At 40.9% G+C, this 288,358-nt stretch overlaps 2 protein-coding genes and 1 pseudogene across 2 annotated transcripts in view; all 3 read left to right on the top strand.

Annotated features, from left to right (window-relative positions):
- Window positions 1–2,351, top strand: part of LOC131279553 (putative spermatogenesis-associated protein 31C2) — a 3,767-nt gene extending 1,416 nt beyond the window's left edge. Inside the window, exons 3-4 of the mRNA XM_058302833.1 lie at window positions 33–93; window positions 355–2,351. Coding sequence (XP_058158816.1) covers window positions 33–93; window positions 355–763 — 470 coding nt within the window. The 3' untranslated portion in view covers window positions 764–2,351. The remainder of the gene's footprint in view (window positions 1–32; window positions 94–354) is intronic.
- Window positions 2,352–55,569: 53,218 nt separating this feature from the next.
- LOC101418471 (protein tyrosine phosphatase type IVA 1 pseudogene) lies at window positions 55,570–56,037 on the top strand (annotated as a pseudogene).
- A 90,861-nt stretch (window positions 56,038–146,898) lies between these two features.
- Window positions 146,899–271,724, top strand: LOC101419803 (contactin-associated protein-like 3). Its single transcript, XM_071216561.1, is given in 25 exon segments — window positions 146,899–146,947; window positions 147,071–147,274; window positions 147,696–147,880; window positions 149,435–149,566; window positions 155,798–156,059; window positions 177,607–177,733; window positions 178,731–178,837; window positions 180,749–180,868; window positions 190,221–190,223; window positions 194,009–194,206; window positions 197,729–197,885; window positions 202,609–202,736; window positions 208,064–208,234; window positions 208,958–209,176; window positions 211,430–211,540; window positions 211,543–211,605; window positions 211,608–211,664; window positions 212,183–212,339; window positions 212,341–212,393; window positions 213,679–213,812; window positions 215,085–215,172; window positions 258,215–258,265; window positions 258,268–258,444; window positions 258,678–258,749; window positions 271,531–271,724. Coding segments are annotated over 25 exon segments (3,219 nt in total).
- Window positions 271,725–288,358: the final 16,634 nt, after the last annotated feature.

Raw genomic sequence — 288,358 nt, 5'->3', positions numbered from 1 at the left:
CATGGCCTGTAACCCAGAGCCCTGATTTCCAGCCTGCAGAGAAAGCCTGCAAGCATTAAAGGAGACTCGGGACCTGGTCCTGCTTCTGAAAACGTGAGTAACCTTTCCTTCTCTCCTGCCTTGCTCTTCTTATCAGCCCCAATGCAACCCAAGGGCAATAGGGTGGGCTGGGGCTGATAAAGGAGGGAAGCCCATGGGGACAGAGCAAGGCAGAAGGCCCCTGGGTGTGGGATGGCAGGACGTGGTGAGCCGGGTGTGGGGAGCGGAGGGCCCTGTGCCTTGGGGGCTCCCCCTCTGCCTGGCTTGCCTGGCTCTTCTGCTCCTGGCTACATCTGGTGCTTCCTGTCCCTGCAGCCACCTGGAGCAGGTCCCCAAGCAGGGCGACTTTCATCAACTCTCACATCAAGACCCCTCTGGTGAGGTGCATGAAATGGAGCCTGCTGAAGCCCCTCTCCCACCAGAGGAGCTCGGGGACAACGCTGCTCCCACCGTGCCCCCTTTGGCTCCCACAGTTCCCCTGACCGAGCCCCCTCTGCCTCTAGCCACCACCCTGTCACTGCACCCAACGACCCCCTCAGTGCCTCTTTCACACTCATCCCCAAGTGCTTCTCAACCACCACTGGTTCTAGACCATCACTCACACCAACCGGTTGCACCTTTCCTTCCTGTAACACATGCTTCTCTCGTTAGCCTGCCCTCAGCCTCCAACCTCCTTCTCTGCTCCACCGCTGCTGGACTCCACCTTGCCTCTTTCTCCATGTAACTCCATTTCATCCCCACTGGGCAGGTCCCTTGATAACTCCTGGCTGTCTGCTTCTATGCCAGCAATCCCGGGCCTTGCTCACTCAAGCTGCCCCAGCCCAGCCTTGCCCTGGTGGTGGGCAGCTGCCAGGGCCCTGTTATCCCCCACCTCAGCACACTCCACATTCCAGCAGGAGCAGCTTTCCCACCACTCATGAAGGGCTTCTTTCTGGGGAGGCCCCATTAACAGGCAGGTAGAAGTTGGTGGCCCCTCTTTCCTCAACCCTGAAAGCCAAAAGCTCCTGAACTACAAACCGCAAAGAGAGTGGAATTGAGGATGTGGAAGGAAAATGAAAAGAAGGGACCAGACTACCATCTGAATTCTTTAGGGAATGTGCTAAAGTCACTTGGTGCTGAGCAGGACAACACAGTTGCCCTACCTCTCTGGAGCAGCAAAGACAAACCAGAGCAGCTACCCAGTCCTGAGATGCCCCCACATCCTGAGACCCTGAGGGCCAATTTAGAGCAGAAATTTAGCCAGTTCTTCTGGGGCCTCCCCTTTCTGCACAGCAAGTCTCTGGTGGCTAGTGTCCAGGTTCCTGGTTCTGTTTTATTCAATGGAATCTCTAGGGTCTTAGCAATTCAAACGCAGGCTGAGGAAGTCACACTTCGTTCACAACCCCAGCCCTTGCTAAATTACATTGTTCAACCCCGACTCTCGATTCCAACCGTGCCCCGATCCCAGGTCCCACTTACGGCTCAAGTCCATTTACAGCCACAACCTCTGGTCCATCTCCAATCCCCTTTCCCAGTCCTACTGCGGTCCACACCCCAGATTGTTTCCTGTGGAGAATTACGGCCAACCTCCAGGAACGTGCCACAATCCCTCGGCCCAAGTGCTCTTCAAAACCTGGAATACCACCTTGTGAAGAAACAACTGGAAAGGTGGAGGGCTTTACCCCTTGTGGTCAAGAGATCTCAGAAAGCCTTTAGTTCTCTCACTTCCAGCTTTCCCCAGGGGACCCAGGCCTCCCAGGCCTCCCAGACCATCTTCATCCTTCCTGGGGATTTTCCTCTCAATCCTGATATTCGAAAGCGACTGGAGCAACACCTTCAGAAAAGGCTCATCCAACAGCAGAGTGGCCTGCCCCGTAGGATCCACCATGTGACTCTGGGACAGATGCAGCCTCAGAGAAAATCACCAGGGATCTGTCCTGAACCATCTCAGCCCTCTGTATGTGAACGGCAAAGTAGCAAGAACATAAAGAAGGTGAGATCCAGCAACTTAGGAAACTTCCGATTGTTCGGCTCAGCAAACTTCCTTTCGCAAACTTCCAGCTAGGGAAGGGCCCAAAGGCAGACCTGGGGCAGAGTCTGGGGAGGGTCTCAAAATATAATGCATATCAGCAATCAGAGAGCTGTGAGAGGGACTCTGCCCAAAGGTCAAAACTTGAGCTGAAGAAACACTCAGAGAGTGATTCAGGAAATGATTCTGCAAAGGACCCAGATGAGAAACAAATAAAAAATTACCTCAAAGCCCATGTGGACAGGAAGTTGGGGCAGATCAGTGAGGGAAGAATCCCCATGCAAGTGCATTGTTCCTGGTTGTCTACCAGCCACGCCTTGCTCAAGTCTGACACCCAGGTGGAAACCAGTAATCTGGTATCCTCAAAGGGTCAGAAATATTGCATAAACACCTCCCAGGAGGTTTCCTTCCTCAGTATAAATACACGAAAGGTGCTGGAAGCACATATTAAAAAGTTTTGGGTGCAGCACAGGTGGGGCCTACTTCTCAAAATATTTGAGGCCATAAAACTCTTTAAGTTGAGGAAGGCCCAGGCCCGGCGCCTTCAGAAGTCACCCTTTCCCACCTCACCCATCCATAAATCTGGTGCCAGGATAGCCGAGGTTGGCAAGCTCCCAGGGAGAAAACCCCAGATGTATCAGCAAGAGACGGTTATAACAACCAAGTCAGAACCCGCCCTGGATAGTCCTCTCCCTGCCCCATCGACTCCATGTGAGGAAATCCAGGAAATTCTGGCACTGGTCCTTCCTGATGAGGACCGTGGGCTCTCAGAAGCCCCTCTGACTGGACAGGAGGTCAGTGAGCCTCCTCAATCACTCATCCCCAACACCATGGGTAGTACTGAGCAGAGTGGGACTCTCCTGGGCTCCCGGAAAAGCAGCCTGGAGTCAATTTCACATCAAGCCATGGCGGACAGTGGGTCCTATAAGGAGAGTAAAAGTCCTATCCCAGGCGCCTCCAGTCCTGGTGAATCAATATTGGAGATGAAGGTAGAATCCCATTCATCAAGTTCTGAAGAGAGGGGGGAGGCCATCAAGGCTGACCAGTACCCTGCTCATCAGCCAAAATGTATAGACATCCTGAGAACCAGTCAGCCGGCAAGCTGCCACATTCTAAGTGAGGATCTGAGTGGCTTAGGGACTCCTGGGACCAGTCAATGCTCTACACCCTGTGGAACATCTGATACCCAAGTTCCAGGACAACCATACCCTACAGCAGAGGTTGTTAGTGAACTTGAGACCGAAGTGAAGGTCAAGCCAGAGAATGAGCCTCAAGAGGGCCTCACTGATTTGCTCCATGCCTGAGACAGCCTGGCTTCTCAGGTGCACACATGCTGTCCCAGAGGCACCACCAGTGGGAAAAAGCTATCTTCTCACGTGGTAAATGGCAGCCTGGCAGCTAGAGAGAGAAGCCTGGGGCAGCAGGAGTCTAAAACCTTAACGCTTCAGGCCCCATTGAAAAGCCAGAACAAGATTTTTGTCCCTTCTACCAGAATAGAGGACCGTAGGAGGCCCAGACCAGAAGAGCATGAAGAAAGGTGTGTAGGATTGGGGAATCTCCCTGCCAGAAGAACGAGCCAACTTGGCCAGGCAAGGGGACTAGGCAACATCCCAGGCAAGACCCTCCAGTCCCCACCAAAGAAGGAAGAGTCTGGGGCTGACATTCCCTTCAAGAAAAAGATGAGTGACTTTCTTCAGTGGTTTTTCCCCAATAAAAGCAAAGGACAGGAAGGTCCTCTGCCCAAACGCAAGCCCATGCCAGCCTCTGCCCAGGGCCATGGACCAGTCAAAACCACATCAGCCTGTACAGCCAAAGAGGCTGCTGAAGTTCAGGCACTGGTGATGGCTGTCGGCCACATGCTAGAGGAGAAAATAACCCTTCAAACCCCAGAGGCAGGTCAGCAGAAGCAAAAAGCCCCAGTCCCTGTGCAATGGGGGGGTTCCTTCTGCCACAAGGCACCCCCCTCCACTGAGCAGAGGAGAGTGGTGAGCAATACAGTCTGCAATCGCTACGACACCCCAGAGAGGTGCTCTGTCAGAGAAAAGTGGGTCAGAGACAAGGATGGAAACATCTGGAAATTTATGGGAATCAAGATGAGCAATTATGCATTGCCCCCTGGGGCAGCCGTGTCCCCAGTCGGTTCCCACCAGGAATGGTCACGGATGCTGGGCGAGTCGGCCCGCCCTCCCCACTGCCCACGGGACTGTCTTTTTAGAGATAATTCATCTGATCAACTACAAAACGCTTCTCCACCCCTTCCCAGTAGAAAATGTTCTGTCCAAGGGAAAATCCCCTACATGCAGAGAAAAGCCTTTCCCTCATACTAGCACATCCTCTGCTGATCCAAGATATTTAATATTCCCCTATATAAAAAAGCATATTAAAAAGTCGTGGCTTCCATTTGTCATGCTGGGGCTCAGGGTCAATGTCGTGGGAAATCGCCTTGGTTTCTAGAAGGGAAGGCAGCATGGGGGGAGGCTGACAGTGACATTGCATGCCCACCCTCTCTCCAGGTTCCTCTGTTTCATCATTACAAAAACAAAGGCATCCAGGGCTTTTCAATTTGAAATCTGGCTCAAGCTGCTTCTCCCCAGCTTTCTCTCTGCATTGAACTTGATGCAGCAGTAGAGAGGATGGCTTACAGAGGCATCATGGACAGGGCCAGACGGTCCCCACACAGGCTCCAGGACGTGTTGGGGACAAGCAGCTTCACAAAGGAGGCACGGGGCTTTGAGGAGGGGGGAAGATGGGGAGGGCAGTTGTGCTAGGACCTAGATTCAGAGGAGAGGGAAATCTTGTCCCTGAAAGGACACAGATGTCACCCGGCCCCGGGAGCCCTTCTCCCGACGAGGGCTGGGGAAATGAGCCTGGGTGCCCTCAGTTCCTGGGCAGCCTCGCCCTCCCCTGCCTCTCTCAGCCTCGAGCAGCAGCGAGGACAGGCACCCAGCTCTGTGCGTGTGTAAGTGGGAGGGTCGGGGGGCTGCTGAGGACCGCGTCGCCCCGCACCCTGGAAGGAGAGGACATCCGTCCAGTGGCCCTTGCTCATGGCGACCTTTACCTCAACCAGAGGGGGAACCAGCAGCCCAGGGTGCATGGCTGGGGTGTGAATGTGTGTCCTGGTCATGTGGTGGAGGACAGGAGATCCTGGGCTGTGGACTTCACAGGATGCAGCCACTGGAGGAGGCAACGGGTGAGGGCTGCCCAGAAATCGACAGCCTGGAGGGCAGCAGGGCAGAGGGGCCCCCAGCACAGCCCCTCCCCCTGCCCAGCTCCCACCCAGCCACCTTCACCTGGACAGAGTCTGTGAGGGGGTGAAGCCCTCAGGTGGGAAGGGGGATTTCCTAACGTGACTAAGATCGCTCATCATCATTGATCTGGTTTTCACCCCTTGAACTTCAGAAAGGAGGAGTCAACCAACAGGAACCAGGGGAGGGAAACCAGGGCTCATGGCCCCCAGTCTGGCCATCTTTATAAATGCACATTCCCAGGGAGAGGTGGGCTCAGAAGGACAGAGGGGCTGGCTGGGGTCACACCTGCATTCAGAGCACACACACCAAGCCAATCCCCCTACGCACAGTCCTTGCTCCAGTGGACGAGGCAGACAGACAGGTGTGCACAGTGGCTGAGAGGAGGCCTGCCCCAGTGAGGGCACAGTCCAGCAGTGGCCCCCATTTTCACTCAGCTTCCAGCACACGGTTCCTACTGCCCAGGCCCCTGCCCATATGGGGAAGCACGGGGGCCCCCAAAAGCAGGGAGCTGAGCGATCTCTCAAAGTTACCCCATGCTCCGTGCACACCCAGGGCCCTCAGTGAGGCACAACCCCAGGGGGCATCCTTCCCATGGTGGAGATTCCTGCTCCAGGAGCTGCTGCAGATCTGTATGATAAGGACCAGCCCCTGTAGGTGGACAGCACCAAGAGCTACACCCCACACCTACGTCAGGGCGCCAAATGTGGGGCTGTGCCTGGCTGCTGCTGGGTCTTCTCAGGGGCACCAAGAGACCAGTCCTTGGAGGTGGGGGGAGCTGGACTCAGAACAAACTGCCATTGAACCCATTGCTCCTACCTGGAGACATCATTCAGATGGGTGATGTTGACTGAACAGAGAGAAAACAAAGGAACACACCCTGTCACATTCTCCTACCACTGAGGTTTCCATGAGGTTAAGTTGGCTAGCCTTACAAGGATCTCACAGAGACCTCCCAGGGACCTCCCAGGGACACCTCAGGGACCTCACAGAAACCACACAGGGACCTCGCAGGGATTTCCAAGAGACCTCCCAGGGATCTCCCAGAGATCTCACAGGAACCTCCCAGAAACCACACAGGGACATCCCAGAAATCTCCCAGGGACCTCCCAGAAATCTCCCAGAAACCACACAGTGACCTCCCAGGCACCTCCCAGGGACCTCCCAGAGACCTCCCAGGAACCTCACAGGGACTTCATATAGACCTCATGAAAACCTCACAGGGATCTCACAGAGTTATCCCATGGACACCTCCCACAGAGAACTCCCACTGAGACCTACATAGGAAGACCTCAAACAGAGACCTCTGTAAAATGACCTCACACAGAGACCTCACACTGCCCCCACAGAGACATCCACAGAGTTCTCCCACTGATAACTACTGCAGAGTCCCACAGAAATCTCACACAGAAACCTCTGTACAAAACCCTCCCAGAGGGACTTCCCACACAGAAACTTCACACAAGGACAACACACAAAGACCTCACACTGCCCACACAGGGGCATTACATAGAATCTTCCAAAAGAGACACACACAGAGACCCCTGCACAGAGAACTCTCACACAAAATAACTCACACAGCACTAACACAGACCTCCAACAGAGGCCTTCCACAGACCTCCACAGACCTCCCAAAGAGAACCTGCACAGACCTCCCACAGAGAACCTGCACAGACCTCCCCAGAGGACCTCCACAGACCTCCCCAGAGAACCTACACAGACCTCCACAGAGGACCTCCACAGACAACCTTCACATACCTGTACAGAAAACCTCCACAGATCTCCACAGAGTATCTCCACAAACCTCGACAGGGGACATCCACAGAATTGCCAGGGACAGTACCTCCAGAGAGACCCCACATAGAGACTTCATTCAAAGACCTTGCACAGAGACCCTGCACAGAGCCTTCACACTCAGAGACCCCTCTCAGATATCATCCATGGAGACCTCCCAGAGACACCCTACATCAATTCTTTAGAAACCTGAGCAGCCACCCATGGACAAGCCCTTCAGGGTGAATGTGAAACCTCTTAACAAACAGCACCAGAGGAATATCTGCAGCCATGGGTTCCACGGAATGTGCTTGTGTATTTTTGTGTTTTTATGTCATTACTTCTTAAAAAAAAAAAAAGTTATTACAGATCCCATATATAAGCCGGCAGGATCCTTTCTGCCAAGGGTTTTCATTAGCTAGAGCTCTGACTTACCAATTACAAAATCACAAATTTTAAATTTGAGTAAAACAATGCCAATATTTAATGGGGGGAAAAGCCATATTTGTCAAATTTTAGTTATTGTCCAGTCCAATGGCATCAATGTCACATTTTTTAAAAATTTCATTGGAGACAACTTCCTGAAGTTACTGACTTCTTTATTTGGAAGCATGACAAAGAAAGTCCTATTTCAAATGGATTCCAGGAAAGAAATAAACCAGCAAAAAATGCCTCTGGCTCACACTTGCTCCAAAGAGCTGTGCCACAACCACATGATTTTGCACATAACTTGTGTCAGGTTTGTGGATTTATTTTTAAATGAATCAAAATATATTATCAAACATGAAGTTTTTTTTTAAATGGGGTGGATTTCTACCCATATCCTATTATATCTTATGGCAGAATTATAGTTATTTCTTAATAATTCTATCTTGTTACTTAAAATGTGTCAATGCCACATGTTTCCAGGATATGACAAAGCCCTAATAGTCATCTAACATAACAAACTGATGAACTGTTAAGAAGGATTTCATTTCTTAAACTATTCTAAGAGATGCACATTTTCTAAGACTTCAGCACTTGAGTTCCATTTTGTATTCATAAGAGAGCTAAAAAAAAACAAAGGACACATTGCTTAAAATAATTTTGAAATCTTACCAAATAAGTCATTTCATCAATGCTTGAGTTATACAGAGGACCTAGTAAAATTACTGGGGAAGGGATATCTTAGTATTTGAGTTGAGGAAAGTGTATATTTAATCAACATTTGTTTTCTAATAATTAATAAAGGTCTCACTGTACATCCAGCACTTTGCAAAGGGTGTGTGTTCTAGTTTGCTAGGCTGCAGAAAGCAGCTACCATTCAATTTGATGGTGTTTAACAGTGGGAATTTATTAGCTTACAGGCTTACAGTTTTGAGACTGAGAAAAATGTCCAGATCAAGGCACTATCAGGCAATGCTTTCTCCCCAGTGACCAACTGCCAGTGATCCCGGGCTCCTCTGCCACATGACAAGGCACTTGACAGTGTCTGCTGGGCTCTCCCTTCTCTTCCAGTTTTGCTGCTTTCAGCGCCTGGCTTCCATGGCTTTCTCTCCCTCTGTCTGAGCATCATTGTCTTATAAAGGACTCCAGTCAGAGGATTAAGACCCTGAATGAGGTGGGCCACATCTTAAGACCCCACTCACCAAAAGACCCTATTTGCCATGAGTCCATACCCACAGGAATGGGGCAACTGTAAGAACATACATTTCTGGGATGCATCCAGCTTCCAGCCACCACAGTGCATTTTGGTGAGGCTCACTGCTTTTAAGTAGCCTGCTGTCTTTGCCTTAGAAAGCCCAAGTTTAATGGCAGCTGTTAAGTGTGTGTCACTGGATAATGCTCTCAGACTACCCATCAGGGTGACAGCATTACAGTAGCTTCTTCTATGAGGAGATAAGCAGACATGAGGACTCTTCTGACCTATTTATTTCAACAAGGAATTCCCTTTATCTACTCTCCATAATTTACAAAGTTATCACTATTCATTTTTCTACTTTGCTCCATTATTAGGCCATTGAATTATAGAATAAAAGAACATGGTCATGGCTGCCTCTTAATAGCCTACTGAATTGTATGTTTTTTACAGTATAGCTTATGCAGGTAAGTTTAATGCTCAGAGCACAATGGAAACAATGAAGAATTTTTTTATACAGCAAATGCTTTACAAAGTGTAGTATATCCTTTTCAAGTTGATTATTTTAACAGGCTTAAAATCTTCAGTCTTCTGAATTCAAGTTGTTCTGAGTGGACAAATAGTCTGGAAACACAGACAGCCATAATGAATGGTTTATTGTTCTGACATGTTGAATGTGTCGTCCCTGACCAGCAAGTCATAGTTCAATAAACACCCAATCGCAATGAGCAACATGTGTTACAGCAACATTTCCATCAATCCCTGCACATGCACCCATCACAGGTGCCCCAGATGATTTGTGTGTGTAATTTTCACTGAATAAACTTGTGCCTTTACCCCAGAAGAAATAATCAAGAGGGTTCAAGCTCTAAGAAAAAATATTGTCAATATTTCCAGGCTTTATGGCCACCTGGTGTTTTATTTATGGCCATCTGTAAGCGCTGCCTCCTGCAAATATTAGAAATATTTTCACCATTTAAATATACTAAAAAAATGGATATAAAAAATGAGATAATGAAGAAAACAAGAAAAACAGGTGCCTTTGTTTTCAAAAAGTTCACATCAAAACATTTTGCTGAAAATGAAGTGATTCTTAAGGTCCAACTAAAAGGCCCTCTGAATGATACAGGATATATTACAAATTTGGTTTTTAAATAAATTTGTATTCAAAATAGTTCTCACAAGGATTTTAATAAATCATGCATTCCAGAACACAATGTGAAAGACTGACAATTATGTGATAATTTCTTAATACGCTACAGGATAAAGATCTTTAACAAATAAACAAAAGAAATTAATATTGTAGTCTACAAAGGGGAATATCTCTTAGGGACTAACATTATAGAAAGGCATTTACTTTTATTTATAAAGAACCCCTACAGGAAGAAATGTCTCGAGGGTCTGCCAGGTACACATGGAGACACTTCCTGTGGTGCTCACACAACTGGCCAACAGCACCTCCATATCTAGGCGAGCCGGGGGCTTCATAATGGCTTCCTCTGTAGACTCTTGGAGGTCAGGCACATTCATAAGCATTCTTGTAAGAGGGCCAGTCTTCACCATTGTGCCCATGGCCATTTGGAGGGTGGTATCGCCTAAACAGGACCTCACTTTCCTGTTTACTCAGAAGTTTGCTGTGGCGCCCCTCCCTTGGCATCCATCAGGTCATAATAACCAGAATGGCCCAATCACCCATGGACACATATCCCATGTTGTCCACACCGATGACCTAACTTCCAGGAAGCTATAAAATGATACTGAGACAGGCACGGTAGATGAGGATTTAGAAGACACTAGCATCTTTCATAGGAAAACACAATTGCCTCCTCTTATCCTGTTAGGAAACATGGTGGCATGGCTACTCGATTCTAAGCTTTCTTGTACTTTAGCTGATTTTAGCCTGTCTCGCCCTCATTCACACTAATGGGAGCAGTAGCAATTCCTTCCTGCTGTCAGTCCAGAAGCTTGACTCTCCACCATCTGTTCCTTTTAGCTTTCACAAGTTTCTACAGTTTGTTTCCAATGACCACTGCCACTTAAACAGCCATCTCTCAGCCCAGGAATCACCCTCAAACCTCAGGAGCAGCACCACCCCCTTTCTTCCTATGTATCCCATAATTTTATGCCAATAACACTTTACACACCTATTTCCAACATCAGATTTTATTTCATAGAGTGTGGTCCCTGATGTGAGATAAACCTTCCACCTACCAAGTCTGTGACTTGGGAAAACTACTCAATATCTCAAAAACTTCATTTTCTCGAGATGGAAAGTGGCAATAAAGTTAAATATAAGTGTGGCAGACAGGGCCAAATGACTTAAAAGATTAAAACACTTTGCATGGTTAGTATTGAATGATTTTATCCTTGTTTGTTTTAGTATGTTAAAAGCTTCTGGGAGCAAAATACCAGAAATGGGTTGGCTTTTATACTGGGAATTTATTAGGTTAAAAGCGTACAGTTCTGAGGCTGTGAAAATGTCCAGCTCAAGGCAGCATCAGAGAAGCTGTCTCACTGAAGGCTGGCTGCTGGCGAGCCTGGCCTCTGTCCGCATGGCAGGGCACTGCTTCTCTCCCAGGTCTCCCTGCTTCAGCATCTGGCTGCTCCATCTGGAGCTTGCTCTCTCCTGGGTTCCTCCCCGAGCTCCTTGGCCCCTTCTCCCTGTCTCTGTGGCTTTTTCTCTGTGTCTGCTCCTTTCAGTCCTCTGTTTATAAAGGACTCCAGCAAGAGGACCACGCCCCAGCCTGGGTCACACCTCACTGAAGGCATCCAATCAAAGGCCCCCAACTGACTCCTGTCCAATCAAAGGGAGCCACCCCCATGGGAATCGATTAGCTCCAACAACATCATCTTTTCTGGGATGCACAGAAAGCTTCAAGCTCACATTTTTTCATTTTTTCATCACATTAGTACTGCCTTATTTTTAGAACTATTTTTAATGGTAAAGTAAAGATAACAAAAATCATTTTAATCATTTAAAGTGGACAATTCTTTGACATTAAGTACATTGGCAATACTGTGTAACTTTACCACCTTAATCTTCACCAGTTCAGTGCAGTACATACAATTTGTTATTTTTTACAGGATGTATGCAATACAACATTATAGCACAAATGGTATATTTATTAAAGATTAAGAATCGTCTCTGGGAAAACAGACTGACTATGTTCTCCAGTACTTTTCAATTCATTTTCATCACATGGTATTTAGTGGGTTCCTACTAATTTACTTTGATTTCAAAGGGCTCTTTTTTTGCAGTCCAACATCGATTGCTTCTTTAAGTTGGAACAAGCTAGACTCAAGGGGTACATCAAAGCCAGCTCTGTTCTATCCCTGCTGCCTGCTCACATTTGCTCCTTGGTGCTGGTTTTCTCCAGCCATCTGGGGTGCCCCACCGCTTACCTGCTTATATTGAGATAAAGAAAAACTTCCTCTGGCTGTTACCAGTACTAAAAACAGGTCTGCTTTCAGTAATTAAATTGCTGAATGCATCTGAATAGACAGAGTTCCACATTTTATTTAAATGAACATCTCACTCCTCCCCCAAAACAGCTCTGCTCAGTGTGAAGTGGTCAAGGAGCTCAAGGATTTTTCCATCTGGTGCTTCTAGCTTTTCTCACCAGCTCTGCCCACTAACCTTACTACTCACCTAACTTACTGTTGTCTTTTCCTTGGCTGCTTAAGCAAGTACCATGAAATGGATCCATTTACATAATGGGGATTTATTAGCTCACGGTTTTCAGCCTAAGAGAGAAGTCCAAGTCCAGGCACCATCAAGGCAGTTTTCTTCCCAAAGACTGGGGCGTTCTGGCTGGCTGCTGGTGGCCCTTGGTCCTTGGCTCATCACATGGCAAGGCACATGGTGGCACCTCCTGGTCTCTCCTTCTTTTCTGGGTTCTGTTGTCGCTCAGCTTCTGGCTGCTCCCTCTGTGGCTTTTGCTGACTCTGCATGGCGTTCCTCTTCTAAAGGACTCCCCCAATAGGATTAAGACCCCTCCTGACTGAGGTGAGCCCACCTTCACTGAGGCAGCCCCATCAAAAGGTCCTGCTTGCAATGGATTCACCCCCACAGGAAGGGATCGCAGTTAAGAGCCTGTTTTTCTGGCATACAGCAGCTTCAAAGCACCCACTGACCTTGGATTCTAACCCTTTCAGGTCAGTGTGGGGAAGGAGAGAGGAGGCACCCAAGGAGCAGGAAAGGCTCGGGTGCTGAGCGCTGCCTCCAGCCCACCCTGGTGCATCTGGGCCCGGCAGCGGCATTTCCTGCCGTTTCCAGCAGCTCCCTGTGGGGAGGCATCTCTTCCTCCCGGTCGGTCCCCACAATGGCTCCCTCAGGCCCCGTCCTGCTACTTCTGCTCTCCCTCTGAGCCCCCGTTTGGTCAGCCTGGAGCACCTCCACCCTATGGGCAGGAGCAGCTGCTCTCAAGTGCATCCTTTCTAGGCAGCCAGGGCTCCTTCAGCCACCTCGCACCCCAGAAGTCTCAAGGAGGGGTCATCCTAAAGTGCCCTGAGTTCCCTGAAGGCCAGAGGACGCACAGGCAGGTTCTTAAAGCTGGTGTCTGGACTCCCTGCTATATATAGGGTGTCCTCACAGAACCCTGCACACTCTTATACAAACCCCACCCAAGGCCCGCCCCTCCTGCCCCCCTCAGTTCCCTGTACCTGCCGCAGGTGGGCCGTTACCTGAGAACGGCGCCATCTACTGGCCTGTCCTCTCCAGGCCCTGCTTGGGGGGGCTAGCGCCTCAGTTTCCAATAAAGGAGCAGGTGCCTCCTATTGTTTGTGTCAGGCCTTTTAACTACCGTGAAGTGATCTGAACTTATAAACTTTTTCTTTACGTTGTCAATTAACTTTGTTAACCCACTTACACTGGATCATTTTTTAAAAAAGCATTTATCTTACCTGGGAGAAACAATTATTGTACAAGCTGATAAACATTTAATAAAATTTGAAAACTTAGGCTGGCTATAGTTATTATTTAGTTTATTTAGTATTAACACTTACCTATATTGAAATTTGTCCATTTTTCTCCCTTTCTTCATAAAAATCAGAAAATATGTTAAGAATTAACCTTGAAACTGTCAATACTTGGGGTTTTTTCCCCACTTGTGTAATTATTTCTATGCTAAAATCTTTATTTTCACATAGTAAAGAAGAAAGCTGCGTCCTTGCTGGGAAAACGGTCTTAAAGACTTATTTCGTTGCTCGGGGGAAAAAAAAACAAACTAAAACTAAAGCTTAGGAACGGGAATGAGTTGAGAATCTAAAGTCTTATCATGGAAGTGAAGAGCATCCAGACGAAGACATGCTTCTGCACCCAGAATAAGCGGGAACAGTTTCTGGGCAGAGAGGACGCTTCTAGTGCTTCTGCTCCAGCAGGAGGACAAAACACGCCCCGAATTGAGAATGGCCAACATGCTGCAGAGAAATCGCGGCAAAGGGCAAGACCTCCATGGCAGTGCAGAGGGACGAGTCCTGGCGGTTTCCCTCTGTCATTAATTTTATTCTGCACGTAGTAAGGTCACGGTCAGCTCCCATTTACCAGGGTCAGGAGTCATCTCATGGGGGACCCTGACACAGGGGAAATGTTGGGATGATGAACTGTTTTCTGGATGATTGGGCAAGCCACAAGTTCATCCCACAGAGATGCTAGAAAAATGAATCTTCTGCTAATCTTATCGTAGGGAAAGCAGCCAACACAATATTTATTGGGGCACAGAAATCAGTATCTGTTGAGACGAGAGAGCATGTGGCAGGGAGGCATGCCCTGGGGCCAGCCAGTGTGGCTTCCCTTCCCTCTTCCCCTGTGGTCCCAGGCCTGTGTCGCCACTGTGGTCCTGGCCCACAGCTCAGGGGCCTGTGTCAGGCTCGGGGCTCCCCAGGGAGCGGCTTGTCTGACCCCTGCCCTCCGTGTGAACACGTGGTGCCATCCACAGCAGAGCGGGGTCTATTTAATTAACCAGCTCAGCTCCGTGGGGCTCTAATAAGGCTTATCACTGCCTTCCTCTACAGTCTCAAATTACAAGTGGATAACCAGCTTTAGAATCATCCTACTTGAGGAACAAAGCCCTCAGCCTTCTTTCTTCCCCAAACTGGTTTTGCAGTGAGCCGCACCTGTCAAAGTTGCTTGGACCAGCGGACACAGGGACCTAAGGACAGAGCCTTGACAGCCAGTGGCTAATATTTCACAGCGAGGGGCAGAACCCTGCAGGCTCAGTAAGGCAGGAGATTTCCCAGCATCAGGGAATGTAAGATCCCCTTGTCCTGAGGAATAGGGAACCTTGCTGGGAGGCCAGCACCTAAGAGGGGAGGATGGACGACATAGCGTGAGCAACCAAGATTGCCAGTGTCCTCTCAGGGGACAGAAGCCAGGCCTGAAAACAATGTAAAAGGAGAAACAGTTTGTGAAAGCAGAAAGACGGCTGAATATGCCTGTGTGAACCTCACGTAATTTGAAAACTCTAATTCCCTTCATAAACACCCCTTTTGCTCCCTTTGCTCTGCCGTGGAGCTTCCCTCTCAGGGCCCCTGCTTGTCGCCAGGCTGCACTGATTCAGCGCCACTGCACCCTGCTTTAGTGGCAAGAGCTCTCTCAACATGCCTGATAGACTGTTTCAGAAAAAGACTCTGTGAGCAAAGAAGGTGCAAGTTTGGGTTTCTTTCCTCCACTGAGTGTGGGTGTAAACAGATATTCTCAAATATTTTACTATGCCATAAAAAGGATATATAAGTCCTAGTATTTCTGTAGTGCTAGAAAAACCCAGCATAGCTTGAACATTAAGACATTGTACTGTACTTTACAATATTAGAGAAATTCAGTGTGACTCTCATTCACGTCAGGAAGGCACAGAGCTTCAGATTGTACATCGACCACATTTAGCTCCACCAAAAAATGCATATGCCCTCCCTCTCTCTCGTTACCTCTGCTCATTATCTACAGCCTCACATCCAATGTTACCTGTACCCTCACATCCATACCACCCCCTCATCTTTCTCACCCCAAGACTGCCCGGCCCCAGGTACCATGCATGTTTTAAGATTAACTGGGGATGTTAAAAGCTAATGAAAATTTCTGGATCCTTCTTAGAAATGTCATCATGATGCTTAACTTTCTTTTTTTTGTTTCAACCTGTATAAGAACTGTGAGAAAATCCCTTAAGGGGGAGGTTGCTTTGAGATCGAGGAAATCTCCAGCCTCCTGCTGGTGAATAAATCCACCTTTCCTTTCTGGCCTAGTTCGGTTGTGTCTGTTCTTTCTGCCGTGCCGAGCAAATGCACAGCTGAGGACAGCTCCGACCCCCTTAATTTCCCAAACCTACCTGATGGTCAACATTGTTATTGTGTGTGTGTAAAAGTTCCAGGAAATTTGGGGCCACTTATTAAGAAATATTTGGAAGTTTCTAAGGAAGACAACAACCAATATTAACTATACACACTACATTGGATTAGGTTTTAGTCAAAATTAAATTGAAGGAGACGCCAATGTTTTTTGATGACATTAGTTACATTTTAGTTCACATTGTAATTAGCATTACATGGTTTTTCTTCAGCAAGAAGATGTACATGGTCTCTGGAGAAACTCAGGAAATGAATTCATTCCCACACTCAAGGGTCAGCTTCAAGTTTTTGGTGAAAGAGGAAACATCTAGGATCTTCTCAGGAAGAAATTATAGTTTTCAAAGAACAGGGATTTCTTTAGAGAAATTCTCAGTTCCTGCAAGGCAAGTCAAACAGCTAGAAGGGAAGCTGAGTCCCTGTGTTCACTGTGACTTGTCCCCATGGCCATAGCTATTCCACCAGCACAGCCACTGGGCAGGATGCTAGATAACATAGCCATGGAAATGTGGCTTCTGGCCCTATGAGTGACTGTCCCAAATCTCCAAAGAGCTACTTTTCATTTGGTGTTGACTTTGCATAAGTAATTAGTGCCAGAACATATTCAAAATGTAGAAAGAAAAAAAAAAAAGAAACATTCACTAATATAGCACTAGAACTGATGTTCAGACATTTAACGTTTTTCCAGAAAAGAATTCTTGTTCTTCATGGTTATAAAGAAAAGGCATGTCAGTCACTATGGAGAAGATAAAGTGGAGTTTAAGGATTCCAAGTCTAAATTGAGGAAGTGGGGAAGAGCACAGAAGAAAGGTTTCCACCAACAGGAGAAGTGCCCAGCCCCTTTCCATCGTCACCGCGCTCCTCGTGTTCCCGCCCTCCCTCCTCTGTCCCCCTCCCTCTTCCGCCTTCCTCTCAAGGATACACGCACGTGAACACACCACAATCTGAGCAACTGCTGCACGCGTAGCACTGCGCTGACTCTAGGGGTACAGTGGTGACTTAAAAGAGAAACCGTTTTCCTACTTCATAAAGCATATAGTCCAGGGTAGAAAGCAGACACAAAACAAAGTTTAAAAGAGAGAGAGAGACCCTGTCCTGGCCTCCTGGACCGCAGTCCGTGTTGCCTCGCCTGGTGTTCTGAGTTGTGAGCGCCGGGCGGGAGGGCTCTGGGAGCCCAGCATCCCCGCCGTGCTGAGAGGGACCTGGGAGGGTGGAGGCAATGCCTGGGCTCCCGGAGCAGAAGCCTCTGACCGGAGCTTGCGCTGTTTCTATCAGTGGCCTCAAATGGATCAGCCAACAGACCAAATTCAAATGAATACCATCAGTAACTTGCACTCCATGAAACGTGTATTTCCTGTTCTCTTCCACATTTAAAGAAGCCTTCTCTGAGGAAAGAATCTGAGCCATAATTCAACATACACTGACCTTCAAAAGGAGGTAACAGGGAGTGTGCTTTGCACCAAGTGTCTGGGTAGATACTGAAAACATCAGACAAAGCCTGGTATCGAGTGTACTTGTCATGTGACTAGAATTTTACTTTGCCGGCGATTCTTTTTAAAAAAGTTTTAGCAATCAGGACTATATGTCCAGTTTATTTAACATCTGCAACTCATAGCTGTAAACATCTAAGAGCACACACAGAATCTTTAGATTTAATATCAGAACTCAACACTGTGTTAGCCAAGTATCTTACTTCCTCCTCATTGTCATTCCTACTATAGTAAAACCAATCTCCATGGAATTAATAACAACTTTATAATATACACCACATATACTTTTATTAACAATTATAATGAGGTTTAAGCAATCAGTCAGAAACTGACTTGAAGGGAAACAATAAAACAAAACCAGTTGAAGACATCTTTAATAACTTTAAAACATACTCTATGAAACAGGCTTCTGTCTGGTAGCTGTTATATTTCTTTAATTTACTAAGCTATGACATGATGAATATGAGCAAAGCATAAATTCGAGTGTCTTTCACTTGTCAACCATTCAAAAACCTATGAATAAAATGAAAATATGAAAAATTACAATAGCCTACATATATTTTGATTTCCCACTTTAATATCTACCTATCAATGTCAACTCTTGGCTTTTAGTTACTATTTGATTTTCAAAAACATTCCTTTAAATATTAACAATAATTCATTACTAACTTTATTCATGTAATGGAAAAGGTATTCTTAGTATTTTCTACAAATTTGGATTTAAAAATCCATCGAATGCTCAGGTTCCCTATATCAACATGAGCTCTCATATTCAGATTGATTAATAAAAATAAGTCATATTTGTTCATAAGAAAGATCATTTGAATAATTTAAAAAAACTTTTTAGTTTGCCAAATATCAAACCAATCTACTATCTTTAAATGTGAAATTTCATTTTACAGCTCATTAATGGCTTTTTATGAGCCTTATGTCTCACAATAACACTGCAGAATCTAACCTGTGTATTACGGAATCTTTTTCTACTTCTCTGTTAAATGCTTAGTATTCTAAATGACACTGAGATGAGATGTTTGTTCATTTCATTTTTTCAATTTTTCTCTGATTGACAAAAATTGGTCTTTAGCTCTTAATTCATTAAAATAATAAAACAATTAGCACAGACCTGTATGTATGAAAAATGACAGCTCTTTTTGCTTAGATCTATATAAATATTTCTGATAAATGAACACATGATGCATTTTGCCATAATTCTTCATTTTGCATAAATAGTTTCCAAAGACCTCCTTGCCCTGTCTGCCTCTCAAGTTTGTCCAAAGGATGTAACAAGAGGCATTAAAAGAGCACAACACAGAAAGTATTATTCTTAGCAAAAATATTCATTCTGACATGGATCCTAGAGAATGATATGCAGATGTAAATTAGAAAAAGCAGGAGAGGGAAATGTCATTGAACTGAAGTCTGACATTACCTTCTTCAAATAGCTGAAGAAGTCAATGAAGGCAAACCAGAGGAAGGGGACGACATCAAACCAAATCGATGACACTGTAAGGTCAGTACAACAGTTGGAGTGCCTTCACAGAAATTGGTCTTGACACGTTACACTTTTTAGAAAACACATTTGAGAAAAATTTGCTCTGGGCAACTCCGCCCCCCCGCCCCCTCCCCTCCACACACACACACCTTTTTTTAAATTGAACCACAGATTTCAGATTTATAGTGATGTGCTTATTTTTCTTTTCAAAGAGGAGACATTTCAGCATCCCCCACTGACAAAACAGCAGTACCTCCTTCTGTCATTTGGGCACACTTCAGAACAATTACCTGGCAGTGGTATCTCTGCGATCAGCGTACTCATGGTTCTCCACGCTGCCCATGTCACTGCACAGTTTTCGTTTGCACAGGGGACCTAGTTTTTTAAAGACATTAACAGCTGGTTGATGATAGAGCATCCTTGTTGTCTTTGAATATGCTCATCAGTTTCTCAACTCTCAAAATGTAATCTCCTGGGAAAAGGACTTTGGCCCAGTGGTTAGGGTGTCCGCCTACCACATGGGAGGTCTGTGGTTCAAACCCGGGGCCTCCTTGACCCGTGTGGAGCTGGCCCATGTGCAGTGCTGATGCGCACAAGGAGTGCCGTGCCACACAGGGGTGTCCCCCGCGAAGGGGAGCCCCACGCGCAAGGAGTGCACCCTGTAAGGAGAGCCGCCCAGCACGAAAGAAAGTGCAGCCTGCCCAGGAATGGCACCCTCCCACACTTCCCGTGCGCTGACAACAACAGAAGCGGACAAAGAAACAAGATGCAGCAAAAAGACACAGAAAACAGACAACCGGGGGAGGGGAGGGGAATTAAATAAATAAAAATAAATCTTAAAAAAAAATGTAATCTCCTATTTCTCTATTTTAACTAATATAGTTGACAGATTTCTTGCATCTTTTTTAGTAGAAAATTGAGTTTCTTTCAGATTTGAGTTTTGGAGCCTAAATTCTCCCCACAAAAACGAGAGGTGGGGCCTTCCCAGAGAACTCTGGATTATCTGGGCATGATGGGGCACCCTGATGCAGACGGTGCAGAAAGGTTGACAATGATCTTCCCACCCAAGCTGACTCCTGGGCAGCTGCTGCAGGAACCACAGCTCAGCTGGGAGGTAGGGGGGGTCTGGCAAGGCTCCCCAGATGCCCCTCAAGATACATTGTCATTCTTGCATCCGAACCAAGCAAGCTGGCTTGTGCCTGCCATGTGGAAAGGCTGCTGGGACACACCATCCTCCCTGAGGACTGCTGGTGGACATTTTTGCACCCTCAGCCAGGCCTTTTGCACTCTGCATGCATCCACAAAGCAGAGCGGGTCTGCACAGCTGCAAGGCCAGTCCACCAGGCTGGCACCCTGCCACTCCCCAGCTGTTATCAGGGCGCGTCCTTGACTGTCTCTGACTCCATTTGGCATGTGTATCCTGGTGCTGTGGTAAATCACTTAATTGGTGTGAAATGCTGGGCAGGGTCTGGTTAGTTAATGAAAGTAACCCCGAATTATCATCTCACCCCCTGGCTCACTATTACTGTGAATGTGTCTGGCGGTGTGAGTCAGGCTCTCTTGGTGCGTTAGGGTGAAAACAGGGGTGAGCTCCAAGGAAACAGCACCCCCAGGGATTTCAGAATTTAGCTTTGTAGCTGCCTTGGGCAAGCTTGGTGGACTCGGGACTGCTCCCCAGCCTTGATGTGCAGAGAAGCTTTTACGCCCACTGAATTAGTCAGCCAAAGGGGTGCTGATGCCATAAAGTGTAAGTTACTTCCCTCACCAAAGTCTGTTGGCACGTGTTGGAGCAAGATGGCAGCGGGTCTTGTGAAGGTCCAGCCTTCCTCTTCCTCCTAAGGCTCCATGATCCTGCCTCCTTCCAAACTCAGCTGTAGGTTAGCATAAGACTCTTCTCTCTTCCTGGGGCTTATTTCTTTCTCAGCTTTCTCAGTTGTTCAGGGCTCTGGTAAATGGCTCGGCTCTATCCCAGGGGCTCCAGCATCCAAAACTAATTCTCTGTGTTCTCCTTCTCTGTGTATTTACTTCTGTGTATCCCTGATTGACTGTCCATTTATATAAACTACCAAAGTGGGTAGGGACTCAACACTGCATGCCCTAATCTTAACATAATTTAATCAAAGTCATCTCAGTTGAATCTAATGCAATCAAAGGGTATCATGCCCAAAGGGACAGACTAATTTGCAAACATAATCTATATCTCCTTTTTGGAATTCATCAATAACATCAAACTGTCACACCCACAGTAAAGGCACAGGCAAAGAGGGGTTTTCCCAACATTACACAGCACACTCCTGTGCCACCTGGAAGGTGGTACCTGCCAGGTAATGGGGTCCCCCCATCACCGCATGCATGGGCTGGGGTAGGACTGCTTTTAGGGATGGTAGGGACTATTCTAGAACCAAATGTGTCCTTACTTTGGTTTTGGCCAAAAAAAAAAGACAAAAAATATTAAAACTAAAAAAAAAAAAAAAATTTAAACCTGTCATGATTTTTGAGTTATTAAAAGAAAAGGAGGGCTGCAGACTTGGCCCAGCAGTTAGGACATCCGTCTATCACATGGAAGGTCCACGGTTCAAACCCCAGACCTCCATGACCCATGTGGAGCTGGCCCATGCGCAGAATGGAGTAAAGGAGTTTTTGAATAGTGTGGGTATCAGGTGGCAGTGAAAGCAGCATTTACCACTTTGATGACTTTCATTGTTATTACTAGTTCATGGTCTATTTGGGATCTGGTTCACTTTAGGAAAAGGAAAATAGATTATATTTGGGTGTTTGGAGGAATATACTGTACTCTGTGATAAAGGGAGTGGTGCTGAATTGATGGCAAAGCATGGATGGTGAGGAGTCCCACCCTGCCAGCCCCTGGGCCTTCCAGCCTGGTACACAATGCTCAGAGTAATTCCAGACATTCCTCTCTACACCTGCCAAAGGCAGCAACTCTTCCTCACTTCTCAAGCTTGCAGGTTTCAGAGAAGGCTGTTGTTTGTCCTCCCAGGGGCCTCCTCCCTCAAGCAGCTGTTGAATACCTCTGGGGACTCCAAAGACTCACTAGGGAAGAGAGAGTGAGTAACATGGCATGGGACCGCTACCAGCCGGCAGCTCTTGGCCAGGTTTGCTGCTGTCTGGATATTCACATCGAGGTTCCCAGATGTCAGTCCAAGGATCAGAACAGGTCCAGATCCACAGGGAAATGGGAGAAAGGATGCACAGATAGGTTTCTCTTAAAACTAAATCTGCTCAATTACAAAGATGAGAGTTAATCTGGAGATTATGCCTTTCTTAAATAATGCATTAACATTCCTTTTCTTTTTTTTTAAAGATTTATTTATTTATATCTCTCCCCTTCCTGCCTCCCCACCCTGGTTGTCTGTTCCGTGTCTATTTGCTGCATCTTCTTTGTCTGCTTCTGTTGTTGTCAGTGACAAGGGAATCTGTGTTTCTTTTTGTTGCAGCATCTTGTTGTGTCAGCTCTCCATGTGTGTGGCACCATTCCTGGGCAGGTTGCACTTTCTTTCCCCCTGGGTGGCTCTCCCTTATTCAAAAACTCCTTTAAAGAATTAGAGTTAAATTGAACTTTCTTGAGATTTCTTTTGAACTGGATATGATAGAGAATTGAATTGTCCAGTATCTTCCGAATGCATTGATAATAAATGAACTCATGACATATTCAACAGTCTAATTTGCTCCATATGCTTATACCTATTGTACAATTCTGCAACATGGATATTAACTTTGCTTCATGTCTTGTCTCCAAGAAAGATCCCCAGGCACTTAATTAATGCTGGGGGTGGATAGTGTTTCAAAGTATATTGATTCTATTTTCTCATAAAATCAGGGCAAAATTGCATCAATATTTCAAAGTCAATCCTTCAGGCATTTTTTATTAATTGATAAAGATAAAATTGGTCTGAAATGGAAAAATATTATCATAAATATAATTGAATTGGGGAATATAATAAAACTTCTGTCTTTACAGAGTGGTAGAATAAATCACCTGGGAAAGAAAGTTTATACACTTCTCTAGTCAAAGGGAAGCATTTACCATCCTTTTGCAGCCTCGGACAATTCCCTGGTAGAATGACAAAGGAATTCCTCCCTCATACTTGTACCTACTCACCTCAGAAGGTGGGGATTGGTCCAGAGGCTATTCTCAAGCCTGAAGATGCACAAGGTCCCAAAGCAATTCTTGCTTTCAAATCCTCTTTATTATCTTTTCAAAATGAAAGTATTTGTGTTTTCCTTTTTTAACTTCCATTACTTTGCAATAAACTTGTCAGAAATCATCAGCATGAGATGGTTACAATTATTTTTCATACTTCACAGTTAGCAACTTTCTTCTTCAGCAGACATTTATTCCTGCTTTTCATCTTGATCAAATGGTAAGAAAATGAAAAATAACTTCCATCTTAATCCACCAAGTCAGCAAAATTAGCTGAAGCATCAAGCCTTTGTGAGATGATTGTTGTTGGGAAGGGGGAGAGGGTACTGGTATAATTGAGAGAAAGAGACAGTGGATGTCTGTCTAAATATTTAACCATGCCCCCAGACCTGGTCAACTTTTAAAAGGGTTGATTACAACTGGATGCAAAAGGACAAACAATTTATGGTTCCACTCATATGAAATGTCTAGAATAAGCAAATTCATAGAGATAGAAAGTAGATTAGCAGGTACCAGGGACTGAGGGGAGGGGGGATGGGTGTTACTGCTCAATGGGTGCAGAGATTCCAGTTTGCCATTAAGGTGTATGTAATATATATGTATCTTTATGTCTTCCCAGTAGGCCTTAGTGCCTAATCATTATAGGTGCCCAGTCAATCCTTGTGCACCTGTAAAGAAAATACCTTCATTTGTTTGTCTTTAAAGGATCATGACTAAACTTGAAGGATCTAGAAAAGAATAAAATGGCCCATGTCTGATGAAAAACCAGTGTTTTCTCAGACCCTGTATTCAAATCTTGGAACAGTGTTGCATTAGTCTGCAAACAGGTGGCACAGGCACGGTGGATTCCTGAGAATCTGTACTGGAAGGGCTGCCCACAGGCATGGGAAAGGGAAGGGCACTGGTGAGGAACACGAGGTTGCACCTCCAGTTCTGAAGGGGCGGGGTGGGGATGCATTACTGGAGCAGAGCCTACTGTGGAAGACACTTGTGTGGTGGTTTGAAACTGGATGGACACCAGAAAAGTATGTTCTTAAACTTAATCCATTCCTGTGGGTGTGGACCCATTGTAAGTAGGATCTTTGGGTGAGTAGGATCTTAAGTTAAGGTGTTATCCACCTAATTGAGGTTGGGTCCTAATCCTCTTACAGTAGTCCTTTATAAGAGAATGAAATTCAGATGAGAGAGAAAGTCATGGAAGCCAGAAGCTGAAAGCAAGGAAACTGAGAAGAGAAGGGAGAGAACAGCAGATGCTACCTTGTACCTTGTCATGTGACAGAACAGTCCAGGATCACCAGCAACTGAACTTTAGGAAGAAGGGAATGTCTTGAAGATGCCTTGATTTGGACATTTTCATGGCCCCAGAACTGTAAGCTTGTAAGCTGATAAATTCCCATTGTAAAAGCCATTTCTGGTATATTGCTATCCGCAAGCTAGCAAACCAGAACACCCTGCCTCTGTCAGAGAAGCATCCAAGCAACATAACAGAGGACCAGGATAAATTCCCTTGCTTCCCTCTGCTCTGCCCTCCTATGTCCAGTAGAGCCTCCCATTGGTTGAAGCCAAATGGTGGCCAGAGGTCAAGGGGACTTGGGTGTTGTAGCCCACAGAGACCAGCCTCCTGAGAGTGGGATGGACATGGTGTGGCTGAGGGTAGAACACGCAGGGAAGAACCAATTACTTCCTGGGGAAATAGCACAGAGTTCTGAATGCCATCTGTATTGGTACACTGATTTCTGATGATTTTTCAAAATGCTGCCCATGAACCAACAACACTTCAGTGCCTATGAACAACAACTCTGATGGGCTTTGCTCTCCCTGATACAAAGCCTGGCTTGTTTTCCTCTTTTTAAAGTGCATTTCTGTGTGTAGAGCATTATCAAGCTCAAACAACTCATTGCATATGTCCAAAAACACCAAGGACCAACAGGAAGCATTTAATGTGAAGCTATCAAAGAATTTATGGCAAAGACAAATGAGTTTATATGGCTAAGAGCCTCAAAAAAGGGTCAGGAAGTCATCAGAGGGGTCATGCTTATGCACGCCTCAGCAGGACCACAAAGACAGCCAAAGTAGAACAACCCCAGATAATGGTGCTCCTGAGGGCCACAGAGACCCACAAGTTCTACAGTCATGGCAAGTGGCTCTGGAATTCAGTTCCATGTCAGTTGGCCCTGCTTTGGAATGTATGTGCCTGAGTGTGATGGAGTTGGACTCAGATGTGACCTTTCTACACAAGCCTCTTCTGTCACTTTTACTGAACCTGAGGTTGGCACTAGGGTTGGTGTATGCTCAGGAGACTTGAATCTCTGGACTGTCCATGTGCCAGCTGGACCCTGAGCCTCAGGAGACTTACATCTCCTACCCTTTACTTCATTGGACTTACCCAGGCCAGCTAACAGGGAGGTGAAGATGGTCAACCACCACACCAGGGAACCAAGAGTGCCTACAACTGCAAGCAGGAGAATTGCATCCATCATCTTTGTGAAATCTAAGCCCCCTCTTGATATAGAGGTGGAGTGGACATCACCATCCCATGGTCCACAGGATGGAGGAATAAAATATAGATTAGAGTGGACTTACTGATATTCTACTATGGAACTATTGTGACTAATAATAGAAGAAATTGTAGCAATGATGTGGAGAAAGTGGCCACAGTAGTTGCTGAGGGCAGGGATAGGGATGAAGAGATGTGATGTGGGGGCATTTTCTGGACTTGGACCTGTCCTAAGTGATACTGCAGGGACAGATGCTGGACATTATATATCCTGTCATAACCCACTGAATGGACTGGGGGAGAGTGTAAAGTACAGTGCAAGCTATTATCCACGTGGTGCAGCAGTGCTTCAGAATGTATTCACCAAATGCAGTGAATGTGCCACAGTGATGAAAGAGGTTGTTGATGTGGGGAGAGTGGAGTGGTGGTATATGGGAAACTCTTATATTTTTTGATGTAACATTAAAAATAAATAAATAAAGAGAAAAAATAGAGCCTTCAAAAAAAGAACTTATGAAAATTAAATGTCAGCAAAATAAGCAAGAAAAGTATACATCCAAATAAGCAGACTAAATAACTGTTAGGAATGTCACCCATGAACTAGATTGTCCAACAAAGACAAGAGGAGGTGACACTGTCTCCCCAGAACCCTTGGAGAATTTAGGCCAGCACATCTGTTCTTGCTTTCCTTGTCCAGAACACAGTGGTAGGTCAAAGGTATGATGTGTACTTGAATTTCTCATAAACATGACATCTGGGTGAGTTTAGACCTTTACTACAATTTTTTAAGAGTACTGCTATATTAACATACAGTGCAGAGCTTACTGGTATAATTAGTTACTACAAATTCTAGCAGATATTGCTTCAAATGGTGAAATTTCTATTTCCTACAATAACCTACCTATCTTTAGTTTACCAAACTTACCACAATGACTGATAAGATACAGTGTGGTATGGAACTATTTTATAAATAAAAGAGAACTTTGGATGATTCTCATTTTGAGACCAAGGTGAGGATTCCATTTGTAGCCCTGCAATAAATGAATAAACTTAATCCCTCTTGGCTCCAACATCAAATCTACATTTGGCCAATGACCTAAGGATTTTGTTATTTCTTTAATCCTTTTCGAAGAATTCTTTTAACTTTTGTGGGCCAGAATTTTTTCCTTATGTGGGAAAATATAGTCCTCAGTGAATAGAAGGAAATAGACTAAAAGTGGTTGCACCTCACAGTTGCTGGGCAGACTTTATGTAAAGTGTTTTGATACTGGGAATCCATGCAATCAGATAACACATGATTTTTTGGCATTAATATAGCAAAAATGCATGGTCATCATGAAAAAGTACAGCAGAGGAGAGAAAACAGTACATTGAGATAAGCTCACCATATTATAATGCAATCATATCCATAGAGTGTGAAATGAATGACAATGAAATTGTTTTAAAAAGAGCTGTGTAATGAGATGACTTGTTATAGCATGCCTGTGTGTTTGGAAACATGGAAACCATGCTTAACAAATTATTAGTTGAGTGACTTCGAGAAGCTACATTCAGTTTTATTTTCTTTACCTATTTGAAGCCTCTGCGGGGCTTCGTGGGGTCGCAGGAGGCGAGGACGACGTGGCCCGGCTAGAGGAGACAGACCGTGGAGACTGGCTGATGGCGCAGATCCGATTTATTGAGGAAGTGTTTGACAACATAAACCTGAGGGAATGGGGGTGGGGCTAGTGCGGGGTGAGAGCTGATTGGTGAGCACGGGGTTTTTGCCTATCTATGGTAGGGGAGCTGAGGCGCTGCAGGCCGGCGCGGGGAGGGCTGTTGCTGGCTCCAGCTCCCTATTGGTCCGGGCGGGCTGAATGCCCTTATAAGGTCAGGCGGTCAGCTCGGCATGCAGGGGGGGCATGAGATGACGTGTGGTGGGAGGGCCGAAGGGCGGGCCGAGGGCGATGACGCCCGTACCAGGCCGAGGGCAGAGCGCCCGTACCAGCCACCCTTACCCTAGCGGAAGCGGTACCTACTTCGCGCCAGAGCTGGCCAGAGAGGCAAGCCAGACTGTTGCCTGACGCTGTGCCTCACCTATTAAATTGGTGATGATACCCAAAATATACATAAAACTGCAAATCTTAAGTAGAGAGAAAAATAAATAGCAAAAATATAAATGGCCCATTATTATGGGATGAATATGCTTACTCTTAATAATAATCAGACTTATCAAAGTAAAACCATGTGATGCAATTTTTTTTTTTAGAAAATGGGCACTTTTTTAGTCACTTTCTGTGAGATTCTCAGTTTCTCTAAGCTTTGCCTTCCTCGTCTGTAATGTGGGTATGTTGTTACCCTGTCGACCTCAAGCGAGAGTAAACATTAAGGGATCGCATGACTATAAAGCATTTTGCCTGTCGTATGGTGAAGGTCAATGAATATTAGCTTTACCAGCCTCTAACATGAAGCTAGAGAGGCGTTAGAAGCTAGACCTGGAGAAGATCACCCATAGCAAGGACTTTATCCTGTAGGTGATGGGAAATCATGAAAAATTTTAAGCAAGAAACTATATAATGAGGTTTTCAGTTTTACAGTCTCAATCTTACTTTGGTGTGGAGGAAACAAGAGAGCAGTTAGGCTAAAATATGGGCATAATTTTAAAGTCTGATAATATCAAAGTTTGGCTCTAGATGGTAAAAAAAGCAACCCTCACATACTGTCCCTTTGGAATCAATTGAACAATACCTTTAAACTAAAAACATGCATACCTTAGTCCTCAACAATTGCATTTCTAAATATCTACTCTAGAAAAGAACTGTTTTTCTCAATTAAGACATAACGATGTTTCTGTATGCCTTTCTAAAAAAAAATAAATTTTAAAAAACCAGCAAGATGGTGGTGGAGTAAGGAGCTCCTAGAGTCAGTTCCTGCTGCAGAGAACACCCAGAGTTCTCTGGAGCTGCTGAAGCACCTGTTTGGGGGCTCCAGGAGGCCAGAAGAGCATCCTGCAACATCCTTGGGGGAGTGGAGGGAGGAGGTGCACGTCTGCAGAGAAGACTCATAAGTAGAGGCTCCATGCCCCGGAGGCCAGGGCCCATCCTCCACTGGAGGCAGAAGTCACCTCGGAGCTGTTCCACAGCTGGAATTGAAAACTCCACTTCCCCAAAATGGGGGAGGAAGAGACGGTTGGGCACCAATTTCAACTACTGATGAGGAAATTCAGTGGGCTACAGAATGATCCTGAGAACAGCTAAGGTTTGAGCATGTCTAAGTCAGATAGAGGCCGGGAGCCGCCAGCTTAACTCCGCACCTGGCATGAGGGGAAGCAGGGCAGACTGAGGATCCCAGTGTTGGTGGGGACTGGCTTCTTTCTATCCAGGTCAGATTGCAGGCTTAACCTAGGCCCCAGTGCCACCTCCAGCAGGGAGGAAGCTTTGAGGACCCGCATCAGCCTCTCCAGGAAATTACCAGCCAAGCCACGGAGGCTGGTGATCATCCTACTCTGGCAGCACGCCCTGCCTCAGGAGCTGCTCTGTGACAGGGTTTGGAAGCTCCATTTCCCAGAAATGGGAGGAGGAGACGATTGGCTGCTGATTCCGGCTACTGATTGGTAGACTTGGCTGGCTAAGAGACAACCCTGGGAACAGCTGGGGTGAGAACCAGCCCAAGTCAGAAAGAGGCCAGTAGCTACCATTCTGACTCTTCCCCCAGCCTGAGGGGAGGCTGGGCTGTCTGAAACTCTCAGTGTTGGCAGGAACCAGAATCTTTCACGCAGATCAGCCTGCAGCCCACCTAGCCTTCAGCCCCGCCTCTGGCAGGGAGGAGGCTGAGGAGCCCTGCACCAGCCTGTACAAGTAACTGCAGGGAACTTCGGCTGGCATGCACTGAAAATCAGAAGTCTACCAGGGCAACTGCGGTCATCTTAGGACCCACACTGCATAGATTGCTGCCCACACCAGCAGCTCCATTCCTGCCCCAGATGGGGGAGAAAGGGATGTGAAGCTCCATTACTCTCTCTGGGCAACTACAGTTTAGGCTTGCACGTGGATTATTCCACACAGCTGTGACTCTGTCCCTACCCCTGGCAAAGGAGAAAGTTGGAAGAAGCTTCATTGGTCCCTGGTGCAATGAGGGCAGCTTGAGCCTTCACAGCTTATGGCACCAACTACATGCTTGGCTCCTACTGCACAACCAGCAAGGAAGAAATGATAGGAAACCCTAAACTAGAGAGAAAAACTGCACCCAGAAAAAATATTCCAGTAAGCCAGATGTGAAGACACCAACAAAAAATGACAATCCACACCAAGAAACAGGAAGCTATGGCCCAGTTAAAGGAAGAAGGTAAGCCTCCAGATGACATAAAGGAATTGAGACAACTAATTATAGATGTTCAAACAAATCTCCTTAACAAATTCAATGAGATGGCTAAAAAGATTAAGGATATTAAGAAGACATTGGAAAAGTACAAAGAAGAATTTAAAAGCATACATAGGAAAATATCAGATCTTATGGGAATGAAAGGTGCAATCAATGAAATTAAAAAAACATTGGACTATTATAATAACAGATTTGAGGAGGTAGAAGAAAGGATCGGTGAGCTTGAAGAAATGGCCTCTGAAAGTGAACATACAAAGGAAGAGATGAAGAAAAGAATGGAAAAAATTGAACAAGGCCTGAGGGAACTAAATGACAGCAAAATGTATGCTAACATACATTTCATGGGTGTCCCAGAGGAGAAGAGAAGGGAAAAGGTACAGAAGGAATAGTTAAAGAAATGATGGTAAAAAAAATTTCCCATCCCTACTGAAGGATATAGATATCCCTGTCCAAGAAGTACAATGTACTCCCATCCAAAAAAATCCAAATAGACCAACTCCAAGACATGTACTCATCAGAATGTCAAAGGCCAAAGACAAAGAGAGAATCCTGAGAACAGCAAGAGAAAAGCAATGCATAACATATAAGGGATATCCAATATGATTAAGTGTTTATTTCTCACCAGAAACCATGGAGGCAAGAAGACAGTGGTCTGATATATTTAAGATACTATAAGAGAAAAATTTCCAGCCAAGAATCTGATATCCAGCAAGAAAGTCTTTCAAAAATAATGGTGAAATTAGAATATTCACAGATAAACAGAAACTGAGAGAATTTCTAAGCAAGAGACCAGATTTTCAGAAAATACTGAAGGGTGTGCTAGAGCCTGAAAAGAAAAGACAGGAGAGAGAGACCTGGAAGAGAGTCTAGAAGTGAAGATTATATCAAGAAAAGTATCTGAAAGTATCAAAAGAGTGGTGAAAATAAAATATGACAGATAAAACTCAAAAAGTGAGGAATAAACTTAACCAATGATGTAAAGCACTTGTATTTAGAAAACTGCAACTCGATGTTAAAACAAATAAAAAAAGTCCTAAATAACTGGAAGAACATTTCCATGCTCATGGATTAGAAGACTAAATATCATTAAGATGTCAATTCTACTCAAATTGATACACAGATTTAATGCAATCCCAATAAAACTTCCACCAGCATTAATGAAAAAATTGAAAACATGATCATTAAATGTATTTGGAAGGGTAAGAAATCCTCAACAGCCAGAAAAATCATAACAAGAAAAGTGAACCCTCATCTTCAGACTTTAAATCATAATACCTACCAATAGTGGTAAAAACAACATGGTACTGGCCTAAGACAGACAGAATAGACCAATGGAACCAAATTTATGTTTCAGAAACAGACCCTCACAGGTATGGTGAGTGATTTTTGACTAGCCTGTCACACTCACACAGCCCGGGCCAAACAATCCATTCAGCAAATGGTGCTGAGAGAATTGGACAAGCATAGCTGAAAGAAGGAAACAGGACCCCTATTTCACACTTTCTCCAAAAACTAACTCAAAACAGATAAAAAAAAATCAAAAATAAAAGCAAGAACCATAAAACTTCTAGAAGAAATTATTGGAAAATATCTTCAAGACCTGGTGGTTGGTGGTGGATTCTTAAAGGAGATAAGAGAAGGACTGAGTTGACTACTGATGTTTAATGTATGTAGAAGTTTTAATTAGTTTTACTGTAAAATTGTGGAAATGTATAGAGTGGATGGTAACACACAGGGAGTAACAGCTAGTTTATAAATGGGGATGTGATTGAAAATGGTAGTCTAGTTATGTAAATGCCAATTGACAGAGTGCTTGAGAATAATCTAGGAACTAGACAGCACAGTAAACCAAGAGGTGGGTGAGAATTGTGGTTGATGGTACAGATGCAAGAGTGTCCTTTGTTAGCTAGAACAAATGTATATCACTCCTGCAGGGTGTTGGGAATGTGGAGAAGCATGGGAAAAATACAGCTGGAGTGACCTACGGACTGTGATTGTAGTAATAATATAACATTCTTGCATCTATGTAAAAGATGTACTGTGTTGATACTGAGGCAGTAGGGAAAATGTGAGCCAAATGTACACTATGAACATGGCAATGATCAGACAATATTATTCTATCTGTAGCAAATGACAGGTGTGTTAATGGATGCGGTGTTTGGGAATTCTACACATGTGCATGATTGTTTTATAAGTTTACAACTTCTGTCATAAAAAATACATATTTAAAAAATAATAATAGGGTCGGTTGGGGGAAAACACACCAAATGTAAGAAAAGAACTATGATTAGTAGTAAGATTTTGGCAGTGTTCTTTCATATTTTGTAGCAAACATCTCATGACAATGCAAGGTGTTGGTGGAGGGTTGATGTATGGGACCCCTGTATGATGTTATGCATGTTTGCTTTGTAAATTCACAACTTTTACTATACACTTAATTGTTAATGTGCATTCATATATAAATGATATAAAGATAATAATAATCAGATTGGTTAGGGGAAAAATACTTTGTTTAGTAGTAATATTTTGACAATTCTCTTTAATCATTAGTTAAAAAGGTTTAAAAACAATGGAAGTTATTGGTGGTAGGGTGAGATGTTACCTATGTTTGTTTGATGTTATATATGTTTGCTTTGTAAGTTCACAACTATTATACATTTATTGTTTATCTATGATACATTTCAATAAATTAAAAATAAATAAATTTTAAATTACTGCAACAAATGGAGTATTTAAATCCTGGTAAAGACTTTAGGTAATATCCATCCAAAGAATCATGCTGATTCCCAAGAATTCAACCTAATAGCAAAGGTAGAGAGTCAAGAATGTAACAAAGAAATTTGAAGAAGCAAAAAATATAAAATAAAACAGGAGTATTGGAAAACACATTTGGCATGGCATTTCAATATATTTTGGCAAACCTTCTCTAGTAAAATGAGTCTGAATGAAGTTGGTTTGGACAAAAAAAAAGTCCAGCTGCATAGTGTTTAAAGGGACACCAACACAAATGTCTCAAGAAGTTAAAAGTGTGGGATGCAGACAAATGGGAAATCAGCCCTCCCTGCCACAGTCTTGTTTTGTTCAAAATGAGCTTTGTTTATCTGCTTCTTGCATATGTATGTGGTTTCTGTCCAAAATTTTCACCAGTAAGGTTTTTTTCAAAGGTACTCAAATAAGTTTGTTGCAGCCTGGAGAGAATTAAGACACTAATTAGTTGGAAAAATGGATCTTTGCTACAAGAAGAATAGTTAGTTCATATGATGAATTTTCATTTGATTTTTCAAGAAAAGTAATAAATTGGTGTCATAGAAATGATCAGTGTTAATATACTCTCATTTTTCATTATCTAGAGGAGGAAAACAATTTTTCCCGGTGCATATTAATAGCTCTTTTAGTATAGCTTTTGTAAGTATCAAGGAAGCTTTCATTTTTTAAAATGGTTCTGGTAGCATCAGAGAAATATGAAATATTGAATAGGGAGAGGAAGAATAAAGTTAGGAAAGGTGGGTAATTCATGCTATGGGTGAATTGTGTGCCCCTAAACAGGTATGTTGAAGTCCTAATCTTTGGTACCTACAAATATGATCTTATTTGAAAATAGGTTCTTTGTAAATGAAATTGGTTAAGATGAGGTCATATTGGATTAGAGGAGGTCCTAAAAGTAATATGCCTAGTTTCTTTATAGGAAGAGGGACATATGGACACAGGGACAGAAAGGCACAGAAAGAGGGCCATGTGAAGACAATGCAGATATTGGAGTGATGCATCTCCAAGTCAAGGAACACCAAGATAACTGGCAAACACCAGAAGCTAGAGGAGGCCAGGAAGGGGTCTCCCCTGCAGACTTTAGAAGGAGAAAAGCCCTGCTCATGCCATGATATCAGACCTTGGCTTCCAGGACTGTGAGGGACTCAGCTTCCCTTGTGAGCCACCCAGTTTGTGGTCCTTGGTTATGGCAGCCTCAGGACATCTTTGGACAATTAAAGACCAGCAGGAAGGCATAGGGTGTCTGGAGTGGGGGACAGATGTGGGACACAGACCAGGAAAAGAATATGGAGGGCCAACAGGGATCAACTGTGTCTGCCAGACCACATGATATAAGGTTGGTTTTAGCTAGATGTCCCCAAAACAGTCTGATCAGTTTCTGTGGAGAGCTGTCAGTATTTTCACATTCTTTCAGTCTTGTGAACTTTGGTCTTTCCAGTTCCATCCCATCTCCACATTCAAACCATTCCCATCTCTTCTATAAGTTTAACCCTGCAGTTTTCTTCTCATTCCTCCAATGATGGGATTGAAACTGGAAAGCAAAGCCAAAGTGAAGAAGAAGAGAGAATATCCCTTGGCTGTCTCTTCATGTGGAAAAGGGTGTTGCAACCTCATCTCATATCCCCTTGCTCCTTTCCAATCCATCTCTTCCCTCCTTGTTTGATTTATCTTTGCATGCAGTGGCATGATTTAGTTGTTTCAATTTGGTGGAGGCTTATGCAACTAACATGTCCGGTTTCCTGATTACTGCCACAGAGGCCCAACCTTGGAATGTTATATTGGCTTGGGTATTTGTTGAAATTTATATAAATTACCCTTCCGAGAACCCCTTCCATAGTTAAAACCTTCGCTGAAGCAAATTGTAACTTTCTATGCAATTTGTAAACTGTTGCTCCCAACATAGACCACCAAAAAAAACCTGTGGATCAAGCAAAGCCATATTTCTTAGGTTTACTGAAGTAAAGAAGATCACCACTTTGACAGCGTTAGAAGTATCGCAGAAGGGGAAAATTAGAGGAAGGAAGTTATGGGTTTTTGTGTCTGAATGTGAGTAGTCTACAGTGGGGGTTTTGAGACAGGGAACTCATTGAGGCTGGGTGAAGTTTAAAGTGCAAAAATCAGTGGAAACAGCAAGGTGCAGGTCTGGAAGCAAGCCTTGATAAGCAAACTCTTATCTAATAAGCCAGCTGTTTGCTATGTGAAAGCTGTTGCCCTCATAGGAAAGCTATTTCCCCAGATATGTTCCTTTGCAAAAATTTCCCCCACAAATTGGGAATTGGTTTGGAGTCTGCTATTCCTGGGCAAGAACTTCCACTAGCAAAGGTAAAGTTACCTGGACAAAGGTGCGCTTAGTCCTAGTACTCTCATCTTCTCATGTGCATTTGGATAGGACGTACGTCACGACAGGCTAACGATATCAACGGCATACAGGTACCCTCTGCAGTGTCAATGTATATGTGGGCGTACTGCAGCGGGGGGAACACACTGGTACAGGAATGCAGGAACGACTCCTCTGGGCTGCTTGCTATTAGATGCTAGGAGAAACTTAAACTGTGGAGTAACAAAAAATCCTAATAATAATAACTTGAGAGGTATTTTTTTCTCAACACCACATTGGGCCTTATTTCAAAGAAAGCAAGGCGAATCTCAATAAATGCCTATCCTCTCCCAATCATCCACCAACCTTTATTAAGTGTCTATAATACGGAGGCTCCCAGCCTCCCCTTTGACAGTTCCTGGGTGTGTGTGCATGGTGAGGTGGGGACCTCACTGAAGAATAAAGGCAGACACTGAACAACCTGCCGCAGATCTGTGATGCATTACACTAGGTCACCCAGAAGATTCTATGGAGGACAACTTGTGAGAACTCACTAGTCTCATGTCATCAAACTATTCATCCTGACCACCCATGTGAACCGGGTACTGACAGAAATGCTGTTCCACGTCTTTGGACACTTTTGCAATATCCAAGCTAAATTTTTTAAAAAAGGAAAAAAGAAACTAGAATAGAGCCTATCAGGGGCTGGGCTGGGGCTGGGAATGAGGAGTTAATGCTTAATCACTACAGAGTTTCTATTCGGGATGATGCAAAAGGTTTGTAAATGGATGGTGGTGATAGAAGCACTTTATTGTTAATGAAATTAACACCACTTGCATAATTGAAAGTGGTTAAAAAGGGGAAATTTTAGGTTGTATACATGTTGCCAGAATAAAAATAAAAATAAAAAACATAAAACTGTAACCAAAAAAGACATCAAAATGTTGCTTTTGAATTTATGGGGAGGTACTTTTTATGTCCAAGAAACAATGTGATTGGATAATTAAAATAGCGATAAATCTTTACTCATTACAGTGAAAGTCTTCACTGGGGTGGTCGTAATAAAGCCTAGGACAGTGTGCGACTGCAATGCCAATCCATTCTACTTCTAGGTGATCTTGGACAGAGCAGAACTTGTTTTATGAATCTTATTACATTTCAAAATGCCTCTTCTACACTCTCACTGTTTCAACTATCCTTGGTGTATCCCATTTATGAATTTATGAGGAAAAATAAGTATATATGACAATTCTATTTGCAATCATGGTTTTGTCGTTATTCTCTTTGTGGTAAAAAGAAAGCAAGTTAAGATAAACAAAATAATATTTAACACCATGCATTAAATCTTCTAGCATTAGTTTGCAGCCTTTGAATCACAAAACTTTACAGTCAGAAGAAGCCTCAAAACTAAATGCTTCCTAAACTCTGGTGAGGATTTGGGGGATTCTGGAGAGCTTTGGCCACCTTGACTGCTCAATATTTATTGTAAATAAATATTTGTTCAATATTTATTATATGTTTACGATGTACTAGGCAGTGTGTTAAACCCTGGAAACACAAGGATTGGCAAAATAGATTTACTTTCTCCCATCCAAGGGCTGAGAGTCTAATGAGGGAAGCAGAGAGAGAGTAATCAAGCTACTCAAGTGCAAAGTGGCCAACGGGGTTGATGATTATAAAGGAAGAGAACAAGTTGTGGTGAGAATTTAGAGCAGCTGGAACCTCATCCACTCATTTGGAGAGAGGGGTAGAGGGAAAGACCTGGGTGATTTGTGAGATGTGGGTGACCATCGGGAAAAGAGGAAGCAAGCCCTCCCCAGAGAATAATAGGGTGTAGGAATTGGGGGAAAAATGTTACTCTGGCTCAAAGAGGTTTAGCAGCAATCCACAAAGAAGTATGTACTAAGCAAACAGGAAAATTACATTGTCCAGAGTTCCACAGGTTAGGTTACTTCCTGATGAAAGTTCAGTTCTTCCAGATCTCCCAACACAACACGCAGTTGCTGGTTGATGGGGGCAGTCAACTCCATTGGTCACTTCTGGGGTCGGTGCCTACTCATTCCAGGCTGGGGGGTGTCTTCAGTGTGTCTCTGGAACCTGTAACTCCAAGAAGGAACCACTTCATGTGGCAAGCCAGTATTCCACTCAGGTTCTCATTCTGAAACTCCAAAGCAAGGAGCTCCTGATCCTGACTCCACCTGGCCACAGGTGGATTCCAACTCTTGGTTGTTCAAACATCTTTCTTATTCCTTACCCATGGAAAGATGTTCTGGGCTAGACCCTGGATGATCATCACACTTGGTCTCCAATTTATTCCTTGTTGGAAGGCCCTGTAAAACAGATGCAATTTACTTGGAACTAATCATGCATTAGAGTTATGCTTTAAGTGTTTCCCACACTTAAATATAGTGAAGAAGGTATCAATTTTAAGACACTCAATCAATTTTATTACAGGGTGAAGGTGGGGAGAGAAGCCATAGAGTAAATGTACCCTTCAATTTTAAGACTCCAACTGATTATAGAAAATAGTGTAAAAAGCATGAAGGAATATGGTAATAGGCTCAATAGACTGAAAAATAACTGCACTATTTCAGGAGCCCCATTATCAGCATAAACTCCACATTTTCAGAAGGACATTGATGACCATGTGCAGCTCTAGAAGAAGGGAAATAATAGATATGACCACCTGGAGCTGTGAGACCTGAGCATGGGGCGGATGCTGTCATATGGAAGAGAGACCAACCTTGCCCAAAACCTCAGGTGCAGAGCGGTGGCTGCGGTTCATAAAGAGGGACGCTTTGATTCCAGTGAGCACGACTCTCCTGAGCCATGTCAGCAGCAGCTGGAGGGGACACTGTGTGCTGGATTCCTCAAAGGTAGGGGCTGAATTAGGTGAGGATATATGAGGAGAGAGGCGCAGAGATTTGAAGGTACTTTAGCAATATCTCATCTGACACCCACTTTTTATAAATGAGCGTCCTGAGGCCCAGGGACTAGATTAATAAAGAAACTGACAAACAGCTGAGCACTGCTGAAACCCCAACGTGCAGGTACAGTCACTGGAGTTAGGTTACTTTGCTCTCTACCATTCCCAAGTGTAGCCCCCTACTCCAGGGAGAATTAAAGATACAATGTTTTGTGTTTTTTATCTTGTAAGTGTGGCTTTTGGGAAGCTGGTTTCTGCTCATGCTTCTATAAATGCCCCGATGATATGCCGGCGCCACTGCTCATTCATTTTGCTGGCACGTTATATCCTTTTTCCACGTTTGTGGATGGGTAAATCTGGAATCCTCATAAATCTTGCTCATTCACACTAACAACAGTTTCTCCAGAAGTGTTATTATTTTTTAGAGGATTCACCACAAAATATTATTTTCCGTGAAGTGCTTAACTCAGAAGGTTGGAAGGCACTTATTTCAGTTCTGAACCCCTCCTTGTTAGCAATGGGCACTGAAGTCACTCACACCAACAGAGAGGTTTACCAGCTCATTTTCAGTTGTGGTGATCTCCAAAAAATCTTGCTTCGTAATTGATTATTTCCAGAAGATATTTATTTCTTTAACAGTGAATGTGAACTGAAAGAATGTGATTGAAGTCCTGTCCTTAATGAATGCCTTACCCGTAAGCTCTTTTGTGCCCTGGCACGATCCGTATATAGAAGTAGAGGCTATTTAGTTTATCTGGGAGTCAGACCAGAGCAGGACATAAACACCCACTGACTAAGATGCTAAAGCAATGGAAATTTCCAGTCAAGGAAAATGTTCAGTTAACACGGAGAATGGGACATGCATCCAATTAAAGCAGAAGTTTAAGTCCTTTAATATGGAGGAAAGTATGCTTCAAATTTTAATTATGTTTTAGCCTAAAATTTCACCCTCAGCTTCTTTAAAGTGCACATAGAAAAAGAATGAAGATTTTTCTTCGCATTAAATTTTAAAGGAAAGGTTTACATGGAACCTAACAAAGTGGAAAATGACTAGCATAAACAGACAACATTCTCAATAACAGCTTCATAAAAACCATGAAAACATTTTTAAAGGATATTTTTCTTGATGTCTCACTGCCATTTTCTTGTTTTTCTCTATCTTAAGTGCAGTTAGTCAATTTGACTTAATGTCAGCCCAGGAAAAATGAACCCAAGTAAGCTAGTTGCTATGAGTAGTAGAATCAGGAGGCAATGGGGTTTATATCCTAGTAGCTTCTAAATCCTTCTGGAGGAAATGCTGACATTTCACAGGAGCTTCATTAAGGAAGGGTTTGACTTAAGAAAAGCCAGGGCTTCATGCCCACCCAACATGGGTCCATGTCCACCCTCTCATTGTGGGTTACCTGCTGCTGTCATAGTCGCATCCTGGGGCTCCCTATCTCTAGAAAGAAGGGATAGGAACATTTAAAGGTTCTTCATGAAAACATCAAATCGGGATAAATCCAAACTCTTTAAAGTGGCAGGATCTTGGACTTGATCTACAGTTGTGGCTTGGTTTCATTTGGTTTGTATGCTTTTTCTTTTTGTTGTTTTGTCTTGCCATTTTAACCATTTTTAAATATATAATGCAGTACTCTGAATTCCTTTTACAGTGTTGTGCTACCATCACCAACTTTCATGATTTAAAATTTTCATCACTCCAAATAGAAATCCTTTACCCTCTGGTAACCTCTAACCTACATTCTGTCTCTATGAATTTGTTTATTCTAGATATTACATATAAGTGGAATCATATGATATGAAGTCTTGATCATGTAGCATAATGCTCTCAAGGTTCATCCCTGCTGTAGAATGTACCAGAACATCTTTCCTTTTTATCTTCCATTTGGTTGAACCTCAGCTACACTTCAATCAGTCCATGCCACTGTTGTGCCCATCTTTCTAGCATCTCATACTGCTGTGATTTTACATGGATAGTCAAGGAGCTTTGATCAGCATCTGTCTCCCCACCAGACCCTAATATGTCAGCTTTTGCTCAGTGCCTTGCATTTGCAAATACTTAATAAATATTTCTGTTTAATGGACAAAGAAACTCATTAAACATTATTAGGCCTCCTGCTTAACAGCTACCCCTCCATTCAAATCCCAGCACCATGTCTCTCATCATTCTTCTCATGACAAGTCCTTCCATTTCTAATCACTTGCTGCTCAAACCTTCCTAAACATTGTGGGCAGACGGCTCTATCTTGTTACTCTTCAACTCAAAAATCTTCCCAAGCTCCACAATATCCAGAGTCCAGCCTTCCCTGTCCAGCCTCTTCTCATTCTCCTCCTATTTCCACACTCCACCTGCCATCAACCTCCTAACATGCTTCTTGACTGCCCACTTGTGCCCACTGGTTTATGACCTTCTCTCCCCTTGCCCATAGTTCACAGCTTTCTTTCTTTTTTGAATTCCCTTTCTCCATCTATTAAAATCATATCTATCCAAGCTCACAAAAAATGCTGCTTCTTCTGATAAACTTTCAGCTCCAGGTGAAAATATGATTCCTTCTTTGCACTTCCTTGGTATATTCATTTCCTCCTGCTGCTGTAGCAAATTGTCATACACAGTGGCTTAAGACAACACACATTTATTTTCTTACAGTTCTGGCAGTCAGGAGTCCACAATAGGTCTTCTTGGGCTAAAATCAAGAAGTTAGCATGTCTGACTTCTCTCTGGGGACTCTAGAGAAGAATCTGTGTCCTTAGTTCTCCAGCTTTGGAGGCTGCCCACATTCCTCGCCTTGTGGCCCCTTCCTCCATCTCTGAAGCCAGCAGTACAGCATCTCATCTTCCAATCCCTCTGACACTGGCCTTCCTTCCTCTTTCTTTCACTTCTCAAGATCCTTGTGATTACATTGTGCCCACCCACCTTAAAACCCTTAATCACATCTGCAAAGTCCCTTTGCCTTGTGTATTAGTCAGCCAAAGGGGTGCTGATGCAAAATACCAGAAATTGGTTGGTTTTATAAAGGGTATTTTTTTGGGGTAGGAGCTTACAGATATCAGCCCATAAAGCATGTTCCTCCCCTCACCAAAGTCTATTTGGAGCAAGATGGCTGCCGATGTCTGCGAGGGTTCAGGCTTCCTGGGATCCTGGTGCTTGCTTTTCTTTAGGTTCAAGGTTCCTTTCTTCCTGGGGCTGGCTTCTCTTTCCTCTGTGAGCTTACTTCCCGGGTCTTCAGCATCAAACTCCAACATTAAAGCCCTTGCATCAAAAGCTCCATCTCTGTCCTTTGCCTTACCTTTTATCTGTGAATCCCCACACACCAATGGGTGGAGACTCAACATCTAATGATGTGGCCCACTTAAAGCCCCTAGTCATAACTCAATCATGCCTAGTAATAGACCAGATTACAAACATAATCCAATATCTAATTTTGGAATTCATAACCATATCAAACTGCTACACTCTGTGTGGTGGTTTGAAGCTGGATGTGCTCCATGTTCTTAAGGACCTTTTGGGTGAGGCTACTTCAGTTAAAGTGTGGCCCACCTCAATCAGGATGGGTCTTAATCCTATTACTGGGGTCCTTCATAAGCAGAATAAAATTTGGGCAGAAAGAAAAAGCCACAAAGGAACAGCCAGAAGCTGAAGTATACTGGAGCCTGGAAGAGAACAGGATGGCCAGAAGCAGCCGCCATGTGCATTGCTATGTGACAGAAGAACCAAGGACCAAAGGTCACTGGCAACCAGCACCAGAAAGACTGGAAAAAAGAATTGCCTTGATGACGTCCTGATTTAGACTTTCTTTTAGCCTTGTAACTGTGAGCTAATAAATTCCTGTTGTTTAAACTGGCCTATTGCATGGTATTCTCTTGAGCGGCCAAAGGAAATGAATACACCATGTATGGTAACATAGTCACAGGTTCTGAGGACCATGATGTGGGTGTCATTGGCAGGGAGGCATTAGGCATCACAGTCATATCTAATTTTAGCTAGGAGTACATCCCACTACTGTTACAGTTATTTTGTACAAGTTTTACCTCTCCTACAATTTTCTTGAGGACAAAAATTCAGCTGTATTTATCTTAGTGCTCATGGCACAATGCACTGGGTCTCATACCGACTGGAAACCAGACTCAGAGGGGCAGAGAAGCTCATGGACAAATGAAAGGGTCCTTGTGCTGAACTGGAGAATTGTGAATAAATGCAGGAATTGTTTTAAGGGTCCTCTGATCCAAAGGCCCAAAGCAAGCATCTCATCTTCAATTCACACCATAAGCCACAATTTTCCTCCATAGCCAATCATTAACAATGAATGCATTTACAATATAACATTGTCCCCAAGAGCTAAATAGCTACAGGAAAGCACATCATTATCTTGTAGGTTTGTTGTCTCAATTAAATTTCAAAGTACACCAAACATATTTTTTCTGTGTCAAAGAAAAATATGCACTCTAAGCACCTATATCATAATACTCACTGTGGAATGTGATTAGCATAATTGAAAGTAAGAAAAAGAAGTGCTTCCTCACAAGTCTTAGAAATAATACTATCTTTCAAAATTCAGGGAATTTCTCTAAGTTTGGTGTATGTCCAATTGGATATATTAAATGGCTCTTTTTCACCTAAATATGTTTTCCCTTTTGATCACTGTTTTTCATACAATAATAAAGACCTTGTTCTGAAAATATGTACTTTGGTGATACTAAATTATTACCAAATGCATGTAATAAAAGTTATGTCAACCTACATCAGACATTTGCATATTAATTTCCATTTCTCATGGTCAAGAGTTAAACATCTTCAACAGGTTATCATTTTAATACCCTCACCCACCTTCTTTCCAAAGCTGCTTATTATGTTATTTTAATGTAGTTGTGCTCTCTGGTACATTCACATTTATGATATTTCATGCATAATTGCCAGTGCATTAAATGGCCCCCTGGTGGCTTTTAAAACCAAAAAGACATTTTGGACATGACACCCGGGGATGAGCCTCCCTGGCAACGAGGGACCACTATCAACTACCAACTGATGATGCAACTGGAAAATGACCTTATACGGAAGGTTCAATGTGGATCAGCAGAATATCCATGTCTACATAAAATACCATGACTTTAAAATGCTGTTTGACCTAAAGTAAGGGGGAAATGGAAAGGAGAAATGAGTTTATATGGCTATGAGTTTCTAAAAAAGAGTCTGGAGGCTGGCAGAAGGATTGCCCTCATGCACAACTGAGCAGAGTCAGAGAGACAGATAAAGCAGATACAACCCCCAGATATTGGTTCCTTTGAGGGCTAAAGAGACCCATGGGAGTTATGGTCATGGCCGATGGGGTTAACTACCAGGGCAGATGGCCCCTCTTTGGAAATGGTGTTTATGTGTGATGAATCTGGACTCAGATGGGATCTCCCTTCATAAGACTTTCATGCTAATGTGCTGGAGGTGCAGTTAATGTTGGGGTTTAAGATATATTTAGGGGATTTGAATCTCTGGACTGACAATGTGATAGCCAGGTCCTGAGCCTCAACAGACTCCAGCACCTACAATCTGATCTATTGGACTTACCACACTCAGCTAAGATGGAGTTGAAGAAGGACAACCACCACACCATGGAGCCTAGAGTGATTACAACTGAAAATGGGAGAATGGCATCCAGCATCCATGTGGAATCTGAGCCTCCTCTTGACATAGAGGTGCAATGGACACAACCAATCCAATGTCCACATAGAAGAGGTGGCATTGGATTGGGAAAAGAGGACATGGTGGACGATGGGTATGGGGAAAGGCAGGAAGAGATGAGAGGTGAAGGCGTCTTTGGGACATGGAGCTGCCCTGGATGGTGCTTCAGGGGCAATCACCGGACATTGTAAATCCTCACAGGGCCCACTGGATGGAATGGAGGAGAGTATGGGCCATGATGTGAACCATTGTCTATGAGGTGCAGAGGTGCCCAAAGATGTACTTACCAAATCCAATGGATGTGTCATGATGATGGGAACGAGTGTTGTTGGGGGGGGGAGGGGGGGGGAGTGGGGTTGAATGGGACTCACATATATATTTTTAATGTAATATTATTACAAAGTCAATAAAAAAATAAAAAAAAATTAAATTAAAAAAAAAGACATTTTCTCGGGACATGGAGCTGCCCTGGATGGTGCTTCAGAGGTAATCACTGGACATTGTAAATCCTCACAGGGCCTACATGATGGAATAGAGGAGAGTATGGGCCATGATGTGAACCAATGTATATGAGGTGCAGAGGTGCCCAAAGATGTACTTACCAAATCCAATGGATGTGTCATGATGATGGGAACGAGTGTTGTTGGGGGGGGGGAGAGGGGGGGTGGGGGGGTGGGGTTGAATGGGACCTCACATATATATTTTTAATGTAATATTATTACAAAGTCAATAAAAAATAAAAAAATTAAAAAAAAAAAAGACATTTTCAATTTTCTAACTTAGATTCAGAGAGAAATGCTCACTAGAGAAATAGAATAAACTCTTTTTGTTTATGTCAATTGTTTTCCTTTTGTTAGATGGTCTTTATTAAGCACTTTAAAAGCCTCTAATAATTAAAAAATCAAAGATAATTTGTCTAATTTTAAGTATATGCTGTAGAATTTAAAAATTAAAGGAAATTTGTCTAATTTCAAGTCTATGGTGTAAAAATCAAAATCATCAGGAAAATCAAATGACTTATGTTTCAAAAGGTCAACATAAACATTAACTGTTCCGGTGTAGAGGAGACCTGCTGAAAGTCAGCCTTCTGTCATCTGCGCTCCTGAAGAGGCCTGTTTACTTCAAAGAGAATATTCTCAGGGTCGCAGTCTGTTTCTGTATTCCCCATTCAAAGACCGTGTTAGTGAACAGCATTTTCTCTACAGGAAAGAAATCAGGAAATAGCATTTTAGGTACATATACACTATTTATTCTTAACACCTACATAGACATTATGAAAGCCGCCTCCAGAATAATTAAAAATATATTGTAGAAAATTTAAAAATTACTAGAAAGAATTACAGAAACAAAGAAGACAAAACTTTGTGTCCACATGTAGAACACAAAGGGAGACTTTAAACAGATCACAAAAATAAAACAAAATATATCTGTCATGTTAGATAGTGGAAATGGGATAAATTTATCAACTATTGCAAGAAATCTCTCAGAGGAGATCACAAAGCAAAACTCAACTCTACCTTAATAAAACTGTCTAAAAACAATGTAAGGTGAGGGAGTTCAAAGATAAAAGATATCAGAGGAAGTGATATTAACAGGCAAATGGATACAAATAGAAATCAAAAAGAGAGAGCAATGATGATAGTGATGATAATAATAATGTCAGACAAGGTTCTAGTCCAGGTAGAAACCAGTCATGAAGTCGTGATATAAAGAGGGACTTTCCTAAAGGAAACCATCCTCAGTGAATGCCTATTCACATCACTACAGGTACAGAGTGTGCCTGGTCTAATTGCACCCAGAAGAACCTAGCTAGTTGCCTGGGCTGCTGGCTGAGGGAATATGGACCATGCACTACCTGGTTGTTCCTTTACCAGAAATTAACTGAAACCCCCATACCCAAGGCTCTTGCTGGAATATTTCAGTTGCCTTATATTTTAGGGCTACTGTGGTCAGGGTGGAGAGAAGATGTCACTTGGCAGTGCCTGGGGTTTCAGGATCTTGCTGTGAGTATAAAGCCCCTGGCAGCTGAGATGTCCCAAGAATTAGCTACAAGCATCAACTGGCATTCCTTGAGCATATTTTTTTTTGTTTTGCCTTATTTATGCTTTTCCTATATTGTTTTCTTTTCTATGTTCTTTTGATTTAACTGATTTAACTGCAGTTTCTCCTATATTCTTTCATATTTATGCACTTGTAGCAGTTTGAAGCTTTTGTGGACCCCAGAAAATGCTGTTCTTAAAACTAATCAATGCCTGTGCAGGTAAACCTATTAGAGTTGGGATCTTTTGATTAGATTCAGTGAAGGGAGCTTCCTTTTGATTGGATCACTTCAGTAGGGCATGACCCAGGTTGGGTCTTTTTTATTTATTTACTGATTTCATTTATTGTGAATTCTTTTTTTAAATATATGCTTTATTTATTTTTAAAAGATACATAGATGACACAAAATGTTTCATTAAAAATATATAGGAGATTCCCATATGCCCCTCTCTCCCACCCCCCAATTTTCCCACATCAACAACTTCTTTCATTAGTGTGGTACATTCACTGCATTTGGTGAATAATATTGGAGCTGCTACACTGCATGGATTATAGTTTATATTGTAGTTCACACTGTCTCCCACTCCATTCTGTAGGTTATGGCAGGATATAGAATGGCCTGCATCAGTCCCTGCAATGTCATTCAGGACAACTCCACATCCTGAAAATGCCCCCATATCACACCTCTTTTTCCCTCTCTCTGCCTTCAGCAACTCCAAAAGCCACTGTACCACATCAATGATATAATTTCTTCCATTGCTAGAGTCACAATAATTCTACAGTAGAATATCAGTGAGTCCACTCTAGTCCATATTTTATTCCCCAATCCTGAGGACTCTGGGATGGTGATGCCCACTCCACCTCTCAAATGAGAGGGGGCTTCAATCCCACATGGCTGATGGATGGGACTCTCCTGCTTGCCGTTGTAGACTCTCTCAGTTCTTTGGTGTGGTAGTTGTCCTTCTTCACCTCCTTGTTAGCTGACCCCAGGCTGGGTCTTAATTGTCTTACTGGTGTCCTTTGTAAATGGAGGAATAAAAAACTGCAGACAGAGAAAAGGGCTTCAGAGACAGAGAGAAACCTCCAGAAGTTGAAATCAGTGAACCCAGGAGACAGAAAAGCCACAGACAGAGCAGCCCAAAGCCAAAAGCAATGAGGAGAGGGGAGAGATGAGCAGACACCACCACATAGCTTACTGTCCACAGCTGCAGCTCAAAGAGAACGCATCTTTAGATGATGTTACTATGTGTCTGATTGTCCACATCTGCAACTTGGTGAGAAAGCATCTCTGCTGATGTCTTGATCTGGACAATTTCATGGCTTCAGAACTGTAAGCTTTTAACATAATAAATTCCCATTACAAAAGCCAACTCATTTCTGGTATATTGCTCCTAGCAGTTTTTAGCAAACTAAAATAGCACTCTAGTTTTATTATTTCATTGACTACCAAAGGAGGTCAGCATTCATACTTGAAATCTAAACTGTATCAATATTTCTCTACTTGCATTTAAATAATGCAAAATCCTGAACATAATCCTTACAGTGTCATAAATAAAATGACCCCTTCCTTTTACATATTTATAAGTGCTCAAAATTTTGTTCTGCCTTTTTTAAAACTAAATAGCTCATTTTTTAGACATCTAATTTTTATTTCAATTTCCCTACATTTATACTGTTTTTTTTTTTTTCAGAATTACTTCTTGCATCTCAGCTCATTCTTCCGGAAATTATTTTTTCTTCTTCTAGTATATCTTTTAAAAGTTACTTTAATGATGACCCATTAGCACTAAAATCAATTTTTGTTCCATTAAAATATTTGCTGGGCATACATTTATAGGTTTTTGAATTTTGCCACAAGGGTTACTCTGTTCCCTCCAGAACCAGAACCACGGACCCACCCTGGAATCACAGGCTGACTCTGCACCTAACCAGTGAGAAGTAGGGGAGGGGGCAACTGGACACCATAAGATCCTACTGCTTTTAAGTAGCATTTTTCTTGATGTGATGAAATGTTGGAAAACATTAAAAAAAAAAAACAGGAAGTCCAAACAAAGGAAAAATTAAAGCATTAGAAATGATTAAAGAGGAGAAACAGAGCTAGGACATACCACAGAATTTTAAAAAACAGTCCTAAATAAGCTCAAAGACCCAAGGGAAAATATGGTCAAAGAACTAAAGAAGTCAGGAAAATGATAGATGAGCACAAAAGTAATATCAACAGAGAAATGGAAATTATGAAAAGGATCCAAACAGTGCTGAAGACCACAGGAACAGAAATTTACAATTCCCTAGAGGGGCCAAGAGCAGATTGGAGCTGGAGGAAGACAGAATAAGGGAATGTGAAAATTAGACAATTGAAATAATTCAGTCAAAGAGCAAAAAGAAGAAAGAATGAAGACAAGTGAACAGAGTTTGAGGAAACTGTGGGACACTATCAAGCATACCAATATATGCATTTTGGGAGTCCCAAAAGGTAAAGAAAAAGAGAAATGGGCAGGGAGACTATTCAAAAAAATAATGGTTGAAAGCATTCCAAATTTAACAAAAGACCAGGGCATACACATCCAAGATACTTAATGAACCCCAAACAGAAACAAACCAAATAAAACCACACTACAGCATATTATAATCAAAACTGTCTAATGCCAAAGATAAAGAGATTTCTGAAAGTCACTAGAGAGAAAAAATGTGTCACATACAAGGGAACCCCAATAAGATTAAGTGCTGATTTTTCATCAGAAACCATGGAAGCAAGAAGACAGTGGATTACATATTTAAAGAACTGAAAGAAATAATCTGCCAACCAAGAATTCTATATACAGCAAAACTGAAGAAGTTCATCACCAGTAGAGCAGCCCTACAAGAGATGCTAAAGAGAGTCCTGCAGATTGAAAGACAATAGACAATAGATCAAAATTGCACAGGGAAAAAAAGAAAAGGAAAGGAAAAAAAAACTGCATGAAGAAGTACAGATCTATGGTGAGGGTAATGGCATGAATAAATATAAATGCCAGTACTATTGTCATTTTGATTTGTAATTCCATGTTTTACTTCCTATAGGATCTAAAAGTTGAAATGCATAAAATTAAAAAGCAGGGAAGCAGATGTGGCTCAAGCAATAGGGCTCCCATCTACCATATAGGAGGTCCTTGGTTTGCTTCCTGGAGCCTCCTGGTGAAGGTGAGCTGGCCCACATGGCCAGCTGGCACAACAAAAGAGACAAAGAGGAGAGACAATGAGAGACCCAACAAACCAGGGAGCTCATATATTTTATTTTATTTTTTTTAAGATAAATAGATCACACAAAAAGTTACATTAAACAATATAAGAGGTTCTCATATACTCCACTCCCCACATGCCCCACTCCTCCCACATCAACAACCTCTTTCATCAGTGTGGCATTCACTGCATTTGATGAGTACATTTTGGACCACTGCTACACAGTATGGATTATGGTTTACATTGTAGTTTACACTCTCTGCCAGTCCATTCAGTGGGTTATGGCAGGATATATAATGCCCTGCATCTGTCCCTGCAATATCATTCAGGACAATTCCAAGTCCCAAAAATGCCCCCATATCATACCTCTTCTTCCCAGGGAGCTGAGTGCCTCTCTCCCACATCAGAGATCCCAGGATAGGTTCCCAGTACCTCCTAAAGTGATGACAAGAAGAGAAGACAAGCAGACCCAGTGCACAGAGCAAATGGATACAGAGAGCAGATAGCAAGCACAAACAACCGGGGTGGGGGGGCGGGAATAAATAAATCTTAAAAAAAAATAAAATGAAAAAGCAGTGTTTGTGGACTCATAATGTATAAACATGTAATTTGTGACAAGAACTACATAAAGGTGGGATAAAGGAGTATAGAAGTATAGATTGTGTCTATGATTGAAATTAAGTTGGTATCAAAGCAAATGAGATTGCTATAGATTTAGGATGTTAATTTTAAGCTCTATAATAACTACAAAGGAAACATTTTAAAATATGCAAGCTCACAGAGGCAGAAATTAGAATTCAGGGTGCCAGGGGCAGGGGCAATGGAGAGTTGTGAATTCCCCAGGTATAGGGTTTCTCTTTGGGGACATGGGGAAGCTTGGTAATAGAATGGTACCACAATATTGTGAACATGATGAAGCCCACTGAATGGCATGCTTGGTGGTGGTTACACAACTGCACTCATTCATCAAAACTCATTAAAAAAATTTTAAAATAGCAAAATGGGACAAATAAACAAAAATTTTAAAGAAAAATCTTCAAGCAAAAGACACACAAAATTAATCATTCCCCTCACTACACATAATCAGATGTCTTAAAGGAACAAATTAGTAAACACCACCAGTAAAACCTACTTAAATGCATTAATGTCCCCTCTTCCTTTAAGAAGCAAAACTTATTACATATCAAGCCCCTGGAACTATAGGTCATTGTGACTAGGATCAGACAATTACAAACAAAAAATCATCTTGTCCTGAATAGAGACAGTCTCAAATGATTATCAGGTGGTCCTTACCAAAGCCTCTGACAAGAAGAAAAAGAATTTAGCTCATTAGCATGTAGAATTCCTATTGATTTTTGGATAGTGATTGTAAGTTCACATCTTGTGAAAGTACCCTATTAATTCTAATAAGTTTTCTGTAGATTCTTTGAATTTTCTGTGCATATAATATCATATGCATAGTTCTTAGAAGTGGGGATAGTAGTCATCCTTGTTTCATTGCAAATTTGACATAACAACTTTTTAATATGTCACAATTAAGCAAAATACTTGCTATGGAATTTTTACATTTTATTTTTAATTTATTTTATCAGGTTAAGCAAATGGTCTTATATTTCTAATTTTCAAAGAGTTTTCGATATAACAGTTTAATTTTATCAAATGCATTCAGAGTTTACTATAGACCTGAAGACACATTTTTCTTCAATTTGAACAAATTTAGCAATTGTCTACTTAAATGTCACTTCGTTACCACTCCCTCAAATTTCTTCTTCTATAATTGTTCCTACATATGTATTGGTATTTCTCAAATTATTTTCTTTATCTTTTAACTCAACTTTTATATTTTAATCTTTTTATCTCCCTTAGTTTCATTCTTCAAAAATTTCTCACTACTATTTTCCAGGTTATCTTTTTGACTGTGCCAAGTTTTGAATTTATTTTTATTACTGTTTTTATTTAAAATACTACAGATTTTCAATATGTCATCTTTCTAAATGGTACTTTTTATGTTTGTTATTTTTCACACCTGATGATTTATATTCATAATTTTTATTTTAATGGATATAATTCCTTTATATTCTTGAGGTTCAATAGGTTAACATTTCAGTCTTCTACAAAATCAATTTATATGTTCTCAGCTAATTGTCTAGTGTTAATTCTGCTGTAATTTTTTTCTTCACATTATATTTCTTTATAATAAATTTCATTTGTTGGCTCATTTGAGTAAGGGGATTTTCAACCATTTGTGCATGTGTGCATGTGTTTGTGTGTGTGGGCTTGTATATGATGGTTTTTTGTTGGTTGATGCTTTCCAGGCCCTCAGGCCCAGACCTGGAGAAGTCCAGAAGGAAGTTCAATAGCAGTACAGAGTTCCTGCCACTGGAGAAGCTGGGCTGGGCACACCACAGACCAGCATCGGCTTGGTTCAGTTCCTGACCATGAGTGTTGCTTTTTGAATCTCTGCTTCTCACATCTATCATGTCACTAGTGAAAGGTGTGACATATAGTTCACCCTGGGCCCTCATTTCTAACACTCACCGCCATCTTTTGTGGACCATATTCCCCCTACGACCCATCTTGAGGTGACCTGAGGGACAATGGCCCCATGCCCTCAGGGTCCTTCACAGCTTTCTAAAATTCCCCATTCTTGACCTTGGAATTGTGGGTTTAGTCTCTTTGCATTTTTCTTTACGTATTTTATCCATCAGAGTTGGAGCAGAAGGGGCTCATCTAAGTGTTAACTTACTGAACCATTTTTTACCGGAATTCCCTTTAAACTGTCTAAAAAATATATGATTACAGTTATCACCATACTTAAAAGCTCTCAATGAATCTCTGTTGTTTTTAATATAAAGGCCTCTCTACATATAATAGATTAAAACTTTTCCACAGTTTTCTTTTTCAAGTAGCTCCTCTATGCCTTCTCTCTGTTATGTTTTAGAAGAATGCTCTAAGACAATTAATACTTTTTGATTATTTCTAGCACATGGTTAGGCATAAGGAAAAACACTGTCTGGCATATAATGGTAACTCAACACATGAGACCTGTTGTTGTGTTGCTGCTGCTGTTAGTCTTGGTCAAATGTAAGGCTCCACCATGGAAGCCTTAAGACATCACTCTTAGCTGTGAGCCACTATTTTCATTTTACACACGATGCAACTGAACTGCACCCTGAAGAGAATTTAGATTGCTTTTCCATTGTCCAGAGATAGTATGAAAAAGATAAGATTTGAACTCATGTCTGTCCTTTCTCTTCCCATAAATGTTAGGGGGTTCTAAATTCATAAATAGTGATGGTTACAGAGATAAAACAGATTTCAACCACATTTGCATGTACTGGTAGCAAAGATTTAATATCTTGTGTACTTTACAAGTGTACCATCATTCCTTTCACCTATGCTCACAGCGGACATGACTAATCAATCATTTCATTCTTTCCTTCTACGTGAAGAGGAGGCTTTATCCAGCCACAATGGATCAATCCAATTTTACAAAAGAGATGGAAAATTGTTTTCAAATTGTTTCACTATTTTCAATAGCAAGTTACATTGTCATTGGCTGACTTCATGAAAGAAGCAAATGGCCTCTCTGCAGGAGCTTCAGAAAATTTAAACTGACCATCTACTTTCAAAAGAACAAAAACTTGTATAATATATTTTACAAATCAAATTAAAAGTTATATAGTTCAATCATAAATTCTTACTTTGAAAAATGTCATGTCTAATTTGCTCTCAGAAATTACTGATCATTTGAATCATTCTTGAAACCAAGTAATTGGTGCCATTGTCTCTCAAATAATTGTTCTTTGGGAAGCATTGTTGAGAAGAAAAAATTATCCCAGTTACTTGGTAATAATAGATCATGATAAATCAGGGAAACCAAAGAGTATGTACAGGTCAAGAGGATGTTCTAGAAAATCATCATGATAAGGAAAAGGACAATGCTGAAGGGCAGAACTTTTTTGTTTTTGTGAAATCAGAAATGAGACCCAGTCATGTAATTTATCTCAGCAACAGCTGAATTACCTAGCTCCACTCAGGATTTCCATCCCTACCAGCATGTGTCCCATTGACTTATTTTTTCTTTCTCGTAATTCACTTGTATACACTTTTTTTCTTCTAAGCCAGCATATTTTCTTCCATAACTATTTACCACTCAACAGCAGTAGAAAGAAATGGGAGAAACCATAGAGTATTAGATATAGTTATTGCCATCTCAGAGCTAAAAAATTACTCATGATATCCATACACTATAATGCTATTTATAGAAAAGCAGAACAGGTACAGTGTGCCCCAGTAGTTTAAAGCATAAATAGATATCCCTGGATGGATCCGAGTATTGCTGCAGGAGGGAGAATTGAGCTCAGTCACATATCATCACTGTTATTTTTAAGATATGCCCATACCGGTATATGCATTTATTCACTCATTCATACATTTGGCAAGTATGTATTGGGCATGCACTATGTGTCAGGTGCAAGGATTGGTTCCAGCTGGTGTTACAACTAATTTTTTACATGAAAAGATGGGAACCTTAATAACCAACCAAATACACATGATTTATGATGATGGTAATTGTGACCAAGATGATTTAATACTTGGGTTTCCCAAGATTTCTATAACATTAAGGCATTTCTATGGGAGGGAGGAGCCTTGTTCTCCCTGCTACTAAGACAAATAGCCTACAATGAGTTGGCTTAACAACAGGAATTTATTGGCTTACCATTGCCAAGGCTAGAAAGCTGGCTTCTTCCCGAGGTTTGTAGCATTCTGGTCAGCTGGTGCTCCTTGGGGTTCCTTGGCTTTCCTGCCCCATGACAAGGTCCTTTCCTTTCTCTTCCAGGTTCCAGGTGACTTCTGCCTTTCACTCCTCCCCACGGCTTTCTCCTACAGCCTTCTCTGTATGGCCTCCAGTAATAGAACTAAGAGACATCCTGATGAGGTTGGCCACAACTTAACTGAAAACAACACTTTCAAAATGTTCTATTTACAGTGGGTTCCCACCCACAGGAAAGGATTAAGACTAAGACCAGGTTTTCTGGAGTATGTAACTCTACCTACCACATAGGTTTCTTTTCCTTGAAGAAAAGAGTAGCCTAATAGGATTTGAAAAGCCTGCCATTTTATGGGTAAGCAACAGCTCCAACGTAGAAGGCATGAGGTTAAATCATAATGTGGAAGTAATTACAGGGCCCTCTTCAGAAAGGTTTCAAGCTTTTCCTTCAAAATTCTTAGGAAATTCAAGATTAAGCCTCTTTCCCATAATTTATGTGTTATAATCCACTGATGGAAAAATAGTCAATTGCTATTAAACAAGAGAGCTATATTGAAATTTCATATTTTTCTGTCCCTATAATTGATTTTACCTGATCCGAATGGAACCCTTAGTTGCTTTCATAAGAGTTTTGACTCTCACATCATTTAGCATGTTGCATTATGCACACACATTTTCTTTCTGCTCAATATACATATAACCCTCAACAGTTGACATTATGCAGAAGAATAAAAATAAGACTTTATGTTCTTCTCTTCTCAAACCTTGGCCTATATTCAAAATAAGTGAAATAGAAAATTTGAATAAGTATTGTTGTTTTCATTATCATCATTGTTAAACTGGGAAATCTGTGAGGAGAGCTTTGTAAGAAATAATTAGCACATACAATTTTAGCTTTCTTTTTTAATGGAGCGAGGTGTAATAAAGGACTGTAATTACTACTTGGGGACACTCCTCTAGCAGATTTCTGTAGTCACTTAGATATTAGCTGAACTGAAGGCCTGGCGTGTTTACCAAGACCCCACACTCCAGTGTTTTATGAGGAAGTCCTACATCTTTTGAAACCCCTGCATTCTGTCAGTCCTTTAGAGTGCACAGATGCTTTGAGGGCAACCACGCCTGACCGTGCTGGAATCACCTTTGCTCAACCTCTCCAGGGGACACTGCGACCTGCTGCCCACTTTACCTGAAGGAGGGAATGATTGACCAGCAGCCCTCTCTGTCTGCCCCTTGAGGTACTGCCCTTAGCAGAGGGCAGCCACCAGCCTGGGTGCTCCTTGGCTCCCTGGGATTGCTCAGGACGCACTCTCCTCTGAGCCTCTCACTGCCATGCAGCTGCGGCCTCTGGACCAGCTGCACGATCGGGCCACAATCTTCAATGAGTGAACATACTCCCTTCTGTGGTGTTCTTGGTCACACATTATGGAGTCCTGAAGGGCAGTGGAGATGACTGCCAGGCATAGCACAACTTCTAGCACACAAGCAAATGTAGGAACTGATTACTCCTCCACCAAGAAACCTCCATAAGACACAGAAGTGTTGAACTGAAATCTGCAGAGCATTTTACAAGACTTCTGACCTGGATGGGGTAAACCTCAGTGTACTTCTTTATATTACCTCAGTATTACTGGATTAAAGAATCACTGCTTCTTGTTAGGAGGTTCATTTCCCATTACTCCCAGCTTCATATTCAAAGTATGAAGAATTTCAAGCTGAGTATATTGAAGCAGACTTCAGTTTCTCTACATCATTTCTGTATTCATTTTTTCTAATTCTTTCATAACTCTGAGTGTTTTGAAACTAAATTTACATGGTTCAAATGAATTCCATACAAGAGTATGAGATTTCTTTTTACACACAATCCAACCAATGTAACCTCTAGAGGAACCGAAGAGGTATGGAATTACCACAATAGTAAGAATATGCAAAGCAACTTATGGCACAACTCTTGTGGAGAGAGAAGGCATCCATGTTCTTGATTGGCCTTCTGATGATGGTACACCACCATCCAGCCAAATTGTTGAAGATGGGTTAAGCCTATAAAAATTAAGTTTCATAAAGAACCTGGTTGCTGCAGTGCTGTTCATTGTGCTGCGGGTCTTGGGAGAACTCCGATGCTTGTTGCACTAGCATTGACCGAAGGTGGAATGAAATATGAAGATGCAGTACAGTTCATGAAGCAAAAGCGGGGTGGAGCTTTCAACAGCAAGCAATTTTTGTATTTGTATTTGAAGAAATATCCTCCTAAAATGAAGGTGTGCTTCAAGAATTCCAATGGCCACAGAAACTACTGTTGCATTCAATAAAATTGGAGTGCCTGATCCCTATTGCCTGGGAAGTGGAACTTGAGAGAGGACCTAATTTGTCAAACACATTAGCCATCATATTGGTGAATAAGTCTAATGTAACTTCCATAGGAGTATTGAAAAGCAGTTTTACCATGCTACAAGTTTGATAGAATTGCAACCTCTATTGGATTACAACTGGCCTATTTGACACTTAACAAATAGGCTTATCACTTGTAACAATTGACCTTTCCTGAAATCAAGTAGTATTGAATTAGAAGTCTTCTTTCAATCTATTCCCATGCCATAATTTTATCAATATATAAGAAATTTTGAGAGATAAGGTGTCAAAACACCCAGCACAATACTTGTGTATTTTCAGTAGCATATGGAGCTAAAAATCCTAGGAATTTACAAAATTTTTCTAACTTTTTCCATATCTATTTGAAGTTGTTTACCAGCTATTATTTTTGTTTTTAGTGTGATTTCTTTTCCTTCTCTTCCCAAATTCCGGCAAAAAAACAAACAAAACAAAACAAAAAACAAAGTAGGTTTCTGCTAATGAATTCAACAGACATCTAATATTTTATATGCCTTTTGAGCTGTTTAACTTAATTTTTGGATACTTGATAATTTGTTTTATTATGTAATAGATAAAATGGTGATATATATTAATGTTAATTAAACAATATATTTATACTGACTGGGAATCTGTGGTTATAGTTCTGTGGGAAAAATAATTTGTCAGTGTTTACAAGCTTGTAAAAGCTTAGTGCAAGAGCTTAAATATTTAAATAAATAATGACATGCTAAAGAAGGAGAAGAAGGAAAAGGAGAAGGAGAAGAATGAGACAAAGATGAGAGCCACTTTGCTTTAGGTCACACCTGCTTCTTGAGACCAGTCTACTCCAGTGATTGGCTGATATGGGTATAAAGACCTGGCCTCTTTTGTACCAACACAAGGTGGCTCTAAGGGGCCACCCCAGCTTTAGGGCTCCTCGTGGGCCAGTTGAGGCTATTTCTGAGAATGCATCACTGCCCATCTTCTCCCTGCTTCCCATCCTTTCTTTACTTTCCCCAAAAGGGATGGTCTAGAGACCACTCTCAAATAAACTTCTTGTACACTAATCTCCATAACAAAGTCCTTTTCTGTGGGACCCAAATGACAATAGCTTCCATTATCTGGGATATTGGCCGTGTAAATCTTAAGGGTCTTAGAGCTCTCTGTTTAAGTGATTTTTAAAAAAAATTTTTTTTACCATTATGTCCTGTTGTTCCCATGGAAGGTTGTCTGCACCTTCTTCATTACCAGAAGTAAAACTCCTAGTCCAAGGTTACCAAATTGCTGATGATAATTCTCCATGGACATACTTATCTCATGAATTTGCAGGGAAAACACTTCATAGTGAAACTGGTGAGGGAACTAGGGAACACTGCTGGCTGCAGAAGCCTTCCTGACCTGGTTAGTTTTACAGATGCAAAAGAAGCACGTCTACACTGACAAATGCACAAAAGTCACACATACAAAGGAAACAGTTCATTTGTGGTGTCACAGAGAACCTTCAAGATGTTCAACTTAGAGGACTAATCTGTCCAATCCCCTCAACTGACACCCCTATAAATAGCAAATCACTCAACCATGAGCAAAAATTTAATGAGCTAACAATTGCTACAAACATGTCAAAGAAAAACATATGGAAAAGAGCAAGGACCTTCACAAATAGAAGAAGAACATGGAGCAAAAGAACAGTGGCAACTCCTGAGAGTGATGGAGTTGGACTCAGATGTGACCTCTCTACACATGCCTCTTCTGTCACTTTTACTGAGCCTGTGGTTGGCACTGGGCTGATGTATGCTCAGGAGACTCGAATCTCTGGACTGTCTATGTGCCAGCTGGGCCCTGAGCCTCAGCAGAGTTGCATCACCTACTCTATGGTTTGTTGGTCTTATCCAGGTCAGCTAACAGGAGGTGAGGATGGTCAACCACCACACAAGGAAACAGAGAGAGTCTACAACTGCAATCAGGAAAATCCAATCCATCAGTCATGTGGGATCAAGGCCCCCTCTCAATTTAGAGTTGGAGTGGGCATCGCCATCCCAGGGTCCTCAGGATGGAGGAATAAAATACAGATTAGAGTGAACCTCCTGTTATTCTACTATAGAATTATTGCGACCCTAGTAATGGAAGAAATTGTATCATTGATGCGGACACAGTGGCCATGGAAGTTACTAAAGGCAGGGAGAGGTAAAAGAGGTGTGGTATGGGGGCATTTTGGGGACTTGAAATTGTCCTGAATGATATTGCAGGGACAGATGTAAGATATTGTATATCCTACCATAAACCACTGAATTGGATTGGGAGAGAGTGTAAACTACAATGTAAACTACAATCCATGCTGTGCAGCAGTGCTCCAAAATGTACTCATCAAATACAATGAATGTAGCACACTAATGAAAGAAGTTGTTGAAGTGGGAGGAGTGAGGCATGTAGGGAGTGGGGTATATGGGAACCTCTTATATATATATATATCCTTTTTTTCCCTCTTTTTATTTTTTTAAATGTTACATTAAAAAAATAAGAGGTCCCTATATACCCACCACCCCTCTCCCACATCAGCAACCTCCTTCATCATTGTGGCATAATACATATTAGAGCACTGCTGCACCACATGGATACTAGTTTACATTGTAATTTACATTCTCCCCCAGTCCACCCAGTGAGCCATGGCAGGACATACAATATCCAGCATCTGTCCCTGCAGTACCACCCATGACAACTCCAAGACCTGAAAATGTCCCCACATCATATGTCTTCTTCCCTCTCCCTACACTCAGCAGCTACTGTTTCCACTTTCTCCACATCACTGCTTCAATTTGTTCCATTACTAATCACAATAGTTCCATAGTAGAATATCAGTAAGTCCACTCTAATGATACTCTATACCTCCATCCTGCAGACCTTGGGATGGTTATGTCCACTCCACCACTGTTTCAAGAGGGGGCTTGGATTCCACATGGATGATGGATATAATTCTCCTGCTTGCAGTTGTAGGCACTCTTGTTTCCCTGGTGTGGTGGTTGACCTTCACCTCCCTGTTAGCTCACCAGGGTAATTCCAATAAACCGGAGGGAAGGAGATGCAAGTCTGCTGAGGCTCAGGGCCTGGCTGTCACATGGACAGTCCAGAGATTCAGGTCTCCTAAGTATACAACAACCCCAGCACCAACCACAGGTCCAGTAAAAGTGATAGAAGAGGCATGTGCAAAAAGGTCACAGCTGAATCCAATTCCATCATGCTCAGGAACACAAACTCCAACATAGGGCCAACTGACATGGCACTGAACTCTGGAGCCATCTGCCATGACCATAGAACCTGTGGATCTCTGTAGCCCTCAGGAGAACCAGTACCTGGGGTTGTATCTACTTTGGCTGTCTCTGGGACCCTGCTGAGACATGCATAAGGCAACACCTCTGATGACCTCCCAACTTTTTTTGGAGACCTATAGCCATATAAACTCATTTGTACTCTCAATTCTCCCCTTTTATGCAAAAGTCAAAAAGCAGTTTTTAACACCTGATATTACATGTAGGCTGAGATATTCTGCTGGTCTGAGTTGACCCTTTTGTTCAAGGTCTTCTTCTAGTTCCATCGTCAGCTGGTGCTTGGTAGTAATCCATCGGCACCAGGGAGGCTCATCCATAGAAGTCATGCCCCATGCTGCAGGGAAGGTAATGCATTTACATGTTGAGTTTGGCTTAGAGAGTGGCCACATTTGAGCAACATGGAGGCTCTCAGGTGGTAACTCTTAGGCACCCTGCAGCTCTAGGCCTCGTTCATATTTCAGGGGCACAGGCTCATAAGCATAGTCATCAGTATCAAGGGCTCATTTTTGGACTATCCTTTTTTATTGGTCTTGGCTATTGCTCTTGGGGGATTGTTGATATTCCATTGGGGAATGTGATAGAGCTCCCCTGGCTAGGAACTCAGCATTCCCTCAGTTGTTGTTTTTAACTATAACCACTATGAAAATATCCAAATATTTTTATGTACTCTGTATACATGCCCTAGAGAACTCCCTCCCAACATATGCTCTCCATCAATAACATCCCAAACCAGTGTTCTTCCCCTGTCATAGTTGAACCTCTCTGTGGTCCAAAACTTCTTCAAAAATGAAACCTAATATATTGCCAAGTTCCAATAATACTAAAATGGAATATAGTGAAGGGTTTAAAGGTTAGCTATAGAACACATACTAATTTAGAAAAATTAAACAAAGTAAAAATAAACTGGGGTATCAAAAAATGAAAAAGCTCTGTTTTTGACATTTTGTCTTTCATTACTGCTATAGGTGTTGCCCTATATGTACAGGGGCAAGGCAATTTCTGTCATTTCTTCCTCAGTGTCTACATCCTTTCACTTTTTCTCTAATTATTAAGCTTGTCTTCACAAAAGTTTTAGATCACAGTAATTCACATATACACTATATGGTACTCCCACATATCCAATATTAAACATTTTGTCCCTTCCCCAGCAATGATCTTTTTACATGTTCATATTAAATTTGCTGCAGCTGATGTACAGATATTGAAACAATAGCTTTCAAACATGGTTCCATTTGGGTTTACATTATGGTTTATATTGTAGACTATATAATTTTCTAAATTTTTAGTTATCTTATGTTTTACATTATGCTTTGTATTTTAGCCTGTAGACTTTTACACATTTTTGGTGTAATTACATATCCTATATCCATCATTGCATGATCTTGTGGAACACTTCCATTGCCCCACAGTTACACTGATTCCATCTATTCAATATCTCTTTCCCCCTCCCCTCAGCGCCCATAGTGACAATCAATCTTCATTCCTTGAAAGACAATATTCAGAAATACTTGCAACAATGCTGAGGGCTTGAAATACTAGACTGCTCTAATCCATTGGGAGCTACCAATTCTCTCAAGAGATACAATTCCCATTTGAGAACATCAGTCCTCCCCAGGATGTGGGTATACCTTCACTCTCATTGTATGGGTCTCCACCCAATTATATAACCCACTATGACACAATGAGCACTCACACACTCCCTAGAAGACACCCTGTGTCAGATGCCCCCTTTTAAGCATCTTAAACAGGTAACCTTCCTTTATTATATTTTATAGAGTTTTCTCAACATTATAGTTTCAACCACATACCCGACAATTTCCTATGTTCAAATGTTACCCACACCCTCCCCTCAATTTCTTGGGCCAGCTGACCCATCTTCCCATCCCTAGCCCCCTCAAGCCCACAAAGCCCCACCCAAAGGTATCCCTATGCCCCCATTTTATCCCTTCCCTGTGTATATATTCACCTCCTGCTTATCATAGATTTCATCCATGTAGGTGTCAGCTCGCAACCTTCCTCTCTATCCCTGCCCCAACTTCCTTTAAGCCTATCATCCAGTCTCTAGCTTTGTTTCCTTATTTCATATCAGAGAGGTCATGTAGTATTTGTCCTTCAATGCCTAGGTTGCATCACTCAACATATGGTCCTCAAGATTCATCCACGTTAACACATGTGTTTGTACTGTATTCATTCTTATAGCTGAGTAGTATTCCATTGTATGTATATACCACATTTTATTTATCCATTCATCTGTTTTTGGGCATTTGGGTTGATTCCAACTTTTGACAATAGGGAATAGTGCTGCTATGAACATTGGTGTGCATTGCTTATAATTTTTAATGTAACATGTTGTGTGATCCATGTATCTTTTAAAAATAAATAAATATTTTTTTAAAAAGACAGTGCCAATATGATCCTGTGCTTGTCTATGCATGTCTATCAATATGCATCAGCAAGGATGGGTTCGTTAAGGGTACAATAAAAATCCAACGATCTTGTGGCTTAATGCAACAAAAGTTGATTAGTACACACCTTGTATGTCCCCCACCAAATGTCCATGAGGGCTATGTTATGACTCCCCAAGCTGACAACACAGCTACTTGTTGAAGCCCATGCCTCCACGCCTGTAGGGATAAAATCACTCTGGAATATTTTGAAGGAGCAATTAACTTTGCAGCCTGGAAATAGCCCACATCACTTCTGCACATCTGTTCACAGTTCACTGGCCATAAGGAGTTTTAGGACTTCACTCATCCACAGGGGTAGGGAAGCAAAAGCTGCACTCATAATCTTATCAGAGCGATCCTGGGCAGGAAAGGTTTAACTCAGTAGGTCTGGGTTGATCAAACTCTGCAAATTCCCAAGGAAACTCTGTCTGAAGGATTTGCCCCTGCCTATCTCCTGGGAAATGAGCTCTGAACTCATGGAATATTCTGCCTGGTAAGAGTGATCTTGTATACCTGAGGTCTTGAGACATGCAGTACCAATTTGATCAGATTCTTTATGCTAACAATTTGATTTACGGTTAATGCCTGTTTTGGCCTTGGGTGACTTGAGTCACAGTAGCTGAGGTCAGTCACATGGGCACTGCATGCCTACACAAAAGACTCCCAGCACAAGGCCTGGACACCTAGGCCTGGTGAGCTTACAGTGGACAACACATTTCACATGTTATCACACATTGATGCTGAAAGAATTAGTGCATCAGTGCAAATCCAATGGGAGAGGACACCTGGAGGCCTGCACCCAAATTATTTTGGGCTTTGTCCCATGAGCCTTTCCCTTTGCTGATTTTAATCTGAATTCCTTTATTATAACAAACTGTAACCATAATATAACAGCTATTCTTAATTCTGAGAGTCCTTCTAAGAATTCATTAAGCCTAAGGATGGTCTTGGGGACTCCTGACATCGACTTGTTGAGGAAATCTTTGTGAATATCACTGATGACTAATGCACCTATCAGTGGATACAGCACATGCAGACTGAATCATTTCCTGTATTAATTTCTGGAGAAGGATACCTGACAAGAGGACTGGGAGCAAGTAAGGTGAGATGGAGTGTGAAAGAATACATTGTCATTTCACTCTGCATACTTCTAAATGTTTTCATCTTCTATAACTGATCATGTATATATTATTGCTTTCATTTATAAAATCCTTATATATATATCAAAGGTGAATTATAGAAAGAGATATATTTTAATACTAATAGATACAAAATAGACATTAATTTCCCATCTAAATAAGTCAACAGCATATACCTTACTGCTTGATTCATGCATCTATGAAATTTTAAATCCACTTCAGTATGAAAATTTAATGGTCCTCCAATCCAACTGTCTTCTAAATTTCTTGTCAATTTCTCTTCCTGCCACCACCCAATTTTACCTATAGTTATGGCCTGGATTAAATAGTATCTTTTCTATAAAATCTCTTTGGGTTGCCAAATTTGTTCACATGCAAGACCTCCTACTCTGTCCCTAAACACTTTTGTTGAGTAACATATGCTAAAGTTAAGAAATGCAAGAAATAAATAGATTTTAATTCCATCTACAATGATCATATTTTCCACAAGGATCATATTCTGATGTCCTGGAGGTTGTATCATTATTGGAGGGACACAATTTAACCCATAACACCTTCCTCACTGATGGGTGAATTCCTGTAGGAGGGGGGACACAACTCATATTTCTTTGTGCCTATCCTAACATAAGTTTTAGAAATGAAACTTGGTCCCACGTGGGGATGTCTAGGACAAAGACGTCAGAACACTTCAGTCCGATGGGAGAGGAAAATCTAGCATTCTTGGCAGGCAGAAGAACCCTGGATCTGACCATGTTGGGACCCATGAACCAGGACAGAGCTGGAACTCAGGGCGACTGAAAAGGCTCCAGGCCCCATCCCAGATCTCGATCTCACGTCATCTCTTTTTCATCAAAATCATTAAAGTTTCATTTATCCCATCAGTGGGATTTCTTTTTCCTGCTCATGTTTTTGCTAATGTGAAGTTCAGGATGGGCCTGGTAGTCCCTTCCATGACACTGTTGCAACTTTGTTATCAGCACTCATGAGTGTGCACAGACTTGTCCCAGGGTCACATTTTATAGAACTCCCATGCTTTTATAAAGAAGTCTTACTGCTATTTCTCAGCTTTGCTCAAGTGCTGGGGAGTTTCTTCCCTCCTACACTTTGAAGCTGGGCTTTCAAAAATCTTGTTGACAGTCACCAAAATTTTTATGCATTTCTGTTCTGAAAACTCCTCCTTATTTCCTGACAAATTTATGTTTCACCATAATTTTATTCTCTAAAATTGCACAACTCCTTGATCATTTTCTTAGTCTTCTTTCTTCTGCTGGTAGACTGAATTTAATGGTTTGGGGATTATAACCACACACACCTCCAGAAATAAAGATCTTCACAGAGTCACATCCCCACCATGTGGATTACGTTGTGACCATGTTATCTTTGCAGGCAGGTGGTTAAATGTCCCCAGCAATTGAAATTTATAGGTAGTCAGTTGAGATACATAGTAGACCTCTAGTATTTTTGGAATTTTTGTTATAGTTGAATAGAATCTAAATGAGGGCTGAATGTCACATAGAACAATTTTAGACCAGGAAGTGTTAGGTGGAAGGCAAATCATGCTGGTGATGGCAAGAGATACCGGGTAGAACACTCAGAGGGATCTATGTGCCAAGGTGGGTACATCAGGACGTGGCCAGCAAAATGTCATTCTTGGAAACTTGAATTTTGATGCAAGGACCCATTGGTTGTGTAGTGGCTGTACTCTCTCCTGCCTCTTCCTGTTCTTTTATTATCCCACTCACCACATGTCTAGATCTACTTGACAAGAGCATGCTCCAAATTTAGTTCTTATAATAATATTTGGGCAAATTTATGAACCACGATGTCTCCAGACCAATACAAATTGCCTCTTAAGCAAAAGACAACTTAGATTCTGGAGTTCTCTGCCTATTCCATTGTGTGAGTTATGGGTAAAGCCAGATGAGATCAAGAGAAACAGAGAAAGATTGAAAGAGTTTGAAAGATTTCTTATACTCACCAGTTCTCTGGTGAGAGGGCAGCATACCATTCAGAGCCATACAGGGAAAATACCAGGATCAGTCCCAAGACAGAGAGATCAAGTGGGACTGAGAAAATGGCTTTATTGTAGTTTCTGTGGGAAGTGGGAAAAGGCAAGGGGCACACCCACCTGGGATGGGCTAGCTGTGTTTGAAAGTGGTGTCCCTGTGCTTGGACTAACAGATGTCAATCCTTATCTCAGACTAACAGATGCAGGTGGGGCATGGCCACCTGGTAATGGCTATAGATATCAAATCATCAATTTACAGAAGCTAGAAAGTTTGGTTAATATACCAGGCAACCAAAAGTGACAATCTAAAGGACCCTTGAACTATTAAGGCTCAGCTTCAATGTTTCATGTCATGAAGACAGGCTGGAGGAGTTATGACACAGCTATCTGCTTTAAAAGGAAAGTCTTTGTACCTCCCCTTGAAACACACTAAGATGTCAAAACATCTGAAAATTATGCAATTCCACATTGGGTTCATTAACATCCAGAAAATTTATTTCCCATTGCTTGCCATTTATACTTTTAGTGTGCTTCTATAGTTTCATTATCACTATAACAAAAGAACCAAATCAAAATATAGTTAGCCATTATCACAACAAAGAGAAAACATTTTAAGGATTGCAAAGATTGTTTCCCTAACATGGCCTGATGAGATACAAATGGCTTCTACTGACATGTGGGACAGTTCAGGGTGCCCAATAAGCTGAAAAACATCAAAAGCCATTTGGAGTTTTTGTTTCTGAGTGGGATGGAGTCAGACTCAGATGTGAACTTCTTACACATTCCTCTCCTGTCACTTTTATCTGAACCTGTGGTTGGCACTGAGGTTGGTGTATACCCAGGGGACTTCAATCTCTGGAGTGGCCATGTGCCAGCTGGGCCCTCAGCCTCTGCAGAGTTGCAGCTCCTACTCTCCAGTTCGTTGGACTTGCACAGGTCAGCTAACAGGGAGGTGAAGATGGTCAACCACCACACCAGGGAAACTAGAGTGCCTACAACTCCAAGCAGAAGAATCATATCCATCACCCATGTGGGATCTAAGCCCACTCTCGATATAGAGGTGCAGTGCACATCACCAACCCAGGGTCCACAGAATGGAGGAATAAAATATGGATTCGAGTGGATTTACTGGTATTCTACTATAGAACTATTGTGACTAGTAATGGAAGAAACTGTAGCATTGATCTGGAGAAATTGGCCACGGTAGTTGCTGAGGCCAGTGAGAGGGAAGAAGAGATGAGATGTGGGGACATTTTCAGGACTTGGAGTTGTCCTAAATGATATTGCAGGGACAGATGCTGGATGTTATATATCCTGCCATAACCCACTGAATGTACTGGGGAGAGTGTAAACTACAATGTAAACTATAATCCTTGTGGTGTGGCAGTGCTCCAAAATGTATTCACCAAATGCAATGATTGTGCCACAATGAGCAAAGAGTTTGTTGATGTGGGAGGAGTGGGGGGATTGGGGGTGAGGTATCCAGGAACCTCTTATATTAATGTAACTTTTTTGTGATTTATGTATCTTTTTAAAAAAGACAAGTTAATAAAAAAATAATAATAATTTTTAAAGCCAATGGGCTGAGTTCAGTTTTGGGAAATATCATTTTGCTGAGAACATAGTAATTCAGGCTGTTTACACAACACAGTCAATAAGAAATAGATCATGCAGTCAAGAATGACCGTAAAGAGAGAATATTGAAAGGAACAATCTTAGAGAAAAAAAGTACAGACTTGAATGATAAAAATAGAAGAAAGGTGGCTTAGATTAAATGTCATAGACCAAACATGACTCTGAATGGATATCTAAAGAAACTAAGTTGATGCCTGTATCAGTTACATGTCATATGGGAAGATTCCCATAAACTAAAGGAAGCACGGCATGCAGAGCATCCTGGGAACTTCCTTCAGATGATCTGTCACGGGAATTTTGGAGGTTCCAGGGAGGGGCTCCACAAGTAAGCATGATCTCTCCTCAATAGTATTTCCCTCATTCCCAAATACCCAGAATTATAGAACTTGCATATCATTTCTCTGTGCTTGGCATTCCTGGGGGTCTAAGTTCTAGCTTGAATTAGTTTTGCAGGATATTTCTAGGAGAGCCAATGCAAGGGGAAACAAATGATGCTAAACATCCATCTTAGAATAAAAGGGGAGAAAGTGAGCAGAACTTAGTGCAATGATGCTGCAGACAAGACCCCTGCATAGTTTTACCTACACATCTCCTTCCATCATGTTCCTTTTGGCCCAGAACATTACATTTTTACCCTGCTTGGCAACTAGGCCTTTTTCTTCATAAATTATGGAGAAGGAAGAAACATGGTTTCCAAAACTTCTGGGAATAGAGTTTTACTAGAATATTTGGACTTCATTACCTGTTTCAAATCTTCCAGTGAATCCTTCTTGTCCACATTTCTTCAAATATCCTGCAAAATCTCACACAGTCTGGCCCCACTTCTTTTCCTGGTCCCAATTCCTATTGTTGACCCCACTGGTCCTGTGTTTAGTTCCTTCAGTCTTCTCATAATTGCTCAGTGTCCTCTTGTGATTTCTGTTTATGCCTCTCTATCTTTCTGTTCTTCTTCCTGGAATATTTCTCCTCACCCATCTGGGGAACTCCCACTGCAATGTTTATGACCAGTACAAGGGCCACCTCACCTAATATGCCTTCTCTAGCTCAGTCCAAGCAAGTGGCCACCTTGTTCAGGTGCCCTTTGAACTTTGTGAAGACTTCTGCAGCTCTCGGCACATTGTTGATTTCTGATATTCCCATTATTTCCCTCTACCTCAGCACCTACCATGGGTCAGGCATGTGGTAGACACTCCATAAATAGTATTAAATAAATCAGTAAGGAAAGGAACAGACACTTTGATAATACCATGCTCACTCCTCCAATCCTACATAAAACAATCCATCAAAACATCTCTTTCATCTCTCTTCTAACTCAGTGAGAGAAGGTTCACTTCCCACTCAGCACATTTTGATACAGCTTTTAATTTGCATTGAAGACCCTGAAGAGTGTTTTGAATTCTCCATTATGAATCTTCCTTTTGTGAGGTTAACTGTGCCATACAATATAGCACATGGGAGTGGTATCTCATCAAAGTCACAGTTTCCAGGGGCTTCAGGAGTGGAAACTTGGGGGCCATTCTCAGGCTTAAGATTAGACCCAGGCCAGAATCACATAATACCAAAATTTAAAAAGAAATTTGGGAAATATTGGTTTAACTTTTCATCTAAAGCCTAAACCCTGTTCAATAGTTCTGACCCACGGAGAAAAGATATTTCATTTAAATGTCACTAATAATAGAAAATACATTATCTCACTTTTTGACTGATCCAATGATTACAAGACAAGAAATACTGTGATGACATTTGCTTCCCAATACTTGCAATTTTCAAAACTGAATCCAATATTCTTTTCTAACATGTATGGGAGTCTTGCACTTCTCTTCTGATTTAATGTTCCTGTGCCTTTGTTTCTAGATAGTACACTTGTTGCTTTGTTCTAGAAATAACCACTATCTCTTAAAAACATGTGATGACAAGGGAATACAATCCTATATATATATATATTTTAGATATCTATCCAGTTGTTTTTACCTGTTACTAAGATATCTTCCCTTTTGGTATCTTACTTATTTCAATTTCAGAGTCATGCCTTTTCCATAAGAAAATCAGTTTCCTGAATAGGCCTCTAGATGTTTGCAAAGTCCACTAAGAGCCATAAAGAAGTAAAAGCATAATTTTGAAAAGTGGCTTCCTGTGATTGACTATCACTTCATTTCTGCTATTATTTGAAGGGTCATTAAATACCCCAGAAAGCACTCAAGTACCACAGAGCCCCCAACACTTTGGGCTCCTTTGAGAACCCTTAAAAAGAAAACATACATAAATAACACATGTCAAAAGAGAAGTGTTGCTTGGGAGAGTTCTGTGATTACACAGGTGCCTCTGTGATTTAAACATCTGACTATCAAAACACTGTGTAACTCCGTGGCTCAATGCTGCTCTCCTCCCTCTGCCACCCCCAGACCCACTCTTAAATGGATGGTGCCTAGGTGAGCAAAGTGGAGTCCTGTGGACTTGATTACCTAAAGCAAGAGAAAATAATAAAAAAGAAAACAACAAAATACTACATGAAGCATTAATAATTCAGGCAGCTTAAAAGCATTTGAACACATCTCACTTTTGTTTCTTTGCTTATTTTAGTCAATAGGAATCTTAAAATTCATTGGAAATATTTGTGTCAGTTACATTATGAGTTGAAACACTGAAGGGCAAAAACAACTTTCTGGTAAAGCCCATGCTCTAGACCAAAAGTCTGCTGATCTGTTTCTCTGTTTTTGTTTCAGTTACTAAATCAGATACTGGGGTATATTCCTTTACATAAAACTTTACTCTCTGTGAAAGAATGACAATGTTTTGTTATCATCTGGGAGATCATGATAAATAATTAGTGGTGGTAGCATCTGAACTTCAGTGACAGGGCAAGCACTCTTTTGAGGTAATCCATGCGGCATTTAAATAATTTTAACTGGCAATTTCCAAACCTATTTCTGAAATAAATTGATTTTTCTCATTATTCCACGTGATGAATCCATCTGGATGATGATGGGACTGGAGAAGAAGCCCCTGCTTACCCCAAAATGTAAAATTTATGAAAGCATATAGATTATTTTATATTCTACAATATGTCTAATTCCAAATTTACTGGGTTAGTTAAGAAACTTATGTGAGGAACAGATAGCATGTATAGTCATTTTGGCAAACTGCCCTGAAATTGACAACGTTTATGACTCTAGTTGCTGGATAGTAAACACTCCAAGTCATTTCCAATTATTTTATGTTAACCAAGTGCAGCTGATCGATAATCAAAACTGCATTTGTTTTAGACTTCACTGTGACTTTCTGGCATGAAGAGAGTTAAAAAAAAAGAGTGTTGTTGTGGGAACACAACTCTTCCATCTCCTTCCATTTCTTTAAGTGAATAAGATGGTGCTGCATTTAAAGGTATCAGACTGGAAAACAGAATGAGAATTAATGCTGAAACCTGTCTCATTCTAGCAGTGAATGGGATTTATTCGCAGGCACATTAACTGATTGAAAAAGAAACCCCAGCCTTTCCATTTGATCATGAGAGGTATTTCCAGTGAGTTTTACTTTGGTTTATGACTCCCTTTCCCTGTAACTCTTCAATACCGAATATGTGGAGTTTTACTTAGATTCAAAAATAGAAACATATCAACGAGTGAAAGGAGGAAAGACAGACTGCAGTGTGGTGTGACTATTTCCCAGGGAATTGGAGTGCAGGGGAGCCCCCTCCTCAGCACATGGTCAGCATAGGACCTTTCAGAGGGACACTTGGGGGTCAGTGGATGCAAGGGAGAAAAAGAAAAGGCTCACCTGTTAGCATAAATACAGTGTTACATTTTATATTTTAGTACAGTGGCATCATTACTTTTATTTTAATGTTATTGTTGCACCATATATATAACCTTAAATGTGCCATTTTAAGCATTTTAAGTCATCCATTAACAAAACATTTTCTTTACCCCAAACAGATACCCCATTCCCATTAAATAGTAACTCTCCATGTCCAACCCCCATCCCCTGGCCCCTCATAACCTCTGATCTACTGTCTGTCTCTATGAATTTACTTCTTCTAGATATTTCATGTAAGTGAAGTCATGCAAACTTTGTCCCTTGTGTCTGGCTTATTTCTCTTAGCCTGATGTTTTTAAGGTTCACCCATGTTGTAGCATGAATCCCATCCCAATTCATGACTATACCACATCTTTCTTGCCCACTCATCTCCTGATGGACACTTGGGCTGCTCCCACCTTTGGGCTATTGTGAATCCTGTTGCTATGGACATTGGTGTACAGTATCTGTTCCAGTCCCAGCTTTTAATTCTTTGGGGATATACCCAGGAGTGGAATTATCCAGTTACATGGTCATTCTTTGTTTCACTTTTTGAGGAACCACCAAACTGTTTTGCACAGCAGCTGCAGGCATCACTCACTGTTAAAAAGGAATATTTGGGTCTGGAAGAGGGGGCTTGCTGATGGCTTCTCAACCAACTAGTAAGAGAGAGGTGGCTGAGCCCAAGCCAGGGACCACTGCTCACCTGGAGGTGATGAATGCTTGGGGCAAAATGTCTACATAAAACTAAAGATACCTGCTGGTATCACACATCTAAGAATTTCTGCAGCATTGTGTCTCCTTGAAAAGATGGTGCCTCACCTTGGATTGTCTGATGGCCTTGGGTAGGTCCCTGCTCTTTCCCTCCTCAGAGTCTCCTGGCTCACAAGCTGAGGAAGAACTTTCCTGAAGTGAACTCCACATTCACAACTAAACCACAAGATAGTTCGGGCACAGCAGGGTTCTGTAGATATTCACTGTTTCTAGTTAGTTATGGTGGATTTTAAACTTGGGTCTAGGTGGAGGTCAGGTATGACATAATGGGAAACTGAGGCCATAATACATGAGAAAAGATAGTTCCTTACTCACAGGTTGGGGGGAACAAGGGTCCACGGGAAGTGCAGGTGGGAGCACACAGGCAGAGCAAGACAGACCCATGGGTTTGTGCCTTTGTGGTGGCCCAGTGGTGGAGGCTATTAGATTTCCCACAGGAGTCAAGGACTGGTTAGTTTAAAGCAAACACTCAAAAAGGGAAAGGAACTAGTGTGGGGATGCTTAGCTTATCACCAAGGACAAGCTGTGGGCTTTGGGGGAGGAGTGTGGGTGGCATGGGTGGTGGCACAAATGGGAGTTTGGGCTCTGGGGGCATTTGCATGCCAGGGCTGGAAGCGGCTTATTCCCTAGGCCAGAGGGCAGCATTGAGGTAAGTGGCTTAGCCAAGGTGGGACGGACCCCGAGGCAGCACGCCAACAAGTCCATGGTTATAACATTCACCAGGCATGCTGATTTCCCACATTGATTCTCTCCCTACACCATGACGGTTTAACGAGAATATTTGTTCTAGCTATTGTGTTTACCACCGTTGTTATTTTCATGATACCATTCATCCTCAAAGCTGCAGGAAAACACTTGCTGAAGTCCAGGTAATTAGCTATTCCTTGGAGTGGAAAGGGGAAAGAGAGAAATGCTACCATCGACTTCACCATCAAAGGGAGAGAAAATAACAAATCAACATGAAAATGACTTTTCAAATCCCTTGGGAAGCAAATCGCACTTATACCTGAATGACCGAAATCTATTTGTTGGTCAGTTTGAGAAACAGGGAGAGTGATGGAAAATTTCAGCTGCAAGTTGTTTTTTTTTTAAACTTATTTAACAACAGAAGAAGGCATTCGAGGGGCCACAGCACTTCAGCTAAAACCATGCCTAACAGACATGGGACCATTTTATTCTCAAGGTGTGCACACTGAACCAGCATTTAGCACACATGCTGAAATCACAACTTCAAGCCCCAGAGTTTACACAATGTTTCACAGTCCCCATGCCTCTGTGAAGGGGGTCATGAAGCCATGGCTGTGAGCTTAAGGACAGAGCGCTGGGTGCTTGTGGAGGTGGCAGTCTCTGGTCGGGCATCGCAGGTCCTCCTAACTTGCCTACACCAACCCACTTCCTCTCCTCCTCACTGCTCATCACAGGTTTGCAATGTGCTATTTTTCAATCATTGCTTCTCCCTGCCCAGGTAAGTTCTTCTTCAACTCTTCCATGTAAACATGCAGACTTCAACATCAGAACACAAGGAGCAGCTGAGAGTATCACTTCATCAGCATGGGTCTACAGACTAACAGGACAGGTTGCAGGGGCCAGCATTTTCCCTGACTTGAATTCTTTCATTTGCTGCAATCTGAGGTTATATTAACCTTTCATGCATCCACATTGCCCCATTGGTTTATATGTTATTTTTCAGTCAAATAAAACCCCGGGGTCTATTTAAAATGAGCGAATGTTAATTGATCCTCTGCAATTCGCCTTCACCATGAAGTGCAAGTATGTAGCTCTGAGGAACCACATGAGCTCTTCACCTTCAACACTCATTAGAAAGTGTCCAAGTCTTGTTTAGGAACTCTGATGTGCAGACAATTCTCCAAATGCCAGAGGATTTTAAAGGAAAGACATTAGAATTTCATCCTTCAAGAGAATTATCATGGATGGTCCACGTTTGAGGTTTGATGACTGATGGCCACATCTTCATCTTCCAGCTCCTTCCTCTTTTTGACTAATTATTCTTTTCCTGTGTCTGTGGCTTTGTCAATGAATGAAATGTTTTGCACTGGCAACTCTTACATTTCCAACATTACATCGTTTGGAAGCTTAACCATTTTTCTTAGAGTAATTACGATCATCATATTGACAGAAAGGGTTTCCAAAGAGATAGGTGAAGTCCAAAGCACTTTACAGACATAACCCCATGTATTATAATAAGCCTTTAGTGCACTGTAAGCATTATTTCCTCATTTTACACATGAAGAAACTGAGTTGTAGACAGTAAGGTATGAACCCAGGGCTATACAGTGGGTGCCTAGACATTCTGGTTCCAGAGCATGCCTTCTTGACCAGCTTGGAAAGTACCTTCCCCCAAGTTCACCAACTCAGTAAATTATTACAGTGCTTATGATTGGTTAATTTATATACCTTAGAGAAAAAAAACCCCACATATTCTTATTCTCAGTCTCTTCTCTGTGGGTGTGATCCTGTTATAAATAGGACCTTTTGAAGATTTAGCTTTAGTTAAGGCGTGGTCTGTTATCGCGTGTTTCAGGGCGCTGGTTGCTAGGGACCCGTCTTCGCAAGCCCTGTCCAGGCTGAGCAGCAGAGCGCTATGCCCGCCGCCTCGGCATGGTAGGGGTAAGCAGGCAGAGTTTTAGTCACACAGACACTTAGTCACACAGACACTCCGGCAGCCAGGGCGGCACGAAACGAGACTCTGGAGACTGCTTAATGGGCAAAAGCAAGTCCATTTATTGTAAAGGGGGAGGTTATTTTATACTCTTTTTTGAAGGATCGTGTAAAAGGTTGATTGGATGATATTGAGTGAAGTGAGACGCACGTCAGAGCTCTAGTGCTGGTTGTCGTGCCCTTATTGGGTCTGTGCTCATTCGGTTTCAGTTGCCTTTTCCTGGAAATGGCTGGTTTCAAGTATATGCTGAGTCATTGCCCCAGGCGCTCTGTTGTTACTTTCCTGCCATTTGCCTCAGGCACCATTTTGATAGCTCTAGGCATCATCTTCTGTTAGGGACTTTCCAGTGGCGGGAATTCCCACAGTGGTCAACTGAATCAGGAAGAGTCTTAACCTTATGACTAGGACCCTTATAGGAAAAAGCCATGGGGAGGAGCAGGGAGCTGAAAGTCAATGGAACCCAGAAGCAAAAGGAGAGGACATCACGATGTGATGGGAAAACCAAGGAATCACAAGGATTGCCAACAAGCCAGAACACCCCTGCCCTGAGAAAGAAGCAAGCCTTCTAGCCTCTGAAATCATGAGCCAATAAATTCCTGTTGTTTAAGCCAACCAATTAAGTGACACTCGTCACAGCCTCTGGGAAACTAAGACAGTGGTAAACTGAACTGATAATATCTAAAAATGTTAATAACTTGTCTTTGTGTGGAATTAAATCAATCATGCAATGTAGAAACTTAGGAGAAAGCATGCAGTGATTTTCATCTTACACTAAAATTAGTTTCGAGCCTATTTTTTAAAGAAGTTTCAAATGTGTTTACAAATTACAAAGCCCTATGTTTCCTTAGGCCAGTAATAGATAAAACAAGCTATTAGAAATTAGAAATGCCTTGGGCTACACAAGTATGGTAAGAAATTGATAGCTATATTGTAAAGAGATGGCATGGCTGAAAATTCCATTTTCAATGTTCTGGGTTCTCCATCTTTTCACACAAATAAAAATAGTATAAGGCTACTATCTCAAAAACCACTTGGAGAAAACAAGTATTTGCAATATTTAAAGAAATATCCCAAAGTTACTATTAACTGTTTGTAAACCAGGAATACCCAAAGTCACCTCAAAAATCAAGATTATACCCAGTTGAGGAAAAATAAAGAAATCCTAAGGCATTTTTATCATGTTCTTAGTTCAAAACCAAATCATTTTCAAGGCAACTGCCAATTTGTTTAAAGCTAACCTTGACTTATTTTACCACATGAGTTGGTTTCTCCTAAAGTTAGTTTTTGATAAGATTAAATACCAGATGTTCAACCACAACCTTTAGTTCTACTTTTGGAATGCCAAATGGGGCATTGGCACAAGAGTGGGTTTCAGAAAAGCTTTGTTGAACTGACAGGGAAATTCTTTGCCCCAGAAGGAACATATCATTTCAGAAGGGAACCTACATCTGAGAAAACACTTTTGTGAAAAATAAAATTATTATTTTTTTAAATCCAAAAGCAGTGAAAGAAAGGTGAGCTAGGATACCTACCTCTGAAATCTTAGTTGAGACAGTGTCGGCAATAAACTACAAGGATGAAGAAGGTATCATATCCATTCCCTGACTGGAGATTGCTGGTAACAAATGGCAAGACAAAAGGTCAAACCAAAAAGCCTCTAGTCAATTTAACAATGCCAACTAACCATGTACTACCTGCTAAAATGATACAGAAAAGGTAGATTTTTTTTTAAGGACTAAAGTGTTTATTAGGGAAAAGAAAACTAGAGAAGCACCTGGTCCGAGGCATGCTGTAGGGTGAGCCACACGTGTGGGGCCCCAGGTTATGCCCTCTTAAAGTCTTTCCCCATCCCCCTTCATAATGCTGGGAAGGGGCCCCAGCAGGGTGCTGTACTGACTGGTTGACCCACCTGCTGGCTCTCAGGGGGCCAATGGTGAGGCCTTCAGAAAAGGCAGCTCTTAGCCCTAAAAGTCTTAAAGGTAAGTTGTCATGTCCAGTCATGAAACTGCTAGAGAGCACAGTCAGTGACACCTGGACTGAGGCTGGGACCCGGGGTACAGGATTCAGAGGACAGCGGCTTCCTAGGAGCTCATGAGCAGGGCCTCCAGGAAGAGGCGTGGAAGCAGGCAGGTACCACCTGGAAGGTGGCATTAGACCTCATGGAGAGCAGGGCATGCTGGAGAAGGGGACACATACAAACTCAGGTAGGAGCCAGAAGAATCCCAGTCTGGAAGGCAGCTTGGTGGCAGAGACCCTGTCAGGTGAGATTTGTGAGGTGAGCCCAGAGATGGATGAAGGAGGTCTTACCAGAAAGCTAGTGAGGACAAGCCGATCTCGAAAGGAGCAACTTCACAGAAGAATTAGTCTGGGAAGGAGAGTTTGGAAGGACTGAAGCTCCACAGCAAGCCACCACCCTGACTAGAAGAGTCTGGATGAGGACAGTGTCACCAAGTCTCTTCCCACCTGCACTCCTGCAACTTGCCACTGGCTGCAGCTTAAAGGCTCATTACAGCGAAAACCGAGTTTCAGCTCAGGAGTCGTAAAATGGCAGCAGCTTGATTGGGTCCTGAAATAGCCAAACCGTCTCATGCTTTAGACATTACCGAGTCAACCATCTTTCAATTCCTTACATAACACCCAAATTGCAGAACTAGAGGAAGGGTTATCAAAGCTCTACCATTAGGGAAGCAGATGTGGCTCAGGCAATTGGGCTCCCACCTACCTTGTAGGAGGTCTAAGGTTCCATGCCCAGGGCCTCCTGGTGAAGGCAAGCTGGCCCATGTGGGGAGCTGTCCCACGTGGAGTGCTGGCCTATGCAGAATGCTGACCTGCACAGAGTACTGCCCCATGCAGAAGGGCTGGCCCATGCGGAGAGCTGGCTCAGCAAGATGAGTAAACAAAAAGAGACACAGAGGAGAGACAATAAGAGATGTAGAAGAAGAGGGAGCTGAGGTGGCACAAGAGAATGATTGCCTCTCTCCCACTCAGGAAGGTCCCAGGATCAATTCCCGGAACCTCCTAATGAGAATACAAGAAGACACAGAAGAACACACAGCGAGAGGACACAGAGAGCCAATAATGGGGAGGGAAAGAATGGGGGGGGGTAAAACAAATAAAACTTTAAAAAACAAAAAGTCTACCTTTCTTTTATTTATTTTTTTAGTATGGAGGCTGGGGATTGAACTGGGACCTTGTATGTGGGAAGCCAGCACTCAACCACTGAGGCACATTAGCTCCCCTGAGTTGATTTTTTCATTTTTTTAAATTGCTGTTTTGTTTTCTTTCTGTTTTTTGGAGGCACCGGGGACCAAACCCAGAACCTCCCATGTGGGAAGCAGGCACTCAACTGCTTGAGCCACATCCACTCCCTCTTCTGTCTCTTCTAAGTGATTTTAAAAGCTTACATTCAGGAAATGTGTCTAATTAGCCCCATAGGTGATCAGAAAATGATTTCTGTTGGAACAGATGTTGCCTCCCAAGTTTGGTTTATAAGCATCCTTGCCTTAGGTGGAACCTGGAAAATGACAAGAACAGAGAGGTTGTACATATGAGAGTCACATTGCTCCAAAGTCAGGCCAAAAAGTTTCAAGAAGAAAAATGCTGCCAAGTGATGTGCACTCTTTAGAAAAGGGATAGAAAGGATGAGGTATGCATGTTTAAAGAGATGTCCAGTCACCAAAAAAGATGCATCCCACAAGCCACTGGTAATCTGAAAAGAGCGTTTCAGTTAATGATTTAGTTTTGTGAAACCAGAACCAGCAGAATAATAGCTAACTTGTGAAAATGAGAGGGCTTTGGAAGTGAAGGAGTCTGAAAGAGAAGTAGAATGGAATACTTAAACCCAGACTGTGGAGGGAGGGGCAGAAGCCAACACTGAAAAGAGAAATGAAAATACCAGAGAGGAAAGAGGAGAAGCCATTGGACTGGGTGTTGGCTATGTAGTTCATTGCACCAGAGTGTGATATCTCCCCACATGATAGCTGTCCTCTCTTGAGGGGACAAGAAGTTAACACAGATATTATGTCATAAATGACTGTTTCAATCACCTCCATTTCACCCCGTTAATGAAAGAGGGGGTCCCACCCTAAGGGTAGGAGGACAGCAGAACACCTAACACTGGAAAGATGAGATTGACAGCAGTTTATTAGTCACGTAACTCAGAGTTTGGGGGTGATGGGGGAAGGACACCACACACATGCAAGGCCACACGTGTGTTATAGACTGGAGCAGAATGAAACAACAGGGCTTGGTGGGAGGCGGGCTTGGTGGTGACAAGAGGGTGGGTACCCCTGGTTTCCCATGGGTGGGTGTGGTTGATTTGTTTGAATAATTCTTTGGCTTGGTGGTGAAACCGGAAACTGCTGCTCAAGGATAAGCAGGAACTGCAGCTGGGCTTTGTGAAGGATGCTCCTATGGCGAGGGCACCAGGAGTAGAGCGGGCAGGTGATCTTGCGGGTAGGACTTCTCAGGCCCTCTCACCTTTACCAGACGTCAAGGAAGCACTGGATAGTGGACCTTGATTTTAGGTCTTTACACCACAGTGATAGAACAGCAGACCCTGGCAACCTGGGTTAGAAGCAAAATGTTCATTCAAATTAAAGATTGGCTATCCAATTCAGCTTCTCTAAAACCAAAGTGGCCAGTCTCCAAATTAATTTCCTGCTGGGCTGTCCATGACCTGATCCATTACAGGAAAGTCTGCTGCATAAACAAATTTTGGCAGGGCTTCTTCCTTCTTATCAAAGAGTGGAAAAGTTCTCCAATGAAAAGACTAAAAGAAATAGGAGAGAAAGGCTTGAATGCTCAAATTTAAATAGCAGTGTCTGGGCAAAATAAACCAAATATTTAATTTGATCTGAGAAATAGCTCTTTGTAAGAAATGGTTCTGTTCATATTAAACCTTGATTTGTTTTGTTTTTAAACTGCATTGAGTTCTAAGTAATAGAGGAGCTGTAAAAAATAAATAAACACCAATTTAAACTTTCTTAATGTGTCAGAGTTGGTGCCAACACCTATGTGTGCAAGGTAGCAAACTTCCGATAGCTGCCAGATGTGATTTTAAAATATTGGATGCTTCTATTTGTCCTATATCCATCCACTTTCTCAATTTCAATTATTTCTTACAGTCTCACTATGAATAGTTTTTAGAATCAAATTCCCTTTGTGTGAAATGTGTGAAATGGCTCGGGTGAAGACCAGCAGATCCCAATGACACTGCCTGTTGTCCCGTTGGCATGACTTTCTACCACCCCCCAAAAACGGTCTTGCTTTAGTTCATGTTTTTCAAGAATTGGCTCTCTCACTCAGGAGTCCCTCACATCTCTGCTTCTCTTTCCACATCAACTTGCTTTTTGGCCTCTGGTTCATTTCTCAGCTAATTAATGTCTCCACTTTCCAATGATACAGAAAATGAAAAAAAGTTTAAGCCTATTTTTTCTGCATCCTGGTAATGCCAAGGATAAAGAAATCTGATGGGATACATTGAAATGTTTAGCAAGAGGTCACTGAAAGGAAGTTCTGGGAATTGCAAGCATGCTACCAAGTCCTTTCATATTTGCTGGCGAGCCCTGCTGAAACATTGAGCGAGTTCTAACATGGCCTAGCCACATCTGTGCGCTCCACTAGCACCCCACCTGTGATGTGGGCTGATCTCGTCCATTCCCGTGCTCCAAGAGTCTGCCTTCCTTTACTGCCACACTGATTTCTAATGCCTTGTAGCCCTGATTTTTCTATAACTTCTCTTTAGGGACGAACATCCATTCATCCTCTCATCTGCTCATGCGCCAACAGACCCTAAGCCACTGCTCCTTCCTGCCCCTTTAACATCAGCTACCATTTCAGGGAACCCTGCCCCTCCCACCTGTTTTCTAGCAACATGTCTAGTGTCTAGAGCTCTTACCCACCACGTATCAACCAGGATCTTGTTCTGCCCCATATCTTCTCCCATGGACATTAACTTGGGCATCAAACTGTTCTCTTTGCAGGCAGCTCTGCTACCAGGTTTTTCCCCTGCTGGGACCCCTACCCCCACCCCAACAGCTTGTTTGTATCTTTTATTTAACATTTATATCTCTTTTTCCCTTATTCCCAGGTAATTAAGATTTTTCAGTAATTACAATAATAACTAAGGATCCAGAATAAGTTTTGTTACCTTCCTATTAGTGAAATTGGCAAATCATGCAGTAAGAATAGATTCAAAGCACTGAACCAGATCCAATATTGTTGAGATATCTGTTCTCCCTAATAGAATGTTGAATGTTATAGATTCAACATAGCTCCAGTCAAAATTCTAGATTGCTTTTTTGTAGACATTAATGAGCTAATTTTAAAGTGTATTTGGAAATTCAAATGATCTAGAATAGCCAAAACAATTTTTTTTCTAAATGAAGCTGAAGGATTTACCTGAGGCAGCCATTCCACTCCATTTTCTAGGTATTTAACCAAGAAGACCAAAAGTACGCATTCATACAAAGACTTGCACACCAATGGTCAGTGCAGCTTTCTTTGTAATAATCAAAAACAGCAAAGAAACCAAATATCCTTCAACAGGTGAGTGGATAAATAAATCGTGGTATAGCTATATAATGAAATACTGCTCAGCAAACAAAGGGATAAGTTTCTGATCCATGTGGCAGCATGGATATTTCTCAAAAAAACATTTTTTTCTGAGCAAAAGAAGTCAAACTCAAGAGAATAAATATTCTATGATTCCATTTGAGTGAAATACTAGAAAAGGCGAATCTAATTTATGGTGAAAGAAAACAGATGAGTGTTTGCCTAGACTTGGGGGTGGGGCTAGGTAGAATTGGCAGCAAAGGGGTACAAGGAACTTTGGGGGGTCAGAATATTTTGTGTCTTGATTGACGTGTTACATGTGTGTAAAAACCACAAAAATAAGTGAGTTTTTAAAATATATATATTTTATTCATTTTTAAGATACATAGATTACATAAAATGTCACATAAAAAAATAAAGGAGGGAAGTGGCTGTGGCTCAATCAGTTGGGCTCCCATCTACCATATGGAAGGCCTGGGTTTGCATCCTGGAGCCTCCTTGTGAAGGCAGGCTCGCCTGCACGCTGCTGAGCGCCACCAGCCCTCAAGCACCACGGAGAGCGGACTCAGCAAGGTGACGCAACAAAAAGGGAGACAAGTAAAAACACAGGAGAGCACACAGTGAATGGACACAGAGAGCAGACAACAAGCAAGCCACAAGGGGGGGGGTGGATAAATAAAAATAAAATACAGACACACAGAAGAACACACAGCGAATGGACACAGAGAGCAGACAGCAAGCAAGCTGCAAGGGGCGAGGGGAATAAAAAAATAAAAATAAAAATAAAAATAAATAAAGGGGATTCCGATCTGCCCCACTCCCCAAACCTCCCATTTTTCCCACATTAACAACTTCTTTCATTAGTGTGGTACATTCTTTGCAATTGATGAGCACATTTTAGAACATTGACACACAGAATGGATTACAGTTTACATTGTAGTTTACACTCTCTGCCACTCCATTCTGTAGGTTATGGCAGGATATATAATGTTCTGTATCTGTCTTTGCAATGCCATTCAGGACAATTCCAAGTCCTGAAAATGTCCCCATATTACCCCTCTTTTTCCCTCTCCCTGCCTCAGCATGTCCAGTGGCCACTGTCTCCACATCAATGATATAATTTCTTCCATTGCTAGAATACCAACAAGTCTATAGTAGAATGCCAGTAAGTCCACTGTAGTCCATATTTTATTCCCTAAGCCTGAGGATTCTAGGATGCTGATGCCCACTCCACCTCTAAATGAGAGGGGACTTCTATCCCATATGGCTGATGGATGGGACTCTCTTGCTTGCATTTGTAGACTTTCTTGGTTCCTTGGTGTGGTGGTTGTCCATCCTTACCTCCTTGTTAGCTGTCCTGGGTTAGTCCTATGAACTGAAGAGTAGGTATTGCAACTCCACTGAGGCTCAGGGCCCAGCCAGTACATAGACAGGCCAAAGATTTAAGTTTCTTGGACATAACACCTACCAACCCCAGCACCAACTATAAGTTCAATAAAAGGGACAGAAGAGGCATGTGTAGAGAAGCCACATCTGAGTCCAATTCTGTCACACTCAGAAGCACTAATTCCAAAGTAGGGCCCACTGGCAAGGCACCAAACTCTGGAGCCATCTGCCATGACTGGAGGACTTGCTGTCTCCAGAGCCCTCAGGAGCCCTACTATTTGGGGTAGTATCTACTTTGGCTGTCTATGAGATCCTGCTGAGATATGCATAAGTGTTACCTCTCTGATGGCCTCCTGACTCATTTTGAAGTTTCTTAGCCATATAAACTCATTTGTCTTTACCATTTCCCCCTTTTAAACAAGGTCTTTTTCTCCTTGTATCACCAGCCAGTGCTTGGTAGTAATCCCTTGGTGCCAGGGAGGCTCATCCCCAGGAGTCATGTCCCACACTGGAGGGTAGGTAATGCATTTATATGCTGAGTTTGGCTTAGAGGGTGGCCACATTTCAGCAACATAGAGGCTCTCCCTACAACACTAGGCTAAGTTGAAATTTCAAGAGCAAAGGGTTCATAAACATAGTCATCACTATCAAGGACCTATCAATGGACCATCCTTCTTCATTGGTCATTGCCCCTGTACTTGGGGGATTGTTGCTGTTCCATTAGAGAATATGACAGAGCTCCCCAGGATGGGAATTCAGTATTCTTTCAGTTGTGTGAATCTCTACCCACTGTGGCAATGCCCCATGACCATTTTAAAGTAAACACTGAACCAATTTCTCCAAGCTTATGAATACCATCAAGAATGTGAAGAAAGTCTAGAGGGTGAACTAAGTGCATTTGAAGGAGTCTAGGCTTGAAATCAACAACCCAATATATATTTTAAGCCTCTGTCATATGCCTGGACTTCTGTAACATCTCCCTGAGGACACAAAACTATAAGGCCAGTGCATTCCCTTCCCCATCACAGCTGTCTCCTCATGCAGGGTGCAGGGCAGCCCCCACCCTGGGGGCTCCATGCACATTTGCTGAAATGATCGACTGATTGACCAACTAATTAAACCAAGATATGGTCTCTGACCTCAAGGAGATTCCAATGTAACCAGAAAACCAAGTGCACTACATGAAAGAAAATGCAACTTTGAGTGGAGTGAGGTATAGCCTATAAAAAGCAGTAGAGCTTCAAAGAAGGGAAAATAAAATGGCCTGCAGTGTTGAAGACTTCACAGGAGAATCAGAGCTCACTGACGCTTTAAAGTAAAAGCTTTAGTATTGGGGAAGGAGAAGGGCCTTGATGGCAAAGGAAACAGCCTAAGTCGAGACCAACGGCAAAGGAGAGCACATGTGAGCACAGAGGAGCCTGGAAGGTGGACTCACTGGAGCACAGGGTGTGCACGACGTGGGAGGGTGGGCTGGGCATATGCAATGGGAGGACACGGGTGGTCACACCTGGTGAAGGCAGAAGCAAGCCTGAGCTACCTGAGCAAGGAGGCTTTGCTGGGCATTATAAAACCTCAAGAGGCACACTTGCCCTCTGTTTACTGAGTCCACGCATTCAGAAGGCATGCTACATTCATCCTGCTCTGCATTTGTAAAGGTCCTGAGCCAGCAGGGGGATGGAGGACAAGAGTCCTGTCCTCAGTCCAGTCACCTGGGCAGAGCCCCACCTCCAAACCTGCTCACAGGACAAGGCTGGGAGCCAGGAAGCAGCTGAGGACTAAATTTCCTAGATACTCCTGAAATCATGTGATGCCCCAACACTACCCCAACAGCAAGTGAGTCGGGGGAAGCAAGCTGAGTTCATTGATGAGCGTGAGATGATAGAACAAACCCCTTTCCATGTGGAACTGACCCTGGGGAGGCAGGAAAGGAGAGAAGGGCAGCAGGGCCTGCAGCAGGGCCATCCCTCCTCTGAAGTGGTGGATGAAAAGCAAACCCAACCTGACAGGGTATTTTGGGCCAAGCAGCTCAGCTAGAAATGCATTGGCCAAGGGCCTGGGCAGGGGGTGGGGGGACCACAATGCCTTAGCAGAGCTCAGATTAAAACCTGAAACTCAAAACCATGAAGCTGCATTTAAGCAAAGTCTGCAGGAAACAATCGCAGATTGGCTTCTCTGCAGCCACCGGCAGGACGCTGCCTTCCCCTTTGGAGACTTCCTCTGCCAGGGCTTGAGGCTGTGCTGAGGTGGCCTGCCTCACACACCAGCAGAGGAGGTTCAGGGCACAGAGCTCAGGGCAGCCCAGCCCAGAGGATGGAGGCTCAGATTCACCCAGAGCTCAGGGCAGCCCAGCCCAGAGGATGGAGGCTCAGGGCACAGAGCTCAGGGCAGCCCCAGCCCAGCAGATGGAGGTTCAAGGTACAGAGCTCAGGGCAGCCCAGCCCAGCAGATGGAGTCTCAGGGCAGCCAGAGCTCAGGGCAGCCCAGCCCAGAGGATGGAGGCTCAGAGTACAGAGCTCAGGGCAGCCCAGCCCAGTGGATGGAGGTTCAGAGCACAGAGCTCAGGGGAGCCCAGTCCAGTGGATTGAGGCTCAGATTCACCCAGAGCTCAGGGCAGCCCAGCCCAGAGGATGGAGGCTCAGATTCACCCAGAGCTCAGGGCAGCCCAGGCCAGCAGATGGAGGCTCAGGGCACAGAGCTCAGGGCAGCCCAGCCCAGTGGATGGAAGCTGGAGAATAGGGTGACCTGCACCCGAGCCTCACGGATGTTCTCCAGCAGCTGCAGCAGCACCGCTGCATCCACCACAGCTGTCCACACTGAGATGCTTCCTTAGTTATTGGAAAGGTTCCTGGAGCTGACTTGACACAGCGTAGTTGTCTCTGCTGGATGCTGAAAAACATGGTACACTTCTCTGATGGCTGGACATGCCGTGAAAGCCGCTCCCTCTGCTCTGCAGGACACTCCTAGCCTCAGACATGCCTAGACCAGGACGCAGGTGCGGCTGGAGTAGGAGGAGCTGGATGAGAGTGGCCCTTCCCAGCCCCTCCCTGAAGCATTTCCCTGTTCATTCCCCTCTCTCCTCAGCCTCCCCCATCTCCAACAAGCAACAGTGACTTTCCAGAACAGCTGAGAATCACCTTTTCCCCCATAATGTTAAAGAAAATATGATCCCATTGATTAAAAACTCGCTTTGTGCTCAAACCTGCAGAAGGTAGCCCTGGAGTGACACTGCAGCCCTTGACCACAGGTGCTTGTCTAGAAATGGGCAGCTTTCCTCAGGTCAGGGCCTCAGTGGTCTCTAGAATGCAGGCAGGTCACCACTGAGCATCGCCAGGTGAGTTACCTTCTCCTGCACCATCAAGATGCTGCCCATCCCAGGTGGGAAGTCGCCTGCGCCGCTGCTTGCTCACAGCTTTCGGTCACCTTTCCCTCATTTAAGGAGCCCTGGCACTTTGAAAAGTCTTTAGCCCCCTCTTCTGGACAATCTGCTGCACTACTGCAATTCCTCCCAGTTAAAACAGTGCACAAGGCTTGCGGGCTGTGACGGACAGACAGAAAGTGGCACCTGCACTTCTTTAACAGTTCACGACAAGCCCAGCTCTCCTGACCTGGGAAATTACTGCACGTTTCTCAAAGTGACGAACTCATGAAATAGGGCGTCTGAGTTCCAAGAGTGCAAATTGCTTCCTTATACCTTTCTCTCCATGGAGGTTTGGCAGAATTCCCATTCCTACCCCACTTAGAGAAAGTTTTTAAAAACCACTTAAAAACTAGAGCTTCTATGGTACGGCCCTGCTACCAAGCTTCAGCCCAAAACTTGGAGCTGCAATCCCGTGTTTTCTGAGGGTCAATGCGGAAGCCAAGCAGAGACAGAGGGCCAGCTGGGTGCCTTCACGGGGGCTCGTGCCTTCCAGCCTGCCGGCTCCCGCGTGGGGCCCATGATGTGGAATCCTGCCCGCCTGGGCCAAGGTGAAACCCAGACCACCTGAGAAAGCAGGCCAGGTGCTAATCCCAGGACCCGTGAATGTGACCTTCACAGAAGGGACTTTGCTGATCGCTTGAGCTGAGCATCTTGACGCAGGGAGATGAGCCTGGAGCACCCCACGGGCTCTATGACCAAGTCCTTATCAGAGGGGCAGAAGCGTGCGGGCAGGGAGAAAGCATTTGAAATGCCGCTGCCCTGATGATGGAGGGAGGAGGCCATGAGCCAAAGAATGTTCGAGGCCTCTGGAAGCTGGGACAGGCAAGGAGGAGAATCTGCCTGCAACTCTCGGAGCAAACCCACCATGCAAGCCCATTCTGACCTGGGAACTGTAGGAGAACAATTGTGTGGTGTTTGAAGCCACTGCATTCGTTACAGTTTGCAGAAATTTGTGTAAGGGTAATTTGTTACCTTGGACTGTCAGGGTAAAAGGATGACATCTTCTTGGCTTAATAAAGAGGAGAGAGGTTGCTGTACCCCCACTCTCTCCTCTTTAGGCTGTCTCCTTGAAAATACAACCAGCTCTTCTGACACTGGAACTGCAAACCTAGGTCCCTGAAATTAACTTAGTAGTCGCTCACAGCGTGAAAAGAAGGCCATCTGTCTCTCAAAAAGAGAATTTTCATTGTCCTTTCTTTTACTTGACTACAAATTTGGGTGAAATTCTGCCCAGTCTTTGTTAGTCATGCTTTTGCTTCCTTACCTGAATGTAAATCTGATAATGCATACTCAATAACAAATCCCCTCTCCCTCTCCCTCTTTCCTAGATAGGTATAGAAATGGCAGATGGGTATCTTTTGTTGGCAAGATTGTTTTATTTTCTTTACAGAGCCTAATAGTCGTGTAGCAGCCATCATTCCTGAAGTCTCACAAAGGCCATGTGTTGTTTGAACCTGGATGCACCCCAGAAGATTAAGTTCTTAAAGCTGATCCATTCCTTACCCATTGTAAGACGGAGCTTGGTGGACAGGATCTTAGGTTAAGATGGGACTCATGTCATTTAGGGTGGTTCTTAATCCTCTTCCTGGAATCCTTTATAAACAGTGTGAATTTGGAGACAAAGAGAGAGAAAGCCATGGAACCAAGAAGCTGAAATCACCAAAACCCCTGCAAGAAGGGAGAGCCCAGCAGATGCCACCATGTGCCTTCCCAGGTGTCAGAGGAGTCCAGGACCACTGGCTGCCAGTCTTCAGAGAGAAAGCGTTGCCTGATGATGCCTTGATTTGGGCATTTTTCTCAGCCTTAGAACTACAAGATTTTTTTTTTTAAGATTTATTTTATTTCTCTCCCCTTCTCCCCTCCCTCCCCGCTCCCCCCTCCAGTTGTCAGCTGTCTGTGTCCATTCACTGTGTGTTCTTCTGTGACCGCTTCTATCCTTATCAGCAGCACCGGGAATCTGTGCTTCTTTTTGTTGCATCATCTTGTTGTGTCAGCTCTCCATGTGTGGGGCACCATTCTTGGGCAGGCTGTGCTTTTTTCACACTGGGTGGCTCTCCTTATGGGGCACACTCCTTGTGTGTGGACACCCCTGTGTGGCATGGCACTCCTTGCATGCATCAGCACTGCACATGGGCCAGCTCCACACAGGTCAAGGAGTCCCAGGGTTTGAACCCCGGACCTCCCATGTGATAGGCGGATGCCCTATCCACTGGGCCAAGTCTGCTTCCAGAGCTACAAGATTTTAAGCTAATAAATTCCCACTGTGAAAAGCCAACCCATTCAAAGAAAAATGTCCAAAAATTTACTGGGGCAATAACTGAGTTTTCACTTTGGATGGATTGTACAAGGCATGGGACTGTATAACACAGAGAACCATGTGGTAGATGATGGACGATGGTTAACAGTACAAATGTGAGCACATTCTCTCGTGAACTATAACACATGTAAGTACTAATACATGGTGTTAATAAAAGGGGGTGTAGAAAAAAGATACCAAGTGCAAGCTGTGGATGTAGTCAGTAATATATTGATGCTGTCCTTTCATAATCTGTAACAAATGTTCCACAACAATGCAAGACGTTGGTGGAGAGGGGCTGTATGGGAATTCCTCATGTTACCCATGACTGTTCTGTAAACTCACAACTTCTCTAATAAAAAATACATATATATATTTTTAAAGCCAACCCATTTTATGGTATCTGCTTTTGGCAGCTTAGCAGACTAAAACAGGGTGTCCCATATTCCCTAAGGCTGATGCTAGCTCCAGAGCCTAACAGCAAGATTGAATGAGCTCCTCTCACTTGATGCTGGACTAGAGCAGACGCTGGCTCAGTCTTCACATGACTCCTGGACACTGGACACAATCACGTGAACCAGCCAAGGCCAAGCACAAAGCAGTGGTCACCTTTCCACTCTACCCTGAGACATGCTGCTTACCTCATGCTCTGTGCTGACTGCAGAGAAACCCAGCACAGCTGGTGCGCTATTCTGACTGAGACAGATGTTTGTGGCAGGGATGTCAAATGCTTGTCAAAGTTATTCCCTGACAGGTGAGGCTATTTAGTAATTTTGATAAAACATAGTAAAATAAGCACATGAAAATCCTGAAGGAATAAAGTAGAAAATCATTTAATCTTGCCTATTTGAGATAGTGGGTTAGAATAGCAAGCTGAAGGCAATCCACAGCAAAAGAATGAACTGAAATATGTTTCATTTATTTAACATCCCCCAAATTGGTATTTAAACACAGCTCAAACACTTCAGTTATAAGATCTCCCATATTTACCTCACTCAATGTAAGGGAAAGGGCAGACCCAATGTAGATACTCTTGTCAACCAGAGGCATATATGTCTTCTTGTTGAGCCCTTTCAACTCACTAATCCCTGAAGGTGAAACCAAGACTGTCAAAAAGAAAACACAAGAAAAAGCTTTCTGAAAAGCTTCCCATAATGTAGGATTTGTGCAAACAACTCTTTCTTTGGAAAGAACACTGTATAATAATGAAAATTAAATACCACGGCACTTAGGGATGTGTGGTACCATCTCATCCCATCCAAAACATCAGCTAAATGTAAACATCGCTCTAAATTAACTTTTAGATAGTAGTGCAATTCCATTTGGAAAAGCACATCATGTAGTCACCTCTGTACAAACAGGTTTGCGCATTTGAGTTTGAATGGTAGAAGATGAAATGTCTCCTTTGAATACTGTTTACCAGAGAGCAGCATATGTAGTCAGCAGAAGGTAGGACCCATGGGATCTTTATCTGAAATGTTTACCTAAAGCCCTCATTATAAGATGACTTCAAATATGAGGGCCCCAATGGCCTATGCTCCAAGAAATACTGTAACACCCAGTGTGTTTTTTCAACAGTCTGAGGCTGATGAGACAGAGCACCCTGGAGTGGTACCACATTGTTCTGCCACACACAGGTTATCACGCAGGCTTGTTTTGATGATGATGATGATGATGCCATCACATATTGCTGGCTGTGCTCACTCATCTTGACTCAGCAGTCATTTATTGATCTTGCACATGAACTAGGCACTGGTGAGACAATGAACAGCAGGTGAGGTGAGAGCCTTGAGTTCATCAAGCTTACACTCCAGTGGAGGGGGGTAGATCACAAACATAAATGAAAAAAGGAGCTTGGGTACTATCTCAGTTTGCCATGGTTGCTATAACAAATACTGAATACTGGTTGGCTTCAACAACAGGAATTTATTGACTTACAGTTTTGGAAGCTAGAGAAGTCCAATATCAAGTTGCTGGCAACCCGGGTTTTCTCCAATTATTACTCTAGTGTTCCGATGGTGGCTGGCTGGCAGTCTCTAACTCAATCTCCGCCTGCCACACAGCCACCCGTCTCCTTCAGTCCCATTCTCCCTTCTCCTGTGCCCACTTTCCTCTGCTTAGAAGTACTCCAGTCATATTGGATCAAGGCCCACCCTGGTTCACCTTGGCCTCCTGTTAATAGGATCGTGGAAGATTCTATTTATGAATGGGTTCACTCATGCATTGGTAAGTTAATACTTGAGCATTCCTTTGTGGGGGATGCAATTCAATCCATAACAGGTGTTGATAAGGACTCTGATGGGAAGAAAGGAGGGCAAGGGAATGCAGAAGACGGACCCTTCCCCTGGCTCACTGTGTCTCCTGACTTGGGCCCCTTCTCACGCCCCATGATGCTGCACGCAGCCACTGACCAAGCGCTTGTCACCTCAATTTCAAAAGGCCTCATCTTCTTGGCCACCTGACAGGATACAGGCTCTAGATGGCAGGAACCGTGAACCCAGAGCCAAGCACATCAGACTCAGGACAAAGGTTTCTTCTTGGAGACACCCTGTCTTAGTTGTTCTTTTTTTCCTCTTTTTGATCCTCCATATTTTAATTTATGCATTTAAAAACATTCTTCAGAGAAGGGGATCCACCAGTTTAACCAGATTGTCAAAGGTGCCTCCCTGATGACTAAGGATTAGGAAGGCAATTTGCCCAAGCAGATGTGGCTCAAGCAGTTGAGCGCCTGCTTCCCACACGGGAGGTCCCGGGTTCAGCCCCCCAGCCCACTACCAAGATTCCAGTCCTGGGCACACAGCCCCTGGGGGAAGGGAGAAGGACGGCTTTCCACTCTGACTCCTCACTCTGGACCTCCAGAGAACCAACCCCGTACTTCTGCCTCCTGCTGGGGATCCAGTGAGCTGTGGCAGCTACAACCCTGCTCCTCAGCCGCAGGGCGCCACCCCCCAGGGCGCGCCTTGTTCCAGCAAGCTTGGTCCCGACCCGGCGAGCCCTCCCCGCCTGCTCTGCGCACCGGCCTGCTCGGCTCCGGCCCCTGCAGTACCTGGTCTGGAGGTAACTCTCAGCACCGCTCTGCCCTCAGCCCTCAGAAAGCACCAGGCAGGCTCCGAAGGATCTGGAACAGTGAGCGCTGCAGGCGGGCCTCAGGCACCCCTGCCCTGACGAGAGGACCCTCGCGGGCACGCGGCTGAGGAGGGAAGCGCCCCCCGGAGGAGCCAGCTGGCGGGCGGGGAGGGGAGAACAGCAGGGCACGGGCACGGCCAGGCGAGGCCTCCCAGGCGGCTCTGGACCTACACCGGCACCGCGCGGTCCTGCCGCTGAGGCGAAGGAATGGGCTTTCACCAGCACAGCCGCGCCTTCTCGGCAGAAATGCTGGGGCACTTCCGGTCCAGCCCTCCAGACGGGGGAGGCCGCCCTAGCGCTGGGGGAGGCGCAGAGCCCGCGGACGCTGGAGGGAGGCGCGGAGCAGGACACATGAGGCCCGGGAAGGCCGCCTCGGCCCACCAGGCCCGCGGCCCTGTGTCACCTCAGAAAAGGCAATCGTGTTTACGCTTGGACGAGTGTGTCAGACGTCCTGGGCGCCCACGGGAACTCTTAATCCTACAAAACAGCGTCTTCCTTCAAGATTTAAATATAGAAACATGAAAGCATGAAAATACCAAAAGGACATACATGCCTATTTATATAGTGGTTGGCTGGGGAAGGTTTCCTAAGTAGAGTAAATCAAGAAGCCAAAAAGCCAAGAAGGGAGGGAAATGTAAATATTTAACCATCTACAAAATTTAACATTTTGACTGTGGAAATTGTTTTGCATTCCATGGATTAAAAGTCAAAGAAAAGCTGAAGGAGGAAAGTGTTTCCTGCACACATGACCTGTAAAAAGATATTGCAGAGACAACAAAACAGTGAATCCATGTCAACTCATATACCTACCTTTATAAACAAGACTTTCCAGATAATCTGGGCACACCAGCGTCAGGCCAGGCTCGAGCTACAATTTTTCTTGGCTGAAGACATAGGATTATAAATACAGAGGCCTCAAAGTTTGCAAAGATCACCAAATATTGAACAGCAAGGGACAGAAATGACTAGCTTAATGAAATCCTGGCTACACTAATGAGAGTGTGCTGTGTCAGTTGAGGGAGGGAGCAGTGCCCTGTGCCTGGATTTGGTGGAACCTGCTGGAGAACTCTACAGTGATCTGGGCGCTAGGCTCTGATGATGAGTACCAGCAAACCAGAAGACATCCATGGAGAAGTCGCCTGGAACGGCAAGGATTGGTAAATGGTATTCTATTAGGATGGCAGAGGGAGCCAGCTACTTCCCTTTTTGAAGAGTTGAGCAGGGGGGCATGTATTTACCCTGTGGTCCTCCAGAGTCGCTCAGGGGTAAAACAGAAAAAGATATGATTTGTCATCCAAAGACCTGAAATTGAGACCACAATTTCCCATATTTTATCTGTTGAAACTTGGACTGAACATGATCAAATCCCAATGATTTTATCAATAAATGGGTCAATGCAACAAACAATACAGTTTTACTGTTTCACATGCCAACTTGAAAGCAATGACTACCTATGAGGAGAGAACTGGGATTAGGAAAGATGAAGGGGAACTTCTGTTTAATATAAAATGCTTGGGTGTTTTTACAAGGGGGATATATTTACATATGGCTCGTAAAATTAAATTTCATTTTAAAATTCAGATGAGATAAAGAGACTAGCAGTCAGGAGGAAAAACAGGATTAGCATATTTGATAAAATTAAACAAGATAATGTATACGGAATTGCTTTTTATAACTACCAGTCAGTATGTCGAAGCATCTGAGGTTCTAAACTAGGACCGTGTTTCCCGGGGATAGCAGTACCTGGACTCTTGCCACTTCTACCAAGTGGGTCATACACACCTACATTCCTACATGTGGCCAGCCCATTTAAATACCTTGTAACGAAGGTAACCATGAGAATACATGGGCATGGGTCTTGAGCTTCAAGTACGCGTTCATGGATGCATGGCTCTTTGGAATGCCAGACAGAGATGACAGCACTCCTGACCAAAGCTGGGCTAAAGGTGATGCAATACACTTGGTCAAAAAGAATCTGAACAGTTTTCAGAGTTTACTTCTGTCTTTTAAACTACATGTAAACAAAAATTGTATCTCCACATTTCACACATTAATAAGGAATAAGAAAACAAGTCTTTAAACCACCCAGGAGTAGCAAGAGGACAGCAATGTGTGCAGTCCACCACGCGCAACACCAGCTCCTGCACAATTTCCATCTCTCTGGCTTCCACTTAGGCAAGGCAGCCCTCAGCAAAATGCCACTTTGCAAACATCTACAACTCCTGGATGACAACATTCTGTATTTTGATAGGGGTCTTAGATAAGGCTGTATGCTTCTGGAAAAACAAAGGATAGAAGAAAAATGAAAAAACAAAAAGGGAAAGAATGCCTTGGATCATTTTGCTTAAATGGTTTCTCGTGATTTTGCTTGTGAAATATTATTAAATACCAACCAGTACAACCCACTACCCCAAGGAGCGCTCTCGTCACAACACCGCCGTCGCTCTTCCCATGCGCACAAAGAGCACTTGGGCCCCCCGGCCTCGGCTGAATGCGGCCTCTGGCTGGCCCATGCTTAGCAGTGCAACACAACACTGTCACAACCGGGAAGAGGAGGTGACAGGTGGCCTCCATTTCAACAGGCTCCAATTTGGTTTTTGCATAAGTTTCTAAAAGTTATTTACCCATGACTGGTCTTGAGTATCTCACCCAAATGCTGGACACCTTTACAAGTTACTTCTGACCTTCCAAGTGGCTTGTGTTCATTATCATTGTCATCATTTCTCAAGAAGAGACATGTGTCGTCATCAGAAGTTAACTATTTCAAACACACAACTTCCTGTGAAACAGGAACGGATGATTGGGGGCTCTCGCCACACTGATTTGCTTAGTTTTCCTGTTAATTCTTCATCAGCAAGACTCTCTTCATCAGGTTAGCTAGGCATCGCTTTGGGCAAAGGGGAGTAACTGTGACCCTAAGTAAATGGGGCTTGGGCCAGTTAGGTTGGACTGGGGTAGAAAGTATAAAACGTTGATTTCAACCTTAGGCCCTTTCCATGGTGGAAAGATGTGAACTGGTGTGTCACTCATCATGGTGGGTGAATTCTTTATATATTCTTCTAGGTTTACAAAGGATTTATTTGGAAAAGATTTTGTTTAATTGAATTAAATAACACTCAAGGAGAAAGTGAAATTTTTCACATTTCATTTGATAAATCTGTTTTATTTCAAAGTATAATTTATGGTAAATAAATGAAAGCTTTCATTATAAAAGCCATTGAAATATGTTACAGAATTTTTTAGAAAAGGGAAACAGAAGCTAGAAGCCACAACCCCATCACCCTAACTATTGGCAGAAATTTGGGCTCTTTCCTCTTGACCACTTGTTTATAATTACAGCCATATCTATCAAGTCATTTTCTGATTGTAATTCAATACTAGGAGGCACAATATCTTTACTTTCATTACAGCTAATTAGTATTTAAAAGTCTTTTTCTTAATGAACTTACTTGGCCTGGTTTACATCAGCTTCCCTAACTGTGCCAACTCCTCACTGACTACCCTTTGTATTCAGTACATACCTTTAGAGCGCCCCCTCCATGCCAAGGGCTGGCCAAGCACTGGGGATAAAACCACAGGCTGTCCTCATGGTGAAAAAAGTTTGATCGGGGAAGCCTGGAGGGCACACAAAGGCACACATATACAACCCACCGTGGACAGAGGTTCCAGGTGCTGAGGGGGACAGGCAGGGCAGCTAATTCCCACCCAAGGGTTGGGAAGAGCCAGGGAGGACCCTGCAAGGTGGGCCTGGAGGGCGGGGGTGGCCACTGGTCCTCAAGCAAGCAAGCATTTTGCTCTAAGCACAAAGAGCAGTGTGTGCCCCATGTCCAGAGGTCAGAGAACATTATGCGTTTAACTGGAAGTCTGGTTGGGACAGGCTTGGAGAGTGGGGGGAGAAGGGGAGCAGGGAGGACAGGGAAATGAACCTGGCATAAGAAGTGGGGGCTGGCAGTGTGGCAGGCTTTAGAACCCGGCTGCACAGCTCCAGTTACATTGAAAGTAACGGTGCACCACTGACATGGTTGAAGAACAGGAGTGGTGCTTTGCTCTGATACTGAATTTTTATAACAAGCAAGCCTCAAGATTATAATTCCTAAACCTGGAATAATTTTAAGATTACTTCAATGAAAAAAAAAGTCAGTCTCATCATTATTCATTCATTAGACGACTCCACCTATGCAGAGCAGCTAATATTACAAGGCCCATTTACAATAATATTATCCTAAATTGGTTAAGCTGGTGTCATCATGTGATTTTTCCCAGGCACCAATCTGTTTGCGTTTCTCCCATTTGGAACCTTCCTACGGCTCCCCCTTGCCAAAGATAGAGTCTAAACTCTTTTGCATGTAAAGCCATCCAAAATGTAATGGCGGCTCAGCTCTCGGGTCTCATCTCCCATGCCCCCTCCCTCTCCTCTCCTCACCTTGGCCCCAGGTGGTTAACATCCCCCACACCCCTCGCCCCCAATCCATTCTTCAAGAGGAAATGCATCATCGTCCTTTCATTATTCAGCTCTCCTTGAGCGTCTACCCTGTGCCTGGCCTGCACTAAGTATGAAGACCGCTGCCCTCTTGGAGCTTCCATTGCAGTCTTGAAGACTGGAAAAGCACAGGGGGGAGAACTTCAGGTAATGGCCATTCTCCTAGGTTGTCCCCAGGGCCGAGATCAGGACGATGAGGCGTCATCCATGGGGGGATCCGGCTGATGGGAGCAGCGGCCTCCTGGACGGGGAGCAAGCTTGGGTAGTGCAGGCGCCACCCTGGGTGAGGTGCTGCGTGCTGTGCAGGTCACAGGCAAGGCATGAGGCCCCACCCCTGTGACTCTCACCTGGCCCCCAGGAAAGCGTCTCACTTAGCGAGGCTCTGCGCCTTCACTTCCTCAGGCCGCCACAGAAAAGTTCCATGAATGAGGTGGATTAGACCAACAGAGGTTTCCTGTCTCACAGTTCTGGGCACTAGAAGTTGAAATCTGAGTTGTAGGCAGGGCTGGCTCCTGCCGCCCCACACCTCTCTCAGGCTTCGGGCAGCAGCTGGCCTTCCTGGGTGTTCCTGGGCCAGAGGCAGCTGTCTTTCCCTGACCGTCTTCTCCATGTCTGTGTTCAAATGCCCTCTTCCTGCGAGGACCCCAGTCATATCAGGTTATTCCCCCACACTCACCCCAGGACCATCTCGATTTAAATTTACTAATTCCATTTGCAATGACCTTAGTTTTCAATAAGTTCATATTCTGTGGGACTGGGAGTTAGGCCATAAACATATCTTTTTGGAAGACACCTCATCAGGGTGGGAAGCAGAAGAAAAGTTAAATAAATACACAACACAATTTCAGATAAGAATCAGTGCTATGAAAATAAAATAGGGGCCACAAGGGTGAATAACTGAACAGGTGAAAATGAGGAGTGGGCATGTTAGACTCGAGCAGGTGAGTCATCAAGAAAGACAGGGAGAAGAGGAGAGGAAAGGAAGGGAGGAGAGAAGAGGAAGAGAGGAAGAAGAGGGGAGGGAGGAAGGGGTGGGAAGAAGGTCCAGAGGCAGAGTCTTAGCAGAGAGTAAAGGGTTGGTGGGATATTGGAGCCAATGAGGAAACCAAGTCAGAGGAGGAGAGGCACTAATGGAATTCCTCCTTGCATTATTGTGTCTTTAAAACAGTGGAAAGAACAGCCAAAATTCATGTTATAGTCTTCTACTAATATGTTCTCCTTTATGCATGCTCTTGCCTCACCTTGCTAGAGGAAACTTCATTGCTAAATCCTTTTGGCATGTTAGTACTTGTTGTCTCTTTCCAGGGCTCCAAGTTACTTCATACCCAATTCTTCTCTAAAACCAATAGTGTCATCAGGATAATCCAGATGTAAAAGAACACGTCACCGAGTCAGGCCAGCCCACTGCAGGAAGGGACTCTGGAGCTGTTAGGGCACGGCTCTATAGTCATTGAGCCCTTGATGACAGGTCTAATTCTAGGCTGATCCTGAGTCTCTAACAAATGTTTATTGAATGGCTGACAATTGAGTGATTATTAGTGCGTCTGTTCCCCTAGTCCCTCATGAAGGTAAGATCAGGTACTGAATTTCAATGTGCTGGAGATTTTAAAGAGAACTGTAAGGCTTCAGTTCAGAAACTGATAGAAAACCCAATTCCAAAAGCCATCATAGTAAAACTCTTTAAAGAAAGCAGAGCTGAAGCTGAGACACATCCCACATTAGGGAGTAACCGTTTTCCAAACGGCTCACTCACTGCCTTTCTTGGCCCAAGCGCACTGCCCTTAAAAGTGTAGGCATTTAAAAGAATTGTAAAACCTGATGTGAAGATTCCCCAAGGGAAAGAGATTGCAGATCTTAATGTGGCCAGCTTTACCAAACTCTCCCTTGAGTTTGCTAAAAGATGAGTAAAGTAACAGGAGAACTGAATATCAACATAATCTGTGTTTTCCTTTGAGGCAAGAAGAGGAAGAAAAACGAACTTTTCCTCATCATTTAAGAACCCTAAGATGGAGGTCAATTCCCAATTCCTATCCCTGAATGACATTCAGGGAACAAAGTCAGATGGGGGTGAACTGTGGGGAAAGAAATGATGCCAGGCAGAGTGGATTGGCTTTGCCTTTTTGTTTTATTGACTAAGAGCTGGGCAGACACGTGTTCCAGCTTCCCTTCTCAGGAGGCTGCTGCAATTCAAGGTGGCACCCCATCGTTCCCCCAGAGCAGAGTGAGAAGGACCCACCTGAAAGAGAAAGATGTAAGGGGCCGGGCAGTGAGAGCCTAGCCAGGTCCACATCAGCTGCCGTGCTGCTTGGGCTCCAGGTGGCTTTTCTAGGTGGCCCTGCAGGAGGCCTCTCCAGTGTGTGCAGAGGCATGGAGGTCTGCAGCTATGACATGCTTCTGAACACCTCATGTTGTGTTAGGAAGGCTGGCATTCACAAACAGAAATGCCAACACAGAAATCCACAGCAAGTGTTGAAGACACAAAACCAAAGAGACAGAAAGGTGCAACAGAAAGCAAGCTCGCCTTCCTGTCTCACTCCAAACTGATTTTTATGCATCAAAAAATCCCCAACTTTTATTGACAATTTAGATGTTCTGTAAGGATTGAGGGCAAAAGAAAACACTCCAATTAGTATTTTTACATTGATGACCTGTCGAAGTGATAGTTTTTAAAAAAATGTTGAGTTAAATACATTTTGGTATTTAAATTAATTTCACCTGTTTCTCTTTGCTTTGTAAAATACAGCTACTAGAAAATTTAGAGTTATGTAAGCATTTTGAATTTGTGCTCTCACAATTCTCCTGAATGGCTCGGATCTAAATGAAGCCCAAGGACCCTGGTGGCTCTGCCCCAAGGCTCTGCTCCTTTGAGTGGGAGGACATGCATCTGGGGACATCTCATTCTGATTGACAGTGGACTCTGTCACATCAATAGGAATAACTGAGTTCCATTACACTAGTTACAGGTCCTGGGTCTGAACTTGCTAATCCAAATACATACAACTGGTTTATATAACATTCGCCAGCAGCTATGGTAGGTAAATTTACTTTGATGTTACTCAAAGGTTCAATTTGTTTCAGATCTTCCTCAAAGACTGAAATTTATTTATTTTTTGAGTAATCTTCAGGTTCTTCTAAGAAAGGAAGCAGTTATATCACTGCACAATTTATTATTATTGTCACTATTAATGTGTTTAAGCTTAAAATGATACTAGATTGCAAAACTTGTTTTCTTTCACCTACTACAATTTGTTTTAATTTCTGTCTCAAAGAAAAATTATAAAATGTTCCTGAATTAAAACTCCAGTTAAATATTTTCATGTTTGTTTGAGAAAGTCAAAGTCATTATAAACGTGCTATGTGGGACACTTTGGAAATTTGAGATTTTACAGGTACACATTACAGAAGGGCAAAACAAGCTTAAATAAAGAAAAACAGGGTTGAAAAACTTTTACCAAGTCTTGGCCTATGTTGGTGTGATGGTCAAAATACAGGCCTGCTTATTCCTGTGAGGGTAGTTAGAGATGGGTTTTGCATCTATCATCAGTTGATTGCATCTACAATCAACAAAGGAGATGCCCTCAGCAATGTGGGGAATTTCCTTATCCAGCCAGTTTTGTCTTTGTCTTAAAAGCCTAAACCCAGGGTTTCAGAGGTTAGGAGAGGAACTGAGACTCGACTCTGCACTGGCTCTTCAATGCTGGAATTTTCAGCCAGACAATTTCCCCTGGGGAGTTTGGACTAAGGACTTCAGCATCACCTTTATTGGAGCTCCAACTTGCAGCCTGCCCTTTGGAAGTCAGTTTTGCCAGCACCCAGAGCTATGTGAGCCAATTCCTTGTAATAAATCTTTCTCTCTCTCTGAATCTTTCTCCTTCTCTTTTGCTCTCACTATCCTCTATCTATCTGTCTGTCTATCTATCTATCTATCTATCTATCTATCTATCTATCTATCTATCTATCTATCTATCTATTGATCTATCTATCTATCTATCCACCTATCTATCTGGTTGATTCTGTTTCTCTGGAGGAGTCTGACTAATGCAATTGGTTTGCTACAGATAGAGAATTGAAGGAATTCATATAAGCCAGAGACATTTTCAAAACTAATTATGAGAAGTTTGCCTCCTGACCTGGTTTGAAGCCCCATCTGATCCATGCCAACTGGATTTTAGAGCTGCCCAGATGCTCCATGGCTAGGTACAGTGGTGACCATGGGAACCCAGCACCAGAGGCTTCAGACCTCAGGGCTTCCTAGGGATGGAGCTAGTTGAAGATGACAGAGCTGGCTCTAAGAGACTGTGGGTCTGTGTTGTAAGGTGGCTCCTGGAGGACAGGATCCCACTTGGGCTTGCCTCCTGCATCCTACGAAGGACAGTTCCCAGAATTCGGGTCCATTTAATAGATGTTTACAGGTGACTAGGTCCAAAGATGTTAAACAGCCACTTCAAAGTGGCCGCTTAAAAGGAATTTGTCTGATTCCTCATCTAAAATACAGAATAAATGAAATCAAAAGTCCACTGGAAATGGCGTGGGGCATCAGTCTTATCTCTTAGACAGAGGGAAGGAAAACTTACCGTCATTTCATAGCTATAGTCCTCATGCAAACTACATGTATCTGTAGTTCATTAGAAAGCTCATCCTGTTATGAATTTTAGAATTTAAAATAATACAATGGTTTAGGCATACTGTCCAAACTAGCAAGCCATCTCCACAAGGCAGAAGAGGCAAGCAGCAAGTACCAGCCAATACCCCCAACAATCATTCCTTAAATTGTATTCTCCACTAATCACCAAAGCAGCAGTCTCAACTCACTGCCTTTCTCAAAGGTAAAAACCACTCTAGCATTTCCTTTTTCCACTCTCTGCGGTCACCCCTTGGGCTGAAGTGTGGTTTGCTGGCCTGGCGGGGGAGCGGCCACGGTAGGCCAAGCCACTGCCCCCATAATAGGGTGGCTGGTTGGACTCACCGCCACCCCTGAAGGGAGCTCGGCATGGGCGCAGAGTGCCCTCGGGTCTCCCCTTCTCGGCAGCCATGCTTCCGCGGCCGCCCCTCCTCCCAGATAGCACCACACGATGCCTGTGCGGCGGCACCCTTCTTCTTCTTTCTCCCTGCGCAGGCGCAGGGTGGAAAATTCCAGTCTGCCCTTTTCCCCTCCCCCGACAGCAGCAACAGCCAGGCGTGGGCGGAAAAATCCAGTCTGCCCTTTCCCCTCCCCCGACAGCAGCAACAGCCAGGCGTGGGCGGAAAAATCCAGTCTGCCCTTTTCCCTTCCCCCGACAGCAGCAACAGCCAGGTGTGGGCGGGAAACTCAAGTCTGCCCTCCACCCCAGCAACAGCAGCCACCAATCCCTAAACCCTGCCCCTTCCCCCAGCAACAGCGACAGCCAATCCCTAACCACCACCCCTCCCCCGTCCAGTACCGCCCACTGATCTTTTGCCAGCAACCAATCAGAACAGGGCATGGCTTCGACCAATCAGCCTTCCCCAGCCCCTATAAAACTGTTGCCTCTCCCTCAATAAAGTGGACTTGCGTGTTTACCTTGTCTCCGCGGTAGTTCTTCTGCCGTGCGCCCTCCAGTCCTGAGAGCCCCCAACAAGGGCCTGGCCTCCCTTGTCCCCAGTTCGTCGCCGGCTTCGCCGGGCAACCCCTTCGTCGCCGGCTTCGCCAGGTGACCCCTTCGTCACCGGCTTCGCCGGGCGACCCCGTCAGCCAAACCGCGCAACCCCTTGTGAGACTGATCCCTCGTCTGCTGCCGGACCGACCCCTCGTCCCAAGCGGGACCGACCCTTCATCCCAACTGGGACCAACCCCTCGTCCAGAGCTGGACCGACCCCTCGTCCGCAGCCAGACCCCACCTCTACCGACCGAGCAAGCCGCCGCAGTTGGCGCCCAACGTGGGGCAAGGCAACCACCACAGCACAACGTGGGGCAAGGCAACTCCACCACAGTCTCACTCCATAACCTGGCAGCCCTACGCCCTCCTCTCTTCTCACCTTGGGACTTCTCTCGTGCAACATTGCTGCTACCTGAGCCTTGGCTACCTCATACGATCCACGGCGGTCTGGGAGAATTGCTGGATGGCTTTCTCCTTCCATGTCGGGGGCTTATACCGACCTGCTATGATTAAGAGGAGCCTTGGATTTCTCGGGAGTGCACGCTTGCACGTCTGAAGTAATCCTACCACAGCCCTACGCCCTCCTCTCTTCTCACCTTGAGACTTCTCTCGTGCAACATTGCTGCTACCTGAGCCTTGGCTACCTCATACGATCCACGGCGGTCTGGGAGAATCGCTGGATGGCTTTCTCCTTCCATGTCGGGGGCTTATACCGACCCGCTATGATTAAGAGGAGCCTTGGATTTCTCCGGAGCGCACGCTTGCCCGTCTGAAGTAATCCTACCACAGCCCTACGCCCTCCTCTCTTCTCACCTTGGGACTTCTCTCATGCAACATTGCTGCTACCTGAGCCTTGGCTACCTCATATGATCCACGGCGGTCTGGGAGAATCGCTGGATGGCTTTCTCCTTCCATGTCGGGGGCTTATACCGACCCGCTATGATTAAGAGGAGCCTTGGATTTCTCGGGAGCGTGCGCTTGCAAGTCTGAAGTAACCCTCCCACAGCCCTACGCCCTCCTCTCTTCTCACCCCTATCTTTTCGCTCTGCATTGCTGCTCCTGAACCTTGGTGACCTCATATGATCCACGGCGGTCTGGGAGAATCGCTGGATGGCTTTCTCCTTCCATGTTGGGGGCTTATACCGACCCGCTATGATTAAGAGGTGCCAATAAAACTCTCAGGAGCACGTGCCTGAGCACCTCCACCCCTGCCTTCACCTCTGCCTCCTCCCCTCCACGCTTGCTCCCATTTGCCTTGCTCCACTGCTCATCGTTCTGCCCTCCCCTCGTCGGGGCCTTCTTTTGGCCCGCGGCCACCGTCGGAGCCCCACCGGCTCTGACCCCTCATCTCACCGTGCACCTCGGCTCCCATCGCCGCGCTCTCAAGGTAAGGGCCCCTTTTCTTATTGGCTCCAAAAGGCCATTAGCAATGGGTAACATCCTATCTGCTAAGCAAGCCCCACAAGTTTGGGCCCTCGCCGGTCTCCTAGACACTCACTGGTGTAAGATCTCTTTGAAACAGCTCCAAGTATATTGGGACCTTCCTCTCCCCTTTAATCCATGGCTTACCACGTGTCAGCTTTGGGACCCGGACACCTATACTCGCCTTATAGATAGGGTCACTTCTGCTGTGGAGTAGGAAGGTAAAAGATTTCCTCCTGGCTTATTACAGGCAACATGTCCAGAAGAAATCTTGAAGGGTATAATCTATGATATGCTATATAAAAAAGGATTTAAAAGCAGCTATACCAAGAAAGTAAGAATTATGAGTCAACTGTAAATAAATTATATATTTCTGTTAATGTGTTGTAATTGTTCTGTGTTTGTCTGTCTGTTCGTTCAATGTCAACATATATTGTGATACCTCCGGATGGTAAATATAAATTACTAGAAATCTTTAAAAGAGCTCTATTCAAATGGCCAAAAATTAAATAAGCGCTTATATTAATACTTAAGTTTATTATATTAATACATAAGTTTAAATGTTAATAAGATATCTACAATTAAAAAAATTGTAAGTCTTAATTAACAAAATTAACTGTACATCTTCATAAAAAGTTGTTCTTGCCTAGATTAAAATGAATAACTTATTTTTCTTCACAGGATAATATAAAGAATGTAAAACTTATATGAATATTAAAAAAGGTTAAAAGTTTGTAAAAATGCTAATGGAAATGTAATAAGTTTTGCAAAAAGACGTATTTTGTCCTAAAGTAGGATGGCTAATTTTTCATAAACTCTTGAAACTTAATTTGCATGCGGCAAGTGTAAAAGGTATTGTGATAACTTTATGTGGGGGAATGTGTTCTGTAAAGATAAAATTTATCTTCAATAGTTTACATTAAGGTATTAAATGGCTAATTCCAAAAGGTCATTCTTAAATGTATATATATAAAACTGAATTGATGATAATAATAATAAAAGGTAATTTTATAACAGGAAAGATTAACAGCAACCAAGCTCCCCTGCCAACTTGCTTTTAGGAAACGGTTTCTAATATTGCATGCTACTAAGTATTTAAAGAAAAGTTATTCTTAAGGAAACAGAAGATGATTTTGTCTTTGCAGCCATTGTCTATTTAGCAACACCCCTCGCTATCGGCCTAGCCACTGTTGCGCTGGACGATTGGAACCTTAAACAAAGACTCCTCCTCACTGTCATCTTCCTATCTATCGTTACCATATTTACTGCCCTCATTCTCCTTCGTTTATAAAGCAGTCTCCTACAAACCACAAAGCTTCTGTCTTAAACATACCATTCTCAACCCTATCCTCTAAATGATCTTCTCACTTCCCCCACAGCCTTTAATACTTTATTTCTTCCTCATAACCTTTGCTTTCTTGATAATATTTTCCGCCATCTGTCTAGCCGCTACCGCACCAGAAGATTGGAACCTCGGCCAACGAATTCTACTCTCCATCGCCTTTCTGTTTATTATCCTCTTTTATGCTTTACTCCTTATCTTCCTCCCATAATGACTTCACCAAGCCTCCTCTTGTCCAAAACCATCACCCTTCTTTTCCTCACACTCCCCATTGCACTCACCAACCCCAGCCATCAGCCTTTTAATTGGACAGTAAGCCTCTGGCAGGAAAAAGTAATCCTCTCCTACAATGTCTTCGCTGCCAAGGAGAGATCAACTACCTGCAACGTGCTGTCATCCTGGACTTTTTTTTTTTTTTTTTATTAATTTTTTTATTTTTTATTGACTTTGTAATAATATTACATTAAAAATATATATGTGAGGTCCCATTCAACCCCACCCCCCCACCCCCCTCTCCGCCCCCCCAACAACACTCGTTCCCATCATCATGATACATCCATTGGATTTGGTAAGTACATCTTTGGGCACCTCTGCACCTCATATACATTGGTTCGCATCATGGCCCATACTCTCCTCTATTCCATCATGTAGGCCCTGTGAGGCATCCTGGACTTTTAACAACAGATGGATCTTATAGCCGCCGAGATCAACAAGAATTGGACATTGGCCACCCTTGCTTGCAACGGCAAGATACCGCCCCCCAAATTGTACATTTATATCCCCGGCATACTCACCTCCCTCTTCAACCCCGCTTCCCTCATTGCTTGCTGCCTCTTGGGCCTCGGCTACTTGCTACTGCTGCCATCCTGGCCCTTATTTGAAAAGAAGGGGGAAATGTGGTCACCCCTTGGGCTGAAGTGTGGTTTGCTGGCCTGGTGGGGGAGCGGCCGCGGTAGGCCAAGCCGCTGCCCCCATAATAGGGTGGCTGGTTGGACTCACCGCCACCCCTGAAGGGAGCTCGGCATGGGCGCAGAGTGCCCTCGGGTCTCCCCTTCTCGGCAGCCATGCTTCCGCGGCCGCCCCTCCTCCCAGATAGCACCACACAATGCCTGTGCGGCGGCACCCTTCTTCTTCTTTCTCCCTACGCAGGCGCAGGGTGGAAAATTCCAGTCTGCCCTTTTCCCCTCCCCCGACAGCAGCAACAGCCAGGCGTGGGCGGAAAAATCCAGTCTGCCCTTTCCCCTCCCCCGACAGCAGCAACAGCCAGGCGTGGGCGGAAAAATCCAGTCTGCCCTTTTCCCTTCCCCCGACAGCAGCAACAGCCAGGTGTGGGCGGGAAACTCAAGTCTGCCCTCCACCCCAGCAACAGCAGCCACCAATCCCTAAACCCTGCCCCTTCCCCCAGCAACAGCGACAGCCAATCCCTAACCACCACCCCTCCCCCGTCCAGTACCGCCCACTGATCTTTTGCCAGCAACCAATCAGAACAGGGCATGGCTTCGACCAATCAGCCTTCCCCAGCCCCTATAAAACTGTTGCCTCTCCCTCAATAAAGTGGACTTGCGTGTTTACCTTGTCTCCGCGGTAGTTCTTCTGCCGTGCGCCCTCCAGTCCTGAGAGCCCCCGAGAAGGGCCTGGCCTCCCTTGTCCCCAGTTCGTCGCCTGCTTCTCCGGGTGACCCCTTCATCGCCGGCTTCGCCGGGTGACCCCTTCGTCGCCGGCTTCGCCGGGCAACCCCTTCGTTGCCGGCTTCGCCGGGCGACCCCGTCAGCCGAACCGCGCAACCCCTTGTGAGACTGATCCCTCGTCTGCTGCCGGACCGACCCCTCGTCCCAAGCGGGACCAACCCCTCATCCAGAGCTGGACCGACCCCTCGTCCACAGCCAGACCCCACCTCTACCGACCGAGCAAGCCACCGCAACTCTCAGCAGTATCTTTGACTCAGAGCTCCCTCTTTTCTCCAGTTCGATGGAGGTTTTGAGAACTTCAAAGTTTAATCAAGAAGAATAAATTTTTAAAGTCTGGATAGAAACTCATATCCACCAAATGATTTATAAATGGAAAGTGAGTAATAGTTATTTCACTTGAGAAAAGTATAATCATTTCAAAAGAAATAAGAAAATGGGTGCTGCTCTGGAAAATAAAATGAAGATATACAATTACAATGAGGAATATTTAAATGGGAATTCTCTACAGAGATTTCTGCTCTTATTATTGAGAACTTTGTTAAGTTTTGAATCTCAGAGTTAACAATGACAATAATAAGCCAGAAGAACAGTGTTCAAAATAGTTAGAAAATAGTTTAGAGATTTGGTGTTTTATGTCCACAGAAATAAGAGCAGAATAAAGCAGTTGTTCTCCGAACCCACTTAGCACTTTTTTAAAGATTTACTTTTATTTATTTATTTCTCCCCCACCTCGTTGTTTGCACTCACACCTGGGACTGAACCTGGACCTCCCATGTGGGAGGGAGGCACCTAATCACTTGAGCCATCTCCACTGCCTGCTTATTGGGTCTCTCACTATGTTTTCCTTGTTGTGTGATCTTGTTGCATCAGCTCACTGTGCCAGCTCTCTCTCCTGCTCGTCTTCCTTATGAGGTACTGTGAACTGAACCTGGGACCTCCAATGTGGTCTGTGGACACCCAACTGCTTAAGCTATATCTGCTTCCACCTTCCTAGCACTTTAACTAGGCAAACTAAGGCCTCTACAACATTATTTTGAGGTATTAAAAAGCAACGTGGGAAAAAAGCAAACTTTTGTATGCAAGATCCTATACTATAGCTTTATAGATAAAATGCACCGAAAATACACAGAAAATAAAAAAACAAAACCCAAAATAACACCACCACCAAAATTAGGTCTGTTAATTCCTGAGGAATTAAGGGAAGGCTAGAGTAAGATAGGGGATATATCAGTTGTGATTTTCCAGAGAAACAAAAATAAGAGAGAGAGAGAAATTTTAAGGGGTTGATTCACAAGAATGTGAGGGTGGCAAATATGAGATTTGTAGGAGAGGCCAACAGCCTGGAAATTCAGCCTGTAGTCTTGAGGTAGAATTTCTTCTTCTCTGGGAAACCTCGGTTTTTGCTCTTAAGGCCTTCATCTGATTGGACAAGTCCCACCCATCTTATTAAGGGTAATCTCCTTTACTTAGAGTCACCTGACAGTAGATGTTGACTCTATCAATAAAATACCTTCATAGTAATACCTAGATTAGTATTTGACAAACTAACTGGGTACTATAGCCAAGTCATGTTGACACAAAAAAATTAAGCATCACGGAGATAATGAAATAAATAAATACTTGTTGCAACACCTATTAGCAGCTTGGACCAATTTATTTGCAGAGAATTGTAAAAGCCGGCAGGCCATTGGTGATGCTGATTCTTCTAAATGGACAATAAAACAATTACATTTTTCCATTCTGGAGGCTATGTTGGATACTAGATATAAACTTAATTTACTTGTTCTGATTAGTTTCTTCATTTCTATTTCTTTGTGCCTTGAAATTACTTCAGAGCAAAAGAAAGACATTGGAGTACAATGTTTCTTTAGACTGAAACTAAAATTGATAATAGTGAAGAATTAAGGGGTCGATCATAATAGAAATGTCCTTGAATATTCAGAGAATAGGTCCATTCAGTGAGGATGGTCAGGTCTCTTTCCAATGTAGATCACAGAAACATCACTCAAACCTACTTTAGCAGAAGGGGAGTCTTGGCTCATATAAAGAAAACACTCGGGAACAGACTTCAGGCATAGCTGTATCCAGGGCACAAAGCTTACCTCTAAAACAGGTCTTGCCCTCACCAATCTGGGTTTCTGCTGGGTTGGCTTCATTTTGCTCTGTTTGCTGGAATACCATATTTCTTGTTTCCTCATGCTTTGGTGTCTCTTAGTCACCCATTCATCCTGGGGCCAGGAGAACACCCCTTTCTTTTCCCTGGAAGTGAATGTGGATTTGGATCAGGGTGTTAGGTCGAGACTTCAGGCTGGGTGTGTCCTGCATGAGGGTGCACAGGTGATTTTTCTTTAGGGTGGGGGCTCCCTGACCCTTTGGAGTGCCATCGGTTCCCCACTGGTATTTCCTGCTCTAACTGGGTCCCCTTCCTGCTCTCTTCCTGTCCCCTCTCTCTCCTACCCTTCACAAGCAGCGTGTCCTAGAGGAGTACTCATTACTTCACCTCCCACTTCCTCCCCCATTCACCACCGCCCCTCTGGCTTCAGGGGCCCCTCACTCCACCAACAGCCCCCACGGAAGTCAGCCCTGGCCTTGCTATCCAGGAGATCTATTCCAGGCTTCTCCGCAGGAGGGGACAATGATGATGGCTCACTCTTTCTAAAGCACTCTCATAAGCACCAGCAGCTCCATATTCTCTTAGTTTCTTCCCACTCTCAGATTGTTCCTAGTATGTTTCCCTCCAAATTTGGCCTCCTCCATCAGACTCATGAAGTATGAATTCCCTACCAGACTCAGTACTGGGAACCCCCTCCTCTCTCTCCACACCCTTACCTGGGGTCCCTCATCCATGCCTCTGGGTTAATATTCACCCACACACAGAAGACTCAGAAGCTTACAGCCCCAGAGGTTTACACAATGTGAAGGAGTGAGGCCAAAAGAACCTGGAGGATAAATGTAGAAAGATGTCTTGGTCATCCTACATCCCCTCTGGAAAAATGCCCATTGCTGCCTCAGGAGCTATTCCATGGTGGTTGGGCACCAACTTCAGCTACTGATTAGTAAACTCAGCTGGCTAAAGTATAATCCTAAGAATGCCTAAAGTTTTAACCTGTCCAAATTGGAAAGAGGCTGGTGGCTGCCATTTTAACTGCTCTTGGCTTGAGGGGAAGCAAGGCTGACTGAAAATCACAGTGATGGCAGGAAACAGTTTCTTTCCACCCAAATCAGATTACAGCCCTAGCCTAGGCACTAGCCCCACCTGCAGCAAGGAAGAAGCTGGGGAGCCCTACACCAGCTTCAGCAAGATAACTGCAGGTGCTTTCAGTTGGCACAGACAGAATAGTCGGACACCTGAGGGACCATCCCCACACCCCAATTGGATAAGAGAGGAGCTATGATTCCTCGGCCTCTCTGGGCAACTGCAGGCCCTTTTGACCTACATGAACTGATTTGTTGAGTGCCTTCAGTAACATCACCACCCCATCCACCCCCACAGGATAGAAAGAGGCTGGTGTTTTTTCAGCCTCTTTGGGAAGCTGCAAGCACTTTCAGCCTGCACAGACTGGATACATGGGCACCTGTAGCTCCATCCGTGGTCCACCAATAGGGTATGAGGGGAACTGTGTTCCCTCAGCCTGCTTTTGGAATGCATGAACTCTACTGTTGGATGCCTGTGTTTCCATCCCCACCCTTAAAGGGCAGAAGGGACAGTATTTTCTCAGCCTTTCAGGGAAATGCAGACACTTTTGGCTCACATGGATTAGATTGTTGGGCACCCCAAAGGATCCATCCCCACCTCTGGCAGGAGAGGAGGCTGCTGGTGTTATGTCAGTCTACCTGGGTAACTGCAGTCAGTTTTGACTTGCATGGCTTAGTTTGCTGCCCACACCTGCAGAGTCATCCCTGCCCAGGCAGGGGAGAAAGGTACATGAAGCTTCATCAGTTTCTCCAGGCAACTACAGATGGTCTTGGCCTGCATGGACTGGATTACTACACACAGCTGCAGCATTATCCCTACCCCTGGCAGAAGAGAAAGGTGAAAGAAGCTTCATCACTTCCTGGGGCAACACAGACAGTTTCATCCTCCACAGCTTATAACACCAACTACATCTTTGGCTCCTACTACACAATCAACAAGGAAGAAAGGGCAAGAAGCCCTAAACTAAAGAGAGAAACTGCACCCAGAGTAAGTACATCCAGTAAGCCAGAGGCCAAGACATCAACAAAAAGGAAAACCCTTACTAAGAAACAGGAATATATGGCCCAATTAAAGGAATTAGATAAGCCTCCAGATGACATAAAGGAGTTGAGATTATTGATCTTAGATGTTCAAACAAATCTCCTTAATAAATTCAATGAGATGGCTACAGAGATTAAGGATATAAAGAAGACACTGGGGGAGCGCAAAGAAGAATTTGAAAGCATACTTAGAAAAATAGCAGATTTTATGGGAATGAAAGACATGATCAATGAAATTTAAAATATCCTGGAGTCATATGACAGCAGATTTGAGGAAGCAGAAGAAAGGAACAGTATGCTTAAGTACATGGCCTCCAAAAGCAAACATACAAAAGAACAGATAAAGAAAAGAATGGAAAAAATTGAACAAGATCTTAGGGGACTAAATGATGGCAAGAAATGTACAAGCAAACATGTCATGGGTATCCCAGAAGAAGAAGAGAAGGGAAAAGGGCAGAAGGAATATTTGAAGAAATAATGGCTGAAATTTTCTGAACCTTATCAAAGGACATAGATATCTGAATCCAAGAATCACAATGTACTCCCATTGAAATAAGTAAGAATAGACCTACTCTGAGACACTTAGTAATCAAAATGTCAAAGGCCAAAGACAAAGAGAGAATTCTGAGAGAAGCAAGAGAAAAGTGATGCATCACATATAAGGGATACCCATTAAGATTGATTGCCGATTTGTCATCAGAAACATTGGAAACAAAAAGAAAGTGGTATTATATATTTAAGATACTTCAAAAAAAAACTGCCAGCCAATAATTTTTTTTGTATCCAGCAAGATTGCCTTTCAAAAATGAGAGCAAGTTTAGAATAAACAAACAAACAGAAACTGAGAGAGTTTGTACCTAAGAGAACAGCTTTGCAGAAAATACAGAAAGGAGTGCTACAGCCTGAAAAGACAAGACAGGAGAGAGAGGCTTGGAAGAGAGTCAAGAAAAGAAGATTATATAGTAAAAGTCACTAAAAGTGTAAAAAGAGTGGTGAAAATAAAATATCACAGGTAAAGGTCAAAATAAGTGAAATAAGATCTGTCTTTACAGGAGTAATATTGAATGATAGTAAATTAAACTCCCCAATTAAAAGACATAGCCTGGCAGAATTGATAAGAAAATATGAGCCATATACATGCTGTCTATAAGTGACACATCATAGACACAAGGATACCAGTGAATTGAAAATGAAAGGCTAGAAAAAGATGTTCTACACATTAATAAAAAATAGCTGAAGTAGCTATACTTATATCAAATGAATAGACATCAAATGCAAAACTGTTATTAGAGACAAGGAAGGACATTATATATTAATAAAAGGCACAATTCACCAGGAAGAAATTACAATCATAAATGTATATGCACCTAACCAGGATGCCCCCAAATTACATGAGGCAAGCACTGGCAAAACTGAAGAGAGAAATAGATGTCTCTACAATAATAGTTGGAGACTTCAATACAACACTCTCAGCATTAGATAGAACATCGGGGCAGAGGATCAATAAAGAAACAGACACCTTGAATAATATGATGAATGGTCTATAACTAATAGGCACATACAGAACAGTGCATCCCAAAACAGCAGGATATACATTCTTCTCAAAGGTTCTTCTCAAAGGTTCTCAAAACAGCAGGATATACATTCTTCTCAAAGGTCTTTCTCCAGGATAGACCATATGTTCTGTCAGAAAACAAATCTCAATAAATTCAACAAGGTCAAATTTATACAAAGCATTTTCTCTGATCATAATGGAATAAAGCTGGAAATTAACAACAGGCAGAAAGAGGGAGCATACACAAATATATGCAGGTTTAACAATACACAAAAATAATCAGTGGGTCAAAGAAGAAACTGACAGTCATAAATATCTCAAGATGAATGAAAACAACAACGCAATATATCAGAACCTATATAATGCAGCAAAGGCAGTGCTGAGAGAGAAATTTATAGCCCCCAATGCTTACATTAAAAGAGAAGAAAGAGATAAATTCAATGACTTAACTACACAGCCGGGGGAACAAGGAAAAGAAGAGTAAACTAATCCCAAAGCAAGCAGAAGGAATGAAATAACAAAGATCAGAGAATAAATGAAATTGAGAACAACAATTAAAAAAAAAAAAACAATAGAGTGGAAAACCAAAAGTTGATTCTTTGAGAAGATTAACAAAATTAACAAACCCTTAGCTAGATTAACGAAGAAAAAGGAAGAGAAGATGCAAATACATGAAATCAAAAAAGGAAACAGGGACATTACTACTGACCACAGAGAAATAAAAGAGATCAAGAGAGGGTACACTGACCAGCTGTATACCAACAAACTAGACAGAGTACATGAAATGGAAAAAAACTAGGAATTTATGAACAGCCTACACTGATCCTAGAAGAAACAGAAGAACGTAACAAACCAATCACAAGTGAAGAGATTGAAACAGTCATCAAACAACTCCCCAGATTAAAAAGCCCAGGACCAGAAGGTTTCACAGGTGAGTTCTACCAAACATTCAAAGAAGACTTAATACCAACATTACTCAAACTCTTCCAAAGAATTGAACAAGAAGGAACACTACATATAGATTTTCATACATTTTTGGTGAAATTGAACAGGTCCTATATCCATCATTGCATGATCTTGTGGAACACTTCCATTGTCCCCCAGTTACCCTGCTTCCATCTATTCTATTCTTCTCTCCCCCTCCCCTCAGGGCCCACAGCAACAATGAAGCTTCACTGTTTGAAGGACCAGATTCACAGATACTTGCAGCAATGCTGAGGGCTTGACACACTAGACTTTCCTCCCACATTGGGAGCCACTAATTCTCTTGAGAGACATAATTCCCTATGTTTGGGAACATCAGGCTTCCCCAGGATGGGGACACACCTTTCCATTCATTGTATGGGTCTCTACACAATGATATAACACACTATGACAAGATGAGCACTCACACACTCCCTAGAAGACTTCCCCTGTGCCAGATGCCCACCATTAAGCACCTTAAACAGGTAACCCTTCCTTATTATAGTTTCTAAAGAGTTTTCTCAACATTATAGTTTCAACCACATACCCAACAATCTCCTGTGTTTATCTGTTCTCCCCAACCCTTCCCCCAATTCCATAGGCCATCTGATCTGTGGCGGCTTGCTCGGTCGGTAGAGGTGGGGTCTGGCTGCAGACGAGGGGTTGGTTCAGCTCTGGACGAGGGGTCGGTCCCACTTGGGACAAGGGGTCAGTCCACTTGGGACGAGCAGTCGGTCCGGCAGCAGATGAGGGGTCGGTCTCACAGGGGTTGCGTGGTTTGGCTGATGGGGTCGCCCGGCGAGGCCGGCGACAAGGGGGTCGCCCGGCGAGGCCGGCGACAAGGGGGTCGCCCGGAGAGGCAGGCGACGAACTGGGGACAAGGGAGGCCAGGCCCTTGTTGGGGGCTCTCAGGACTGGAGGGCGCACGGCAGAAGAACTACCGCGGAGACAAGGTAAACACGCAAGTCCACTTTATTGAGGGAGAGGCAACAGTTTTATAGGGGCTGGGGAAGGCTGATTGGTCGAAGCCATGCCCTGTTCTGATTGGTTGCCGGCGAAAGGTCAGTGGGTGGTACCAGATGGGGGAGGGGTGGTGATTAGGGATTGGCTGTCGCTGTTGCTGGGGGAAGGGGCAGGGTTTAGGGATTGGTGGCTGCTGTTGCTGGGGTGGAGGGCAGACTGGAGTTTCCCGCCCACGCCTGGCTGTTGCTGCTGTCGGGGGGAGGGAAAAGGGCAGACTGGATTTTTCTGCCCTGCTCCTGCGCAGGGAGAAAGAAGAAAAAGGGTGCCGCCCCACAGGCATCGTGTGGTGCCACCCGGGAGGAGGGGCGGCCGCGGAAGCGTGGCTGCCGAGAAGGGGAGACCCGAGGGCACTCTGCGCCCATGCCGAGCTTCCTTCAGGGGTGGCGGTGGGCCCGACCAACCACCCTATTATGGGGGCAGCGGAATTAGGCCTACCGCGGCCGCTCCCCCGCCGGGCCAGCAAACCATAGTTCAGCCCGAGGGGTGACCGCACCTAATCCTAGGAGTATGTTGTATGATGGAGGAAAAGCAAATATCTGCTTCCTGAGAATGTGTGTGTCTAAATGTTGGATGGTATCCTTTGCAGTTTTTTTTTTCATTTGTTTGCTTATTCATATTGTTCAGAAGAGGAGGAGGAAAGAATTAGCACTTACATTATCTGTTTTAAAATTGCAGAAGGAAAGAGGATAACAAATGTACCGGATTCAATTATAATGGCCCTAGCATCAAAACAATTTTTAAATTAATTTTACTTTGATTGGGCAAATATTTTATTGAACTTCTGCCAGATTTGCCCTGGGAATAAGTAGAAACATGTTAAAAATGGCCCAGGCTTTTCCATACATTCATTGTTATTGTATAGAAATGCTTTTGGTATTTTGTGAGCTGATCTTTTACCTGCAACTTTCCTGAAATCTAGGAGTTGGGTTCATTTGATTGAGTTTTGTTTTGTCTTGTGTTTTAGTAGGTTCTTGGGATTTTCTACAGAGATAATTATGTCTTCTGTAAACAAGAACAGGTTTGTGTATTCTTTTCTAAACTGTATGCTTTTCCTTTATTGTTCTTGTCTTATTGTACTGGCTAGAACTACAAGTAGTCTGTTGAATAAGGATGGTAAGAATGGATATTTTTGCCTTGATCCCAAGCTTAGGTGAAAACCATTCAGTCTTTCAATACTAATTATGATATTAGCTGTAAAGTTTTTGTAAGTGCTCTTTATCAATTTGAGGTAACTTCCCTCTTTTCCTAACTTTCTGAGAGCATTTATCATGAATAAATGTTAGGACATCAAAATACATTTTCTGCATCAATCTGTATGATCATACAACTTTTCTTATTATTATTGATGTGGTGAATTATGTGATTGCTTTTGTAATGTTGAACCAGCCTTGCATGCCTGGAACAAATCTCACTTGTCCAGAGTGTATAATTATTTTTATACATTGTTAAATTCATTTTGTTAATAATTTGTAAATGATTTCAGCATCTATAGTCATGAGTGATGCTAATATGTAGTTTTCCTATTTTTTTGTACTCTCTGGTTTATTGTGCATCAGAGTAATACTGATCACAAAAAATGAGTTATGAAATGTTTCCACATCTTCTACTTTCTGGAAGATATGATAAAAGTGGTGTTCACTGTTCCTTAAATATTTTGCAGAATTTTCCAAAGAAATAATCTGGGCCGGGAAAATTACTTTTCAGGAGTCTTTAAGTTATAGATTCAATTTTTTAAAAGGTTAGAAGCCTATTTAGACTAATCTGTTTCATTTTGTTGAATTTTGTAGTTATTGGTTTTTGAGGAATTGGTCCATTTCTACTGAGTAGTTAGATTTATGAGAAAAAACTACCCAGACTGCATTCTCCAGGAGACCCCCTGGCACCCTGCTTCAGAGCATTCACATACACTAAATGGTCAACAAACACACATGCCAACATAAATTGGCAAAATTTTACACCCTAGGCATTTGCTCTGCTTTTATCCCTTTTATAGTAAGTATCACCATGAGAAATTATATCATATCTTTGCTTTCCTTTACTCTTTTGTTTTGTTTTTTCATAATAATTCTTTTCTATTTTTTTCATAATAATTCTTTTTTAAAAATTTTTAGGTATGTAGGAACATATATATGATGAGAACTTAATCTTTGCCTGCATTTAAATGATGTTTACTCCTAGTGTGGTCACAATAGATGCATGATAAATGTTTGTTGTGGAAATAAAGGAAGTATAAATTTTTGTCATGATTGAAAGTATTTCATTGAACATTTTTGAAGTATTGCCTACTCCCTTCAAAAATCAAGAAAAAATAATTATAATAAAACCAAAAAATACTAAAGTCACTTTCCTTTGCATGAAAAATAGGAATGAAATATGCACCATATGCCCATAACCTCCAGAACTCCTCTTCCTTTTCCTCCTGAATTCTGTGGGCCCAGCCTCTTGAGGCTTCCTGCTTCAATGATCCTGCAGGCCACCCCTCCTGGCAGAGGCTTTGTTTCCTTCAGGGCCTCCTGTATCAGTCTCCAGAGTTTTTCCTTCTTCTGATTTCAGTGTGAGCAGCCGGCAGAGCAGGGCCTCAGCTGTTTGAGCCTTCTCCTGTCTGTCCTGGGCAGGATCCAAACTGACAGAACTCCCTGTGCCTGATGTCTCTTTCAATGAGGTTCCCATTCTAGCAGGTCCATCAAGGGGGCAGGGACACAACTGTGTCACGCCCACTGACAGGCACCTATCCGAAGTGGGAAATCAGTCTTAACTGGCAATAGACTCAAGGGCTCCATAATGAATTGAATGCCATCAAAGGGGATCACACACAGAGGAGCAGATTAGGCAACAAACATACTTTTTTTCTTTTTGGCATTCCTAAATTAATCTCAACGTACCACAGGCACCTTTTCTTATACTTCACTATTTAAAAATACTCCTTTTTAAATCTTTCTTCAAGGCATTTGCCCATTTAATTGGACTGATTCTCTGCAAATTATTGATTTTTAGGTGTTCTCTATACATACTGCGAATATGAATTAATTGTCACATAAATGCATCTGGAAAGTCCAGGACATGTTCCTCTCTAAGTCTTTGGCTTGTATTTTTCTTTAATTAGTATATCTTCATTGCAGCATTGCTAATTATAGACCATCAGGAGATTTAGTTATATGTTCACATAAAAGCATTTCCAAGACTGTTCCTAGCTTCTTTATTCATAATTGCTGAAAACTGGAAACAACACAAATGTTTGCCAAGAGTAGAATAAGTTCTGGTATATTACAATACAATATTATAGAACATAATGCACAATAATATGGAAATGTACAGTTGTTTCTTGGGTGAAGGTGCCAAGCAAGGAAAATAGTCACATGCAGTTCAATTCCATTTCTAAGAAGTTTTCAGACAGGCAGAGCTTATTGATAGTGATGGAAGGCCAACTTGTCATAGTCTTCTTGGGTTTTGACTGAGCAGTTTTGGAGAGAGGACCCGAGATTTGGGAGCCTCTGATAAATTTCCTTCAAGCACCATCTGTGTAAAACCCCATTCAGCTGAATACTGAAAGTTTGAAAATTTACCATATGGATGGTGTATTAGTCAGCCAAAGGGGTGGTGATGAAAAATACTACAAATCAGTTGGTTTTTATAAAGGGTATTTATTGGGGTAGAAACTTACAGTTACCAGATCATAAAGTATACGATACTTCCCTCACCAAAGTCTATTGCCACATGTTGGCAAGGTGACTGCTGACATCTGCCAGGGTTCTGGCTTCCTGGGTTCCTCTCTTCCAGGGTTCCTCTCTTCCAGGGGCCCATTTCTCTCCAAACTCAGCTCCTCTGTTTTCTCTGCAAGCTCAGCTGAAGACTATGAGGCTGTCTAGGCTATCAAGCAACTGACTAATGCGGCTGGGGCGGCTTGCATCCCGATGCTGACAGGGGGGTTTGGAGGGGTCAGACTAGACCGCAGTGGTGTCTGAGGCTACGGCAGACAGCATCAGAGGGGCTCTCAGGAGTGGAGGACGCACGGCAAGGGGAGGAAGAAAGCCGCGGAGACCAGGTCTGTACGCAAGTCCAGTTTATTGCAGAAGGGGACACAGCTTTATAGGGTTAGGGACTGCGTGGAGGGATTTGATAGGTGTGGGTGGGTACTGCTTCCTGATAGGTGATTGTAAGTGGTTGCTAGGCAGAGGGCTGGCTGAGAGGTTTGGAATAGGGGAGGGGAAAGGGGGAGTGAGAGCTGGCCGGATGTTGGGCTAGGCGGGAGATAAAAAGGGGGAGGGCAGCGCCGGCCAGCCGTTAGCAGCAAAGGCCTAGTCAGGCGTGGTCACCTTATCTAGGCCCAGTGGGCAGAGGCGGTATCACTTCTTGCCGCACCGTTTGCTACTGTGGCAAGCCGGGCGCACTTCCTCCCACAGACTAAGCCAAGAACTCACTGCTATCAGGCCTGCTTTAAATAATTTCAAAAAGATACTTTGCAGAGAGAAGGTAAATAATATCTGAAGGAACTTTGGAACATAAAGAATAAAAAAAACAGCAACAGAAATGGTAAATGTCTGAGCAAATACAATAGACTATTCTCCCATTGAGTTGTTTTAAAATACCTGAGGGTTGACAGCAAAATTATAATATCTCTTTGAGTTTTAACTCATGTATTTATAATACAATATATTGAGGATCTGTAAGCTAAAAACTACCAAATGCTGAAGAAAGCAATTAAGGACATCCAAATAAATGGAGAAACATACACTGTTCACAAATTGGAAGGTTCAACATAGGAAAAGATGTCAATTCTTCCCAAATTGAGCTGACACTTCAAAGAGGATATAAGAATGACAAACACGTGAAAAGCTGTTCAGCACCATTAGCTATTAGGAAAATGCAAATTAAAAGCACAGTGAGATAACAGAACACACTTATGTGAGTTGCTGAAATTAAAAAAATGCTAACAATACCCAGTGCTGGCAAGAATGTGAAAAACTGGATCACTTGTGCATTGCTGAAGAATGAAAAATCGTGCAGCCATTCTGGAGAACTGTTTGGCAATTTCTTAATTTAAACATAGGCCTACAATATGACCAGAACTTCCACTCCTGGGGATTTACCCCAGGGAAATGAAAGCTAATGTTCACACAAAAACCAATACCCAAATGTTTACCACAGCTCAATTCATAATTGCCAAATCTGGAAAATTGTGATCAGGTGGTAAATTGTATGGACATCCATGCAATGGAATATTTCCCTGCAATAAAAAAGAATGTACGTTGATACGTGCAGCAACAAGAATGAGTCTCAAAAGCATTATGCTGAGTGAAAGAAGCCAATCTCAGACTCCACTGGTATGACATTCTCAATGTATGTCCTGGTTGCTAGGGGTTAGGAGAGGGGGATGGCAAAACTATGAAGGGATAGGCCAGCAAGAGGAAGTATTTTTGAGTGATGGAACTGTTCTCTATTCGGATTTTGGTGATGGTTAGACAAATCCATGAATGTATTAAAGCTCACATCACTGTACACACCCCCAAAAGCATTTTACTCCATGAAAATTTAAAAATTAAAATGATTTGAACAAAGTTTTTTAAAAAAATCATAAGCCATTTCCTTAGCAGTCATCTCTAGTTAGTGGCAGTTCTAAATAATCTTAATCATCTAGAAACTTAAAATCATCAGAATAATCATTATTTAGACATTCATGTCAGATTGGTTACATGTTCAGAACAAGCTCAAAATGAAGGTTTATATAGATGATTAATGCATTTAAGGGTAAAAATGCTAGAATTATAAGATAGAATGGTATTTGTCTCATTTTGTTGTGGTTTTCACCGTATTTCTTTTTTTTTCTTTTGTTAAACAGACTCATTTTGGAATTCCGCTTCCTTCAATACTGAGACATCATACCCTCACTTCCCTGCGTTCCGGGGCGAGCTGAGTGCCGACGTGGCTTTCTTTTTTAAGACCACAGCTTCCTCTGGGGTGTTTGTGGAGAATCTGGGGATAACAGACTTTATCAGGCTCGAGCTGCGTGGTGAGTCATCCTCTGTGTAAAAGCCACCTGGCACTCAGGACAGTAACTGGCAATACACCCTTTAGCTGATGGAATTCCTGATACATTGGCTGCTTCCTTTATCAGTTGCATTACTTTATTAAACATTAAATTCTATGACTTTAAATAACGATTTTAATACAGAGAAAAATTATGATTCATCACATACATGATAATCTGTTATAATTATTGTGCCACTTTAATTCTAACTGCACGCACGCAAGGTCATACAGCTAATGGGTCACCATATTATGAAATTATTTGACCGAATTGACTACTCAGATTGTTTATTCATTCACCCAAACCTTAATTTCTTACTTTCAGAATTTCATGTAGTTCTTTTTAAATTATATGATGCTTTAAACCACCTTTTAAATAAAAATGATTATACATATAAGGCCAGGTAGGATGTTATTTTTCTGTCTGTAAGTAAAAATATCTCTACTACTTAGGGCTTAGAAAGATGAATAATAAATTCTGAGGATGAATATGTTAAAATTACTTTTCTTCCTCTCCAGGATATAAATTTATTTCCCCCTCTAACCCTAACTCAGATGAACGTTTTTCTGCACCAGTTTCAGTTTCCTTTCCTAAGGCGCATCCATGGTGCTTTTCTCATGACTACTCAAAAATGCTGTTCTTAAGTCTACTCGAACTTCTCTCCCCCATGAACTAACTGAGCACCAGTCACCTCTACTATTTCCAGCTCCTGTGGAGGTGACCTTCTCCTTCGATGTGGGGAACGGGCCCTGTGAGGTCACCGTGCAGTCACCCACTCCCTTTAACGACAATCGCTGGCACCACGTGAGGGCAGAGAGGAACGTGAAAGAAGCCTCGCTGCAGGTTGATCAGCTCCCCCAGAGGACACAGCCTGCCCCCTCTGACGGGCACGTCCGCTTGCAGCTCAACAGCCAGCTCTTCGTTGGTGAGTGCTGTGGGTTCACGAGGAACTGTGCTGTGAGGGCAGAGACGGGCCCAGAGAAGCCACAGCTGTGGAAGTAGCAATGACAATGGCTACTACTACTATTAGGTGTATTCTCTAAAAGCTTCATATTGAGTATTTAAGAGCTCCTTCCATAGGTGTTATTGTCCCAGTTGACAGATGAGATGATGGCGGCTCAGACAAATCTAGGGACTTGATCCTGAAACCCAACTAGAGGAGAAACCAAACCCGTGTTTGGTTGATTCCCAAGCTTGTGCTCAGATGTTACAGACAATTATCTGTGTTTCAGCTACTTCTTTTTTTAAAAAATTTTTTTAAAAAATTTATTTCTCTCCTTTCCTTGTCCCCCCATTGTCTGCTCTCTGTGTCCATTCATTGCGAGTTCTTCTGTGTCCATTTGTATTCTTGTTGTGGCATCAGGAATCTGTGTCTCTTTTTGTTGCTTCGTCTTGCTGCGTCACCTCTCAGTGTGTGCGGCACCACTCCTGGGCGGGTTGCATTTTTTGTGCGGGGTGGCTTTCCTTGGGGGGCATTCTCCCTATACATAGGGCTCCCCTACACAGGGGGCACCCCTGCATGGCACATCACTCTTTGCACATGGGCCAAGTCACCACATGGGCCAGGAGGCCCTGGGCATCTAACCCTAGACCTCCTATATGGTGGGTGTGCTCTCTATCAGTTGAGCCACATCCGCTTCCCTGTTCCAGCTACTTCTTAGCAACACCATTTATAAAATAATTACTCATTTTATCCAATTTTGCTGGTCGGTGCATAGAGGACCCACCTTTTCATTGGCGCATACACCCACTAGTCTTTCCACAAACGTAGTCCATGTGAGAGGACAGCCAAAGAATCAGCGCAGTGTATGTATCCACGGAGTGGCTCTCACCGCCCTGCCCCTACTTCCCCTCTCCCTGCCTTCCCTTCTGGTGTGCTCAGCCACACTCTGTGTTTTAACTGGATCTTGCTCCTTTATTCTCATACTCCATCCATTTAAAGCTTACAGCTCTGGGGGATGGAGACCTTCCCTTTACTTTACTTGTTTATTGTTTGCTTTTCCCAAAGGGGAAAAATATGTTTTGCTACAAATTGCTTTTCAAACAACTCTATTCTAATTTGAAAACTAAGCAGATTAAGAAAGTAGTTCTCACTTGTCGTTTCTTAGGCATTTTAAAGTAAGGAAGAACACAGTCTGGTTAGAAACATATAAATCACAAATTTTCATACAGCCTGCCTTGCTGGAGAAAATCTATAGCGCTATCCAGTGAATTCAAGTGTGTGTGTGTGTGTGTGTGTGTACACACAACTCATAGCACCGTGAATTCAAGTGTGTGTGTACACACAACTCATAGCGCCATGAATTCAAGTGTGTGTGTGTGTGTACACACAACTCATAGTGTGGTGAAACTCCGCTCCAAACACAGGATGTTCTCAGTGAGATGAGGATTCGTTTCAAATCACCAAACCACCTGACACTAAGAATGCACTAATGGGTCAAATTAAGCAGTTTTATTTTCTGATTTATAATCATGAGCTTTAATTAATGGAAATCTAGGAACAAAGATAGCATGAATATCCATCTAGAATAGCATTCACACTAGGATAACATTTCTGAAACTATGAAACTAGTTGAAAGTTTCGAGGAATTTTCCCCAGGAGCATTCAATCAGAATTCCTAGGAAAGGGTCCAGGAATCTGTGAGTTTTAACAAGCTCTTTAGGTGATTCCTGTGCTCCCATATTGCCTGAGGCTCACATTAGGCATGATGCAAATGAGAAGGAGGGAGGTATTATTTAGTGGAGGTTATAACACTGCATCCTCAGAGAGGCAGACCTTGGATAAGATCGTACATTTTGGTTTCACCCCTTTGGCCTTCTTTTTCTTTGCTTCCTCCTCAGTTCCTTTTCACAACTTTATTATTGAGGACGCTTCAAAGTGAGAAATGTATCCACTTATGTGTTCTTATATTGGAGAAACTTTGAATTATTTTATGTAACCTCTTTAATGCACTCCATTGTCGGTAAATGTAAACTTTAGAAAAAGATCAGCGGTCTTGATTTTGTTCTTTATCAAAGAGCAAGCACAAACATTTTCTAAAAACTTGAAATAGTTTTAGAATAAACATTGACGGAGTCCAGCCTAAAACATTTATTGCCACCAGTGTTTTACATCTGATCACAATTTATGTTCCCAAATTATATTTGGTCATGCGAGTTGGACTTTTTTGACATTATAGAAGGCCTCAGTTTTGAGCAGATGTGAAATCCGGCAGGAGACGCCAAGCACCGCGTCTCCCGGGCCCGTTCCCTTGCAGGGGGCACGGCCACGCGCCCGAGAGGCTTCCTGGGGTGCCCTCGCGCCCTGCAGCTGAACGGGGAGACGCTGGACCTGGAAGAAAGAGCCACGAAGGCGCCGGGCGTGGAGCCGGGTGCCCGGGGCGCTGCAGCAGCTACGGGCACTTGTGCCGCAACGGGGGGAGATGTGGGGAGAGGCCCGGGGGTCGCGTGACTGCGGCGCCTCTGCCTTCGCCGGGCCGTTCTGCTCCAAAGGTCAGGCAGAGCAAGGGCCAGGGGAGGTGGAGACCTGAGGGGAGCAACGCTTCTGACGTTATAAGGAAAGGATACGGCGGTTCTGTGTGCTTATTTGAAACAGAGTTGTTGCGAATAGCTCCTCTACTTAATTTAGGAGGACATATGATTCCATCTGGAAAAGCCCATGGGCACTTCTGTTAATCTGGTACCAGTCCTCTGGATTTCTCAAAAGATCATCAGTGCAGTGCAATAACCTTTAACTTATACATTTACACTGGAGATTTAATTTTATGTAAAGTAGGCAATACCGAAATCTCTGAGTGTTATTCCGTCTTGGCCTATAGGCAATGGGGGTTAGTTATCATTTTAATCATTCTTTTTTTTCAATCTTAAAATTAAAAGAAAAACAGTAAAGCATGTCATTATTATTTTCTCCCTGGGAGTATTTAAGGGAGAGAGACAGTCATTAGATACACATAAAGCAAGGCCCTTGCACTTTCCTGTTGCTAACAGAACAAAGATGTGCCTCATTCCAGAGATTTCTGCATATTTTACAAGTGGTTCCTCTGTGATCTACAATATTCGAGAATATTCCAATTATACCTCAAGTAAGAACTCCAGCTCCTTGGTGCCTTTATTTCACGAAGATGTGACACTGGACAGAGAAGTGATTACGCTGAGCTTCCGAACAACAGGCGCTCCCAGCTTACTGCTCTTCGTGAACTCCTTCTCTGAGGAGTACCTATCAGTTATCCTTGCTCAGAATGGTAAGTGTCTCTAACGTGAGAACGGCCAATTGAATCGGAACCAGGGACCCTAAAGGTGTGCGCCCTTTCCGTGCTCATGTTACAGGTAAGGAAACACAACTGCATGCCATCCAACTCACATTTTATTGGTGTTAGTTTATTTTTCATTATAACCAAACCGTTTATTGCAAATGAACAATTCAAGGGTTAACTTGAGATCCCTTTTACCCAAGTACAATCATTTTACATATTGGATGTGAAATGCTTCTTGTTATTGCTCTGAGGCCTTTACTTCATGATTAATGTAAATCAGTTTGCAGCTCATTTTGAAATAAGATATCTTGTTTTATAGGTGGAAAATATTTCCTCCTTCTAAGCAAAGTAAAGAAGTACAAAGGTGATATTAGTGCAGTTAAACTACAGAAAAGACAATTTCCATATGCATCCAATAAATAGGATTTTTCTTTACCCATCAGGAGTTAAAAAGTCATATCACATCCCCATGAAGAAAAAAATTGAAGTGTGAATCCCCAACCAATGGCCACTTTAGCTTTCCAAGGTGCTTACAATTGGTGAATAATACAAAATTTTAACCTTGCTTCATGGCAAGTGAGGGAAAAGATTTAACTTCTAGAAAAGTTTTCCACAGTCTCTGGCTAATGGTTCTATTTCAGGCAAGAAAAGTTGTGGGGTAGGAGAAGATTATGTGGATTGCAAGATCTAGATTTTATAGCAATCCACTTATTTCTTTCTTTTCCCTTTTTCTTGATTATGGCAGAAACTAAAGAAAAAAATTTGCAAAAAAAAAGAAAGCAAATTATTTAATTATGTAAATGTCAGCAATACAAAAATGCATTAGTGTAAGTCACATTAAAAGAAATGATGCTTATAGAAAGGGAATGTAATGCAGTTTTGCCTGAGGTTTTATCATTTAATGATACAGATATCACATTAATAATTAACTTAGAGCCTAGCTCATATGCTTAATATGCTTAATTTTGTATGCTTAATTTAGACATTTTCCTTTAGTTAAGGGAAAGGGAAGGCCTTGGGAAAGAGAATGATTATTATAAGCCGTTTGGTCTTGACTTTTCAACTTGTTTAACTGGTCTCAGAATTCCACCAGAACAGCTTATAAGTGAGTGACCATTAATCCAGAAAAGTGAATATTGCATGCACCCAAGTAAATGACCAATAGAGTCAGATTGTATCAAATAAATAAAAATAAAATGTGCTTCAGAACCTACATTAACAGTTTTTATAAAATTCTATTTTACTTAAAATTGTCATTCTTTTTTTCTTCTTTAGGAAGTTTGCAGATCAGGTATAAGCTAGACAGACATCAACAGCCTGATGTTTTTAACTTTGATTTTAAAAACATGGCTGATGGGCAGCTTCACCATGTCAAGATTAACCGAGAGGAAGCAGCGGTCTTTTTAGAGGTAATGTAGGAAATTAAACAGCAGCAGCGGTAATTAAAATTGTGACTCTCAGAATGTATGACCTAAAGCAAAAATCTGATCATAAGTCTTAATAAAAGAGATACAAATTCAGCCGTGTCTTTCATAAGTCTTGATAGGACTTAAAATGTCATCAAGTTGTTTTTGTTTTTGTTTTTTTATTTTTTCTTTGCTTTGCTCCATTTGCTTAGCAACAGGCTTCTATAAGTTGTTATTAATCTTTGCCCATTTAAAATGCCAAGGTTTTACTTTACTTGGTAAGGAAATGTTGTCTGGTTTATTATGGTAGCTATTGGTGTAGTCTATTCATTGATATTCCAGTGGGAATCTATTCCCATTAAATAAAGAAAAGAAAAAATGCTACAGCCATTTAAACACAAGAAAAAAATAAAGATCTTGCTTAAAATGGGAATATATTTAAACAAAACAGCAGAGTAATTATACATTGTCACTGGGTTTTGAAGAATCATATTTGCATATTGGTCTGTATAAATAATATACTTTTCTGCTTTCTGCTACAAATTTTCTTTTTCAAATTTTCTTTTGAAATACATAAAAGCTTTAAGGTTTAAAATGGCTTTATTATCTGTGGATTGTACCCATTATAGATACTTACAGCACTAAGAAAAATAGAGGAAATGGGGTTAGAGAGTGGGGTGGAGTAGAATTTGGGATATTAGAGACATGTTTTATAAACAGTTTCCCCCTTTCTTAAGCCATTTTTTGTTTCAAGCTGGTTTCGTTAACCTTTGTGATTGCAGTAGTATAAGGTTTATTTTATCATTTTTCTTGGTCTCCCTTTGATTCCCATCCTCTTATCATCAAAAGTTTGACATTTTTATGTTTGCTTCTCATGGAACATTCAATAGGTTAACCAGAGTCCAAGGAGACAGGTCACCTTGTCGTCAGGCACAGAATTCAATGCCATCAAGTCCCTAGTGTTGGGAATGATTTTAGGTAAGTGGAAGAAGTGCATCCCCTTGACATGGGTTAGTAGTGCTAAGCTGCAAACCCAAGAATCCTTCATCTGGCTGCAGGAAGCTCCTTGCCTTATTCATAATACCGCACGGAGTGGCCATCAAGGTACTGCACTACTGCGTGCACCTACAGTCATGGGCAAAGGCTTTCCTTGAAAAACATTTCCACACTTACCCTCTCACTTTGCAATCAGGGATAATGAAACTTGGTACTTTTCTAACAATTCAGGAAAGATAAAATCAAAGCAGCTATAAAGTCATAAATTATATATGAATTGGGAGGTGAATGCAGAAACCATTTAATGACAAAATTAGATTAGAGAGAAGAAGGGAAAGACTATCTTCTTTTAGCAAACAGGACCCCTTGCCTGGGTGCTGCTTTGCCTCTGTGTTTTTGTGGGACGAGTCCATTGCTCCACACTTCTCTTTTGAAAACAGGCCCTGAATAGCCACGGATGTTCTTTTTGGCAGGTAGTTATTTTTTATAAACTCACCATGTAAATGTATTCTCTACTCTTTTGGCACCAAAATCTATATGCCTGTATTTCTTCCCTTATCACCAAGAATTATATTGAAATAGGGGACACATTTTGAAAGATACTTCTTTGCTTTTGGTCATATATGCACTATAAATCTCTGTGACATTTAAATGCTATTTGGGGTGAAATGCTCTTGTATTGTGATTATGCTTCCTGGCATTTGACACTCATCTAGGTCTATTTTGTCCTAAATAAATGATGGAATCTTTATTACCTCTTCAGGTATTTGCATATTAGTTCTTTTTCTTCTACCTCTCATTTCTCTACCTCTTATATATAAAACCAGTATTTTCATTTTCCTGAGCTGTCTTCACTAATACCACCCAAGAAGTTGGCTTAAAGAACAGGAATTTATTGGCTCAATTTTGTAGCTAAGAGAAGTCCAAAACTGAGGCGTCGGCAAGGTGGTGTTTTCTCCCCAGAGTCTGAACCATTCCGGAGCTGGCTGCTGGGGATTGCTGCCTTCCTTGGCTGGTGTCCCTGCCTTGAGGAACGTGGCCATATCCTCCTCTTTCTCCTTCTGGTTCTGTTTACTTCTGGCATCTGGCTCCTCCCACAGCTTTCTCCTGTGTCTCAATTTCTTCTGCCTATAAATAATTCTGTCATCAGGATTAAGTCCCAGCCTCATTCAGCTGGATCTCACACCAACCCAAATTAACATCTTCAAGGGATTCCATTTACCAAGGATTTACGCCCACAGGACTACAGGAATGGGGATTAAGTCTAGGCACACGTCTGGATTGACGCTGTTCATTCTACCCCAATAGGAAGCCTGAGAATGTTAGAGAACACACACGCATGGATGTTCAAAGTATGCTGAGATGCACCGTGACTATTGAAATTTACGTGGTTTACAAATAGTATGATGAGCAACAGCATCATGACTTCTTATTCTTCAAGCAGAGGATATGTTGTGAATCAATTGCTCTATCAGGGTCATCTTGTAAAAGGTACAAATGAATGTGTTTTAGCTGGTGCCGCTCAAAAGTTCCAGATTTGTCATTTGTTGTTATTAATGATGTCAGTTAAGCTGTTTGAACAAAGTAGTTGGATTCTTTGCTCTAAGAACAAATATATGGCCAATGTGGCTTGAAGAGGTGATTCTGCTTTATAATCATGCCTTAAAAGTTGATACCTGGACCCTAATGCTCTATTGATGAGAGAGAGAGACAGTTCATGCTGTAGGTTCTGTCATGTGATCATTTGTTCTAGTATCAGTCCATGCATGCGCTGCAAATGACTGAGCCAGTGAAAACAAGTGAACTTCATCAATAGCTGTTTTGCATTCAGGGTTGGGAGGTGTTTATAGACACTGCAGTCCATGATAAAGGTTAGTATCCTAATCTCTAATGAAACAGCTGTGTGTTTTTGTGGCTTCAGATGTGTTTCCTAGACCTTTATGGACATGCATATTTTCATGATATCAATCGATTTTTATTTTTTTTAAAGCACTGGCATAATAGGCAATCACAAAGAATTGGAAAACTAATGACATGAACTAAATCCCCCACCACACACATACAAATTTCAGTCATGAAACTAACCATGTACATTTAGGTAGAGAAGGTTGTAAGATTCCTAAAATTTCAGCATTGTTTAGTGTTAGAGATGAGTCAGATGGAATGCAGTCCTTTGCAGTCAGCCCATCAGGTTTTATATATGTGTGTATATGTATGTGTATATGTATACTTTTGATCATCCAAGAAGAGAGAGCTTCATTCCTTATTCTACTCTCTATCGTTCTATTCTCTGCCCCCAGCTAATAGTGGCTACCCTTTAGTTTTGGTTCCCTCATTGCCGAGTGAATGCAATGCAGTGGGTTGGCTTAAACAACAGGAATGTATTAGCTCACAGTTTCGAGGCTAATGGAAGTTCACCTCAAGGCGGAATCAATGTGCTTCTTTCTCACAAAGACTAGCTTCCCGGGCTTGGCTGCCCGTGGCCCCTGGCCCTGGCTGCCTCTGTCCCGTGACTGGTGTTCAGCTTCTGGCTGCTCTGTCTGTGGCTTCCTTTCTCTCCTTGTGGTGTGGTTTCTGAATGTCATTTTCTTATAAAGGTCCCCAGTATTAGGATTAAGACCTGTCCTCACTGAGGTGGGCCCCCTTAACTGAAGTGGCCTCATCAGAAGGTCCTACTTGCAATGGGTTCACCCCCTCAGGACTAAATCGTTCATGAACGTGTTTTTCTGGGGAACAGAGCTTCAAACCCCCATGTCTTTGTTCATCATCTCTGTGCTTTCCAAGCCCTCAGAGCTATCCTTTGGTAAAGCAGAAGCAGCCTGTGAATGGAGAGACAGTTCATATCTGCCCCATTTTGCCAGTCCCTCCTTTAGAGCCACCACAGGTGTGATACTGTTAAAAACAGAACAGCATAGACACACCCAGAACTTCTTGCCCTCTGTGCCTGTAGGGTCTCCAAGAAAGATGAGGTACGTTCATAAATGTCCATAACAGAAGGTAAGAGCTGCAGTCAGTAAGTGTGATACTGACACAGGAACATTTTAAAAGACACAATTCAGCATCATATTTAATGTAAGTAAAGAAATATGCCATAGATTATGGAAATTGATTAAGAAAATGACCTGCTCTTCAGGAAAGAAATCATATTAATCAAAGAGTAAACTAATAAATTTATTATATAATTTTTAATTTTTAATTTTCCCACAAGTTAATAGAGGATATTACCTCTTATATTTTTTAATGTATCATTTTGTTTTATCTATGTATCTTTTAAAAAATAGACAAGAGAAGTATTTGCTATAATATAGAAATAGAGGGTATTAGCATGGAATCAAAGATGTTAATATTTTTAATAAAAATAATATATTCAAAAGCATGCCTCTCAGACTATAAAAATTAAAGTTGATTTCAACAGTGAGGTTTATAACCAGAAGCTACTGAGTCTAAGAGAATTATAAATATGCATTTCATCTGTACCTAGAGGTATGCTTCTTGATCAAAGACTAATAAAACTTTCCATGTTTTAGATAACTCTATTTTAGGATTGCTTCTCTTCTCAATCTGCTGCTACTTTTAGATCAATTAGTAGGTACAAGAAGATGACAATTTTGTGTTCGATTTGGAGAGCATTAAACTAGCTTCTTTACATGTAGTAAAATAGACCAAGGTGGCTAAGAAAAGAGCTACTGATTTTCCAAGGAGAGTTGCATGTATTTCTCATTAGCCATTAAGTTATCCATTCAGAAATTTGGGGGGACCCTAATATGGGCTCATGTTTAGACAGTTTAATATCTAGCAGCATTTAAATAGCAGCCAGACGCATACTATACTGCCTCACAGTGTTCATAATGCAGTAGGGAATATAGACAATACATAGTATTCATGTCTAGTCTACATTGTTATTATCATTTACCAAAACGTGCTTTGGACAAAACGTGCCAGATCACTGTCTAATTAACATGCTATGGTTCATATTATTTCTCATTAATCTTACTAATGATGACCACTCAGGGTAAGTTTGCCCAGTTACTATAAGATACCATAATCTTATATTAAATGTAAACCTTAAGATATCCAATTTTCTCTTTGACCTTGACTCTGATCAAGCCTATAGGCCCAGAGGATGAGGGCTTTAAAATAATAATACAATAATCCGGTACATTACCTAGCATTTTTGCTAATTTTTTCCCTCCAAATACTTTTATATTAATATAATTGTACTTGGTTGAATTTTGCATATGTGTGTTAAACAATTAACTATGAAAATACCAAAACCAAACAGAAATCTACTTTAAAGACTACAGATGTGTCTCTCCATCTTCTCCTGGGGGGAAACTCCAATGGTTTGCAAAGAGTTCCTATCAATCCCATTCTGCATGTTAACCTTAGGAGGCCAGCTTTCTGTGTGTGGAAGGGGAAATACACTGAAGGACTGGATGTTCAAATGGAACTCCCTGTGCGAAAACATAAAACATCTTGGGTAATTAATTATCTGAGGAAGTTTCTCTCTGAGATATGTTTGGAAATGTCACAGGCAACATAGAGTTTTAATATTAAAAACCGTATTGACTCATGTGGCATTGTTATGATCTACCTAAGAAATTTTCTCATTTTGAAGGAAGGGTACACAGCAGAAAGATACAAGGATGTTATAAAATTTCAGAAGTATGAATATGGATGCAAAAACCTTCAACATAATCAGAGTGAACCAAATCCAGCAACATGTAAAAAAGATTATGCAATGTGACCAACTAAGAGTTATCTCTGGAATTCAAGGTGGATTCAACAAACAAAAATCAGTCTATGTAATAACCATATTAATAGAATAATGGAAGAAAAGCTCATGCTCATTACAATAGACAGAGAAAAAGCATTTGACAAATCTAAACCCTCCAAGATAAAAGCATTCAGCAAACAAGGAATAGAAGAGATCATCCTGAAATGATAAAGGGTATCTATAGCTAGTATACCAAGCTAGTATACTTAGACAGAAAGCTTTCCCCCAATACCAGGAATAGGGCAAGGTAATTCACTCTTGCCACTTGTATTATGGTTGCAGTTCAAGTTCAAGCCAGGGTTATTTAGCAAGAAAAATAAACAGCATCCAGATCAGAGAAGAAGAATTAAAATCATTTCTATTTTTAGATTGTCATTTTGTAAGTAATCAAAAATTACTAGAGCTAGTAAATTAATTCAGAAATTTTGCAGAATAAAAAATTAATACACCAAAGAGCAATTGTATTTCTATATACTAGTAAAGGAAAATTGAAAATTGAAGTTAAGGAAATGGACCCATTTACAGTAGCTTTACAAGAATAAAATAGTTTTAAAAAAAAGAAGCACAAGCTTGTTCACTGAAAACTGTAAAAGATTGTTGAAAGGAACTATTGATGACCCACATAAATGGGAAAACATCCAGTGCTGATGGATTGGAAGACTTAATATTGCTAACATGGCAGTACTTCCCAACTTGATCTGCAGATTCAGTACAGTTTCTATGAAATTCCAAGTTACCTTTGATTTTTTGCTTTTGTAAAAATTGCCGCGTTATCCTCAAATTCATATTAAAATTCAAAGTACCAGAGTTATCAAAACAATCTTGAAAAAGAAGAACAAAATTGGAAAACTTATATTTCCCAATTTCAAAATTTACAAATAGCTATGGTACACAAGACTATGTAGTACTGGCAAAAGGATAGACATATAGATCAATGGAATAGAAATGAAAATACAGAAACAAACCTTCACACTTACACTAATTGATTTTTGAAATATATTTGTATTGAAGTATATCATTCATACATGAACATGCATAAACAGTAAGTGTATAGTAAAAACTGTGAACTTATAAAATAAACATGCATAATATCATACAGGGGATTCATGCATCACCCCTCCACCAACACTTTGCATGGTTGTGAAACATTTGTTACAAACTATGCAAGAATGTCATCAAAATATTACGACCAACTATAATCCTTATCTTCCATTTGGTGTATTTTCCCACCAAATCACGTTATTATTTTTTTAAATATATTTTTGTTACAGAGGTTGTGAACTTGCAAAACCATCATACAGATGTGTAGATTTCCCATACCACACCCTTTCACCAACATACCACACTGTGGTGGAACATTTGTGACAGATTATGAGACAATATCGTCAGACCATAACCACCAACAATGGTCCATGGTGTACATTTGGCACACTTTTTCCATACGTCTCCATTATTAACACAGTACAGCTTTGGCATTGATGCCAGAATATTGTAATATTGCTGTTAACCACAGTCTATAGGTCATACCAATTAGAGTTTTCCCATATTTGTCCATATTACCATCACCCTGCAATAGTGATGTACATCTGCTGTAGCTCACAGAGGGACTCTCTTGCATTTGTACCCTCAGCCACAATTCTAATCCACCTCTGGGTTCACTGTGTTATTCAGTCCCGAGATTATTCTTTAGTTTTCTTTCTATTGCCATTTACATCCCCGGACTACCTTTTTCAGCCACAATCCCATTTATAAACCAGTTGCTACTCACTATAATGTGTTACCATCAACTCTATCCATTTCCACACTTTTAAAGTCAAGTTAATTAAAACTTCTCCATACGTTAAGTATTAATAGTTCTCAACTCTCTTCTTATCTCCTAATAATGTATACTCTAGGTTTTAACTCCATGTTTTTATTCTTTGTATTTAGTTCTTATTAATGCAATATTTGTCCTTTTGTGTCTGGCTTACTTCACTTAGTATAATGTCTTCAAGATTCATCTGTATTGTCATATGTGTCCCAATTTCATTTCTTCTTACTGCAGCATAGTAATCTATCATATGTATATGCCACATTTTGTTTATTCATTCATTGGTAGATGGACGCTTGGGTTGTTTCCATCTTGGCAATTATGAATAATGCCTCTATGAACACTGGTGTGCAGATGTCTGTTCATGTCATAGATTTTAGTTCTTCTGGATATATTCCTAGTAGAGGACTTGCTGGATCCTATGGCAGTTCTATATTTAGCTTCCTGAGGAACCACCAAACTGTCTTCCACAGAGGCTGCACCATTTTGTACTCCCATCAACAGTGAAGGAGTGTTCTTATTTCTCCACATCCCCTCCAGCACTTATTGTTGTCTGATTTTTTATAATGGCCATTCTATATGGTGTTAGATGATTTCTCCTTGTTTTAATTTTCATTTCCCTAATAGCTAGTAATAGGTAACATTTTTTCATGTGCTTTTTGGCCATTTGTATTTCCTCTTTGGAGCAATGTCTATTTAAATCTTTTGCCTTTAAATTGGATTGCTTGCTCTTTTATTGTTGACTTGTATGATCTCTTTTTATAGAATGGAAATCAAGTCCTTATCAGATAAGTGGTTTCCAAATATTTTCTCCCATTGAGTGGGCTGCCTTTTCACCTTCTTGATGGAGTCCTTTGAATCATAGAAGAGTTTAAGTTTGAGAACGTCCCATTTATCCATGTTTTCTTTCATTGCTCATGCTTTTGGTGTAAGGTTTAAGAATCTACCACCTACCACCAGGTCTTGAAGATGTTTCCCTACATTTTCTTCTAGGAACTTTATTGTACTTCCTTTTATAGTTAGGTCTTTGGTCCATTTTGAGTTAATTTTCGTACAAGGTGTCAAATAGGGGTCTTCTTTCTTTCTTTTGGCTATGGATATCCAGTTCTCCCAACACAATTTGTTGTTGGGTGGGTTTGACAGACTTGACAAAAACCACTTGGCCATAGATGTGAGGGTCTTTTTCTGAACCATCTGTTCAGTTCCATTGGTCTATGTATCTGTCTTTATGCCAATATCATGCTGTTTTTACCACAAAGCTAGGTAATATGATTTAAAGTCTGGAAATGAGAGTCCTCCAACTTCACTTTTCCTTTTTGAGATATTGCTGGCTATTTGTTTACTCTTCCCCTTCCAGATAAATTTGATAATTGTGTTTTCCATTTGCTTAAAAAATGCTAGTGGAATTTTTATTGGTATTGCATTGAATCTGTATATCAATTCGGGTAGAATTTATATCTTAATGATATTTAGTCTTCCAATCCATGAGCATGAAATGCTCTTCCAATTATTTAGGTCTTTTTTGACTTCTTTTAGTAATGCATTATAGTTTTTTGAATTCAGGTGCTTTGCATCCTTGGTTAAGTTTATTCCTAAATATTTGATTCTTTTAGTTGCTATTTTAAGTGGAATTTTTTTTCCTGACTTCCTCCTCAGATTTCACATTACTAGTGTAAAGAAACACCACTGATTTTTGCATATTGATCTTATGGATCCTTACACACTACTGAAATCATTTATTGGCTCTAGCCACTTTGTTGTAGGTTTTTTGGGGACTTTCTAGATATACAGTCATATCATCTGTGAATAGTGAAAGTTTTATTTCTTCCTTTCTAATTTTGATGCCTTTTATTTCTTTTTCTTGCCTGATTGCTCCAGCTAGAGCCTCTGTCAGTATATTGAACAACAGTGATGACAGTGGGCATCCTTGTCTTGTCCCTGATCTCAATGGGAAAGCTTTCAGTCTTTCACCATTGAGTACTATGTTAGCTGTGGGTTTTTCATATATGGCCTTTATCATTTTGAGAAAGTTTACTTCAATTCCTATTTTTGGTATTATATTTGTCAAGAAAGGTTGCTGTATTTTGTCAAATGCCTTTTCTGCATCGATTGATAAAATCATGTGATTTTTCTTCTGATTTTTATTTATGTGGTGTATTATGCTGATAGATTTTCTTGTTTTGAACCAGCCTTGCATGCCTGTTATAAAACCCATTTGATCATGATGGATAATTCTTTTAATATGTTATTAGATTTGATTAGCATGTATTTTATTGAGGATTTTTTCATCTGTATTAATTAAAGAAATAGTTCTGTAATTTTCTTTTTTTGGACTGTGTTATCTGGCTTTGATATTAGGATGATATTGGCTTCATAGAATCAGTTTGGTAGCATTCCTTCTTGTTCAGTTATTTGGAAGAGCTTGAGTAAGATTAATGGAACTCAACAGTGAAACGGTCTGGTCCTAGACTTTTCATTTTGGGGGGTTCTTTGATGACTATTTCAATCTCTTTATTTGTGATTGGTTTGTTGATGTCTTCTTTATCTTGTAGGGTCAGTGTAGATTTTTTGTACATTCCTAGGAATTTTATCATTTCATCTGTATTGTCTAGTTTTCTGGCATAAAGTTATTCATAGTATCCTCTTATGATCTCTTTTATTTCTGTAGGGTCATTAGTATTGTTTCCGTTTTCATTTTTTCACTTATTTGCATCTTCTCTCTTTCTTTTGCTAGTCAGTCTAGCTAAGGGTTTGTTGATATTGTTAATCATCTCAAAGAACCAACTTTTGATTTTGTTAATTCTCTCTATCTTTTTTTTCCCCTCAATTTCATTTATTTCTGCTCTAATCTTTGTTATTTTATTCCTCCTACTTGCTTTGGGATTAGTTTGATGTTCTTTTTCTAGTTCCTCCAGGTGTGTATTTAAGTCATTGATTTTAGCTCTTTCTTCTTTTTTAGTGTAAATACTGAGGGCTGCACATTTTCCTCTCAAAACTACTTTCACAGCATCCCATAAGTTCTTATATGTTGTATTCTCATTGTCATTTCTCTTAAGATATTTATTGAGTTCTCCTGAAATTTCTTCTTTTACCCACTGATTATTTAAGAGTGTGTTGTTTAATCTCCATATATATGAAGTTTCCCTTTTTTGCTGCTTGTTGATTTCCAACATTATTCCACTATGGTCAGAGAAAGTGTTTTGTATAATTTCCATTTTGTTGAATTTATTGAGATCTGTTTTGTGGCCTAACATATGATCTATCCTGGAGAAAGATCCATGCACACTTGAAAAGAATGTATTTCTTGTTGTTTCGTGGTACAATGTTCTGTATATGCCTATTAAGTTTAGCCCATTTATCATGTTATTCAAGCTCTCTTTCTTTATTGATCTTCTGTCCAGATGTTCTATCCAATGCTGAGAGTGGTGTATTGAAATCTCCAACTATTATTGTAGAGTTGTCTATTTCTCCCTTCATTTTTCCATTGTTTGCCTCATGTGTCTTGGGGCATCCTGGTTAGGTGCATATATATTTATGATTGTTATTTCTTCCTGGTGAATCATCCCTTTTATTAATATGTAATGTCCTTCCTTGTGTCTAATAATAGGTTTTCTTTTAAAGTTTATATCATCTGGTGTAATTATAGCTACCCTAGGTTTTTTTAAAATTTTTTTAAATTTTTTATTTTTTTCCATTACTGCTTGCATGGAATATCTTTTTCCAACCTTTCACATTCAGTCTATTGGTATCCTTGGGTCTAAGTTGAGTCTCTTGCAGACAACATATAAATGGCTTATATTTTCTTATCTATTCTGCCAGTCTGTGTTCTTTGTTTGAAGACTTTAATCACACCCCTTCCTCCCCTACCTTAGGCAGGGATGGAGCTATAGTTGTGGGCAGCAATCTATGCTGTGTGGGTCCAAAACAACCGCAGTTGATCAGGTAAACTGACATAGCACCAGACTCTCTCCCTACCGGTTGTGGGAATGGACCCTCAGGCGTACCCAACAGTCTAATCCCTTGGGCCAAATATGCCTGCAGTTGCCCTGAGAGGCTGAGGGAGTACTTTCCCTTCTGCCCTTTAGGGGTGGGAATGGAACCACCAGTGCTCAACAGCTTAGTTCCTTTAGGCCAAGAATACCTGCCATTGCCTGAGAGGCTGAGGAAACATTAGCCTCCTCCTATCCTATTAAGGTGTGGGCTTGGCTCCATAGGCACCCAACAGTTCAGTCTCTGTAGGCCAAAAGTACCCACCATTGTCCAGAGAAGCTGTGGAGACACCAGACCACTCCTGTCTTATTGGGGGTGGGGGTGGGATGGATTCATAGGCATCCAATAGTCCAGTCCATGCAGGATGATGGTCACCATTGCTCAGAAAGGCTGTGGAAACACTAACCCCCTTCTTTCATATTGGGGGGTACGGGTGGGTCTACAAGTACCCAAGAGTCCAGGCTGTGTGGGCCACAAGTATCTGCAGTTACCCAGAGAGGCTGCACACACACAGTCCATCTCTTGTCCTATTGAGGATGGAATTGGAGCCACAGGTGCCCAACAGTCAGACTTGTTCAGGCCAAAAGTGCCTGAAGTTTCTCTGAGAGGCTGAGGGTACACCAGCCCCTTCCTATCCTGTAGGGGGACAGAGGTGGAGATGGGCTCAAAGACACTCTACAAACCAGTTTATGTGGGCTGAAAACTCCTGCCATTGTCCAGAGAGGTCAAGAATACCCAGGTCCTCTCCTATTTTCTTGGGGTGCGGGGATGCCCTCCTAGGTGACTGACTATTCAGCCTGTGCCAGTGGAGAGCACTTGGAGTTGCCTGGAGAGCCTGGTGCAGGTCCCGCCAGCTTCCTCTCTGCTGGAGGTGGGGCTTGAGCCAGGCTAGGGCTGCAGTCCAATCTTGGTGGAAAGAAGCCTGTCCATAACTTCACTGGATTTCAGTCAGCCAGGCTTCTCCTCATGCCAGGGGTGGAGTCCAAATGATGGCTGCCAGACTCTTTCTGCTTGGAGAGGCTCAGACCTTAGCTGTCTCTGGGATTATACTTTAGTCAGCCAAGTCCATTAATCAGTAGCTGAGATCAGTGGACAACTGTCTCTTCCTCCACTGTTTATGGGAAATGGAGCTTCTAACTCCAGCCATGGAATAGCTCCTTAGGCGGCTTTTGCTGCTAGATTAGAATGGGCACGGGCCTCTGCGGCATGGCTTGCAGCTTCCCAGAGAGGTGGTGCGGGTCCCGCCATCTTCCTCCCTGCTGGAGGTGGGACTGGGGTTTAGGCTAGACCTGAAATCCAACCTGGATGGAAAGAAGCCAGTCCCTACCAGTCCTGTGATTTTCAGTCAGCCCCATTTCCCCTTGTGACAGGTGTGGAGTCAAAATGGCCACCGGCTTCCCTCTGACCTGGACAGCCTCAAAGTTTAGTTGTTCTAGGATTATACTTGTCCCGCAGAATCTACTAATCAGTAGCTGAAGTCAGTGCCACACTGTGTCTTCCTCCTCTGTTTTTTGGAAATGGAGCTTCTAACTACAGCCATAGAATAGCTCCCAAGGCAGCTTGTGCACCATGGGCACTGACCGCCATGGCATGGAGTGCTCTACTCCCGAATTCTCTCTGCAGATGGGCAGTCTCCTCCTTCCACACACTCAAGGACATAGCAGGATACTCCACTGCTCGCTTGGGTCCTCCAAACAGGTGCTTTAGGTAGCTTGGGGTGACCCTCAACTGCCCTGTATCACAAGCTGACTAGAGGAGGTCCTTACTCTGCTGCCCTCTTGGCTTCCCCCCTAGGGTGGCAACACAACTCACTTGAGGATGAATAGTCTTTTTAATAAACGGTGCTGGGACAAGTGGATGATATCCCTAAGCAAAAGAATGAAATTGGACCCCTATCTTGCACCATATACAAATATTAACTCAGAATGGGCCAAAGATCCAAGTATAGGAATTAAAAACTATAAAACTTTGAGAGGAAAATTAGGTGATGTTTCTTAGCTATGACAAAAAAGAACAGAAATAATAGATAAATTGGCTTCATCAAAATTAAAAAACAAAAAACTTGTGGTTCAAAGAACATACTCAAGAAAGCAAAAAGACACCTACAGATTTGTAGAAGATATTTACAAATCATAAATCTGATATGGGACATCTATCTAGAGTATATAAACAACTCTTCCAATTCACCAATGTCTAAAGACAAATAACAATTAAAAATGAGCAAATGATCTGAATAGACATTCATAAAGAATATACAGATGGCCAATTAGCACATGAAAAGATACTCAACATCATTAGTCATTAGAATAATGCAAATAAAAACTACAATGAGATACCGAGCTCAAAAACAAGGTTAACTATAATCAAAAGACAGGCAATAACAAGTGTTGCTGAGAATATGGTGAGGGCAAGCATGCAAAAGTTTGGCTCTCAGAACTGGCCGCCTCCGAGGTCTGAGGCACGAAATACACCTCCCTTGGTTGGCCCCTCGGGACGAGGTATGCACCTATGCCTCCCCGCAGGGGAAACTCATGCAAGCCCCCTCACACCACCTTCGTCTGGGCCAATCTCAGGGCCTCCTACCTCGTAAAGACACGCCTGCTCTCTTCCACCTATCAGCGAGCTATCCAGCTCAGCCCTCTCAAATTTAAGCTCTTCCTAGTAACTACTGACCAGCCTAGTAGACGAGTTCTGCTTCTATGCCCTTATAAGGTAACAACAGCTAATCTAGCCTATCAGAACCCAATCACCCTCCACCAATCCCCTCTTCATACTCTATAAAACTGCTTGTACTTTCTCAATAAGGTAGACCTGCGCCATCCGCCTCGTCTCCGCAGTTGTCCTTCGAGCCACTGTGCGTCCTCTCACGCCTGTGCCTCCCCACCCCGAGCCCCCTGTCTAGAGAAGCGGGGGCTCCTCACCTCAATATGGGGAAATCAGAACCTTTATGCAATACTGGGAGAAATGTAAAATTGTGCAGCCACTTTGGAAAACATTTTGGTAGTCCTCAAAAAGTTAAACACAGAATTATCATATGACCTACTCATTCCATTGCTAGGTATATACCCAAATGAACTGAAACCATATATCCATGCAAAAAGGCACAGGCACATGTTCATAAAGCATTATTCGTAATAGCCAAAAAGTGGAAAAAATTCAAATGTCCATCAAGATGAATGGATAATGGTATATCTTTACAAAGAAATATTATTCAACTATGCTGCAATATGTGTGTGTCGGGGGGAGGGCAGTAATTCATTTTTATTTTTTACACTGAAAATGTCTAGTGCTCAACTTATTGAGTTCATCCAAATGTTTTCCAGATTCACTCATGCTGTCTACATTTTACTAGAAGTAGCCAGAGAAATTAGAAACAGAAAAGACATCCAAATTGCAAAGGAAGAAGTAAAATATTCCCTATTTGTGGATGACATGACTCTATTATATATACAGAATGTCCTGAAAAAATCCAAAACAAAGCTTCATAAACAAATAAATTCAGCTAAGTGATAGGTACAAGATTATCACAAAAATTTCAGTGGTACTTATGTAGACTAATAATGAACAATCTAAAGAAGAAATCAAGAAAAACTTCCATTTACAGTAGCAATGAATGTAATCAAATATTTAGGAGGAAGTTTAAGGACATAAAGACTTACACATGGAAAACAACAGACTATTATTAAAAGGAATCATAGAAGACCTAAATGAATGAAAGGACATTCTGAGTCCATGGATTAGAAGACAAAATATTGTTAAGATGCCAGTTCTACTCAATGCAATTTATAGATTCAATGTAATCCCTATCAAATGTCCAAAAGTGTTCTTTCCAAAAATGAAAAACCAGTCATCAAATTTATATGGTCAGATAGGGGCCCCAAATGACCACAGCCATCATGAAAAAGAAGAACAAAGTTGGAGGACTCACAGTTCCTGATTTAAAAACTTATTATGAAGCTATAGTAATCAAAACAGCATGACACTGGCAGAAGGACAGGCACATAGACTAGTGGATTCAAACTGAGAGTTCAGAAATAAACCCTCACATCTATGACCAAGTGGCTTTTGATAAATGCGCCAAATGCACTCATTGGGAAAGAATAGTCTCTTCAACAAATGCTTCTGATAAAACTCTATATCCCTATACAAAACAATGAATTGAACCCCCTACTTCACACCATTAAAAAATTAACTCAAAATGCATTAAAGTCCTAAATATAAGAACCAAAACTATGACATTCCTAGAAGAAAATGTAAGGAAGCATCTTCAGGTTCTTGTGTTTGGCAGTGGTTTCTTAGACTTTACACCCAAAGCATGAGCAACAGAAGAAACACAGATAAATAGGATTTCATTGAAAGTAAATATTTTGTGCATAAAAGTACTTATCATGAAAATAAAAATAAAACCTACATAGACAGAGGGACAACCAGCAAGATGGCAGCAGAGTAAGGAGCTGCTAGAGTTAGCTCCTGTTACAGCACAATTAGTAAACACCCAGAGCTCTCTGGAGCTGCTGAAGCACCTGTTTGGGGGCTCCAGGAGACAAGAAGAGCATCCTGCCACATTCTTGAAGGAATGGAAGGAGGAGACTGCCCATCTGCAGAGAAGATTTGTAAGTAGAGGCTCCACGCCCTGGAGGCTGGTGCCCATCCTCCACTGGAGGCACAAGTCATCTCAGGAGCTGTTCTGCAGCTGGAATTTAAAGTTCCACTTCCCAAACATGGGGGAGAAAGAGATGGTTGGGCACAACTTCAGCTACTGAGGAGTAAATTCAGGGGCTAAAGTATAATCCTGAGAACACCTAAATTTTGCACATCTTTTGTTGTCATTTAGTTCCCTGAGACCTTGTTAAATTTTTTCCATTCTTTTCTTCATCTGTTCTTTTGTATGTTCACTTTCAGAAGCCATTTCTTTGAGCTCACCAATCCTTTCTTCTGCCTCCTCAAATCTGGTATTATAGGATTCCAATCTTTTTTTCTTGTGTTTCATTTACTATGCCTTTCATTCCCATAAGATCTGCTATTTTTTATGTATGTCTTCAAATTCTTCTTGTGCTCATCGAATGTCTTAATGTCCTTAATCTCTTTAGCCATCTCATTTAATTAATGAGACATTTTTGAATATCTATGATTAGTTGTCTCAACTCCTTTTGTCATATGGAGGCTTATCTTGTTCCTTTAACTGGGCCATAGCTTCCTGTTTCTTGGTATGGATTTTTTTTTTTTTTGTATCTTGGCATCTGGCTTATTTGAGTATTTATTCTGGATGCAGTTTTTCTCTTTAGTTTAGGTCTTCCTGCCCTTTCTCCCTTGCTGGTTGTGCAGCAGGAACCAAGGATGTAGCTGGTCCTATAACCTGTGGAGACTCAAGCTGCCCTCATTACCACAGGGACTGATGAAACTTCTCCCAACTTTCTCCTTTGCCAGGGGTAGGGACAGAGTCACAGCTGTGTGGAAAACCCAAGTCATGCACGGTTAGTCTGTAGTTGCCCAGAGACACTGATAAAACTTCATGCCCCGTTCTCCCCTGCCTGGGGTGGGGATTGAGCTGCAGGTATAGGCAGCAGTCTATGCAGTGCAGGTCCAAGATGACTGCAGTTCCCTTGATAACTTCTGATTATTCAGTCTGTGCCAGCCAAAGTCACCTGCAGTTCCTTGATAGGCTGGTGCAGGGCCTGTCAGATATGGGGCTGAAGCCTAGGCTAGGGCTGTAGGCCAATCTTGGTGAAAGAAGCCATTCTACTGTCACTGTGATTTTTGGCCAGCCTGGCTTCCCCTCAGGCTGGGAGTGGAGTCAAAATGGCAGCCACCAGCCTCTTTCTGACATGGACAGGTTCAAACTTTAGCTGTTCTTAGGATTACACTTTAGCCAGCCAAATTTGCTAATCAGTAGCTGAAATTTGTGACCAACCATCTCCTCTTTCCCTGTTTTTGGGAAATGGGGAGCCACAGAATGACTCCTGAGGCAGCTCGTGCCACCAGAGTAGGGTGATTACTGGTCTCCGTGGCTTGGCTGGTAATTTCCCAGAGAAGCTGGCACAGGTCCCCACAGCTTCCTCCCTGCTGGAGGTGGCACTGGGGCCTAGGCTAGAGCTGCAATCTGACCTGGATGGAAAGAAGCTGGTCCCCACCAGCACTGGGATTTTCAGTCTGCCCCGCTTATCCTGTGTTAGGCATGGAGTAAAGATGGCAGTTCCCAGCCTCTTTCTGACAGATAAAACTCAAGTGGTCAGGAATAAACTTAAGCAATGATGTAAAGCACTTACTTCAGAAACCTGCAACTCAATGTTAAAAGAAATCAAAAAAGGCCTAAATAACTGGAAGAATGTTCCATGCTCAAGGATTGGAAGACTAAATATCATTAAGATGTCAACTCTCCACAAATTGATATACAGATTCAATGCAATCCTGATAATAATTCCACCAATATATTTTTTAAAATTGAAAACATGATTATCAAATTTATTTGGAAGGGTAAGAGTTCCTGAATAGCCAGAAACATCTTAAAAAGGAAAAGCAAACTCTCATTTCTAGATTTTAAATAATATTACTTGGCTGTAGTGGTAAAAACAGCATGGTACTGGCATAAAGACAGACACATAGACCAGTGGATCCAAACTGATAGTTCAGAAGCAGACTCTCACATGTATGGTCAAGTGATTTTTGACTAGCCTGTCAGACCAATGCAGCTGGGGCAGAACAGTCCATTCAACAAATGGTGCTGAAAGAACTGGATATCCACAGCCAAAAGAAGGAAAGAGGACCCCTATCTCATACCTTACCCAAAAATTAATTCAAAATGAATCAAAAAACCCAAAAATAAAAGCAATAGCCATAGAGCTTCTAGAAGAAATTGTAGGAAAATAGCTTCAAGACCTGGTAGTAGATACTGGAATCTTAAAGGGGATAAAAGGAGGACTGAGATAGACTACTGACATTTAATGTATGTAGAAGTTTTAATTAGCGTTAATGTAAAAGTGTGGAAATGTATAGAGTGGATGGTAACAGCTAGTAACAGCTAGTTATAAATGGGAAAGTGGGTCAAAATGGTAGTCAAGGGATGTAAATGCCAATTGACAGAGTGCTAGAGAATAATCTAGAAACTGTATAGCATAGTAAACCACGGGGTGGTAACAATCAGATGATGTTGCATTATTTGTAACAAATGTTCCACCACAGTATAGTGTGTTGATAGAGGGGTGTTGTTTGGGAATTCTGCACATGTGCATTTTGTTTTATAAGTTTACAACTTCTGTCATAAAATATATATATATATAAAAGGGTGGGTTGGGGAAAAGTACACCAAATATAAGATAAGGACTATAATTAGTGGTAAGATTTTGATAATATTCTTTCATAATTTGCAGCAAACTTCTCAGGACAATGTAAGGTGTTGGTGGAGGTTGATGTATGGGATGCCTGTGTGATGTTATGTATATTTGCTTTGTAAGTTCACAAATTTCAGTATACACTTATTGTTTATATATGTCCATATATAAATGATATAAATATAATAGGGTGGGTTGGGGGAAAATACTTTGGTTAGTGGTAGTATTTTGACAATGCTCTTTAATCATTAGTTAAAAATATTTAACAACAATGCAAGGCATTGGTGGTAGGGTGAGGTATGAGAGTCCTATATGATGTTATATGTGTTTGTTTTGTAAGTTCACAACTATTACTATATACTTATTGTTTATGTATGTTTATGTATGAGTGATATACTTCAGTACATTAAAAAAAAGAGAGAGACAGAGGAGAGACTATAAGAAACACAGCAGATCGGGGAGTTGAGGCAGCACAAGAGATTGAGCACCTCTCTCCCATTCCAGAAGTTACCAGGTTGGTTCCTGGTGCTGCCTAAAGAGAAGACAAGCAGACACGGAAGAATGCACAGCAATGGACAGAGAGAGGAGACAACAGGGGGAGGGAGGGAATAAAGAAATAAATCTTTAAAAAAAACAACTTATTTTACATAAAACAATTATATGCAGTTAAAAAAATCTACATGACTGAAGAAAATATGTGGAAACTACATATCCAATGAATGTTCCAGAAAATGTAAGTAAATTCTAACAACTCAATAACAAAAGCTAAACAAAAAATGGCAAAGACTTGGATAGACATTTCTCCAAAGAAGACAACTGCATGGCCAAAAAATGTATGAAAATGTGCTGAACATTATTCACCATTAAGGAAATGCAAATCAAAACCACAATGAAATGCCATTTTATACCCACTAGAATGGCTACTATTTAAAAAATTGGAAAATAACAGTTGTGAGAGAGGATGTAGAAAATAGGAACCCTACTCATTCATTGTTGGTAGTAGTGCAAAATGGTGCAGCTGCTGTGGAAAACAGTTTGGCAGTTCCTTAGAAAGTAAGTATAGAATGACCAAACGACCTAGCAATCCCACTTCTAGTATATACTTAAAAGAATTGAAAGTAGGAACTCGAACAGATATTCATGGTGGCATTATTCACAATTGCCAAGAGATGGAAGCAACCCAAGTGTCCATCAACGGAAAAATTGAATGCCTTATTTGTCTATAAAAAGGAATGGGGTTTTGATACCTGTGGAGTTTTGATATATGTGATAACATGGAGGAACCTTGAAGACATCATGTTGAGTGATCTAAGCCACACACAAAAGAACAAGTACCAAATGCTCTCAGTGTTGTGAAATAATTGGAATAACAAATTCATAGAATCAGAAACTAGTATACAGGTTACCAGGAGTAAGAGCTGGGGAAGGGAATGAGGATTTAATTCTTAATTTGGTGCAGAATTTCTGTTTGGGGTGATGGAAAGATTTTGCCAATGGATGGTGGTGTTTGTAAGCACAATATTGTAAATGTAATTGACACAACTGACTGGTATTTTTGAATATGGTTAAAAGAGAAAATTTTAGTGCGTATATATGTTACTAAACCTAAAAAAAAAAAGCATTCGACTGAACTAGACAAATGGTGAACCCTAATGCAAACTATGGGCTATATAGTTCATAGTACAATTATGATAATAATCGTCCATTTTTTCATCAGTTGTAATAAAGTTACCACACTAATGCAAGGTGTTAATATTAGGGAGGGTATATGTATTTTCTGCATGATTTTTCTGTAAATTCACAACTTCTCTTATAAAAAATAGATGAGAAAGTAATTCTTCAAAATTACTCTAATTTATTAAGATAAATTCTGTCTCTCTGGGGAACTTGTGAGAAACACAGATCCACAGGCCTTGCCCAGTACCTGCTTAGTCAGATAGTGTGTGTGGGGAGCCAGTGGTCCGTTTAACGAGCTCTCCAGGTGACTCTGAGGCCACCTCCTCTTGAGGACCACCCTGTTGGAAGATCAGTATTGCTGCCGCAGAGCAAGAGGGGCGAGTGGCACCAGGGAAGCCGAAGATGCAAATGATGAAACCAGAATAATTCAGGCAAAATCACTGATGGAACAAACATCTCTTGCAGCTAATTGCAATAGTAAGTCTTACTTTCTATCACGACCTTTCAGCAGCCAACAGGGAGATAAACCCTACAGCTAAAATGTGAAAGCATTTCAGTTCTTTGTTACCAAAGTTTTCATTCGCTTATTGTCATTAGAGAAGCTAGAGAGGCTTCATTTGCATTTGACAGAGATTTATGTTTTTATGAGGCCCCCACATTTTTATGCAACGAGGAATAATTGTTTCATTTACATGATTTTTAGACAGAATGCAGTTTATGTATTATACTCTTGGTATGTGAATCAAACCTGAATTTTCAAAAGTTAATTGCATGAAATGGATGATTTGTTTGAGTTGTGACTATAAATGGTTTCCAACAAAATTTTACTTACTTAATGAAACACATTTCGATATGTGCATTAGTCTCAGGTTTTTTTTGGTCAAATTAAATAGAGTAAAGATGTGATATTGTTGGCTTGACTTTCCTTTTCACTTGTGAAAAAGAAAATACATGAGCGATTTTTCTAGATAATATGAATTTTGTGTATCTTTTGTTTCATCTGCACCTGTTTTTGACTGTTCTTTTATATTAATGATAAATGCAACTTTTTAATATAAACTGCATGCATGTGATCTTGATAGCGAAAAGATAAGTGAAAAGATGCTTTCGGGAAGCTGAGAATATGTGGTAGCATCCTAGCAATGATATGCTGCAAAAAGACCTTTATAGTGTTATTAAGAGAAACCACAACATGATTGTACCCTTAGGGCTATGGCTGAGCCAAAATGTTGATAGTAAATATATGCCAGTTTAATTTAGATCTTTTAAAATGACTTTGAAGTGGTATATATGCTGAGTAAATGTGTGTCTTTTATGACCAGACAAAAGGATATTTGAGAGCAAATATAAGAATTGTTAAAAGTCAAAGCCACTGGTTCCCAAACAGGTAAGCCATTTATGCTGAGTCACGTTGATATTTTACCTTTCACCAAAGGGTGAGAACTATCATAACCTGTCCAAAAAACTCCTGTTGAAAAATGGCAAAATATACAGGGATATATTATGCAGGGGACGTTTTCTTCAACTTCTTTCCAATCTTCATTTTTTTATAGGATGAGAATAGGCCAACAAAAAGATAGGAACAAAATTATTTTTGTTGAACAAAATTATTTTTCTAGATGATCCATTTTGGGGAAATTGACAGAAAGGCGAACTATGGAGTTTAGGTATATCCACTTCTGGTATCAAGAGGAAATTGGCGGAAGTATCTTTTCCCTGTGTTAAACACAGAGCTATGCCATATGCATGTGTGTATGGGCCATTGACATGCATTTTCAGTACTCTATGTATTTACACTTGGAATAATTTTTAATATATTTCACTGTAGGATCTGAGATGGTTAATTTTGATGGAAAAAGTTCCTTGCTGTACACATATAATCATAAATCCACAAGTCCAAGAAGAGATGTTATTTCTTTGAAATTTAAAACCAGACGGTGCGATGGGCTATTACTACACAGAGAAGGACAAAATGGCAAACATATCACTCTAGAATTAGTTAAAGGTAAGCTCATCCTGTACCTCAATTCAGGTAAGTAATCCAAGCAACCTTTTTGAAAATCTGATTGTTTAGATGAAGCTATGTGATCTTTAAATATGACATGAGCATGTATTTTATGTAAAAAGTTTTATATTTTGAGACTTGTGTAAGAAGACCATCATTAAATGCTTGATAAATAGCTCATGATGTCATAGAAGTAAAGGTGGATCAACATAAAATTGAGCTTTTAATAGGAAAACCTAAATAGAAAATGCAACGAATAACAACAACAAATGAATATAGAAGAAATTGCTCAAGCTCAAGATTGTGGTTAAGAGTAAGATAAAATCAGCTGACTAGTTTTGGAATAGAAGGATATAAAGAAAGTGCAACTGTTGGGTGATATGCCGAAATAAAGAGAAACCATTGTTTTGGATGGAAGTAACCGAGGCTTCGTTTCCTCTCCTCCCAGGCGATGCCCCGCTGCCTGCCCCTGACGCCCGTGCTCACCTCTCCCTGGGGAGCCTGCTGGATGACGAGCACTGGCATTCTGTCCTTATCGAGCTCCTCGGCACACATGCCAACTTTACTGTGGACAGACACACTCAGCGTGTTCAGGCAAAGGGGGGACCACTTTATGTGGACCTTGATTATAAGGTGTGACGATTACTTTTTAAGTATTTCTGATTTTATCACTTAAATGCAATGTAGCCCTCTAAAGAAAATACTGGTACATAGAAAAATACCCTTTCCTGGCAGTTCAGAGTTCTGGTGACATATTTCCTGGAGGTGATTATTGCACAGTAGTAAATAGAGGCATGTGACATTGAGACATTTTACCCCTTTTGGATGTTAATCTTCAAAAGAGAGTAAGTTGTGACACCGTATTAAGTTTAGGAAGTCTATAGATGAAGCGCTATCAATGCAGCAAGCACCATTTAAAAATGCTTTCTTTTGGATAGTTTTAGTTTGCAAAAGGCTGCCAATGCAATATTAGAAATGGGTTGACTTCTACAGTGGGGTTTAGCTTAAAAGCTTACAGTTCTGAGATTGTGAAAGCCTCCAAATCAAGGTATCATCAGAGGTGCTTTTTCACCAAGTTGCAGCTGAAGGAGAGCAGGCACGTGGCAGGGTCCACTCGCCTCTGTCCTCTCATCACCTTCTGCTTCAAGCTGCTCTGTCTGCAGCTTTTCTCTCTCTCAGGTTTGTCAACTTAAGGTGGCTTCTCTGTCTCTGTGGCCTTCTTTCTTTGTCTATGGCTCTTTATTCCTCCAGGTATAAACAACTCCAGTTACAGGATTAAGACCCACCCTGCATCATGCAATCTAATCAAAGGTGCTTAACCAAGGAGGTGACTTAATCCAAAGGTCCCACCTACAGTAGGTTCACATGCACAGGGATAGATTAGCTCTAAGGACATCCTCTTCTGGGACATCCTAGCTCCAAACTATCACAGGCAGTTCTTCTGTATTATATTTGGTGTATGGTTGTGGATAGTTAACTGGGGGATTTCCTAGCCAGGGTAATTTGGAGACATAATTAACATATATTTCAACCTAATTTATTAAGTAACAAGAGAGCCAAATGCACAGTTTATGAGAATTTTTAAAGGCCCAACCATTATTTGCAGCACATTGCCCACATATCTACCCTCCTGTAAAAATAGCATCTGTATTGTTAGTTCTGCTCAGTCTATCTTAATTTCATGAAGTATCTATCAGAGCAAATGAGGAAATTTCAATATTTTTTTGGTATTAAATGGCCTTGGCAGATGAGACCTGCAGAATATTTTGGTTTGATTGATATTAGCCATGGTTTTTATTATCCTACCCTATTGATATATTAGCAAAAGACAGTAACCTAATGACTGGGTGCTAGAAATATTTATACAGTAGAATGCTATTGCAGTAGGAAATATTGTTCCATGGATCAAGATTTACCATGGAAATAAAGATGTAATATTCCCCAGCAACAAGCTTCAGAGACATATGGCTAGCAAATTGTGAGAAGGATATTTCTTTTGATGTATATATTATATATGAACAGATTGATAAATTTGCATCTTAAAACTTCATTTGAAATTAACACCATAATGTAAAATGCTGCAACATAGATTTAAGATTATCACTATACCAGCTAATTATAAATGTTTGAGCCATGTAATCAAATAATCGTTAAACAATATTATTTATGTCATTTTTTCTTTCTAAGATCAGCTTTGGAGGTGGAAAATCAGTGGTGTTTCCACATAAAAACTTTCATGGATGTTTAGAAAATCTTTATTATAATGGAGAGGATATCATTGATTTGTCCAAGAAACACAAACCACAGATCCGCATCATGGTAAGAAAGCTTAAATCCAAGCTCAAGAGAAGAGGGAATTGCAATTTGTTTCATTTGTTCAGTTTAAAAATGTACTTTTTCTGATAGCAGGGAAGATACACAACATATGTACTTTTTAGTGTATGTGTGATTTAATTTTTTAATATGTATGGATTTACATATATGCATGATTTTACAAAGTTGATGTGCGATCATATGAAGGATTTTTTTACATAGAAGCTTTCCTTCTTTTTGTGATTACTTTCCTCTTCTTTCTCCCTTCTCCCACATTTCTGCATTGCCCCCCCAATGTCCCCAGTGATACTGAGTTACCACTGGTCCTTCCATGTATGGGGCCACATTAAGTAATCCTACACAGAGTCGTATACTTATTTTCACATGCATATGTATGAATATATATGTGACTGTATTTGACATTGTTTCCAAAAATGGGACCTTATTATATAAACTTTTCTGCACCTTAATATTCTTACTCAGTAATAGTTTCATTATCTGGTATAATTCTAATTTATAATGGATATGTAACATTCCATTATGAGAATGCACCATCATTTACTTTGTCGTTTTTCTATTCAAGGCCTTTGCCTTTTATCTAATATTTTGCCGCTATAAACAAAGCAGTAACACATGTCACTGTTCATGTGTTTTGAAGCACTGAGGCTTTTATTTCTATGAGACAAAGGTCCAGGAGTAGAAATCCTTGGCCAAATGTTTATAGAGTTTTACATTTTAAGAAATGCTGTTGGATTGCTTTCCTAAAGGCTGCTGTAACAGTAAAGTGTGGCAATGCCCTTTCTAGCACATCCAGCTAACAAGCCATGCTATATGTCTTTTAAATTTAGGTCAGTTCAATGGATGTGAAGCGATATCTCATTCTTATTTCACATTTATCTGACTACTAGTAAATTTAAGTCATCTTTTCTCATTTTCGTTGTCCATTTGGATTTGCTATTCTGATTATTGTTCATTCTTATTATTTTGCCCATTTCTTTACTGTTTTCTTTGACTTTTCCTTGTCAGTTTATAGGAGAGCTTCATATTTTATAGAAAATTTCAAGTAGGCCTAGAGCTGCAGGGTGCCAAAGAGTTACCTTTCGAAAGCCTCCTTGTTACTCAAATGTGGCCTCTCTGTAAGTCAAACTCGGTATGTAAATGCATTACCTTCCCCCCAGGGTGGGACATCACTCCCATGGATGAACCTCCCCGGCACCGAGGGATTACTACCAAGCACCAGCTGGTGATGCAACTAGAAAAAAAGGGGAAATGGTAAAGACAAATGAGTTTATATGGCTAAGAGACTTCAAAATGTGTTGGGAGGTCATCAGAGGGGTAGCGCTTATGCATATCTCAGCAGGATCCCAGGGACAGCCAAAGTAGATACAATTCCAGGTAGTGGTGCACCTGAGGGATCTGAAGACACCTAGGTCCTATGGCCATGACAGATGGCTCTGGAGTTCAGTGCTTTGTCAGTGGGCCCTAGTTTGGAATTTGTGCTCCTGAGTGTGATGGAGTTGGACTCAGATGTGACTTCTCTACACATGCCTCTTCTGTCACTTTTACTGAACCTGTGGTTGGCACTGGGGTTGGTGTATGCTCAGGAGACTTGAATCTCTGGACTATCCATATGCCAGCTGGATCCTGAGCCTTAGCAGAGTTGCAACACCTACTCGCTGGTTCATTGGACTTACCCAGGTCAGTAATAGGAAGGCGAAGATGGTCAACCCCCACACTAGGGAACTGAGAGAGTCTACATCTGCAAGCAGGAGAATCCCATCCATTAGCCATGTGGGATCTAAGCCCCCTCTTGATTTAGAGGTGGAGCAGACATTGCCATCCTAGTGTCCTCAGGATGGAGGAACAAAATAGAGATTAGAGTGGACTTATTGGTATTCTACAATAGAATTATTGTGACTCTAGCAATGGAAGAAACTGTATCATTGATGTGGAAACAGTGGCCATGGGAGTTGCTGAGGGCAGGGAGAGGGAGAAAGAGGTGTGATATGTGGGCACTTTCAGGACTTGAAGTTGTCCTGAATGATATTGCAGGGACAGATGCAGGACATTATATATCCTACCATAACCCATTGAGTGGATTGGGAGAGAGTGTAAACTACAATGTAAACTCTATTCTATGCTGTGTAGCAGTGTTCCAAAATGTATTCATCAAATGCAATCAATGTGCCACACTGATGAAAGGGGTTGTTGATGTGGGAGGAGTGGGTGTGGGTGTGGGGAGTGGGGTAGATGGGAATCTTATACTTTTTAATGTAACATTTTGCATGATGTACATATCTTTAAAAAAAGATAATTTTATAAAAAGCGGAAAAAAAGGAAATCCTTTATCATGAGTGGCTCAAATTTTTTTATGTCTCAAATTTATACTAAATATTTTATGATATGTTGAGCATATAATGATTTGTTTGTATATTGTCAAACTGTCTATATATTTCTTTTTAGTTTTGGAATGAGTTTTGCTTTGGAATGTCTTTAAAATCCTAAAATCTATATATAGTCTCTTGGATTTTCCCTCAATATTTTAAAAAATTGGTTTAATTTTTTAATTATCTAAATTTTATTCTTATTATTTTAGTAATATATTTTACTTAGGCCAGTTTTTATAAAATATTTTCATTTCAACATGGAATGAATATAGAAATTATTAACAAGGGATTTTATTTATTTTTAAATATATTTTTTATTTTTTAAAAAGATACTTAGATTACATAAAATGTTACATTAAAAAATATAAGGGATTCCCATATGCCCCACCTCCCACATCTCCCACTTTTCCCCACATTAACATCTTCTTTCATTAATGTGGTACATTCATTGCAGTTGATGAACACATTTTGCAGCATTGTCATTAAGCATGGATTATAGTTTACATTGTAGTTTACACTCTCTCCCACTTAATTCTATAGGTTATGCCAGGATACATAATGGCCTGTTATCTGTCATTGCAGTATCATTCAGGACAGTTCTAAATCCTGAAAATGCTCTCATATTATACCTCTTTTTCCCTCTCCCTGTCTTCAGCACCTCCAGTGGCCACTGTCTCCACATCAATGATATAATTTCTTCCATTGCTAGAATCGCAATAAGTCTATAGTAGAATACCAGTAAGTCTGTTTTAGTCCATATTTTATTCCCCAATCCTGAGGATTCTGGGATGGTGATGCCTACTCCACCTCTAAGTGAGAGGGGACTTCGATCCCATATGACTGATGGATGGGACTCTCTTGCTTGCAGTTGTAGATTCTTTCAGTTCCTTGGTATGATGTTTGCCTCTCCTAACCTCCTTGTTAGTTGTCCTGGTTAAGTCCAGTGAACTGGGGATTAGGTGTTGCAACTCCACTGATGCTCAGGGCCAGCTGGCACATGGACAACTCAAAGATACAAGTCTCTTGGACATAAACCTACCAACTCCAGCATCAACTATAGTTTCAAATATAAGGGACAGAAGAGATATGTGTAGAGAAGTCACAACTGAGCCCAACTCTGTCACAGGAGCACAAACTCCAAAGTAGGGGCCTACTGGCAAGGCACCAAACTCTGGAGCTATCTGCTATGACCATAGGACCTGGGTGTCTCCAAAGCCCTCAGGAGCCCCACTATTTGGAGTTGTATCTACTTTTGTAGTCTATGAGATCCTGCTGAGATGTGCATAAGCGTTACCTCTGGGATGACCTCCCGACTCACTTTGAAGTCTCTTAGCCATATAAACTCATTTGTCCTTACCTTTTTTCCCTTTTATTCAATGACTTTTTTCAGTTGCATTGCTGGTTGGTGCTTGGTAGTAATCCCTCAGTGCCAGGGAAGCTCATCCCCGAGAGTCATGTCCCATGCTGGGGGGAAGATAATGTATTTATATGCTGAGTTTAGGTTAGAGAGAGGCCACATTTGGGCAACATGGAGGCTCTCAGTAGGTAACTCTTAGGCACCCGACAACCAGTAGGCTGGGTTGTAATTTCAAGAGCAAAACTTATAAGCATAATCATCAATATCAAGGGCCCATCAATGGACCATCCTTCTTCACTAGTCATTGTCTCTGTACTTGGGGGCTTATTGCTGTTCTATTAGAGAATGTGGCAGAGCTCTTCAGAATGGGAATTCGATACTCTTTTGGTTATTGAGTGTATTTCTACCCACTGTGACAATGCCCCATGAGCATTTGAACACCTTTACCTACCTTATATGTATGCCCAGGTGAACTTTGTCCCATGGTTCCCCCATCACTGACACCCCACAGCCATGATCCTCCCCTGCCACAGTTGTAACCCTTCTGTGATCCAGAACTTCGAAAATGAAGCCAAGAATATTGCCAAATATAATTAATAGAAAAATAAAGTAATAATGATAGATTTAAATATAAGAAATAAAATACATAATAATTTAGAAAACCTAAAGCTAAAATAAAAGAGAAAAATTGGGATATTAAAAAAATAATGAAAAATATTTTAAAAAATTTTTTTGACATTTTGCTTTTCATCACTGTAATAATATCTGTTGTCCTGTATGTGCCATGACATTTTCTTCCATTCCTTCTCTGGTGTCTTACTTTTTTTCATTTTGTCTTCAAAGAAGTTTTAGGTCACAGTAAAGTCACATACAGAATATAAAGGACTCCCATATCCCCAACATCCTCCACCTTTTCCCCCTTCCTGTGTTAACAACCTTTTTAAATGTGGATGGTGCATTTGTTACAACTGATGTACAGATACTGAAACATACCTACTCACCATAGTCAATGGTTTACGTTATGGTTTATGTTTTAGACTGTACACTTTTATAAATGTTTGATGAAATTTAACATGGCCTGTAGCCATCATTGCAAGGTCATGCAGAGCACTTCCATTGACCCCTAAATACTCCCTCTTCCATCTGCTCTACTCTGGTCCCCTCCGGGCCCACGGTGACCACTGGGCTTCACTCCTTAAAGCATAAGATTCATAGTTACTTGAAACAATACTGGGGTTTGTATCAGTGGGTGGAGACCCACATTATGGACTCCCATCCTGGGGAGCCCAATATGTTCTCAAATAGAGATTTGGGTGTCTCTGGAGAGCATGGGCAGTTCCTAATAGGGGAGGACAGACCAGTGTGTAGAATTTATTCTTTATGCAATCTGTGGTAAGGATCACTTTCTATATTCTGTCTTATGGGACCCCTTGTGCCTCTACTAACTAGCCCAGCCTTTTCCCTAGAGAGTTGAATCATAACTTTCATTATATACTAAATGTACATACGTTTTCAGATGTATTTGTGGCAGTATTCCATTCTTTTGAAGTATCTGTTTTTATGCAAATGCCATATTGACTCTTTCACAGTGTCTTTTATGGTATGTTTTGAGGTCCAGTACATTAAATTCCATCTTGCTTCTTTGCCTCAGATTTTTTTTTTTTTGAAAAGAAGGGAAATTTTGGGGCATGTATTCTTCCATATGAATTAAATTCTTGTAGCGATCCTAATTGGAATTACTTTTAAATTCTTCCCATTAAAACACTGTCTATGATTAAAAATAAACTTGCTACTGGAGCAAGAGAGAGAAATTAGGGTTAAAAACGTATCTTTCAAAACAGTCCTATATGAACATAAAAAAGCTTGCCTTCAGGAAAGAAGGTGGAACCTTACATAAGGCAACCACCGTGGGTAGCACAGCCTGTGCGTGCGTCTGGGAGGCATCCAGCTTGGGGTTCGGATGAGCTCTAGCCTCACCACCAGCCTTTCCTTGAAACATGCAAATCACACCTCTTACCTAGAGGAAGTGTGTCTGACATATGGGCAATAGGCATTTCATCACATTTGCATAATCAAGGCAAATAAAAGTTGTTGGAGTAGGTGATCCTGGAGAACTTTGGTCTTCACACTGGGTAAGGAAACCTGGCCAGCTCAAGACAAGATTATCTGGTTTACTGTTGTTTCCCCAGGCCCAGACAAGGCCTGGACAATAATCGGCTCGAGATTCCTTGGCTAGTGCTGAGAAATGGAGAAGATAGACTTGTTCCTAAAACGTTCAAGAAAAGATTTGCCCAGCTTGCAGCAATGCTTTGATTTGAAGGACTATTTCATAAATGTCATGGTTTGATGGGGAAGCCTGGCTTTGAAATCCCTGGTTTGCTCTGAGGTTGATAGGGTATCTTTGTAAGTCTTGGACTTTGTAAGTCCTACTAGCAATGAGATGGAGGCATCATGGTTGCACCTTCCTAACATCCTCTTTTACTGTATTTGCAGGGAAATGTGTCTTTCTCGTGTTTGCAACCTCAAACCATCCCTGTGACTTTTTTGAACTCCAGGAGTTACTTGGCCTTGCCGGGCACCTCTGGCGAGGACAAAGTGTCTGTCACTTTCCAGTTTCAGACATGGAACAGAGCAGGGCTTCTGCTGACCACCCAATTTCAACATGGTTTGGGGGGCCTCCTCCTTGCTCTCAATGATGGTAAACTCAAACTGAGTCTTTCCCAGCTGGGACATCCAACGAAGGACATCACAGCAGGTAATAAAAGTACTTAAGTAATAATATACGTGTATCTGCAATGATGTAATGATGATATTATCTACATCCCCCCTACCCCCAATCCTTGTAAGTAAATCTAGGATGAGTAACTTTTTAAATAAATGAATCGTCAAATCAATAAGACACCCATCATTCTACTTAAAGGATCTGGATTAAACATAGTTCCAGGTTGTGTCAAAGCATAGTTGTCAAAAGTTGAAGAGATAACTTTTTTTTGTAAGCTTAGGCTTAGTGACTAGCAAAACAAACTTGAAATATTGAATACATTATTAGCCTAATCCTAGGTAGTCTTGTGAAAATGTACCTCTTTTTAACTGTTTTTTGAGTCTATAATTCACACTGGTTTTCAAGATATTTTAAGTTTTATATTTCCCCTCTTCTCTCAGAGTCACTTCTTCTTTGGGAGCTACTTACTTTTTTGTTTTGTTGTGTTTCCATTTAAAAAATTATTGGAATATATCATTCATATATGAACATACACAAATAATAAGTGTAGAGTAAAAGTTGTGAACTTACAAAACACACATGTTTATCATCATACAGGGCTTCTATACATCATTCTACCACAAACACTTTGTATTGTTGTGAAACATTTGTTGCAAACTATGAAAGAGCATGGTGAAAATGTTACTACCAACTATAGCCAATATTTTACATTTGGTGCATTTTCCCCTCAATCCCCCTGACCACCCGATTATTAACACTCTGTATTACCATTATATGTTTGTGTAGTTCATGACAGAACATTCTCACAGTTGTCCTGTTGCCACAGTCCATCTTCCCCCACAGGATTCCCTGTGTTATACAGCCCCATGCCTTGTAGAATACATTCATAGCGTACCTCTGTTACTCTCATTTTCATCATAGCATTGTGCTGTCATCTCCTAGGTTGATTTTAGAATGTTTTCATTACTCCAAAAAGAAAATCCCATATTCCCTTATGCCTCCCTATTGTTGTCCCTTAGAAATGATATAATAACTTCTTTGTCATTGCTGCAAAAATATTACAATATTACTGCAAACTGTCATCCAAAAGTTACATAGTTGTAATTTTCTCAAGTATAACCATATTCTTCTTCTAAAGGAAGAACATTCTTATATTTAAACTGCTATTTTATACACACCCTAAATTATTCTCTAGTTTCCTTTCAATTGACATTACATCCTTAGACTTTTTTCAGCCACAATCACATTTAGAAATAAGCGGTTTGTTGTAGTCATTATAACATGCTAATATCATCAATGCTATTCATTTTCATGCTTTTACAATAAGCCTTATTAAAAGTTCTATACACATTAAGCACCAGGGCGCTACTTGTTTTTTGTTGTTGTTGTTTTTAAATTTCCAGCTATTTTTACACATTTATTTGTTTATTAAGCAGTTTTTTGGAGATCTATTCACATATCATATGATCTATCCAAAGTGTATAATCAGTAGCTTTTATAATAATCACAATGTTGTACATTCGTCATCTCAAAAATTTTAGAACAATTTAATTACTCCAAAATGAAAGACTTCATAAGGCTTCTTTAGACTATGGGTGGATGTTCTGCTCCAGCCTTGCAGGAAGGGCCCATTTATTTCTAGAGTCTCTTAAAATCCTGTTATCTTTGATCTCTGGGGACTATTTTGCATGTGAATGCTGATATAAATTTAAGCCCAGGTAGACCTCCATAGCATGTACCCCATGAACGCTGAATGTGGAAAGAATATTTTGCCTATACTTTGGTATTAGTTCTACACTGAAAAGCTGGAAATAAAACTATGTTTTCTCTCTCTATCTTTTTTTAAATAAATGAAATAATCTGACTGTGAATATGCTGAGTTTCCTTATTGACCTTGGAAAATGAACTGAGCTGACAGTATAAATTCAGAATTGCCTGAATTTTGGTTTATGTAGATTTATAATCCATTTGCGGTATGAACTAAAATGGGTGGTTTTTTTAAAAGATTAATTTAATTTACTGCCCCCCCACCCTGTTGTTTGTACCCTCTGCCTGCACTCTGTGTCTGTTCTTTGTGTGCTCATCTTCTTTTTAGGAGGCACCGGAGCAGAACCTGGGAGCTCTCATGTAGGAAAGAGATGCCCAATCACTTGAACCACCTTTGCTCCCTGCTTGTTGTGTCTCTCATTGTTTCATTGTTGTGTCTCTTCATTGCATCATCTCGTTGCATCAGCTCGTTGCAACAGCCAGTCATGTCAGCTCACTGTCTTGCTCTCCTTCTTTAGAAGGCACTGGGGACCGAAACCGAGACCCCCCTTCTGGTAAGCGGGTGGCCAACAGCTCGAGCCACATATGCTTCCCTAAAACAGGTAGATTTATCGTTACATGTGTGCTTACTCTCCATATGCATCATTGGTTATTGGACTTTTTAGATCTGACATTGAAAGATTCCAAAAATACACAAATTTTAAGGTTCTACTGTATGATATTCATTATTTTCCTGAAGCAAACCAAGGGGTAATAGCTCTTGATTCTTGCTGCAGCATTTGAAGGAAGATCTTTTATACATTACATTACTAACAGATGAAAACAAAACCATATTGTAAATTTTAAATAATCTTAAGTCTTGTGCCAATTAACAAACTGTGAACCAAATTGTGTAGTGTAAGTTACATGTATATCACTTTCTCTTACTAATTTGAGTACATTTCTGCAAGCATATAGTTATGTGGAAATAAAGTTTTAAGAGGCCAAAAGGTAAAAAAAGCCAAGTAATACACGTGTCTCATAGAATGAGTAAGCACCAAATACTTCTTTAACTCGTTAATGAGGGAATGTACAGGAGGGTAAAGCTGCTCCAAGTATTCGATAAATGGAGATGTATACACTTGGTCAGGAAAGGCAAGCTGATGAGTTGGAGATAAAGCTGATTCCTGCGCTCCAGGGCAAGAGAACTGTGAGTTTTGGGGCTATGTGTCCTCTTTAACAAATCATCTGCATCTCTGCTGATTAACTCGTCACTTCACAGAGTCAAAAGAAGAGTAAATAGTCCTTGGGTGAGTTTGTAGGACATTGCTCCCATGTAATACTGAAATGGCGTCCAGTCAGCTTTTTTCCTATTTCCAGGAGTGGGATAATTTTTATGAATAGTCATCTCGATCAAATGTCAAAAGGATTTAGAAGTGTGCTAAAAATTTATATGTGTGTTTAGGGGATTATGTCTCAAGTGAAGGAGGGGGTGGGAATGGGGGGAAAGTGAGATCAATGGAGGAAGATGGAGGAAATGTATGTGTGTTGGCCAAGAAATTCCTTTTGTTTAAGTAAAGACACGATTCCACCATCTGTTTCCAACCGCCTCTACTGCCATGGTCATTATTCTCTCTCAATAAACAAAATTATTTGCTCTAAACAAGAAGGGATGTAACGGTGGAGGAATCACCTCCTATGTGCATTTCCAGATCTGCCTTTGCAATTTACTGGCTGATAACGTTTAATCAGAACCTCCTTCTCCGAAAACCTCGGGGTCCTCATCTTTAAAATGAGACTAATAAGAATTGTGGTGAGAATCCAATAATGTGATGGGTATAACGCTTTTAGCACAGGGCCTGTTAAGCAGTTACTCAATAATTTTTCATTATTTTTATTCCCAAACTTGTCCCACAGCCTTTGGATCTCCAAACTGAAGCTTTTGGGGGGATGCTGGAAGGATATGTTAGAAGTAGCATTATTGTCATAAGATCACAGATAAAAATACAGAATCTACCATCTCTGTTCTCCATCCATTCTTTGACAATTGTGTTGCCTGGAAAACAGGATGTCCTTTCATAATGCTTAGAAGTGAGAAGGGTTGAAATCTACCAAAGAAAAACACACAATTAAAATGTGGCCTCTTTGTAATGCATATATTTGGAAAATGAATTTAAATGTGTTTTAGTTTTAAATTAGAATGACAACTTTTATTGAAAATGTTTTTTTATTATATGGGTAAATAGCATCTGTATTAGTCAGCCACAGGGGTGATGATGCAAAATACCAGATATTGATTGGTTTTTATAAAGGATATTTATTTGGAATAGGAGCTTACAGATACTAGGTCATAAAGCATAAGTTACTTCCCTCACCAAAGTCTCTTTTCACATGTTGGAGCAAGATGGCTGCTGACGTCTGTGAGGGTTCAGGCTTCCTGGGCTCCTCTCTTCCCAGGGCTTGCTTCTTTCCAGGCTTAAGGTTCCTTTCTTTCTGGGACTGCAGCTTAAGGCTTCAGCATCAAATTCCAACATCAAAACTCCAACATTAAGAGCTCCTAACTCTGTCCTTTGCTATTCCTTTTATCTGTGAGTTCCCACCCACAAAAAGGGTGGGGACTCAATGCCCTACTGGCACAAGAGGTTTACATAATTACTTAATCAAGTAAACGTATGAATCCAGTATAATGTAATATGCCCAGAGGAAAAGATCAGTTACAGACATATCCAATATTTCTTTTTGGAATTCATCAATAATATCAAACTGCTACAGCATCTGTTACAAATTCAGAAAGATTCCAAAAATACCTTATACAGGTTTCCTTTTGAAAATAATACTTTAGACGGGTAGGTTGGGTCGGTATGTAAGAAGATACATAGATGAGATTAGACAAATGGATAAGCAGCTATCTAGATAGCTAGCTAGATATAGAGAAAGGGATATGTAGAAATAAATAGATGTCAAGTGTTCAAATTAAAAATTGGGCTTTAGGTCAGCCTTTAAATGGTTGTGGTCACTATACTGACAGGTACAGAATATAACCTTTAAGTAGAAGTACTGAAAGACAAGATTAGAAGAAGATTTAAACATTTTTTTTACATAGCTTAGCTCTAGGGACTATAAAACATATTTCAGAATTCTATTTCAGGGTCAACTTTTACTGCATAAAATATACATATTTAACTTATTTTTTTTTTTAATTTATTTATTTTTATTGACTTTGTAATAATATTACATTAAAAATATATATGTGAGGTCCCATTCAACCCCACCCCCCCACCCCCCCTCTCCCCCCCCAACAACACTCGTTCCCATCATCATGACACATCCATTGGATTTGGTAAGTACATCTTTGGGCACCTCTGCACCTCATAGACAATGGTCCACATCATGGCCCATACTCTCCTCCATTCCATCCAGTGGGCCCTGTGAGGATCCACGATGTCCGGTGATCACCCCCGAGGCGCCATCCAGGGCAGCTCCATGTCCCAAATACGCCCCCACCTCTCATCTCTTCCTGCCCTTCCCCATACCCATCGTCCACCATGTCCACTTTTCCCAATCTAATGCCACCTCTTCTATGTGGACATTGGATTGGTTGTGTCCATTGCACCTCTATGTCAAGAGGAGGCTCAGATTCCACATGGATGCTGGCTGCCATCCTCCCATTTTCAGTTGTAATCACTCTAGGCTCCATGGTGTGGTGATTGTCCTTCTTCAACTCCATCTTAGCTGAGTGTGGTAAGTCCAATAAATCAGATTGTAGGTGCTGGAGTCTGTTGAGGCTCAGGACCTGGCTATCACATTGTCAGTCCAGAGATTCAAATCCCCTAACTATATCTTAAACCCCAACGTTAACTGCACCTCCAGCAGATTAGTATGAAAGTCTTATGAAGGGAGATCCCATCTGAGTCCAGATTCATCACACATAAACACCATTTCCAGAGAGGGGCCATCTGCCCTGGTAGTAAACCCCATCGGCCATGACCATAACTCTCATGGGTCTCTTTAGCTTTCATAGGAACCAATATCTGGGGGTTGTATCTGCTTTATCTGTCTCTCTGACTCTGCTCAGTTGTGCATGAGGGCAAACCTTCTGCCAGCCTCCAGACTCTTTTTTAGAAACTCGTAGCCATATAAACTCATTTCTCCTTTCCATTTCCCCCTTACTATAGGTCAAACAGCATATTAAAGTCATGTTATTTTATGTAGACATGGATATTCTGCTGATCCGCATTGAACCTTCCATATAAGGTCCTTTTCCAGTTGCATCATCAGTTGGTATTTGATAGTGGTCCCTCGTTGCCAGGGAGGCTCATCCCCGGGTGTCATGTCCCACGCTGGAGGGAAGGCATTGCATTTACATGCTTAGTTTGGCTTCGAGACTGGCCACATTTGAGTAACATGAAGGCTGACAGGAGGAAATTCCCAGGCACAATGTTGCTCTAGGCCTTGTTCTTATTTTAGGTTTATCAGCTCACAAGCATAGTCATTAGCATCAGGGGCTCACTGTTGAACCCTCACTCCCTCCCGGTCCCCGCCGCTGTACCTGGGAGACTATCGCTGCTCCCCTAGGGACCACAACAGAGCACCACTGGCCAGGAACCCAGTACCCCCCCTGCTGGGTTTTTAATTGTTGCCACTATGAGTATATCCAATCATTACCATGCACCCTGGACATATGTTCTGTACAGCTCCCTGTCAGCCATATATCACCTGTCATTGGTATCCCATACCAGTATCCCTCCATTGCCATTGTTGAAACACTCTGTGATCCAGAACTCCCCGAAATTTGAAGCCCAATATAATGTCATGGTCCCTTACTAGGGAATGGCATATAGCGATGGGTTTAAAGGATAGATAAAGAACTTGGATAAAGTTAGATAAAGAACTTAGATAAAGAATGTTGACTTGAAAAAATTCCACATCCTATCCTTTCCCCCCCCCCCCCCCAATTATTCAGCGTTTCTTCGTAGGAGTCCTAGACCACAGCAATGCATATATATAATATACAGCACTCCCATACATCCACCACAACACCTTTTTTCTTCCACAGCGATACTCTTACACCCTATTCACATCATATTTACTTAAGGTGATGTACAGAGTCTGAGATATTAGCTTTCTAACATGGTAATATCTGTGCTTACATTATGGTGCATACTTTAGGATACACAGTTCTTTACATTTTTAGTTCTCCTATGTTTTACATTATGGTTTACATTATCAGTCTGTCGTCTCCTATATGTTATGGTGTAATATTACATGTTTTATATCCATCCTTGTGTACTCTCAAGAAACTCCTCCCTTGCCCCCCATTTACTTTGGTTCCACACATTTAACGTCCATTTTCCCTTCCACCTTGGTGCCCACAGTGACAGTCAACCTCCGTTTCCTGAGGAGCCACTTCCGGAGATAGATGGAATAGTGTTTAGGGCCTAACTTGCTCATCTGCCCCAATGCCCTGGGAGCCACCCTTTCTCTCGAGGGATACAGTTCCCTCTATTTGGTGGCATTAGTCCTCCCCAGGATGTGGGTCCACCCCCACTCTCACTACTTGGGATTCTACCCCATGGTGTCACCCACTCTGGCAGAATGAGCATTTAGACATTCCCCAGGAGCCCGTCCTGCATCAGACCCTCCCCTCCGAGCATTCTAAACAGGTAACCCTCTTTATTATATTTTGATATTATTTTCTCGGCATTTTACTCTCCACCATCTCCTAACCCTCTCCTGTGTTAGTATGCTACCCCTCCCTCCCCCCACTTTTGGGCAACATTACCCAACCGTCCCTCCCCAGCCACCCTCAAACCCGTAAAGCCCCAACCAAAGGCAACCCCTTGCCCCCATTTTATCTCTTCTTTGTGTTCATACTTACCACCATCTCGTCTTAAGTTCCACCCCTGCAGACATCGGCTCATATCCTTCCTCCACCCTCCAATTTCCTGTAAGCCTATCGTTCAGTCTCTTGCTATCTAGGGCAGCTTGTTTATTTCATATCATTGAGGTCATGTAGTATTTGTCCTTCAATGTCTGGGTTGCTTCACTCAACATAAGGTTCTCAAGATTCATCCATGTTATCACATGTGTTTGTAGTGTGTTTGTTCTTACAGCCGAGTAGTATTCCATTGTATGTATATACCACATTTTATTGATCCACTCATCTGTTGATGGGCATTTGGGTTGATTCCAACTTTTGGCAATAGTGAACAATGCTGCTATGAACATTGGTGTACATATATCGGTTTGTGTCCTTGTTTTCAGTTCTGCTGGGTATATACCCAGCAGTGGTATTGCTGGGTCATATGGCAAATCTATGGCTAGTTTTTTGAGAAACCGCCATACTGTCCTCCAGAATGGTTGGATCCTTCTGCATTCCCACCAGCAGTGGATGAGTGTTCCCCTTCCTTCACATCCTCTCCAGCACTTATATTCTTCGGGTTTTTCATAGCTGCTAATCTTATGGGTGTAAGATGGTATCTCATTGTAGTTTTGATTTGCATTTCCCTGATAGCTAGAGATTTGGAACATTTTTTCATGTGCTTTCTTGCCATTTGTATTTCTTCTTCGGAGAAGTGTCTGTTTAAGTCTTTTTCCCATTTTTTAAATGGGTTGTTTATCTTTTTATTTTCAAGATATAGGAGTTCTTTATATATGCAAGTTATAAGTTTCTTATCAGATATATGATTGCCAAATATTTTCTCCCACTGTGTGGGCTCCCTTTTTACTTTCTTGACAAACTCCTTTGAGGTGCAGAAGGCTTTAATTTTGAGGAAGTCCCATTTATCTATTAGTTCTTTTGCTGCTCGTGCTTTTGGTGAGATATTCATAAATCCATTTCCTATTACAAGGTCCTGTAGATGTTTCCCTACACTGCTTTCTAAGGTTTTTATGGTCTTGGCTCTTATATTTAGGTCTTTGATCCATCTTGAGTTGATCTTTGTATAAGGTGTGAGATGGTAATCCTCTTTCATTTTTCTACATATGGCTATCCAGTTCTCCAGACACCATTTGTTGAATAGGCCACTGTTTCCCAATTGAGAGGGTTTGGTGGCTTTATCAAATATTACGTGGCTATATATGTGAGGTTCTATATCAGAGCTTTCAATTCGATTCCATTGGTCTATGTGTCTTTCCTTATGCCAATACCATGCTGTTTTCACCACCGTAGCTTTATAGTATGTTTTGAAGTCAGGTAGTGTGATTCCTCCAATTTCGTTTTTCTTTTTCAGTATGTCTTTGGCTATTCGGGGTCTCTTTCCTTTCAAAATAAATTTCATAGTTAGTTTTTCTAGTTCCTTAAAGAAGGCTGCATTGATTTTTATTGGGATTGCATTGAATGTGTAGATCAATTTTGGTAGGATAGACATCTTAATAATGTTCAGTCTTCCTATCCATGAACAAGGAATAGTCTTCCATTTATTTAGGTCTTCTTTGATTTCCTTGAACAATCTTGTATAATTCTCGTTGTATAAGTTCTTTACCTCTTTAGTTAAATTTATTCCTAAGTATTTGATTTTTTTATTTACTATTGTGAATGGTATTTGTTTCTTGATTTCCTCCTGATCTTGCTCATTATTGGTGTACAGAAATGCTACTGATTTTTGCGCATTGATCTTATAACCTGCGACTTTACTAAACTCATTTATGTGTTCTAGAATCTTCGTTGTAGATCTCTCAGGGTTTTCTATGTATAGGATCATGTCATCTGCAAATAATGAAATTTTGACTTCTTCCTTTCCAATTTGAATGCCTTTTATTTCTGGTTCTTGCCTCAGTGCTCGTGCAAGTACTTCTAAGACAATGTTAAATAGGAGCGGAGACAGTGGGCATCCTTGTCTTGTTCCTGAGTTTAGAGGGAAGGAGTCTAGGATTTCTCCATTGTAAACAATATTGGCTTTAGGTTTTTCATATATACTCTTTATCATGTTCAAAAAATTCCCTTGTATTCCAATCTTTTGGAGTGTTTTTATCAAGAAAGGGTGCTGTATTTTGTCAAATGCTTTTTGTGCATCAATAGATATAATCATGTGATTTTTTTCCTTCAATCTGTTTATATGGTGTATTACGTTGATTGATTTTCTTATGTTGAACCATCCTTGCATACCTGGGATGAATCCCACTTGGTCGTGGTGTATAATACGTTTAATGTATTGTTGAATACGATTAGCAAGTATTTTGTTAAGTATTTTTGCGTCTAGGTTCATCAGAGAAATTGGTCTGTAATTTTCCTTTCTTGTGATGTCTTTGTTTGGCTTTGGTACTAGGGTAATGTTGGCATCATAGAAGGAGTTGGGTAATGTTCTTTCCGTTTCGATGTTTTGGAATAGTTTCAGCAGGATTGGTGTCAGTTCTTTCCGGAATGTTTTGTAGAATTCACCTGTGAAGCCATCTGGCCCTGGGCTCTTCTTAGTTGGGAGATTTTTGATAACTGATTCTATCTCTCTGCTTGTGATTGGTTTGTTAAGATCATCAATTTCTTCTTTCGTCAATATGGGCTGCTTATGTGTTTCTAGGAATTTGTCCATTTCCTCTAGATTGTCATTTTTGTTGGAATATAGTTTTTCAAAATATCCTCTTATGATAGTCTTTTATTTCTGTTGGGTCAGTGGTGATATCGCCTTTCTCATTTCTTATTTTGTGTATTTGCATCTTCTCTCTTTTTTTCTTTGTTAGTGTTGCTAAAGGTTTGTCAATTTTGTTAATCTTCTCAAAAAACCAGCTCTTGGTCTTGTTTATCTGTTCAAGTGCTTTCTTATTTTCTATTTCATTTAGTTCTGCTCTTATCTTTGTTATTTCCTTCCTTCTTCTTCCTGTTGGGTTACTTTGTTGTTGTTTTTCTAATTCCTTCAAATGTGCAGTTAGTTCTTCGATTTTTGCTCTTTCTTCTTTTTTGATATATGAATTTATGGCTATAAACTTCCCTCTCAGTACTGCTTTTGCTGCATCCCATAGATTTTGGTATGTTGTGTTATCATTATCATTTGTTTCAAGGTAGTCATTGATTTCTTTTGAGATTTCCTCTTTGACCCACTGTTTTTCTAAGAGTGTGTTGTTTAATTTCCAAATCGTGGTGTGAAATCTGGGCTTCTTTCCCTTGCAAATCTCCAGCTTGACTCCACTGTGGTCAGAGATAATGTTTTGTATGATTTCAATCTTTCTGAATTCGTTCAGCCTTTCTTTGTGGCCTAGCATATGATCTATCTTGGAGAATGATCCATGTGCGCTTGAGAAAAATGTATATCCTGCTGTGTTTGGGTGTAGCGATCTATATATGTCTATTAGATCGAGCTCCTCTAATATACTATTCAGATGTTTTGTTTCTTTGGTGATTCTCTTTTGAGATGTTCTGTCCAGAGTTGATAGTGGTGTATTAAAATCCCCCACTATAATTGTAGATGTATCTATTCTTTCACTTAGTTTTTCCAGCGTTTGCCTGACGTATTTAGAGGCACCCTTGTTAGGGGCATAGATATTTATGATTGTTCGATCTTCTTGACAGATTTTCCCTTTGACTAAAATGTAGTATCCTTCTTTGTCTCTCACAATTGTTTCACATTTAAAGTCTATTTTGTCTGATATTAATATAGCTACTCCTGCCTTTTTTTGGTTATTGTTAGCTTGTATGATTGTTTTCCAGCCTTTCACTTTCAATCTCCATGCGTCTCTGGGTCTAAGATGTGTCTCTTGTAGACAGCATATGGATGGGTCATATTTCCTTATCCAGTGTCCCAGTCTGAATCTTTTGATAGGTGAGTTTAATCCATTGACATTCAGTGTTATTACTATCAAGGAATTATTTGTGTTAGCCATATTTTGATTGGATTTGTGTTTGTCATATTTTGTTTGTATATTTTTTTTTTGTCTTTTTTGTTGTTGTTGTTGGTCTTATACTCTCCTCCAACTTTGCCTTTCCTGTTTTTTCCTTTCTTCCTGCAGAACTCCCTTTAGAATTTCTTGAAGGGGAGGTTTCTTGTTGGTATACTCTTTCAGTTTCTGTTTGTCTGCGAATATTTTGAACTCTCCATCATGTTTGAATGCTAGTTTAGCTGGATAGAGTATTCTTGGTTGGAAATTTTTTTCCTTTAGTACCTTGACTATATCATACCACTGTCTTCTTGCCTCCATGGTTTCAGAAGAGAAATCAGCACTTAATCTAATTGAGCTTCCCTTGTATGTGATAGTTTTCTTTTCTCTTGCTGCTTTTAGGATTTTCTCTTTGTCTTGAGCATTGGATAATTTGACAAGTATATGTCTTGGGGTGGGCCTGTTGGGGTTTATGACTTGTGGAGTGCGCTGTGCTTCTTGGATATGTATATCTGTCTCTTTCAGTAGATTTGGGAAGTTTTCAGCCATTATTTCCTGCAACACTCTTTCTGACCCCTTTCCCTTCTCTTCACCTTCTGGAATGCCTATAATACGTATGTTTGAGCGTTTTGCATTGTCATTCAGGTCCCTAAATCCTAATTGGATTTTTTCTATCTTCTTATTGACCCCTTCTACTATCTGTTTGATTTCTGATGTACTGTCTTCCACATCACTAATTCTCTGCTCTGTCTCTTCTAGTCTGCTGATATTTGCTGCAAGTGTATTTTTGATTTCTTGAACTGTGGTGTTCATTCCCATCATATCTGTTATGTTTTTGCGTATGTCTGCAATTTCCCCTCCAAGTGATGTCTTCATGTTGTTAACCTCTTTCATTACTGCATCAAATTTGTCGGTGATAAATGTTCTGAGATCTTTCATTGCTTGTGCCAAGTTTTGCTCCCCTTCGTGATTATTGGTTTGTTGATTGGATTCAGCCATGTTTTCCTGATTATTGGTTTGGTTCGTAGATTTTTGTTGCTTTCTGGTCATCTCTTTATTTTGACGAATTTAATCAGTTCCTTAGCTTCTTTGTCTGCTCTTGGAGGTTAATTAGTTGTTATTTTTGCACAGGTGTTATATCTTCTCTTTGTCACTTTTTTCTTCTTATTCTAGTTACTTGTTGTTGGTTAAGTTCACTTTAGAGGAAAGTATTAGTGTTGGGGAAAGGCAATTGTGTAAGCAAGGGAAAAGTGTAAAGTTGTATTGGTGATGTATGTTAATAAAGCAGGAATATGAGATCTGGAAGGATGGAGGTTAGATTCATGTAGATTGTATAGAGTTATAGCTGTAGGTAGAGTACCTTTTATGAAGTTGATGACTGAATTTGGGAGGAATATGGTATGAACTACACAGCTATTGTTTTCATGAGAGAGGGAAAAAGAAAAGAAAGGTAATAGTTTCAAGAGTGGATAATAGACAGAAAACAGAACAAAGGTATTAGAAATTAAGAGTTAGACACTTTGTGGATCAAAGAACGGGAGGTGGGGGGTGGAATATAGGAGAGACAGTAGATGATAGTGGATATCAAGATGCAGGGGAAGGGGGATAGTGTAGGTAGCCTAAATCAGTTCACACAGAAATGAGGCAGTGGAGGATGGGAAAACCCAGCAAATGTGAGGTGTTCCCTGTAGCACCTATTGTATACTTGAATTAAAGTAAAAATAAGTGGAAGATGAGGGACAAGAGGGAAAGAGAAAACCGAAAAAAAAAAAAACTAATTATAATAAAGAAAAAAGAAAGGCAAGAAGAAAGGAAGAAAGAAAAAGAGGATGGGCAAACGGTGGGGAACGGATAGGGAGAAGAGAGATACAGGTACACACGTGTCACAATTGCAACACTATCTAAAACAACAACTTCCCCCCGCTTTGCCCTAAAACCCCCCCGTCTGTCTGCCCAAATGGGTCTGCAAGCACCTCCCTTCCCACAAACCCCCAATAGGCCGCCCAGGGCCCACGAACTCCCCAGTACTGCAGATGCTAAAAAAAAAAAAAAAAAAAAATTAAGTAAAATTTAAAAAACAAACAAACAAACAAACAAACAAACAAACAAACAAACAAAAAAAAACAGAAACCCCTCCGCAGGCCCGGCTCTGCCCGCCGCGGAGGCTTGGACCGGCTCTGCCCGGCTCCTCACGCCGCCTTGGCCTGGCCTGGCTCCGCCCAGCTCCGCTCGCTACAGCGGCCCAGCCGGCTCCGGCGTCCACCTCCCGCCACCACGGCCTGGACCGGCCCTGCCCGGCTCCGTACCCGCCGCGGCCTGACCCGGGCCCGCCCGGCTCCAAACGCTACCGCGGCCCGCAGCCGGGGCCTGCACCGGCCCCGCCCGGCTCCAAGCGCTACCGCGGCCCGCAGCCGGGGCCTGCACCGGCCCCGCCCGGCTCCAAGCGCTACCGCGGCCCGCAGCCGGGGCCTGCACCGGCCCCGCCCGGCTCCAAGCGCTACCGCGGCCCGCAGCCGGGGCCTGCACCGGCCCCGCCCGGCTCCAAGCGCTACCGCGGCCCGCAGCCGGGGCCTGCACCGGCCCCGCCCGGCTCCAAACGCTACCGCGGCCCGGCTCGGCCTGGCTCGGCCCCGCCCGGCCCCGCTCACCGCCGGCGCAGCGCGCCGGCGTCCGCTACTGCGGCCCGGCCTGGCTCAGCCCCACCGAGCGGGGCTAGATGCCTCGTCTCCGCCTACCCAAGAAGGGAATCCTCTACAGGTAGCTGGGATCTCCGTGTATATTTCACAGACGAATCCTCTCTGTTACCTTCCCTCCAAATTGATGTCCAGACACCTCCGGACCAGCAAAAATCCCAAAACAATCCGGTCCCAAAGAGTCTCCAACGCCGCCCAGCCGATTCCCTGCAGAAGACTCTAACAGGGATGTTCACTCAGCCGCCATCTTGCCCCCTCTCCTTTCTGATATCTTGACGTGGGACTTCTTTAGCCTCAAACCTGTGAGCCAATAAATTCCTGTGAAAAATTCATATGTGGTATTTGGGATAATAGATCAGGCAGGCTAAGACATTTATTCAAGTGAGATTTTAGAGAGTCCCAAGGTGCTAAAGAGTACCAGGAAACTGCTTTTATCAAATTACTGATAAAGGGGATGGGCCCCAACCTGGTCCAGCCACCCTGCCAGCTCCAGGGGATCCTGTAGAACAAGATTTGTAAACCACAGCTCTAAACAGTCTGTGGCTTGTAATAGCCAACAGGTGTGTGGTATTTGTCATAGCAGCCCTGGCAAACTAAGATAGTTACCCTGAGGGTCTGAATCAGCTTCCCATTAGTCTCTATTCTCATAGTGATTTTTCAGGTGCCAAGATGCAAAGAACTATCATAATCCTGGCTGCCCTCCTCCACATCAACTGTCTTTGGTCAATGTCTTCCTTAAATCAAGATGTGTCCTGATGCATGCAGAGTGCGTAGGCGCCATGGCCTCCTTCTCCATGGAAATTGCACCTGGCTTGGTCCAGAATGAGCCTGCATCATCTTGGTAGGAGTGGAGGTAGAGCACTGAGCTTGTGGTTCACCATGAACCTCAGGTCTGTGAAATTATATTTTCAAGTCAGGAAAGACATACACAGATGTGCATGCACACACACATACATGAGGCATGCTGCTGTTTTAGTTGTCCTTTGTACATCTGGTGTCTCTGTCTGGCCACCTCTGTGAGTATTTGACCCAGCAAGGAAAGCAGGAAACATGGGGTAAATAAGATGACCTCAGGTGTCCATGAACCTGCAGCTATTGAACCATACAAGCTCCAAGGCAGAGTAGAGTCAGCACCTGCAAACAGAGAAGCTGGGAGAAGATGCTCTTGGACCATCACAGAATTGTTAGAGGTGAAGAGACATCATTCTTTTTTCATAAGAAGCCCACTGTTGGGGATTGACTCATGGACCCCACAAAAGACATGTTCACATCTTAATCCATGTTTCTGTGGGTGTGAACCCATTTGTAAATAGGACCTTTTGAAAGTGTAAATCATTAGTTAAGATGTGGCCAAATTGAATCAGGGTGGGTCTTCATTCGTATGAGGCTGTATAAAAGGAGGAAATTCAGATGCAATTGGTAGATGCAGTAAGTCAGAAACCAGAGAGGAGAGAGAAGGCCATGTAACAGAGGACAGACATCACCAAAGACTAGCAACCCCTGGAGAAATCTTGGCTTGCCCACATTGTGACTTTGGACCTCTAGTTTTCCAAACAATGAGACGTTTAATGTTTGTTGTGCAAACCACTCTCTTATATGGTATTTGTCATAGGAGCTCTGGCAAACTAGACACCTTCTGTGGTTTAGTGCTTGGCCGAGCATCTGTCTACTTTGACCTAAAGACCCTAGAACCTGGGAGGAGAGTGTTTATGTGTGTCCTTCAAAAAGAAATGGGCTTATTTCAAACATCTCCCTCCCAAATACCAAAGGAGTGTTAACCTTTATAAAATAGCAGTAACCAAAATGTTCTCATTCTTTGGGATCCTCAGGAGAAAAAGGACATTGTGCTAAAGAGTATTATGGATGATAATTATGTGGTTCCTGCAAAAGTGAGACACTTTTGTGTGATGATAGGCATAGCTTTAACTATATAGTGAGGTAGGCAGTGTGACTTTGACAAGATCAGGCACTCTCCTTCAAAAGAACACTCTTCTTTCCTTCAATATTATAAAAACAAAGTTGTGGGCAACTCCCTCAACCTCCTTTCTCAGTTGCCATTTTTGGAATTCTGCCCAAGGACCATGCCTCACTCAGCCCTGCAAGGGGAGGATGGTGGGTTGGGGGTGTGTGATTCTTCTCTCTCAGCTCTTCCTCAGGAGTGATCCAGAGGGACCAAACTTGGGTGCTTGCTGCCACCCTCCCTCTTCCAAGGTCTGTGGCCTCCAGTGCCACCAGTAGGCAGGTGCTGGATTCTAACCCCTCCCTGCACCTGCCGGTTGCCCCCGCTGCTTCATAGCCTCCCCTTCACTGCTTGCTCTCCACGCACCCAAGGCCAGATACACAGAGTCCCTCCAGCTGCGGACGTCGGGGAGGTTTCCCATGCCACCACCGTGGCATGCTTGCACTTTATATAGAACGAGCTCATCCCATCTCTGTGCCATAATCCTGACAGGCGCCAGCTGGGTTTTACAGTTGGCCCACAGATCCTCAGCTCACTGGGAGATACTCACGCAAACCTGCTGGAGGGAGAGTCGGAGGAACGGCAGGAAACAACACTCCCAGCTCTGATTTTTCTCCAGAACATAACTTTCTGAGCTTGGCGTTGATGTGCCTTTTGGCAAAGGGCCTTTGTCCTCAATGTAGAATGTATAACACCCCTATTGAAAATGAATAAAATAGAGTGGAACTAATTCAGGTTTAAAAATGCTTTGTGTGATGATTTTGAAACTAAATGTGAGACCTTCTCCTTATCCCTGTTACCTTTTATCCTGTCCATTTTTTCTATTCTGCTATTTTAACTTTGCCTATAAACAAGGGTGGGCCCTCCTCCAATCCCCCAGCCTTTCCTAGGTATTTGTAGTAAGCCTCCTCAGAAAGTATGTAAATAAATCTGACATGATTTATTCCATATGTGACCCCCACTGGCCCCAATTTACCTGTAATATCTTTCCTAAATCCTCCACTTTAAGATTAACAAACTGTTTTGAAATTTGCCGGAAGTTGAAAAGAGGCATATCTACTTAGAGTTCAGAAGAGTCTGTTTTATGTCCTTTTTTAAAAACTAAAAGTAAGTTTGACTATTTCCCATACATATTGACAGCTGAGATTTTCCATGTCTTTTCCAAGAGGATCAAAAATAGTTCTTCATTGACATCTGCAAGGATTTCATTGTGGGGCCATGTCATTTGGGTGGTTTTAGAGAACAAAACTGAAATGGCCAGATGCTCCCTTTTCTCTTTTTGTTTTTCCTCCTTTCCCTTTAATGATGTTTGTTTCTCTCTTTTGATTTGTGGATTACCTTGGGGTGGCAGATAGGCACAGAATAGGAGCTGTGCATTTCTTTCACATGCTGTCACTTACCCACCATCCCCTAAGCAAAGGTTCTGCTCCTGTGACTCTCTTGTCCTCAGCACAGACTGAAAATCTCCATGGAGACTGACCAGTCTGAATGCTGTAGGGCAGGCCACAGGTTGGCAACTTTGCAAAAGGTGATTCTGAAATCTGGCAGGCCCCAATTCTGAATGGCAGGCCCCAAGCTGGAAATGCTGATGAAGGGGAATTTGAATTCCCTAGGGGAAGCTGGCTGACTGAAAAAAGGGCAGAAGTTCTTTTTGAACTCTGATATGCTCACTTCTGCTTTCAGACCTTCAACTAACTGGATGAGGAGACTCCCCTTAGTGCTGAGGGCTGTCTCCTTTGTTGATTGTAGATGCAATCGGTTGTAGGTGCAAACAACTGACTATAGATGCAAATTTATCTATGAAGGAACCTCATGGTAATAGGCCAATACGTACTTGACCAATGAACTAGACAGTATAACTTAGACAAGTGGACAAAAAATTAACCATCAGAATATTCTTAAAGTTCATAGCTGTGTGTACATGGATGGGGATAAAGAACTTCTTGCTCTTTGCATCTTTCTAAAGTTGGTTGTTAAACAGTTTGATTATATTTTTTCAGTTCTTAAGTTTTATGATTTGCTTGTGTAGTGACTCGTTAAAAGATAAATAGGAGTGAACAGGGAATCAAAATAAATCATGGTCTTATAAATCATTTGTGGATAAGATTGCATTTATGCATTCAAATTTATATGCAGTAGAAATCATGATGGACATGAACAGAATTAAAGATCATGGTTTGGTAAATAAAGTTGAGTTAGAAAATAATACATGAAGCAAATATGTATGCTTTTAGGCAAAGTAACTGTACATACTGACTAGAAACATATTTGACATTTATGACAGAACACTCTCCTTTTTGTATCTGATAATTATTTTGTTGCTGTTGTAGATTCTCTTCTATTTTAGATCACTGTTTATTTTAAAAATTAACTATACTGCATTCTTTTTGTAGGGTGGAATTCCTTTGCAATATTTTAACAGTTTTATAAAGATATAATTCATATAGTATGTAATTCCTTATTTTAAAGTGCACACTTAAATGTTTTTAGTATATTCATACAGTTGTGCACCAGTCACACAATCTAATTTTAGAACATTTTCATCACCCCAGAAATAAACCTTGTACTCATTCCCAGACACTCTCCATTTCTCTCCCATTTTCCCCAAGCTCTAGCCCTAGACAATCGCCAGTCTACTTTCTCTCTCTATGGATTTGCTTTCTGTGGGCATTTTATATAAATGGAATCTTGTGGTATGTGGCCTTTTGTGTCTGGCTTCTTTCCCTTATCAAGTGAATTTTCAAGATTCATACATGTTGTGGCATGTACCAGCATTCCTTTTTACTACTGAACAATATTCCATTGAATGAATCTGCTAAGGTTTTATTATCTGTTCACCCATTTATGGACATTAGAGTTGTTTGCACCTTTTGGCTTTTGTGCATAATGCTGCTATGAATATTCTCGGGTAGGTTTTTGGTGAACATGTGCTTTCAGTTCTCTTGGGTAAATAAATAAGAGTGGAATTGCTCATCATATGGTAACTCTATTTTTTAATGTTTTAAAGAATCACCCAATTGCTTTCCAAAGCAGCTGCATCATTTAACATTTTCACCAGCAATGTAAGAGGATTCTAGTCCCTCCACATCCTCACCAACATTTGCTATTATTGGACCTTGTGATAACCATCTTAGGGGGAGTGAAGTAGTATATCCCTATAGTTTTCTTTTGCATTTCCCTAATGGCTAAAACATTTCATGTGCTAATTGGCCATTTAGACACTTAGGAGAAATGTCTATTCAGATCCTTTGCCCTTTTAGGAATCTGGTTGTCTTTTTAATATTGAGTCATAAGATCCTTTATATATTTTGGATGCAAATCCCTATTCAGATAAATTATTAAAGATATTTTCTCCTATATCCTTTTAATAATTTATTCTGTAGCCATTAAAGTTGCAGGTGTAGTGGCTGAAATGGAAAGATGTCCATGACCTTAAAGAACATCTATCACTTACCCCAATTTATTTTTACCTTAATTTTTCTAAATTAATATGTATTCTATATCTAACCTTTAAACTCATCACTATATTCCCTTTTACTATTAATGGAACCTGGCAATATATTGGGCTTCATTTTTGAAGAAGTTTTGGATCACAGAGAGGTTCAACAATGGCAGGGGATGAGTACTGGTGTGGGATGTTACTGATAGGGGACACATGGTTGGCAGGGAGTTCTCCAGGGCATATATCCAGGGTTCATAAAACTGTTTGGATATTTTCATAGTGGTTACAATTAAAAACAACAACTGAGGGAGTACTCAGTGCCTAGCCAGGGGAGCTCTATCACAGTCCCTAAAGGAGCAGCAACAATCCCCCAAGTGCAATGGCAAAGACCAAAAAAGAAGGAAGGTCCAACAATGAGCCCTTGATACTAATGATTATGCTTGTAAGCCTGTGCACCTGAAATAAGAACAAGGCCTAGAGCTGCAGAGTGCCTAAGGGTTACCTCCTGAGAGCCTCCATGTTGCTCAAATGTGGCCGGTCTTGAAGTCAAACTCAGCATGTAAATGTGTTGCCTTCCCCACAGCATGGGACATGACTCTTGGGGATGAGCCTCCCTGGTGCCGAGGGATTACTACTAAGTACCAGATGATGATGTAACTAGAAAATGACCTTGAATAAAAGGGTCAACTCAGACCAGCAAATATCTCAGTCTACATATAATACCAGGAGTTAAAAATGCTTTTTGACCTGAAGAAAAGGGGGAAATGGAAAGGACAAATGAGTTTATATGGCTATGAGTCTCCAAAAAGAGCTGGGAGGTTATCAGAGGGGTTGCCCTTATGCACACCTCAGCAAAGTCATGGATACAGATAAAGTAGATATAACCCCAGGTATTGGTTCTTCTGAGGGCTCCACAGACCCACAGGTTCTATGGTCATGGCAGATGGAGTTCAGTGCCATGCCAGTTGGCCCTACTTTGGAATTTGTGTTTCTGTGTGATGGAGCTGGACTCAGATGTGATCTTTGTCCACAAGACTCTCCTGTTACTTTTACCGGATCTGTAGTTGGTGCTGGGGTTCATTGTATTCCAAGGGGTCCTGAATCTCTGGACTGACCATGTGATAGCCAAGCCCTGAGCCTCAACAGACAAGCAACTCCTACATTCTGGTTTATTGGACTTATCCCACTCAGCAAACATGGAGGTGAAGAAGGTCAACCACCACACCAGGGAGCCAAGAGTGCCTACAACTGAAAACAAGAGAATTGCATCCAGCATCCATGTGGAATCTAGGCCCCCTCTTGATATAGATGTGGAGTGGACACAACCATTCTAAGGTCCACAGGATGGAGGAATAGAGTATGGATTAGAGTGGACTTACTGATATTCTATTCATAAACTATTGTGATTATTAATAGAAGAAAATATGGCATTGGTGTGGAGAAAGTGGCCATGGTGGCTGCTGGGGGTAGGGAGTGGGAGGAAGAGATGTGATGTGGAGGCATTTTTGGGGGTTGGAGTCATCCTGGGTGGTGCTGCAGGGACAGTTACCAGACATTGTATGTCCTCCCATGGCCCACTGGGTGGACTGTGGGAGAGTGTGGGCTATGGTGTGGACCATTGACCATGAGGTGCAGTGGTGCTCAGAGATGTATTCACCAAGTGCAGTGAATGTCTCATGATGATGGAGGAGGTTGTTGTTACGGGAGGAGGAGTGGGGTGAGGGGGGTATATGGGGACCTCATATTTTTTTAATGTAACATTAAAAAAATAAAGACAAAAAAAGAAGAGCATCTATCATAATATTATATTCCTGGGAGGCAGAATAATCTCACCCCCCAAAGAAGCCAATACCTGATACTGGGAACCTGTGGAGAGGTTATGTTGCAAGGCAAAGGAACTTTGAAGGTATAATTCTAGTTATGAACCTTAAGGTATGGAGATTACAGGATTATCCTTGTGGGTACCATCTAATCACACCAGCTGGTCCTATAGCCACAAGGAATGGAATTCTGCCCACAGCGTGAATGACCTGAAGGGGCTGACTGTGTGTGCCTCCTCGTAAGAACTGATCCTCCAAGACAGTGACTTCGGCCTCGCAAACTCAGCCAAGCCAACCCAGACTCTGACCCATAGAATGATGAGAGAATAAATCTGTGGTTTTAAGATGCCATTTTTGCAGGGATTTGTTACAGGAGCAATAGAAAATGAAGACACCCTTCATATAAAACTATATGTAAATTGTTATGTGTATATGTATATATATACACATATGCATTTATCTATTTCCTCATTCATCCATTTATTTATAGTAGTTACTACTAAATGGTGGGATTTCAGATGACTTTTACTTTCTTCTGTATACTTATCTGTAATGTTAGAGACCCTTACAATGAACAGATATTGTTCACAATCAGGAAAATTCACTAATATTCTTTTCAACTACAGTGTTTTGAATCTTAGAAACAAATATTAAAATCTCTCATCCTCAAATTTAATAAATGAGATGTCAAAATATGCATGGTACATAGGTGGGTCTTTGGTTTACCTGAGTGATTTTGTGGTTTATTTTATTTTCTGAACAAAAATAGGAACATTTGAGGCCTCAGTCCTAAATGCCCTCTCACTCTAATTCCCAAAGGCATCAGTAGTCTGACCTGAATTAGACAATATTCAAAATCCCTAACCCGGTGATGACATGTGGACAAAGATTTTCTTCTTTTTCCTCTCTTTCTTCCATTTTAATATTTCCCCTACTTACTAATTCTATGCGAAAATACATTATAATGTTATGCACATATGCCAGCTGAGTTTTCCTGTGCATTAAACTATCCCAAAACTTAGAGACTTAAAGCAACAATACATTTCCACTACAAATGCACAAAATCTAGTACATTTATTAATCTCTGGTTTAAAATTGTAATAGCTATGGTGACAGTCTTGGTCCTGTTCGTATTTTTCTGTTCCAGGCACTATTGTCATCTGTCTTTACATTAGTATATTAGTATTAAACTGTGCTTGAATGTGGGAAACTGTGGTTGTGCCTGTCTTTTTTTAGGGGTTTGCCCACTTACTGTGAACATGGCGGTGAATGTTCCCAGTCCTGGAACATCTTCTCCTGCGACTGTGCAGACACTGGCTACGTGGGAGCGACTTGCCATTCCTGTAAGCCTCACGCTGCACTGGGTTTCATTTCTGTTCTGATTCACACTTAGTTTTCTTTTCCTTTTCATTATCATGTGTACATGTGTCCATGTATGTGCTGCAACCATGTGCTTGAAAAAAAACAAAAGGGAATATATGTTTTAGCAAACAATGTTTGGCTGATTTATTTTTTTATTTTAATTTTTAAATTTATTTCTTTCTCTCCAGCCCGTCATTGTTTGCACTTGCTGTGTCTGTTCATCTTCCTTGTTTCCTTAGGAGGCACTGGGAACTGAACCCGGGACCTCCGATGTGGGAGGGAGGCTCCTAATTGCTTGAGCCACCTCTGTTCCCTGCTTTGTTGTATCTCTCACTATGTTTTTCTTCTTGTGTGTCTTATTGCATCAGCTTGCTGTGCCTGTTCATCATGCCAGCTTTCTCTCTTCTTTAGGAAGCAATGGGAACCGAACCAGGGACCTCCCATGTGGTAGGTGGGAGAAATACATAATATAAAATAGAATAGGAAAAAAGAAGAAAATATCAAGCAGAGGGAAAATAGGTAGAGGAAAATAAAATAGAGTAAGAAGAAAACAAAGTATAGCATGCATGATGTAATGTCTTATTCTTTTCCTCAAGTTGGGCCCCTGTTTTAGTTCTCAAAAGAATATCTGCCAAAGATGGAAATGTGATGAGGTAGCAGATTTTCAGAAAGTATTAAATTAATTAAGGAGAGTGTCACGAGGAGCGCTCGATAGGGAGGTCAGGTGGCAGGGTCTTGATGTCATGAGAAACCTCCAGGTCTTTTGGAATCCCAATACTCCTTGATGATGATGATGATGATGATGATGATGATCTTGGCATTGGCTGGGAATTCACAGTATGCTTGCCGTGTTTAGAGGTCTGCATGTTTTAACTCATTCATCCTCAGAACAGTCCTAGGAGGACTGACTAATTTGGGGTTAATAAAGTTTCATTAGCTTTCAGATTTGCAGGGAACAATTCTTAAGAAAAGAGGCATGCTGTTCTAAACAGAACACGTGCAGTCAAGTGGTGATGGTAAACCCCGGCTCTGGAGCCAGACCGCTGAGCTTGAAGTTCCCCTCTGCCACACGCGAGCTGCTTGACCTTCTGCAGACTACGCAACCTCTCTCTCTCCTCTAGTATAAGCTGCAGATAATAACAGCACTTATCTCCTAGGACTGTTTTCAAAGCTTTTTTTTCTGTCAAGTCAACCCATGTAATTTAGATTGAATATTAAAAATCTGTCATCTACAGATGCTAATCCACTTTCTTTGTACGTTGCAAACCATTAACTGCACAAATAAGATATTCAGTTATGAATCAGAGTAACTAGAAATTACAGACACATTTCATATATATGCATGTCTTGCTTTGAATATCAGTGTTATTGAAATAGCATTGCAAAGCATTTAAAGATTATTTTGAAAATAAACTTTTTAAATTGAAGGAGAGTTGCTGCTTTGTGAAATTCCTCTCATTGAAAAAAAAGGCATTTCACCTGTAAATTGTTTTATGTAAACAATGGATATAATTACCGAACAATTTAAAATGTGTTTACAATGTGATTATTAGAGGATTGCATCAATTCAGGAAGTTAGGCCAACATTCTTCAGATGTTCAGACATTACACGGCAGTACTCTCTATAAATTAGATTAATTCCAGTTGTGGTGGTTTTGAAGAGTCTCAGATTTCTAGCACTTGTAGGATTCAGAGCCACAGGTGTCCCAGTGGTACCTCTAGCATGTCTTCTCTCTGTGCTTCGGAATCCTCCTGCTTTCTGGTTGAAACAGTAGAGCATTCCCGTAGAGAGGATGTAGCTAAGGAGAGTGCAGAATGAATGTCACTGGGGAAAAATCACATTGAGGGATTCATTCCACCGTCTTCTCTTTCTTCTAACTGATACTCTGCAGCTCTGTACGAGCAGTCGTGTGAAGCCTATAAGCACAGAGGGAACTCTTCAGGCTTCTACTATATTGACTCAGACGGGAGCGGCCCACTAGGACCATCTCTTGTGTATTGCAATATGACAGGTATGCTGATAAGCTTTCATGTAACAAGGGACCCATATAATTGCCTGTTAGACATAAAACCCTAAGGGGGAAAGTTGAAAATTATCTGGTTGGCAGCTTTATTGAGAGTATGCATTGTAATGGTAAAGTGATGGTTAAGTAAAGCATTAAATATACGACTCAAATTATCACTAAGAGGTGATAATTACAAGTTATGTCATTATTTGCTGGGAAGGTGATTTCTTATGGAACAACAAATAATAAACATGTGCTTGCTAACTTGAAACAAGAAAGGTTAAACTCTATTGCTTAGATCATTTCCGTAAATGTGAAGGACTTAGTGACTTTTTAAGTGTGTTAAAATGTGCCATTTGTGTTTCCTTAATCTCTAATCACATGAATTTTTCTGGGAGATAACATGTTTCTAAAGCATACACACATCATTTATGTAATCATTTTGCTCATATGTAACCATGCATGAGTAATATTTCCTTTTCCCTAGAAAGGTAATGATAAAATAACTGTGTGGTGGATAGCAACACATAGACATATCATGGACAAGTCTTTTACTGCTTTGAAACTTTTTAATTTAGTGTATCTGCTCCTTTAAGTACAGGTTAAGAGGACCAAAACATCAATACACACTATATCAAGTGAATGAATAATAACTCCTTGATATAGTGTGTATTACTGTTCACCAGAGAAACAACACTGACAGGATGTGTTGGGGGTGGATGGTGTAAATATTAAGAGATTTATTATAGCAGTTGAGTCCCATGACCATACGGATTGGCAAACCAAAGTTCTGCAAGACAGGCAGTGAGCTGGAAACTCTGAGGAAGGTGAAATTGAATTCCTCAGGAGAAGCTGGCTGACTTAAAAAGAGGCAGGGATTTTTTCTGACTTCTAAAATCCTCATACTGGCTTTAAGTCCTCAAACTGATTGTATGAGGAAACTCCCCTCATTGTAGAGGGCAGTTTCCTTTGTTGATTGTAGATGCAGTCAGCTGCAGATGCCATAAACTAATGATGTAAACCCATCTACAAAACACCCTCACAATAACAGGCCAGTGCTTGCTTGACCAAACAACTGGACACCATAGTCTAACCAAGCTGCCACATGAAATTATCCATCACAAATGGATATAAACTATTTATATATATGAATATAGAGTTCTATCTCTTTCTCTATAGCTGTATCTGTATTTGTGTCCATACCAGTAATGGCTCCTGCATACTAACATAACATTATAAACAACAGAAAGGGAGTGGCCTTCCTTTTATAAAATGGCTTCTGGGGTCTAGTTCTAACAGGTACTTTAGCAACTGCAGAATTTAACTGCAAATTCTGAGGAGAGAGTTGTGAAAATCAACTCTAGACGGTACAAAGGTAATGATAACTTAGTATAATTTGGTTTGCCTGTTACTATAGCTATTGTGTCACCTTGAAAGGGCAGGTAATTTTCACAGGAGGAGAGCTGTTTACAGGTAAACTTATGATGATGGTTTGGGAGTAGCTTAAGCATCCTCATGCAGATTTTATACCTACTGCCACTTTATTTGTGAAACAGAATCTGAGCATTTTGGCAGTAATCATATGATTTGATCATAATTGGGTCAGATGCATCTTTCAGCCTGGAAAACTGCCAGTGAATGTGGTTCTGAAAACCCTAGAGTTCTCAGGGCATCATGCTGGACGTGGACTCATGGTTTGGGTTTTGGGACAAACATTTTAACATGAAAACTGACCAAAATATTACAGCAAGGTGGTGGAGGTAAAGACACTGGCTTATCTTTACCAAAAGGTGTAAAGATGTAAATTAATATATAAGGAAATAGCCAAGGAGATCCCTCAAGAAATTTTGACTCTAGTGGGTTAAATAACTGATAAAGAATAGGTAATTTTTATTTTGCTTTGCTTTCATTCCCATGGGTCAAGGGAAAGAAAAGAACAAAGAAGCCTAAGAAAGACCCTGGCATCCAAATAATTTAAGAGGCCCAGGGCATACTAAAGATTTTCATAATTTTTTTGTGAGTTAATCCTATGATCAGGGCATTATATACACCCAAAATTCTATAATCCCCAGAAAAGTGGAAGTGATGACCACTGGGTCTTCCTTGCTCAGTCAGGATTCATGTACAGGAGCACGGTCAAGTTTATAAAGGCATTTGCTACTTAGAGGAAGAACTGGGATCTTGTTGTTGGGTTGTCTGCAGTCTGTGGGTCTAATCCAAGAAAGGTGTTTAGTCATTGTGCTTTAGTTCTGAATATTTGTCAGCACCTCGGACTGTACAACCGGTTCGAATGCACTTTGTTTTCATGCTTCATCTGCACAGGGACACAACTTTGATAATGACTGACATGATTTGACTCCCTGCAATTGCTGTTATCCAGTGTGATAGATTGAATCCTGCCCCCGCATAAAGACAGGCTCAAATCCAAACTCCAGTCCTGTGGGTATGAACTCATTTGTAAGTGGGATCCTCAGTGACCCTGCTCAGGCGAGGTCAACCTGAATCCAGGTGAGCCAATCTGGTAGGACTGGAGCTCTTATTGGGAAATCTGGGCTTGGAAGTAACTGAAGTACAGACCATAGGAGGAGACAGAAAGAGGCAGATCACCACGTGACAGAAGCAAGACGGATTCCAGGACACCACTCCAGAGCCCTCTAGAATCAGAGAAGGCATGGCTTGCCGATGGCGTGAGTCTGGGCCTCCAATCCCCATGCCCTGAGCTGAGGAATTCCCTTTTGGCCAGCTTGTTTATTGGTATTAGCAGACCTGGCCAACTAAGACGCCCAGGGACCTTCTCTCTTTCAGAATGAATCTTTTTTTTTTCTCCTTAACTTTCTTTTTATTATTTTTTTTAATTTTTAAAAATTGTATTGTTATCTATTTTCAGACTGAATCTTGGGGCTCGCTGCCCCAGGGCCTAAGGGTAGTTATGTTCAAAATGTAGAAAAAGCAAAGGAGAGATGTTCAGCTTTTGATGTGAATCAAGTTAGACTAGTACAGGGTGATGTGTGCGCAGGCTTTCATCACCCACCCTTCAAGGAGGGCACGTGAAGGCAATTGACTGGCAGACCTTTCTGGTCAAGGTCTGGGAATGGTCTGCTGAGGACGTAGATCCTTTCCTTCCTCAGTGCGACAAAAAGAAAGTGCCAGGCCAAGGCATAATGCTGAAGAGTTGGCCACAAAGTGTCTGCCCACGTCCTTCATTCACTCAACACGTTACTCAGCACCTAGTCTGGGCCAAGCACTGCCGTGAATAGGGCACGAGTAATGCAGAGCTGTCTCCCTCCACTTGTGGAGTGACTACTTCTGTAGGGAGAGCCAGACCATCAGCATTAATTAATTTAAAATGTAGTCTGTCGGAAGGCAGCAGAACTGTTAGAATCTGTGACACCTGAAACTCAGAATTAAAATTCTCTAGCTCTGTAAGTACTGAAATAGGTGCATGAATTCCAAAAGACATCTCCATGCACCATCTTTTAAAGAGGCTGAAAAAGAAATCAAACTCCAATTAAGACGATGAATGAGACTAATATAATTAGAACTAAGGTGGATGAGAATCCAACATAATATTATCTGTATTTTGGAACTTTAATTTCTATGGAAAATCAGGGATGAGAAATTAATTCTATCTAAAATCTAATGAATTTCTTGTGGCCCACTATCTAATTGAAACTATCTGGTCAGTTTATTTGACAAAACTAACTCAGATTTCTTTAACGTAAAACCTAAAATAAGGAATAAGGTCTTTGTATTCTTACAGGTTGATGGAATACCATGATGCATTTTTAAATATCTTCTAAGCTAAGTTTAAACTTTAAAAGTCTTAAGACCTTTAAACTATAAAGTGGATCCTCATTATTCTAGATACTATATAATTGTGAATTCACCTATTCACTAAGATTTATTTGTGACCCCAAAGTCAGTACTCACTGCGCTACTATGGTCATTCCCAGACATGGACAAAGTGGCAAAAAATTTGATGCACAAAAAGACTGCCTTTTTCTTTCAGCTTTGATATGGCAGTGAATATTAATGTCATATTGTTCACATTTCTGTGCTTTTTCTTGGTGATTTCAGTATTTAAAATAGCCCCTAAGCATAGTGCTCCAGTGCGGTCACGGGTCACTAAGCCTTGTGGAGAATTTATCTGTGCTGCACAGAAAGCACGTATTAAGTAAACTTCATTCAGGCTTGAGTTATAGTACTGTCAGCTGAAGTTCAATGTTAGTGAGTCAGCATTATGTGTTAAATAAGGTTACTCTATTAAGAAACATACAAAAAACAAAGTTCTGTATTGACCAGTTGATAAAAATGGACCACAGGAACCTACCCCTGTACTTCCCCTGGAAGCAATGGTTCAGTATATGTTAATTCAGTGTTCTGCAGTGATCTTATAGAACAGAACTTCCATGAATAGTGAGAATCGACTATATATGCATGTGTGTAGTATGAATAATATGTAAGTAACATGGGCAATAATTTTAGTGTTTCATATTCCCCCAAAATTGTTTTTTTAACTTTTCATTTGAAATACTTTCAAACTTACAGGACAGTTACAAAAGTAATACCACCTCCATCCAGAGAACTCAAGCACACCCCAACCCCCATGTGCCACTGATTTTGATATTTTGCCAAATTTGCCATATCTGTCATCAGTGTATCTATCTATACTGACATGAATATTTCTTAAGAATAAAGATATTCATTTATGTAACCACCCCAAATGAAATTATCAAATTCAAGAAATTAACACTGGTATACAGCTTACTGTCTATATTCTGAGTTTTCCCTATGTCCCAATAATGTCTCTTTGAGCCATTTCTCTTCCCTTGCTGGATCCCATATAGGATCATGTATTGCATTTAATTGTCATTATCTTCTTAGTTGCTGTTTTATTCTTATTTTTTAAATTGTGGGGACATAGATACAACCCTAACTTTCCCATCTCAACCACTTGTAAGCATACCATTCAATGAGATTAATCCCATTCACAATATTGCGGTGCCCTCACCATCTTCCATTACTGTAACTTTCCCTTCTCCCCAAACAGTAACCCTACACCCATTAGGCATTAACTTCCCATTCCTCATGCTGCCCCCACCACTGGCAACCTGTACTCAAATATGCATCTCTATGAGCTTGCTTTTTCTCCAGTATTTTCTTTGTAGTTATCATCGGGCTGAAAATTAACATTCTAAATCTATAACAATCTCATTTGCTTTGATCCCAATTTATCTTCAGTAGTATACACAGACTATTACCATACCATTCTATCCCCCCAACTTCCTGTAATTCTTTTTTTTTAAAGATTTATTTATTTCTCCCCACCTCCCCTTGTTGTATGGCACTCACTGTCTGGTTTCTGTGTCTATTCTCTGCATGTTCTTCTGTGTCTGCTTTTCTTCTCTTTAGGCAGCACTGGGAACCAATCCTGGGACCTTTCAGAGTGGAAGGAGGCCCTCAGTCTCTTGTGCCACCTCAGTTCCCTGGTCTGCTGCATCTCTTATTGTCTCTCCTCTGTCTCTCTTTGATGCGTCATCTTATTGCGCCAGCTTTCTGCATGGGCCAGCACTCCATGTGGGCCAGCACTCCTGCATGGGCCAACACATCACCCAGTTCAGCATTCTGCATGGGCCAGCTCTCCACACGGGCCAGCACTCTGCTCTGCCCAGCTCTCCACTCTGGCCAGCTCACCGCATGGGCCAGCTTGCCTTCACTGGGAGGCCCTGGGATCAAACCCTGGACCTCTTATATGATAGACAGGAGCCTAAGCGCTCGAGCCACATCCACTTCCCGTTCTGCAATTCTTGTAACAAATTACATGTTACTACATTATGAATATAAAACCACCTATTTATCACTAAATTTCGTGCATTTTCCTTTTAGATCCTGTATGAAGTAAAAAGTGGAGTTACAAACCAAAAATACAATAGTAGTGTAATTTATATCTACTCATGCCATTATCTTTATGGGAAACCTTTATTTCTTCATTGTCATTGTCTAGTTCCTTTCCTTTCAACCTATGGAGCTCCCTTTAGTGTTACATGTATGGGAGGTCTGGTGGTGATGAATTCTCTCAGCTCTTTTTCTTATTTAGGGATATCTTAATTCCTCCCTTATTTTCAATGACAGTTTTGCTGGATATAGAATTCTTGGTTGGCAATATTTTTGCTTTCAGCACTTGAAATACTCTTGCCAATGCCTTCTTGTCTCCATGGTTTCCAATGCATATATTGGCATACTTGATAGTATCCTACAGGTTCCTCCCATTCAGTTTACTTTTCTTCATTCTTTTCTCATTCTTTTCTTCAGACTGGGTGATTTCAATTGTCTTATCTTCAAGTTTACTGATTTCTGTCTTTTTCCCACTCCAATCTTCTGATCAACTCCTGTAGGGAATTTTAATTTTCTCTTACTGTGGGCTTCAACTTTCTTTGATTCCTTTTCATAACTTCCATCTTTCTATTGACTTTTTCTTTGTACCCTTCTGATTCCTGATTTCCTGTAGTTCTTTGTTCTTGTTTTCCTTTAGCTCCTTGAGCATGTTTAGGGCCATTAAAAAAATCTCTTGCCTTGTTTGTCCCAGATCTGCTCCTTCTCATTGATAGTTTCTAATGCCTTAATCTTCTCCTTTGCCTTAGCCATTTCTTCCTGTTTCTTTGTATATTTTAGAACCTTTTGTTGAAATCTAGATATTTTGATATTTTAATTTGTTATTACTGGAATTTAGACTCTGAGTCATCTTTTCCTTAAGCTTGTATTCGGCTGGTGTTATGACAGTACTTTCCTTGAATTCCAGGTGATAACGAAAAAAAAAAAAAGAAAAGAAGAAGATGAAATAAAGAAAACACCTTTGCTGGTCTTTGCTGGTTCAACCGTATGAGTGCTCCTCTTCAGGGATTGTCCATTCAGGAGTTTTGAGAAGAGCTGCAGGCCAAAGTGTTCTAGCCTCCCTGATGCTCCCTGTGATGCTCCCTGTGCATGTGTCTTGGATAGGTGCCTGGTCCTGATACTTTCCCCATTTATCTGATTCTGAATGCCCTGTATTCTTTAGGAAAAAGTTTCCTCTTGGTCTTGAGCACCGTCCTGTATGACCTGCAGCCAGCAACTGCTCACCACATACAGAACAGTTTGACTACCCTCCCACGGCATGGTGGAGGAGAGTTCTGTGAGCTGCCTTCTGCACAGAAGGCAAATTCTGGGATGAGGAGTCCCTCGAGCCATCACTGACAGATTGTTCAAGGCATACGTGCTCCTGCTATGTGTGTGAGGGTTCCTCTGCTGCATCTGGAACTGGGACCAGGGATCCACAGTGGAAGTGCAGGCTGACTCCGTGCCAAGTCAGTGAGGGGTAGGACAGGGGCTAGCCAGGGCGCCACAAGGTCCTACTGCTTTTAGGAAGCCTTTTACTTGATTTGATGCTCACCCTGTTACTACAGTCCTTTAATTGATTTCAGGAACTTGGAAAAAGATATTTCTGCCAGTTTATGTTGATTCTTCTGCTCAGGAGCAGAACCCTGGAGCAGCTCAGTCTGCCATCTTGAGTGGGTTGGGCCTTGCAAATTTTTAACAGAGAATAATCAATAATCGTGTAAGCTCATATTGCATTGCAGATGAAGAAACTTAATTACAGATCATTGCATCATAGTGCCTTTTGTGTAATTAAGTTTTTTACAGAAATTTGTAGTTCCCTAACTCTTGTTCATAAAACTACTAAAATTACATATACGTGCTTCATTTTGTTGAGAAAAAAATGTTCTGATGGATTAGGATTGTGATAGAATATCAAATGGATCATGACACATATAGAAAAAACAGGACCCACAGCAGGAGGTAAAATATTTTAACAAAGATTTCTAAGTATTTTTAGCAAACTCAGAGCCATAAGGGAGGCAATGTGCTGAAGACAAAGAAGCACAGCAATTAATCCAATTGGCCAATAAATATACCCAGAATCTATACAATAAAATGCTTAATGAAAAAATTTAAAAATCCATACTGTTGCTGGGGAAAACACAAGGAGTGCACCAAAGTTATAGCTATAAGTCTTAGTCACTTACCAATCAGCAGCCATGGATGAAGAAGTGAAGGCTCTGAAAGGGCATGACAACTCTAGTTATTGGTATATGAAGAACTAATATCTGTTTCTGTTCTCACAGCCTGGAAATATTGCTACCATGAAAATGTTCTTCATGATGATGCAAGGCCTATAGACAATTAATATTCTCTAATTATTAAAATAATTTTCTTTAATTTCTAAAATAAGCAATAGCACTTGCAAAATATGCAAAAAACAAAACTCTAAACAAATGTCTGAAAATGTATCGTTGATAATAGCCTTGAAAAATCTAGTGCTAGTAGGAAAGGACTTTCCCTGCATGTACTTTAGGACCTTTAGTACAAAAGCAAACAAAAGAGTGATAATGTAAAAAAGTCTGTTGAATAGATTGCTTATGGCATTTTTAACAGATTGATTCCCTTGCTACATGGAGTAAACATGACATAACTTCCTTGATGGCAGGATAAGAAATGTGAACAATGTGGTTTGACAGGGCTGTTTTTGCCAACCCTTAACACAGTCTGGTTGTCCTTCTATTTAATGGTTGTGGGCTTTTGAAACTCTGGATATCAAGCCAGTCTCATGGGAACAAATGTTGCAGGAAGAAAATGAACTGCTCTTAGAGCCGTTACACTCAGCTTTGAGTTCGTGAGAGTCACTGGGGAGTGTGAGGAAAGTGCTGACCTGGTCAGAGCACATCCCCTGCCCATCCCACTGTCTGATTTTGAGTCATTGACTCAATAAGCCCAAAGACTAGAACTTCCTACTTGTTTTTGTCACAATTCAGTCACTTCATCATAGTTACGCAAACCAAGTTAGCAGTTTTTAAGCAGCTTGTTTCTTTTCCTATTGGGAATCATGCAAGGCTTCCAGCATCACCATAGTTGAAAAAAAAGCTTAATGGAAGTCAATTTGCATTATTTTTTAAAACTTCCTAATAAAATAGGTACTGATAGATCCATACTCCTGTGCTTTTTATGTTTTCTTGATTATTTTTGATAGCTTTTTCTGTCATTTTCACCTCTCTTGGTAGTATTCATGTTTCTCCTTAATCAGTCAGCTTCTTTTCCAGCCATCCATTCAATGCATTTATTCATTCAATAATTCTGCATATTTATCTTAAACTTCAAAGTTCCAGGTACAATTCTGTGTTTGAGGAACAAAGTAGAAATGAACTGAAGTTATAGACCTTCAGTTCAATGAGGTAGATAGATATTAATTTAACTAACCAAAAGTTATTGTGGACATTATTTGCTGTTTTAAATAGATAGCAACCTTTGATAGAAATTTATCTAGAAGAGGGTCTGAATGTGGGTTGGAGAGAGTTTCTTTCAGTAGTAAATGCACAGTCACTGTGAGAAGTATTTTGCATTGCTGAGAAAGGACTCTGGTGATTTCATTATTCCCTGCCTTGCTCTTGAAAATTGAGGTTGAGATTGGCTTGGCATAAGCATGTTATCAATATGTGGCAATTTTTGCTTGTAAACAGAATTTTTGACAGAAAATTCTATAATGTTGAAATTTTTAGATTTCTAAAAAAGAGAAAGATTTGCTCTTTAATAATTGTCATATGCCATGTCCCTGCATCTTCTGTTTTAATTGGCTTTTACATAGAAAGACTCTTTCCCCTACCCACTTAAGGGACATTATTCTAGCCTGCTTCTAAGGGTAGTTCCTAACACAGGCATACGAAACTAACAGAGCAAGTCTTTGTCAGTACTTCCAAGGGGGAACAAAGACAAATGCTTCAGGAAAGGTCATTTTCCTGCTCTTTGGGCAGCCATGCACGAGGGCTTGAGCTGCTTCACAGAGGTGAAGGCCTTCCCACTAGACAAGATGCTGAAGTCTTTATGAACACTAAAAACATCAACACTCAGAAAGCAGCTCAGCCAACAGTGTTCCTGGTTAATGACCTCAGCATGCTCAGGTGGCAAGAATGGTACACTTTCAGTCCTTGGATACAACGTGGCCCATTTTGGCCATTTATCAAATAAGGAAGCTCAGAAAATTGTATTGGCTTTTCCAAAACCATAGCCTAGAGTCCATATTTCCTGATTCCTGCTATTCCCTCCAATATCTAATTTCACAAGCATATCCATCCTGTGCTCCCTGAGGAAATTGATTTATTATTGTGCCGTGTGCTGTGTTTAACACAGGGGGAAACACTGAAAATAACATCCCCCCATAATTAGGTACTTGTGTACTCTAGGCCTGGGTCCAAGCACATGTGTGCCTTATCCCAGCATTTCTTAGGGACAACAATTCTCAGAGAAACAGGTTAGTGTTCAGCTTAGCCTCATGGATCTAGGAGCAGCTGGTAGTGTTTCTGTCAGCCTGTCCTTACTTATCATCATGAATTCATCTTCTTGACCAGTCCTTTATCTGTAGACACAGTGTGACAAGTTAAGTAGCTATGCTTCTTGTCTCCCCAACCTTCTCAGAACTTATGCGCCTCTTTCCCATCAGAAGCAGTGGAGGAGGCTGACCTTCAGTTCCATAGAGAGTGTTCAGGTATGAATTGGACTTCATTTTGGGCATCTGTGGGAAAAGGGGCCATGAGGGATGGGCACACCAGTTATAAAGGCATCAGGGTCTCCTCGATGAGGTTTTTATTCTTAATTTTTCTTGGAGAGGTGCAAATGAGCATAGAAGGTGTACTTTGGATTTAAGTGGACCCAAAAGTGTCAAAGAAAGGTCTGTTTCTTTTTTCATCCAATTGCCTGTTTCCTTATAGAAGAATCCTTGCATTGTTCAAAGATAGAAAGTATAGGAAATATTGCAAATTGCAAAGCAGATATAATTTGGCAAAATAAACAGAAACTAGGTGTTATATGATATGATGGGCCAGTTTTGTTATTGATATCCCAATTAACCAAAACAAACCATCAAATTAAATTGGCTGCATGTTCTCGTGTGTGAACTGTAGAGGTAGACCAGTAGTCTCCTTGCTTGAGTGCAGCCATCCTGGATTGCACTGAGTTGGAACTAATATGTTTTGCTTTGGTCTGTTTCCACAGTAGTACAGAAATCTTTTAAACTTTATCTGGTACTGCAATTAATTTCCTCAGAAACAATTTGACTCAGATTACAGTGAGTAAGAATTATATACTCCTCCACTGTGCTAATCATTTACCTTCCTTGGTCTGTCTCCTTGTCAAGGGATGCTAAGGCTGTATTATATGATCTCGAAGTTCCTTTCCACCTAATATTTTTGATATCTATGAAAATAATAGCTTGTAGAGCATTAAGGAAATATAATGTGTTCTGCTTGGGGTCTTTCCAAAATCATACTATAAGAAGCAATCATTTAAATCACTCCTTTTTTTTTTTTTTCCAGAAGAGCAGTTTTAGTGATTACTTTCAACCTTTCCTCTCTCTTTACCTGAAAAAAAGGTTTCTATTACATTTTAACCAAGCAAGACCACAAATCAATCATAGTGACCCCTAACCAATATGACCTATTCAGGTGCATCACTTTTCTTTATGCCACAGACTGTAAGAGAAAATGACAAAACGGCGTTGTAATTGTTGAGCTCCCAAGCCTAACCCAGCCTTCTACATGATTCCTCTTACTATTGTTTCATTCATTAGAAAAAAATCCTAAGGATGAATTTAAGTAAATAATTGTAAAAAATAATGTCAGACCCATTTAGGTAATTTTCCTATGAAAATGTTAAAATATAAAACATCTAGAGAAAATATGATTAAAATGGGAAATCTATGGAATTCAAGTAGCTAGAAGAACACTCACAGCCTCTTTTAGTGAGTACAGAGAGGATACAATCTATCTAGCCTTTTATTTTAATTGAATATAAAAACCGCATTAGTCATGCGGACTCAGTTTATTCCTGCTCCTGCTTAGTTATTTGTGTATTTTATGATGCTGCACTCCCTAGGCTCTGTGGCAGAGTTACTTCCATGGCTCTCATGGCTCTTTTTCCTGTATCTCTGGTTGTATTTGATGTGTCAGGGTCCTGTGAGCACCATGTGGCTGTTCAATTTGTCTCCTGCCAGATGGAGAAGAGAAGCCAGGCAAATATTCTCCATGGTGGGAGCAGAGCCTGGTGGGGGACTTCTCAGTGGATTCCTTGTAATAAAGTGTAGATTTTTTAATGCTGTTTGTGTAGGAGCTATTAAAAATAAACTCCACATGACTGTTTCTTGCCCCTCAAAATTAGAAAGTTTATATGTAGACCGCTCATTTAGTCAAATGCAATTTTATGGAAGAAGTTATGTGACTTGACCTTATAAATGTAGTTCAATTAGGTAAATTGCTACTCAGCTTTTTACTCACTGAACATGGGCCTTCCATGCTGTGGATTTTTTTAATACCTTCCTGGTGTTAGATTTACTTGGGGAAAAATAAAGGAAGTCCAGATGTGTTTCTTCTATTATAAATATTGTGGACTTCATTTAATTAAAAAAATTCTTTCAGTTAAATATCAATAATGGATATAACAGAGAAACATTAGAATTTGCCAGGAGACATTATGAAGCTGTGGTTACTTCCAAAAAGAGTTAAATCAGATAACCAAAGGCATTTTGTTTTGGGGTGCTTCTTCACTGGATGGACAAACACTATACATTGCTGACACAGTATCCATCGATTTTAATAAAACATTTCCAATTTTGCATGTTCGTGTAGGCTGCTTGTTCCCAAGTGTATCTCTCGTATATTTAGTTGAGAGAAATAAATGCTCAATCAGATGAGGAATGTGCTTATTAAAAAGATAAATACATACCAAATATAATCGTAAAAGTTTGGCTTTATTCTTATAGTAATGCAAGGGAAAAATATAAGAGCCCAGAAGTTCTATTTATACTATGGATCCTCTAGCATGGAACTTTAAAATCACCAAACAGAATTTCTGCAAATACATGGTAGTACAAATTTCAGTAAAGAGAATCCCTAATATTTGCATTTTAAAAATAAATCCAATTTATGATTAATCCAACCTCAAAAAGATCTGATAACTACAAAAATATCAATTGAGATAAAAGATGCTTGTGGTTTTGTTTGTTTGGTGTATTTCAGCCTCTTCATGTCTCCTTTCTCTCCCCTCTGCCACCCTGTTTCTGCGCACAAGATACCACGTGGACCTCAGTGCAGCACAATGGCTCCCAGTTGACCAGGGTCAAAAACCCTGATGGAGAAAATGCGCGTGCCATGGTTTTCAAGTACACAGCCAACATGGACCAGCTCCAGGCTGTAATTTATCAAGCAGAGCACTGCCAACAGGAGCTGGCTTTCCACTGCAAGCAGTCAAGGCTTTCAGCTCACGTAGGTAAGTTCTCGGCTATCATGGACTCTCATCCCCTCCTGCCACCCACTCCTGCGACCCCTGACCGTGAAACTAAGCTCACAAAGTGCTTTCCCCGAGTGCAACAGCCAAGGTCAGCATGTGCTGCTCTTTGCTCAAAACCACGACTGTTCTGTAGTGTCCTTCCAGACTCATCTGGTCACCTGAGCAGTAAAGACCTCTTTAGGAGGCCTCAGGAATGCAGAGGATTCACCATGATTTAGCTGTACCTGGGGCATGAGTGCTAACCACAGTGTGGTTTAGTTTTCTGAAGAGGATTATTCCATGAGCTTCTTCCTCCTGGACTGAATGCAGTGATTAGTGTCTAGGGTAATTGTTCATTAGGAAACAATGTTTGTATCATACGATTCTTTCAGGACCCAAGACAATGAACCAACTAATAGTTGGTTTTTTATATCGAATCTACCCTTGAACAGTCCTTGTTCGGTTTGGCATCTTCTCCCTTTTCAGGATCTCATTTTGACAGTGTACCAAACCCTGCTTCCTTCATGGAAACTCTGGTTTTCTGGAGGCCGGCCAGCCCCTTGACTGATCAGGCACCTTGGCAGGTAGAGAAGGCAAGGTCCTTTGAGTTTAGGTGCTGAGCCTGTTGATCATCCACTGTGGAACTTGAGAGCTTGGGAACTGTGGAATCTTCTGAGTCTTGGGAGCTAGGACGACAATCTTGCCAGGACTTAACTGCACAACATATATAAAGTGCGTGAAGTAAATACTACTTATTCTCAGCTCTCCAGTTTTTTGAGGAATTAGTACTTATTGCTAGTTGATTTTTTGCCAAATAGATCACAAGCCAACAACTGTATGTTCTCCATTGAACAAGAAAAATAATTCCAGGGGAGAAAATCCGTTTAGTGGAATGATACGAGTTGGACTCTTTAACTAGGGAATACAAGACAAAAATGGAATAGTTCCAGAGTCAAACAATAACAGAGTCAGAAAACAAAATCACCTGGTAGATCAGGAAGCAAAAGCCATACATATTGGCATATGGTTTATTCCAGGACTTGGGCACACCTCAGATTGGTAGAGATTTCACTCATGGAAGGCCAGTGTTAACCCAGTAATTTGCCAGCGATTATTCCACCATCATATTTTCTGTATGAATACATAAAGCAGTTAGAGCAGCAACAAAAAAAACACAGTATTTAATTAGGGTTGGGTGATAAAGATGGAAAGAGAAAAGAATTTTAAGTGCATCAAACACATTTTGGAGAAAATAAGGGAACTTCATTATCTATGTTTGCTCAAGTTATATGCATCTGTTATATGCCGTCACTGGAGAATTTTTAATATAAACTGAATTTAGACAAATTCAGTACAGACCTGTATATTTCCAGAAGCTATTAATTAGGGTAGAGATGAGGGAAACAAATAGTGTAGCCTGACATTCCTTACAATTGTTGCACTCATTTGCAATTATATTATCTATAGGCACAAATGTGTGTGCAGAGCCTCCACGTTACCCTCCTGTGAAAGAAATAAAAACAGCCAAAGCCTTCAGCTGGAACCTTCATCAGGGTGTTGCACTGTGAGGAGAGCAAAGGTGACCCCAGTGTGGAGAGCATGAAGCTTAAGAAATGTATAAGGTCACTTAGGGAATGCCAGTCAAAATTGTTTCATTCCAAGATATTTTCAAATTATGGGACACTGAGGTTGTGCTATTCGTGGAATGAAAAATAAGGTTGGGCCACAGTTAGCAACCATTGTGTGGTGGTGTTGGGTTTGCAAGAGGGGTGGAGAGGATCAGCTGGGACAAAGGACTTGTTGGGGCCAGAGGGACATTTTGAGTCCTTCAACACCTGTGGGACCTCTGTCTCAGAGACTGAGCAGTTCCCGGGATATGCCCCTGGCTATCTAGAGAGGAGGGTGTATGACAGCAGGTTTTGAAATTTGGGGGAACTATTCAGCGCCTATATTCTGAATGCTAAAGTCCCTGAGCACTGCCATTGTGACTGGACAGAAGGACAGACAGACCGGGGATAAAATGTTTGAGAAAGTGGAGCTGCTTTCCCTGCTTATTGGTGTCCTTCTGCTCCCTGTCATTTCAGCTTCTCATTCTTCTTTGTGTTTTTCTTAATTATGTCTCATGCAAATTCTCTAGGATACTCTTAAGAAATCTTGAATGGAACCAAAGGCATTTTGTGCCTTTAAAACCACTGATTGTTTCTAATATTAATGAAGATGATGAAAAATTCAAATGCAAACACATTTGTGCATTTGTGTATAATGATTTCTTTGCTCTTCAGTACATGACTGAAAAAATACTGAATAATTCATTTTCCAAAATGGTGTTTTGAAAAATACCTATTAAATATCTGTCAAACTAAAGAGACCTTCTACCCCTTAGAGAAAAGTTTTCAGTGCATTAAAAAAAAAAAAAAAAACCTACCACACTTGGTAGTGATTTCTTGGCACACAACTCACTCCCTGTGCTGGCCATGGGTGGTAATGAATTGCAGTCGATATGTTTACAAGCTGAAGGGTTGTCAGCAGTAGCAGAGGTCTCATCTAGCAGGAAGCTGTGATGAGCAGTGGCAGTTGTAAGTTAGGGGCCAGCTGGGATGTAGTCCAGATGCTCCAAGGGGACCTGAGCGTGGCCACGGAAGTGTTGAGTGCATGGAACTGGGCAAACACCTTTGCAGAGCCCACTAGATAGGTGTCACTTCCGTTTTCCCTCCTGCCCTGATTCCTTGTCCACTCAGGAGCAGCTCCCCTTCCTCATTTTAAAAGGGATGGCCTGAACGCTTCCGTTTCTAATCACCTTCATTCCAGTGGGCTGCCCTGGGGCCTCAGGAGCCTCTTTAGCATGAATGCCCAGCCTCCGGCTCTCCCACTTTGTGTGAGTTGCACCAGTGGAAGACCCTGCTAAAGGACCCAGCTGTAGTTGACTCAGAGATTTCCTCCGGCACGAAGAAAGCTCCTTGATCCCTTTCTTTAGTTTCCAAGTAAAGAGCCAAGGTATTGAATATAAGAAAAACAAACACACACACCTCCAAGCAACTTTTAAGACATAGTAGGAAGTACCAGTGTTTTTAGCTAATAAATGAAGTGAATGAAATCCGTATCTTTGCATAATAACATTAAGTTCTTTCATTGGGGCATTTTATCATCTCAAACAGATTTTAGACTCAGTGTATGAATTAGTCTGGTTTTTATTTGATGAAAATTCTTTTTGGAATATTATTTCAAAATAAAGTTTATCATTGGATTGCACAAAAGAAAATTTAAAATAGTATGCTTGAATGAGTTAGTGTCTACTTGTTCATTTTCTGATACAAGCAAACAAGATGATAATACCTTATCTTGATATTAAAGTATTTTTAAACAGTTGACAGTCCTCTTAAAATTATCCTATTGAAGAATTTAAAATATGATCACTTCTACAATAGACTCTCTAGTTTATAAGTAGAGAGGACAGGAAATATATTGGGGAGGCAGATAGTGGGGGGAAAAGTAGGTGTCACCTTTCTCATACTTGTCTTTCAGATGGAACCCCACTGAGCTGGTGGGTTGGAAGAAGCAATGAAACACTCACTTATTGGGGAAGTTCTCTGCCTGATGCTCACAAGTGTACTTGTGGATTAGAGGGGAACTGCCTTGATTCTCAATATCACTGCAACTGTGATGCTGCCCGGAACGAATGGTGATTTCCACATGATTCTCCTGTGCAAGCTGTAATTTTTTTATTGCTTAAACTGTACCTTAGGCAGATATTGGACAAGATAGCATAATGAATAGATTAAGAGTATGCCCTAGCAAGTTAGAAATATAAGCTATGATGACTATGATGGAAATAATCTGAAATCCAGCGTGTTAAGCTAGGTATTTCTGTTTCCTTGTGAAAAACTGATCCTGTACATTTTGTTTTTGTAGTAAGATAGAATGGGAAAACCTGATTAATGCTTCCCATTCATTGGAAATAAAATAGAAGACTTCCAAAGGTTTGAGCGTAACCTGGTTAATAAGAATCTGTGGCTGACCTGGAGGAGTTTGCTGAACTCTCTCGCCTGTAGACATGGTTTAGGTGTCCACATAGGGGAAACCAGACAAGGTCTTGAGTCCATGGAAGGAGATAAATGGAACATAACCTCTCCATCCAGTTGGAGATCCTAAAAGTCTGCAATCCCAAAGAAATGGTATATGAGGACAAATAGTCCAGCTGGAGCTCTAAGTAGAAAAATAATAACTCCCCAAGAATTCATGTCTATGTATCTACCCTCACAGAGATTTAGAGGTAAAATTTATATTATCTGGGTGGTCTTTGAAATTAAACTGAAGTGGCCACAGTTTGGCAGCACCAGTAGCTCGCTGTAATTTATATGAAATGATTATTGGAACCCCTCCTTCCCAACACATCCAGGCCTCACAGGATTTTCACAGATAAAATGTAACCAAACACAAGTTCACAGTCTATTGTAACAAAACATCAGAGGAAAGAATCTACTTTGAGTGGAATCAGAAAAAAAATCAGAGAAGCCTGAATGACTAAAAATCACAATAATTAGAAACAACATAAAATAAATATGCTAGCTACTTTTAAAAAATAGAATTGAAACATTAGAAAAAATCAGATACTACTAAGATGACTGTGATGTATAAAAGAACCAAAAGAATGATTAAAAATGAAAACATCATTATTGAATGCAAACCTTGTTGACTCAGCTTTAAACAACAAGTGATCAGAAAATTGCTGAGCAGAAAACTAAATGACATGGAATACAGCAGAGAGAAAATAAAATGGGAAATATGAAATAGGGGCTAATAGCTGAGAAATTTCCATATTTGAGGAAATAGTGGATCTCCAAGAAGGATAAATAAAAGTAAATCCATAGCTAGACACATCATGGTGACCCTGAAGAAGACTAAAGAGAAAGTTAAAAACAGGTGGAAAAACAGTGTCTAAATGGGAAGAGAATTAGACTTCAGCAGACTTCTCCAAGACAGAGGTCACTATCTTCACAGTACTGACATCAAATAGTTGATAGGGTTTTATACCCAGCTGCTGTTCTCAAAAGTGAGGCTGAAATGAAGGTCCAGACAAACAGAGGCTGTGGACGTTTACTCCTAGCAGATCTCACAAGACAAACTTCCAAAGAATGGTGTTCAGACTGGAGGACAGTCAGTCCAGGAAGACTGTCTGAGGTGCAAGGAGAAGCTCAGGGTGAATATTTATTGGCATTAAATTGCTTTAAGTATATGCATTGAATATTAAGAGTAACCTCTAAACGACTAGAAATAGAGTGTGGAACATTCAAATCAATGGAGGGAAGAAAGAAAAAATGGTTTTTTAAAACTCCTATAATCCAAAAGAAGGTATAAAATGAGATTTTTTTTTAAAGAAGCATCCACAAGTTTGAAATATGGTCAAAATATGTGAGTATTCAGGCATAATAATATGAAGGGTCCACTTAAGTTCAGATATATATCATATTGAATTAAAAACATGTATATCTTGTTTGTACACCCAGAAATACTGAAAGTAAAATGGCAGAAATTTTTTTGACCTGGCAAATATTCAAAAAGTATATTTGTAGAAAAGTAAGCAAATTTTAAAAGTCTTGTTATAGACAAAAATGGTCACGAAGTAGTGGCACTTTTTATTTTCACCAAAAAGAACTAGCAATTCTACATTTGTATGCTTCTAATAAAAATAAACATGCTGCTAGAAGAATATGTAATAAAAAAGTTGCAAAAACAATAAAGAATAAAGCACCTTGGAATATATATAATAAAAATATGTAAGTCTTTTATGGGAAAGAAATCATAGAAGTTTTATTGAGAGAATTTAAGAAGGCCCTAGTGAATGGAGAGAATCACAACTGCCCTGGATAAGAAAACTACCTTTCTCCTAAATGAATTTATAGATTCCATTTAATTCTAAACAAATGCCAAATATTTGTTTAATTTTTTTGGACAATAACAAGCACAGTCTAAAATTTATGTGGAAAAGCAATGTATACAAATAGCTAAGACAATTCTAAAGATGAGAAACAAAGTGGGGAGCAAGTCCTACCAGGCAGAAAGATGTATTATAAAGCCCTAGTAATTAATTCAGTGTGGGTTTGCCAAAGAATTGAGCAAATGGATGAGTTGGAGCCCAATAGAGAACCTGGAATCTTTCAGTATATTTGCATTCTGGATGATAGTTATATTGTTAACAGCTCCGCTTTTGCCCAGACAACTATAGAACTTGAAAGTTGACCCAGTTTTTATCCTCTCTAGCTTTTCCAACAATACAGCATAGTCAAAGCTCTCTTTTGCCTCAACAAGATCCACTGAGAAACAATGAAGGGTACAAGGAGTGGGATCTGGAAGTTTGCTTACTGAATGTTTTAAAACTGTTGTGAATAATTATCCTGTTAGCTATGCAGTGTTTACAGAAGTGGGGGAAAAAGAAATGCTAAAAATTAGCCAGTTTTTAGCAAGTCTGCTGACAACTGCAAATTATCAATATCCTGCATAAAGTGTCAACAGTTGGGGATGACCTATACTTATATGGAAGTTTTAGATATGACGGCTAAAAATTCTCTGAAATTGAGCAAGAACATACTTTGCAAACAGTGGAGTGAAGAAGGCACTATTAGAATATCTGCTTAAATATATGCAAGATGCATTATGGTTTTCCTTATGTATCTACAGGACTCTGCAAACATTATTTGTGTTAAAAAAACAGAATTGCATAGCTTTCCTATTAAATATTTCTTCAAAAGTCAGCAATCCTTAATGAATAAAGTTAACTACTACATTTCCATTTTTCCTTTAAGATGCCCTGCCAAAATAGCAGTCACAGTGATTACACATTTATGTGTGATGTTTACCAGAGAGATCGATATTCAATATCAGGAATTAATTTGGAGGGTTATCCCCATGCTTATAATAAAATAAATTCCCAGACTGCCCCATCATGACCAGTGGCACCTTCTAGCGTGTTGCCCATCGTTTCTGTCACAAAGCAGAAGTGCATATGTGTGGAATGCTCCATCTGTGCTCCTCCATTACCAGGGCCCATTAGGGTAGGTAAAGCCATGATTTTTTTCTTTTTTCTTTTTTTTTTGTAGCCTGATGTTGGGAAATAATATGACTCAATGAAATTGTTTCTTAACCTTCAGGATATTTATTTCATATTTTTTCACATTACTTAATGCACTGTCACCTTACTAAAAATTTTTAACAGGATAAAATCTTAATTTTATTTTAACTTTTCTACCTTCAATTAAGATTTTGATGACTAAATAGAATTGGAATGACTGCATGTTCAGTTATTCAGATTTTTTTTTTTTTGCCACAAAACCGTTACATTGAACAATATGAATTTGCTGTGTTTTTGACCCTCAAAAGCTGCAGTTTCAAATGCTTCAACCTGTAAATACAGGTATGAGCGGTGAATGGATCACTGTTAGGAATTTAAACTTAAAAAGCTCTGTACATGTACAGGGAATCAGAGAGACAGACCAGACAAATCATTTTTTGTCCATAAGTGAGAAGTACACATGTAATTGAAGAATACTATAAAAAATCTGAGCACGTTGTAAAGTGTAGACAAAGCTCTTTACTTTGACCAGAGAAGAAGTTGGTGGCAAAGCCACCATACCCTCCCCCCCCCCAGGTCCTCTGGCTCCTACTGCAGTCCTTTTATAGTGGAATAATTGACATCAATGTTTGCTCATATATATGATAATATTATTATTATGTATAAAATCTGCTGGGTTTCCTTGGGGCATTAATGGCATTTTAATGCCCATATCCCCAGCGCATGGAATGTAGTAAATAAAAAATGTGCAGTTAGTGTTGGTGTAGTCAATAGATCATGACATTGTTGAAAAAACACTTTCCCATGCATTAGCCCATTTATTAATGTTAAGAGTGACTTGAATCATCCTTTCATCTTGACTTTAAACCAGCATTTTCTTTTATTTTTGCTTTTAAGTTTATGGAATCAACAAGTATGTGAATGCTGATAACCAAAATATGAATTTCTAAAAATTTAATGCTGAAATTCTGAGAATTGAAAACCTAAATCTTGTTGGTGAGGTATATTTCCATGAGAGCAGATTGCTCCTGTCTGTGTAAGTTCTGCCTGTAAGTTCTTTCTCGTGGCTAAATCTCAACGCGCTCTTAGCTGCTTCACTGCATTGAGAATGTGATCTGACGGCTGCACCCGTGGCCGTTTTTCTAGACCTGCCCACTTTATCCTCCATGATCGTAAAGATGAGTAATGGTTTCTGATTCTCAGATACTCAGATAGCATTGTATATTTACGAATTTAGCTTTATACCTCTTGACCTGTGATTTTTTTTAAGCTATTATTTCTTCTGAACATGTCCTTCAGAATAATGGTAAGGGTTTCCATCGTATTTGTTTCCTAGGACCAGTGACACCATCACCCTTTCCCAGAAGGAGCACCTGCCGTTCACGTGGATTGTCATGACAGAGCCCGACCGACCTCATTCTGAAGCAGCGTACACCCTGGGACCCCTACTCTGTTGGGGGGACAGTAAGTGGTGGCTAGAGGAGCCAACTTGACTGCTAATGATATGTGCTGTTGTTTTATGAGAAATTTAGCCGCATGGTTTCATCAGAGAACTGCCTATCCTGGTAATCTGTATTTCATTAGGAATGTATTAACGTATAAAATAAGAACTGAGTATTGTAAATGTAACTAAGAAAAATGAGAAAATTATATTATCTCTGTGTCATCTCTTATGGAGTATTTAAATAAGATTATTGTTGTGAAGATAAATGGAATCATCTAAAATTGCATTCCGCTTGGTTAGCAACCATTTAATATATGCCTTCTAAGGGCAAGTGGTGTTATTACTACTTTGCTGAGTGCAGTGATGACTAATATTGGCAAGATAATGAGAAAACAAGAGAACAGAGTCTGTAAAGCTTATCTATTCTTTAATGCCTTCTGGCAGTTCTGAATTCTGGCAATGACGAAACCTCAGTGCTTCTAACTCAGCTTACCCTTACCCTCCAACTACCAGTTGATTTCTTTCCTATAACTTCACTCCTCCAAAATAACTGAAATAAAATGCATGCACTCTATTTCCAGTCTCTAGAATATACTCCAGGAAGGTATCTCTTCCTTCACTCCCCAGAAACCACTCTTTTCCCGGTCACCTGTGACTTCTATTTTGCTAAATCCTGTGATTATTTCTCAGTCTTCATTTTAATTGCTCTGTCAATAACTTTGGATTTCTCTGATGATTCTGTCTTCTCTGATACATGTTATGGGTTGAATTCTGTTCCCCTAAAATCATGTTCAAATCCTAATGCCCAGTCTCGTGAATGTGAACTTACTTAGAAGTAGGGTCTTGAAGATATGATTAGTTAAGAGGAGATCTTAATCCAATGACTGATGTCCTCATGGGAGAGGGAAACTTAGACACAAACAGTCTTGAGAGGGAAGAACCCCATGTGGCAACAGAAGCAGAGACTGAAAGGCTGTTGTTGCAAGCCAAGGACTGCCAAGCACTGCTGGAAAAGACTAGAAACCAGAAGAGACAAAGGATTCGCTCCTCAGGGTTTCAGAGGCAGCGCGACCCTGCTGGCACCCTGAGCTCAGACACGCTGCCTCCAGAACTGTGAGACAGCACGTGCCTGTTGTTTGAGCTCACCAGGTGGGGAGGACTCGGCGGCCACAGCCCTCAGAAGCTGAGACAGAACACTTCTGCCCGCCGTGGCCGGCGCACCCCCGGGTCCTGGTGTGCCCCTTCGTTTCCTTCCTCCAGTCTTCTTTCACCTCCCGAGTGGGATGATGTTGGGGTGCCTCAAGGCCCTGTGCCCTCCCTTTTCTCTCTGTGACTCCCCCATTTATAGCTCACGCTCACCCCTCTTGCCTGACCCCAGACGCCTGCATCCACCTGGCCCTTCTGCACTTCCACTTGTATTTCCACAGCTTGGCAAAAAGATGTACCCGGTCTATTGTCTCTCTCAAAAAAAACCCCACAAAGCCCGTTCTCCAGCAACCCCCAATTCAACGTAGGGCAACACCATTCTTTCTTTTGCTCCTTAGACTGCGACTTTACCCCCATCTATAACTTCTCTTTTCGTCTCCCAGCACACATCCGTTCATCAGCAAAGTCTGTTGCCTCTAACTTCAAAGCTACATCCAGAATCGCAGAGTATCTTGCCACTTCCATTGCCACGTTTGTCTGGATTTTTGCAGTGACCCATAACTTGCAAATGCCTTTACCATTTAGACCTTCCTCCACACAGCAGCCAGAGAGGATTGAGTTGTGCCAGTCCTCTGCCCAAAACTCTCCAGTGATGCCCATCTCAGAGGCGAGGCTAAAGTCCTTACAATGCCCTCCCAGTGTCCGGCAGCCGTGGTGACCGATGAGTCACACAGGGCTCTGGTGGGCCCGTGGACCCTCCCTTGGGCTGGGCAGGAGTTGCTGCATGAGGGACTGCAGTGAAGAAATCCTAGTGCTTCTCAACTTTCCTATTGGAAACAACCAGATGGTTCATATATTAGATAATAAAATATTAAAACTTGGGTAACCAAAACATAGCAGAACGTATTAGTAACTGATTTTGACGGATGCTAGTATGAGGAATTTCTTCCTCACTCATAAAAATGCAGACCATGGTTCTGTTTCTAGATCAGATGAGGTAAGCACTCCCCACCCCATCTCTCCCACTGAATGCACCTGTTAAAATCTGGGCAGACACGTGATGGAGGTGTTTTAGGACTCTGAAAAGTAAACCGCAGCAGGCGGATCAGGGAAGAGAGCCAGAATTCCCCCTTGCTATTTTCCCCCAGCATTCACCAGCCTGCCCAGATAGGGCCATCAAGTTACAGAAGGAGAGAGCTCCAGGAGAAGTCCTCTAGCTTTGGCTAGAGAAGTGAGAAACTGAACTCCTAACCTCCCGAGTTAGTGCTGGAATCCCTTCCCCCCTCTTTCTGTTTCCTGAATTCTCGGTCACCAGGCACTCTGTGTCAGTGTCAGGAGCCCAGGAGAGCCTCCGCTCTGAGGGAAGGGAACCTCCGGCTCTGAGGAGAGCAGCAGTGTCTCGCAGGGAGGGGAAGGCTCGCAGTGCTTGTTTTCCTTCTCTCCCCCTTCACCACCCAGCACTGGGCATGGGTCCAGTTGCAGCAGTGCCCATCAGAGTACAGCAGAGTCAGGCAAATAGTATCCTGGTTTTCTGGTTGTCAGATTGAAAAGGAAACACTAGAGAACCAGAAAATACCTGGAAGATCCCAAAGAGGGAGCAGTGCAGGAAATCGAGGCTGTTAGGTTGTTTATGATGTCCTGGGCTCACTCCAGAGCTGCACATGTGTAAATCTGATCCTAATTAGCAGACTAAAGACTTTGAGGAGTGAGCCAGTATCCAGGACCCAGATCTGAATAGCTCTGCAAATGCTTTGAAAGCTGAGCTGGTGTTAGCGCTATGGCCCACACAAGGCAGGTTGGGACATGTGGCCAGTCCCAAACCAAGTCTGTAAAGAATAAATAAATCCCCATCCTCCATAGAATTTAAACAAAACCCAGAGTTTGGCAATGTAGTATTACGTTGTATAGAGATATTATGTAAGTATCCAAAATTACTTAGCACACCAAGAACCGGAAAGTTTCAGCTTGCATAGGAAAAGATGAACCACAGATACCAATGCCAACATGTCACAGAAGCTGGAGTTATCTGATAAAGGCTTTAAAGCAGGTACAAAGACTTCAACAAGTAATCATGAGCACTCTTTAAACAAATGGAAAAAGAGAAGATCTTAGCAAAGAAATTGTATGCTTATAGAAGAACCAAATAGAAATTTTCGAATTGAAGAGTACGATAACTGAAACAAGAAGTCCAGATGGTTGGCCAAGTAGCAGATTTGAATTAATGCAGGCAATAAACTTGAAGTAGATTGATAAAAATTATCCAATCTGAACAAGAGATAAAAGATTGAAATAAATGAAGAGAGCATCCAAGAATATGTTGGTCAATAATAAAAGATCTAGCATTTATGTAGTTAAAGTTTCAGAAGAAGACAAGAAAGAGTGTGATGTTGAAAAACTTTTTGAAAAAAAGGGCAGAAAATTTTCCAAATTTTGCAAAAGATGTAAACTAAAGATTAAAGAAATTGAATGAGCCCAAAATGGGAGAAACTCAAATTTCTCTGCAGATAAATTATAACTGACCTGCTGAAAACTAAAGTCAGTGAAAAAAATCTAGAAAGTAACAAGTGAAAGACAATGATACACTACCTAGAGTGGAACACAAATTCAGGTGATAGTGAATTTCTCATCAGAAACAGGGAGGCCACAAGGAATTGGCACATTTTTCAAGTGATGAAAGGAAAGAATTGTCAGTCAGAAATCTCTAGTCAGCAGAAACAGCCTTCAGAAATGAAGGCTAAATGAAGAAATTATCAGATGCAAAAAAAAAAGCCAAGAACTCACTGCTATCAGGCCTGCTTTAAAATAATTTCAAAAATATACTTTGCAGAGAGAAGGTAAAAAATATCTGAAGGAACCTTGGAACATAAAGAATAAAAAAAATAGCAACAGAAATGGTAAATGCCTGAGGAAATACAATAGACTATTCTCCTATTGAGTTGTTTTAAAATACCTGAGGGTTGACAGCAAAATTATAATATCTCTTTGAGTTTTAACTCAAGTATTTATAATACAACATATTGAGGATCTGTAAGCTAAAAACTACCAAATGCTGAAGAAAGCAATTAAGGAGATCCAAATAAATGGAGAAACAAACAGTGTTCACAAATTGGAAGGTTCAGCATAGGAAAAGATGTCACTTCTTCCCAAATCGAGTCGACACTTCAAAGAGGATATAAGAATGACAAACACATGAAAAGCTGTTCAGCACCATTAGCTATTAGGAAAATGCAAATTAAAAGCACAATGAGATAACAGAACACACCTATGTGAGTTGCTGAAATTTAAAAAATGCTAACAATACCCAGTGCTGGCAAGGATGTGAAACAACTGGATCACTTGTGCATTGCTGAAGAATGAAAAATCGTGCAGCCATTCTGGAGAACTGTTTGGCAATTTCTTAATTTAAACATAGGCCTACAATATGACCCAGAACTTCCACTCCTGGGGATTTACCCCAGGGAAATGAAAGCTAATGTTCACACAAAAACCAATACCCAAATGTTTACCACAGCTCAATTCATAATTGCCAAATCTGGAAAATTGTGATCAGGTGGTAAATTGTATGGACATCCATGCAATGGAATACTTCCCTGCAATAAAAAAGAATGTACGTTGATACGTGCAGCAACAAGAATGAGTCTCAAAAGCATTATGCTGAGTGAAAGAAGCCAATCTCAGACTCCACTGGTATGACATTCTCAATGTAGGTCCTGGTTGCTAGGGGTTAGGAGAGGGGGATGGCGAAACTATGAAGGGATAGGCCAGCAAGAGGAAGTATTTTTGAGTGATGGAACTGTTCTGTATTTGGATTTTGGTGATGATTAGACAAATCCATGAATGTATTAAAGTTCACATCACTGTACACATCCCCAAAAGCATTTTACTCCATGAAAATTTAAAAATTAAAATGATTTGAACAAAGTTTTTTAAAAAAATCATAAGCCATTTCCTTAGCAGTCATCTCTAGTTAGTTGGAGTCCTAAATAATCTTAATCATCTAGAAACTTAAAATCATCAGAATAATCATTATTTAGACATTCATGTCAGGTTGGTTACATGTTCAGAACAAGCTCAAAATGAAGGTTTATATAGATGATTAATGCATTTAAGGGTAAAAATACTAGAATTATAAGATAGAATGGTATTTGTCTCATTTTGTTGTGGTTTTCACCGTATTTCTTTTTTTTTTTTTGGTAAACAGACTCATTTTGGAATTCCGCTTCCTTCAATACTGAGACATCATACCTTCACTTCCCTGCGTTCCGGGGCGAGCTGAGTGCCGACGTGGCTTTCTTTTTTAAGACCACAGCTTCCTCTGGGGTGTTTGTGGAGAATCTGGGGATCACAGACTTTGTCAGGCTCGAGCTGCGTGGTGAGTCATCCTCTGTGTAAAAGCCACCTGGCACTCAGGACAGTAACTGGCAATACACCCTTAAGCTGATGGAATTCCTGATACATTGGCTGCTTCTTTTATCAGTTGCATTACTTTATTAAACATTAAATTCTATGACTTTAAATAACAATTTTAATACAGAGAAAAATTATGATTCATCACATACATGATAATCTGTTATAATTATTGTGCCACTTTAATTCTAACTGCACGCACGCAAGGTCATACAGCTAATGGGTCACCATATTATGAAATTATTTGACTGAATTACCTACTCAGATTGTTTATTCATTCACCCAAACCTTAGTTTCTTACTTTCAGAATTTCATGTAGTTCTTTTTAAATTATATGATGCTTTAAACCACCTTTTAAATAAAAATGATTATACATATAAGGCCAGGTAGGATGTTATTTTTCTGTCTGTAAGTATATATCCCTACTACTTAGGGCTTAGAAAGATGAATAATAAATTCTTAAGGATGAATATGTTAAAATTACTTTTTTTCCCCTCCAGGATATAAGTTTATTTCCCCCTCTAACCCCAACTCAGATGAATGTTTTTCTGCACCAGTTTCAGTTTCCTTTCCTAAGGCGCATCCATGGTGCTTTTCTCATGACTACTCAAAAATGCTGTTCTTAAGTCTACTCGAACTTCTCTCCCCCATGAACTAACTGAGCACCAGTCACCTCTACTATTTCCACCTCCTGCGGAAGTGACCTTCTCCTTCGATGTGGGGAACGGGCCCTGTGAGGTCACCGTGCAGTCGCCCACTCCATTTAACGACAATCGCTGGCACCACGTGAGGGCAGAGAGGAACGTGAAAGAAGCCTCGCTGCAGGTGGATCAGCTCCCCCAGAGGACACAGCCTGCCCCCTCTGACGGGCACGTCCGCTTGCAGCTCAACAGCCAGCTCTTCGTTGGTGAGTGCTGTGAGGGCAGAGACGGGCCGGAGAAGCCACAGCTGTGGAAGTAGCAATGACAATGGCTACTACTACTATTAGCTGTATTCTCTAAAAGCTTCATATTGAGTATTCAAGAGCTCCTTCCATAGGTGTTATTGTCCCAGTTGACAGATGAGATGATGGCGGCTCAGACAAATCTAGGGACTTGATCCTGAAACCCAACTAGAGGAGAAACCAAACCCGTGTTTGGTTGATTCCCAAGCTTGTGCTCAGATGTTACAGACAATTATGTGTGTTTCAGCTACTTCTTTTTTTTTTTAAATTTATTTCTCTCCTTTCCTTGCTCCCCCATTGTCTGCTCTCTGTGTCCATTCATTGTGTGTTCTTCTGTGTCCATTTGTATTCTTGTCGTGGCATCAGGAATCTGTGTCTCTTTTCGTTGCATCATCTTGCTGCATCAGTTCTCCGTGTGTGTGCGGCACCACTCCTGGGCAGGCTGCATTTTTTGCGCATGGTGGCTTTCCCTGGGGCGTTCTCCCTACACATAGGGCTCCCCTACACAGGGGGCACCCCTGTGTGGCACATCACTCTTTGCACATGGGCCAAGTCACCACATGGGCCAGGAGGCCCTGGGCATTGAACCCTGGACCTCCTGTATGGTGGGTGTGCTCTCTGTTAGTTGAGCCACATCTGCTTCCCTGTTCCAGCTACTTCTTAGCAACACCATTTATAAAATAATTACTCATTTTATCCAATTTTGCTGGTCGGTGCATAGAGGACCCACCTTTTCATTGGTGCATACACCCATTAGTCTTTCCACAAACGTAGCCCATGTGAGAGGAGAGCCAAAGAATCAGCACAGTGTATGTATCCACGGAGTGGCTCTCACCGCCCTGCCCCTACTTCCCCTCTCCCTGCCTTCCCTTCTGGTGTGCTCAGCCACACTCTGTGTTTTAACTGGATCTTGCTCCTTTATTCTCATACTCCATCCATTTAAAGCTTACAGCTCTGGGGGATGGAGACCTTCCCTTTACTTCACTTGTTTATTGTTTGCTTTTCCCAAAGGGGAAAAATATGTTTTGCTACAAATTGCTTTTCAAACAACTCTATTCTAATTTGAAAACTAAGCAGATTAAGAAAGTAGTTCTCACTTGTTGTTTCTCAGGCATTTTAAAGTAAGGAAGAACACAGTCTGGTTAGAAACATATAAGTCACAAATTTTCATACAGCCTGCCTTGCTGGAGAACATCTATAGGGCTATCCAGTGAATTCAAGTATGTATGTGTGTACACACAACTCATAGTACCGTGAATTCAAGTGTGTGTGTGTGTGTGTGTGTACACACAACTCATAGCGCCATGAAACTCCGCTTCAAACACAGGATGTTCTCAGTGAGATGAGGATTCGTTTCAAATCACCAAACCACCTGACACTAAGAATGCACTAATGGGTCAAATTAAGCAGTTTTATTTTCTGATTTATAATCATGAGCTTTAATTAATGGAAATCTAGGAACAAAGATAGCATGAGTATCCATCTAGAATAGCATTCACACTAGGATAACATGTCTAAAACTATGAAACTAGTTGAAAGATTCGAAGAATTTTCCCCAGGAGCATTCAATCAGAATTCCTAGGAAAGGGTCCAGGAATCTGTGAGTTTTAACAAGCTCTTTAGGTGATTCCTGTGCTCCCATATTGCCTGAGGCTCACATTAGGCGTGATGCAAATGAGAAGGAGGGAGGTATTATTTAGTGGAGGTTATAACACTGCATCCTCAGAGAGGCAGACCTTGGATAAGATCGTACATTTTGGTTTCACCCCTTTGGCCTTCTTTTTCTTTGCTTCCTCCTCAGTTCCTTTTCACAACTTTATTATTGAGGACGCTTCAAAGTGAGAAATGTATCCACTTATGTGTTCTTATATTGGAGAAACTTTGAATTATTTTATGTAACCTCTTTAATGCACTCCATTGTCGGTAAATGTAAACTTTAGAAAAAGATCAGCGGTCTTGATTTTGTTCTTTATCAAAGAGCAAGCACAAACATTTTCTAAAAACTTGAAGTAGTTTTAGAATAAACATTGACCGAGTCCAGCCTAAAACATTTATTGCCACCAGTGTTTTACATCTGATCACAATTTATGTTCCCAAATTATATTTGGTCATGCGAGTTGGACTTTTTTGACATTATAGAAGGCCTCAGTTTTGAGCAGATGTGAAATCCGGCAGGAGACGCCAAGCACCGCGTCTCCCGGGCCCGTTCCCTTGCAGGGGGCACGGCCACGCGCCCGAGAGGCTTCCTGGGGTGCCCTCGCTCCCTGCAGCTGAACGGGGTGACGCTGGACCTGGAAGAAAGAGCCACGAAGACGCCGGGCGTGGAGCCGGGTGCCCGGGGCGCTGCAGCAGCTACGGACACTTGTGCCGCAACGGGGGGAGATGTGGGGAGAGGCCCGGGGGTCGCGTGACTGCGGCGCCTCTGCCTTCGCTGGGCCGTTCTGCTCCAAAGGTCAGGCAGAGCAAGGGCCAGGGGAGGTGGAGACCTGAGGGGAGCAACGCTTCTGACGTTATAAGGAAAGGATACGGCGGTTCTGTGTGCTTATTTGAAACAGAGTTGTTGCGAATAGCTCCTCTACTTAATTTAGGAGGACATATGATTCCATCTGGAAAAGCCCATGGGCACTTCTGTTAATCTGGTACCAGTCCTCTGGATTTCTCAAAAGATCATCAGTGCAGTGCAATAACCTTTAACTTATACATTTACACTGGAGATTTAATTTTATGTAAAGTAGGCAATACCGAAATCTCTGAGTGTTATTCCGTCTTGGCCTATAGGCAATGGGGGTTAGTTATCATTTTAATCACTCTTTTTTTTCAATCTTAAAATTAAAAGAAAAACAGTAAAGCATGTCATTATTATTTTCCCCCTGGGAGTATTTAAGGGAGAGAGACAGTCATTAGATACACATAAAGCAAGGCCCTTGCACTTTCCTGTTGCTAACAGAACAAAGATGTGCCTCATTCCAGAGATTTCTGCATATTTTACAAGTGGTTCCTCTGTGATCTACAATTTCCAAGAACATTCCAATGACACCTCAAGTAAGAACTCCAGCTCCTTGGTGCCTTTATTTCACGAGGATGTGACACTGGACAGAGAAGTGATTACACTGAGCTTCCGAACAACTCTTCGTGAACTCCTTCTCTGAGGAGTACCTTTCAGTCATCCTTGCTCAGAATGGTAAGTGTCTCTAACGTGAGAACGGCCAATTGAATCAGAACCAGGGACCCTAAAGGTGTGCGCCCTTTCCGTGCTCATGTTACAGGTAAGGAAACACAACTGCATGCCATCCAACTCAATTTTATTGGCGTTAGTTTATTTTTCATTATAACCAAACCGTTTATTGCAAATGAACAATTCAAGGGTTAACTTGAGATCCCTTTTACCCAAGTACAATCATTTTACATATTGGATGTGAAATACTTCTTGTTATTGCTCTGAGGCCTTTACTTCATGATTAATGAAAATCAGTTTGCAGCTCATTTTGAAATAAGATATCTTGTTTTATAGGTGGAAAATATTTCCTCCTTCTAAGCAAAGTAAAGAAGTACAAAGGTGATATTAGTGCAGTTAAACTACAGAAAAGACAATTTCCATATGCATCCAATAAATAGGATTGTTCTTTACCCATCAGGAGTTAAAAAGTCATATCACATCCCCATGAAGAAAAAAATTGAAGTGTGAATCCCCAACCAATGGCCACTTTAGCTTTCCAAGGTGCTTACAATTAGTGAATAAAACTAAATTTTAACCTTGCTTCATGGCAAGAGAGGGAAAAGATTTAACTTTTAGAAAGTTTTCCACAATCTCTGGCTAATGGTTCTATTTCAGGCAAGAAAAGTTGTGGGGTAGGAGAAGAGTATATGGATTGCAGATTTAGATTTTATAGCAATCCACTTGTTTCTTTCTTTTCCCTTTTTCTTGATTATGGCAGAAACTAAAGAAAAAAATTTGCAAAAAAAAAAGAAAGCAAATTATTTAATTATGTAAATGTCAGCAATACAAAAATGCATTAGTGTAAGTCACATTAAAAGAAATGATGCTTATAGAAAGGGAATGTAATGCAGTTTTGCCTGAGGTTTTATCGTTTAATGATACAGATATCACATTAATAATTAACTTAGAGCCTAGCTCATATGCTTAATATGCTTAATTTTGTATGCTTTATTTAGACATTTTCCTTTATTTAAGGGAAAGGGAATACCTTGGGAAAGAGAATGATTATTATAAGCCGTTTGGTCTTGACTTTTCAACTTGTTTAACTGGACTCAGAATTCCACCAGAACAGCTTATAAGTGAGTGACCATTAATCCAGAAAAGTGAATATTGCATGCACCCAAGTAAATGACCAATAGAGTCAGATTGTATCAAATAAATAAAAATAAAATGTGCTTCAGAACCTACATTAACAGTTTTTATAAAATTCTATTTTACTTAAAATTGTCATTCTTTTTTTCTTCTTTAGGAAGTTTGCAGATCAGGTATAAGCTAGACAGACATCAACAGCCTGATGTTTTTAACTTTGATTTTAAAAACATGGCTGATGGGCAGCTTCACCATGTCAAGATTAACCGAGAGGAAGCAGCGGTCTTTTTAGAGGTAATGTAGGAAATTAAACAGCAGCAGCGGTAATTAAAATTGTGACTCTCAGAATGTATGACCTAAAGCAAAAATCTGATCATAAGTCTTAATAAAAGAGATACAAATTCAGCCGTGTCTTTCATAAGTCTTTTTTTTTAAAGAATATTTATTTATTTATTTAATTTCCCCCCTCCCCCGGTTGTCTGTTTTCTGTGTCTTTTTGCTGCATCTTTTTTCTTTGTCCGCTCATAGCACGGGAAGTGTGGGCGGCGCCATTCCTGGGCAGGCTGCACTTTCTTTCACGCTGGGCGGCTCTCCTTAAGGGTGCACTCCTTGCGCGTGGGGCTCCTCTACGCGGGGGACACCCCTGTGTGGCGCGGCACTCCTGCGTGGGGCGGCACTCCTTGCGTGCATCAGCACTGCGCATGGGCCAGCTCCACACGGGTCGAGGAGTCCCGGGGTTTGAACCGCGGACCTCCCATGTGGTAGACGGACGCCCTAACCACTGGGCCAAGTCCATTTCCTCATAAGTCTTGATAGGACTTAAAATGTCATCAAGTTTTTTTTGTTTTTGTTTTTTTATTTTTTCTTTGCTTTGCTCATTTGTTTAGCAACAGGCTTCTATAAGTTGTTATTAATCTTTGCCCACTTAAAATGCCAAGGTTTTACTTTACTTGGTAAGGAAATGTTGTCTGGTTTATTATGGTAGCTATTGGTGTAGTGTATTCATTGATATTCCAGTGGGAATCTATTCCCATTAAATAAAGAAAAGAAAAAATGCTACAGCCATTTAAACACAAGAAAAAAATCAAGATCTTGCTTAAAATGGGAATATATTTAAACAAAACAGCAGAGTAATTAAGTTATACATTGTCACTGGGTTTTGAAGAATCATATTTGCGTATTGGTCTGTATAAAATACTTTTCTGCTTTCTGCTACAAATTTTCTTTTTCAAGTTTTCTTTTGAAATACATAAAAGCTTTAAGGTTTAAAATGGCTTTATTATCTGAGGATTGTACCCATTATAGATACTTACAGCACTAAGAAAAATAGAGGAAATGGGGTTAGAGAGTGGGGTGGAGTAGAATTTGGGATATTAGAGAAATGTTTTATAAACAGTTTCCCCCTTTCTTAAGTCATTTTTTGTTTCAAGCTGGTTTCTTTAACCTTTGTGATTGTGGTAATATAAGGTTTATTTTATCATTTTTCTTGGTCTCCCTTTGATTCCCATCCTCTTATCATCAAAAGTTTGACATTTTTATGTTTGCTTTTCATGGAACATTCAATAGGTTAACCAGAGTCCAAGGAGACAGGTCACCTTGTCGTCAGGTACAGAATTCAATGCCATCAAGTCCCTCGTGTTGGGAACGATTTTAGGTAAATGGAAGAAGTGCGTCCCCTTGACACGGGTTAGTAGTGCTAAGCTGTGAATACAAGAACCCTTCATCGGGCTGTAGGAAGCTCCTTGCCTTATTCATAATGTCACAGGGAGTGGCCATCAAGGTACCACACTACTGCATGCACCTACAGTCATGGACAAAGGCTTTCCTTGAAAAACATTTCCACACTTACCCTCTCACTTTGCAATCAGGGATAATGAAACTTGGTACTTTTCTAACAATTCAGGAAAGATAAAATCAAAGCAGCTATAAAGTCATAAATTATATATGAATTGGGAGGTGAATGCAGAAACCATTTAATGACAAAATTAGATTAGAGAGAAGAAGGGAAAGACTATCTTCTTTTAGCAAACAGGACCCCTTGCCTGGGTGCTGCTTTGCCTCTGTGTTTTTGTGGGGTGAGTCCATTGCTCCACACTTCTCTTTTGAAAACAGGCCCTGAATAGCCATGGATGTTCTTTTTGGCAGGTAGTTATTTTTTATAAACTCACCATGTAAACGCATTCTCTACTCTTTTGGCACCAAAATCTATACGCCTGTATTTCTTCCCTTATCACCAAGAATTATATTGAAATAGGGGACACATTTTGAAAGATACTTCTTTGCTTTTGGTCATATATGCACTATAAATCTCTGTGACATTTAAATGCTATTTGGGGTGAAATGCTCTTGTATTGTGATTATGCTTCCTGGCATTTGGCACTCATCTAGGTCATTTTGTCTTAAATAAATGATGGAATCTTTATTACCTCTTCAGGTATTTGCATATTGGTTCTTTGCTCATTTCTTCTACCTCTTATATATATAACCAGTATTTTCATTTTCCTGAGCTGTCTTCACAAATACCACCCAAGAAGTTGGCTTAAACAACAGGAATTTATTGGCTCAAATTTGTAGCTAAGAGAAGCCCAAAACTAAGGCGTCGGCAAAGTGGTGTTTTCTCCCTAGAGTCTGAACCATTCCGGAGCTGGCTGCTGGGGATTGCTGCCTTCCTTGGCTAGTGTCCCTGCCTTGAGGAACATAGCCGAATCCTCTTCTTTCTCCTGGTTCTGTTGACTTCTAGCATCTGGCTCCCCCCACAGCTTTCTCCTGTGTCTCAATTTCTTCTGCTTATAAATAATTCTGTCATCCAGATTAAATCCCAGCCTCATTCAGCTGGATCTCACACCAACCCAAATTAACATCTTCAAGGGATCCCATTTACCAAGGGTTTACGCCCACAGGACTACAGGAATGGGGATTAAGTCTAGGCACACGTCTGGATTGATGCCGTTCATTCTACTCCAATAGGAAGCCTGAGAATGTTAGAGAACACACACGCATGGATGTTCAAAGTATGCTGAGATGCACCGTGACTATTGAAATTTACATGGTTTACAAATAGTATGATGAGCAACAGCATCATGACTTCTTATTCTTCAAGCAGAGGATATGTTGTGAATCAATTGCTCTATCAGGGTCATCTTGTAAAAGGTACAAATGAATGTGTTTTAGCTGGTGCCGCTCAAAAGTTCCAGATTTGTCATTTGTTGTTATTAATGATGTCAGTTAAGCTGTTTGAACAAAGTAGTTGGATTCTTTGCTTTAAGAACAAATATATGGCAAATGTGGCTTGAAGAGGTGATTCTGCTTTATAATCATGCCTTAAAAGTTGATACCTGGACCCTAATGGTCTATTGATGAGAGAGAGAGACAGTTCATGCTGTAGGTTCTGTCATGTGATCATTTGTCCTAGTATCTGTCCATGCGCGTGCTGCAAATGACTGAGCCAATGAAAACAAGTGAACTTGATCAAAAGGTGTTTTATGTTCAGGGTTGGGAGGTGTTTATAGACACTGCAGTCCATGATAAAGGTTAGTATCCTAATCTCTAATGAAACAGCTGTGTGTTTTTGTGGCTTCAGATGTGTTTCCTAGACCTTTATGGACATGCATATTTTCATGATATCAATAGATTTTTATTCTATTTAAAGCACTGGCATAGTAGGCAATCACAAAGAATTGGAAAACTAATGACATGAACTAAATCCCCCACCACACACATACAAATTTCAGCTATGAAACTAACCATGTACATTTAGGTAGAGAAGGTTGTAAGATTCCTAAAATTTCAGCATTGTTTAGTGTTAGAGATGAGTCAGATGGAATGCAGTCCTTTGCAGTCAGCCCATCAGGTTTTATATATGTGTGTATATGTATGTGTATATGTATACTTTTGATCATCCAAGAAGAGAGAACTTCATTCCTTATTCTACTCTCTATCGTTCTATTCTCTGCCCCCAGCTAATAGTGGCTACCCTTTAGTTTTGGATTCCTCATTGCCGAGTGAATGCAATGCAGTGGGTTGGCTTAAACAACAGGAATATATTAGCTCACAGTTTCGAGGCTAATGGAAGTTCACCTCAAGGCGGAATCAATGTGCTTCTTTCTCACAGAGACTAGCTTCCCGGGCTTGGCTGCCCGTGGCCCCTGGCCCTGGCTGCCTCTGTCCCGTGACTGGTGTTCAGCTTCTGGCTGCTCTGTCTGTGGCTTCCTTTCTCTCCTTGTGGTGTGGTGTCTGAATGTCATTTTCTTATAAAGGTCCCCAGTATAAGGATTAGGACCCGTCCTCACTGAGGTGGGCCCCCTTAACTGAAGTGGCCTCATCAGAAGGTCCTACTTGCAATGGGTTCACCCCCTCAGGAATAGATCGTTCATGAACGTGTTTTTCTGGGGAACAGAGCTTCAAACCCCCACGTCTTTGTTCATCATCTCTGTGCTTTCCAAGCCCTCAGAGCTATCCTTTGGTAAAGCAGAAGCAGCCTGTGAATGGAGAGACAGTTCATATCTGCCCCATTTTGCCAGTCCCTCCTTTAGAGCCACCACAGGTGTGATACTGTTAAAAACAGAACAGCATAGACACACCCAGAACTTCTTCCCCTCTGTGCCTCCAGGGTCTCCAAGAAAGATGAGGTATGTTCATAAATGTCCATAACAGAAGGTAAGAGCTGCAGTCAGTAAGTGTGATACTGACACAGGAACATTTTAAAAGACACAATTCAGCATCATATTTAATGTAAGTAAAGAAATATGCCATAGATTATGGAAATTGATTAAGAAAATGACCTGCTCTTCAGGAAAGAAATCATATTAATCAAAGAGTAAACTAATAAATTTATTATATAATTTTTAAATTTTCCCACAATTTAATAGAGGATATTACCTCTAATATTTTTAATGTATCATTTTGTTTTATCTATGTATCTTTTTAAAAAAGACAATAGAAGAGAAGTATTTGCTATAATATAGAAATAGAGCGTATTAGCATGGAATCGAAGATGTTAATATTTTTAATAAAAATAATATATTCAAAAGCATGCCTCTCAGACTATAAAAATTAAAGTTGATTTCAACAGTGAGGTTTATAACCAGAAGCAACTGAGTCTAAGAGAATTATAAATATGCATTTCATCTGTACCTGGAGGTATGCTTCTTGATCAAAGACTAATAAAACTTTTCATGTTTTAGATAACTCTATTTTAGGATTGCTTCTCTTCTCAATCTGCTGCTACTTTGAGATCAATTAGTAGGTACAAGAAGATGACAATTTTGTGTTCGATTTGGAGAGTATTAAACTAGCTTCTTTACATGTAGTAAAATAGACCAAGTTGGCTAAGAAAAGAGCTACTGATTTTCCAAGGAGAGTTGCATGTATTTCTCATTAGCCATTAAGTTATCCATTCAGAAATTTGGGGGGGACCCTAATATGGGCTCATGTTTCGACAGTTTAATATCTAGCAGCATTTAAATAGCAGCCAGACACATACTATATCTGCCCTCACAGTGTTCATAATGTAGTAGGGAATATAGACAGTACATAGTATTCATGTCTAGTCTACATTGTTATTATTATTTACCAAAACGTGCTTTGGACAAAACGTGCCAGATCACTGTCTAATTAACATGCTATGGTTCATATTATTTCTCATTAATCTTACTAATGATGACCACTCAGGGTAAGTTTGCCCAGTTACTATAAGATACCATAATCTTATATTAAATGTAAACCTTAAGATATCCAATTTTCTCTTTGACCTTGACTCTGATCAAGCCTATAGGCCCAGAGGATGAGGGCTTTAAAATAATAATACAATAATCCGGTACGTTACCTAGCATTTTTGTTAATTTTTTTCCTCCAAATACTTTTACATTAATATAATTGTACTTGGTTGAATTTTGCATATGTGTGTTAAACAATTAACTATGAAAATACCAAAACCAAACAGAAATCTACTTTAAAGACTACAGATGTGTCTCTCCATCTTCTCCTGGGGGGAAACTCCAATGGTTTGCAAAGAGTTCCTATCAATCCCATTCTGCATGTTAACCTTAGGAGGCCAGCTTTCTGTGTGTGGAAGGGGAAATACACTGAAGGACTGGATGTTCAAATGGAGCTCCCTGTGTGAAAACGTAAAACATCTTGGGTAATTAATTATCTGAGGAAGTTTTTTTCTGAGATATGTATGGAAATGTCACAGGCAACATAGAGTTTTAATATTAAAAACTGTATTGACTCATGTGGCATTGTTATGATCTACCTAAGAAATTATCTCATTTTGAAGGAAGGGTACACAGCAGAAAGATACAAGGATGTTATAAAATTTCAGAAGTATGAATATGGATGCAAAAACCTTCAACATAATCAGAGTGAACCAAATCCAGCAACATGTAAAAAAGGTTATGCAATGTGACCAACTAAGAGTTATCTCTGGAATTCAGGGTGGATTCAACAAACAAAAATCAGTCCATGTAATAACCATATTAATAGAATAATGGAAGAAAAGCTCATGCTCATTACAATAGACAGAGAAAAACCATTTGACAAATCTAGAACCTTCCAAGATAAAAGCATTCAGCAAACAAGGAATAGAAGAGATCATCCTCAAACTGATAAAGGGTATCTACAGCTAGTATACCAATCTAGTATACTTAGACAGAAAGCTTTCCCCCAATACCAGGAATAGGGCAAGGTTATTCACTCTTGCCACTTGTATTATGGTTGCAATTCAAGTTCTAGCCAGGGTTATTTAGCAAGAAAAAAAAACAGCATCCAGATCAGAAAAGAAGAATTAAAATCATTTCTATTTTTAGATTGTCATTTTGTAAGTAATCAAAAATAATTACAGCTAGTAAATTAATTCAGAAAGTTTGCAGAATACAAAATTAATACACCAAAGAGCAATTGTATTTCTATATACTAGTAAAGGAAAATTAAAAATTGAAGTTAAGGAAACGGACCCATTTACAGTAGCTTTACAAGAATAAAATAGTTTTAAAAAAAGAAGCACAAGCTTGTTCACTGAAAACTATAAAAGATTGTTGAAAGGAACTGTTGACAACCCACATAATATGGGAAGACATCCAGTGCTGATGGATTGGAAGACTTAATATTGCTAACAGTGGCAGTACTTCCCAACTTGATCTGCAGATTCAGTACAGTTTCTATGAAATTCCAAGTTACCTTTGATTTTTTGCTTTTGTAAAAATTGCCGCGTTATCCTAAAATTCATATTAAAATTCAAAGTACCAGAGTTATCAAAACAATCTTGAAAAAGAAAAACAAAATTTGAAAACTTACATTTCCCAATTTCAAATTTTACAAATAGCTACGGTAAACATGACTATGTAGTACTGGCAAAAGGATAGATATATAGATCAATGGAATAGAAATGAAAATCCAGAAATAAACCTTCACACTTACACTAATTGATTTTTAAAATATATTTGTATTGAAGTATATCATTCATACAGGAACATGCATAAACAGTAAGTGTATAGTAAAGACTGTGAACTTATAAAATAAACATGCATAATATCATACAGGGGATTCATACATCACCCCTCCACCAACACTTTGCATTGTTGTGAAACATTTGTTACAAACTATGCAAGAATGTCATCAAAATATTATGACCAACTATAATCCTTATCTTCCATTTGGTGTATTTTCCCCCCAACTCACATTTTTTTTTTTAAATATATTTTTGTTACAGAGGTTGTAAACTTGTAAAACCATCATACAGATGTGTAGATTTCCCATACCACTCCCCTTCACCAACATACCACACTGTGGTGGAACATTTGTGACAGATTATGAGGCAATATCATCAGACCATACCCACCAGCAATGGTCCATGGTGTACATTTGGCACACTTTTTCCATACACCTCCATTATCAACACAGTACAGCTTTGGCATTGGTGCCAGAATATAATATTGCTGTTAACCACAGTCTATAGGTCACACCAATTAGGGTTTTGCCATGTTTGTCCATATTCCCATCACCCTGCAATAGTGATGTACATCTGCTGTACCTCACAGAGGGACTATCTTGCATTTGTACCCTCAGCCACAATTCTTTTTTTTTTTTTTTAGTTTTTATTTTGATTTTTTTCCAAATTCTACTCAATTTATTCATTTTTTAAAAAATATTACATTCAAAAAATATGAGGTCACAATTCACCCCCACTGCCCCCACCCCACCACTCCCCCCCGCAGTAACACTCTCCCCCATCATCATGACACATTCATTGCATCTGGTGAGTACATCTTTGGGCATCGCTGCACCCCATGGCCTGTGGTCCACACCATAGCCCACACTCTCCCACATTCCATTCATTGGGCCATGGGAGGACATACAATGTCCAGCAATTGTCCCTGGAGCACCACCCAGGACAACTCCAAGTCCCAAAAATGCCTCCACATCTCATCTCTTCCTCCCATTCCCCGCACCCAGCAGCCATCATGGCCACTTCTTCCACACCAATGCCACATTTTCTCGATTATTAACCACAATAGTTCATGAATAGGATATCATTAAGTCCACTCTAATCCTTACTGTATTCCTCCTTCCTGTGGACCTTAGATTGGTTGTGTCCATTCGACATCTATGTCAAGAGGGGGCTTAGATTCCATGTGGATCCTGGATGCAATCATCCTGTTTTCAGTTGTAGGCACTCTAGGCTCCATGATGTGGTGGTTGACATTCTTCAGCTCCATGTTAGCTGAGTGGGGTAAGTCCAATAAATCAGAGTGTAGGAGCTGAAGTCTGTTGAGGCTCAGGACCTGGCTATCATATTGTCAGTTCAGAGATTCAAATCCCCTAGATATATCTTAAACCCCAGCACCAACTACAATTCCAGTAAAGTACCGTTAAAGCCTTGTGAAAAGAGATCCCATCTGAGTCCAGTTCCATCACGCAGAAACACCAGTTCCAAAGAAGGGCCAACTGACATGGCAGTGAACCCCATCTGCCATGACCAATAGAACCTGTGGGTCTCTTTAGCTCTCAAAAGGACCAATACCTGGGATTGTATCTACTTTATCTGTCTCTGAAACTCTGCTCAGGTGTGCATAAGGGCAATCCTTCTGACAACCTCCAGACTCTTTTTTAGAGACTCATAGCCAATATGAACTCATTTGTCCTTTCCATTTCCCCCTTACTTTAGGTCAAACAGCATTTTAAACTCCTGTTATTATATGTAGACAGGGATATTCTGCTGGTCCGCATTGAACCTTTAATTCAAGGTCATTTTCTAGTTACATCATCAGCTGGTACTTGGTAGTGATCCCTCGGTGCCAGGGAGGCTCATCCCCGGGAGTCATGTCCCACACTGGGGGGAAGGCATTGCATTTACATGCTGAGTTTGACTTCAAGACTGGCCACATTTGAGTAAAATGGAGGCTGTCAGGAGGGAACTCTTAGGCACAGTGCTGCTCTAGGCCTTGTTCTTATTTCAGGTGTATAGGCTCACAAGCATAGTCATTAGTATCAGGGGCTCACTGTTGGACCTTCATTCCTTCCTGGTTTTTACTGTTGTACCTGGGGGACTGCCGCTGCTCCCCTAGGGACCACGACAGAGCCCCGCCCCTGGCCAGGAACCCAGGACCCCCCAGCTGTTGTTTTTAATTGTTTCCACTATGAGTATATCCAAACATTTCCATGCACCCTGGACACATGCCCTGTATAACTCCCTGTCAACCATATTTTGCCTTTTAATAACATCCTATACCAGTATTCCTCCGCTGCCATTGTTGAACCACTCTGTGATCCAAAACTTCCTGAAAAGTGAAGCCCAATATAATGTCAGGTTCCCTTACAAGTAAAATGGAATATAGCGATGAGTTTAAAGGTTAGATATAGAATACATATTGATTTGGAAAAATTCTACATCCTATCTTTTTCTTTTCTTTTTTTCTAATTATTGAGCTTCTCTTCACAAGAGCCTTAGATCAGAGTAATTCATATATACAATATACAGTACTCCCACATATCCATTATAAAACCTTTTCCCTTCCACAGCGATAATCTTTTAACTTATTCATATTGTATTTACTGAAACTGGTGTACTGATATTGAGACAATAGCTTTCAAACAAGGTAACATTTGTGTTTACATTGTGGTTTATACTTTAGGCTATACAGTTTTCTAAATTTTTTAGTTATCCTATGTTTTACATAATGGTTTACATTATTAGTCTGTCATCCCCTATATGTTTTTGGTGTAATATTACATGTTTTATATCCATCCTTGTGTACTCTTGTGAAACACTTCTTTTGACCTCACATTTACTTTGGTTCCATCTATTCAATATCTATTTCCCCCTCCCCTTGGGGCCCACAGTGACAGTCAATCTTCTTTTCTTGAGGAGCCATGTTCAGAGATACTTGCAACAGAGTTGAGGGCTTGACTTGCTCAACTGCCCTAATGCCCTGGGAGCCACCCTTTCTCTTGAGAGATACAGTTCACTCTATTTGATGGCATTAGTCCTCCCCAGGATGTGGGTCTACCTTCACTCTTATTATATGGGTCTCTACCCAATGGTATAACCCACTCTGGCAAAATGAGCATTCAGATATTACCTAGGAGTCTGTCCTGCATCAGATTATCCCCTTTGAGTATCTTAAACAGGTAACTGTCCTAATTATATTTTGATACGGTTTTCTCAGCATTTTACTTTCAACCAACACCTGACAAGCTCCTATGTTTGTATGTTGCCCCTCCCTCCCCCCAATATCTTGGGTAATATTACCCATCTGCCCATCCCTAGCCCCCCTCAAACCCGCAAAGACCCACCCAAAGGTAACCCTATGCCCCCATTTGATCTCTTCCTTGTGCACATACTTACTGCCAGCTTATCATAGGCTTCACCCATGTAGATGTCAGCTTACATCCTTCCTCTACCCCCCGATTTCCTGTAAGCCTATTTTCCAGTCTCTAGCTCTCTGAGGCAGCTTGCTTATTTCATATCATTGAGGTCATGTAGTATTTGTCCTTCAAAGCCTGGGTTGCTTCACTCAACATAAGGTTCTCAAGATTCACCCATGTTATCACGTGTGTTTGTAGTGTATTTGTTCTTACAGCCAAGTAGTATTCCATTGTATGTATATACCACATTTTTTAGATCCACTCATCTGTTGATGGGCATTTGGGTTGATTCCAACTTTTGGCGATAGTGAACAATGCTATGAACATTGGTGTGCATATATCGGTTTGTGTCCTTGTTTTCAGTTCTGCTGGGTATATGCCCAGGAGTGATATTGCTGGGTCATATGGCAAATCTATGGTTAGTTTTTTGAGAAACCACCAAACTGTCCTCCAGAATGGTTGGATCCCTCTGCATTCCCACCAGCAGTGGATGAGTGTTCCCATTTCTTCACATCCTCTCCAGCATTGGTATTCTTCTGGTTTTTTTTTCATAGCTGCCAATCTTATGGGAGTAAGATGGTATGTCATTGTAGTTTTGATTTGCATTTCCCTGATAGCTAGAGATTTGGAGCATTTTTTCATGTGCTTTTTAGCCATTTGTATTTCTTCTTTGGAGAAGTGTCTGTTTAAATCTTTTTCCCATTTTTAAAATGGGTTGTTTATCTTTTTATTTTCAAGGTGTAGGAGTTCTTTATATATGCAAGTTATAAGTCTCTTGTGGGATATATGGTTGCCAAATATTTTCTCCCATTGTGTAGGTTCCCTTTTTACTTTCTTGACAAACTCCTTTGAGGTGCAGAAGGCTTTAATTTTGAGGAAGTCCCACTTATCTATTTGTTCTTTTACTGCTCGTGCTTTTGGTGTGATGTTCTTGAAGCCATTTCCTATTACAAGGTCCTGTAGATGTTTCCCTACACTGCTTTCCAAGGTCTTTATGGTCTTGGCTCTTTTATTTAGGTCTTTGATCCATCTGGAGTTGATCTTTGTATAAGGTGTGAGATGGTAATCCTTTCATTCTTCTACATATGGATATCCAGTTCTCCAGGCACCATTTGTTGAATAGCCCATTCTCTCCCATTTGAGAGTGTTTGGTGACTTTATTGAATATTGTATGGCTATATATATGAGGTTCTATATCAGAACTTTCAGTTCAATTCCATTGGTCTGTGTGCCTCTCCTTATGCCAATCCCATGCTGTTTTCACTATTGTAGCTTTGTAGTATGTTTTGAAGTCAGGTAGTGTGATTCCTCCAATTGTGTTTTTCTTTTTCAATATGTCTTTGGCTATTCGGGGCCTCTTTCCTTTCCAAATAAATTTCATAGTTAGTTTTTCTAGTTCCTTAATGAAGGCTGTGTTGATTTTTATTGGGATTGCATTGAATGTATAGATAAGTTTTGGTAGGATAGACATCTTAATAATATTTAGTCTTCCTATCCATGAACAGGGAATATTCTTCCATTTATTTTAGGTCTTCTTTGATTTCCTTGAACAGTCTTGTAAAGTTCTCGGTGTATAAGTTTTTTACATCTTTAGTTAAATTTATTCCTAAATATTTGATTTTTTTTATTTACTATTGTGAATGGTATTTGTTTCTTGATTTCCTCCTGATCTTGCTCATTATTGGTGTACAGAAATGCTACTGATTTTTGCGCATTGATCTTGTAACCTGCGACTTTACTAAACTCATTTATGAGTTCTAGAAGTTTTGTTGTAGACCTCTCAGGGTTTTCTATGTATAGGATCATGTCATCTGCAATTAATGAAATTTTGACTCCTTCCTTTCCAATTTGAATGCCTTTTATATCTGGTTCTTGCCTCAGTGCTTGAGCAAGTACTTCTAAGACAATGTTAAATAGAAGGGGAGACAGTGGGCATCCTTGTCTTGTTCCTGACTTTAGAGGGAAGGATTTTAGGATTTGTCCATTGTAAATGATGTTGGCTGTAGGTTTTTCATATATACTCTTTATCATGTTCAAAAAATTTCCTTATATTCTGATCTTTTGGAGTGTTTTATCAAGAAAGGGTGCTGTATTTTGTCAAATACATTTTCTGCATCTATAGATATAATCATGTGATTTTTTCCTTCAATCTGTTTGTATGGTGTATTACATTGATTGATTTTCTTATGTTGAACCATCCTTGCAAACCTGGAATGAATCCCACTTGGTCATAGTGTATAATTCATTTAATGTGTTGTTGAATACAATTAGCAAGTATTTTGTTAAGTATTTTTGCATCTAGGTTCATTAGAGAAATTGGTCTGTAATTTTCCTTTCTTGTGGTGTCTTTGTTTGGCTTTCGTACTAGGGTAATGTTGGCATCATAGAAGTATTTAGGCAATGTTCCTTCTGTTTCAGTTTTTTGAAAGAATTTCAGCAGGATTGGTGTTATTTCTTTCTGGAATGTTTTTTAGAATTCACCTGTGAGGCTATCTGGATCTTAGTTGGGAGGTTTTTAATGACTGATTCTATCTCTTTACTTATGTTTGGTTTGTTGAGATCATCAATTTCTTCTTTTGTCAATATAGGCTGCTTATGTGTTTCTAGGAATCTGCCCATTTCCTCTAAATTGTCATTTTTGTTGGAATATAGTTTTTCAAAGTATCCTCTTATGATAGTCTTTATTTCTGTGGAGTCAGTGGTGATATCACCTTTCTCATTTCTTATTTTGTGTATTTGCATCTTCTCTCTTTTTTTCTTTGTTAGTCTCGCTAAAGGTTTGTCAATTTTGTTGATCTTCTCAAAAAACCAGCTCTTGGTCTTGTTTATCTTTTCAAGTGCTTTCTTATTTTCTATTTCATTTAGTTCTGCTCTTATCTTTGTTATTTCCTTTCTTCTTCTTCCTATAGGATTACTTTGTTTTTGTTTTTTCTAATTCCTCCAAATGTGCTGTTAGTTCTTCAATTTTTGCTCTTTCTTCTTTTTTGATATATGAATTTATGGCTATAAATTTCCTGCTCAGTACTGCTTTTGCTGCCTCCCATAAATTTTGGTATGTTGTGTTATCATTATCATTTGTTTCAAGGTAGTCATTGATTTCTTTTGAGATTTCCTCTTTGTCCCATTGTTTTTCTAAGAATGTGCTGTTTAATTTCCATATCTTGGTGTGAAATCTGGGCCTCTGGCCCTTGCATATTTCCAGCTTCACTCCACTGTGGTCAGAGATATTATTTTGTATGGTTTTGATCTTTCTAAATTCATTAAGCCTTTCTTTGTGGCCTAGCATATGGTCTATCTTCGAGAATGATCCATGTGCACTTGAGAAAAATGTATATCCTGCTGTGTTTGGGTGTAATGATCTGTATATGTCTATTAGATCCAGCTCCTCTAATATACTGTTCAAATATTTTATTTCTTTAGTGATTATCTTTTGAGATGTTCTGTCCAGAGTTGATAGTGGTGTATTAAAATCCCCCACTATAATTGCAGATGCATCTGTTCTTTCACTTAGTTTTTCCAGCGTTTGCCTCACCTATTTAGAGGTGACCTTGTTAGCATAAATATTTTTGATTGTTCATTCTTCTTGACAGATTATCCCTTTCACTAAAATGTAGTATCCTTCTTTGTCTCTCACAATTGTTTCGCATTTAAAGTCTATTTTGTCTGTTATTAATATAGCCACTCCTGCCTTTTTTTGGTTATTATTTGCTTGTAAGATTGTTTTCCAACCATTCACTTTCAGCCTCCATGAGTCTCTGGGTCTAAGATGTGTCTCTTGTAGACAGCATATAGATGGGTCATATTTCCTTATCCAATGTCCCAGTCTGAATCTTTTGATAGGTGAGTTTAATCCCTTGACATTCAGTGTTATTACTTTCAAGGAATTATTTGTGTTAGCCATATTTTGATTGGACTTGTGTTTGTCATATTTTGTTTGTTTGTGTGTTTGTTTTTTCTTATCTTTTTGTCTTTTTTTGTTTCTCTTACACTCTCCTCCCACACTGCTTGTCCTGTTTTTTCATTTCTTCCTGCAGAACTCCCTTTAGAATTTCTTGAAGGGGAGGTTTCTTGTTGGCATACTCTTTCAATTTCTGTTTATCTGTGAATATTTTGAACTCTCCATCAATTTTGAATGCTAGTTTAGCTGGATAGAGTATTCTTGGTTAGAAATTTTTTTTCTTTTAGTACTTTGACTATATCATACCACTGCCTTCTTGCCTCCATGGTTTCAGATGAGAAATCAGCACTTAATCTTATGGAGCCTCCCTTGTATGTGATGGTTTTCTTTTCTCTTGCTGCTTTTAGAATTTTCTCTTTGTCTTGAGCATTGGATAATTTGACAAGTATATGTCTTGGGGTGGGCCTGTTGGGGTTTATGGTGTTTGGGGTGTGCTGTGCTTCTTGAATATGTACATCTATCTCTTTCAGTAGATTTGGGAAGTTTTCAGCCATTATTTCCTGCAACACTCCTTCTGACCCCTTTCCCTTCTCTTCTCCTTCTGGGATGCCTATAATACATATATTTGTGCGTTTTGCATTGTCATTCAGGTCCCTAAGTCCTAGCTGGATTTTTTCTATCTTTTTATCGATCAATTCTACTATCTGTTTGATTTCCAATGTACTGTCTTCCACATCACTAATTCTCTGCTCTGCCTCTTCTAATCTGCTGTTATTTGCTGTGAGTGTATTTTTGATTTCTTGAACTATGGTGTTCATTCCCATCATATCTGTTATCTTTTTGCATATGTCTGCAATTTCCCCTCCAATTGTTGTCTTCATATTGTAAACCTCTTCCTTTACTTCATCAAATTTGTCTGTGATATATGTTCTGAGATCTTTAATTACTTGTGCAAAGCTCTGCTCCCCTTCCTGGTGTTTAGTTTGTTCATTGGATTCAGCCATGTATTCCTGATTACTGGTTTGGTTTGTAGTTTTTGTTGCTGTCTGGTCATCATTTTATGTTGACGGGTTTAATCAGTTCCTTAGCTTCTTTGTCTAGTCTTGGGGATTAATTAGCTGTTGTTTTTGTGTGTTATATCTTCTCTTTGTCACTTTGGTCTTCTTATTCTAATTTCTAATTGCTGGCTGAGTTCACTTTGAAGGAAAGTATTAGCACCAGGGAAAGGCAATTGTGTAAGCAAGGAAAAAGTGCAAAGTAGTATTGGTGATAAATGTTAACAGAGCAACAATATGAGATCTGGGAGGATGGTATTAGATTCATGTAAGTTGTGTAGAGTTATAGCAGTAGGTAGAGAACCTATAATGAAGTAGTTGAGTGAATATGGGAGGAATATGGTATGAATTAAAAAGCTAGTGTTTTCATGAGAGAGGGAAAGAGAAAGAAAGGCAATTGTTTCAAGAGTGGATAAAAGACAGAAAACAAATCTAAAGTATTAGAAATTAAGAGTTAGACAATTTGGGGATCAAAGAAAGGGAGGTGGAATATAGGAAAGACAGTAGCTGATGGAGGATATCAAGATGTGGGGGAAAGGGGATAGTGTAGGTAGCCAAAATCAATTCACACAGAAATGAGGCAATGGATGATGAGGAAACCCAGCAAATGTGAGGTATACCCTGCAGCACCTATTGTATAATTAAGATAAAATAAAATAAGAAGAAAATGAGAGACAAGAGAGAAAAAAAAAAAAAGAAGAAAGAAAGGAAAAAAAGTGGGTGGGTAAAGGGAGGGGAACAAGTAAGGAAAAGAAAAAAAGATATAGAACAACCATAACAGCAACAACAAAAAACCCCCCTAAATAACTGAAAAAAAAAAAAGACTTTGGGGGATATGATGGGAGAAAAGACTAGGAGATAATACAATGTTAGCAATCAGGACAATAAAAAATAAAAAAATAAAAATAAAAACAAAACAAAAAAAGAAAAAACACAAATGTTGAGGGCTAGGACGTTCAAAGACCTCAGATCGACCTCAGGGCATGATGGATTCAGGGATGGAAAGTCTGTGCTATTGCAGATTCAAGAGGTGTGAGTCTCTGGGGTGTGGGCTACCAGGGTTTAGGGGACTCAGACCTGGCAACCTTAAATCTGGTTAACAGGGAGCCTGGGAGCACCGCAGTGCAACACAGCCTTCAGGGATCCCCACAGCTGGGTGCTAGCCCTATGGGGGAGGTCACATCCGCAAACTCTGACCTATGTGTCAGAACCCCGCAATTCACCCTCTCACTCAGGTCTCTTCTGTGGCTGTATCACCAATTCGACTTCAGGATACCTCCCGCCCTATAAGCCCCCAAAACGGCCATCTGGGGGCACCTCTACACTGCAGCCAATTTAATGATGCTGCAGATCAGTAGCCAGGCCTAGGGGGAGGGGCTCCAGTCAGAAATGCCGATATCAGAGTCCAAAACTGAAATTCCCATGCTTCACAAAATATTCCCCTAATCAGCTTCCAGACGTCTCCCACCCTGCCAGTCCCTGAAACAGCCTCCTGGTGATGTCTCTTTATTGCAAGCAATTTAAGGCCACTGCAGATCAGCAGCCAGCCTTGGGGGCAGGGCTCTAGCCAGAAGTGCTATTATTTGTGTCCACAATCAAAAATTCCCCACCTCGCAATAAAGCTCCCATCTGTCTCCCCAAATAGGTCTGTGAAGGCCTCCTGCCCTGTTAGTGCCCCAATAGCCTGCTCAGGGCTTATGAATTCCCCAGTACCACAGAGCCTCCAGGAATCACCACCACAGCACTGGTGCCACGGCTCCACCCACCCGAGGAGGGAGCGTCCCATGTACATCTCCCACCTCCATGTAATAGAGCCTCAATTTTATCTTATACATGAATTTTCTCTGTTACCTTCCCACCAAATTGATGTCCAGACACCTCCTGCCCTACAGAATCCCAAAAGAGCCTGGTTCCGAAGATTTCCAATGCAGCCCAGCCACTTCTTTGCAGGAGAGATTATCAGGTGCACTCACTCAGTCACCATCTTGCCCCGTCCCCCCTCAGCCACAATTCTAATCCACCTCTGGGTTCACTGTGTTATTCAGTCCCGAGATTATTCTTTAGTTTTTTTTCTATTGCTGTTTACTTCCCCGGACTACCTTTTTCAGCCACAATCCCATTTATAAACCAGTAGCTACTTACTATAATGTGTTACCATCAACTCTATCCATTTCCACACTTTTAAAGTCAAGTTAATTAAAACTTCTACAAACATTAAGTATTAATAGTTCTTCTCAACTCTCCTCTTATCTCCTAATAACCTATACTCTAGGTTTTAACTCCATGTTTTTATTCTTTATATTTAGTTCTTATTAATGCAATATTTTTCCTTTTGTGTCTGGCTTACTTTGCTTAGTATAATGTCTTCAAGATTCATCTGTGTTGTCATATGTGTCCCAATTTCATTTCTTCTTACTGCAGCATAGTATTCTACCATATGTATATACCACATTTTATTTATCCATTCATTGGTAGATGGACACTTGGGTTGTTTCCATCTTGGCAATTATGAATAATGCCTCTATGAATACTGGTGTGCAGATGTCTGTTCGTGTTATAGATTTTCATTCTGGATATATACCTAGTAGAGGACTTGCTGGATCATATGACAGTTCTGTATTTAGCTTCCTGAGGAACCACCAAACTGTCTTCCACAGAGGCTGCACCATTTTGTACTCCCACCAACAGTGAAGGAGTTTTCCTATTTATCCACATCCCCTCCAGCACTTATTGTTGTCTGATTTCTTATAATGGCCATTCTATGTGGTGTTAGATGATTTCTCCATGTTGTTTTAATTTTCATTTCCCTAGTAGCTAGTAATATGTAACATTTTTTTCATGTGCTTTTTGGCCATTTGTATTTCCTCTTTGGAGCAATGTCTATTTAAATCTTTTGCCAATTTTTAAATAGGATTGCTTGCTCTTTTATTGTTGACTTGTATGATCTCTTTTTGTAGAATGGAAATCAAGTCCTTATCAGATAAGTGGTTTCCAAATATTTTCTCCCATTGAGTGGGCTGCCTTTTCACCTTCTTGATGATGTCCTTTGAATCATAGAAAAGTTTAAGTTTGAGAAGGTCCCATTTATCCATGTTTTCTTTCATTGCTCATGCTTTTGGTGTAAGGTTTAAGAATCTGCCACCTACTACCAGGTCTTGAAAATGTTTCCATACATTTTCTTCTAGGAACTTTTTTGTACTTCCTTTTATAGTTAGGTCTTTGGTCCATTTTTACTTAATTTTTTACAAGGTGTCAAGTAGGGGTCTTCTTTCTTTCTTTTGGCTATGGCTATCCAGTTCTCCCAACACAATTTGTTGAATAAAATGTTCTGTCCCAGTTGGGTGGGTTTGACAGACTTGGCAAAAATCACTTGGCCATAGATGTGAGGGTCTTTTTCTGAACCATCTCTTCGGTTCCATTGGTCTATGTATCTGTCTTTATGCCAATATCATGCTGTTTTTACCCCATAGCTAGGTAATATGATTTAAAGTCTGGAAATGAGAGTCCTCCAACTTCACTTTCCTTTTTGAGATGTTGCTGGCTATTTGGTGCCTCTTCCCCTTCCAGATAAATTTGATAATTGTGTTTTCCATTTGCTTAAAAAATGCTAGTGGAATTTTTATTGGTATTGCATTGAATCTGTATATCAATTCGGGTAGAATTTATATCTTAATGATATTTAGTCTTCCAATCCATGAGCATGAAATGCTCTTCCAATTATTTAGGTCTTTTTTGACTTCCTTTAGTAATGCATTATAGTTTTTTGAATTCAAGTGCTTTGCAACCTTGGTTAAGTTTATTCCTAAATATTTGATTCTTTTAGTTGCTATTGTAAGTGGAATTTTTTTCCAGACTTCCTCCTCAGATTGCACATTACTAGTGTAAAGAAACACCACTGATTTCTGCATATTGAACTTATGGATCCTTACACACTACTAGAGTAATTTATTGGCTCTAGCCATTTTGTTGTAGGTTTTTTGGGGACTTTCTAGATATACAGTCATATCATCTGTGAATAGTGAAAGTTTTATTTCTTCCTTTCCAATTTTAATGCCTTTTATTTCTTTTTCTTGCCTGATTGCTCCAGCTAGAGCCTCTAGCAATATATTAAACAACAGTGGTGACAGTGAGCATCCTTGCTTTCAGTCTTTCACCATTGAGTACTATGTTAGCTGTGGGTTTTTCATATATGGCCTTTATCATTTTGAGAAAGTTTACTTCAATTCCTATTTTTGGTAGTACATTTATCAAGAAATGTTGCTGTATTTTGTCAAATGCCTTTTCTGCATCAATTGATAAAATCATGTGATTTTTCTTCTGTGATTTTTATTTATGTGGTCTATTATACTGATAGATTTTCTTGTTTTGAACCAGCCTTGCATGCCTGTTATAAAACCCATTTGATCATGATGGATAATTCTTTTAATATGTTGTTGGATTTGATTAGCATGTATTTTATTGAGGATTTTTTCATCTGTATTAATTAAAGAAATAGTTCTGTAATTTTTTTTTTTGGACTATCTTACCTGGTTTTGATATTAGGATGACATTGGCTTCATGGAATCAATTTGATAGTATTCCTTCTTGTTCAGTTATTTGGAAGAGCTTGAGTAAGATTAGTGGAACTCACCAGTGAAACTGGTCCTGGGCTTTTCATTTTGGGGAGCTCTTTGATGACTATTTCAATCTCTTTACTTATGATTGGTTTGTTGACGTCTTCTTTATCTTCTAGGGTCAGTGTAGATTTTTTGTACATTCCTAGGAATTTTATCATTTCATCTGTATTGTCTAGTTTTTTGGCATAAAGTTATTCATAGTATCCTCTTATGTTCTCTTTTATTTCTGTAGGGTCAGTAGTATTGATTCCCTTTTCATTTTTTCACTTATTTGCATCTTCTCTCTCTCTTTTGCTAGTCAGTCTAGCTAAGTGTTTGTTGATATTGTTAATCATCTCAAAGAACCAACTTTTGATTTTCTTAATTCTATCTTTTTTTTCCTCTCAATTTCATTTATTTCTGCTCTAATCTTTATTTCATTCCTTCTACTTGCTTTGGGATTAGTTTGATGTCCTTTTCTAATTCCTCCAGCTGTGTATTTAAGTCATTGATTTTAGCTCTTTCTTCCTTTTTAGTGTAAATACTGAGGGCTGCACATTTTCCTCTCAAAACTGCTTTCACAGCATCCCATAAAGTTCTGATATGTTGTATTCTCATTGTCATTTGTCTTAAGATATTAATTGAGTTTTCCTGAAATTTCTTCTTTGACCCACTGATTATTTAAGAGTGTGTTGTTTAATCTCCATATATATATGGAGTTTCCCTTTTTTGTCGCTTGTTGATTTCCAACATTATTCCACTATGGTCAGAGAAAGTGTTTTGTGTAATTTCCATTTTGTTGAATTTATTGAGACCAGCTTTGTGACCCAACATATGATTTATCCTGGAGAAAGATCCATGAGCACTTGAAAAGAATGTATATCTTGTTGTTTTGTGGTACAATGTTCTGTATATGCCTATTAAGTTTAGTCCATTTATCATATTATTCAAGCTCTCTGTTTCTTTATTGATCTTCTGTCCAAATGTTCTATCCAATGCTGAGAGTGGTGTATTGAAATCTCCAACTATTATTGTAGAATTATCTATTTCTCCCTTCATTTTGCCATTGTTTGCCTCATGTGTCTTGGGGCATCCTGGTTAGGTGCATATATATTTATGATTGTTATTTTTTCCTGGTGAATCATCCCTTTTATTAATATGTAATGTCCTTCCTTGTGTCTAATAATAATTTTTCTTTTAAAGTTTATATCATCTGATGTAAGTATAGCTACCCCAGGTTTGTTTGTTTTGTTTTGTTTTTTTCGTATTACTGCATGCATGGAATATCTTTTTCCAACCTTTCACATTCAATCTATTGGTATTCTTGGGTCTAAGGTGAGTCTCTTGCAGACAACCTATAAATGGCTTATATTTTCTTATCTATTCTACCAGTCTGTGTCTTTTGATTGGAGACTTTAATCACACCCCTTCTTCCCCTACCTTAGGCTGGGATGGAGCTATATTTGTGCGCAGCAATCTATGCTGTGTGGGTCCAAAATGACCGCAGTTGCTCAGGTAAACTGATATAGCACCAAACTCTCTCCCTACTGGTTGTGGGAATGGACCCTCTGGAGTGCCCAACAGTCTAATCCTTTGGGCCAAATATGCCTGCAGTTGCCCTGAGAGGCTGAGGGAGTACTTTCCCTTCTGCCCTTTAGGGGGTAGGAATGGAACCACCAGTGCTCAACAGTTCAGTTCCTTTAAGCCAAGAATACCTGCCATTGCCTGAGAGGCTGAGGAAACATCAGCCCCCTCCAATCCTATTAAGGTGTGGGCTTGGCTCCATAGGCACCCAACACTTCAGTCCCTGTAGGCCAAAAGTACCCACCATTGTCCAGAGAGGTTGTGGAGACACCAGACCACTCCTATCTTATTGGGGGTGGGGGTGGGATGGATTCATAGCCATCCAATAGTCCAGTCCATGCACTCTGATGGTCACCATTGCTCAGAAAGGCTGTGGAAACAATAACCCCCTTCTTCCCTATTGGGCGTATGGGTGGGTCTACAAGTACCCAAGAGTCCAGGCTGTGTGGGCCAGAAGTACCTGCAGTTACCCAGAGAGGCTGCACACACACAGTCCATCTCTTGTCCTATTGAGGATGGAAGTGGAGCCACAGGTGCCCAAAAGTCAGGCTTGTGCAGGCCAAAAGTGCCTGAAGTTTCCCTGAGAGGCTAAGGGTACATCAACCCCTTCCTATCCTATAGGGGGACAGAGATGGAGATGGGCTCAAAGACACTCAACAAACCAGTTTATGTGGCCTGAAAACTCCTGCCATTGTCCAGAGAGGCCAAGGATACCCAGGTCCTCTCCTATTCTCTTGGGGTGCGGGGATGCACTCCCAGGTGTCTGACTATTCAGCCTGTGCCAGTGGAGAGCACTTGGAGTTGCCTGGAGAGCCTGGTGCAGGTCCTGCCAGCTTCCTCTCTGCTGGAGGTGGGGCTGGAGCCAGGCTAGGGCTGCAGTCTGATCTTGGAGGAAAGAAGCCCATCCCTAAATTCACAGTCAACCAGGCTTCTCCTCATGCTGGGGGTGGAGTCCAAATGATGGCTGCTGGACTCTTTCTGCTTGGACAGGCTCAGACCCTAGCTGTCTCTAGGATTATACTTTAGTCAGCCAAGTCCATTAATCAGTAGCTGAGGTCAGTGGACAACTGTCTCTTCCTCCACTGTTTATGGGAAATGGAGCTTCTAACTCCTGCCATGGAATAGCTCCTTAGGCGGCTTTCACTGCTAGATTAGAATGGGCACGGCTTCTGTGGTGTGGCTTGCAGCTTCCCAGAGAGGTGGTGCGGGTCCTGCCAGCTTCCTCCCTGCTGGAGTTGGGACTGCAGTTTAGGCTAGACCTGAAATCCAACCTGGATGGAAAGAAGCCGGTTCCTACCAGTCCTGTGATTTTCAGTCAGCCCCATTTTCCCTTGTGCCAGGTGTGGAGTCAAAATGGCCACCGGCTTCCCTCTGACCTGGACAGCCTCAAAGTTAAGTTGTTCTAGGATTATACTTGAGCCCCCAGAATCTACTAATCAGTAGCTGAAGGCAGTGCCACACTGTGTCTTCCTCCCCTGTTTTTCAGAAATGGAGCTTCTAACTCCAGCCACGGAATAGCTCCCAAGGCAGCTTGTGCACCATGGGCACCGACCGCCGTGGCATGGAGTGCTCTACTCCCGAATTCTCTCTGCAGATGGGCAGTCTCCTCCTTCCACACACTCAAGGATGTAGCAGGATACTCCACTGCTCTCCTGGGTCCCCCAAACAGGTGCTTTAGGTAGCTTGGGCTGACCCTCAACTGCCCTGTATCACAAGCTGACTAGAGGAGGTCCTTACTCTGCTGCCCTCTTGGCTTCCCCTGTAGGGTGGTAACACAACTCACTTAAGGATGAATAGTCTTTTTAATAAATGGTGCTGGGACAGCGGATGATATCCCTAAGCAAAATAATGAAATTGGACCCCTACCTTGCACCATATACAAATATTAACTCAGAATGGGCCAAAGATCCAAGTATAGGAATTAAAAACTATAAAACTTTGAGAGGAAAATTAGGTGATGTTTCTTAGCTATGACAAAAAAGAACAGAAATAATAGATAAATTGGCTTCATCAAAATTAAAAAACAAAAAACTTGTGGTTCAAAGAACATACTCAAGAAAGGAAAAAGACACCTACAGATTTGTAGAAGATATTTACAAATCATATATCTGATATGGGACATCTATCTAGAGTATATAAACAACTCTTCCAATTCACCAATGTCTAAAGACAAATAACAATTAAAAATGAGCAAATGATCTGAATAGACATCCATAAAGAATATACAGATGGCCAATTAGCACATGAAAAGATACTCAGCATCATTAGTCATTAGAGTAATGCAAATAAAAACTACAATGAGATACCGAACTCAAAAACAAGGTTAACTATAATCAAAAGACAGGCAATAACAAGTGTTGCTGAGAATATGGGGAAATCAGAACCTTTATGCAATACTGGGAGAAATGTAAAATTGTGCAGCCAGTTTGGAAAACATTTTGGTCGTCCTCAAAAAGTTAAACACAATTATCATATGGCCTACTCATTCCACTGCTAGGTGTATTCCCAAATGAACTGAAACCATATATCCATGCTGAAAGGTACAGGCACATGTTCATAAAGCATTATTCATAGTAGCCAAAAAGTGGAAAAAATTCAAATGTCCATCAAGATGAATGGATAATGGTATATCTTTACAAAGAAATATTATTCAGCTATGCTGCAATATGTGTGTGTTGGGGGGAGGGCAGTAATTCATTTTTATATTTTACACTGAAAATGTCTCGTGCTCAACTTATTGAGTTCATCCAAATGTTTTCCAGATTCACTCATGCTGTTGCATGTAATATGTCATTCTTTTTCATTACTATGAGGTCATTTATTGTATGAATATCCCATGATTTGTTTATTCTCATGATGGTCATTTGAATTCCTTCCAGTTTCCAGTTTTTGGTTCTTAATCTTCAACATTAATTTTTTAGTTGCACATGCTTATATTATTTTTATTCATTATCCCCAAAATTAAAATATACATCTTTGATTTATTACAGACTACTTTAAATTAATAACTTTACCACTTAAAAAATCATATTAAAAAAATCTTAAACCATTTTATTTCCTCATATCCTCCTGTATCAACCTTTGTATTATAGCTGTATTTAGTTTTCCATATGTTAGTCTTGCCAATTATTATGTTTGTTGTTTTGAACAGTTGATATTCATTTCTGTCTACCCACATACTTACACATACTGTAGCTCTTCATTGCTTTCTGCAATTCCAGGAACCACTCATTTTTGTTTCTTGATGTTCAGTTGCTGGTGAGAGCCTCAGGGAATTTTTGGAAATACTTCCAATTGTTCTATTGTTTACTATCAATACCTTTTTGAAGTACTACTTCTGCTTGGTAGCTGAGAACTCTTCAAAATTTTTAATTCTTTTGTGTTTCCCTTTCATTTCAGACCTTTCATTAAAGGGTTTGCTTCTCATGAGAGAGAGCTTAAATCTCACTAGTGGTTGTATACAATTTAGGTGATGTGTTTTTAAGGTAACATTATCTAAAACCTGAGACATTTGAGAATGTTTATCTCCTGAATTATTTGAAAATTTTTGCTTTCAAGATTTCCTATCAGAGTTTCTTTAAATAAAGAGCAGGAACAATTTAATCTTTTTATTTAAATTATTTAGAGGCTCAACTCACGAGTAGAGTTGAGGTGAACTTATCCTCAGCTTCTTAACCATCCTTTCCTAAACCTTTATTTGGCTCCATGGCCACATTCAAACCACTTTTTTCTATTCTGTCTGGCCTAGTGTGAAATTTCCCCTTACTTTCTCTTAATAAACCTGTTTTCTCAAGCAAGGAGTTGGTAAAACTCCTATATAGTTTAAAAATTACTACGAATGCACTAATATTGTTATAGAATTTGAGAGAAGTTCAATTATTTGAGTATAGAGAGGCCAGGACTCAGGAATGATTTTGAGAAGGAAAAATGGTTTATTGATGGCCAGCAGGACTCGGGAACTTTCTGTTTCAATCCCGAGCCCCGAACAAGATTTTCAAACGTCTTTTATACAGAGAGGAAAGGCCAAATGGTCCCTTTGTTTCAGTTCTCAATAGGCTTCAATTAGCATATATATTTTCCACATCTTAGGTAAGCTTTTAGCATGGACTCCAGATATTCTAGATAAGCTTTTAGCATATTTGGTTTTTTGCATTTCCCCTAAATACTTAAAGTTTATAGCCCTTGCATTGTTAAACTGTTTCCTGGGACTGGGGCCTGTTGCCATTGTCCCTAAGCACAGGACTGCAGCCTCTTACCGTTCCACACCCACAGCCTTCAGCTTAGCTTATCTCTGAAGAGACAAAGAGCCTTCCACCCATAGCCCACATCATTCCCCCCTTTTGCCAAAGTTTAACTTGCTAAGCTTTGGCATAATTATTGTTGGAGCTATGATGTGGATGGCTGTTTGTTGTTTTGATAGATTATTTATCAGTCTTTAGTACAGCATCCAGGACTGTTTTTAGAAGTTTAGAACTTTTCATTCTGGACAGCAGAATCTTGGGCAGGGGCCTCCTGCAGTTATTCTGCTGCCACTGGCACTCATGTGGATTTCCAGTCAGGTTCCAGATCCATCTATTACTTTTATTTTACTCTTAAAGAGTTTACACCTTTAATTTAAAAGGGGTGCTGAAGGGAGACTATCTCTTTTCTGTAACTGCTTCCTGCTGGCCATGGGCTGTAGTCATTGCCTAATAAGGTGTAAAACTCTTATTAATTTATTTTAACTGGAGGAAGATGGATCTGGCATTCTGTACGAAGTTGGATGAAGTTTTCATATGGTTAATAAGATGTTCACTCTGAAAGAAACAAACTTAATTAAAAATTTGGAATACCCGTTTTTAAAAGAGGACATTGGATTACAGAGGTAGACAAGGTTAGGTGCCTATAAAGATGGCACTCCTTCTTAAAAGCTGGTGGGAACGGCATATATATTCTTTTTTTTTTTTTCTTAAGTTATTTATCTTTAGAGAAAAATTGCAACAGACACTTAGCTTTGTCTGAAGACACATTCCAAGCTGTTCAATGATTGGCACTCATTCACTCTGTCAGATGCTCCTGGTCAACTGGCACTCCTTGGGCAACTGGCTTCATTCAGGATTAGAACACTAAGTCAGAAATTCTCTTGGTTTTCACCTGTGGAGTGATTAGAACTACAGAATAAAGTTTTTTTTTTTTCACCTTGGTTTTAATTGTACAATTTCTAGCAATTTTGTCTTGTTCAATAGGTGACTCAACATCAGCAAGCAAACCTCACCTTTGCTACACAGCAGAGTACAGTAGAATATAGAAGTTGACTGAGACTGGCTGAGACTGCCACCTTATTCTATAGACATGTTATTAACTGTTTAGAAAATGATTTTACCAGGAATTTAACATGTCTAATATACTTCTGCACTTGATCCAAAATAGAAAAGATAACATTACAATTATTAGGCATATATTTAGTACAGGATAAAAGTACAGCACTTAATATTAACTAATGTATTACTTAATGCATAAGGATTCAGAGTTGCAATTATTAGTTTTGAGTTTCAGGTTTGTAATACCTTACATGTTATCTCTCCATGAGAGCAGGCCATAATGCCAATTGTATTTAAGTTTCACTTACAGTATCCTGGTATCATGGCTCCACTTAGCATGTTCTTCAACGCAGTGAGCAAGTTGCAGCATCCTTCATCTTAGAGAGATTTTCCAGTATTCTACTAGCCTGGTGCATAGTGCTCTCTGGCACCATGGAACAGTGCCAGTCTGGAGGTGATATCCATTGTACACTTGGCTGTACCGAGTCATTATTGGCTGCTGCAGGAGCTTGAAACTGCAATATAGTTTCCATTGACTTCAGGAGCAGAACCAGAGACTGATATAGCACATATTTTAATTGAGGGGTCAGTGACCAGCCTAGCCAATAACTCACATGGAGAGGCCACCTGTCATGTATTCAAGGCCTGGTTTGAATGCACAAGAGTTTGACAATGTTAAAGTTTATTCCTTGTTTTTATATATGTTTTAAACAACTTAACACAACACATATATCAAATGATTGTTTACTTACACAATTTTACTATGAAGATAACAGTAGGTACTTTACTTTAGTAATAGAGGAAAAATTTTATTTATCTACAATCTTTTTCCTTTAGCCTAATTTCACCAATGTGAACTTACAATTTTCATTACTGTAAAGATTTTGTACATATAATGTTAATTTAGTTTATAAATTAACTATGGGAGATTAAACTCAAGTTAAATAAAATTGAAACCATAATAGTTTATGCAAGGAATGTTCTTTTTCCCTTACAGGAAGCTAAAAACTTCTTTTCTTTGTTTAAGTTATGAAAATTAATAGTTTAAAAGCATACTGACTACCAGGTTTTAAAACACATTACACAATTATTTAATTTTTTTTTTTTTTTAAATCATAACCCAGGAAAGATCTCTCCATAGTTTTTATGGACTTTCCTTTACTTACTGAAATTTGTTAATAGAGCCACTAATTACCTTAATTTTGTTGGAAAGAAATCTTCTGAAAGAAAATAAGGCTCACCAGATCGTGGAGAAGAATTTATTCTCAATCTTGCAAGAAGGTGTGCAGAGCCAGATATGGCTGGTGCCCTGAACAAAGACAAATGACACAATTTATACCCCTAAGCCTAGCATGCAAGCTCTTCCTCTGTTTTTCCATAGATTGGATACTTCAGAAGTTACAGCTTATCTGAGATCTAACCTTCCCACACAAAAGTTTGTGATTTAACTGCTTCCTCTATCACATTCCAACCATTTTAGTTTTTACTGCTCCCCTTTGTCAAATAAGGAATAGAATTTAGTGCTGAAATGGCATCGACTTAGTCCTTCTTGGGCACCCTTCCACTGCCCATAGGACTGGCCTAAACTGGTCTCCTCCACTGCTGTCCAACCCGGGAGTGGGAGACTGAGGCAGCAGGCCGCCAGGTTACACCAATCAATAATTTTTTCCTTACGTTAAAATTAACCTAATCTTTGTTTTTTGTTTTTTTTTTATTTTATGGCTGACAAAAGGTTTAAACTGGGAAATTACAGGGCAAACTGATTCTTAATTCCCTAGCCTAGTAGATAGGTTTAATCTGCCACACCTAGTCTTGCCTTTAAAGCTCTTGCAAAGAGGAGGCCCTTTCCCAATTGTTTCTATAATCAGATTTCTATGACTTTTTCATCCTGCTTAGTTTAATTTGGGCTTTAAGAATATTTACAAATATAACTGCATATTTAATTTTTAACAATTTGAATAGACCTCTTTTAAGAATTTTTATTTGTTAATTTGATATTATCCTGATGTATGAAGACATACACTGAGCATTTTTTTAAAAAATGGGCAGACACAAAGAGTTAGACACAAACACAACTCATTGATATTACTTATAATTTGCATTATTTTATATACTGTTTAGCTTAATTAATTAGGGGTCCAGAAATACATATTACTTATATAACTGCATATTTAACCTCAACAATTTGAGCAAATAGGCAGATATAAATAGTTTGAGACAAAAACATAACTTTAATTACTTTAAACTTCTAATCCTTACAAAACAAGTGTGACTGCAAACATTTCAGAGACTCCTGAAACTTTCCTTAATTTGCACTATGACCATGCAGTTTACCACAAGAATTTTCCTTCTTACTTAATGGATTGTAATAACGAAAATGTTCTCAATGCTTTAGCACCATTTTGTTTTAGAACTTTATATTTTACTTTGAAATTAGCAGAATTTTGGATAAGCAACAAGATTAATTTTATATATATTTACTGAGGCTATTTGAAGCCTCAGGGAGACAGACTGCTTTCTCTCATGAATTGCCACTCTTAGGAACACTGACCATCAAGGCAGGAGACTTCTCCCCCTCCACCCCCCTTTTTGATTTTGGAGATAATAAAACTCCAGTGGCCATTTAACCTTATTCTATCAGGCAGCAATTTATTTAGTTTACACTTGAATTCATGAGAGAAAGGGTTACTAATACCAGGACAGGAGACAGTGATGTCCCAGCTCTTCTCTGGCCTGTAGGGGCAGAAGCTATTATGAAATAACCATAGGCAAAGGCAAGGGGTGAGGTTAGCCTTGAAGTAACCATAAACTAAGGAAAGGTAAAGTTTAGAGTTTACACTTAATAATTTCAAGCTAAATTCACCCAGCTATAATTTCAGTTATTACCTTTCCACTGTTTTAGAATATAAATGCATTTATAAATGATTTTAATGACAAAGTCATTTTCTGTTTCCTTAACAATAAAAACATATTCCATATATCCCACATACTAAGTTACCAGGCAAACTTCTTACAACATATAATTGCCATTAATACTAAACAAGCTTGTTAAAATAATGAACTTTTCTTCACTTTAAATACTTAGTAGCAGGTAATACCAGAAACAGTTTCTTTGGAAGCAAGTTGGCAGGGGAGGCTGGCTGCCAAATAAATTTGTTATAAAATTACCTTTTATTATTATTATTATCAATTCAATTTTTGTTTAATAATGACTTTCTGCAATTTGCCATTTAAATACCTTAATTTAAACAATGGTTTGTAAAACCTTTATAATTATTTATACCTTTAAGACAAATTTTACCTTCACAGAACACATTCTCTTAATTAAAGTTACTACAATACCTTCTAAGAACCTGGGCAGAATGCAAACGTATTTTGGCTTTGACACCCTAAGGAGGGAACTTTACTGCATTTATTCTGATTCTGCTTTTCACCCCCTTCACTTCCTGCCCTTCCAGGCAGTCGGGTGCACAACAAACAGGAATGCAGCTTATGAATAGAAGGGTGGACTCATTGGAAAGGAGCAAGCTGCTCCCCCCTTCCCAGCTTTCAGCCAAAATGGGCAGACAGAACCTACTCAAATTTGGCAACTCTCCCAGGGACCCAGCCACCCTGACTGGGACATCCCCAACAAACTTGTGTGCATGGTGTGGACACAGATGGCCTCCAAGCTCCGGCAAAGGGCGAGACCAGAGACAAGACAGCAGAGCATGCACAAACATCTAGCCTGCACAAACATCTAGCCTTCACAAACATCTAGACTCCGCAAACATCCAGACTCCTCAGCTTTTGCCCCAGAATCATTTCACCCCCTTGCCAATGGCAAGGGAGGGCTCCAGCTCAGCTGTAATTCTACTTTACATAAGGACACAACTCCAACACTAGCATTGAGCTGACACAGATAGAAGCACAAAGGTCACTAATCTGACCCACAAGTTTATATATTTATTTTCACCATGGCTGCCCCCACAGCCATCACAAACCTCAGAACACTTAACATTTGGTATAAAGTGAATTCATTCACAAATTAGCACCATAACAAAAGATTTCAGCTAGACTTTTTCCACTGTTTAAACTTTACACCCAGACCAAGCTCCACCAGAAAAGCCGATCCATTTTCCTGTAACCACGTTTTGTTTTCCTTAATCTAGACCAATTTCCAGGACATTAGGACTTGAATCTATAAATAGCCCTTCCTATTAAAATCAAGACTCCACTCCTTTAGTGGATATAAGACCAGTACTAGATTCTAACATGCAGTTAGACAAACCCAAAACACCAGGGCTTTTCCCCGGTTTTTCTCCTTTTCCCAAGCCTAGAGAGAATGGCTTCCCCCCAACCTTCTGGGGCTACTGGGGTTCTCTCGGGAGGTGTTCAGCCTCCCTTTCCTAGCAATTAAAGCTAGGGCCTTCCAGACTGTGCTCACCCGGGGAGTCTTACCTTCTTCCATGTTTGGAGTTCTTTTTCATTCCCAGAATCTTTCTCTTCAGACCTTTCATTGCCCTCGATTTTTGTCGGGAAGATTCTGGTGGAGCCCACATCTTTTCTGGATTAAATTTAATCCAGGGGCACCCAGATTTGGAGTTCACCCGAGTCCTCCCAGCTTTCTCGGGGATTTGGAAGGGGCAGCAAAATGCTACCGTCTCTGGCCTTTGTTTGTTGTCCCTTCGTGGTCACCAAAAATGTTGTAGAATTTGAGAGAAGTTCAATTATTTGAGTATAGAGAGGCCAGGACTCAGGAATGATTTTGAGAAGGAAAAATGGTTTATTGATGACCGGCCAGACTCGGGAGCTTTCTGTTTGAATCCCGAGCCCTGAACAAGATTTTCAAACATCTTTTATACAGAGAGGAAAGGCCAAATGGTCCCTTTGTTTCAGTTCTCAGTAGGCTTCAATTAGCATATATATTTTCCACATCTTAGGTAAGCTTTTAGCATGGACTCCAGATATTCTAGATAAGCTTTTAGCATATTTGGTTTTTTGCATTTCCCCTAAATACTTAAAGTTTATAGCCCTTGCATTGTTAAACTGTTTCCTGGGACTGGGGCCTGTTGCCATTGTCCCTAAGCGCAGGACTGCAGCCTCTTACTGTTCTACACCCACAGCCTTCAGCTTAGCTTATCTCTGAAGAGACAAAGAGCCTTCCACCCATAGCCCACATCAATATTCCCTTGTGGTTCCTTCACCTTTTTATTTCCACATCATTGGCCCGCATCCCCTCTGCTTTTGTGGTTGGGAGAGGTAAGACTTTTCCCCTCTGCTTTGTTTGTGGCCTGATAGTGTGCCTACAGGCCCATTGCTGCCTACAAGAACAGAGAAAGAAGTTTTTGGTTGTATATATGTTTCTACAATTTTTTTTTAATCCAAAAGTCTGTACTACACAGTGAACCCTAGTATAAACATGACAATGACAAAAAAAAAATCATTGGTTTTATATGAATGGCATCACAAATGATTAACCTTGAATAGTGGCCTAGAATATCATGTAGATGGAATGTCTCAAATTCAAGAACAAAAAGCTTAGGAGATAGAAGTTAGAGACAATAAAAGATAATTGGAGTAGAATCCAGGAAACCTACCATGAATAATTGGAGATCCTGAAAAAGAAACTGAAACAGACAATTATTATTTAAAAAGTATATCTTTTTATGAACCAAAGGAAAACCAGAGTTGCAAATTGAAAGGACTCATCAATTTTTATGAGAAAAGACACAATTTGGAAAATCCCTGAGTTTAACACCACAGGGAAATATCTTACAAACTTCCAGACAGAAGGAAAAGTTACTTCAAAGAAACCACGAAGATTTTGGCATCGGCATCCAACTTCTTATTTGTAACAGTGAAATTATGATATCGATATCCTTGAGAATATTTTTGCCTTGGTGAAATCCATTGTAAAATTACCTTTCACAGTCTGCAAATTTACCCTGTGTTGGCTGGTGTTCTCATTCAGAGTTTAACCCTCATATCAAGAAGATCAACCTGAGGTGAATGTGAAGTGCAGAATCTTCCCTTTTTTCTGAGCCTGCTTCTTGTCCTGGGCTTGTTTTGGCTTATGGATCAAATTCCAAAGTTGCACTTTAAAATATTAAAATGTGCAGTGTTCAACAAAAGGTTGTAAGTGAAAGCATTTTAAAAAAAATATTATGCAAATAGTAACCAAGGCAGAGGTGGAGTAACTATGCTAATGTCAGAAAAAAAGAATACATTTTAAGTCAGAGTCATAAACTCTTACAAAGAACATCACTATATACTAATAAAGGGTCAATTCAGCAAGAAGACATACAATTATAACTATATATGCACCTAATAGTAGAGCCCCAAAATATAAAAAAGCAAATATTTATATTTTGAAGAAAGAGATGGTTCTACTTTAAGAGTAGGAGATTTCAGTACACCATTTTCAATAATGGGTAGTACATTGTAGACAATAGATTAATAAGAAAACACAAGTCTTGAATGATACTACAAAATAATTAAAACCAACAGACATATGTGGAATACTTCATCCAACCGCAGCACAAAATACATTCTTCTCTAGTGCACATGGATCATCCTCCAGGATAGACCATATGTTAGGTCACAAAACAAGTCTCAATAAATTCAAATATATTGCAATCATATAATCTGTCTTCTCTTATTACAATAGAAAGAAGCTATGAATTAATAAAAAAGGGAGAAATATAAAATTTAAAATATGTGGAAATTAAACAAAGCATTTGTAAATAACCAATGGATCAAAGAGCAAATCAGAAAGGAAATTAGGAAATACCTTGCAGTGACCAAAAAAAAAACACCACAGCATAGCAAAACTTATGGGATATAGTAAAGGCAATTGTAAGAGGGAAATTTATGGTTCTAAATGTTTAAATTAAAAAAGAAGAATTATCTCAAATTAGAGGCCTGGAATGACAACTGGAGGATCCTGAACAAGAAGACCAAGCTAAACTCTAAGTGAGCAGAAGGAAGGAAATAACATAGATTAGGTCCGTGAAAAATTAAATAGAGAATAAAAATAGAGGAAATCAATGAAACCAAAAGTTGGTTCTTTGCAATAAAATTGACAAATACTTAGCTAGAATGACAGAAAAGAGAATTCATGTAATGAAAATCAGAAATGAACAAGGGGACATAACTACCAACCCTACAATAATAAAAAGAACTATAAAAAGATTATATGAATTACTATATGACAACAAATTAGATAACCTTAATGAAACAGAAAAATTCCTAGAAATATAAAACTACCTACACTGACTCTAGAAGAAATAGAAGATCTCATCAGGCCAATAACAAGTAAAGTTATTGAATTGGTAATCAAAAACTACCAAGAAAGAAAAACACAGGATCAGATAGCATCACAGTGGTATCTTACCAAACATTCCAAGAAGAATGAACACCAATCCTGTTCAGACTCTTCCAAAACACTGTAGAGGAGGGAATACCACCTAATTTATTTGATGAGGCCAACATTATCGTTATACCAAAGCCTGGTAAAGATATCACAAGAAAAGAAAGTTGCCAACCAATATCCCTTTTGAATATGGGTACAAAACTACTTATCAGCACACTAGCAACTGACTCCAGCAGCACATCAAAAGAATTAAGCACCATGATAAAATGGAAAGGTTGGATCAGCATAAGAAATTCAATTAATTTAATTTATCATGTTAAAAAATTGAAGGGTAAAAATACATGATCATCTCAATTGATTTAAAAAAGCATTTGACAAAACCTAGCACTGCTTCTTGATAAAAAAAAACACTTAGAAAACAGGATTAAAGGAAAATTCCTCAATGTGATAAAGGGCATATTTGAAAAACCCACACAAACCCACACCTAACATCAATTGTGAAAGACTGAAAGCTTTTCTTCTAAGATCAGGAACAAGACAATCATGGCCACTGTCACCACTGGTATTCAACATTTTACAAGAAGTAGCCAGAGAAATTAGAAATAGAATAGACATCCAAATTGCAAAGGAAGAAGTAAAATATTCCATATTTGCAGATGACATGACTCTATTATATATACAGAAAGTCCTGAAAAAATCCAAAACAAAGCTTCATAAACAAATAAATTCAGGTAAGTGATAGGTACAAGATTATCACAAAAATTTCAGTGGTACTTATGTAGACTAATAATGAACAATCTAAAGAAGAAATCAAGAAAAACTTCCATTTACAATAGCAATGAAAGTAATCAAATATCTAGGAAGAAGTTTAAGGACATAAAGACTTACACATGGAAAACAACAGACTATTATTAAAAGGAATCATAGAAGACCTAAATGAATGAAAGGACATCTGAGTCCATGGATTAGAAGACAAAATATTGTTAAGATGCCAGTGCTACTCAATGCAATTTATACATTCAATGTAATCCCAATCAAATGTCCAAAAGTGTTCTTTCCAAAAATGAAAAACCAGTCATCAAATTTATATGGTCAGATAGGGGCCCAAGTGGCCACAACCATCATGAAAAGCACAACAAAGTTGGAGGACTCAGACTTCCTGATTTAAAAACTTATTATGACACTATAGTAATCAAAACAGCATGACACTGGCAGAAGGACAGGCACATAGACTAGTGGATTCAAACTGAGAGTTCAGAAATAAACCCTCACATCTATGACCAAGTGGCTTTTGATAAATGTGCCAAATGCACGCATTGGGAAAGAATAGTCTCTTCAACAAATGCTTCTGATAAAACTCGATATCCCTGTACAAAACAATGAATTGAACCCCCTACTTCACACCATTTAAAAATTAACTCAAAATGCGTTAAAGTCCTAAATATAAGAACCAAAACTATGAAATTCCTAGAAGAAAACGTAAGGAAGCATCTTCAGGTTCTTGTGTTTGGCAGTGGCTTCTTAGACTTTACACCCAAAGCATGAGCAACAGGAGAAAAATAGATAAATAGGATTTCATTGAAAGTAAATATTTTGTGCATAAAAGTACTTATCATGAAAATAAAAATAAAACCTACATAGACAGAGGGACAACCAGCAAGATGGCAGCAGAGTAAGGAGCTGCTAGAGTTAGCTCCTGTTACAGCACAATTAGTAAACACCCAGAGCTCTCTGGAGCTGCTGAAGCACCTGTTTGGGGGCTCCAGGAGACCAGAAGAGCATCCTGCCACATCCTTGAAGGAATGGAAGGAGGAGACTGCCCATCTGCAGAGAAGATTTGTAAGTAGAGGCTCCACGCCCTGGAGGCTGGTGCCTATCCTCCACTGGAGGCACAAGTCATCTCAGGAGCTGTTCTGCAGCTGGAATTTAAAGCTCCACTTCCCAAACATGGGGTAGGAAGAGATAGTTGGGCAAAACTTCAGCTACTGATGAGTAAATTCAGGGGCTAAAGTATAATCCTGAGAACAGCTAAAGTTTGAGCCTGTCCATGTCAGAAAGAGGCTGGGAACTGCCATCTTTACTCCACACCTAATGCAGGGTAAGCAGGGCAGAGTGAAAATCCCAGTGCTGGTGGGGACCAGCTTCTTTCCATCCAGGTCAGATTGCAGCTCTAGCCTAGGCCCCAGGGCCACCTCCAGCAGGGAGGAAGCTGTGGGGACCTGTGCCAGCTTCTCTGGGAAATTACCAGCCAAGCCACGGAGATCAGTGATCATCCTACTCTGGTGGCACGAGCTGCCCCAGGAGTTGTTCTGTGGCTCCCCATTTCCCAAAAACAGGGGAAGAGGAGATGGTTGGTCACAAATTTCAGCTACTGATTAGCAAATTTGGCTTACTAAAGTATAATCCTAAGAACAGCTAAAGTTTGAACCTGTCCATGTCAGAAAGAGGCTGGTGGCTGCCATTTTGACTCCACTCCCAGCCTGAGGGGAAGCCAGGCTGGCCAAAAATCAGTGACAGTAGGACTCGCTTCTTTCACCAAGATTGGCCTACAGCCCTAGCCTAGGCTTCAGCCCCATATCTGACAGGGAGGAGGCTGGCAGGCCCTGCACCAGCCCATCAAGGAACTGCAGGTGCCTTTGGCTGGCACAGACTGAATAATCAGAAGTCTGTCAAGGGAACTGCAGTCATCTTGGACCCGCACTGCATAGACTGCTGTCTATACCTGCAGCTCCATCCCCACCCCAGGCAGAGGAGAAAGGGGCATGGAGTTTCATCAGTGTCTCTAGGCAACTACAGACTAGCCATGCATGACTTGGGTTTTCCACACAGCTGTGACTCTGTCCCTACCCCTGGCAAAGGAGAAAGTTGGGAGAAGCTTAATCACTGCCTGTGGTAATGAGGGCAGCTTGAGTCTCCACAGGTTATAGGACCAGCTACTTCCTTGGTTCCTGCTGCACAACCAGCAAGGGAGAAATGGCAGGAAGACCTAAACTAAAGAGAAAATCTGCACCCAGAATAAATACTCCAATAAGCCAGATGCCAAGATACCAAAAAAAAAAAAAAAAAAAATCCATACCAAGAAACAGGAAGCTATGGCCCAGTTAAAGGAACAAGATAAGCCTCCATATGACAAAAGGAGTTGAGACAACTAATCATAGATATTCAAAAAAGTCTCATTAATTAAATGAGATGGCTAAAGAGATTAAGGACATTAAGACATTCGATGAGCACAAGAAGAATTTGAAGACATACATAAAAAATAGCAGATATTATGGGATTGAAAGGCATAGTAAATGAAACATAAGAAAAAAAGATTGGAATCCTATAATACCAGATTTGAGGAGGCAGAAGAAAGGATTGGTGAGCTCAAAGAAATGGCTTCTGAAAGTGAACATACAAAAGAACAGATGAAGAAAAGAATGGAAAAAATTGAACAAGGTCTCAGAGAACTAAATGACAACAAAAGATGTGCAAACATATATGTCATGGGTGTCCCAGAAGGAGAAGAGAGGGGAAAGGGGGCAGAGGTATATTTGTAGAAATAATGGTAGAAAATTTCCCCACCCTATTGAAGGACATAGATATCCATGTCCAAGAAGCATAACATATTCCCATCTGAAAAAAATCTGAATAGACCAACTCCTTGACATACTAATCAGAATGCCAAATGCCGAAGGCAAAGAAGAATTCGGAGAACAGCAAGAGAAAAGCAATGCATAACATATAAGGGATACCCAATAAGATTAAGTGCCATTTTCTCACCAGAAACCATTGGGCAAGAAGACAGTGGCATGATATATTTCAGATTCTACAAGAGAAAAACCTCCAGCTAAGAATCTTATATCCAGCAAGACACTCTTTCAAAAATGAGGGCGAGTTTAGAGTATTCACAGATAAACAGAAACTGAGAGAATTTCTAAACAGGAGAGCAGATTTTTTAGGAAATTTTAAAGGGTGTGCTAGAGCCTGAAAAGAAAAGACAGAAGAGAGAGGCTTGGAAGAGAGTCTAGAAATGAAGATTATATCCATGAAAGTAACTAAAAGTGTGAAAAGAGTGGTGAAAATAAAATATGACAGATAAAACTCAAGTAGTCAGGAATAAACTTAAGCAGTGATGTAAAGCACTTATGTTCAGAAAACTGCAACTCTATGTTAAAAGAAATCAAAAAAGGCCTAAATAACTGGAAGAATGTTCCATGCTCAAGGATTGGAAGACTAAATATCATTAAGATGTCAACTCTACACAAATTAATATACAGATTCAATGAAATACTGATAATATTCCACCAATATATTTTTTAAAATTGAAAACATGATTATCAAATTTATTTGGAAGGGTAAGAGTTCCTGAATAGCCAGAAACATCTTAAAAAGGAAAAGCAAACTCTCATTTCTAGATTTTAAATAATATTACTTGGCTATAGTGGTAAAAACAGCATGGCACTGGCATAAAGACAGAAACATAGACCAGTGGAACCAAACTGATAGTTCAGAAGCAGACTCTCACATGTATGGTCAAGTGATTTTTGACTAGCCTGTCAGACCTATGCAGCTGGGGCAGAACAGTCCATTCAACACATGGTGCTGAAAGAACTGGATATCCACAGCCAAAAGAAGGAAAGAGGACCCCTATCTCATACCTTACCCAAAAATTAATTCAAAATGAATAAAAAACCTAAAAATAAAAGCAATAACCATAGCTTCTGGAAGAAATTGTAGGAAAATAGCTTCAAGACCTGGTAGTAGATGATGGAATCTTAAAGGGGATAAAAGAAGGAATGAGATAGACTACTGACATTTAATGTATGTAGAAGTTTTAATTAGCTTTAATGTAAAAGTGTGGAAATGTATAGAGTGGATGGTAACAGTTAGTAACAGCTAGTTTATAAATGAGAAAGTGGGTCAAAATGGTAGTCAAGGGATGTAAATGCCAATTGACAGAGTGCTAGAGAATAATCTAGAAACTGAATAGCATAGTAAACCACGAGGTGGATGAGAATTGTGGTTGATGGCACAGATGCAAGAACATTCTTTGTTAGCTAGAGCAGATTTACATCATTATTGCAGGGTGGTGGGAATGTGGAAAAGCATGGGAAAGATCCAACTGGAGTGACCTATGGATTGTGTTAGTAGTAATAATATAATATTGTTGCATCTATTCCAAAGATGCACTGTGTTGATAATGGGGCAGTATGGAAAATGTGTGCCAAATGTACAGTATGGGTGTGGTAACAATCAGATGATGTTATATTATTTGTAACAAATGTTCCACCACAGTGTAGTGTGTTGATAGAGGGGTGTTGTTTGGGAATTCTGCACATGTGCATTTTGTTTTATAAGTTTACAACTTCTGTCATAAAATATATATATATAATAGGGTGGGTTGGAGAAAAATGCACCAAATATAAGATAAGGACTATAATTAGTGGTAAGATTTTGATAATATTCTTTCATAATTTGTAGCAAACTTCTCAGGACAATGTAAGGTGTTGGTGGAGGTTGATGTATGGGACGCCTGTGTGATGTTAGGTATGTTTGCTTTGTAAGTTCACAACTTTCAGTATACACTTATTGTTAATATATGTTCATATATAAATGATATAAATATAATAGGGTGGGTTGGGGGATAATACTTTGGTCAGTGGTAGTATTTTGATAATGCTCTTTAATCATTAGTTAAAAATATTTAACAACAATGCAAGGCATTGGTGGTAGGGTGAGGTATGAAAGTCCTGTATGATGTCATATATGTTTGTTTTGTAAGTTCACAACTATTACTATACACTTATTGCTTATGTATGTTTATGTATGAGTGATATACTTCAGTACATTAAAAAAAAGAGAGAGACAGAGGAGAGACTATAAGAGACACAGCAGATCGGGGAGTTGAGGCAGCACAAGAGATTGAGCACCTCTCTCCCATTCCAGAAGTTACCAGGTTGGTTCCTGGTGCTGCCTTAAGAGAAGACAAGCAGACACAGAAGAATGCACAGCAATGGACAGAGAGAGCAGACAACAGGGGGAGGGAGGGAATAAAGAAATAAATCTTTTTAAAAACAACTTATTTTACATAAAACAATTATATGCAGTTAAAAAGTCTACATGACTGAAGAAAATATGTGGAAACTACATATCCAATGAATGTTTAATATCCAGAAAATGTAAGTAAATTCTAACAACTCAATAACAAAAGATAAAAATTGGCAAAGACTTGGATAGACATTTCTCCAAAGAAGACATCTGCATGGCCAAAAAATGTATGAAAATGTGCTGAACATTATTCACCATTAAGGAAATGCAAATCAAAACCACAATGAAATGCTGTTTTATACCCACTAGAATGGCTACTATTAAAAAAATTGGAAAATAACAGTTGTGAGAGAGGATGTAGAAAATAGGAACCCTACTCATTCGTTTGTAGTAGTGCAAAATGGTGCAGCTGCTGTGGAAAACAGTTTGGCAGTTCCTTAGAAAGTAAGTATAGAATTACCAAATGACCTAGCAATCCCACTTCTAGTATATACTTAACAGAATTGAAAGTAGGAACGCGAACAGATATTCGTGGTGGCATTACTCACAATTGCCAAGAGATGGAAGCAACCCAAGTGTCCATCAACAGAAAAAGTGAATGTCTTATTTGTCTATAAAAAGGAATGGGGTTTTGATACCTGTGGAGTTTTGATATATGTGATAACATGGATGAACCTTGAAGACATCATGTTGAGTGATCTAAGCCACACACAAAAGAACAAGTATCGAATGCTCTCAGTGTTGTGAAATAATTGGAATAACAAATTCATAGAATCAGAAACTAGTGTACAGGTTACCAGGAGTAAGAGTTGGGGAAGGGAATGAGGATTTAATTCTTAATTTGATGCAGAATTTCCGCTTGGGGTGATGGAAAGATTTTTCCAATGGATGGTGGTGTTTGTAAGCACAATATTGTAAATGTAATTGACACAACTGACTTTTATTTTTGAATATGGTTAAAAGAGAAAATTTTAGTGTGTATATATGTTACTAAACCTAAAAAAAAAAAGCATTAGACTGTACTAGACAACTGGTTAACCCTAATGCAAACTATGGGCTATATAGTTCATAGTACAATTATGATAATAATCGTCCATTTTTTCATCAGTTGTAACAAAGTTACCACACTAATGCAAGGTGTTAATATCAGGGAGGGTATATGTATTTTCTGCATGATTTTTCTATAAATTCACAACTTCTCTTAGAAAAAATAGATGAGAAAGTAATTCTTCAAAATTACTCTATTAAGATAAATTCTGTCACTGATGCATTGTATTACCCTAGTCTGGGAGAGCTCATGTCTGACTTTAACCAGTAAAACAAGTCTTGTCTAATTGCTCTTTCTGGCTCAACAGCTAAGGTTTTTAAGTGACCTGTAATTTTTTTCAGTATTTTAGTCTTGGAAAAATGTTCTTTCTCTATTGCTATTTTAGCATTTTCCCATTCTATTTTTTATATTCTCTCAAGTATATTTAAGAAAGGCTACTCAAACAAGGATATGTTCCTTTTAAAAATTTGTATTGACTGGCTACAAAATAATAAGGAATTATCTTTTTAAAAAACCTCTTAATTTAAAATAATCTTTTAGTTAAATTGTCTCAGGCTCATTTGACTTCAATATTTATGGAACCATGAATCTATCAGAAACTTATCATGCATTTGAGTTTTGATGTTTTTGATGTCTCTTACAGTCAATATGGACAAGATATGTATAAATTTCAAAAAATGTTTGTTACAATTATAACAATACACACATCGTGCCCTTTATTTTAATTGTTTTTAGAGGCCTTTGCCCTAGCAAACATTTACTTCTGCAACTTCAAATCACTGAACAGAGTTTTGTAAGCCAGTGAAGCTTACCATGCATTTGCAGAAAGTATCGAAAATCACTATTTTCTCAAAAGGTACAGCTCTTTTCTAAGCCAGAAGGAATAATGATGCAGATATTTGGTTTTCATGAATGATAGGCTAAAATAATGAGATGAAGATTAATAGGAATAAAGGTAATCAGATAAGAATTAGATAAGATTTAGGTAAGATTAGATAAGAATTAGATTAGATTAAGTAAGAATTAGATAAGAATCCAGCTTCATAAGTAGGTATGTTGCTTAACTATAGTGAGAAGCAGGGAGTCTTTGGTTACTTTGCAACTCATTGACAGTAGCAAAAGATGGCAGTCAAATATGGAAGTGTATTTTTAGCTTGAGCCAATGCAAATAAACTTTTATGACAAGGAGGGTCCTTTACCCTTGTCAAACCACTTCTTGGGAGTGTCAGATTATAAAAATAGTTTCAATGGCAAAATTCTGTTCACAGAAGGTGAGTTGTATGGTGATTGGGATACATTTATTCTTTAATAATAATATATATTGTGTGCAACCTATGTAAGAGACACTAGACTGAGGGCTGTGGGGAGGCATGAATAGAAGACTGACCACTAGGGACTTTCCATCCATTATGCCAGACGGATAATCCAGGGAGCGTGGCGTTCTGTAACTGATGTGGGGATGGGGCTGGAAGGCAGTGTGGTGATGGGCACTGGCTCCAGAGTTCAAATGCATTGGCGCTTAGCTTTTCAGCAATAGGCAAGTCTCTGAGCTGCTCTAAATCCTCACCTTTATATTTATGCCAATAGCCCTTTTTCCATGGTGTCTACCACAAAACATAGTTAATCAAAATTATTTCTTGTCATTTATAATATGCTGTCAGGAAATAGAGACAAAAGAGAAGTGCCTCTCAAAACTTGAACTCAAAGGAAATAAAGGCTGCCCTTTGTTTAGCTACAACATAAAGATTGAATCCATAGTTAAGGGTCTGAGTTGAATGTACAGTCAATGCAAAAATATTTCCATAATACATTCAAATATATTATGGAAATGTGTGTGCAATCATTAAAGTAGAAAGACTAGTAGGATGATCCCCATTTATCAGCCAATATGAGCAATTATGGACATGTACAAAAGATATCAACAACAAAAAAAGAATATTCCATGCAAAAAAAGTGATTAAATATCCACTTGCCAATTGAATGGCATTAGTTTACTGAAGTCCTAGGTTACTAACTTCAGAACTTTAGGCTCCTAGTTATAAAATAGAACATTCATAAATCTGCTGTGAGGATTAAGTAATAACTTATGAAAGTCACAGATGGAAGCAGTTTGGTAAATTCTTGGTAGCTGTGGGATGGTACTTAGCTAAAGGAGAGTCCACATGCCCTTGAGGACTGTGGAGGGAACTGGCAGCAGATGAAACTCCTGTCCTCATATTGACATGGTTTCCTCGGTGGGTAGATGGAGGCTTCTTTGCCTGACATATGTGAACATTCAAAGTCTACAATAAGTCCCTTGTTCAGAACGCATGCCTTGGAAGCAAGTGCAGGGCAGGATATCATCATCACGGAAATTAATAGGTTGGGTTCTGTTCTGTGAGTCAGCCTCTGCTCTCCAACAATTGTTTTAATGAATTTGGTGAGCTTGCGCTGAGCGTGGGAGGGCGGCTAGCAGAGGGAGGACACGGTTAATGGAAAGCGGGCAGAGAAACCACCAGGGAAGGGGAGGAGAGGAAGTCTGGTAGGAAGCTCTCAGCGCTTCCCCTGCTGTGAGGTTGTGGTGACCCCAGCCTCTGAGCAAGACCGTGGAAATGGGGGATAATGGCAGAAGGACTCGCAGAGCATCTGTTGTCCCCGTATCCAGGAGACAGTCTGCTGTCTCTCTGGGTATTGACCCAATCCCTTCAAACAAGGAAGTCCACTCATCTTTTGACAGCAGTGAAGTGGCAGAGGATTTCGTTCACCCATACCGGATGGGCCCTCTAGAGAGCTTCAGTGGCTCATTGCAGTTACAGCTGCCTGTGGGGTGGCTCAACCACACGCCGCCTGTCCCTCCCCAGGCCAGCTGGGCAGGGCTCCGTCTGCTCTTTCTAAGGATGAGGTCCCAGGGGCTTCGCGGGCGTTTCGTCGTCGTGGGCAGGTGCGTGCTTCTGACCCACACCCACCGTGCCCGCTTCCTCTGCCCGTAGATCTGCCCGGCGCTGACACGGACACGCGGCGCGCGGGCGCGCGCGGCTTCACCGCTGCCTCTCGGCCGTGCGCTTCGGCGGGGCCGCGCCCCTGAAGGCGGTGCTGCTGCGCGGCCACCCCGCCCGGGTCGCCGTCCACGGCCACGTGGCCTCCGCCGCCCGCTGCGCGGCAGGTGCAGGGCCCAGCTCGCCCACCCCAGAGCTGACGCGGCGCCTCGCAGGCGGCTCAGGTGCGTGCCCCTCGCGGCTCTGCTCGAGACCGTCCGAGTCTTCTGGGTTTTGTTGTTCAACTTTTTTGTCTGTCTCTCTCTGTTTCTTTGTCTCCCAAACTTTTTTTTCCTGTATTCTTAGTTTCATGTTCATTTCTATGATTGTGGTTGTCTGCTGTTCTTTCAAATGTTTTATGAATTTCTTAGAAGTCCTTTTTCCTACTTGCCTGTCATTCTTCCTTTCTCTACTGTAGGTTGTTCTGGACCAACAGATGAGGGAGAGCCTTTAGTTAATGCAGATGGAAGTGACTCTGCTGTCATCGGAGGTAACAGGGCCATCCACGAACGACCTCATCCTAGTCATTATTATCAGTTAGCGTAATCGAACACGTGTCTGTGAGAACCAGTACTGATTAGTGAAGGTGATGGCTTGCGGTGTAGACAGCTATGTCTTTGCCTATATAGATACTGATATTTGCTGATATTCTGATGGAACTTCACCGAATTGAAGTGACCCTTCTGAAGAGGCCTAGTGAAGGAACTGATATTCCTACAGAAACACAGTTTTTTAAAAGAATAGCTGAAAACTAAATAATAATGAGAAGGTCTATATTTGAAAATAGCCATTAGTTTTCCTCAGGACATATTTCATATACTTTAAAAATAAAATAACATTTTCATGCTCCCACTAACAGATCACTGACTCTTTAAGTAGTTATGTAAAAAGCAATTAAGCCTAAGATAAGATTAATTACCAGAGCTGGTTCCCCCCAAGATGGTTGCTGAGTGAACTTGCCTGATAGTATCTCCTGCAGGGAAGCAGCTGGGCGGCGTTGGAGGCTCTTCAGGACCAGGCTGTTTCGGGATTTTTTGCGGGTCGGGAGGTATCTGGACATCGATTTGGTGGGAAGGTAACAGAGAAAATATGTCTATAAAATATACATGGAGGTCCCAGCTGCGTGGAAAGTTCCCTCCTTGGGCGAGCGGAGCCACGGCATCAGGTGCTGCCGTGGCACAGGTCGCTGCTGTGGCTGTTTTTTTTTTTTTTTTTTCTTTTTTGGAGGCTCTGCAGTACTGGGGAATTCATAAGCCCTGAGCAGCCTATTGGGGGGTTAATAGGACAGGAGGCGCTTGCAGACCGATTTGGGGAGACAAACAGGAGTTTTATGGCAAAGCGGGGGGAATTTTTGATTGCGGACATAAACAATAGCGCTTCCGCCTAGAGCCACGCTCCCCCCAAACCCGGCTGCTGATCTACAGTGGACTTAAAGTGATAGCAATAAAGAGACACCACCAGGGTCTGGTAGGGTGGTAGACGTTTGGAAGCTGATTAGGGGAATACTTTGCGAAGCATGGGAATTTTGGGTTTGGGCTCTGATATTAGTGTTTCTGGCTGGAGCCCCTCCCCCGGACCTGGCTATTGATCAGAGTCATTAAATTGGCAGCAGCCTAGAGGCGCCCCCAGGTGGCCATTCTGGGGGATCACAGGGTGGGAGGGATCCTGAAGTCAATTGGTGATATATCCACAGAACAGACCCCAGTGAGTGAGTGAATTGTGGGGTACAGAACACAGGATAGAGCTTGTGGATGTGACCTCACCCATAGGGCTGGCACCCAGCTGCAGGGATCCCTGAAGGCTGTGATGCACTATGGTGCCCCCAGACTTCTGGTAACCAGACTTGAGGTTGCCAGGTCTGAGTCCCCTAAACCCTGGTGGCCCACACCCCAGAAAATCACACCTCTTGAGTCCTCAATATCTCAGACTTTCCATCCCTGGATCCATCACGCCGTGAGGTCCATCTGAGGTCCTTGAATGTCCTAGCCCTCAACGTTTGCATTTTTCTTTTTTGTTTTGTTTTGTTTTTATTTTTATTCTATTTTTATTTTTTATTTTATTTTTTAATGTTCTGATTGCTAACATTGCATTATACCCTAGTCTTTTCTCCCAGCGTATCCCCCAAAGTCTTTTTTTCTTCTTCTCTCTCTCTCTCTTGTCCCCCATCTTCTTCTTATTCTATTTTGTCTTAACTATACAATAGGTGCTACAGGAAACACCTCCCATTTGCTGGGTTTCCTCATCCTCCACTGCCTCATTTCTGTGTGAATAGATTTTGGCTATCTACACTATCCCCTTTCCCCTACATCTTGATATCCACCATCATCTACTATCTCTCCTAAATTCCACCTCCCTTTCTTTGATCCACAAAGTGTCTAACTCTTAATTTCTAATACCTTTGTTTTGTTTTCTGTCTGTTATCCACTCTTGAAATTATTACCTTTCTTTTCTCTTTCCCTCTCTCACAAAAACAATAACTTTTTAGTTCATACCATATTCCTCCCATATTCAGTCGTCTACCTCATTATAGGTACTCTACCTACTGCTATAACTCTACACAAATTACATGAATCTAACCTCCATCCTCCCAGATCTCATTTTGTTGCTTTGTTAACATATATCACCAATACTACTTTACACTTTTTCCTTACTTACACAATTGCCTTTCCCCAGCACTAATACTTTCCTTTAAAGTGAACTTAACCAGCAATAAGAAATTAGAATAAGAAGAACAAAGTGACAAAGAGAAGATATAACATTTATGCAAAAACAACAGCTAATTAATCACCAACACTAGACAAAGAAGCTAAGGAACTGATTAAACCCATCAAGAAATAATGATGACCAGACAGCAACAAAAATCTACAAACGAAACCAGTAATCAGGAAAACATGGCTGAATCCAATCAACAAACTAAAAATCAGGAATGGGAGCAGAACTTCACACAAGCAATGTAAGATCTCAGAACATTTATCACCGACAAATTTGATGAAGTAAAGGAAGAGGTTAACAACATGAAGACAACACTTGGAGGGGAAATTGCAGGCATATGCAAAAAGATAACAGATATGATGGAAATGAATACCACAGTTCAAGAAATCAAAAATACACTTGCAGCAAATATCAGCAGACTAGAAGAGGCAGAACAGAGAATTAGTGATGTGGAAGACAGTACATCAGAAATCAAACAGATAATAGAAGTGGTCGATAAAAAGATAGAAAAAATCCAGCTAGGACTTAGGGACCTGAATGACAATGCAAAACACTCAGACATACGTATTATAGGCATTCCAGAAGGAGAAGAGAAGGGAAAGGGGTCAGAAGGAGTGTTGCAGGAAATAATGGCTGAAAATTTCCCAAATCTACTGAAAGAGACAGATGTACATATCCAAGAAGCACAGTGCACTCCACTGGTCATAAACCCCAACAGGCCCACCCCAAGACATATACTTGTCAAATTATCCAATGCTCAAGACAAAGAGAAAATTCTAAAACCAGCAAGAGAAAAGAAAACCATCACATACAAGGGAAGCTCCATAAGCTTAAGTGCTGATTTCTCATCTGAAACCATGGAGGCAAGAAGGCAGTGGTATGATATAGTCAAGGTACTAAAGGAAAAAAAAATTCCAACCAAGAATACTCTATCCAGCTAAACTAGCATTCAAAAATGATGGAGAGTTCAAAATATTTGCAGATAAACAGAAACTGAAAGAGTATGCGAACAAGAAACCTCTCCTTCAAGAAATTCTAAAGGGAGTTCTGCAGGAAGAAAGGAAAAGACAGGACAGGCAGAGTTGGAGGAGAGTAAAAGAGCAACAAAAAAAGACAAAAATAGAAGGAAAAAAATACAAAAATAAATATGACAAACACAAATCCAATCAAAATATGGCTAACACAAATAATTCCTTGAAAGTAACACTGAATGTCAATGGATTAAACTCACCTATCAAAAGATTCAGACTGAGACATTGGATAAGGAAATATAACCCATCCATATGCTGTCTACAAGAGACACATCTTAGACCCAGAGACTCATGGAGGTTGAAAGTGAATGGCTGGAAAACAATCATACAAGGAAACAATAACCAAAAAAAGGTAGGAATAGCTATATTAATATCAGACAAAATAGACTTTAAATGCGAAACAATTGTGAGAGACAAAGAAGGATACTACATTTTAGTGAAAGGGACAATCAGTCAAGAAGATCAAACGATCATAAATATTTATGCTCCTATCAAGGGTGCCTCTAAATACGTGAGGCAAATGCTGGGAAAACTAAGTAAAAAATAGATGCATCTACAATTATAGTGGGCGATTTTAATACACCACTATCTACTCTGGACAGAACATCTCAAAAGAGAATCACTAAAGAAACAAAACATTTGAACAGTATATTAGAGGAGCTGGATCTAATAGACATATATAGATCATTACACCCAAACACAGCAGGATATACATTTTTCTCAAGCGCACATGGATCATTCTCCAAGATAGACCATATGCTAGGCCACAAAGAAAGGCTTAATGAATTCAGAAAGATTTAAATCATACAATAGAATATCTCTGACCACAGTGGAATGAAGCTGGAAATTTGCAAGGGACAGAGGCCCAGATTTCACACCACGATTTGGAAATTAAACGGCAAACTTTTAGAAAAACAGTGGGTCAAAGAGGAAATCTCAAAAGAAATAAATGACTATCTTGAAACAAATGATAATGATAACACAACATACCAAAATTTATGGGATGCAGCAAAAGCAGTACTGAGAGGGAAATTTATAGCCATAAATTCATATATCAAAAAAGAAGAAAGAGCAAAAATTGAAGAAATAACTGCACATTTGAAGGAATTAGAAAAACAACAACAAAGTGACCCAACAGGAAGAAGAAGACAGGAAATAACAAAGATAAGAGCAGAACTAAATGAAATAGAAAATAAGAAAGCACTTGAAAAGATAAACAAGACCAAGAGCTGGTTTTTTGAGAAGATCAACAAAATTGACAAACCTTTAGTGAGACTAACAAAGAAAAAAAGAGAGAAGATGCAAATACACAATTTAAGAAATGAGAAAGGCGATATCACCACTGACCCCACAGAAATAAAGACTATCATAAGAGGATACTTTGAAAAACTATATTCCAACAAAAATGACAATTTAGAGGAAATGGGCAGATTCCTAGAAACACATAAGCAGCCCATATTGATGCAAGAAGAAATTGATGATCTTAACAAACCAATCACAAGTAAAGAGATAGAATCAGTCATTAAAAATCTCCCAACTAAGAAGAGCCGAGGGCCAGACGGCTTCACAGGTGAATTGTACAAAACATTCCGGAAAGAACTAACACCAATCCTGCTGAAACTATTCCAAAAAATCGAAACAGAAGGAACATTGCCAAACTCCTTCTATGATGCCAACATTACCCTAGTACCAAAGCCAAACAAAGACACCACAAGAAAGGAAAATTACAGACCAATTTCTCTAATGAACCTAGATGCAAAAATACTTAACAAAATACTTGCTAATCATATTCAACAACACATTAAATGAATTATACACGACGACCAAGTGGGATTTAATCCAGGTATGCAAGGATGGTTCAACATAAGAAAATCAATCAATGTAATACACCATACAAACAGATTGAAAGAAAAAATCACATGATTATATCTATAGATGCAGAAAAAGCATTTGACAAAATACAGCACCCTTTCTTGATAAAAACACACCAAAAGATGGGAATACAAGGAAATTTTTTGAACATGATAAAGGGTATATATGAAAAACCTAAAGCCAACATTGTTTATGATGGAGAAATCCTAAAATCCTTCCCTCTAAACTCAGGAACAAGACAAGGATGCCCATTGTCTTCCCTTCTATTTAACATTGTCTTAGAAGTACTTGCTCAAGCACTGAGGCAATAACCAGATATAAAAGGCATTCAAATTGGAAAGGAAGAAGTCAAAATTTCATTATTTGCAGATGACATGATCCTATACATAGAAAACGCTGAGAGATCTACAACAAAGCTTCTAGAACTCATAAATGAGTTTAGTAAAGTCGCAGGTTACAAGATCAATGCGCAAAAATCAATAGCATTTCTGTACACCAATAATGAGCAAGATTAGGAGGAAATCAAGAAACAAATACCATTCACAAATAAATAAAAAAATCAAGTATTTAGGAATAAATTTAACTAAAGAGGTAAAAAACTTATACACTGAGAACTATACAAGACTGTTCAAGGAAATCAAAGAAGACCTAAATAAATGGAAGAATATTCCTTGTTCATGGATAGGAAGACTGAATATCATTAAAATGTCTATCCTACCAAAACTGATCTACACCTTCAATGCAATCCCAATAAACCTCAACACAGCCTTCTTTAAGGAACTAGAAAAACTATGAAATTTATTTGGAAAGGAAAGAGGCCCCAAATAGCCAAAGACATATTGAAAAAGAAAAACAAAATTGGAGGAATCACACTTTCTGACTTCAAAACATACTACAAAGCTACAGTAGTGAAAACAGCATGGTATTGGCATAAGGAGAGGCACACAGACCAATGGAATCGAATTGAAAGTTCTGATATAGAACCTCATATATATAGCCACATAATATTCGATAAAGCCACCAAACCCTCTCAACTGGGAGAGAGTGGCCTATTCAACAAATGGTGCCTGGAGAACTGGATAGCCATATTTAGAATAATGAAAGAGGATTGCCATCTCACACCTTATACAAAGATCAACTCAAGATGGATCAAAGACCTAAATAGGGAAACGGACTTTGGCCCTGTGGTTAGGGTGTCCGTCTACCATATGGGAGGTCCGCGGTACAAACCCCAGGCCTCCTTGACCCTTGTGGAGCTGGCCATGCGCAGTGCTGATGCGCGCAAGGAGTGCCGTGCCACGCAAGGGTGTCCCCCACGTGCGGGAGCCCCACGCGCAAGGAGTGCGCCCGTGAGGAAAGCCGCCCAGCGTGAAAAGAAAGTGCAGCCTGCCCAGGAATGGTGCCGCCCACACTTCCCGTGCCGCTGACGACAACAGAAGCGGACAAAGAAACAAGATGCAGCAAATAGACACCAAGAACAGACAACCAGGGGAGGGGGGAAATTAAATAAATAAATAAATCTTAAAAAAAAAAAAAAAGACCTAAATATAAGAGCCAAGACCATAAAGATCTTGGAAAGCAGTGTAGGGAAACATCTACAGGACCTTGTAATAGGAAATGCCTTCATGAATATCACACCAAAAGCATGAGCAGCAAAAGAACTAATAGATAAATGGGACTTCCTCAAAATTAAAGCCTTCTGCACCTCAAAGGAGTTTTTCAAGAAAGTAAAAAGGGAACCCACACAATGGGAGAAAATATTTGGCAACCATATATCTGATAAGAGACTTATAACTTGCATATATAAAGAACTCATATATCTTGAAAATAAAAAGATAAACAACCCATTTAAAAAATGGGAAAAAGATTTAAACAGATACTTCTCCAAAGAAGAAATACAAATGGCTAAAAAGCACATGAAAAAATGCTCCAAATCTCTAGCTATCAGGGAAATGCAAATCAAAACTACAATGAGATACCATCTTACTCCCATAAGATTGGCAGCTATGAAAAAAACCAGAAGAATACCAATGCTGGAGAGGATGTTAAGAAATGGGAACACTCATCCACTGCTGGTGGGAATGCAGAAGGATCCAACCATTCTGGAGGACACTTTGATGGTTTCTCAAAAAACTAAACATAGATTTGCCATATGACCCAGCAATACCACTGCTGGATATATACCCATCAGAACTGAAAACAAGGACACAAACCAATATATGTACACCAATGTTCATAGCAGCATTGTTCACTATCGCCAAAAGTTGGAATCAACCCAAATGCCCATCAACAGAGGAGTGGATCAATAAAATGTGGTATATACACACAATGGAATACTACTCAGCTGTAAGAACAAATACACTACAAACACACGTGATAACATGGATGAATCTTGAGAACCTTATGTTGAGTGAAGCAACCCAGGCATTGAAGGACAAATACTACATGACCTCAATGATATGAAATAAGCAAGCTGCCTCAGAGAGCTAGAGACTGGAAAATAGGCTTACAGGAAATCGGGGGGTGGAGGAAGGATGTGAGCCAATGTCTGCAGGGGTGGAATCTATGATGAGCTGGTGGTAAGTATGAGCACAAAGAAGAGATAAAATGGGGGCAAGGGGTTGCCTTTGGGTGGGGCTTTGCAGGTTTGAGGGGGGCTGGGAATGGGCGGATGGGTAATATTGCCCACAAAATTGGGAGGAGGGAGGGGCAACATACGAACATAGGAGAGTGTCAGGTGTTTGTTGAGAGTAAAATGCTGAGAAAATCGTATCAAAATATAATTAGGAGGTTTACCTGTTTAGGATGCTCGGAGGGGATGGTCTGATGCTGGATGGACCCCTGGGGAATGTCTGAAGGCTCATTTTGCCAGGGTGGGTTGTACCATTGGGTAGAGACCCAAGAAGTGAGAGTTGGGGTGGACTCACATCCTGGGGAGGACTAATGCCATCAAATAGAGAGAACTGTATCTCTTGAGAGAAAGAGTGACTTCCAGGGCATTAGGGCAGTTGAGCAAGTCAGGCCCTGAACACTGTTGCAAGTATCTCTGGACGTGGCTCCTCCCGAAATGGAGATTGGCTGTCACTGTGGGCCCCAAGAGGAGGGGAAAATGGATTCTGAATGGATGGAACCAAGGTAAATGTGGGGGCAAGAGAGGAGTTTCGCGAGAGTACACAAGGATGAATATAAAACATGTAATATTACACCAAAAACATATAGGGGATGACAGACTAATAATGTAAACCATAATGTAAAACATAGGATAACTAAAAAATTTAGAAAACTGTATATCCTAAAGTATGGACCACATTGTAAGCACAGATGTCACCTTGTTTGAAAGCTATTGTTTCGGAGTCTGTACATCAGTCTCAGTAAATATGATATGAATAAGTTAAAAGATTATTGCTGTGGAAGGGAAAAGGTTTTATGGTGGATGTGTGGGAATACTGTATATTGTATATATGAATTACTGTGATCTAAGACTCTTATGAAGAGAAGCTCAATAATTAGGAAAAAAGAAAAGAAAAAGATAGGGTGTAGAAATTTTTCCAAATCAATATGTACTCTAGATCTAATCTTTAAACTCATCGCTATATTCCATTGTACTAGTAAGGGAACCTGACATTATATTGGGATTCACTTTACGGGAAGTTTTGGATCACAGAGTTGTTCAACAATGGCGGTGGAGGAATACTGGTATGGGATGTTATTGACAGGCTATATATGGTTGACAGGGAGTTATACAGGGCATATGTCCAGGGTGCATGGTAATGTTTAGATATACTTATAGTGGAAACAATTAAAAACAACAGCTGGGGGAGAACTGTGTTCCTGGCTGGGGGCGCTCTGTCATGGTCCCTAGGGGAGTAGTGGCAGGCCCCCAGGTGCAACGGTAAGAACCAGGAAGGAATGAGGGTCCAACAGTGGGCTCCTGATACTGACAATGCTTGTGAGCCTATACATCTGCAATAAGAACAAGGCCTAGGGCAGCATTGCACCTGGGAGTTTCCTCCTGACAGCCTTCATGTTACTCAAATGTGGCCAGTCTCGAAGCCAAACTCAGCATGTAGATGCAGTGCATTCCCCCAAGCGTGGGGCATGACACCCGGGGATGAGCCTCCCTGGCACCGAGGGATCACTACCAAATACCAGCTGAAGATGCAACTAGAAAATTACCTTGAATTAAAGGTTCAATGCAGATTAGCAGAATCTCCCCGTCGACATATAATAACATGACTTTAAAATGCTGTTTGACCTAATGTAAAGGGCAAATGAAAAGGAGAAATGATTTATATGGCTACAAGTCTCTAAAAAAGAGTCTGGAGGTTGTCAGAAGGATTGCCCTTATGCACAACTGAGCAGAGTCTAAGAGACAGATAAAGTAGATACAACCCCAGGTATTGGTTCTTTTGAGGGATAAAGAGACTCACAGGTTCTATGGTCATGGCAGATGGGGTTCACTGCCATGTCAGATGGCCCTTCTTTGGAGCTGGTGTTTCTGCGTGATGGAACTGGACTCAGATGGGATCTCTTTTCACAAGACTTTCATGCTACTTTACTGGAATTGTAGTTGGTGGTGGGGTTTAAGATATATTTAGGGGATTTGAATCTCTGGACTGACAATATGATAGCCAGGCCCTGAGCCTCAACAGACTTCAGCTCCTACACTCTGATTTATTGGACTTACCCCACTCAGCTAACATGGAGTTGAAGAAGGTCAACCACCACACCATGGAGCCTAGAATGCCTACAACTGAAAGCAGGAGGATTGCATCCATATCCATGTGGAATCTAAGCCCCCACTTGACATAGATGTGCAATGGACACAACAAATCCAATGTCCACAGAGAAAATGTGGCATTGGTGTGGGAAGGGTGGCCATGGTGGCTGCTGGGTGCGGGGAATGGGAGGAAGAGATGAGATATGGAGGCATTTTTGGGACTTGGAGTTGTTCTGGTCGGTGCTTCATGGACAACTAGGGGACATTGTAGATCCCCCCAGGGCCCACTGGATGGAACGTGGGAGAGTGTGGGCTATGATGTGGACCATTGACTTTGGGGTGCAGCAATGCCCAGAGATGTACTTACCAGGGGCAATGGATGTGTCATGATGATGGGAGAGAGTGTTGCTGTGGGGTGAGTGGGGGGTGGGGGTGGTGGGGTTGAATGGGACCTCATATTTTTTGAATGTAATATTAAAAAAAAAAGAATTAAAAAAAGATTAATTACCAGAAGCATAGCTTTATAATTGTTTTAAAAATGACAATTTGCGTGATTTACATGTTTCCCTAAATACATGCCTTATTGTAAATCTTATTTTTAAATATATTGAACTAATGGACTGAATGGCTCAAGATTATTTTGAGCTGAAGAAGTAAATGCATCTTAAATATATCTTCCTGGCAGTACAAACAATATATTCTGAGACAGAATTTATCAGCATCTAGCTCACATGATCAACAGTCATTCTTCTTCCTTATAATTCTTTTCTTTTTAATTAGTAAACTTTGTTTCAACTTCAAAAAACTAAAATAACAAAGGGCAACTCAACAAATCATGGAATCAATTCTCCAAGAAATTCTGTCCAGGAACATTTATCTTATTTAATCCTAAAATCAAACTAAATTGCTTCTCCAGTATTCAGAAAGAGAAATAAATGAGCATAGATTGGTTAATTGACATGACCAAGGTCTCCTTGTTGACAAAAATGAAGTGAAAAAAGTTTTACCGTAATAATTTCTCATAAAACTAAATGTCTTATTCTCTTTCATCTTTAGCATTGGTATAGTACCTTCTTTGCCTTTGCTACAAAAATGTTACAATATTACTGTTAACTATAGTTTATAAGTTACAGTAGTTGCATTTTTGCCATGTACTACCATAATCTTAACAACTCGTAATAGAGGAACATTCTCATATTTGTATTTTTATCCACAAACCTTATCATTCTAAAGAAGGTTTTGCTTCTTTTAATTAGACTATTGAAATGTGAGTCAGTAGCAAACTCTGCTTAGCACATATGGAATAAACTATTATTCTTTTCTGTTACCACCCAAAGCTAAGGTAGTTCCTCACAGAGCTGAAGGGCAGGACTGATGTCCAGTGTTCCTGTTGGTTGTGGATCTGATCAGATTGAATCAACTGATTTCCCCCACGTTCATCCAGGCACCAATTCTCTCCAAAGGTTTAGGAAAGAATTCAGACATTTTAGAGTGCTGACCAAATCTTTGTAATGATGTTAACATTTCTATTCCTAGTGCTACTCTTTTGATTTTTATAATGAGTTAGAAAGATACACTTAATATGACCCCAATGTTACAACTTGTTGAAAAATTAAAAATTACATGGTACTAATAATGTACATCTAAAAGGAATACTCATGTATCATAATGAATTAAACCAAATCCTGAATCATCCCTAATTTATTTTTATTGAGGAGATTTCATTGCAATCCAAAAACTAAGTTAAAATAAATCAACTTAAATTCGGTCAATATTTCAAAATAGGAGTCCAAGTCTAAAATTTTGCAAAATATCAAAGTTGGTGCCCATTAATCATAGAGAACCAAGATAATAGTTTGATGATAAAATAAAAATATGGTCTTTGGAATTTTATTGCATTTGGCTAGATATCAATTGGCAAGTTTTACACAGTACATGCACCAGTGTTGTTCACTCAAGAAATCCTATTTGGCTCCTCATGAGTGGGTGAGAGAACAAGAGTACTGACGGGCTCCAGTTCAGGCACATGGCAGAAGTCGTTTCCTGGGCTCTCACAAGGCAGTTGTATCTGTCTTTGGTCTTTGCTGTGAGCTGGTTGTTAAAATGGTTAAGACAGCTAATGAATATACTAGCCTTCAGCATAGTACTCAGCATCGGATTCTAGATCTTTTGTCTAACCGATGACAAACTGCACCCATGGGGAAAGCATTTTATCTCTTTAAAGGATGATCCCAAGAGGTGAATTTTTCTGTTTTGCATTTTTCCTTACTGTTTGCTCTTTTGCAAACAAGGTGAATAGTATATGAAAGGAGAATTAGCCTAAAAGTATATTCCAACCTGTTGGAGATCACAGGTTTCCTACAATGGGCACGGATTGTAGTTGGACAGATGCATCTCAGACAGCAGGAGACAGACCGACTCAAGCATTTGTAAAAGCCACCTTTGCACTGGGGTTGCTGATAGGAAGGTTAGGGAAAGTACCAGGGGCATTATGCAAATCATTTCAATCTTTTCAGATAAGGGAAGACAAAAGTTATTCTAGGATGCCACCAAACCTGACAAAACAAATGGACAAGCCCCAGCCAGGTTAAAAGTGGTGGATCACATCCCAAATGTCTGCATGTCCTGGGAGTGTCAGGGTAATGGGAAGAGTGTTTTTATCATCTATTGACTTGCTCTCCATCACTGAAAGTTACTAGTCCCTGACTCTGCGATTGGACATGACATCTCTCTGAAAAGCAGTGTCGTATTACTAATCATAAAAATAACTAAAACCACTCTATTGTTTGTTCCCAAGTGAGATATAAAATGCCTAACACATTAATGAATATTCAAGTTAGCTTTTTCTCTTGTTCTGGCTAATAATAATATCAGTGAGGCCAAAGTGGGTGAGTTGTCTTCTGACCTTGTACTTTTCCTTTCCCCTCCCTCCCTAGGTGTGATTGTAGTTGTGATATTTATCTTCCTCTGCATCACTGCCATAGCCATACGCATGTATCAGCAGAGGTGGCTGCACCTGAAAAATGCGTCCGGTCTCTCTCGGAAGGGAGACCATGCAGAGACTGCTCTGAAAAGCGAGCTCAACCTGCAAAATACCGTCAGCGAAAGTCAGAAAGAGTATTTCTTCTGAAGGGCAGCTGGGCTTGACTTGTTCGATGGGGCTTCCTGGCCATGCCGGGGGCTTCGTGGATGAACAGCAGCTCCTGTCCTGCCAGTGTCTGCAGAGGGGGTGCAGTGCCTCGGCCTGCCGGGCCCGCTGTGCAGATGCTGCCCGAGGGTGCTCGGGTGCCTGCTCTGTCCTGGTTACTTATGAACCTGTGTGCTCGGTGTGGTCGGTGGTCACTGACCGGCAGTTTCTGAAAGTTCTCCCCTGGTCTTCTAAGACTGAAGTGTAATTTGCATAAGGACTGTAAATTCTAAATGGGAACAGAGCTTTGAGCAGCGGTCTTATTCTCTTAAAAAAGGCAACAGAGACGTTTTATTTAGAGGTAAATGTCAGAGTTGGACTTTGCTGTTCTGTGTTTTGTGGAAACCTGTGCTGCCGCCCCTTGATCAGCTCCCTCCTGACCTTGGAAAACAGGAGATGCTTCTCAGATGGCCCTCAGCTGCATTTCCGTTTTCCTGTGACCCAGAGCCAAGTGGCCAAGAAGGTATTAGGGACCTTAAAACACCACGACGACACTTTTTAAACTTGATTCCTTTGACTGTTTGGTTTTCTAAATCACTTTGGATACATTTTAGTGATGAAATTAGTATTGAAAGTCAGCTCTGAAATTGTAGTATTTATTTCAATTATAGAACAGAAAATGCCTAAATAACAAGGTATAAAGGATTTCAGTGGGTGATAACTTGCTTATTTTTCTTTGGAATTTGTAATAGTGATCTTTGTAAATTCTAATACTGATCACATCCCATTGATCTCACAGAAATGTGTATTTTCTAACTAGACTTGTGTCCACATATGTACATTATACTTAACACTGCAAATGTATCCTCATGTACACCTTAATGAATCATCATCCTCAATTTATTCCCCTTCAAAATGGAGTGATTAGGTCAGTTTTCTTTATAAATCTGTACTCTTCCTCTGAAAGTTACCACAAAAGTCCTTTGATTTCCTGTGACTGTCTTCTCATTTATTAGGAAATAAGTCACATCTTGAACCAAAGTTCTCCATTTCCCTTCCAAGATTTTGGACTCACCTAGGCAAAACTTTATCCGAATCACCATCTCATCTAGATACTATTTGGAATATCAGGAGAAAGATGCACATGCTAAGGACAGATGCAGATTATGTGATCCAAACTAACTCTGTTGTTCTTGGCATATTTCCAGGATGATGGGTCAATTTGTCATACAGCACCCAGAATCAACGTATGCTACCAGCTGGTTCATGTCATATTAAGGTACACCCACATACTAGTTGAGAAGGAACTCATATTAACTATGTGAACTTTTCTAGTAACTGCTACTGAGGCAGTGGTCATTAGATAATTACAAGCAGCATCTAATTACATGCAATTAGATAATTACAGTTCAATAAGCCCATTTGCATAAAAAGGTGTTTCACTGTCCACACCCCATCTGTCCTGGCTGGCAAGTATTTCTTAGAGTACTTACTCTGGCCAAGTCAGGACAACAGCCCTGCTATTGTCTTTGAGTGTACACCTACTTTTCTGTATGCTTTTTAAGGAATGCAAAAAGATATCCTTTATATTGTCTTTTCTCTAAAAATTTGTCTTTTATTACGGTATTTGTATTACTTTTCTACAAGGCATAACACATTGCCGCAAACTTAATACAATGTTTATTTATTATCTCACCGCTGTCAGGGCTGGGCCTGGCTGCACAGGGGCGTGGCCACCACTGGGTGCTCATCTGGATGCTCCACTGAGAAGCGCTTTTCTCCGGGCTCGGGTGGTGTTTGGCAGCGCTCAGTGCCTTCCTGCTCTGGGATTCCCAGCAGCTTGCTTCTTCCAGAGCCAGCCAAGGAGAGACACTAGAGTGAGCCTGCGAGCAAGAGGGAGCCTCCTGTGACGTAGTGTAGCCATGGAGGGGCAGGCATGCCTTTTGCCAGGTTCTCTGGGGTAGAAGCAAGTCGCCGGTTCCACCCACGCTCAACGAGAGTTAGTTACATCAGGGCATGTCCTAGCAGGCAAGGGCCACCCCAGTCTTGGCTCTATCTTGATGTTTCTTTGAATGAATGAGAAAGATTTTAAAGATCTCAGTATGCTAGGCATACTCATCCTCCACGGTCTTGCGTAGGTTGTGGAAGGATTCAACATAATGCATAATTGAAGGTTAACATTGTGAAAACATGCACATTTTACAAGTGAGCATCTTATGTCCCAGAAGAATTCCTCACTTTGATAGCTTGAATTTTACAGATTTATAGAAAATGAACTCCACTGCACTCTGCTCTCTGCCGTAGAGAGTCAACAAATTGCACCCATTTCACTGAGGCATAACCCAGTTTCCCTTATTGATTTGTAAATGCTACCTGCTTATTTGTGAATAAAATAGCATTTTTGAATTAAATTAGGAAATATTTTAAGAGAAGTTGGATGAGATTTGAATTATGGAAGTATATTGATTTTCCCCCAAAATATTATAAAATGTGCAGATGCATACTTTCTGTAGTGGTGTGTGTATTATTTTACCCCTTCTGTATACATGGGGAATATTGTGATCTGTTAACTTCTGTATAACAGTATTTAAATTATCAAACACAAAATGAAAGAATATAGGTAAATATTTACTGTTTACTACAAAGTACGTATGAATGTAAGCTGTTTAAACCATTGCCAGGCAACAGTAATTTAACAAGTTATTTGTTGAATGGTTGCCGGGTACTCAAAATTAGTTAAACATGTTTTCTCTAGACAGCTGGTTTACTAAGCACTATTTAACTACAGAGGTACCAGTTGCAAGTAGAATCCTGTAAAATAAAAGGTAAAAGATAATTATTCCCCAAATTACATTAAAAAAAAATATATATATATAAGTAACTTACATACAGTATTGGGACCACCATGAAACAAAGCCCACTTTCAGTCTTCCCGGTTTTATTTAACAGTGTAGTAAAACATTGGGATACTTACATTGTTTGTCTAGAATCACCAGTACTTCTGTAACTTTTTTCATATTCTTTCAAAAAAACATTTGATAGATAATTGGTTTCAGTGAAATTTTTAAAATATTAAATTTATGTTCTTTGACTTCAAAGAAATATGATGATCGATACACTTTTCATTTAGTATAAAGAAGGCCTGACAACATAAATGGATTATCAAAATATTCTTCAAATGAGGAGAATGAAATAGACACACTTTAAATTAAAATGTGCTTAGTTGGTTGCTTAATCTTGCTTTTATCTTCCATGTCCAGTAGTTCCTGATTGTCTCTTTTCCTTCCCCAAAATCTGGCTCAGAGTGAGGGATAACATGGAGGAAAGACTGAGAAAGAAAGTCATCAAAATTCAATAGTTTGCATAAAATGTGTCTGGGGAAATGGCTTTTGTGTGAATGCTTATCAGTGGCTATGCCAGAGCCCATAGACACATTTACAATTTCTGGGACCTTAATAGAAACTGTGCAGATTGAAAATAATTTCCTCTCCAGCTGAATAATAGTATTACAGCTACCTAACCCTACATATGATTATTACCAATTTTTGATTCATAAACACTGGTTTAGTAAATTTGCATTCAAAGGAAGAATAAAGTTTTTGTAAAAGCAACTTTTATTCTGAATCATTGCACAAATGTGGATGGTGTTTTAGGAAGCTTAGTTAAGCACTGGAGTTCCTATATTACTGGGACTCATTGCAGGATTTGTGTGCTAATTAAATGGCTTGGAAAATATCCTGAAGTGCCGCTTCCTATGTAATCTCTTTTAAAAAATTATTAGTAAAATGATAAATTCGCCCTACTTTGGTTATATCCCAAAATAATATATTTCATTTCATCATTTTTTGGGTTAATAGAATGAGATGCTGGATTCAGAGTTTATTCACTTTGTAAATAGAAATGCTCTGATCTCAGGTCTTTATTTGCCTTTTGATTTGAAAAATTAAATTTTATAATTTACCAGTAATTTAAAACTTTCTTAAGCTAGAAGCTCTGAAACAGCACTAATATAATATCTCACTTTAATTTTTAAAACACACCAACGAGGTAAGATAGATACAATGATCCCTGTTTCCACAGGTCAGAAAACAGGCCCAGAGGCCTTCACAGCTATGGTAATTGTCGCAGATAATTAATTACTGACAAACTGCAGCACAAGGCAAGTCTTGACATTCCCCCCATTGACTTGCTCCCATATCGTGCAGCAAGTAGAGATAATCCATGGCTACATCAGTGTTTTGTTTCAATCTTTCAAGATATGATTTATATAGATATTTAAATACAGTTAATTATCCTACTCAGGTGCATAAGCACACACCCTTGACATTTTACCTGCTGTTGTCAGATTTATCCTTTCAGTGATTCTGAGGATCATTCGTGTGCATAGAGATGCACTCTTCTACTTGTGCTTTTGCTAATACGCATATGTATATGTTAAGCACATACTACATATCGATGGAACTTAATTTTTCTAAACATTTAAATACTTGTTTCACAACATATAAACTAAATTTTACGTTATAAATAAAATGTACTCAGGCAGACTGGAACCTTAATCAGATTATCTTAAACATTTTTATTAGCTGTATGCTTAATGTATTAGCTTTTCTTAAATGTTTAAGCTTAAAAAACAACAAAAAATCCCACCTTATGAAGACGACTGCAAAAATCTCAGTGGCATTTATACTTGATTTATTGCAAAATTCTTGATAATGTGGGCTCAGGATAATTTTTATTGCATCGAATGTTTCTAATTTACTGCAATACTTAAATCATGCTTTTGTTATGCATCGTACTCTGAAAAGGCATGTTCTAGTCCTGGCCCCTGGTCCCATAAATGTGACCTTGTAAAAAGCGTCTCTGAAGATGTAAGTTAAGCTGAGGACAAGCTGGCTTTGGTGGCCCTAGTCAAATAAGACTGGTGTCCTCATAAGAAGAGGGAAGTTGGGGCAGAGACAGGCCGACGCAGGGGACGCCGAACGCCTGGGGCAACTACTGCGGTGATGAGTCCACCAGCCAGGGCACCCTGGGAGGGCCGGGTGAGCACCAGGACCTGGAAGGGGCAAGAAAGGCTGCTCCCCACGGCCCTGCCAACCCCTTGAATTGGACCTCTTGCCCCCAGAACTGGGAGACAGTGGATTTCTGTTATTTTAAGCCACCCAGGATGTGGTGGTTTGTCCCAGCAACCCCAGGAAAGGAAGACACCCTTCCAGGCGTTCTACCTCCTTGTCACGCCCAGGATGAGGAGAATGTCCACCCAGACCAGCCGCGCTGCGGCTCTCACGCCGCCCAGGGCGGGCCTGCGGGCGGGCTGGCGCTGCTCCCCGCGCCGTGGGGCGCAGAGGCCGGGTCCCTCGGGCTGGCTGCCCTCCTGCCTCAGGGCTCCTAGGCCCCTGAGCCTCATGGTTTTTCTCGGAACGCGCCCTTCCCTTTGAAACCCTGGTCACCGCGCTGCCACCCGGCAGGTGGTCATCCGGTGGCTTTGTGTTCAGGTGACGCGAGCTGCCCTGTCCGGACATTAGGCTAATTCATCATTTTGCCAAGCTTTGGCGTGCAATCTGCTGAGTTCTATGATGTGATTCTCAGAACCAACCTAAACCTCCCTATTTTGGGGACAGAAATTACTATTTTCGAGAACCCATCCCAGGATTTCCCCTTCTACCTAAGAAAACATTAGAAACCCCAATGTGAAAACTGGGGCACATAAGAGAGTGTGTCTCACGAGTCCCGTTGGAAAGCAGGATTGCGTCAGTGCCCAGCGCTTTAGAGACAGGACTGGAGAGAGTATTTCAAGGCAGTGAATTCAAAGTCATGTTCTCAGGACAAGGCTATGGTAATATGTTCATACAGCTTTCCAATAAAAAGTGTTGCTTGGTGGGGGTACAGCGGGTTTGTAATTTTTAGACACTGAAAAAAATTTGTAAGTTATTTCAACCAGTCCATGCAAAGGGCTTAACACAGAAGTTCATGGCACACGGGAAACGGCCAAGTCCTTCAGACTCATCATTTCTACCTTGTTGAGTCAGTTCAGTGGGGATACCATAGGGATCTTTTTTTTTTTTAAAAGATTTATTTATTTATTTAATTTCCCCCCCTCCCCTGGTTGTCTGTTCTTGGTGTCTATTTGCTGCGTCTTGTTTCTTTGTCCGCTTCTGTTGTCGTCAGCGGCACGGGAAGTGTGGGCGGCGCCATTCCTGGGCAGGCTGCTCTTTCTTTCACGCTGGGCGGCTTTCCTCATGGGCGCACTCCTTGCGCGTGGGGCTCCCCTACGTGGGGCACACCCCTGTGTGGCAGGGCACTCCTTGTGCACATCAGCACTGCGCATGGCCAGCTCCACAAGGGTCAAGGAGGCCCGGGGTTTGAACCGCGGACCTCCCATGTGGTAGACAGACGCCCTAACCCCTGGGCCAAGTCCGTTTCCCTTGAATATATAAAGCAAGCTGAAATGGAGATCAGCACGATTCTTTGGCTATGTTTTCAATACAAGAGGCTGAGTCACACGGGAAGTTCAACTAAAGTAACTGTTTAATTGCCATTTCTCCCCCGTGCTGCGAGTATCTGGGAAATTATCCCCACGGAGATGAGGACGCTGTGGGAATAAGGGATGTGGTCCTCCACATCAAGGGATGTGGACCCTGCACAAGAAGCTGACAGACCCAGGAGCAGCGGCATGCAGGGCTGGCCCCCATCAGATTTGGGGGCTGCATCCAGGGATCCTGCGGGGTCAGACTTAAGCAGAGGAAACAGCTCTCAAGCTGCCTGACCGGGGATGCGCCAGCAATACCCGATTCAGGCCAAAGGCAGCAGGCCAGCCAAGAGCTCTATGCTCAGGAAAATAGTTTTCAAAATGTCTTTGCAAAATAAGGACCATTTTGGATAAACAGAGAGCATGCTCCATTCACACCCTCGTTAATGAGATTCTAAAGCAGCGCTGTCCAAAAGAAATGGAAAAAGCACCCTCTAGCCACATGTGGCTCTCAAGCAACAGACATGTGGCCATGATCACTGAGGAACTGAACTTTTCATTTCGTTTAATTTTAATTATTTAAGTTTAAATTACCGCTCACTGCTAGTTACTACCACATTAGACAGGACTGGTCTAATGGATGTATAACAAGAACCAAGAAATGAGCCTATGGGCTTCAAGATCTGACATGCACAAAGTAATGAAGCGCACAAAAAGCAAATATGCTTAGAAATCTGAATATGAATTGAGTGCACAAAATACACTGATGTCCTGTGAGATGTTTTTAAAGAACCAATAACGTAAGTCTATAAATGGTGAATCTTAATTTTCACCTACTGCTTTAATATTAATAACATGACAATTGCATACATTTCAACTTAGTAGTTCATTTTTTCTAATTCTCGGATTCTCAGTGTCAACCAAGAAATAGTTAACTAAGCTGCTAGACAATAAAGGCATTTATCTGGGGTCAGTTGCAATTCTGGGAGCACAGATTCAGGTAGCCATCCAAATTGCGTCCCAGTCTTGACATTTCCAGGCAAGCGTCTTTAGAAGAAGAGAAGATGATTGCATAAGTTGGTTGTGCTTGGTGGGTATTTGGGGTGCTCTAATTGTCCTTCAGTTAGATAGTTAACTCAGTTCTTTATTTTGTGGGTTGTCTTTTGACCCAGATGTCCTAAGCTTCTTTATTTTTTTAATTTATCCCTCCTCCCTCAGATGGTTCTCTTTGTCTGTCTGCTTACTGTTTGGCCTTCTCCTGGAGACATGAGGTTCTGAACTCAGGACCTTCCACATGGGAGGCGAGTGTCCAGTGGCCTGAGCCACATCCTCTCACCACAGGCTGCGGTGTCTGCTGGCTCGTGGCATCTGTTTGCTTTAGGCACCTGCTCGTTGCAGCGGGCTGTGGTGTGCAGGCATCTAGCTCTCATTGTGGTGGGTGCAGGTATCTGCTTGTCTTCCTTAGGAGGCATTAGACCTGAACCCAGGACCTCCCATGTGGTAGGCATGTGCCCAACTGGTTGAGTCACATCCACTTTCCCAGTCCTCTGGGTTCTGAGGTCCATTGTGGCTTGAGGCTCTGCCTGCTTTGGCAGTCAGTGACATCTGCTGAGACCTGCTAGGAGTAACCTCCAGAATGACCGCCGACTCCATTTTAAATCTTACAGCCATAGTAACTGTGATTTGTTTTTATTTCTTTTAACATTAGGGAAGAGAGTAAAGGCATGATTAAAAAAGAGAGAGTCTTTTAGAAACCTGGGTGGCTTGTCAAAAGGACCTGGCAGGGGAGTATCGGGTTAAGTTTTCTGCATTTGGGTGCAGGAAACTGTCCACTGAAAACGCTGGTAATGTAAGGATGCTTTCTTTCTAGGGGCTAAAAGTCTCAAGGAGCAGAGACTCCCTGGGGCATTCATGCCAAGGCTAAGTTTTGTGTCTTGTCTTTCTCTCCATCACAGTAGGGGATGGTTACCGAATGAGTTGGGCTGTGTTGGCACCTTCTTAGAGCAAGTAAGCAAGGCAGAATGATGTCCACGGGATCTGTAGTAAAAAATTATCTCACAAAGAAAATCCAGGGTCCTGGGGGACTCAAGTTCTACACTTATTCAGCGGGAAAAATCCATTGCAGTAAAATACTTCAGGGTACAGAAAATAAGAAAATACTCCCCAAGTCTTTCCATGATGTATATGCTTGATAATAAAACTGCCTGGACAGTGGAGCAGGTGTTACTCTGTGGTTGAGTACCTGCTTCATTACCTGTACAAGGTCCCAGGTTCAATCCCCAGGGCCTCCTGAAAAAAAGAAATATTCCAACCAGACTGGACACAGATAATGTTAATGTTTTATGACCCACCTGACTCCTTCGATGCTAAGCACACACTTTGAGTTTCCATTTGTTGATCTAGTGTACTCCCCAGGTGGCGTCATCTAATCTGGCCTCTCTCCCCACTGCTCCTGGTTTGGCTCTGTGATAAAAACACTCCTCGAGCTCCCCAGCCACTGCATTCCTAGGTGTTCTCCTCTTTCACGGTGCCTCATTTACCTCCACACACAAGAGATCCCCTGCACACAATAAATATTCTTGAAGCACTGTATTAATAGTATTTATTTTAGAACATTACTGTTGTAAGAATTCTTTGGCTTGTGAAATTAAAAGAGTTAAGATGGAATTGAACTAGATGATACAGTGCATATGTATGTATAGTGTATTTAACTACACTCCTAAAGACTAAGAACCGTTCACCACAATTGCACTGAGTTGACTCATTGCAGTGAATTATTTTCCAATGTAGATTTTGTTCCTCTGAAGCATTTTCCAAAAACACAAGGAAAAATTCTTTTTTTTTCAGTTAAGTGTGTTAAGTGAAAAAGCAAGTGTTAAGCTGAGAATGGGACATTGACTCCACTTAGACCATTTTGCTGTGAAGCATGAACTAGCAGTCAAAGAGCCATGGCCTTGTTAAAGCAGAACACCAGCTCCTGGCAGTTCTGTGTTTGCTTCTCTTGAGGTTTCCAGATGATTGCTGAGCGAGATGAAATTGTGTTTTACAACATTAATTAATTTAGTCCTGAGACACATTTTTAATAAGAAATGGCATGTATGTTTAGAAAGAAAATTGTTTCTCTTCCTGTGCGATTTAGAAAATGACAAGATGCTTGGCAGTTGGCCATTTAGATTCAGTGGCCAGCTGCCAAGCAAATCAAGTGCATTTTTTTTTCTTTTGCTGGCGTGATATCTGTATTTTCATTTGAAAATAGAGGTTTTTTTAGAGTTCATTTGGATACTAAAAGTATGTCCTTGGTGCAAGCCAAAGCGCTGTATAGGTGCTTGTTGGGAAATTGGAAAGCAAGCAGATTTGTGACTGGAGTTCTCTTTCATCACTCCGGAAACTGTTTTTAAGCCTGTATGCAGAACCAGGACCAGATAAAAGTAGACTGAAGGGTGACAGGTGTCTCTGTATAATTTCTTGTCTATTTTATCACACAGGTTTGGAATTTTTTTAAAGGAGCCAAATGGATTTGCCTTCTGTGAAATGAGAATGAGGTCAACTTTAGCAATTAAGCCTTCTGAGGCAAACGCATCGTCATCCTTCAATGTGTGCCCTGTGTGCTGCTTTAGGGGGTGTTAGCCTCGAGAGAAGCATGTAGAGGTTTCAACTGGAGACATCAGGGTCTGGCAGATTGGGTGGAGTTGGGCAGGCCTCTTGCCCTCTCCCTGCCTCTCTTGTTAAAGGGGATGCTAAGAGTTTCCCACACGTGGTCTTTGCAGGATTACCTGCTTATGCACATATTTTTAGAGCAGCTGGCATGTGGTGAGGGCCAGTGGGCCATTTAATCTGCCTGAGAACATAATTTGTTGGAAATCTGAATTTGAGGAAAATTATCTCATTTACTATGTATTTTGTGGAAGGCACCATGGAATGCCATGATGAATATTAACCAAATGTGACCAAGGCCCTATATATGAAGAAATTGAGGTCAGAAATGCTAGGTAATCCATGCAGGTCCTAGAGTTCTTACATGGAAGATCTGGGGTGCAAACACATCCCTGTCAACCTCCCAAATCCTTGCTCTTAGCTGAGGTACCCCACCAGCTAATCATTATCCAGGCACATATATCACATGTGTACCTATACCTCACTGTCCATTTTTTATTCTCCTATGGCAGGAGTTTCAACATTGCATGCTTTATGGCTCATCTAGAAACACCTTTCAATGTTGGAGTAATTGCTGGAAGGGAAATCAGAGGAACTGAAGTCTGATGCTGGCTGCTGCTTCAATTTCTTTATATGTGAATTCAGTTAGGTCTTTCAAGCTCCAGGTTGGCCTGATTCTACTCAGAGAGGGGCTGCATGTCATGCTTTCCAGAAAGGTGCCAGGGGGCCAGGAAAGGAGGCAGGAAACCAAGGATGACTTCAGAAACACCAGGCATGCCTTTCACACGACTAGTTCAACGATTACCGCAACAAGAACAGCACCCTAACTAGAATTTCTGAATTTGATTTTTGGGCAGGGAAGTATGGACAGATGAGTAATGAAATGAAGACTGATAAGTTCAGGCTTCATACCTGTAACAGATCTAGACATTGGCTTGTGTGCATATCTGCCCGCCCACCAGAAACTGTCCAAAATACTAATATGGGTATTATACATCAGATGCTTACAATGTAGACTTTCTGCTCTGGGAAGATGGTGTAGACATACTTTTCCATATTCTTCCCACTAGTACAACTAAAATTCCTCAAAATTGCATGTAAAACAGGTATGAAAAGACTCTGAAAGTTGGGGAGCAGAAGACAGACTGTCTCAGGACCTCACAATCTGAGGGACGACATGGGGGTGAGTTCCCCAGCTTACCTTTTTGCCACATACATCCTAGATTTGGAGCAGAAGAGCCAGCAGTTTGGAAATGCCAATGGGCCCAGACAAAATATGCACCAGTGAAAGCTGACTTTCTCTATCCAGTGGACCAGGAAAGGGAAAGTCTAGCAAGACAGAAAGCTTTTAGATAATCATCTCTCTATTCCAGCCAGACACCACAGAAAAAACTGTGGCCTCAACCCCACTTCTGACTGCAAAGACCAGGTGGGGCACTGGGCCTTCTCCCCTTACTAGACTTTTCTAGGGGTTGAGGCACCCTAATCTGTGCTCCCTCAAGAGTGGGACAGTCAGAGGAGGTTGACCAGGGAGCTGGGATTTCCATGCCCACTAGGTGGCAATGAGCTACCATTTCTGCAGTGTCAGTGGGATCTCCTGAGGAGACTGGACCCCCACCCAACCTTTGTCCTCACTACGGAGCTGTGCCTGAGGAAGCCTAGTGGGTAGGCAGGACTCTCACTGCCAGCCTGTCGGAGGTAATGAGCCACTTGAGCTCCCTCCCAGTGGTCATTGGAGGCCACACAGGGAGCAATAACTGGGTCCTGCCCCCTACTTCAGCCAGGGATGTCACGGTGGAGGCTAGCAGGGAGTCCACGCTCCCATCTCACTCCTTCTGGCAGTGTGGAGTCTCTTGTCAGGGTCAGGGGAGGTGAGGTGGGAAACCTGGACTTTACCCCACCTGGCTATAACAAGATACACTCCCCCACTTCCCCTGCCAGAGGGGAGTCAGATTAAGCCAGCTAAAATAGGAATTTTAATAAAAGTCTCATAACATAATAGCAACATGCCCAGGTTTTAATAGTAAATCATTTATCAGTCCAAGAACCAGAGGGATCTAAGCTACATGAGAAAATGCCAATCAATAGATGCCAACATGAGGATGGCAGAAATGCTGGAATTATTTGACAGCAACATAAAAATACTTCACTAAAAAATTATTTTTTAAAAAGCAATTATTAGTACACTTGAAACAAATGAGAAAATAGAAAGTGTCAGTAAAGAAATAGAAAATATAAAAAAGAACCAAATGGAGAACTTAGCCTAGAAAATACAATAAATAACCAAAAAAAAAGAAAAATAAAAAAATAATTTTTTTAAAGCCTGCATTGCAGAATGGAGGGGACAGAGGAAAGACTTAGTGAACTGAAAGATGAAAGATAAAACATTAGAAATTTCCTAATATGAGCAACACAGGAGAAAAAGGCCAAAACAAAAAACAAAAAACAAAAAACAAAAACCCCTCAGACCTTTGTGGGACTCTATATAAAAAAAGAGCTAACATTCATGTCATCAGAATACTAGAATGAGAAGAGAAAGAGGGTGGAGCTGAAAAAGATACTCAAATAATGCCTTGAAAAAAAATCCCAAAGTTTGGCAAAAGACCTAAACCTACAGATACAAGGTGCTTGTGAAACCCAAAAATGAAATCCAAACCAAGACATTTCAATCTTTTGAAAATGAAAGACCAAGAAAACATGTTGAAAGCAGTGAGAGACAAATAAGGCCTTATATAGAGAGGGAAACATTCTACACTAAAGGGGAGTTCTCATGAGAAACCATAAAAGCCAGAAGGAAGTAACACAATGTATTACAAATATTGAAAGAAAAGAACTGCTAACCCAGAACCCTATAACCAGCAATGAAGAAGCAAAGACATTCTCAGATGAAGGGAAACCAGAAGAGTTTGTCACTTTTAGACCTACCCTTTAAAAAAATTGCTCATTGAAGTTCTCTAAATGGAATGAAAATAATGAAAGAATCTTTGGAACATCCAGAAAGGAGAAAGAACAAAGTAACAGAATATTGGATAAATGGGTAAATACAATAACTCCTCCTGAGTTAGCTTAATTATGTTTGGGGAAATGAAATTTATAAATCTGTATAATGTTGTATATTTATAAATAGGAAATATTTGAGCCCATTATAAGTGAAAAAGGTAGAGAAATGTAAATGGAGACAAAGTTTCTATACTTCATTTCAACTGGCAAAATGATGAACGCAGTAGACTGTGGTAACTTTTGCATGTATAATGTGATAGCTGGAGCAACCATTAAAAATGCAATACAGATACATATCAGGAAAAAATGTAAAACACAATAATACAAATCTTTTAGAAGATGAAAGAAAAATCTGAGAAATCTAAGGCTAGGCAGTAAGTTCTTAGACTTGACACCTAACACATGATCCATTAAAAAAATCAAATAATTAGACCTCTAGAAAATTAATATATTTTTCTCTGAAGAGGATGAAAAGACAAACTGCAAAGTGGGAGAAAATATTTGCAAACCACATATCTAACAAAAATCTCATATCTAGAATGTATAAAGGGCTCTAAAAACTCAACTATAAATAAACCAACAGTCCATTAGAAAATGGGCAAATGGCAAGGAGAGGTATTTCCACAAAGAGGATGTATGGATGGGGAATAAGCATATAGAAAGATGTTCAACATCATTAGCTGCCAGAGGAATACAAACTGAAACCACAATTAAAACGCTATGCACTTTCCAGAATAGCTAAAATGAAAAATAGTGACAACATCAAATCCTTGCAAGGATACAAAGAAACTGCATCAGTCTTTTGTTGTAGTTGTGAATGTAAAATTGCAAGGCCACTCTGGATGAGAGTTTTGCTGCTTTTTAAAAAAACTAAGCGTGCAGCCACTATATGACCCAGTGTTTGCAATCTTGGGCATTTTTCCAAAGAAATAAAAACTGATGTTCATGCAAAAACCTGTGCATGGATGTTCAAAGAAGCTTTACTTGTAACAACCACAAATGGGAAACAATCCAGATGTCCTCCTGCAGGTAGATTTTTAAACTAACTTCAGTGCATCCTTACCAGGGAGTACTAATCAGTCAGAAAAAAAAGAATGATTGATTTACACACACAATAACCTGAATAAGCTGCCAGAGAATTATGCTGAATGAAAAAAGCAAATACCATACAATTCCATTTTATAACATTCTGGAAATGACAAAGTATAGAAATGGAGAGTTGCTGCCAGGGATTCAGACGGTGATTAGGTGGGAGGGAAGTAGTGTATTTATGAAAGACACCCCCCCCCAAGTGCAAGGGCAAAGAGTAGTGATGAAGGATGGCCCAATTATGGGCCCTTGATACTGATGACTATGCTTATGAGCCTGTGTGCTTGAAATTTCAACTTGGCCTAGAGCTGCAGGGTCCTAAGAATTACCTCCTGAGAGGCTGCATATTGCTTAAATGTGACCACTCTCTAAGCCAAACTCGGTATGTAAATGCATTACTTTCCCCCCAGTGTGGGACATGACTCCCTGGAATGAGCCTCCCTGGCACTGAGGGATTCCTACTAAGCCCTGGCTGGTGATGCAACTAGAAATAGACCTTGAATAAAAAGGGGAAATGATGAAGGCAAATAAGTTTACATGGCTAAGAGACTTCAAAATGAGTTGGGAGGTCATCAGAGGGGTTGCACTTATGCATGTCTCAGCAGGACCTCAGAGAAAGCCAAAGTAGATACAACCCCAGGTTGTGGTGCTCCTGAAGGCTATGGAGACACCCAGGTCCTATGCTCATGGCAGATGACTCTGAAGTTCAGTGCCTTGCCAGTGGTCCCTACTTTGAAATTTGTGCTCCTGAGTCACTTTTTCTAAACTGTGGTTGGTGCTGGGGTTGGTGTATGTCCAGGAGACTTGAATCTCTGTACTGTCCATATGCCAGCTGGACCTTGAGGCTCAGCAGAGTTGCAACACCTACTCTTCAGGTCGTTGGACTTACCCAGGTCAGCTAACAGGGAGGTGAAGATGGCTAACCATCACACCAGGGAACCAAGAGAGTATACAACTGCAAACAGAGAAACCCATCCATCAGCCAGGTGGGATCTGAGGCACCTCTCCGTTTAGAGGTGGAGTGGGCATCACCATCCCAGGGTCCTCAGGATGAAGAATAAAAAAAGGATTAGGGTGGACTTACTGGTATTCTACTATAGAATTATTGTGACTCTAGCAATGGAAGAAATTATATGATCGACGTGGAGACAGTGGCCACAGGAGTTGGTGAAAGAAAGGAGAGGGAAAAAGAGGTGTGATATGGGGACATTTTTGGGATTTGGAGGTGTCCTGAAGGTATTACAGGGACTGATGCAGGACATTATATATCCTGCCATAACCCATTGAATGGACTTGAAGAGAGTGTAAACTACAATGTAAATTATAATCCATGTGGTGCAGCAGTCCTCCAAAATATATTCATCAAATGCAATGTATGCACCACATTAATGAAAGAAGTTGATGTGGGAGGAGTGGGAGGTGTAGGGAGTGGGGTATAGGGGAATCTCTTATATTTTTAAATGTAACATTGTGTGTGAACTATGTATTAAAAAAAAGAAAGATAGTAATAAAAAAAAGTCAATGTGAGGGGAGCAGGCATAGATAAGTGCCTGCTTCACATATATGAGGTCCTAGGTTCAATCCTCGGTATCTCCTTAAAAAAAAAAATGGCAGTGAGAGAGTTCCTTGTGGTGTGGCAAGTCTTCAGGATCTATTATCAATGTCAATATCCTGATTATGGTTTTGTAGCCTGCAACTTGTTATTTACCACTGGGGGAAACTATTGGAAAGAATCTCTGTATAATTTCTTAGACTTATATATGAATCTACTATGATCTCAAAATAAAGGTTTAAATTTAAAACATGTAATGCAATACTATAAGAATAGACAGCAGAAGGAATTTTTAGACTATTGGTGAAATTCCTACTTTTTCAAAATACTCCCTCCAAGTTACATACATATAATATTACACATGGCATATTATATAGGATAGAAGAAGAAATGCAAGTGTACTTCATGAAAATTTCCTTTTCTGGCTAAATTTGTCATACTAGTTTACAAAAAATATAATAAAGAAAACTTGGCAGCAGGAAAAGGAGCTATTGGGATTGAATATTGACATTTATTCTTAATAAAAATATTAAAACAGAACAAATCTAGAGCATATATAGTTGCAAAACTTTATTTCTAACAATACTATGTGCACCATCCTAATGAATGAGCAGAACTGAGTTTTCAAAAGTAATAAAAGACTTATAAATTTAAAATGATTCTTATGATATCAGTTTTTCTATTATATATTATATACTATTGATAACTTTCATATTTAAAATTTCCAATTAAACTTTAGCTACAATTTGAAAGACATATTTAAACTTAAGGTATAAAATATTCAGCATCTCATTATTTCTGTTTCTATTTTATCTGAATCTGGGCTTGACTGAGGAGTTGGGAATGGAATTTCTTGTAGAATGTCATTTTATATTA

This window comes from Dasypus novemcinctus, chromosome 8 (genome assembly GCF_030445035.2).
Source record: "Dasypus novemcinctus isolate mDasNov1 chromosome 8, mDasNov1.1.hap2, whole genome shotgun sequence".
NCBI lineage: Eukaryota > Metazoa > Chordata > Mammalia > Cingulata > Dasypodidae > Dasypus > Dasypus novemcinctus.
Note: the sequence above shows the minus strand (reverse complement) of the source record. Positions and strands in the feature narration are given on the sequence as shown.